Source organism: Bos taurus, chromosome 25 (assembly GCF_002263795.3).
Source record: "Bos taurus isolate L1 Dominette 01449 registration number 42190680 breed Hereford chromosome 25, ARS-UCD2.0, whole genome shotgun sequence".
In the NCBI taxonomy this organism is placed as follows: domain Eukaryota; kingdom Metazoa; phylum Chordata; class Mammalia; order Artiodactyla; family Bovidae; genus Bos; species Bos taurus.
The window spans coordinates 41674802-41914680 of NC_037352.1; the positions used below are offsets into that span (position 1 = coordinate 41674802).

The following is a 239879-nucleotide window of genomic DNA, read 5'->3' on the forward strand; positions in this document are numbered from 1 at the left end:
GCTCCGGACGCACTGTGGTCACGGCAGAAGCGCAGTTGAGGCTGAGCCCTGACGGGGCACTGTGTCAGCCCGTGACTGTGGGACCCTGGGCCAGATCCATTTCACCTGCACCATTAATCAAAGTCGTTTTAAGACTTTCTCTTCCTCGAGGCCTCACGGGGCCTGGATGACGAGATGCTCACCTGAGTTGTTCCCCAGGAGCTTGGAGTCAGCTGGGCCGGGTTCCAGCTGAGCTGGTTAAGAGTGGACAGGACTTCCGAGCCTCCAGGGGGCAAGCACGAATCTCCTCTCCACGACCTTTGACATCAGAGCTGAGAACTTCACCCTTAGTCTCTAAGTGCCTCCACTTTTGAACATGCAGAGGCCTGTGGCGAGGTTAACACCTTCATGGACCGAGATTATCCCAGCTTTTTCCCATCTCCCTGCACTCCCCACCCATCCGACCTCAGGCCGCCCTGCTGCTTTATCCTGTAAGTACTCTGGGCCCCTTGCCTTCGAGGAGGTGGAGCTAAGGTTTGTTCTTCCGTCTCCTTACTTGGCTGATTTCCTGCAGACTTCAGCATTTTGGCTAGCTGTGCTTCTGGCAGAGTGAGCCTGGTCCGGCAGCGGCTGGAGCAGTCCATTTTCAGATCCACGAGGCTCTTTTGGGCGGGTGTGTCAGCAGCCCAGTGCACACTGATGGTGCTGATTTTTCTTGGTTTTCTATCCCATTGTTTGTCTCCTGTGTATGTAGCTATTTTCTGTTGACTAGCGGTCATGCTATATGAGCAATTACAGTTTGGGGTGTGAGACTTCGTGGTCTTCTAAACTTGACCTTTTCTTCTTTCAGCCCACAAGTGGCACCACCAATGAATCCCGAATCACTTAAATGCAGTTTCAGAAACTGAGATGGAGTCCAGGTGGATTTTATGCATTGCCTGAAAGAGCTGGTCTCTCTGTATATTCATGCCTGTAGTGTAGCCTTTCAGGATTTCAACCCAAAGGTGGGACGCTTACAAGAATCCTTCCTCTTGGCAGCCCTAAGCCTGCAAAGCTGACGAAATCTTTGTTCACCTTCTCAGCCTTTCCAGCTGTTTTCTTCCGGAATTGAGTGAAAAACGGTCCTAACTGAAAGGCTTACTTCTCTAGGTGTCCCCTCTTCCCCTTTATTGGCCTCATGTCATCTATCTATCTATATATATATATATGTCTTGTTTTGTATATATGTTTTTTTAAATCATTTTTTCAGCTATTTTCAGTGGGAGGCTTTCTGGAAATCACCTTTCCCTGTTTCCAAACCAAGCTCTACTGCTTCGGGCGGCAGTAAAGCCGATCTGCTGACACTGGGTCGCAGTGAAGGAAAATGCAGCGATTGCTGCAGGTGCCGAGCAAGGAGTCCCGGCAGCTGGTGCTCAAAAGACCTGCATTCCTGAAGGCTCTCAGGAAAGGTCGATAAAGACATTGAGGGAGAGGGCTGTGGGGTGCGTGATCAGCTCGTGGACAGTATTCTAATTGGTTGGTGGTGACATAACCAGGACTCAGCATCGTCAGTACCCCAACCAGTGGGGGTCTGCATGCTTGTGGGCAGCACACAGCTTGATGCCCTCAACTGCCAGGGCTTTCAGCAGCTACAGAACAGCTAAAAGGACATGGCTCAGAACATCACCTAGAGCTCTTGAGGGCACTAAGGGTCCTCGACTGTGTTTAACGGCCATTATTTCATCTTGCTTGAATGTTTTCCTTTCTGCATTTTCTGACTTCTCAGATTATTCATTTTTAAAGTTTTCTACAGACAAAGTGGAGGCAGTGGACATGGAACGGGGGAGTCCTGTACTGGGAAGGTCCTGTAGGGTCCTGCTCGCTGACAGGCCTAGGAGGCTGAGGCTTTTCTACAGACAGAAGCCCGTGGAGGACACGGAGTGGGTAAGTGGGTGGAGTCTCTTCCCTTCCAGAAAGGCTCCATAGGGTCCTGTTGGGTTACAATACACGATAACCATATTTGTATTTTATACTCTATATTGTTTAAGCTTGTATGTGAATGAGAACTTCATTTTTCAGTGATCGTGAAGCCAGTTGAAGTAGCTTGAAAACAGAATGGTTCTTCCTGGAGTCGGTAAATTTGAACATGCTTACCGGTGGCCCAGTCTCCTTATGTGCGTGAGAGGCAAGCAAGGTGTCTTATACAATTAGAAACAAGTTAGTTGTCCGTAGAGAGTGAAACTAGAAAGTCCTGGCTTGCTGCCCTATCTTCCACCCCAGGAAGCTCCCTTGATGGCACAACCCCGTCCAGCTGTCCCCACCTCACTGTCCCCAACTTATAAATCCTCCCAACCAGCGGTGGGCGAGACAGTTCAATATTTCTAAGAGCCGAAAAATAATTTAACTCGTGGTTTCGTCGGCATAGCGCCGCCTCAGACTTCAGACGCCCGGGCGGTTGGGCCCGCGTCCACGTTTATCCTCTCTCCAGGGACCTAACCTGGGTTTACAGGTGTCTGCAGACACACCGCTGCACCGGCAACTTCGCGAGCAGGCGCAACGCTGTGAGCGGGGAAGTGGAGGTGGTCTCAGCAGAGACGACAGGACGGGGTGTTCCCCTGCCCCACGTTCTGCTCTGTGGACACATCGGGCGCGGTGACACACCACATCCCGAACAAGCACCCTCGAGCAAAGCTCCCTCAAGTTTCAAAACCCCCAGTTCACACACGGCCGGGGCGGGGTGGGGGGGAGGGGGGGGCCGGTCAAGATGACGTCCAAGTTCAGGAAGTGACTGCAGCCCCTTCCCAAAACCCGGGCATGGCAGATCCCAGGAGACCAGGCCCCGGGGCGAGGGTAGGGGACAACCTCGCAATCCTGCGCCCACTCTTTAAGCGACAGCTTAAGACTAATTCTCGTGGACCGACCTGCGCTATCCGCTTTGAGCTGGGGAACCGGCGGGCGCCACCCGCGAAACCGGAACGCGGAGGGTTGCCGGGCAACCGGCGGCTCCCGGCGCCCAACAGTGACGCCATCGGCCCCGCCCCACCCCACGCGGCCGCCCCGCTCCATTGGCCAGAGGGGAGACGGAGGCATCCCTCGACCAATAGGCGGCGCCGCCCCGGGGGTGGGACCGCGTTACCTGGGCGTCGCGTCTGCCGGAAGCCGGCGTCGACGGCCACGCGCAGGTAGGCGAGTGTGGCGCGCTGAGTGGGTGAGGGGGGGGTGTCCCCGCGTGGGCGCGGGGCCTCCGCGGCCGTTGGGAATGCGCGGGGGACCTGGCCGTCTTCCTTTCGGCGGCCTGCCGAGGGCGCGGGGACCAGGGCGCCGGCCTGGGGTCCCCTCAGCCCCCTGGTGAGTCCCGCGTGTCCGCGCGGCTCTAGTCAGAAACAGCCCAGAGCCAGGGAGGTCGCCTGAGGTGGGTGGGACGCCGGTGCTTGTGACGGCGCGCGACGCGGCGGGGAGACGTGGGGCGGGGCGCGGGGCCGAGGAGGGGAGGCAAGCCCCGGGGAGGGTCCCAGCGGAGGTGGGCCGAACCCGGCCTAGGTATTTCACGCACCCTGCCGAAGGCGGCGTCGGAAACGGCCTGGAGGGGCAGGGGCGGAGAACGGTCGGAGACTTTTGAATGATCCGGGAGGAGGGGCGGCACAGGTCCACTTCTGGGTGTGCTTCGGGAATGGGGTCAGCGGCGTTCACCGTGGGACGGTCGGGTGTTTGCGAAAGAGGATCTGTAGGTGACACCAGGGTTTTTGGCTTGAGCTGAAATCTTCATTTTACCGGATGGCCTTTGGGGGGACAGACCTTGCCAGGGAGATCAGGCTTGCGGAGGGTGATGGGCAGTGTGGATTTGACACGTCTCCTGTGAGACAGTGTGTGTGTCGGTGATCCACAAGGTTGACAGCGTGGTAGTGCGGCTCAGTGAGAAGCGTGGGCGTCATCAGCCCCCGGCTGGTATTTAAAGCCGCAGGGCTAGGTGAGTTGAGGGGAGTGAGACTCAGTAGAGAAGAAAGGAGGCCTGAGCCAGGTGCCCTCGTGCATCCTCGGGCAGGGAGGTGAAGAGGTGGGAGGAAGGCCAGAGAGTGTGGGGGGGGGGGGGGGCGGGGGTGGGGAACGGGGACGAAAGGGCCGTTGGGAAGAGGGGCAGGTGTGTGGCAGATGCTGCTGTGAGGTCTGGTGCCTGCAGTCAGGGACGAACAAAGCCGTGCTGGACTTGGCCTAATCGATGAGGCCCCATTTTAATCGACGATAACTACTGCACAGGCGGAAGTCCTGCGAACTGAGCTCGTCTTGGATTTGTGCAGGGAGAGGGTGTTTTAAAGGGAGGGTGGGGGGTGCAGAGGCGGCACCCGGAAGAGAGGCATGGAGCTGGAGAATTGCAGTGAGCAGACGCCTGCCCTCCCGCTCCCCCCACACACAGGTCCTGCCTTCAGATGTTGGTAGCCTCCAGTTTTCTCAGGCAGGAGCTTGTCAGGGGGGCAGAGTCACTGTAAGTAGTCACTGGTGGCCCAGCTGGTAAGAATCCGCCTGCAGTGCGGGAGACCTAGCTTCGATCCCTGGGTGGGGAAGATCGCCTGGAGAAGGGAAAGGCAACCCACTCCAGTGTTCTTGCCTGGAGAATTCCATGGGCAGAGGAGACTGGCGGGCTACAGTCCGTGGGGTTGCAAAGAGTCAGACACGACTGAGTGACTAAGCACAACATAGCCCAGAGTCACTGTAAAGATGTGGCCCTGAGCTGCTAGAAACTGTTTTCAAGTCTTTACAGGCCCAAGTTGAGGCCCGATGAAGGGAGGGCTCAGAGGAGGCTGGCCAGTTTGGTCGGGAGAGGCTCTTAGCAGACGGGTGTCATTACTGGTCTCAGTTAGAGCCTCTGGCCAAGCCAGGCAGCCGCCCGATGAGGGAGTGGCTGGGAGAAGAAAGCAGCGCTGCTGGTGGGCAGCTCCTGAGGGTTTTCTTGTAGAAAACAGCAGAAACAGGGTGGGGAGCGTGTGGAATCAGAGTTTTCAGATGTGAGACCTCGTCGTTGACTCTAGAAGAGAGAAGGTCAGCCCATGGGGGAGGGAATTGCTTAGTGCCAGGAGGCCCCTGGAGTCAGAGCCTGTAGAGGCTCAGGTTCTCCACTGTAGAAGGGAGAAGAGAGAGTCCGTGTGGAACTTCTGTAAGCTCAGTGAGCCATCGGGAATCAGCAGAGGAGGGGAGGGTGGGTTGGAGGACTGAGAGCCAGTGAGTTGAGAGGATGAACTGGTCTTCTGGGTGCCTGGCCGCAGTCAGGAAGCAGGCTTTGCTGGGCATCCTTGGGGGCGGGTGTTTCGAATGTAACGGGAGACCGATCGGCTTGGTCCTGGGGCGTCTCTGGCCAGGCAGCAGCAGGAACTGGAGTTGGGGTTCACTGGGCAGGGAGCTGAGTGTGTCTAGAGAGGCACGATTGTAATGAGGTAGGAGCGGGCACGAGAGGGGCGAGGGGCCTTAGCACGTGTAGGGACGTGTCGAGGCAGTGGACTGCAGGTCCTGCGAGGCTAGAGGGTCCCTGAGCCCCAGGGCACCCAGAGGTCCTGGCTGGCAAGAGGCGAGGTGGGCTCGCAGGGGGGATGCTCAGTTACAGGCTTTAGGTCACAGGAGCGGGGGAGTGGGTTCAGGGAGCAGAAGCTGGAGGCTGTTCGTCCTAGCGGGGCTTGGCATGGTCCGGGTCAGGTGGGTGGGAGCATGGCCGTGTCCTGGCTGCAGGAGCTGGGGCTCTGGGCGCTGGTTCCTGTGGATCCGTCCCAGGGACCTCCCTGGGTCTGCCGGCTCCCATCAGAGGTGACTTAGATGCGCCAGGCGAGCGGGACGTCGGGGGCTATGAGTGATGCTTACAGATCTTGAAAAGGGTTTTGCCTTGAGGCGGGTTTATTTTTCCAGGCCCCTGGGTCTTCTCTTCGGCGCAGCGGGGCGGCCTCAGCCTGTTGTCACTGCCCTGTCTCGTGGGTGACCACGGCCCACCAGCGCTTCGCCGTCTGCCTCCTGTTGGTCTGACCTGGCTTATCGCCTTCTGTTGGTGGGCTATTTGCTTGTTTCACTAAACACTTTTGAGCTGATATCTTAAAATGTCTTTTTTTTTTTTGGCTACTCCGAGTGTCTTGTGGGATTTTTTCTCTGACCAGGGATTGAACCCGGACCCTCAGCAGCGAAAGTGCAGAGTGCTAACCAGTGGGTCACCAGGGAAATCCCCCAAATCTCTTTTCTTTTATTGTAGAAATCGCTGGAAAAAAAAAAGGAAAAATAAGTCTTTTAATTCTATCCCCAAAAGTGCTACTGTCTGAACATATTACCTTCTGTTTTTCTCTTTTGTGCACATCTGTGCACAGTGGTTCTCATGGATGAGGGTCGTGTTGTGCACACTCTGGTTTGTGGCCCGTCCTTCCACTCTGTGTTGTGTGGTGAGCACCCCTCGAGGGAGGAAGCAGCGGATCGCGGGCGAGTTCCGTGGCTGCCAGCATCATCCGGTTCACAGTCTGCCGTTGGACACTTACCGTGTTGTCCGCTTTTTAGTGTTAGAGGTGGTATCACCCTTTATGTCAGGTCATTCTCATCCTTATATAAATCTCTGTCCATGATTATTTCATTAGGGTAAGTTCTTTTACGTGGAATTACTGGGCCAAAGCATTTGATTAAATGTTGCCAAAGATGATCAAATTACCTTGAGGATGGCTGTACCAATTTACTCCCCATCCGCAGGGCGTGGTTCATGTCCTTTTCATCATCCTCCAGCTAACACTGAGTAATATAATTTTAAAAATCTTTGTAAAAGACATTTAATCTGTCAGATTAAGTCAGTGATGTGTGCATATGGCCCAGCAACTCGGTGGTCCTGGGCCTTCGCATAAACCGGAGGCGGCTGCTGCTCAGAGGCAAGCGGTGCCGGCTCCCCTTGCTTCTCCTGGATTTTCTGCAGGGCGGGCAGGCTGGGCGCCTTTCTTCTTCTGTGGACTCACTGATTGTCGGCCAGGCCTGTTGATCTCCCCTGAGAGGCGCGCCTCAGCGTCCTCACACGCCTGTCCTGCGGGCACAGGGCGACAGGGCTCCACACGCGTGAAGCACCTGGAGCGGGACCCAGCACATGGGGAGCTCTGCGTCAGCGCTGGTTTTAGTGGTGACCACAAGGACGATCAGCTTTAACACCGCCCCCCCGCCCAGACCCTCCCCACCACCAAGTACAGGACATCTTACATTGGTGTTGCTCGTAGAAATTAACCCGAGTCACGGGGAGTTTTGCAGAAAGGCCTGTAAGGAGAGAACACACAATGCAGGGTCCTGGCGCGGTGGCACGGCGCCGCCAGGCCACCCATGAAGGACCTTGGTGTGGTGGCACAGCGCCGCCAGGCCACCCGCGAAGGGTCCTGGCGAGGTGGCACAGCACAGCCAGGCCACCCGTGAAGGGTCTTGGCGCAGTGGCATAGCAACACCAGGCCACCCGTGACAGTTGGTGGACAGAGTCAGGGCCAGGAGGTCCCACCTGGCGGGAGATGCGAGGAGCACCCTTGACGCTGCAGAAATGTTTGCTGGCATGGTGGGGTGGGAGACGGGTTTTCCCCTTCATTTCAGTTCAGTCACTCAGTCGTGTCTGACTCTTTGTGACCCCATGAATCACAGCACGCCAGGCCTCCTTGTCCATCACCAACTCCCGGAGTTCACTCAGACTCACGTCCATCGAATCAGTGATGCCATCCAGCCATCTCATCCTCTGTCGTCCCTTTCTCCTCCTGCCCCCAATCCCTGCCAGCATCAGAGTCTTTTCCAATGAGTCAACTCTTTGCATGAGGTGGCCAGATCACTGGAGTTTCAGCTTCAGCATCATTCCTTCCAAAGAAATCCCAGGTCTGATGTCCTTTAGAATGGACTGATTGGATCTCCTTGCAGTCCAAGGGACTCTCAAGAGTCTTCTCCAACACCACAGTTCAAAAGCATCAATTCTTCGGCGCTCAGCCTTCTTCACAGTCCAACTCTCACATCCATACATGACCACAGGAAAAACCATAGCCTTGACTAGACGGACCTTTGTTGGTAAAGTAATGTCTCTGCTTTGGAATATGCTATCTAGGTTGGTCATAACTTTCCTTCCAAGGAGTAAGCGTCTTTTAATTTCATGGCTGCAGTCACCGTCTGCAGTGATTTTGGAGCCCAAATAAATAAAGTCTGACGCTGTTTCCCCATCTATTTCCCATGAAGTGGTGGGACCAGATGCCATGATCTTCGTTTTCTGAATGTTGAGCTCTAAGCCATCTTTTTCACTCTCCACTTTCACTGTCATCAAGAGGCTTTTTAGTTCTTCTTCACTTTCTGCCGTAAGATGACTTTCTGTTGTCTGCATATCTGAGGTGATTGACATTTCTCCCGGCAATTTTGATTCCAGCTTGTGCTTCTTCCAGCCCAGCGTTTCTCATGATGTACTCTGCATATAAGTTAAATAAGCAGGGTGACAATATACAGCCTTGACGTACTCCTTTTCCTATTTGGAAGCAGTCTGTTCCATGTCCAGTCTAACTGTTGCTTCCTGACCTGCATATAGGTTTCTCAAGAGGCAGGTCAGGTGGTCTGGTATTCCCATCTGTTGAAGAATTTCCCACAGTTTACTGTGATCCACACAGTCAAAGGCTTTGGCATAGTCAATAAAGCAGAAATAGATGTTTTTCCGGAACTCTCTTGCTTTTTCCATGATCCAGCTAATGTTGGCAATTTGATCTCTGGTTCCTCTGCCTTTTCATAAACCAGCTTGAACATCTGGAAGTTCACGGTTCACATATTGCTGAAGCCTGGCTTGGAGAATTTTGAGCATTACTTTACTAGCGTGTGAGATGAGTGCAATTGTGCAGTAGTTTGAGCATTCTTTGGCATTGCCTTTCTTTGGGATTGGAATGAAAACTGACCTTCTCCAGTCCCGTGGCCACTGCTGAGTGTTCCAAATTTGCTGGCATATTGAGTGCAGCACTTTCACAGCATCATCTTTCAGGATTTGAAATAGCTCAACTGGAATTCTATCACCTCCACTAGCTTTGTTCGTAGTGATGCTTTCTAAGGCCCACTTGACTTCACATTCTAGGATATCTGGCTCTAGGTGAGTGATCACACCATTGTGATTATCTTGGCTGTGAAGATCTTTTTTGTACAGTTCTTCTGTGTATTCTTGTCACCTCTTCTTAATATCTTCTGCTTCTGTTAAGTCCATACCATTTCTGTCCTTTATCGAGCCCATCTTTGCATGAAACGTTCCGTTGATGTCTCTAATTTTCTTAAAGAGATCTCTAGTCTTTCCCATTCTGTTGTTTTCCTGTATTTCTTTGCATTGATTGCTGAGGAAGGCTTTCTTATGTCTTCTTTATTCCCCTACAGATAGCACTGAGGCTTTATGTCTTTTCACTTACAGCAAATAACTTGGGATTAGCAGGTTTTTTAAAGTATATTCCCAGGGTGTGTGACCATTACCACAGGCTGATTTTAGGACATGTTTCTTCTCCGGACGAAGCCTGGTGTCAGTGTTCACCCCCCCTGCGCCCCTCGCCCAGCCCCAAGCCCCCGTCAGTCTCTCTGTCATTTGCTTACTCTGGACACTTCACGTGCACAGAATTACGCCGTCTGGTTTTCCACGACAGGCTTCCTGCCCACGAGCCTTTCACGCTTCGTCCATGGAGCGGGTGTCCGTGCTTCTGTTCTGCTGAATCATAGCTCATCCGCCAGTTAATGGGCCATCTCGGTCGCTTCCCCGTTACGGATACTGTGACTTGGCGCTGTGGACAGCTGTGTTCAGAGTTCACGTGGGTCTGCTCGTTTCTCGGATTACGTCTGTCTGTATGTCGTCCTGGGCCCCGTGACTGTGTGACTTTTGAGGCACCGGCAGGCTGCCCCACAGAGTGGCCACGCCGCGTTCTGTGCACCAGCAGTGGCGCAGGCCGGTCTCGCATCATCGCCGACACTCCCGGGTCGTCTGATGCCGGCCGGCGTCGTGCTTATGAGGGCTGTCTTTGGATTTGGGCTTCCCTAATGAGGACCAGTGCTGAGCTCCTTCATGGCTCCCTGTCCAGTTGTGTCTCTTCTTTGGGGAATTATCTGTTCCAGTCCTTTGTCCATTTTTAAAGTGGGTTGTCAGCCTTTTTTATGGAGTTATGAGTTTTTCATTCATTCTGGATACAAGTCTCTTGTCAGATATGAATTGCAAACATCTTCAGTTCTGTTCGTTGTCTTTTTACTTTCTGGCTGACATCATTTATAGCACAAAATTTTCAATTCTGACACATTCGGTTTATCTTTTTTCTTCTGCTGTGTTTTTGGTGTCACGATGAAGAAACTGTTGCCTAATCCAAGGTTAACTTTGGCGTGTGTGTGTGCTAAGTCACTTTAGTCGTGTCTGATTCTTTTCGACCCCATGGACTGTAGCCCACCAGGCAGGAACACTGGAATGGGTTATCATGCCCTCCTCCCGGGGATCTTCCTGACCTAGTCATCGAACCTGTGTCTCTTACGTCTCCTGCAGCGGCCGGTGGGGTCTTTACCAGTAGTGCCACCCGTGAAGTTTTACTTCTGTGTTTTCTGAGAGTTTTGTAGTTTTAGCTCTACATTTAGGTTTTGATCCATTGTGAGTAATGATTTCTATATGGCGTGAGGTAGGGGTCCCGTTTCATTCTACATGTGGCTGTCCAGAAGTCCCAGTGCCCCTTGTGGAAGAGATTGTTCTTCCCACTGAATCATTGTGGCCCCTTGTTGACCATAAATGTAAGAAAATGTCATTTCCTACAGCAAATATTCCTTGTCTCAAAGGTCTGCATCACCATCTCTTGGGACTATTAAAAGAAACCTTTATATAGTATGGAAAAGACTTTTCTCCCCATTTTTAGCAAGTAGACTTAGTGATTAAGCTTTTTAATGATAGCTCAGAATGAATGCAGATCTAACGTAGCTTACATGGTAACCGGCGTGTAAACATTTGCTAAACTTCTCTTGCTTCTCCAGCAAGGTAATTGGCTGGCAGAGCCCTTTGTCTTTTCAGAACCCTGGGTCAACAGTCTCATTCTTTCGCGGTTTCTTCTTACACTAATGGGAGCTTGCAGCCTCTGGCTTGGGGCACTTTCCTAAGATAAGGGTGAGCGCTGCGCCTGCAGTTTCCGACTGCACGGGGGTGAGATCCTCTTGGTGTGCTGGAGCCATCGTGGGCCCCAGGGGCAGAGGGCCCGCTGACCTGGCTCCGTGTTCTCTCGCCTGTGGCCTCTGATTGTCTGGCTTGGTTGTGGGTGCAGCTTGGTACCATGGTTCACCTCTCACTTTCCTCTCCAGACGTGGAATCTTAAGGTGCTCTGGCTGTTTTTTAGAGAGAGTGGTTTCTGGGTCCTTTCTGTTACAGTCACCCTTTTCGTAATCGCCACTTTCTGTAGCCCTCCTTGTTTCCTGACCTGTTTGTCTCTCCATGAGAACGTGAGCGCTCAGGAGCGGGTCCTCTGGGCCGCATGGTCCAGTCTGGAGCAGCCCCTGCACCTGGTCGGCACCTGTGTGGGGAGACAGTGACTGGCCAGCAGCGGGGGGCGGCGCCTGCCCGGGGGGCTGCTGGTGACCTGGGCGCGTCCTCCCTGCTGACATCCTGGTGGCATCTGTCCATCCGCGCCACGCTGAGTCTGCAGTGAGACTTATGCCTTGGGCGGGGCAGGGCAGGCAGGTGGCCCCTCGGGTGGCGCCTGGCCCCGGGCCTGGGCATGTTGCAAGTGCCCCCTCTGTCCATGTGGCCCCTCAGAGAGGCCCCTGCTGCCATCTGAGTCTGCTGCCTTTCCTGGCACCTGCTCACCCCACCCGCTGTGCTTTCTTTGCAGCGTTTGTCTCTGTAAAAGCATTGACTCGTTCACTCCAGTGGGCCTGGACTTCACACTCGAAGGGAAGCTTCTCGATCAAGGCTCTTACTTCCCTTGCTCTTTGCTCTGTGTTCAGCCTCCAGCAGCGCCTGGCACAGAACCAGCCCTCGATAAACACTTGTGGAATGAGTGAGTTACGTGTTTGAGCCCCCGTGCGGGAGTCCAAAGTGTATTCTGGTGTCCAAGGGAGGAGGCGATGGTTTGCATCTGTTCCGTGCAGGTAGATGTCCGCAATGAGCGTACCTCTATTACAGAGACACGGTGTACGCGTCGTGTGTGTAAGATGTACGTGTCACGTGCACGTCTATGTAATAACACACACACATGTAAAGATACACATATAAATGAAGCCGGGGGTGAGTTTAGAATGAATAATACAAAATACATTCTTGTAGTTTGTTAGAATAAAAGTTGATTCTAGTGGGACTTGTAGATAGAGTTTTAAAGGACTGGTATTTTTTTTTTAGATGAAGTTTTTCAAGTGTAAAACCTTGATAAAAAGCAAAATAAAACTGAGCTGCAGGGGTCCGGGAAAGCCCCTTGCAGCCCAGCCCAGGTATAAAGGGGGAGGTTGGTGTATGCGTCAGGCATTTGCCTGTGAGTCCGTGTGTGGCTTTCCCTGTTGTTTTCTCAAACACGTGATTAGACCGTCCTGGCGTTCTGTCCCACTTGCGTCTGTAGCACTGCTGATGGGCTTCGGTTATTGGGAGGGATTCCCTCTCCTGGTTTCTGCTGAACTACTCATCCCTGCTTGATCAGTGTGTGAGGAGGAGCGTGTGTGTGTGTGTGTGTGTGTGTGTGGTGTGTGTGCTTTGCACCAGGTCTGTGTGTGTGTGTGTCTGTGTGTGTGTGTCTCTGTGTGTGTGTCTCTGTGTGTGTCAGTGTGTGTGGTTTGCACCAGCTCTGTGTGTGTGTGTCTGTGTGTGTGTGTATGTGTGTGTCTGCATTTGTGTCTGTGTGTGTGTGGTTTGCACCAGCTCTGTGTGTGTGTGTGTCTGTGTGTGTGTGTGTGTCTGTGTGTGTGTGGTTTGCACCAGCTCTGTGTGTGTGTGTGTGTGTGTGTGTGTGTGTCTGCGTGTGTGTGTGTCTGTGTGTGTGGTTTGCACCTGCTCTGTGTGTATCTGTGTGTCTGTGTGTGTGTCTGTGTGTGTGGTTTGCACCAGCTCTGTGTGTGGGTGTGTATCTGTGTGTGTGTATCTGTGTGTGGTTTGCACCAGCTCTGTGTGTGTCTGTGTGTCTGTGTGTGTGTCTCTGTGTGTGTGTCTGCCTGTGTGTGTGGTTTGCACCAGCTCTGTGTGTGTATGTATGTCTGTGTGTGTGTCTCTGTGTGTGGTTTGCACCAGCTCTGTGTGTGGGTATCTGTGTGTGTGTATCTGTGTGTGGTTTGCACCAGCTCTGTGTGTGTATGTGTGTCTGTGTGTGTGGTTTGCACCAGCTCTGTGTGTGTGTGTGTCTGTGTGTGTGTGGTTTGCACCAGCTGCCCGAGGCCTCCACCCCAGCACCTTGTAGCCTGCACGGCAGGATGCTCACGGCGTAGCTGCTGCAGCTCAGAGACCGTCCTGTTTCCAGCCCCTGTTGGGCACCACCTGCAGGGGCAGCAGGTGGGGTGGGGGTGGGAGGAGCAGGTCATTTCTGCGTCTGGCCCGGGGTGGGCTGGGCCTTGTGGAAGGCCTTCTAGACCCCGTCCCTCGGAGGTCCCTGCAGCCGACGCCCCTCAGGTGGGAGGTGCTCCCTGCGCCTGCCCCGCTCCTCCAGGCTCTGGCACCTCCGTGGTCTTCCTCGCTCTCTCAGTGTCTGGTCCCACAAGGAAAGCTGGTTCTGGAGTTCACGGGCGTTCTTCTGTCCGTACGAGGAGCTTGAGGTAGCCCTGCGCTCGAGGAGACAGAGCAGGCCTTCTCAGACCCATGTTGGTCCTTCACAGAGGCCCGTTGGGGTTGCTTCCACCGCCATGGAGGTCACCCTGAGTCGTCCGGCCACCTCCAGCCGCAGGTGACCGAGGCCCGAGGGGCTGCCCGACGGCCACCTCCAGCCGTGGGTGACCGAGGCCCGAGGGGCTGCCCGACGGCCACCTCCAGCCGCGGGTGACCGAGGCCCGACGGTCGCCGCCAGCCTGTGGGGCAGCAGCTTCCCCCGGGGGAGTGTGAGCTGACCTTGACAGTAGAAAGCGGGAGTGACGCGAAGGTCATTAATTAGCGAATAGACCAGTGTTCGCAAGTTTTGGAAAATTGGCATCCTGCCACTAAAAAGGATATTTCTTTTCCTATTTTGGGGGGTGGGGGCGGCACTGCATGGCTTGAGGGCTCTTAGTTTGCCGACCAGGGATCAAACCTGTGCCCCAGAGCGGAAGCATGCATGGCGTCTCAGCCACCGCACACCAGGGCTGTCCCTTCGTTTACTCTTAGAAGCCTGCGTTCATGTTGTGACGGGAGCTGTGTTACAGAAACACTCAGAAAGACTGGACACACTGTAAGCTGTCCACAGGCGATGGAGAGGGGGTTGGCTTTGTAAAAATGACGGCGTATTTCCCATACTTCCTGAACTAGCTCCGTATTTCTTTTATAACACCCTGTTCTTTCTGTTAATGAGAATTTTTATTTCCTGTGTCTTTACAGTTTGTCTGTTGCAAGATGGCAAAACAGAAGAGAAAAGAGAGCGAAGTGGCAGAGAAGAAGAGCAAAAAACTGAAGAAGGTGTCGGCTGTAGAGATGCCAGCGGCATGCGAGGCCCTGCCGGGCACCGGGACTGCCCCTGCCGAGGTAGGTGAGGTGGGCACGCTGGCCTCGCCTGTCTCCGGACCTGGGAGGGCACTTGGTGGTCACGTGGCTGGTGTCGGGGTGGACAGTCCCCGGCAGACATGCACAGTGCAGACGCAGCCATGGGATAGGTCAGAGCCGCAGGAAACCGCAGGTTAGAGCCACAGAGCTGCCCTTTTCAGCCTCTAGACCTTGGGGTGCTGGGGGTGCCGGTGTGATGGGGTTCCAGTGGCCCGGCGGGGTACCGGGTGGTGAGGCTGCATGCAGCTGGGCCTTGAGGCCCTCGCACGGGGAGGGGCCCTGGCCTGGGGGGTCTGTGTTTGTTTAGAGGTTACATCTAAACGTGTTCTGAATCCGGTCAGGAACGTGTCTCGTCTAAAGCTGCTGCCGCCGCCACCAGGCTCTGGGTGTAACTTTTCTCTGTGCCGAGCTGACTCTGACCCAGTGTGTTGTTGATCAGACGGCATCAGTTGTCACAGGTCCTGAGGAGTCATTCGACAGCAAGTGACAGTTGATGGACACACCTCTCTCTCGCCCGCGTGGCAGGTGAACGTGCCTACCGGGGCGGGCCTGAGCAGCCTCCGGCCCTTGGGTCACCCGCGAGAGCGCCCAGGGACCACAAGGAGGGCAGCGTCGTCGGCGCCGCCCCACGACGTGTCGGGTGGTTTGGGGCCGTGGTCAGACCTCCCTGTGAGGATCTGCTCTTAATCAGCCACTTGAGTGGGGCTAGTCTGGTCTTTCTGGGAGAACGCGATGGAAGCCCAACCTGGCGGGTGGGGGGCTTGCTGGGCTTGCTCACTCTGGGGAACTGTGTCTCCAGCTCTGTCTCTGTTTCGAGCCTGGGCCGTGTGCAAGGCTGGAAGTCTGGGTGCGCAGCTGGCCTGCGTGTGCAGTGAGGCCGGCAGCGCCGTGTGGGGCGGGGCTCATGCAGGACTGTCGGGACCCCAGGGCGCTGTCCTCTGGGCAGCTCTGTGTCCTGGGGAGGCACGCCCGCGCCCCCCTCCACGGTGGGTGGACAGGTGCAGGTGCTGAGGGAGGGACCCCTGGGTCGGGGTCGTCTCAGCTGTCGCTGCCCTGAGTCAAGGTGAAAGTCAGGCCAGCCCTGGGGACCCACCGTCCCGGGTGCCCCTTTCCTGCCTTCTCCTTGGTGCCCACCTGGCCAGGCGCCCCCGTGCCCACAGGCTGTGCTGAGCTGGCGGGCCGCGTCCCCGGCCCTGTGTGTGCTCCTGCCTGGGCTCGCGGCCAGCCGTGTCCCCAGGCCCGTCCTTGTCGTCCTCGCCTTCTCTGCCGCTGGGGCCCAGTTTCGTCAGTGCTTCTTGGTGTCCAGACCCCCGATGGAGACTGGGCTTTTCCAGCTATTCCAGCTCCCGTTCAGGGTCCGGCCCCGAATCCCTGCAGAAACTCAGGACACGTGGATTTCTCCGGCCTGTTCCAGGATACAGTGCTGCTGTTTCTAGTCTCTGAAATGAGCACCACACTGTCGTGCTTGTGACGTGTGACTGTGTTAAGATTTCCCGCTCTTGGTGTCTCTGCTTGCCAGCTGCTCGTCCCTAGCAGCACCGCGGAGCCGCCCGGGTTTGTGGTGAATATGCATGTGTGGTACATCGCTCAGTCGCGTCCAGCTCTGCGGCCCCGTGGACTGCAGCCCGCCGTGGGATTCTCCAGGCAAGAACACTGGCGTGGGTTGCCGTGCCCTCCTCCAGGGGATCTTCTCACCCAGGGATCAAACCTGCATTTCTTGCACTTCCTGTATTGGCAGACAGGTTCTTTACCGCTAAGTATGGCACAGTTTACAAGTTCTGCCTAAGACCAATAATGATCCTTAAATTCAGGTGATTTTTTAAAAAGTGATCATTTTTTTGTTATTTAAGTGCTTGTTGATTGAAAGATTTGGAAAACAAAAGCAGGGAGAAGCTGGCGTTTCCCTCCCGGCAGCTGAGTGCGGTCCCGTGGGGCCGTGCTCTGCAGCTTCCTCATTGGCCCCGGGGGCGCTGGGGAGGGGGTGTCTCCGGCAGCCCCTCGCCCCGCCCCGCCCGGCTCCGGGCTGGTCTCCAGGGTCATCCTCTGAGGAGACGGATGCTGCTTCCATGAGACCACATCCTGGTTCTGCTCATCAAAATGCTTCTTCACCCGCTGGGCCTCTGGTTCTCGTGGGAAGCCGGGGAGCCGCCGGGCCCTGCCTTTTTAAAGGAGGGACCCCTCCATCTGCGCGGGGTGGGTGATGGGAGCCTGTGGAAAAGTACTGCCCCGCCCGCCCCTGCTGGGAGCCCGAGGAGCTGCTGTGCTCCCGAAAGTGCCTTCCGGGGACCCACGGGTGCCTGTGCAGTCACTTCCCACAGCATGGCCCCTGAGCTCCCGCCGGGAGGGCTGAGGGTCCCCAGGGGGGTGCCCCGCAGCAGGGCCAGGGGTACCTGGCTCGGGCTGTCCCTGGCGCGTCCCTTTCTCTGTCCCCACTGCCCTGCTGTGTCGGTCCACAGTGCGTGGTGTCTCTGCAGCTGGGCCCGTCCGCTTCTCAGTCCCAGTCGGCACAGGTCACCATATTGACCCAGGGCATAGGGGAGCAGGGCCCATGGCCACGAGTGCCCCCCACCCCTGTGCTAGGTCTGCCGGCCATGTGGCTGGCTGCTTCTGTCGGGTGGGGCCCTGCCCTGCCCTGCCCCGCCCTGCCCTGTCCCAGCCACTTCCTGGTCCTCCTGGAGGGGCTCATGATGTAGATGCTTCGCGGGTCTTTCTGTTTCAAGGGTGGTGCTTGAGTCATGGGTCCTGGGGTTGGTCCATCTGCCCTTCTCATAGCTTCTTAACTCTCCCTGTGAGCTGGGCGGATAGCCCCTTCCAGACGGTGCTCCGGCTTGACAGGCAGGAGGACGTGTCCAGGCAGCATGACATGCGTGGAGGTGAGGGGTCTCCAGGCCACGGCTCCCCCACCCTGGGGAGATACCAGCGCAGACACTGAGCCACATGGCTGGGGCGAGACGCCCCAGGGCAGCTGTCGCCCTGGAGCCAGTACCGGCCTGCCACCAGGGTCACGGGCACCTAAGCTGAGCTGGCCGCCTCGCGCCACTGTCTCGACAGGCTGCCTGGGGATGGGGTCAGGGGCCCTGTGGGCTGTCAGCCCAGCCCTCTGCTCTTATCTCACTAAGACTAGTTCTTTATGTTTGCAAAGCCTGTTTCCATTGACAGAAGCGCCTTGACCTTGGGTTCTTGGGGCCTGAGGTGCCAGGGCAGAGGTGTGAGGCGTTGCTGGTCTCACAAGGGGGCTGGCCGGAGAGGCTGGGTCCTGGGTACGGTCCCCAGGTGGCTGGGGCGGGGAGAGGCCTCACCGGGGTCCCCGACTGAAGCAGCACTGCGCCCCACCCCCACCCCCGCTCCGGGCAGTGCCGTGTGGGTGGTGTGTTGACCCGCTGGCCCTCTGCCCGCGTGGCCGTCGGGGGTGGGGAGGCCCACCTGTGCTCCGAGCACGGTCCGTGCGCCCCCAAGCCCGGGCCCCCGTGTCCTCACGGGCCCCGCTGACTGGTGATGGGGCAGCGGGCTCCTGTGACCTCCCGTGTGCCTGGGGGGACGGAGGCAAAGCGGGGCCTCTTGGCTCCTTCCTTTTAACCTGGAAGAATCAGACAGGAATTCTGTGGGCATGAAGCCCACATGTGCTTCATAAAACCATCAAGTGAGGCTGTGAACTTCCTGGCCTTGAGAATTTGCTCAGTAAAGTGACTTCATACCAATGGTATTTGCCTCAAGAAACGTCACTGGTCTGGCAGCGGACTTGTGGTGGTTGTCAAGTGCGGGTGAGGGGTTGCCGGTCTGTTTTCTTAGCAGCAGCTCCCTCTCCCACTGTTCTCGTCTCCTGCTCTGTGAGCACAGAGCGCTCGGTGGTCAGCCGCGGGGGGCTGCGAACCGTGGGCTTCCAGAGCTGAGAGGGTTGCGGGCCTCGGATCCTGAGGGCAGAGACCCTGAGGGCGGCCCCTGCCCCGGCCCCCTTGCCCCTGAACTCACCGCACACTGTGTGACCGCTTCACACCGAGGTCTCGACACTTGGACTGTGGCCAGTTCGGGGCTGTTCTGGATGTGCTGTGTGCAGGGGCCTCTGTTTCTGTTTTTCCTGGTGGATTCGTAGGACTGGGAGCATCTCCGGAAGCGTGTGTTACGAGTCTGTGCGGCTGCCAGTCGTGGGAGAGTCTCCGAGTGCTGTGTGCTCGCCAGTGCTTGCCGTGTCCACCGCGTTTGCAGTCTTGGCCTCTCTTGGGGGTGTGGTTGTGTCTTACTGTGTGTGTAGGCTTTTTTTAAAGCAGCTTTATTGGGGTATTGACAGAGTAGACTGCAGATTTCTTTATTTTTGAATCTTACTGAGGTATGGTTCATTTACAGTGTATTCAGTTCTGCTTTACAGCGAAGTGGCTGAGTTGGGCGTACACATGTCTCCCCTCTCCCCTCCTTCCCCATCGTGGTTTATCACAGGACAGTGACTGGGGCTCCCGTGCTGCCTGTGCAGCGGGGTCCTGTTGTCTGTCCAGCCCCGTGGGAGCCTGCAGGCCCCAGCCCGGCCGGCCCTCCCGCCAGCCCCTTGGTGCCGCAGGTCTGCTCTCTCTGTCTGTGAGTCTCTCTGTTTCACAGCGAAGTCTGTGTCGTGTTTTAGGCCCACGTGGGAGTGATGCGTGTGGTGCTTGTCTCTCTGACCTCGCTGGATACGGTGATGTCTAGGCCCAGCCGTGTTACTGCCAGTGGGGTCGTTCATTCTTTTATGGCTGAGTGGTATTCCACTGTGGCGCCCGTGGTAAAGAATATGCCTGCCAGTGCAGGTTCTGTCCCTGGGTTGGGAAAGTCCCCTGGAGAAGGAAACGGCAGCCCACTCCAGTATTCTTGCCTGGAGAATCCCATGGACAGAGGAGCCTGGCGGGCTGCAGCCCGTGGGGTCGCAGAGCCGGACGCGCCTGAGTGAGGACGCAGTGTCCGTGTGCGTCCGTGCCACGCCGTCTCTGTCCGTTCATCTTCTGGTGGACGTTAAAGTCAGCTCCTTGTCTTGGCTGCTGTGAACAGCGCTGCAGTGGACACTGGGGTGCCTGTATCTTTTCAGATTAGTTTTTTCCAGGCACACGCCCAGGCGTGGACTTGCTGGATCAAACCACAGCTCTGAGTTTAGTGTAAGGACCCTCCACGCTGTTCTCTGTGGGGGCTGCTCCAGGCTACACTCCCGCCATGTAGGAGGGTTCCCTCTTGTCCACACCCGCTCCAGCATTTGCTGTTCCTGGACTTGTCGACGGCAGCCGTTCTGACCAGTGTGCGCTGGTGCCTCAGCCGTCTGAGGTCGCGTCGGAAGCTGCAGACACTGGGGGCACGAGTGCTCTGTACCCAGTGCCCCTGTTGATAACGGGCTGTGGCGTCACACCCAGGAGTGGCGTCAGTGTCGCCCATGAGCGTGCTCAGACGCCACCAGCTGTGCACGCGCGTGTGCGTGTGTTTCTGCGCAATGTGACCGCAGGTGTCACAACCCAGCCCTGCTGTGACCAGCGGCTCCCAGGGCCACAGGGAAGCTTGTCTGGAGTCCTGGCTTTCACTGGTGCAGTGCTGGGAGCATCCACGAGTGCGTGTTCCTGTCTCGGGGGAAACACCTGGATGTGACCGCCGGTCATGCGGGTCACGCGTGTGCAGCTGTTCAGGCCGCCGCCCCCTCCACGCCCCTGTCGTCCATCGTTGGCGGGGGGCTTGGGCCGGCTTCTCCGCGTCTTCCAGCGTTTGCCGTCTCGCGGTGCTCACGTTGATGAGGACGGCCTGACTTGTCCCAGGAACGGGCGGACTCTTGCTTTTCCAGGCTTGGAGAAACGAGTGCTGTTGTCTTTATTAACCCTTGGAACTGCCGGGCAGGTGTGTGACGCACCTTCCTGGCCTGCTGGCAGCGCCATCTGCTGCGTCCACGCTAGACGCGGCCCTTGCCCCGCCTGCGGTGTGATTGCGGGCCCTTTTCCAGGACGTCTTCGGGGCTGCGCCCAGGGCCCGCGGTCTGTTGGGCTGGCTGTGAGCTGTGGGCCTGCGTCTCTGAATGGGCTCTCTCGGTCTGTTGTTGCCTCTGGGCCTTGGGGTGGAGCTGGAAGCCGCCCAGTGCCCCCAGCCCCGGGCCCTCTGCCCTTCTTCCCAGCCCCACGCCCGCCATCCCCACGTGGTGTCTAAAGCTCGAATTGCCGCCCCGTCAGCAGAGCTGTGTGTGTGAGCTCTGCTTCCTCGCGGTCAACAGAAAATAACTCAGCAAAATGTAATTTAAAAAAGCAGTGTTTATTATTTTTCCTGAGTTATACATGGACAAATGGATAAAACAGAAAAACGAAATAGGACCATGCAGAAGCAGCCAGGCAGGAGCCGTGCCAGCCCAGGGGGACTGTGGCTGGCACCGGGGTGGGCACGACGCCCTGCGTAGACGCTCTATCTTTTCCGTGTGTGAGGCGCCACGCCAGCCCTGGGCGGTACCACACCTTCCAGGTTTCCTAGTGCGATTAGGTGAGAAGGTCACGCGTGGTTGTTGCAATTTCACTTCCTCTGCTTCCTGCCTTGAGCGGCTCCTGGCTTCTTTCTTGCGAGCTGCCTGGGTGTTTTTACCGGCTCTGTTGCACAGCTCACCGTCTCCGTATAGATTTGAGAAAACATCTCTGCTGAGAGTGCTTTGTCCTAACAGTTCAGATATTTTTCCAGCTAAGTTATTTGTATGGCTTTGAGCCTTAGACAGCTCTGCGGCCAGCTGCCCAGCCTCCCCGACGTGTGCTGGCTCTCTGGTGCCCGGGTCAGTATGGGAAGGGGGTTCTCCTGTGAGCACCGGCTGCTCGCTTGCTGTAAGACCTGGAGGACCCCGATCCCCAGCCCCAGCACCGGACCGTGGCCTGTTCTGTCCCCTCCAGCAGCCTGTGTCCAGGACCAGTGTACCTGAGACCCGGCTCCTCACCACTGCTGTTCACTGGGTTCAGCTTCCCGCAGACCAGGGGCTGCCTGGAGGGGCTTCGCGGGGGCGCCTGAGTGAGCAGCTTGGCCTCCGGGCCTGTTCCCTTCTCCCCAGAGCAGCCTCTCTGCCGCCGCCACACCATCTTCCCTGCGGTGGAGGGCGTCCTGGGTCTGGCCACTCCCGCCCAGCCTGTGCATCCGCCGCCTTTCCCACTGACCACACGGCTCCCGACTTTGGTCCGTCCGCGGTCCCAGCCCTGCTCCCTGCAGTGTGAGCAGAACCCAGCCTGAGCCTAAAAGGTTCCAGCCTCCGTCTGCCTGCCCCTCCAGCCGCGGGTGGCCAAGACTGGGCCCAGAGCTGTCCCCTCCCCCAGCTCAGACCTGGGACACAGAGGGGCTCGAGGGACCTGGGGGCTTCTCCTGGGGGGTCCAGATCACCCGCTGGTGCCCAGAGGCGCCTCAGGGCCTGGCCCCATCCGTCCCTGCAGGCCCACTTCCCCCTCATCACCCCTGCGTCTCAGGACGTGGGGAGCAGAGCCCCTCGTCCCAGGAGGGGCTGCTGTGTCTGCCTTCTGAATAAACAGCATCAGAATCATCAAGGGAAGTTTCAAAGGGCCCAGTTCTGCTCTTCTGCCCCTACGCGTCCCCTCTCGGTCCCTCCAAGGTGTATCTGACAGGCTGTGTATCCTGTCCTTTCTGACATCGCCCTTGATGTAACCTTTAAAGGCAAAGCCCCCCCGCTTTATCGGCCCACTGGGCCTGGCCCGCTCCCATCCCCGTGCGGACGCTGTGGCCGTGAGGCGTGCAGAACGCACACCGGCTACCTTGCCTCAGGAGGGCCCCTCCCTGTGCCACGCTCCTGGAGGCCCCGGCCTGTCCCCCACCCTCAGCCCGGGGCCCACTTTCCTGGGGTCTGCCGTGCCCGGGCTTTGGGAGGGGGCCGCAGTCCCTTCCTGAACTTGGACGTCACCATGACCCCCGGCCATCTGTGAACTGGGGTTTTTAAAGCTTCAGGGGAGCTGTGCTCAAGGGTGCTTGTTTGGGACGTGGTGTGTTACCACGCCTGCCCCCGGTGTGTGCAGAGCAGAACGTGGGGGCAGGGGAACACCCCATCCTGTTGTCTCTGCCAAGACCACCTCCACGTCCCCGCTCGTGGGAGCCCCTTGGCTTATCGTTCTCGAGAGTTGACGCCACGTTCGTTTCAGGAAGCGAGCTCCATCAGAAGGGTCACTCCTAACTGTACAATGTTACTCAGTGGCCCATCAGATAACGCACTCGAGAAAGTTCTCTAATTTTGGGTCTGAAATGCCAGAATGGACAGATGAGGCCCAATATTTGTTCAGTCTTTCAAAAGTATTTTTGCAGTGGAATGAAAAGAGCTCCCAGGACGGAGCGCTCACAGCTGGGAAAACAGTTGCTGCTTTGAAGACGGTTTTCCCAGGCACAGGGCTCACGTCTCCTGCTGCGAGGGGCAGAGATGGCGTCTGGTGTCAGCGGAGGGCTCCTGGCCAGGGCCAGACCGTCTGAGCTGGGCCGCCCCGGGGAGCACGCCTTGAGGAACTTGGAGGAGCTCGTCCCACAGATGCACACCTGAGGCAGCAGGACGCACCTGCACGTCCCCGAGGCCCCAGCCTCCAGGTGTCAACCCACTGAGCTTTTGCTCAGAAGCCACATGTTAGAAGGCAAGTGGGGTTGAGGTCTTGGCTCCCAGTGACCTCTGCCTCTGCCTTTGAGTCCCAAGCCTTTCCTGGCCTGGCCTGTTCTTCAGGGCTGAGCACGGTGGCCACCAAAGTCGGACACCTCCACCCAGCAGCCCTCCTGGCCTGGAGGCGCAAGGCAGCTGGAGCCAGGCTCCACCTGCTGCAGGGCAGGGGCAGAAGTGCGTGATGGGTGTTCCTAGGTCTGGGGTGTGTGTCTCAGTGCCAGGACCTGGGGCTCAGCACGCAGGACACAGACTAAGGCTAAGGACAGATGTGTGTCAGGGTACAGGCTGACTGCTGTGACACAGAGCCCCCACAATACAGAGCCTGAACTAGAAGCGGGCTCTCATAGCAGAGGGGACGGCTCCGGGACGCCTGCAGTGGCTCCCCCGGCCGCTCAGGCCGGAAGGCTGTCCCTTTTGGCATCTTGACCTGGTTCTCCCTCCCCAACCCCGGCCCCCGGCTGCTGCTTTTTTTTTTTTTAAGATTTTTTTGGATGGGGACCACTTTATTTTTCGGAGAAGGCAATGGCACCCCACTCCAGCACTCTTGCCTGGAAAATCCCATGGACGGAGGAGCCTGGTAGGCTGCAGTCCATGGGGTCGCTAAGAGTCGGGCACGACTGAGCGACTTTACTTTCACTTCTCACTTTCATGCATTGGAGAAGGAAATGGCAACCCACTCCAGTGTTCTTGCCTGGAGAATCCCAGGGACGGGGGAGCCTGGTGGGCTGCTGTCTATGGGGTCCCACAGAGTCAGACACGACTGAAGCGACTTAGCAGCACTTTATTTTTAAGTCTTTATTGAATTTGTTATGATGGTGCTTCTGCTTCTGTTTTTTTGGCCACGAGGCATGCAGGGTGATAGTTCCCCAACCAGGGATCGAACCTGACCCTCCAGCCCCCATCAGGAGCACAGAGTCTTAACCACTGGGCGGCCAGGGAAGTCTCCTCCCGCTTCCCACCACTGCTTTTGGAAAACTATTCATGGGCGTTTCCCAGCCAGACCCTGGGTTGGCGAGGACCCTGGCGGATCCCGCTCTGTCACTCTCCTCCGCTCCCTCAGGCTTCTGGGGACATTGGTCTGGAAGGCCTGTTCTTCCCGATGTTCCCGTTTTTGAGGGGCCGATTTTTGCAGGTATTGCTCCAGGCAGAGGTTGTCAGGCTGTCCGGCAGGGTGGCGGCCTCCTGGGCAACCTCACTGACTTCCTCAGCTGTGTGTGTGGGCGCTCGACCCTCCTGCTGACTCCGCGGATAAGTGGGTTCAGCGGGTGGCGGGGCGGGGGTGAAACCTGTGAGTGGAGACAGTGGCCGCCGTGGTCTTCCTCCTCTCTGGGTGGTTTGCACTGTGGAGTCAGCAGAGAAAACTGTCCCGTCAGCTGCAGAGGGAGTGTTCTGAGCAGGGCTGAACCTCCTGTCTGGTTGGCTGTGGGAGCTGATCGTGCCCTCCATGAGAGAGCCCGAGGCTCCTGGGGCGGGGGGCCTGTGGGGGCCCACATGCCTCCCGGGTGGCAGCGCGACCAGTCCCTGGGCTGACGGGGACGGCGCCCTTGTGGTGACTGGACTCTCCAGGACTCCCTTGCAGCTGATCTCGTGATAAGTTTTAGAGTGACTTCACCCACTGACGAGGCTTGGAGTCGCAGTCAGGGTTCTCTCCTCTTTTGTTCTGTGTTTCTTTAGCCTGTAAAACCCTTGCTCCTGGATGAGATCCCCGCCCTCTGGACAATGGCAAAATCCAGACCCACTCAGAGCCGCTGGCTCTCTGACGGCACCGAATTGGGTGTTTCAGGTGAGGCTGCGGTGGGGCCCATAGGCGAGGGGACCGCCCAGGACGGAAGGGCCTTTCCTGGGCTCTCCAGCCGCGTGGAGCTGTGTCGGCCTCGGCGCTGGTGTTGAGGTGCTGGGGCGGGTCCTGCTCTGATGGCTGGTGCCCCTGCTTCCTTGAGACACCCCCCTCCCCCGTCTTCTGGCCCCACAGCCCTTCCCTGCGGGCTTGCTGGTGGGTGCAGGCCTTAGAACGTGCCACAGGGCACGGTGGGCTCAGGGACTCACATGCCCTTGACCCGGAGGCTGGTGGGCACTCAGTGGGGAGCAGGGCTGGGCCACCGACTCTGCCTTCCTCCTGCCCTCCACTGTCCTTGATGTGGTGTTCAGAGGCCTTAGAGACCTGAGCGGAGGCGCTTCTGTGCAGCTGCCCTGCTGTCTCAGGTGCCCACACTGCGCACACACATGCACTTCCACACCCATCAGGTGCCCACACCCAGCACATACACTCCACACCACACGCCCCGTGCTCAGCCCCAGTGTGCACAGCACAGCACACACCCCGTGCTCACCCCCAGCACGCACAGCACACGCCCCGTGCTCACCCCCAGCATGCACACCACACCACACACCCTGTGCTCACACCCCGTGTGCACATACCACACGCCCTGTGTTCACACCAAGCGCGCACACACCACACGCCCTGTGCTCATACCAAGCACGCACTCCACACCACACGCCCCGTGCTCACCCCCAGCATGCACACCACACCACATGCCCTGTGCTCACCCCCAGTACGCATACCACACACCCTGTGCTCACACCCAGCGTGCATACCACAGCACACGCCCCGTGCTCACCCCCAGCATGCACACCACACCACATGCCCCATGCTCACCCCCAACACGCACACCACACCACACACCCCGTGTTCACACCCAGTGTGCACACCACAGCACACACCCCATGCTCACACCCAGCACGCACACACCATATGCCCCGTGCTCACCCCCAGCACGCACACACCACACACCCCGTGCTCACACCCAGCATGACATCACACCACACCCTCTCTGCTCACCCCCAGTAGGCACAGCACACCACACGCCCCATGCTCACACCCAGCATGACATCACACTACATGCCCTATCCTCACCCCCAGTATGCATACCACACACCCCGTGCTCACACCCAGCGTGTACACCACAGCACACACCCTGTGCTCACCCCCAGAATGCACATCACACCACACCCCCGTGCTCACCCCCAGTGTGCATAGCACACCACACGCCCCGTGCTCACCCCCAGCACGCACACACCACACACCCCGTGCTCATACCAAGCATGCACTCCACACCACACGCCCCGTGCTCACCCCCAGCATGCACATCACACCACACATCCCGTGCTCACCCCCAGCATGCACACCACACCACATGCCCTGTGCTCACCCCCAGTACGCATACCACACACCCTGTGCTCACACCCAGCGTGCATACTACAGCACACGGCCCGTGCTCACCCCCAGCATGCACACCACACCACACACCCGTGCTCACACCCAGCACGCACATCACACCACACCCCGTGCTCACACCCAGTATGCACAGCACACCACACTTCCCAAGCTCATTGCCACCACAGATGCTGGGCCAAAGTCCAGCCCCAGTTCCCACCCCCGTGGCTGCTCCGCGCCCGCCCTTCCTTCCCCGCCATGTCTGCTTCTGCTGCAGCAGCTCTGCCTTGGGAATCAGCGCTTCATTAATGTGCTCGATTCCTAATGGTTGAGGATCATCTCAGGGTTTCTCCCCCACACCCATGGGGTAAAGGGCCAGCCAGGGGGTGCTTTAGGTCCCCCGCTTTCTCTCCGATGGGGTGGGTGCACAGCCCAGCTTCTACTGACGTGAGTGCCGCCCTCCTGCCACAGGGGCGCGGGCCTGGGTAGGTTAGGGAGCCCCAGGCCTCTGGGAGGTCACACTGGGTGCTGAACCGGCCTTTGTGCCAGCTGCTCCCCGCTGCTGGGCTCCTTTCCGCCTGGGAGAGCAGTGGTGCCAGGAAACAGCAAAGCCATCGAACGCCTTGATTTTATCTTGTGCCTCTCCTGCCAGAATGGTTAGATCAGCCTCCGCTGTCAGACAAACGCTCTGAGAGGGCGGGTATGAGCACCAGGCTCTTGGGTGAAAAGGGGCTCGAGAGCACCAGTCCGGGAAGAGCCCTTTGGCTAAGTCGGAGTCTCTGCCTGTACCTGCCCGTCAGACTGTCCAGGCTGCCTGTGCACCTCCTGGGTTTGCTGGAGGGGCCGGGACAGGCCTGGTTCTCTAACACGCTGTCTCCCCGCCCCCGCCCACCCCCCCAGCTGGGACCAGAGCAGGTAAGCACCCCACGCTGGGGCTCCTCCTGCACCGGGGACTCGCCAGGGTTGGGGGCTCGATACGAGCGCTCAGCTCCTCAGATGGGCGTTCACAGGGGAAGCGAGCCTCAGTGAGGCGCCTGGTGAATGCAGGTACTTGCTTGGAACAAAGACACTTTTTGGAGGTTTGCACCCGTGAAGAACTGTTAGAATTAAAACGGGCTCATCTCCTGTCACCTCAACGTTGTCCAGCATTCCCGTGAAGGCCCCTCCCAGAAGCTTATCCTGGTGCCCGGAGTGTGCAGCGTACGAGGGGTGCCCTCCACATGCTGGGGGCATCCAGGGCTCAGACAGCGTCGTCTGGCAGGGGGCTGGCCCCCTGACACAGGGTGTTTCTCTTGTGAGGAAGGGGTGGCTCTGCGGCTGAGTCTGAGTGCCCCCTCCCCCGCAGGGAACCCGTTAGATGGAGAATTCAGAGGCGTTGGCGACAGTTTTATTGACAAAAGGCTGAGCTTTCAGGTTTTCTTTCTTGTACTTTAGCAAACAGGGTCTGTCTCCGTCACCACTGTCACCTACGTGTCTCAGAGGCAGGCTCTTCACATGCCTGCCGCGCCCCACCCTTCAGGAGGTGCGGAGATGCTGTGCACAGAGTGCCCCCAGGTGTGGAGGGAGGCGCGGGGCCGTGGTGCACACCCGCGGTGGAGCGCGCCCCACGCCTCCAGCTCACCTCAGCCCTGAGTTCCGTCCCAAGATGGCGGGTTTACGGCACGTCCGCCTGGAAACAGGGCTGCCTCATCCCAGCGCCCTTCTTTCTGCTCTCCTTAGGGGCTTCAGAACCGTCTGCCCTGGGCCCAGCGTGTGCCAGCGGCAGGGGGCGGCTCTGTGGGAGCGGCCGGCGGACAATGCCCCAGGGCCGCGTGGGGCACGCCGTCCACCCCTGCGGCCCCTACACGGTGCTGCTGAGCTTCACCTCGGCCTGCTCCGTGCTGTCCGGGACCACGGCCTTCAGGGCCGCGTGGCAGAGGCGGTTCAAGGCCGACAGGCCGGTTTTCTGCTCTAGGTAGAGCCGCAGCTTGTCGCGGAAGGTCTCCCCGAGGAAGCTGTAGATGAGTGGGTTGAGGCAGCTGTTGGAGAAGGCGGCCAGGTTGACCACGTGGCCGGCCAGCGGGTGGGCGTGGCGGGGGGAGCGCTGGCAGGGCGCGGCCCCTGGCGGCACGCGCCGGAGCAGGTGCACGCTGATGAAGACGTTCTCGGGCAGCCAGCACACGAAGAAGACCAGCACCACGGCCAGGATCATGCGCAGTGCCTTCTGCCTCCGCGGGCGCAGGCCGCGGTGCCGCTGCGTGCTCACCAGCACGCGCACGATGAGCGAGTAGCAGAGGCCGATGACAGCGAAGGGCAGCAGGAAGCCCAGCGTGACCTCCAGCCACTGCACCTCCCGCACGTCCGCGAAGCAGAAGCACGCGTCCTCGCTGTGCTGCAGGTGGACGGCCGTGAAGGGCACCAGCGTGGCGGACACGGAGGCCATCCAGATGAGGCCGCAGCTCAGCCGCGCGCGCGGCTTGGTGCGGAACGGGCCGCAGCGCACGGCCTTGGCCAGGGCCAGGTAGCGGTCGAAGCTCATCCAGGTGAGGAAGAAGACGCTGCTGTACATGTTGACCTGCAGGAAGAGAGACATGAATGTGCAGAGCGCGGCGATGTCATAGTACTGCTCGTCCAGGTTGAACACCTCGATGAGTGAGTCCGCCACCAGGATGAGGTCTGCGGCCGCCAGGTTGATGAAGTACAGGTCAGGGATGGTCATCTTCTCCCGGAAGCGGATGTTCACCACCAGGATGAGCAGGTTGCCCACGAAGCCGATGGGGAAGAGGAAGATGGTGTACAGGCAGGAGAGGAAGAGCCCGATGGCGTACTGCTGCCGCTCCGAGAGCGCCGCCGAGCCGTTGGCCAGCGCTCGCGGCAGCTGCAGCCCCGCGGCCGTGCTGTTGTAGGCGCCCGGCAGCAGCTCCATGTCCAGCCGGGGCCCCCAGAGGTGGCTGGCCTCTCAGGATGAGCTATGCGTCTCCCAGAAGCCCGTGCTGAGCAGGAAATGCATCTTGAGAAAGAGGTGGCGCTCCTGGAAGTGAGCCAGGCAACCGTGAGGCCAGAGTGGGTCCCCGGGCACCTGTGCAGCCAGAGGCTGTGGTCCGTGTCCGCGCCAAGCCCACGCCCTCACTCTGGGGCACCTGGGAAGCGAGAGCAGAGGGTCAGCGGGCACCAGGGCGCGCCGGCACGGGAGAGCACACGCGCTTGCGGGCTGGGTGTGTCCCCTTGGCCTGGAAGGTGGCTGGCCCTGAGCTGGAGCAGGGGAGTCACACGCAGAAAACACCCGGGTTCTCCTGAGGCTCCAGGGCCCTGGGCCTGAGGCCCGCCAGAGACGGCTCGGGAGGGAGCGGGGCGGGGTGTCGGGGTTGGGGGGGAGCCTTAGGAGGATGAGAGGGGAAAGGTGACTCTCTGGAAGAGAGTGGACCCAGCACACGCCAAAGGTGCAGCCAGGTTTGCTCTTACAGTTGCACAGGTGGAAGGAATCCAGTGGTTCTGGCCAATCCTGAGTTCGGGTGCTGAACACGAAGTTGTTTTCATAACATGAAATGAAAAAAAAAGGTCATTGTTTCAGGACCTAAAATTTAAAATTTGTCTTACTGTTTTGTCAGTTATTGTAAAACCAAAGGTATCTCCTTACTGCTCCTTGCAGCCTAGAAACACTGAGACCTGGAGGCTGGGAGAGAAACCCTCCCGGACCTCTGCTTCTGCCAGTCCTGCCCTGGTGGCCGCCAGCGCCCAGCTGGACACGGGCTCTGCTCATGTACTCCCTGAGCCTCTGGGCAGGGCCTGGGGTACCGGGGCATCCCGGGCTGGGGGGGGCGGCCAGGCAGCAGGGTGGGAGGGAGGAGCCCTAGCAACCCGGCCTGGAGAGTTTCCGCCTCACCTGCGAGATGGTTGGGAATCGTTTCCAAAGTGTTGCCAAAGCAACAGACACTTCCTGAGCGAGCGCTTGAAAACACCATTAAAAACAAGGAAAAGAAAGAGAAATCAGGACCCTGGAGTCAGTTATTTTAAAGAGACTCAGTAACCTCTGCTTCTGGGGTTGATAAACCGGATCTTACTGGTGGTTCTGTGTTCTCTATTCCTCTTTGGTCGGTAATCCCAATTTGAACCAGATAAACGCCATTGTTCTCGGATCCCATCTGTAGTGTTTAAAGCCCTTGTTTTTAAATTTCTTTGTCCAAGCTGCTTAGACTATTTGCTTTGTCCTTTTAATGTGGGAATTTGGGAAGTTTGGGGCTGATCTCCAGAAGTTGAAGGCGAGCAGAGCCCATGGGGCACGCCCGGCCTCCCCCCAGTGCCCTCTGCTCTCTTCTTTCCCGAGTGAGCGCTCTTCCACCCTTGGCTGTTGCTCCTGTTTCTGCGCTAGTCTTGAGAAAAGACCGGCGTGAGTCTTAACTGCTGACACACTTTCCTCATGAAAGCTGGCCATGAATTTACAGATAGAAAGGTGAGTGTTAAACAGTGGGGCCTTGTCTTGTTTCAGATTGCCACCGCTTGTCCAGATCTAGAAAAATTAGCCATGTTCTTATGAGATCTGTTGTGCTAAGTGGCTCAGTCATGTCTGACTCTTTGCGACCCCGTGGACTGTAGCCCGCCAGACTCCTCTGTTCATGGGATTTTCCAGGCAAGAACGATGGAGTGGGTTGCCATTTCCTTTTCCAGGGAGATCTATTAGCTATGTGTCTACATATTAAATTAACCTCAGGCTGGTGGGCAACCTCACTGAAGGAGAAAGGAAAGTGCTGGCCGTCAGAGGACAAAAACCGTTCACCATCCCCGCTGTCCTGTGATACAAAAGAACCTTCCCGCTGAACCTCCGTATTGAAGTCCCAGGGTGGGTGCCCGGATTGTCCACATCGGCCCGGCCGCTGTTCACCACCCCAGGCGAGCGCGCCCAACCCAGCCGCCTGGCCCCTGTCCACCCCGGCGCCTGGGACCCCCTTACCTGTGCCGCCTCTGGCCACCCGACGTGCGTTGCTCTGAGCAGGCCTGCCCCGTCCCTGGGAGTGGGGCTCAGCCGGCCTCCCGAGGGCTCCCTGCGGGGGAGCAGCAGTGACTCTGGACTTGGGGTGGGGTCAGGGCCTTGGCGGGGCTCCAGCGGGGGGCGGGGAGGGGCAGGAAGCCGCAGCGCCCGGCCCTCGGCCGCCCGCCGCCTCCGCCGCCTCCGGCCAGGCTTGCCCCTGGCGGCCACAGGCTTTATAGGCGGCCGCGGCCTCCCGCAAGTCCGCCTGTAACCCCTTTGGTGCCGGTCTTTTCCTTGCCCTGCGGCACTGAGCTGGGTCCCACCAGCCGTGTGCCTGGAAGTTTGCAGTTGACTGGCTTTTCTTCACCTGCTGATACAAACTTTCTTTTTAACTTTGAAGGGACTGTAAGTGGGTCTTGTTTATCTTTCAGAGAATAACTATTATTCTTTGTCGAAGTTTACATAGTGTTGCTTGTTTTAGCAAGAGACTGCCTTTAAGACTAACCACTAAATTTCCTAAGTTTAGAGAATAGTGTGTGAATTATGCATAGAGAATTTAACCTACGAATCTCTCAAGATATTTGTAGACAGAAATGCAAACCCAGCGAGCAGTGAGGAGGCAGGTGAGTTCCAGGCTGGGTAGCATTTCCTACTGGAGAGGAGCCAGCTCAGCTTCCCCGCTACCGCCCACCACCCCCCCCCCCGGCCCCGCCTCCTCCGAAGCCCCTGGAGGGCTGGTCCTGCAGCTGCTGCGTAAGACCCCTCTTCCTGACCCGTCCCAGTGCCGACCGAGCACGCGCTCCACCTGCTGGCGGCTGGGAGAGGCTGGCAGAGCCGCCCCAGCGTCTGGGTGCGCAGCTCTGGGCCAAGGATCTGCGGGCGGGCGTGAGTTCCGTGGTTTTCATCAAAACTGCATTCTAACCCATCTCATGTCTTCCTCTTGGTGTCTTTTTTTTTTTTTTTTTTAATTTTGGGATTTTTTTTGAAGCTGTATGACTGAAGTCTGAGTGGTCTTTGGATGACGGACAAATGAGGCAGACTGCTGCAGTGTGAGCCTGGGGGCGGCGCGCGTGCCTCCCCCAATCGGAGGGCTGCTGAGGAGCGGGAGGATGGATGCGGGCGGGCTCCCAGCCCCGCGCTGCGCGCTGCATCCTGTGAGTGAGCTCCAAGGCATTAGAGTGATGCTGACTTGACATCCTTCAGGTGTATGTTTTAGGACAGGTTCCCATTTCAGCAGCTTCCCAGGTGGCGCTAATGTTGAAGAACCCGCCTGCCAATACAGTGGATATGGGTTCGATTCCTGGGTCGGGAAGATCCCCTGGAGGAGGGCATGGTGACCCACTCCAGTGTTCTTGCCTGGAGAATCTCATGGACAGAGGAGCCTGGCGGGCTACAGTCCACGGGGTCACAAAGAATTGGACATGACTGAAGCAACTTAGCAGGCACGCACCTATTTTCAGCAGAATACTGTGTTGAATTTTTTATGGAAAAATCCTGATATTCAGGGTTCTTCCCAGCTGTGCTTCTGATAGGCTCGCCTGTTAAAGGATGGCCCAATAACATAAATGGGGTTGATTTGATCTTAGACCTATTTTTGGCCAGCTGCACACAGGATGGTTTCCACACTAGAAATGCTGGAGACGCCATCTTGAGAGAAATGAGTCATGAGAAAGTACAATTTCCTCTCGAGTTAAATAAATAAAGCACAAATTCAGGCCCTGAAATAGCCGAGCCGCGTCACTACCGCACAGCCGCTCCCTCCTGGCGGGAACACAGCCTTCAGCCCCACCTTTGCGACCTGAGCACGATACCCCGACACCCGGTGTGTCCCGAGCTCACCGGGGCCCCTGGGCCGGGGCTTCGGGCTCACCATCGGGACTGAGCTGGGGCTGCCAGGCCACAGGCCCCGTGTTCCTGTGGCTGCGAATGGGTAGGCGTCTCCCCTCCTGCCGCTGCTGAGTGTGAGGGCCCGGCCCCGCGTGAGAGGCCTCAGGCCGTCGAGCCCCGTCGGTATTCTGCGGGCAGGCCTCCTGTGAGGCGTGGGGAGCGTCTGTAACCGTGAACACCCAGCCTTGAACGGGCGCTTCCTCAGTGCTCGCGGCGCGGCCGACCCGCTGCCGGGGGCAGAGCTGCACAGCTGAGCGCGCACCTGGACGCGATGAGGGCGGTGCGCGCGCGCTGGGCGGGGGAGGGCCGGGCTGCCCTGAGTTAGGCAGGCTTCTGGGCCCTACCCGGTTCTCGAGGTGGCTGGGCGGGCCTGGGAAGTGATGAGTCCCGGGAAGATTCAAGCCAGGTAGCACTGGAGCGGGGTGGGTACAGGGACCCCCAGGCCTCCACCGCCAGCATCCTCTCCACCTCCTGCCCCGCCCCCCGCGCTGACGTTTGGACAGATGGACAAGTGCCTTTGAGTCCCGCCCTGCCGCGGGTGCGCCGGGGAGGGGTCCGCGGAAGGTTTCCAGGGTGGGGCTCGAGCACGTCCGTTTCCAGCCCGATCGAGCGTCCTGCTGGTCTCACCCGGCCTCTGCCTTTGGGGACCGGCGGCCGGAGCGCGAGTGGCTTGGGGCAGGGCGTCACCGCCTTTGGACCCAGAAATTCTGACCCTGCGGCCTCTCTGCGGGGTGGGGGCTCTGCTCGAGTCCTGGAGGGAGGACTTTAAATAACTGCACAGGCGTAGGCCGTCCCGCCGGAAAATCACCTTGTTTCCATGTAAATGTCCCGGCTTCTCAGGCTTTAAGTGGGGAGAGAACACTGCTGTGTGTTTAGAGGAAACTGAAGGCAATAAAGTTGGAAATTGTTTCCACCGAAGGCCAAAAGGCAGGTGGGGCAGAGGCGCGCGGTGACCACAGGCCGCGCGTCAGGCCGCGTTCTCCTCTGCGCCCGTGGGTTTGCCGTGGCTCTCCTCCTCGCTGTCTGTAGCTCTGGCGTGTGCCTGTCACACGTGCCCGCACACGCGTGGGTGACGCCGACGCCCTGTGTGCACTTTGCGTGGTGTGTGTGTGCGTCGACGTGCTGGCTTTATTCTGGCCCACAGCGAGCCGCGCCCGCGTCCTGACGCCGCTCTGCACCCCGCGCGTGGGAGCCGGTGGTCTGCACCCGTTGGCTCCCTTGGGCCAAGGCCACGAGCGATCGCCCCGGTGCTGAGGAACGCCAGAATTAAGACGGACCACCAGACTGTGAGGAAGTGAGCTGGCCCGTCTCTAAGGCAAATCGGAGAAAAGGCCTCGTGAACCTCAAGGTCAGGTCGTCGCACAGCAGTCGGTGTTTCTGGCCCCGGGGCCTGCCATGGTCTCTGCTGGTGGTGTGGGCAGGGCCCCGCGACTGCGGCCGTCGGCTGTCACGCGGCCGAACCTGGCCGCACAGCGCCTCCCGGCTCCGGCCTCGGACCTGATGGGACAGCCGAGGCCTGCTGCTTTCCGCGTCCCGGCTTCGAGTTTGGAAGGGCAACAGGAGACGCTAAGATGCTTTCAGGAAACCGCCCACAGTTCCCTGCACCCCTTCCCACCTGTTCACTCCCCGCCCCCCAACTCCCACCCGCTCACACCCTGGGCTCCACTGCCCCGCCCCGCCCCCCAGGAGAACCCGGGCAGACAGGGGCGTGACTCTCTGGAGTTGGGCGCCCCAGCAGGCAGACGCCTTGGCCACACTTTCTCCATAGATTTACTCAGCTGAGGGGGCTTCCCTGTGGCTCAGCTGGTAAAAGAATCCGCCTGCAATGCAGGAGACCCCGGTTTGATTCCTGGGTTGGGAAGATCCTCTGGAAAAGAGATAAGCAACCCACTCCAGTATTGGGTTTCCATTATGGCTTGACTACTAAAGAATCCACCTGCAATGCGGGAGACCTGGGTTCCATCCCTGGGTTGGGAAAATCCCTGGAGAAGAGAAAAGCTACTCACTCCAGTATCCTGGCCTGGAGAATCCAATGGACTGTATAGTCCCTGGGGTCACAAAGAGTCAGGCACGACGGAGTGACTTTCACTGAGTTGGCTGCACGCTGGTGCAGGCCTGACCCCCCCATGCTGAGCTATGAGTCCCCGACGGCGCCGGGTCACTGGTGTTTCAATGTGAAACACACCTCACCGGTGTGCCCGCGGTGAGGTCCGTGGTCGGAGGGCATCCGCCCTGTAAGTGCGACCCTCCTGGGATGCGCGGCATCCTGGCCGCTGGGGGACGTGCCCCGCGGGACTCCCAGTGTGGACGCTCGGCTGGCTGGGTGCTGTTGGGTCCTCTCTGGGTTTGTTTTCTAGAGGCAGAGCTGCTATCAGAACCTGCAGGTGGGTTTTTCACTTGAACATGAGTTTCCTCTTCTTGGCTGAGTTTTTAAGGGCGGGCTGGCCGGTTCTCAGGGAAGCGTTGTCAGTGTGTGAAGCCTCCAGTGCCCTCCCACGTGCTGTCCACCGGTCCACCTGCCCGAACCCTCGCTCGGAGGCTCTCACGTGAGGCTCAGAATTTCCTGAGGAGACGGCCCGCCTGGCTTATTCTGGTGCCAGTTTCAAGCCAAGGACTGGGCCTTCTGGGGCCCCTCCCTCAGCCTTGCAAAAGGGCTGCCAAGGTCCAGCCTCAGGGTCCCCTGAGGGCTTCGGCAGCCCGGGCCCTGCGTGGCTCTCCACTGCGGCTCCTGAAATAGCCCTGAGAGGGTCTAGGAAGCCGGCCCTGCTCACCAGGACTGCTTCCTGGGGCTAGAAGGCTGGTGGTCTGTGTGGGGCGTGGGTGGGCGGCGTCCCGGCTTGCTGAGTCTTCTCCAGCTTCTTGGGGCCTGCCCTGCTTCCTTCCAGACCCGCGTCTGCGCGGGGGAGGCTCGTGTCCGGCCGGGGGCGCCCCCGAGTGCTGCGGACATTTTCGTGGGCGCTAGCTACCCACCACCCCTCCCGTGGGCTCTTGTCTCTGGGTTTTGTCTGACAGTCTTGAGCACGAACCTTTGCTGTCCGCTTGTCCCGGTGGTTCTGCGTCCCCTCTGCTTGCCTATAGGGGGCGCCCCCTCTCCTGCGAGTGCTTTGTCACCGCGCTGCCCTTTGGCCTCCGCCAGCTCAGATTCTACTGCCGTGGCCGGCTGTGTGTTCTGACGGGCCTCAGCAATCGGGGGTGTAACCTTGAGCCCAGCGCTTGTCCCACCAGCCTGCTGGCGTGGGGGAGCACCCGGCGGCCTAGCCCTTTGCTCTTGGCTGGCCCCTTGCCCCTTTTGTGCCCGCCGGCAGAACTGGCTTCTTAGGGCCTTGCTGCCTGCAGGTGTGTCCATTGCGGGCCCCTGTGGGGGCTGAGGGCCCGGGTGAGGCACGTGTCCCCGTCCAACTGCACGGCGGCGGCAGAGCGGAGGGCGGCGGTCGGAGGGTCGGGACGCGGCCCTGCACCCCCCGGGCGGGCCGGGCCCTGGGGCTGCGGAGGCGGCAGGGCGGGCCGTGCGGTGCACACGGCGCGGCCCCTGCAGGCCCCTCCTGGGTGGGATAACGCCCGCGGTTGCCTTCCTGGCCTTCCTGACGGGCTCTGCTCCTCTGCCCAGCGAGCGGTGCGCTGCGTTACTGAGGCGACTGGGGGTCAGAGACCGCGCGGAGCCGGCTGCCTCCTGAGAGCCGCACCGTCTGTGGGTTCAGTGCCCCTGGGCTGTGCATGTGCATGCCGGGCGCGCCTCCACGGCCCGCCCTGGGGGCCTGTCTTATAAAGGCAGGATTTGCTGTGGTCTCCGAGGCCCTGAGGATCCTGGGCCAGGGCGTCCGCGCAACTCGGCTTCTGAAGGAAACCCCTGGACGGGACGTGTGAGCGGCGAGGCCTCCTCGGGAGTCGGCGCCGCGCGCTGGCAGCCGCCGCCTTGCGCGCAGGTGGAGGGCCGCGGCGGCCACCGGAGGGCGCCGCGCGAACACGCCCGCTCCGCGCCCGCGGTCACTGAGCCGCCCGTTAGCCCGCTTGGAATCGGAATCCCATCGGCTGGCTTCCTGCCTCGTGGCTCTCGGGGCGGCGGGTGCCGGCGGTTTGGCAGTGGCCCCCCCCCTCCCCCATGGAACAGCTGGGAAACCTACACGTGGAAAGGAAGTGCCCAGTTTTGTGTCCCGCACGAGCAGTGTTGACGGAAGGCACAGCTGTGTGAGCAGACCCCCGCCTCCCGGAGCCCTGGCCCCCGCGAGTGTGTGGGACCCACCCACCACCAGCCCCGTGGACACACCATGGGCCCTTGGACAGCTCGGGGTTTATCCGCGTCGGACTTAAGACCCGCCTGGTGCAGGGTCAGCCCTGACCAGTACAGAGGAGCCACGGTGTAACCAAAAAGGCTGGAGTTTGTTTAACTCATGAGGGGAAAGACTTGTTTTGTTATACCTCTATGTGCTGTTTAGCTGACATGTCACACACCCCAAGAAACACACACATTAGAATCCAGAAATTGGCCAATAAGTATCAAGTAATTTAATCTTCAAACGTGTGGGTTTTCTTCCCCAGTTTCTAAGACACACCTGCAGTAAATTCAAGCCATCTGGGCAGATGTAACGGGTTAGAAATGAGAAGGCCCCCACATTTCCCAACTGATTTTAATTTCAAGAACTTGTAATTTAGCACCTTAATGACTTATTCCTGGTTTGTCCTTTGTCAGGTCCTTTTTATAAAGAAACAAATGTTTGAGTTTTTTAATTAAAAAATTATTTAAGTCTTGGCTGCGCTGGGCCTTCGCTGCTGCACACAGGTTTGTGCCTAGTGTTGGTGAGCAGGGCCACTCCCTGGTTGCGGTGCACGGGCCCCTCACATGGGGCCTTCCCTTGTCGCCGAGCACGGGCTGCAGGCGCACAGGCCTCAGCAGGCGCAGCACGAGGCTCGGGAACCCCGGCTCGCCGGTCGCAGAGCGGGCGCTCAGTAGTTGTGGCTGCGGACTCGGGCTCCGCAGCACGTGCCATCGTCCCGACCAGGGACCGAACCCATGTCTCCTGCGTTGCCAGGAGGATTCCTACCCACTGTGCTACCAGCGAAGTCCTGACTTCTTGATAGCATTTGCCACAGTTAGTAAAAGACCCAGTTTCTTACATTAAGTTTTATAACCTTCATGAAATAAACCCAAGGTTAAATTCACCTTTGGGGATCCTGAGTAATGAAGCATGGCAAGGTAGGTGTTTGTCTGTTGACAAAAATAATATCATTAAAACCACATTCAGGGACTTCCTGGTGGTCCAGTGGTTAAGACTCTGTGTTTCCAATGCAGGGGCTGTGGGTTTAATCCCTGGTGGGGAACTAAGATCCCACATGCCACACAGTCAAAATATATACATACTAACAGCAGTCAAAATATATACATACTAACAGAGTTGTGTTTTTTTGGTTTTGGTTTTTGTTTTTTAAAAGGACAGAGTGCAGGGTCTACCTTGACATTTTCCAAATAGCTCCTCATTCTCTTCTAAATGCCTCAAGTCTATGTACGGCCATACAACCCGGAACCTGCCTGATCTCATTGAAATGGTTCAAAATTCATTCAATTTTTTTAGCGACTGTGGCAGGAGTACTAGGAATCAAACATACTCGGGCAGCAGGAAGTGACCGAAGTTCAGCACGAGATCGTCAAGCCAGCGTCCATGGAAATAGACTGTTGTGGTGCCAGTGGCTGAGGCGAAGGTGGGCTTGCTCCTTGATCAGGGGCAGAGGGGGGTTCAGGACGCAGCAGCAGCAGTGGCGGGGTCTGCACCTGACCCCCGGCTCATCCTCTGTCATCAGTAGAGGTGGACGCGGGACAGAAACCTGTGGCTGCTACCGTATGACACCCTTCCCCCAGAGGTCCCCAGAGACCAGCCAGCTTTCAAGCAAAGCCACTGAGAAAGCGAAATAAAAAGTGATTTTAGGCCCCCTGCGCTGTGGGGAGCCAGCTGGGCTGGGGGTGGGGCAGTGGACAGAGAGCTGCGCCCTGGGCTCCCCTCCTCCAAGGAGCCCCTGGTGTGGGGGAGAGCCGCTTCTCTCTACTGGCTCCGGGACCCTGAGGAGGGCACCCATCACCCCTCAGCACGGCTGCTGCTGTCTTGGGATCCCTATGGGGGGACATGCTGGGGGAGCGGGGGGCATCCGCCTGAGGCCCTGGGAATTTGAGGAGAGCTCCCACCAGGCCCTGGGGCCCTGGAGCAGCTGGTGGGCATCTGTGCTTGTCACTGCCAGGAGCGCCCAGAGACCACCGATTCCTGCTGCTCCGTCCCCCAAGGCTTACTGCAGCCCCAGAGTCCAGCGTGTCTGTAGTTCTGTACGGGCCATCAGCCTGGAGGGAAGTCAGTCTGCAGGTAGAAAAGCACGCACCTGACTCTTGGCTCGACTTCCCAAGAGACTGGGGCCACGTGGGGCTGTTCCCCCAACAGACATCGCCGAGAAGAGCAGCTTGGCCCTGGGGCAGCTGGCGGTCAGTGAGCACACCTCGAATGTTTACGGCAGCAGCCGGGCGGGGGCGGCGCCCAGCATCGTGTATGTCTTTTGTCTGAAAGACGTCCTACAGGGACTGCAGCCTTCAGAAACAGACCTTTGCTTTTAGGGCGTTTAGGGTTCAGAACAGGGTTGGGGTGAGGGGCTGTGATTTCTTTGTGAAGACATGGGGAGTGGAAAGGGAGGCGCCCCGGCGTCCCTAACAGCTGACACTGACAGAAGGCGGGGTGTGGGAGAGGGCGAAGGGTGGCGGGTGGGCTCTGCAGCCCCGTGAGCCTGCCTGCCCAGATCCGTGTTTCCTGTGGGCAGGCCCGTCGGCTTTGGGGTTAGAAATCCTAAGAGCATTTTCCTCCCTTCGCCTTATTGACACTCAACTTTTGTGCACACTTTCGGGAGTCATTCAGGACAGACCCTCACTGGACCAGCGCCAGCAGGGGCACACCTGGCGGCCGCAGACGCCCCATCCGGCCCCTCCCGCCACGCCTGCGTGTCCCCGGAAGCCTGCAGCCCTGTTTTGCCCTGTGGCCGCGAGGCTCGCCACCTGAGTGGGTTTGCGTTTCCTTCATTTTAATACCTTCTGACTTTCCTATCAAACGTCTCCTCATAAACAGAAGGGGGGAGGGCTAGTATTTTAACAGTACAAAGTTATAAATACTGGTGTTAGGTTTTCATTACTTTGTTTGAGGCCGAGGGGAAGCAGGCTGTTGCGGGCGCGGACCTGAAAGGTGGGTGCGGGAGGCAAGCACACCCGAGGGCGGCCGGGCACCAAGGACACGGCTCATCCTCACACCGGGCCCCTGGGGAACTCCAAGGGGCTGCGTCCGTTTCTGCCTCGTCTCCAGGGGCAAGGGAGCAGGGGCTGGAGTCAGCATCGTCGCCTGGATGCCTGACCTGGGAGGAGGGAGCAAGCCTCGGGCACCGGACTGGTCACTGCGCGTTGTGCTTTCCGGCCAGTGCGGCTCGCCCCACCCCGGCGGTGCCCGTGGAGCAGCGTCTATGTCGTCACCGGCTGCGCCCCTGCTTGGTCTGGGGAGCAGTTCTGGTGCCCGCGGCGCAGCTTCTTCATCAGCCGCCGCAGCTTGCCGGGGAAGTTTCTGTCGATGTGGCGGTACAGAAGCGGCACCACAGCGCTGCTGGCGAAGGCCAGGAACCTGGACAGGTCCTTGGCGAGGAGCAGCGTCCCCACGTGGTGCCCGTCCAGTGGCTTCCCCCGCGCCGCCAGGACCGTGCGCCCCAGGAGCATCAGGTAATGGGGCGTCCAGAGCCCGAACTGCGCGCACGTGGTGGCCACCAGCAGCCTGTGCGCCGAGGGGTCCGGGCGGCCCGCGTCCCGGTCGAGCGGCGTGTCCTCCTTGCGGACCCGCACCAGGAGCGCGAGCGCATAGAGTGCGGCCAGGCCAGGCACCAGGTAGCCGACGAGCAGCATGATGGCGTCGGCCGCCGCCGCGTCCCGCATCCGCGAGCACTCCACCAGCCGCGCGGCCACGTGGCTGCAGATGTGGAAGAGCAGAGAGGAGAAGCCGGCGAGCAGGGCGCCGCCCCAGACGAAGCCGCACACGTGCCGGGTGTTGTAGACGCTGGACATGTAGGTGCGTGGCAGCGCGCGCTCGATGTAGCAGTCCAGGCCCAGCAGGGCCGTGGAGTACAGCGTCACTAGCGCCGCCACGTTGAACAGCACCAGCAGCGAGACGTGCACCTCGCTGCCCAGGTCCCAGGCGGCTCCGCCAGCTGCGCCAGGGCCCAGCAGGTGCGCGGGCGCCAGGGCGCAGAGTAGCAGCCCGGCCGCCGCCATGTTGGCAAAGTAGACGTCGGGCATGGTCATGCTGCCTGGGTCGTGCAGGTTGGCCAGCAGCAGAAGCGCGTTGTAGCCCAGGCCGAGGGGGACGCCGCCCAGCAGGTAGAGCAGCGACAGCGCGGACAGCGCTCTCTGGACGTGCAGGCAGGGCAGCGGGTCCTCGCCGTCCGTGCCGTTGAGCGGGCAGCTCCACATGGCGGGCTGTGGGAAGAGCAGTGCGTGAGTCCTTGGCGACCACAGCCCGTCCCCCGGCCCCGAGGCCGGCGGAAACGGGGCTGTGCATGTTTTCTGCGGCCGAAGGTATCATCGCTGGAAGCTGTGAGGGCTTTAAAAGCCTCGCGGGCCTCCTTGACCGTTTGCTGGGAAACCCACAGCCCTGGAACCATAAGGCGCCTGCTGCCACCTTGTGGCGCCTGGGCCACGTGAGAAAGGCCTGTAGAGGAGAGCTGGGGGCCTGGGGGTGGACCCAAGGCCTGGCCCCGCGGCCCCCCTCGCGGGAACCTCAGCCTTCCTGAGGCTGCGGCAGCCCTGCTGGGCGCATCCTTCCTTACCTGCACTGACTGCGGAATCCTATGACACCGCCCTCCACCCCACCGCCGTCTGTGCCCAGCAACCCGCCTCCCTCGCGCCGCCTGGGCAGCGCTGGTGTGCCGTGCCAGGGCACTGGGACACCTGTCCTGAAGACCAGCTGCCGCTGGAGCCCTGGGGAGGGGCCGGAGGTGGTGTGCACGTGCGCCTGGCGTTCTTCCGGTCCTCTGCCTCCCGGCCTGGCAGGGTCGGGGCAGGCGGGCGCTAAGGTCTGGGTGGGCCTTGGCGGGTGGAGGCGTCTTGGTGGTGAGGGAAGGACAGACTTTCTTGAGAAACGCGAGTCCCGCGGGGGGGAACTCTCCACGCCATGTGTCCTGAGCTCACTGGGCCTCCTGCTCTCAGAGCGAGGCCAGCAACCCTCTGGGGCAGACCTTGGCCTCCCAGGTCCAGGGGCGAGGGAGGCCCCGCCTGCCCTTAAGTGGCCAGGCCCCAATCCCGCGGGAGCGAGCCTAGCGTGGGGGGCACAGGGGGAATGACATGTGACCTCCCCAGGTGATTGTTTGCCAGCCATCGCGACAGAGCAGGCGCCCGCCTACAGGGTGTGTGCCTGCGACTCCCCCCACCTCCCCCCGCCAGACACGAAGGGGTCAGGCAGGAGCCTCGAGGGGCGGGGGCGTCTGTATCTTAACGAGCCACTGAGGCAGCAGCCGAAGGCCGGGGGCAGGACTGCTGAGCACCGGCTGCCTGCCGGCTTCATCACCTCCAGGGAGGGCATCTACTCTCAGCCGCCTCAGGGACTCGGGTCCCTCTCCCAGACCTGGGGTCCAGGGTGTGGGAAGGAGCCCCAGGCAGGGCCGGGCCTGAGGGGTCCTCGGAGCCCTTGTCCATCCTCTTCTAGCCGATTCGCTGCCCATTTCCCTCTCGAAGGCCAGCGGGCTCCTGCGCGCTGAGCAGAGGCCTGGGCAGTGCTGGGCCGGGACGCTGGTCCACAGAGCATCCTGTCGGTGCCTGACCAGCCCGAGACCCAGCCCCCGCGCGGCCGCCTCGCCCGGCTCCCGGCCCCGGGCCTCAGTCCCTCCGCTTCTGCCGGCTGTCCCCACTCTCTCCGGTACTGTTTGCCGGCGCGGTGTGCTCCTCCGCGAGGCGTGGGTGCGCACGCGCCGCCGCCTGGTTCTCGCGGTGCCCGTCCTCTGCAGGCAGCAGCTGCGCCTCCTGTTTACAGCCAGTTCGGAGCCTTGAGGGTTGTGTCGGGAAGGGCCGGCACACGGGAAGGGCACCCTGCCCACAGGCTCCCCGGAGGCCCGACAGGGGGGTCTCCTGGTGCGTCTGCCCCTCCTGGGGGTCTCCATACACTGGAGGGCAGGTTCGGCCAGGGTAGGCTGAGGACGGAAGGGTGGCCCTCTGCGATGTCGGGTGGGCAGTGGAAAGGGCCCCACGGGCTCCTGGGCCGAGGGAAGCGGGGGACGTGCTGGCAGGGGCCCTGCCCCGCTGGAGACCTGCGCAGTCCTTGGGAGGCAGTCACGCGGAGCAAATCAGCTCAGAACTTTTTTCAAGAGCTCAGGTGCTTAAATGGCCAGCTTGGTTGACCTGAGAGGGGCTGTTGTGTCTCAGCGGTCAGCGCTGAGTTTAGATTAAAAACCCACGCGAGCTGCTGTGTCCTGGCAGCTCATACACACAGAATTTGGAAACCCTGCCCAAAAACTAGACAGCTCTGTGCGCGTCCTGTCGGCCTCCGCGGCGAGGACACGGCTGAGTTCAGATGCAGCTCACGCACTAAAGGTGGCGGTTTCCTTGCTTTCAGCCTGTCTTAGCTTTTTGTCCCCGTGTTCTTCCCAGAGGCCCCTCGCCTCTAGGTGTCACGCCTGGGGGTGCGGGTGAGAAGGGCAGGAGGCAGACTGCCGACGTGGAGGGGACGAGGCACTGAGATGCTTGCTGGGGTGGGTGGCGCCCATGGGCTCTTGGGAACCCGGAGCAGCAGCTGCGCCCAGCACCCCCAGACTTGCCGTCAGCAGCGGTCACTTTGGGACTGTCTGCCCATCCCGGCTGCGGGGCAGCTGATCAAAGCGCGAGGCCTCTAGCTGGTGTCCCTCCATGTCCGGGTCCCTGTGCTGCCCCTGTGGATCCCCACCCCCACTTCCCGCCGCCTCCGAGTCACCCCACTTCCCTTTGTGCTCTGGCTCTGCGAGTGCAGGAGTCTGGGAACAGGCTCCCCTCCCACTAGGCCCCGTGAGGAGGGGGCCTGAGAACAATGGTGGCCCCACCCTCCACACTGGCTTAGGCTGGGCTGGGCTGTCTTTCCAGTTACCAGCTCTGTTCACTTCCTTCCTGAGAAAGGGGAAGTTGGATGGTGGCCAGAGACCAGGATTCCAGGCAGGGCCCTCTGTGGTCCTGGCCCTCCCAGGGGCGGGAGGCAAGGCCAGGTGGGCCCTCAGTGGCCGGGCCCTGCCCCCTGGCACCACGGGCCCTCACTGTCCCTGCGTAGCAGGGCCAATGACACCGCCTGTGGCTGCCCGTCACCCGCTGCAGCTCTGACCGGTGTCGTCAGTAGGGCCCCAGGGGCAGGAGGGGCCAGGAGCCCAGCGGCCTTGTCCATTCTGGTCCTGTCACCCTGCCCTGGGGCCGTCCTGATGACACCAGTCGGAGCTGCGCACTGCCGCGCGCGGGCCTCCTGGCTCCCAGCCTGCCCTCTAATGCACCCCGCCTGCCTCTCCCACCAGCAGACCTGCCTGCAGGCGCCCCGGCCGGCGTGGCCGCCTTCCTGCCATGCTTGGTGGAGCCTCCTGGACCTCTGGGCCCTCCTCCACGCCTCCCTACAGCAGCGCCCACCAGGTGCTGTCCAGGGCCCCATCATCCGACAGGGCCTTGACCTCCCGCCCACCCTCAGCCCTGCCTCTGCCCGGCCAGGTCCGCGCCTCCCCCCAGGCCTTCTGTCCCCCTCTGCCGGGCCCAGGGAACATACAGGTGTGCGCGTCTGGCTGAAGACATATCCCCTCACTCTCGGACCCTCACCCGTGGGCACCCCTCTTCTGTGGCGGGCGTGCCCAGCCAGGCCTGCAACCAGCCTTTGTCCACGGAGCAGGGGCGCGCCTGGCACGTGCAGGCCTGTGGCCGTGGTCTCGCAGCAATGCCAGCAGCAGGACTGCCCAGCCCTGACGTCGTGTGGCCTGGGGTGGGAGGGCTGGTGGGCTCCAGCATCCTGGCTTGCTCCTTGGCCGTCGAGGTAGTCCGGCGGTCACCACATCCGGTCTCTCCCAAGGGGATTAACTCGACCTGGAGATAATTTGCACCCCCCACTCTTTGAGAGTTCTGTCTGTTCTCTCTGATCATGCTCCTGGGGCAGTGGCCCTGCCTGGCCCCGGGTGACTGCCACTCGGCCAACTTCCGGATGGTCTTGTTCCAGGGAGTGTAGATGTCTTCACAGCCTCGCGCCAGGGTGGTTCCTGCCTAGGGCCAGCAGTGGACTGAAGAGGGGAGCGCGGCCAGCCTGGCAGAGCAGAGGGTGCCCCGCCCGGGGAGGGCACCGGACTCCCAGGTGGACCCTGACGTGAGTGCAGGCTAGCGGCACTGCTGTGGCATCGGGGAGGGGCCCCTGCTCCGCTCTGGACTTAACCAGGAGCTCCCGAGACGCGACGTGTCCTCCGTGGTGCCTGCATGGGCGCCGGCCACGCTGACCCAAGCCGGCACGCTGGGCAGACAGGGCCGTGCAGCACACGGCCTGGAGAGGGGGCTGGCGGGCGGCTGGGCCACGGGGCAGATGAGCCAACGGGCCAGCCTCTGCTCGGTGCCCGGGACTCTGAGCTGGGTGCTAGGGCGGCAGTGAGGCAGCCCCCGCCCCCTCAACCCCCCGTGCTTTGGTGATGGGGACAGGGGACACGGTGGGGGCTGGTGGCAGGCCCCAGGGAGGGGGTGGCATGCAGGCTGGGTGCCCGTGGGGGATATTGGGCCACGGGGCGCGTGTCTAAGCCCCGCTGCACTGAGGGCCACCTGCTCTTACGCTCTTGTCCTCTGGGGAAGCAGCTCGATCGTGCCCCCTGGCCCGACTCAGACCTCCCCTTGGGAGGGGCGCACGCTGCCTGGTGAGGGCTCCCATCCGCGGGCCGCGGACTGAGGACCAGCCTCCCTGGGCGCCCTGCCCACAGCTGCCTGGCTTGGGTCCCCGGTCAGGCTGTCGGGAGGACGGAGTGAGGGGGTGAGCGTCCCTCCCTGGTGCTGGGCATGGAACGGCGGGTCCTCGCCTCCCACACATTTGCGCTGCTGTGCTGCCTCCCTCAGACTCTGCCAGCTGCCGTGTGGGGAGAGGAGACGGGGGAGGGAGGGCAGAGTGCAGATGCCCCAGGCCAAGGGCAGATTCTCACGGGGATAGGGGGCGGGGGGTCCTGCCACAGCTCAGCAGCCCCGGGCCCCCAGGGCTGCTGTAGGAACAGACAGCGAGTCTCTGGACCTGCGCTTGCTGAGCTGGGCTCCCAGCCCCTCGGGGTCCGGGCAGGTCCTCCCTGATGGCGCCCTGCTTACAGGCACCCTGTCTTTCATTCCTTGCCGGCAAGGACCGCACGCCTGGGTTAGCTGCTGGAAGTATTTTGAGGCCAGATGTCAGCATCTTTTCTCCTTGGGCCTTTTTAAAAAAAAAAAAAAAAAGCCTAGAACTGCATAAACTAACCCTTCAAAAGTGAATGTCCACAGGCAATGAAAAGCCTTGCCCAAACGCAGGGTTACAGCCCTGTGATCTCCACGGAAAGAGGGGGGCCAGGAGCTCAGCAGAGCAATGGCGGGCGGGGGCCATGATGGGCAGGGGCTCCCCAGTGGCCCTGTGTGCACACAGCCTGCCCAACTGAAGCACCAGCTAACTCCCCTCCAAGGTCACTGACCTCATCCCACTGCACCCCGTCTGTTCCCGCCTGCCCAGAGCACCCCAAAGAGGGAGCTCTGTGACCGGTGTCCCGCAGCCTGTGAGATGGCCTCAAAGGCCTTTCCCCAAGGCAAACATGAGGACCCACTGGGCAGAAGGGCTGGCAGAGCCCAGACCGGGAGCTGGGCACAGGGCCCCGAGGCCACGGCAGTGTGTCCTGGTGGGCACCGGCCCGGCCTGCCTGCCTGACGTCCTGGAGACCCACTGTATACTTTGCCTGGACTTCAACTGAGTGCTCTGGAGCCATCATAACGCTTTGAAAATGACTCCTGAGTGTTTATTGCCTTTTGCAATAATGGGCAGAGGCTCTAGCTACAATTAACATCCAGCTAGAGGAGCCAGACACTCCGGAAAAGCTGATATTTTCATCGGTTTTCAACGTAGAGCGCTTACGCATACTGATTGGTATCAGACGCTGTGCCTTCCTGGGCTGCGATAAGCAACGGTTCATTATACACTTGGGGTGTCTTGGTTTTCGTAGCCTGTTGCTTTTTAAGATTCTGAATTAGAGAGCAGTGAGCGTGAAGCAGGTGGCGTCTCCGGTTCTCCCGGGAAGAGAACGGGCTCACCCGCCGGTGGGGAAGGGCTGCGGGCAGGGGAGCAGCCGGCCGCGTCCTGGCCTGCCCCTGGCCCCAGGCTCTCCCTGGAAGGATTCGGGACCGTGTTCTCCTCTGCTTGTGGAGCACTAGTTCCTTGGCTTTTTTCTCTTATTGTCCCCTGACTAATATTTTGAGGTTACCGCTCCTTCCAGTACTCTCGATCAGGGGAAAACAGACTAAGAACAGACCCGTCTCCGCTGGCACCCAGTTGGGCCCCTGCCCAGCCTGAAACTGGTGTGCTCTTACCTGGGGGAGCACTGGGAGCAGAGCCGCAGATCTTATCGCTGCCTGTGGTTCTTTCCAAGGGAGGAACCAGCAGTTATTTTTGCTCCTTACACTTGGTCTAATAGTAACAGTTGCTTCCTTGGCTCTAATTAAAACTGGGAAACTCCTGTGTGCTCTCTGCCCTCCCACCACGTGTGTGGGAGGAAGGAGACCCCTGTGGGACTGCACAGGACACCTGGCCCTTTGCACCCTGTCCTGCTGCTTACTCGTAGGGGGTTCTGTCCACAGGTCCCTGGGGGGTGGAGTAGGGACCTGAACTCTGCCCCTTGACAGCACTGTATTTTTAGCATCTCAAATTAGAGTGAAAATTCACTTTTTACGCCTTACACTGAGGCCCCCTGTTCTGCAGCACCTGTGAGACCCCACGGACACCTGCTGCCGCCCAAGCGCCAGAGAGGCTGCAGCCTGGAGAGAGCTGAGGCGGCGGCAGCCCCACCCCCAGGACTCGGCCTGGTGGGCAGCAAGTTGTTTGCTGAGGTTCCCAGATGACATCCCAGGGCCTGGAGGGTGTGGCTGCCGCCTCCCCAAGGAGCGCCTTCCTCTCAGGCCCTGGAAAGTGGCTGGCCCCTCGTCCCACCTGGAGTCACGCATGCGTATTTGCTGGCAGGGACCTTGGAGGTTTGTCCCTCTTTCACTATATAATAGGTTTAAGCATTATAATAGGTTTAGGGCTAGTGATGCTAAAGCTGAAACTCCAGTCCTTTGGCCACCTCATGCGAAGAGTTGACTCACTGGAAAAGACTGATGCCGGGAGGGATTGGGGGCAGGAGGAGAAGGGGACGACAGAGGATGAGATGGCTGGATGGCACCACCGACTCGATGGACGTGAGTCTGAGTGAATCCGGGAGCTGGTGATGGACTGAGCGACTGAACTGACTGCGGGCTCTCCTGACGGCTCAGCGGTAAAGAACCTGCCTGTCAAGGCAGGAGATGCAGGTTTGATCCCTGGGTTGAGAAGGTCTCCTGGAGAAGGAAATGGATACCCACTCCAGGATTCTTGCCTGGGAAACCCCATGGACAGAGGGAGCCTGGCAGGTTGTAGCCAGGGGGTCGCGAAGAGTGGGATACAACTTGGTGACTAAACACTGATAAGCAGTTCTACGTCCTAGCCTAAAACCCCACCACTCATACCCAATGGACATACGTGCCTTTCTCCCGTCACCCACCTGCCAGGGGCTTCTGAGTTCCATGGGCCCCAAGTCAATGCAGGACTAATGCTGGGCTCGTCTCTCCTCTGGGTGTTTCTGTGCCCCCCACGGCGGCAGGACAGCAGTGGTCAAGGGCAGGGCCTGGCCCCAGCTTCCTGTCCATGACTCGGCACAGTATGCGTGCACCAGATGGGAGCTATGATGTTTAAAAGCCTGTTATCTCTAGAGGCTTTCTTCATTTAGCAAGATACCAGAGGTTCCAGTTTGGAGCGCCAGACCCGGCAGGCCAGGGAGCCTGTGGCTGTCCCCAGGGCATAGTTATTGCCAGGGCCTCTGTCTCCTCTCAGTGGCGACCGGTGCCCCAGTGAAGACCCAGCTGAAACGGCAGAGTGTCTGGTCCCCCTTATGTGTGAGCAGCCCAGAAGCGTGGTCAGTTATCGTGTCCACACTCTGGCTTCTGCAGAGGCCTGGCCAGCAGGCTGCTGGCCGCTTGGGGACTCGAGGCCAGCCTCACTAGGTGCCGCAGACACAGTGGGGAGGAGGGAGCCGCTGCTCTGCCAAGATTTGGAACTGGTTGTTGGCAGGTGGCCTGGGGCTGCCAAGCGAGTGTGCATCCAGCAATGAAGGGACAGCCTGTCAGGTCCCGACTCACCCTCTGTCCCCCCAAACCTTGGTTAGATGGCCGGGACCAGTGCCCCACTGAGAGAACCCAGCCACCGTGCTCCTGTGCTTAGCTTGGTGTTAGGTTTCTTGTCTCAGGTCAATGGGTGCTCTGAGGCTAGGGCACTGCCTTCTCAAGTTTTGAAGGAGCCTCCAGGCGCAGGGGTTTTTATCAAGTGTCCTAGGACACTTGATATCTCCATTTAAATGCTGTTCCAGAAATTCCCAAGATTTTGTAATCATAAAAAGGACGAAAGTTACAGCCACCGAGACCCAGAAGCAGGCGGTCAGCCCCCCGCAGGACATGTGAGGAGCCTGTGGTGCTGCCGAGCCGCCTACGCGGCTAGCGGCTCTCAGCGGCCCGGACAGGTGAATGACCGCAGGGCAGCGGCCCGGCCGGCCGGGCGCCGCGCGGCTGGAGGGCAGCCACGGGAGGGGACAGCGCCCGGGCGGGGCCGAGGGGACTCGGGAGTCGGAGCGGAGAACCAGCCCCCGGCCGCCGCGTCCCCGCGCCGCTCCCCGCGCGGGCCGAGCCCCAGAGTGTGCCCACCGCCCCCACCCCCGAGTTCGGCGCCCACTCACCGGCTCGCTGGGCCGCGGGCCGCGCAGTCGCCGCGGGAGCGGGCAGCTCCGGGCTCCGGGAGGCGGCGGGGCTCAAGGCGCGCACGCCGCGCGGGCCTGTGTACACACGTGACCGCGCCGCGCCCGCCCCGGGCCCCGTTCTCGCCCCGGCTCCGCTCTGGCCCCGCCCCGCCCACCCCGGGCTCCACCCTGGCCCCGCCCCCGAACCCGCCCACCCCAGGCTCTGCTCTGGCTCTGCTCTGGCTCTGAACCCGCCCTGCCCCGGGCCCCGCCCGGAGTCCCCCCACCCCGACCGCCTCCCGGGCCGCCGAAGGTCCGGCGCGCTCTCGGCTGAGGTCCGCAGGCGGGCCGGCTCGCTGAGTCAGACGCGCTCTAATCTGCAGGGGACAGACACCCCGCCCTCGAAGGTTGTAATCGGGGCCTGCCAGGCGCACCTGCTCCTCTGCCCCAAGTGTGTTTGCTGGCTCCACGCTCACCCCTTACTTCCTGGCTTGAGGAATTTCTTCATAAACAACTGGCCACAGGAAAACCATTTAAAGAGACAGTGCACTGTTTGCAGCCTAATTAATTCCGTAGCTGCTGCTCTAATTAGGTGTTGGAAAAGCGACAAGAACAAGGTCGTTTCCTCTGCTATAAGGCTTGTGCTGTAACTGCTCCTAGCAACGCGTTCTGGCTCCGGCGGTAAGAACATTGGTTTTGGACAACCCAGGTGTGCGGGTTGCAGCGCTAACGCAGGTTCTCTGTGGGACCAGGGGCTGACGGAGCAGGGAAATGAGCATCGCGGCTGAGGCTGGCCCTGGGTGGCGTCAGGGTCCTGCCTGCCGGGCTCAGGCCCCCTCCTCAGATTACCGGGCTTCACAGGACAGCTTCCTGACCACGGATCAGAGAGGGAAGCTGGGGGTCAGCTAGGGGACCAGATCGCCTCTCCCTCTGTCACAGCCGCTTGTAGAACCCTGGGGCCCCCACCCTCCCCTTGGCCCTGTTGCCATTACAGTAACCTGCTTCTCACCCCAGCGCCGTCCTTGTGGCAGTGGGTCGCCAGCTGTGGAGGACCGGCGGCACAGGTTTCTGTTCTGCGCCCTCAGAGCAGCCTTTCAAGGTGTATGAGCCACGTTTCACCAAGTCTGAAACTCCATCAGGGCTGCGTATACCAGAACTTTATGGACCATTACAAGGAAACAGTCTGATGCTGTCCATTGTAAGAAGCATGTTGATCTTAGAGTTGTTAAAGTGAGGAGCCATGCCTTACTGTGATGGAAGACAGTGCTCTCCTCTTTCTAAATCGTACTGAGGCTCAGAACTTAGGCAGGGTGCCCAAGGTCACACAGCAGAGAAGAGCCAGAATTTGCAGCCAGGTGGTCTTTGCTTTCTTAGGCCTTTGGATCCTTCTAGCAATGCGATTAAGGAGTGTTGTTACCTCCTTTTCTGAAAAGCCTTGGAGCCCAGAATTCCAAGCCAGAGACCCTAGGATGCCAGGGGTGCTCTGCACCTGGCAGAACTGTGATCCTAACTGGGGAGAGCAGGCCCTCTAAGCCTTGGGTCGCCCCACTGCCTTATCTGCAGAGAAAGACTTCCTTCCTCCACCACGCAGGCTCCTGGCCAGGGAGAATGGCAGAGTTTGTGCATGTCAGAGATCTTCAGAGTGGACCCACCCTCCAGCCAGGCTCAGATCAGCGTTCTGTAGCGGGGAATATCAACGCGCTCCGTGGGGCTCAGCTCTGTGGCCTGCTGCCTGCTGCTCCTGGGGCTCAGGCACGCCTGGGCTGCTGCACCATCCTGGGGGCAGAGCTGCGGGAAGCTGGTCCTGCTCCTGGGGTTTCCAGCTACATACCTAGGATTGACTTTTGAGAACCACGTGGAGTCAGCCTCCCCACTGTTTCTGGTGATGCCCGGGAGGAGCCGTCCTGTGCTCCTAGACCCCAGGCCTCTGCCATTGTAGCCGCACAGGCCGCACTTACAAGGCTGGTGCCCTGAGTGTGCGCCACACTGTGGATGAAGGGAGACTGCAGCCCGGCGCTCTGCTGTGGGATGGGAGGCGCAGCTGGCCCTCCCGCTTGTCCTGCACCAGCAGTGACCATGGGGGGCTGCACACCGGGGGCTCTGGGCTGCTGGTCAGGGGCTTGAGGGCCACCTGATGCCAGGGCCACCCCCTCTGTTGAGGCAGGAGGGTCTTCCTTTTGAAGATGCACCTTTTCAGAAATGGCACACCGATGGGGAAGTGTGATTCTCTGTGACATGTGAGTCAAGGGCAAGGAGTGTGTAAGTTCACCGGTTAGTTCTGAGTGTGACTTATGGAAAGGTCACGTGTTTTGACATCTCTGTGGCTCTGTTGCTGTAATGTCTTGTTGCTCAGGCCTGGGTCATTGTAGTCGACTTCGATGAGGAAGCCAGGGCGGGGGGGCCTGGAGGGACTGGGGTAAACGTGAGTGAACGGCTGGGCCCGAGGAGTCTGTGTGGCCGTCCTGGGTCATCCCCCTGTCGGTGCAGCTGCCTCACTACTCCTGGTCTGCATGACCTGCCGCCACCCCCTCACCCAAGTCCAGTCCCATTCGGCCTCTGTCGGCACCTCTCTGTCCTCCCTGGAAGCAGATCTCCCCATTCCTAACATGGGAAGCGCCGAGGGTGGGCCCACGCTGCACCTCTCCCTCTGTCACAGCTGCTGTAGAACCCTGGATCCCCCACCCTCCCCTTGGCCCTGTTGCCATTACAGTAACCTGCTTCTCAGCCCAGTGCCGTCCTTGTGGCAGTGGGTCGCCAGCCATGGGGAAGACCTGGGTGGGGAGACGAGCAGCTCTGACAGGTCAGTGCGCTGACCAGGCCCGGCCCGTAGGGGCCCCTGGCTGGCCCGAAGCAGGCGCTGAGCCAAGGCTCTGGGGGCGCCCAGGAGTCAGCAGCGGCTCCTGGCCCCGGCGCTCTGTCTGGCCTGAGGCTGATGGGCACCCTGCATGCCCAGCAGCCCTGGCATGGCCTTTGTGGCTTCTTAGGTCTGGAAGACACGGCCCCTCCCAGGAGCCCCAGGACCACCTAGTGGCGGCCGGGTGGGAGTGGGGGGCCTCTCTGGCTCTTAGGTGTTCCCGTCTGCGCGTCCAGAGGACCTTCCCCCGGTAGGTGGGCCCCCACAAGGACCCTGCTGGAGAGAGCCTGGCTTCCCCTGGGAAAGGCAGTCCTCCCCATGCCAGGATCCTGACTGAGACCTTAGGGGACAGTGGGTGGGGGTCTTCGTTTTTGCCCCCTAGGACCTGTCGAAATGAAGGTGGTTGGGGGAGGGGAGCTGGCAGACTCCCTTGCACAGGAAAACTTGGTCGGGCTCAGGACTGAGGCTGGGTGCCCACGCATTGGCCCCACTCCTTCTGCCCAGGATGGATGGCCGTCCGTCACTGAGCTGCGCACTGGATTTCAGGATGCAAGGCAACGTACAAAGTCAGCTGTGTTTCTGCGCATTAGCCGTGAGCGCTCGGGGACTGACAGTGACCATGGCAGTGCGGCGCTGTTGCCACCTGCCCGGCCCTGGGCTGGTTTCCCTCTCCTTGGGCCAGTGGTAACGTTGGGGTTTTCCAGGGAGCCCTCCTTGGTGCCTCTTCCTCCTCATTCTCTTTCCTAACCCCACGCAAGCAGCTCTGCCTGCCATCATCCAGGAGGCCATTGGGCCGCCAGCCTGGCTCTTGGGCCCAGGGGTAATGCCTCCTAGAGGGAGAGTGCCCCCTGGTGCTCTGGCAGGGTCTGAAGGGTGGGTGTGCATGCTTGGTGGGCAGCAGGGGGAGGTAACGGGGAAGGGTGCGGGCGCCTGTTGTGGCCCCTGGGAGCTTGGTAAGGATGGTGCCCCTAAGGTTGCCCCTAAGGCTTGGCAAGTGCCACTCTGGCAGGTTTAGAAATTTCCAAATGAATCTTTATTAGTGGTAAACAAAAAAGCAGTGACAGCGTGGTTTGATGGAGGGAGAGATATGTATCTGAATAGCGACCCAGAAGCTACCCCGTAGCAGCAACTTGATGTTTGACAGAGGTGCAAGAGTAAGTTAAAGGAGGAAAAAGGAGCTTCAGTGGAGAGTCCTGATGACAAACGGCGCTGCGGTAATAGGACATGCGGAGAGAAAGAGGTTCAGGTTCCTTGGGTCCTCCGTGTTGGCCGTCGTCCTGCTTGTAGACAGGCAGTTGTGTTTCTTCCTTTCCAGTCTGAGCGCCTTTGATGACTTCACTTCCTTGCTTTATTGCACAGGCTAGAACTTGCAGAGCTGTGTCGAATAGGGCCAGGAAGAATGGTCTCCTCACCCTGTTCCCAGCCTGCCAGGGGAGGGGGCCAGTCTGCGTGTTGTTTGCCACGTCGAGGAAGCTCCCCTCGTTACTGGTTTTCTGAGAATGCATGTCAAGAGCGGGTTTCGCACTGTGTCATGTGCTTTCCCCTGTCAGTGGACACGGTCATGTGATCCATCTTCTTTAGCTTTATAGATTGATTCTTGGATATTAAACCAGCCTGCATTCTCTGGAATAAGCCCCACTTGGTAACCGTGTATAATTCTTTTTATATTTTGCCGAATACAGGTTTTGCATTTGTATGTATGAGATTTTCATCTATATTTTTCTTTCCCTTTTTTTTTGGTACTATTTTTGTCTGATTTGGTATCAAGGGAACATTGGCCTCATAGAGCAAATTGGGAAGTGGTTTCTTTGCTTCCATTTTCTGGAAGAGATTGTGTAATTGGTGTTGACGCTTCTTTAAATGTCTCATAGAATTCCAGGGACCCATCTGGGCTTGGACACAGGTTTCTGGAGTCAGGCCTGCCATCACTTGTCACTTTAGTGACAGCCAGGGCTAGTGGGCGGCTGCACAGAAGCCTTCAGAAGTACTTTGCTTCCTCCTCTCGCAGACTCTGCTCCCCTCCCCCTACCCCACCGGGGGCTGGGGCTCCCCTCACACCCACACTCACAGTTCCCACCCGCCACCTGCCTCCACGCAGGCCTGTGGAAGCTTGTGGGCATCCCGGTGGGTGTTCCAACCCCCCTGTAGCATTTCCTGTGGATTCCACCGGGGCTTGGTTCTGGGAGGCAGTGAGGTGGCGTGCCCGGGAAATCGCAGTCAGGTCAGCCAGATGGTCTGCTTGGTGATGTCTGTGTCAGACGTGTTTATTCTTTCCTTAATGACTCAGAATGAGCCCCATGATCTTGGGGCACTGGCACCCTGGTTTTGAAAGCTTACTCTTACTGCCTCGAGGGAAGGGTTTGGTTGCACCTTCACGCTTCTAGAACTCCAGCTTGGCAGAGTTGTTCTGCCCCTGCTCCCCATGCCCCCAGCCATCCTGACTTTTCCTCTGCCTCCCGTGGGACCCTGTGCGCTACCCCTGCCAGGATATGGGCTTGCTGCACCCCTGGCCTGGGCCACCTCTCCCCCAAATATCCACGCACTGTGCCCTCACCTCCGAGTCTTGAGTGTCACCTTCCTGACGCCGTTTTCCTTGACCTGTGTCCTCCTATAACTGCTTTAAATTACAGAACGAAGATAAACCAGCTCCCTGTCTGTTGCACCTAATTTTCCTTCTTAACGTTATAGCCTTCCAGTGCAGCCTCCCTGCAGCCAGGTGTCTTGGTTCAGGCCGTCACAGAATACCATAGGCTGGGTGGCTCAGAAATAGCAGGTTTATTTCTCACACTTCTGGAGGCTGGAGGTCCGAGATCAGGGCACCGGCGGGTTTGGCGTCTGGTGGGCTCTCGTCCCAGATCTCCTCGCTGTGTACTCACTCTTATGGCGGGGAGCGGGGAGGAGCTCCATGGGTCTCTCTCATGAGGGCACCCATCCTGTTCAGGAGGCCCCCACCCTCACCATCTGATCACCCCCCCAAAGGCCCCACCCCCTAGTGCCATCACACGGGGTTGGGGTGGGTAGGAGTATAATACGGGGGTTCTAGGGGACTGGAGCTTGGTCTGAGGTAACAGGCATTTTCATCTGTTCTGGTCCCCACAGTAACCTTAGCACTTAGACTATCTGCTGTGAAGATGTTGCTTAACAAGTATTTGTGGAATGCTTCCAGGCCTGCGTGTACCCACCCTTCCTGACTGGGATCTGCTGGGCCAAGTTGGAGGGGTGGTTCGAGGGTCTCTGGAGCCCCTCAGGTGAGACCCAGTGCTTCTGCCAGAGTCACACGGTAGGCAGGCCTCTCGGCCATGCCATCCCACTCCACCAGCTGGACCTGGTCCACACAGGCCCCTTTCTCTCAGGGTTCCTACAGTGAGCCCCGGGGTGGTGAGTGTTGCCACACCTGTGCTGTCTGATGCAGGCTCGGGGTGGGCAACCGGGGGCAGCTCGACCGGGAGCACCTGCTGGGGATGAGTTTCACCTGCTCTCTGCAAGGCCCTGCAGGGACCCTGGGCAGAGGAGGGCCTGCGAAGGGGCTGGACAGGGAGCAGGCAGACGTGGCCCACAGCACACCCTTGACTTGTGTGCACGTGGAGGTGACGGGGGGCACGAGATGAGGGGTGGGCACAGAGCTCCTCCTAGACCGCACGTCCCCGGGTGCAGTGTCCTCGGTGGCCTCGGCCAGCTCCTCCTCCCCCACCCCAGGCCAGCTCTCTGCTCTTCCCGTTCTGTTCTCGCCTTTGTCCCAGTCTCCCACGGTGGCCCATTCGCGTCACCAGGACAAGCCCATGGGAGGAGACCAGATCAGGGGTTCTCGGGTCAGAGGACTGACACAGGAAGTGCAGAAGACCCCAAATGGAGTCCATTCCACGAAACCGGAGATCGTGAAAACTGGTTGTTTACATTTCCAAGCCTCAGTTTCCTTCTCCGTAAAGCGAGAGTACCGATGCACGCATCCAGGGATTGAACAGGATCACAGAGGTGAGACCTCCTAACACCGAGGCGAGACCTCCTAACACCAAGGCTGGGCTAGCAGCAAGCCCAGTCCTCTGTTCTGCTCCCCCGACCCAGCTCTGGCCCAGCCCTCTGTGATCCTGCCCCCACCGGCACCACCGAGCCCGCCTGTGTGTGGACCCGCCTTGGGTGGTGAGGAAACGGCCCAGAGGAAGAGCACAGAAAGACGCAGTCTTGGCTCTGGACCTTGGAGATCCTTATCAGGCCGGGAAGCTGGGATACCTACGCCCAAAGCGGGAAGCCCACACCCGCCAGCGCACAGCGAGGGGAATGAAGAAAGGCTGCCAGCACCCTCAGCAGCCAGGGCCAGCGTGTCCTCAGGCCAGGGGGTCCCCGAGCAGCCCCTGGACCCAGCCCCTCCTCCAGAGCGCACGCGGGCAACTAGGAAGGCTGGCCTGCGGTGTTGTCTCGGGGGCAGGGTTCCTGCATGCATCGACTCTGCAAGCCTCCACTGAGCACCTGCTTTTTGTCAGTCCCGGTGGTGGGCAGACACATCCCCACCCCCGGGCAGCTCACAGTGTGCGGGTCGAGACACTGATCAGAGGACTCCAGGGTGAGTTCAGTGGGTGAGGCAAGAAGGCCTCCCTGAAGCTGGGGGCTGAAGTGGCGCTCCAGTCCGCGGGCAGGACCCAGCCTGTGGTCGGCGCGCGTGCGTCCGAGGTGACTGCACCGCGTGGTCTATCTGCTCCCCTGTGCGCCCCGCCAGGGGGCCGGGCCCCTGTGCACTGACGGGAGCTGGCCTCTAGACTGTTGCTCCGGGCCTGTGGCCCTCGGCCCCGCCCCGCCCCGCCCACGCGCCCCGCCGCGCTTGCGTCACCGCCCACGCGCCAGGAGCCCCGCCTTCGCGCCCCGCCGCGTCTGCGTCACCGCCCAGCCGGCTGGATCTGGTTCCAGCCGAGCCCGGCCGGCCTGACATGCGCAGTGCGCGGGGGCTGCGGCGGCCAGGAGGCGCCGCGCTCTCGGCTACACTTGGCGGCCGGGGAGCCGGAGGTCAGTGCTCGGGGTCGGGAGGGGGCCGTGGGGGGTTCGGGGGCTCGTCCCGCGGGGCGGGGGCGGCGCCCTGCGGACCGCGGACTCGGGGCCGAGGCCCAGCCGGCCTGGGCGCGCTCGTCGCGGAGCGGGCCCGGGCCCCGAGCTGCGCCTCGGCCCGTACCCCTGCCGCCGAGGCCTAGGGCCCGCTGCCCCCGCGCGAGTTCCGGGACCCCGCGCGTCTTCTCGCTCTGCCGGCAGGCGGCGTCTGCACCGCGCCCCCCGGGCTGTCCCCTCGTGGGGCCCCGCACTCGGGCCTCCGGCCTCCGTGGCCCCGCGAGGCCCGCCCCCGCAGCGTTAAATGTCAGGGCCTGGGGGCGGAACCCGCCGGAGCATTTACCGCTTTGCTTGCGAAATCGCTTGGGTATGAGTAACTGGTTACTTGGCTCTGTGACGTTTTTTTAATTCATTGTTACACTCAAGAATTCTTGGAAAGTGAGAAAAAAAGCCAGCCAGTAGTTCCCTAGTGTTTTGAAGTGATGGGGGAAATTACATTTAACAAGCGAAGTGATGAGGTAGTAACGTGCTTTCTTTTGTCTTTTTCCCCGAACAGTCCTCATTCTGGTGCCTGGAGGGCCACCGGGCCCCCCAGAGGCCCGGGTGGAGGGGTCCGCACTCGGCCCTGGTCGTGCAGGCTTCTCTCCGAAGGGCCCGGGGCTCGGGAGCCGCTGAGGAGGACTGTCCAGAGCCTGCTGGGTCGCCGCGGGGCGGAAACGTGATCGAAAATCCTGTGCAGAAACGTGGGGCTTTGCTTTGAGGGAAGCAGTGTCGGAGTGGGAACCTGTGCTCGGGCCCACCTCGACTGCGCGGGGAAGAGGTCTTGTACGCATTTCTTAAAATGAGTCTGGTTTTCCTTTAAACGACAAGATTAGGGCTGCCAAACTAGGAACAACTTGGCCGATTTTTCGGGAGTAGCTGGGAATGACGCTTGACGTTTCACCCAGCTCTACCGGTGCTGACTGTTCTGCCGGAACAGTGTTTCCAGGTTAAACGCAAAATGCAGCCTGAACCCCTCGCGGGCCTCACGTCTACAAAGATGAAAGGGCAGCGGACTCTGTAGGGCCGAGGCGGGCGGAGCCGTGGCCAGCGGAGCGCAACGGCTTCTTTGAACATTGGCAGTGGAGTCCGGGTGACCTTTGCCTTCCGATAGCTGGGATGGCCCACGTTAGTTAGGCTGTTGACTGAGCAGAGGGCAGCGGGGCTGCAAGCCTGTGTGGGCCTCCCAGTAGTGAAGGTTTCAGGGAGGGTTGTACATTACCCTCGTTCCTAAAAGCCGAGGAAGGCCCACGGGGCAGTGCACCGCATGGACATAAAAGCTCCTGCAGAGGACGGCTGATGCAGGCGTGCTCCCTGGATATGGGTGAGATCAGCCTAGAAGCCTGGCCGAGATTCTGGGAAGCGATGACGTTTGGGGGTTCATGAGGATGCCTGCCCCCTGTAGCTGGGAGGGGCTGTGGGAGAGGAAGGGGGGCAGGCAGCCTCTCCTGTCCTTAAAAGGCCCTGAAGCCTGGGTGAGGAGCCAGGTTTCCCCCGTGAGTCAGTAGACGCAGGCGGCTCCCGCTAAACCCTGTGAGAGGACTCGCTGGCCCAGCTCACCGGGGAGCCCGTGGCCTCTGGAGGCGGAGTTGCCCCCAGACTTGGAGCTGACGATGGGGCCTCACCTCAGCCCTGCCTGGGAGGGCTGGGGGTCTTCCCGACACCGCGTGTTGTGTGCTCTGCGGCAGCTCTGCCGAATCCCCGGGGACCATGTGGGCCTGCACGCAGCGCCCTGGGGGGCAGGTGCTGGGTGCAGCAGGTGACCCGTGTCCAGGCCCTGGGCCTCGCGGGGTGGTGCTGCCCGTCTATGTGCCTGCCAGCGGGCATGATGCTCACTGCCCCCACTGGCTGACCGGTGGGGGGAGGGGGGCTTGTTTGCATTTTCGTTGCACTTGGCTCTCCTGTGACAAGTCCCGGAGGGCTCCCCCATCCCCCACGGCTCCTCCCCAGCGTGGGGAGCGGGGGGTCCTGCCTCCCAGCCCTCCCCCAAAGCTCTATCCTGGCTTTGCTCCCTTGTCCATTCACGGGCAGGAGCAGATGGACGGCCTTTGGAAAGGTAGAGTGAGTGAAGTAGCATTTGCAGCATTTTAGGATTTTCTGTTTCCGGAAATTGAATCTGGTCTTTATAAACAGGGTTTCCGTCTCAGGGGGTTCATACCAGGCCTCCCCTTGGACACGGGTTGGGGTTCACAGTCTGTTCTGGCTGGGACACCACCACCACCACCCCACTCCTGGCCAGAGGAAACCAGAAGGTGGTCCCAGCACAGCCTTGGGAGGTCCCTCCCCCCACCCCCGCCCCACCCCCAGCTCATGCAGGCTGAAGCTCTGGGGGCCTTGAAAGGACTTGTCCGGCTGGTCACTGGCTCCCTGGCTTCGGCACCCTGGTCTGTGTATCCTGTGTCTTCTGGCTTTTCTCGTGCATGTGGACATAAACGTTCATTTTAATTTTGGGGTCACAAGAAAAGCAGAATGAAAGTTAAGTCTGTGATCCCTGGTGCCCCCAGCCCGCTGAGTGTGCCTCCAGGCTCAGAGCCTTGGTTCCGAAGCTGGTCTCTGACAAGGGCCAGTGTCTCCCACCCAGGTGGAGAGCAGGTCCTGCTTGCGGCGAAGGCCGCAGGGTTTGAAAAGTTTAATGTGAAAGACCCTCCCCAGAGCCCTGGCTTGTCTGGGAGGGCCGTCAGTCCATGGCTATGTTGAGACCCCCGAAACCCTCCCCTGTTCCTCTAACTGAGGAGCTGGTCTTGTGCAGGATTTGTGTGTGTGTGTAAAGAGGATCTGATGTGTTTGTCTTACTGTCCGAGCCCTGTGCAGAAGAGGCTGGAAGGGCAGGGGTGGGCTTGGAAAGGGGACACCCTTCCTAGGGAGAGCCCAGGGCCCTATGAGGTGTCAGAGCTGGAGACTTGGGCTGGGCCTGGCGGGGTCTGAGTGCGGGCTCCGTCTCACCGGTTCGGGGCTGACTGGGTCTTAGCGTTTCCTTCCACTGTACATCTTGCCAGTCGATGAGAGCGGCCCCGGGGTAGGGGGCTGCGGGGCGGGGGGCAGGGACGTCTCACCGTGTCCCCTCGTGTTCCTGCGCCGGATGGGTTGATGACGCAGGGAGGCCGTGTGCTGTAATCTGGTCTGGTTCCCTCACCTGAAGGCCCTGCAGCGTCCGGATGGAGGGCCCAGCTCCGAGGGCCGCCCAGCTGGGGCAGCCGCTGTCCCTGTCCTCCAGGAGCTCACTTGGTCCGGCCGTGCGCTCCTCGAGGCCAGAGCCCGTGTCTGCTTCCCGCCAGCACCAGCGCCTCTGCAGGGCCAGGACCCACGGCAGCCCTGCGTCCTGTGCTTCCTAAAGTTGTTTGGAATTGTTTTAACCAGGGCACTGCAAATAAAAGAAGGGCAAACAGCACTTTCTGAATCAGCAAAGGTCACTCAGCATCACGCTTTGGGGGAATGAGCCCGTAAAGAACCCAACGGTTTGTACCAGCATTTTGTATTTTTAGGGGTAACTGAAATATCTGTATCTCCCGTGTTTCTGCTGTGAGTGTGTAGGGAGGCTGGGTGGAGGGCTCGTGGCGTCTGTTGCCGTCCAGGTTTTATAATTTCAAAATACAAAGTTTTATTAAAGTACCGTAGGAAACACTCTCTCTTGTTCTTTATTTTCGGAAAAGGAAAGTAATTGGCTACTGCGAGTAGCGCTCGGTCACTCAGTCGTGTCTGACTCGGTGAGGCCCCGCGGACTGTGGCCCACCAGGCTCCTCTGTCCCCGGGATTTCCCAGGCAAGGACACAAGTGGGTTACCATTTCCTCTTCTACATTGCGAGTTACCCTTTTGAGTTTTAATAATTGCAGTAACGCATCTGGTGAAAGTTCAGTTCTCAGAGTGGAGCAGTGTCCCCTGGGAGCTGCAGACAGGGACGGGGCTTCCTGCCCGGGATGCCCGGCTTCAGACCGGAAGGAAGAGTGGGCTGTATGGCCTGGGGAGGCCCCCGGCCTGCAGCCCTGAGCTCTGCGAGAGGAGGCAGGGCTCCGGGCCTTGGCGATTGTTGGACAGAGAGAGACCTGTGGTTGAGGAGCACTCCAGACTCTGAGCAGTTCTGGAGAGTTGTGCCCTTTGGGGTGCTGTCCGGCCTGTGGGCAGACAGCCGAGCAGAGGACTGGACTCTGCCGCCCACACACACAAACACACCAGGGTCACTGTGACTGTGACCCCAGCCTTCACACCGGGGCGAGGTCTCGCCTTACAGCTCAGACCTGGTTCAGGCTCATATGTTACTGACAAGGACTTTTAACACACCTTTCCAGTTTACTGATTGTGTGGGGTTGGTTGAGAGGTTTCATCCAGACAGAGCATGTGGGTTATGGGCTAGTGGAGAGGTTTCACCGGGACACAGCATGTGGGTTATGGGCTGGTGGGTGTGGGTGCTGCCTTGCAGCTGGCCGGCCCCCACCCCAGCCTCCCCTGCCCCTATATCAGTGGTCAGCCAGGAGCAGCCCCCTTCCCGCCGAAATCCCACTTGGGGGGCACGTCCTGCTGGCCCAGCCGAGTCCAGGCACCTACGGGTGCTGGCGGGGCAGGGGAGCTGGACCCCTGGGCTGTGCTGTTAACAGCACGAGGCTTCTGGGGCCCATGTGGGTGATGGGCACTGCCGTCCCCCCACCGGGTCGGCCCACCCCAGGGCCCCCCAGCTCCTGAGAGTTGCTGGAGAGATCTCACCCCCACTCCCAGTGGGGCCACAGCCCCACCGTGAGGCCTGGGGGGTGGCTTGAGACCAGAGGCGGGCCCAGGCAGCTTGGGATCTCTTGAGAGTCTAAGGAAGAAGAGCCCGCCAGGCCCGTGCCAATCCGAAGCCATGGTGTAACCCATCAGCATGACATGGCGAGGGCCCACAGCACAACCCCCACTCAGGCCTTCCCAGCTGACCGTTGCTTGGCCCCTCTTCAGACCCGGGACCCTCAGGGTGGAGAGGCAGACTCCCTACCCCCTTCCCAAACATCAGCGCCTCTGGACGAGAGCCGACAGAGGGTCCAGGCTCCGGTGGGAACCCCTGTGTGTGGTCTGGGAGGCTGAGGTGGTCCAGGCACCCCACATGGTGGGACCTGAGAGGCCCCAGGGAGCTACACTGACTGGCTATCTCCACATGCACACGGAACTCCAGAAAGCCTCCCCTGAGCGTGGCACGGGATCAGGGTGCAGGAGGGCCACAGAGAAGGGACCCTGACCCAGCTAGCAGACCCCTCTGCCCTCCTGGATCTGTGCTGGGCCTGCCAGCCTCCTTGTGGCTGAAGACTCTGCTCCCCAAGGTGGAGGGAAGGGAAGAATGGCTGGAAGAAGCCTATTTGTAACCAGGACCCTTGGCCACCTGAGTGTGGGCAGCGTGCCAGCCTTCCGTGTGTACTGATGGAGGAGCAGTTGGACCCTTCAGGCCCCCCACTGCCCCGGCCTCCTGGGAGTGCCTGGGTCCATGTCCCGCCCTCCCAGATCCATGCTGGCTCACATCCTGCTGCTGCTCTGCAGTGGGGGCCAGGTCCCCTGCCAGCCTCCTTCCTGCGCCCTCCATAGGGACAGCGGCACCTCGGGCCATCACGGGGCCCACGGGGCTCCCCACGAGCCCTCGGGGATGGGCACCCAGCTCCATTCCCGCCAGGTCTCTGATGAGGGCGTCTCCTCTGGCCTGGGGGCAGCAGCCAGCACCCCGTGAGATCAGATGGGTGGCCGGGGCCCCCATGTCCTAGGAGACCTCCTCCTGTCCCTTCCCTGACCTGCCCGACCTGCTGGCCTCCCTCAGGGCTGAGTGTTGGCCCGTCCCCAGGACCTTCCCCGGGACTTGGGGCTCAGTGGCCAGTGTGATGCCCCCTATGTGGCTCAGAGGGGCCAGGCTTCCTGTGTCCTTCAGTGTGGGCTTCTCCATGAGCCTGGGGGTATCTCCTAGACCCCAGCCCACTGCACTTTGGATCTGCGACAGCATAGATGGGCCTGGAGCCCATAGTGCTGGAATAAATCTCTGTGATTTCACACACGTGGGATCTGCGACACAAGCAGGCAAGCAGGAGGATGCAGAGGGCAGGGTGGTGGCTGCAGATTGGGGAGGCAGGGGTAGGGTGGCGCGGTAGGAGGGTCAATCCCAGGGGGCAGATGGAAGCCAGAGGGCCAGTGGTGAGTGCTTCCCAGGCGGCGCTAGTGGTAAAGAACCAACCTGCCAATGCATGAGTCCCTGGGTCGGGAAGATCTGGAGGAGGGCATGGCAGACCACTCCATTGCTCTTGCCCAAGAATCCCATGGACAGAGGAGCCTGGCCGCGTACAGGCCATAGGGTTGCAGAGTCAAGACACTACTGAAGCAACTTAGGGTCCTCAGAAGCAGGAACTCACGTAGTGTTACAAGCCAGTGTTACTCCAGCGAAGAATGTGCTGTTGTAAAAATCTGATTTTATTCCGTCAGCAGGAATCTGGCCGTGACTGGTGTTGGTGTTTTAGGCACGGATATGATTCTTAAAGCGCGCACGCGCCCTGGGGCAGCCAGGTCGGGGCCCTGCTGTCCTGTCCTCCGGCTGTTCTGGAACCTGCCCCCACCCCAGGGAAGGCGCCTCCTGTGCCGGTGGCGGCGTGTCTCACGTCAGGGCTGCCGGGAGTTACAGGGTGCAGCCCTGAAGCTCCACACAGGCGGGTAAACCCCAGCTGATTCCAGGAGAAGGCGGGAGCAGCTGGGGAGAGCATCTCTCTTGTTTTAGAAGATTCCGGAAGGAGCGGGTGTGGCGTGGGAGCAGAAAGGGTGTCAGGGGTTGGCATCTAGGAGGACCCTGCCTGCCAGAGGCCCCACTGTGCCTCACTTTCTGGGGTGCAGGCTCTAAACATGGGGGTGTGCGGGGGCAGCGCCCAGGGCTCCGAGCCTGCACCCCACTGAAGTCGCCGAGTCAGCTTCCGGGGAGGTCCGGCAGTGCGGGGTGGGGCGGGTTGCATCACAGCCCTGGCGCCCCCGCCCCTCATGCTGCCCTCAGGCCTGGGGGGCGGTCCTTGCAGGCACGTGCAGCTCCCCCAGGTCCGGGGCAAAGGGGCCTTGGGGGTCCCAGATCCTGTGCTGCCCCCTCCCGACGCCCTCACGGCGGTCCCTGTGCTTTTAGGGGTCCGCGTCCCCGTCCCCGGAGGAGCAGAGGGTCCTGGAGAGGAAGCTGAAGAAGGAGCGGAAGAAAGAAGCACGGAGGCGGCTGCGGGAGGCGGGCGTCGCTGCGGCTCCAAGCCCAGCAGTCAAGCGCTCAGGGGCCGCTTTGGCCCTGGAGTACCTGTGCAGGTGAGTGGGGTCGGGGCGCTGGGCCTGCATCTCATCAAGGAAACGAGGTCAAGCGAGCACCGGACAAGATGGTGGTCTCAGGGTTTCCTTGAAAGGCTCAGGGGCACATGGTGGAGGTGGCGTCTCAGTGCCACCGTCGGCCGTCACCCCATCACCACCCCGTCACCCCATCACCACCCCTGTCACCACCATGTCAGCCATCTCTGTCCTTCGGCGTTCCCACCCTTAGCATCGTTACCACCCCCACCGTCACACACACTGCACGCTTCCCTCCAGGAACTGTTCTTTCGTGGGATCCTGGACACCCAGCCAGGAACTGGGGTTGGTGGCCCGGAGCCAGTTCAGGAGCAGGGCTGCTGGGGGCCCTTGGGGCGGTCTGGGAGGGCAGACAGGCCTGCGCATGTGTGCAGAGTGAACCCAGAGGTCGGCCAGGAAGGGCGCCGTGCAGACAGTGGGATTCTGGAGCCGCCTTCTTAGAAGGAGCTGCTTTGCCCAGGCTCCCTGGGGCTTGGTATAGGGCAGAATCCTCCCCATCCCTAGACAGGGCTGAGCCCTGGGAGTCAGTTGCAGGGCAGCCATTCCGTTCACCTCCGCTCCCCTCCCCTCTCCTTCCCTTTCTTTTCCCCTCCTTTGGGGAAATGCTAGAGCCTGGGGACCCCGCCCTGGGCCTGGGCAGGGCTCACATGCCCCTGTTGGACAGATTGGGGCCTGCCTTCCCCCCAGCCCATCAGAGCCGGGCACAAAGTGGGGGCGGGGAGCCTTGGCCCTGCTGGGATTCCTCGCGGGGCGGGGGCACGCTCCCCACTGAGACTTGCCTGCTGCCTGTAGGAAATCCACCTTCAGCCACCAGTCCTCGCCCTGCAGTGACCACCCTTGACCGTGTGGAGCCCAGGGGGCAGGAGCCACCTGGTGGAGCAGCCTTCCCTGACCCTGGGCCTGGGCTGTTCTCTGCGAGGTGGAGGGTGCCATTGGGACCGGGCCCCTCCTTTACACCTGGTCCCATCCAGGCGCTTCCACCTGCAGCAGCAGCCACAGACTCGGGGCCCACTGGCACTTGGGGGCAGCTCTGAAGATGGTGGTCCCAGGGAGCAGGCGGTGGACCCACCCTCGATCCCTGGAGGACCAGCTTCCAGTGGTCGCAGGAGACTCCTCACTCCTGGGCCCTGCCCCATGGGTGGCACCTGAACTGGCCTCTGCTCGTCTGGGAAGAAAGAGCATCCTCGTGCGGGCTGCTCACGGGGCGGCAGCCTCTCTGGGAGGTCGGGCTCAGCCCTTACTGCCCCCCCCACATGCACACAAGAGCCAGTGCGTCCTCCCTGCTGACCTCTGACCTCACTGCAATCACACAGATCCTTCATCTGCAGGTCCTCCCCCACCGGGGGCCCCGGGTCACTGGGGCGATGTTCACGTGGCCCCGGTGTGTCTGCGAGCTGCCTCTGGGTTTCTTTGGGGCCCCACACTCCCAAGGCCCCAGCCCAGTGCCCAATTCTCCCCGAGGACAGGGCATCTGGAGCCAGTTCAATGCCCCCAGACCCTGGAGCCACCTCTGGGGCCCCGCTGACCACACGGGCATTGAGTTGACCGTCAGGGAGGAGGCATTGCTTTGGGCAGACACCCTGCTTGTCCACGCCAGCAGTGAGGGGACAGGGCCGGTGGAGCCCCAAACCCTCTGACTTCTCAGGAGGGACCCTGAGACGCGGAGGGAAGTGAGGTTTTCAGGGGAGGTGAATGGGCCAGGGCGCAATGGGGGTGGAACCACAGGTTGGGGGCGGGGTGGGTGTTCTTTTTCTTAAAGGCCTATCAGCTGTAGCAGGAGGCAAACCCCTCCGGGAGGAAAACTCTGTAGAGTGGGGGATGCAAGGGGGTGGCCCCCACAGCAGGCGCGGCCAGCGGGCTGGCGGGCGGGGAGGGCGGGCAGCCTTCCCGCGGACCTGCTGGGAAGGCGGCTCACGGGGGCCCCGCCAGAGGGCGCTACGCTGCGGGGATCTTGCCCTCCACCCGAGAGTCGCGTGTCTCTGTGTGACTGTGTCCCCCTGGGAGGGAAGCGCAGGGGAGGGCCCTCCACTGGCCCAGGTGGACGATGAGAGGTGGCTCCCTGATCACCACCATTGGAGAGGTCCCAGGGCAGCGGGGCCCCCTCTGGGTGGCCCACACGGGCCTTCCCCCACCCCCAGTCGTGCCAGCAGAGGAGTGCGAGGGGATGGTGGGGGACCGCTGAGTCCCTGGTCTGGTGGCCCTTCCTTGGGCCGCTTCTAGGCCGCAGCCGGGCCCGCGCGCCCCTGTGGGTGCGGAAGGCTGAGCGGGGCCCTGTCTCGGGTGCACGCGTCACGGGGTCCTGCAGCCAGGGAGTCGCCCTCCGCCCCTCCCACGCAGCGGGCAGCACCGTGCCCCAGACCTCCATCCGCCTTGGGGCCCCCCAGACCTCCATCCGCCTCGGGGCCTCCGTCCCAGCGTTCGGGCCTCCCCTGGGCTCTGGGTCGGCCTAGGGTCTGCCCAGTGTCCTGGTCACCCGGGGGCGAGCGCATCCAAGGCCACGGGGAGCCCCGCATGGCCCTCGAGGTCGAGGGGTCCTGGCTGCTCCCTGTCTCCCCTTTCCCATCCTTCAGGTCAGGAAGGCTGTGCCTGCCCCCCTGGTAATCCGGGTGACCCTGCCTCATCCGTGTGTCTAGAAGAAGGACCGAGTTTGTTAAATTCAGTGTATTCCCGTTAGAATCATAAAACAGTGGCCACGCAAAGCTGAAAGTGGCCTTGTGCCCCCTGGGCCTGATATCCCGGCCGAGGGCCCCCAGCAGGCGAGCAGAAACCTGGCGGACACCTCTGCGATTCCGCGCCCCCACCCCCACCCCGGCTGCCCTCCCTGGCAGGATCCTCTGCAGACGCCCTGGCCCTCATCAGGGAGAGGCCGCCGGCGTTTCCCCTTCGGGACCTGAGCCGCCCTGTCCTTGCTCCCCAGCTGGGCCCAGAAGCGCGAGGACTGGAGGTTCCAGAAGACGAGGCAGACCTGGCTGTTGCTGCATATGTATGACCGCGATCAGGTGTGTGCGGCTCCTCCCCCGGGGGTGGGGAGGCCTGTACACAGTCAGGGGCCAGGGGAGGCTGGTGCACACCCAGGAGACTGAGGTGCGGTCAGGCCTCTCCGTGATGGAGGGGAAGGTCCGGCTGGCAGCGCCTGCTTGGGCCACACTGGGCTCGGCCTCCCTCCAGGGGTGGGCAAGTCCTCCCCTTCCCGTGGCCTGTCTGTGTTAGGAGGACAAGGAATCATGGAGCTCATGGAGGCCGTGTGGGAGAACCCCGCTGAGCCCTCCGTCTTCCAGAGATGAAACTGGGCTCAGAGGGAGGGACCCCTGGGGGTCGGGGACAGAAGGCTGCCGGCTTTGCCCAGCAGCTGGACTGAGCCATGGGGCTCCGGGCTCCCAGCGCGGGAAGCGGCTGCCACTCCAGGAAGGCCGCGGTCTGTGTGCTTGGAGGTCCGGTCCCCTCTGCCCCGCCACGGCTCCTCTGCGGTGCGCATCTCCGACGATGGGGCATCCACCAGGCAACGGTCCCGCCATCTCTGCAGAACCGCGCTGGCCCGGGACCTGCCCTCATCTCTTCTCTGACCTGACCCGCCCGGCCCCGCGTGCTCACAGAGGGCAGCTGCGTGGCACTTGTGTGCCTGGCATGGTGGGCCGGGCGTGGCCGGTCCACGGTGGCTTGACCCCTGATTCCTTCAGTGACGGGCGCGTGCCTGGGGGCTGCTTTGAGCTGGGGCAGCTGCCGCGTGTCTCGCGCTCCCTGCCCCTCAGTGACCCTGTCCGGAGCCTCTCTGTCTCCTGACACCTCCCCGCCCCGCCGCAGCCCCGCCGTGGACTGAGAGCTCCGCGTCAGCCTAGACGCCCCCGAATTTGGACAGGCTGTAATCCGTTTCTGTGGAGCTGTCGTATCCACCGTGACGAGCATCAGAGTCATCCCGGTTATGAGGGGCTCCACCGGTGGGGACGTCAAGGGCCGCCTCTGCGTGCAAGGGACAGGGTGGAGACTTCCGTGGAGGAGTTCTGAAGTCTGTGGGGCGCCAGCCGCTTCTCAGGTGGACCCCAGCTCCTGTTTCAGCCCCGCCCTTGTTCCTGCTTCTAGAAGAGCTGCGCAGCGGCTAGGGGTCGGAAGGGGCTGAGCAGGACTCCTGGGTCTCAGCCTAAACTTCCTCTTCCTGAGACCGGGCACCCTCATCCATCTCCACCCCAGAACGCTGTCAGCCTTTTCCTGGATTCTCTTTGTCCCAAGAGAGTTCTCTCTCTAAAAATGATCTGCCTACTGTTAGCAGCGTTTCAGAGGGCCAACGTCTGCCAGCCCCTGGAGCGTAAGGAGAGCCTGTGCGGGGAATGGGGCCGCCGTCTGGGAGCCTGGACACTCAGTGTCTCCGAGCTCCACCCGCCGGCCCTGACGACATTCCCGCCCCTTCCAGGTCCCTGACGAGCACTTCCCCGCCCTGCTGGCCTACCTGGAGGGGCTCAGGGGCCGCGCCCGAGAGCTGACAGTGCAGAAGGCGGAGGCGCTGATGCGGGAGCTGGACGAGGCAGGCGCCGGCGCCCTGCCTCCCGGGGGGACCCAGCGCGCCCGGCAGGTGCTGCAGCTGCTCTCCTAGCGGGTGGCTTGGGGGCACCTGGGCCCAGTGGACCCCAGCGAGGGCAAGGGCCCTGCGCCCTGGAGGGCCCGCCTCTCTCTCTCTCGATTCCTCGACCAGGGACTCTTTAGAGGGGATGACGAATTACCTCCTCCACGGTAGAACGAGGTCACTCTGAAATGACCTGGTCTCCCGGTGGCCCGCAGGCTCCCACGGACGGTGCTTTTTTCGGGAAATGTCTTATCTTTCTACCAGGACTATCCTAGAGGTCAGAGCTGGCCTTTCCTGTCAGCTGCGGCCCATCCGCGTGGGGGCGTGGCCCCCTCCTCCATCTGATGGTCCCTCCTGTGCCTCTGCTTGGCCACCTGCCTGCCTTCGCTGACGGCCGGGCTGGGGTCCATCGTGCCTACCCCTGGCTGTATTTCAGTAAAAACAGGCCCCTGGGGGCCATGGCTCATCATGTGACTTGTTTTCTGCCCAGGGTCGTGAGTGTGGGCTCTGTGGCCTCCCTGGGGTGATGTCTGGGGGAGCCCCTCGGGTGGAGCTTCTCACCATGAGGCTGACATCTGCTCTGCAGCCCGCATTTCCAGGCGCCGGCAGGGACCTAGCACTGCCCAGTCCTTGGTCCCCAGTGGAGCGCCCGTGTTCAGGGAGTGGCCGGGCCGCCTCAGACAGTTGGATGGATGTTGGTCCACCGGGTCTGGTGCTCTGCCCTTGGGTGTGGTCGGCGTCCAGCGATTGCGGACATGCTGCTGGGGCCGGGGGTGAGGTGACTGAGGACACGAAGCTGTGGTGCTCTGAGCCCTGGGAACCAAGCCCCCAAGATGGGCCACGGGGCATGGAGGTCACAGGTGGAGCTCCCACCTGTTCCCCACAAAGATTCATGCCTACTAGAGCTTCAGCCCAGAAACGGGGTTCCCAACTCTACCACGCAAGGACACCCCTGGGGTCACCGTGGTTCCCAGTCACGTCCGGGGCCTCTGCCCACCCACCCCCCAATCTCTCCGCTGTGCCCAGGGCGAGGCATGTTCTCTCAGCCCCAAATCCAACGCCTAGGTGTTTCAGACCGACAGGAAGAGGACACAGGACTGCCCTGGTGGTCCAGTGGTGAAGCATCCGCCCCGCCATGCGGGGGACGAGGCTGCAATCCCTGGCCAGGGAAACTAAGATCCCACCTGCCTCGCAGCAATTAAGCCCTTGAGCGCTGGAGCCACTGACGAAGCAGTCAGTGCACCACCACAAGTTTCCTCCTGACGGGATGGAGGCCCCGCGAGCTGTAAGTGAAGCCGCCCTGGAAGTCACTGACTTCGCTGAGTTATTCGGGGGGGGCGGGGGGGAAGGGAAATTGCCAACTTAAAGCTTCAGCTCAGGACGCCGTGAGCCGGGGGTCACAGCACAGCCTGACTGGCACGGTTGTCAGCTGCCCTCTGCACACGCTGTCCCCCGGGACCTGGCCATCGCTCAGGGTGCAGGTATGGGAGGCCACGGGACATTCTGTCTCCCTGGAGCCCCTGACCCTCCAGCCTCGGGCCTGCTGGGGCCCCCTGGTGGGACTCGGCCAGGGTACTTTTGGCAGGAAGTCCGATGTTCCTGAGTCTGAGGTTCCGCCAGCCTCGGGGGGTGACTAGGATCAGGACCGAAGCCAGCAGCCTCCACCCCATGCCCAGGGCCTCAGGTCCTGGAGAGATGGGGCTGGAAAGTACGCGTGAGCCCCATGCCACCAGACACACGTGCCCCGCCCCCACCCGGGCACGCGTGCCCGAGCAAGTTAAGAGTTAAAACCAGTCATGGTGCCTACAAATTAGGAACGCTTTAAGTTAGTGGCTCAGTTGGTGAGGAATCCGCCTGCAATGCAGGCGACCCGGGTTCTATCCCTGGGTCAGGAAGATCCCCTGGACAAGGGAACGGCACCCACTCCAGTATTCTTGCCTGGAGAATTCCACGGACAGAGGACCAGGCGGGCTACAGTCCGTGAGATCGCACAGAGTCGGACACCACTGCGCGACCGACTTCCTTTATTTTTAAGTTCTGGGGAAAAACGAAATGCACGCAGTCGTGGGGTTTGGAAATCAGAGCCGGTCCTCACGATTCCTGACCCTGGAGGAGGTTCAGGGACTGGGGGGAACCAAGCCCCATTTCCGAGAGGAACCGCCCAGGGCCCCCCCCCCCCCCGCCCCCGCACTGGTGAGCAGTGCGCCTATTACTGATTTGACAGTGGTCAGGTGGGGACCGCTGCCCTCGGCTCCCCTGGTTTCCAGGAGTGCAGGGCACTGGCCTGGGGTCAGTGGGGCAACGAAAGCCCAACCCAGCCAAGTAAAGAGACAAATCCAGAGAAGAGAAGGACTCGGCGGCCCCCCCACCCTGCCCTCCCCAGGCCCACTGCCACCGCGGCGCCCACAGCCCTGCCCAGATTCTCAGGAAGCTTCTCCCTCCCCGCCTCTCCCCCCCAGATGTGTGTGCTGACCGCTGTGTCCTGGGTCGTTCCATTTGAACCTCTGGAGGGAAACGCGCCTTGTCACCCAGTTCCTCACCCCGCCCCTGTCCTGCTCACCAGCTCACGCCCCGAGGGCAGCCTCCCCGTGTGGTCACCGACACTCAGCACGGGAAGGCCCTACGGCCCCAGCCGGGAACCAGGACCCCATGCCTCCCTCGGTCCTGTCGGTTCAGTCGGCGAGCTCTGAGCTCCAGGAGGGCGGAAACCATGCCTTGATTGCCTGTGTCCCACTCGCAGAGGTGGTGGTGGGCCGGCAGGGCTGTGATCTCGGCTGACCTCCTGCATGCCGCCCCCTGCCCCTTGACCCTCAGAGTGCGGCCTCCACCGAGAGATTAAGAGCTGGCTCGTGGGGAGGGTCCTGGGGGATTGTAGGTCAGGAGCTCTCAGAGGAGGCCTCCCTGCAGACTCCTACGACCCGCCCCACCCCAGCCTGGCTGACCCACTCTGGGCAGCGGCTCTCCCTCGACTGGCCCATGGCCCACAGGGCACCCAGGAGCCCTGAGAACAGGGTAGGGCCTGCAGGGGTCCTGGTGGGCCCAGGGCCTGGTGCAATGCAGAGCAAGCCGGGAACGCTGGTCCGAGGTTGGCCTCTGGGTGGACGTCGCCATGGGGCCCAGCAGCCCTGGCTATCTCCCTGCACCCCAAGTTCAGGCAGGTGACACCCCTGTGCCTGGCACGTGTTGGCTGGTGACGCGGGCCCTGCTGGGGAACCGGATGAGGGCCAGTGGGGAGGGGAATATGGGAGAGGGTCCAGCAGGAAGCCCGAGGTGCCTGTGGGAATGTGGGGGTGTGGCACCTGTTGAGGGGTTCCTGGAGGGCTGGCAGGGGACCTGGTGTAGACAGAGGCAGCAGCAATGCCCAGGGTCTGGGGGCGGAGCGGGAGGGGACCCAGCTCTGCCCTGGGCTGTGGGGCCTGGGAGCTGGAGAGGAGAGCCAGGCTGGGAGGGGCCCTCGGGCTGTCGGGGGGGGGGGGCACCCCATCCCCCATGGTGCCCAGATGAGGCTCCCTGGCCCGGGACACACAGCCCGTGGTGGCTGCAGAGAGGCTGGTGAGGGCCTGCGTGTCTGTCCGTCCGTCCTGTCTCCATCACCCACAAGCCAGAGCAACTCAGCTTCCCCCCGACCCCAACCCCAGGGCCCTGGGAGTGTGTCACACAGCCCAGGCCTCTGCGGTCAGCACCCCTGCAGCCTGGGCATGGCGCACAGCACCTGAGCGGATGGCCGCGCGGTGAAGGCAGGGGCAGGCGTGGTGTCCAGGGCGGCGACGCTGAGGCCAGGCGGGGGCAGCAGGCGGTACCTCTGCAGGAGGCCCGCGAACAGGAGGAACAGCTCCGACCTGGCCAGGCTCTCCCCCACGCAGACGCGGCGGCCTGCGGAGAGACGGGGCGCCGGTGGGTCCCGGAGGCCGTGGGGAAGCCCCGAGGGCGGGGCCCTGAGCTCCGAGGTCCCGGGGACCAGGCCACCGCCGGCAGGGGCTGCAGTACCTGCGGAGAAAGGCAGGAAAGCCGGCCGCTTGACGAAGCGCCCGTTGGCGTCCAGGAAGTGGCCCGGGTTGAACTGGCGGGGCGTCTTCCACTGCGTCTCGTCCAGGAGCACGGAGTTCAGTAGGGCCAGCACGGGTGTGCCCTGTGGGGGCGCCAGGTGAGCGGCGGGGCTGGCTGCTCTCCGCAGACCGGGAGCACGGGAAGCCCTGCTCAGCGTCTGTGTCCCTGCGACCCCGTCCCAGCCCCATCTACCGCGGCCGAGAGCAGAGGAGGCAGGGTCTGGGGCGGCGGGGCCTGGCCCTCGCACCTTGGGGAGCAGGTAGGGGCCCAGCTGGGTGTTGGCGACCGTGCACCGCGGCGCGTGGGGCAGCAGCGTGATGAAGCGCTGCACTTCGTGCAGCACGGCGTTAGTATAGGGCAGGGCGTGCACGTCCTCTGGCCGCGGGAGCCGCGCGGGCCCCAGCACGCGGTCCAGCTCCTCCTGCACACGGCCTGCGGGCGAGACAGACGGCCAGCATGCCGGGGCCCCGCCCTGCGCCCCGGGCCCCGCCCCGCTGCGACCCCGGCCCCGCCCCCCTGCGCCCAGGGCCCCGCGGAGACGCGCCCCCGGCTCACTCTGCACGCGCGGGTGCTTGCCCATCAGGAGGGCGGCCCACTGCAGTGTGGCGGCGGTGGTCTCCGTGCCGGCCATGACCATGTCCAGGACACAGGCCACCACGTTGGCCTCGGTAAACAGGCCCTCGGGGTCTTTCTCCTGCAGAAGTGGGCGGGTCCGCGCTCAGCTGGAGGCAGGCTCCATGGAACCCCCAAGAAGCCAGCCCCCAGCTAGAGAAAGTCGTCGAAGACAGGAGCCTCCTACGTCGCGGGCTCACGCGGCCTCGCAGCCGCCCCGCTTCTCAGGTGAGGTGACCGAGGTTCAGAGGGGCCCGGCCAGGGGATGGAGGGGCATGGCCCAGGATCGGTCGGCTCCATCCCCAGCCCCTCTCCTTGAGGCGGGGCCCCAAGATTCCCCCCTCCCGCGGCCTCTTGGGCGGGGGCGGGTCTCGCCCACACCTGGCCCTGCTGGATCAGGGCGTCCAGGTAGCTCTGCTGTGGCCCTCGCGGGGGTGTGCGGTGCCGCCTCGCCTCCAGGAGGGCCCTCAGGATGGCCCGCACCTCCTCGATCTTGCGCAGGACCGGCCGGTGCAGCTGGAGGAGGGCCCCGAGCCGCGGGTAGAGGTTGAAGAGCTGGGGGCGGGCAGGGCCGCGTGGTGAGGGCTGAGGGCGGGCCATCCGCCCGGAGGTGAGGCCACCTGTGCGGACCGGCAGCGCCCCAGGCTCCTGGCAGAGGTGCCACCCTCCCTCTCCCTCCCTGTGGGACCGGCAGCCCTTGGGCGTGGAGGAAAGCCTCCACCTGGGTGCGCAGAGGAGGGGCCAACTGACAGGTAACACACCCGGGGTCCTTGCAAGTCACAGCAGGCGGCTGTCACCATGACCCCCCCTCCACACCCCCCAGAGAGGGGGAGAGGGAGGCAGGGCTGGCTGCTGCCTTGGAAGTCACTGACTTCGCTGAGTTATTCGGGGGGGGGAAAAAAGGGAAATTGCCAACTTAAAGCTTCAGCTCAGGACGCCGTGAGCCGGGGGTCACAGCACAGCCTGACTGGCACGGTTGTCAGCTGCCCTCTGCACACGCTGTCCCCCGGGACCTGGCCATCGCTCAGGGTGCAGGTATGGGAGGCCACGGGACATTCTGTCTCCCTGGAGCCCCTGACCCTCCAGCCTCGGGCCTGCTGGGGCCCCCTGGTGGGACTCGGCCAGGGTACTTTTGGCAGGAAGTCCGATGTTCCTGAGTCTGAGGTTCCGCCAGCCTCGGGGGGTGACTAGGATCAGGACCGAAGCCAGCAGCCTCCACCCCATGCCCAGGGCCTCAGGTCCTGGAGAGATGGGGCTGGAAAGTACGCGTGAGCCCCATGCCACCAGACACACGTGCCCTGCCCCCACCCGGGCACGCGTGCCCGAGCAAGTTAAGAGTTAAAACCAGTCATGGTGCCTACAAATTAGGAACGCTTTAAGTTAGTGGCTCAGTTGGTGAGGAATCCGCCTGCAATGCAGGCGACCCGGGTTCTATCCCTGGGTCAGGAAGATCCTCTGGACAAGGGAACGGCACCCACTCCAGTATTCTTGCCTGGAGAATTCCACGGACAGAGGACCAGGCGGGCTACAGTCCGTGAGATCGCACAGAGTCGGACACCACTGTGCGACCGACTTGCTTTATTTTTAAGTTCTGGGGAAAAACGAAATGCACGCAGTCGTGGGGTTTGGAAATCAGAGCCGGTCCTCACGATTCCTGACCCTGGAGGAGGTTCAGGGACTGGGGGGAACCAAGCCCCATTTCCGAGAGGAACCGCCCAGGGCTGCCCCCCCCCCCGCCCCCGCACTGGTGAGCAATGCGTCTATTACTGATTTGACGGTGGGCAGGTGGGGACCGCTGCCCTCGGCTCCCCTGGTTTCCAGGAGTGCAGGGCACTGGCTTGGAGTCACGTGGCCGGTGAAGCTTGGAGCCTCTCCTTGCTGCCACCTCGCTCCCTGCACCCCCCCCCAAGGCCAGAACATCGACCTCTCACCTGCACACTCGGCTTCCCCAGGAGGACCATGACCTCATCAACGAGGCCCAGCAGGGACAGGAACACAGGATCCCGGTAGTCGAACCGCTGACCGAAGAGGAGCGTGAAGGTGATGTTGGAGGGAGCCCAGCGGAGCAGGGCCAGCGGGAAGGGCCGGCCTGGGGGTGGAGAGCGGCTTCAGGGCTGTGGGACGCGCGGGGCAGAGGCGCCCAGGCCCCCACTCACCTTCGTAGCTGTCCAGCTGCGCCGTGAGGCACCTCAGCTCCTGCAAGACCTTGTTGGCCACGGGCGCCCTCCCCACACCCAGGCCGTGGAGGGCACGTACGGTGAGCTGGCGGGCGGCCCGCCAGCGTGGGCCTGAGGAGAAGAAGACGCCTGCGGGCCGCACATGCCCGACGGTGAGCGGCCCTGGGGCAGGGTCCCGGCGGACCCTCAGGCCCCCCCAAGACCCCAGCCCCCACCTCCAGCTGGCCTGGCCAGGCCTGTCCGTCGGTGTGCCCTGCCTCCGTTGCTCTGGGCCTGCCAGGCGGGCACCCTGGCGCTCCCCCTGGGCCTCCCAGGAGCACTCACCCGTGCCGCAGAGAGGGACAGGCCCTGCGGGCCCCACGCATGTGGGCACCCTCCTCCCGCACACACCTACCCCCGCCTCCATTGATGAGCTGGAAGATGGCAATGGGGGGCCGGCCAGCCAGCTCCTGCCCGGTGCCCACCAGGGCCTCCTTCACCGCCTCGTAGCCGGTCAGCACCACCGTCTTCTGGTGCCCAAGATGCACAGTGAACACCGGCCCATACTGTTTGCCGAGCTGGTGGGGAGAGGCAGGGTCCATCCGCTGTCCCACCCCCAGGTCTCTGGGGTCCCTCACGCCCCTCCGGTCCCCTCTGTCCTCACCACTCCCCTGCCCATTCTGCAGATGGGCAGACTGAGGCCTGGGGGTGGGCAGTGAGTCTCTGTGGATCACACGGCGGAGTAGGGCCAGCTGCTGCTGTCTGCTGGCAGCTCTGGCCCCAGCCCGCGGACGGTGGCCTCCAGAGCCCCGTGGACCCACCTGCATCAGCGCCTCGTCCTGCTGTGCCCCCCGCAGCAAGTGGAGGTTCCCGACGAGGGGCAGGGGGCGCGGCCCCGGGGGCCAGCGGGGGGCTGGGCCTGGGGTACCGGCCCGGGCGCAGAGCAGCCCCCAGAGCGCCAGCAGCGCCAGCAGCGCCAGGAGCAGCAGGGCCATGAGTCTGGCGGGCGGCGGGCAGCTCCCCTCCCGGGTGCCGCCTGCCCTGCACCTTCTGGGCCTCACGGGAGGGCGTGCCGGCACCCCACCCTCCCGCCACCCCACCACCCCGAGAATGTGGAAGGAGCAGTTTGCAGGGACAGCCAGGCGCTTAAAGCGACAGGCGCGCGAGGATCGTGGGGGCCAGTCTGTGCCAGGGGGTGGGGGACCGTCCGGGGGACCGGCGTCCAGTTGGGCCCTCGGGGCCTCCTCGGCCCTCGCCTTTTTGGGAGGACACAGCGCGGTGACCATCTGCCCCCCACAGGATCTGCTTCTGTCCCATCTCCCCACCAGAACCAGGGGTCCAGGGCCTTGGGCCCCACCCTCCCCAGGCTCTGAGCCTCCCTCCCCGGGAGCCCTGTGGCCCCCCAAGCCCACCAGCGCCTGCGTCCATCCAGCACCTCTGTGCCTGGGCCAGGGCGGGCATCAGGTCTACATGGCCAGCGCCCCGAATGCCAGGGCTCCAGAGCCTGACAGCAAGCTTGCCAGAGTGGCGGTGTGCCCCTTGGGGGCTATTGGAGCCCGGCCCCCGAGCAGACGTCACTGGCCTCCCCGGGACGGGGGCGTGAGGGCATGTTGGCTGCACAGAGAAGCCCAGCTTGCAGGCAAGGTCACTGGGGCAGGAGGTGCTGGGTTTATGAGCCCTGTCTGTCTGGGCTGCATTCTGCTCCAAAGCCTGGAGGCCCAGCTGGGAGGGAGGAGGCGCCCTTTGGAATTGAGCTCCCAGGGGCCGCAGGGCCTGTGGCCCCAGAAGCAGCTGGGCTTGCGCTGGGCCTCCTGCCCCGACGCAAGGCAGGGGGATCCGCCTCCCCGCCGCTGGGCCCGGGGACAGGCCTGGGTGACATCTGCGCCCCGACACCCACCCCAGAGCCAAGGCAGCCTGCGGGCCCTTTCCCCTCCCAGCCTCCATTTGCACACCTGCTGTGATGGGTGCTCACTACCTCAAGGCAGCCTGTCCAGATGCACAGCCCCGGGGCTGCCAGGAGGGTAACTGTTCTCTGACCGCTCAGTCTCTGGGTCTTTTGGGCTGAGGAGCTGTTCCCAAGGTCCCTACCGGGTGCAGAGGCTGAGGGCCTGTCTGCCCAGGACAGTTCAGGTGGTTAATTCAGCGTGTGTGTATTGAGTTCCTGTGTATTACCAGGCTCTCTAGGAGCTAGGGCTGCAGGAATGGGTGCTACAGGGATCCTGAAGTCCTCGCAGTCCAGTGGGGGCGGGCGGGGGGCATGTGGCCGTGACTCTGCGCACAAATCCCCTCGGGCGTTGGAGCTGGACTGTGGGTCTCGGAGGACGGGCGTTCGTGAGGAGGGGACAGCTTGTGCGGACCTGCAGGGGCGGCGTGGGGCGGGGGCCCTGGCAGCCCTGGGTCACGGCCGCAGAGCTGCACCGGGGGCCCAGGCTCGTGGGATGCGCAGTGTGGCTGCGGGACTGGAGGGGACCACGCATCCCTGTCGGGGGCTCCGCTCCGGGTTGGTGAAGCCCGTGCCCAGGGGCCTGCTGGGCGGGAGCCAGGTCTTGGTGCTGCTGCTGTGCACCGGGAGCAGGCGTGGCCCCGGAGCCAGACTGAGCTGCGGGGAGGCCGTCTCAAGACCCATCCTGACGGAGCCACCCCTGGCGTCTGGGAGTGGGCTCAGCTGGGTGGCGCAGTGGTCTGCGCCCCAGGGGTGACCTGCTGAGTGACCTGCTGCTATGCCTGTGTCCCGTCCAGTGAGGGGGGCACCGCGGGGAAGGTCCTGGGAAAACCCAAACTGGCTGGAGCAGGGTGCTGGATCTAAGGATGTTCCTCCGACATTCACGTGCACCCAGAGCCTCAGAACGGGGGCCTCTTTGGAGGGCGGCTCTTTAACCCAGTCACCTTGCTCCTCGTTCGGTGACAGAGGCAAGGGTGGGGGCCACGGCCGCAGGCCAAGGACCCGGGAACCGCAGAAGCCAGCGGGGGCAGGAAGGACCCCCCTGGAGCCATCTTCGGCAGGCGCCCTGCCCTCTGGCCTCCGGAGCTGACTGGGTGGTGGTGGCATTTCCCGCGCCCCCGGGCTATGTCCGTTGTGGGGGCAGCCCCGGGAGGCCTTGGGAGCCTTGGGATAGTTCAGAACATCAGCCCACTCCAGAAACACGGCAGACGGGTCACACGGGTCCTTTTTGGGGTCGCCATCTAACTGCCTGCTGGGCGTCACTTAGTCCCCCAGGAAATGGGGGTTCTCTCTATTTGTGGTCTGTGATCGACTGGGCCCAGAGGCCACCAAGCCGGCCAAGAACAGGACAAATGCAGGTGACCCCCCGTAAACACACAGAGGACTTCTGTCTCACGGAGGAGGTCGCCCCAGAGGCTCGGCTCTGCTGTCCCGTCAGACGTTAGCGCGTCCTGAGCCTGCTCGGTGGGCTTGCCCGGTGCTCTCTCCTCTGACTGGATGTGCTTGTTGGCGTTTGCACGTTTCTCTCTGAAGCAGCCTTGCGGTCTCATCCTGTTCCCTCGTTAACAGGCAAGATAAAGCTCGGCCGTGTGCTCCGTGCCTGTTAGTCTGAGAGCCTTTTGAAAACTATGCTTAGACAGCAGAATTTATTAACGTCAAAACACCAGCAAGATCTAGGTTCAGGCCAGGGTTGATTCAGGGGCCCGGTGACATCATCAGGACTCCGATGAATTCTCCTCTCCCTTGGGTCTGCTTGTGGCGCTCTGGGCTGGGGTGGGGAGTGCGGGTTGTCAGGCAAGTGGCGTTCCTGTGTCTGCTCCTGGCGGCCAGGCGACCGCCTGCACCGAGGCTCACCTCCTCCCAGCTGCAGTCCAGGGGGCAGTTCTGCCAGCCCCGTACTGGTGCTCGAGCAGAAGCCTGGGAACTGTGTGGTCAGAACCGAGTGGCCGGGGTCACCTGGGGCTCAGGTCACACCTGGCCTGACGCCTGAGGTGCAGGTTGTTCCCTAGAGGGCTCTGGAGTTGCACACACCACACTTGGCCCCTCCATCTACTCCTCGGCTGAGATGGCATCTTCCAGTGGCAGCTCCCAGCCCACAAGCTCTCCATCTACTTGGCCCTCAGCCATGGCAAGCCGGGGACTGTGCCCTTGAATCTGGGTAGGGCATAGTGGCCGTGGTGGAGGCAATGTTCTGAGACTTTTGAGGTAGACCATGGAAGCCATACGGCTTCCACCTGTTGCTTCTGGGATCCTTTGTGCAGGACGCAGTCAGCATCCTGGGAGGAAGCCCTAGGAGGTGGGTGGAGGGCCACAGGGACGGGAGCCAAGGCCCCCAAGACCCAGGCCCAGCATCCAGCCACGCGTGCTCAGTCCTGAAGGGCTTCTCTATTCTGAGGTGTGGTGGCCCCAGCTGATAGCCCATGGGGCCGTCTCCACGCAGCCTGCCTTCTCCCTGCGTTTCGGAGCACAGTGGATCACTGCTGTCTCACAGTGGTGAGTCTGGGCTGTTTGTTACACAGTGGAAGAAAACTCATACAGGGGCTGTGTAACCCTGGGCAAGGGGCTTGCCCTCCGTGTGTCTCTATGTGTGACATGAAGATAGTAATACCTGAAAACTGCATTCATTCTTCAAAAATCATTTGTAACTTCATTTCGCAGTTTATTTTTGGCCGCACCAAGTCTGTCCCACGCACAGGCTCCCTCTGGTGAGCAGCGGGCTTACTCTTTGCTGCAGCGCTCAAGTCTCTCTCTCAGGGGCTCCTTGTGGTCCGGGGCTGTAGCCCCGCCGGCCTCCGTAGCTGCAGTTCTCAGGCTTTCGAGCGTGGGCTCAGGGGCTCCAAGGCACGTGGAGCCTTTCCCGACCGGGGATCGAAGCCATGTTCCCTGCATTGGCAGGGGGATTCTTAACCGCTGGACCACCAAAGAAGTCTCCCCAAATATTTTTAATTAACTAATTAATTAAATTTTTGGCTATGCTGCATGGCTTATGGGATCTTAGTTCCTCAAGCAGGAATCGAAGCCAGGCCCCAGGCAGTGAAAACATCAAATCCTGACTACTGGACTGCCAGGGAATTCCCTCTTCAAAAGATACTAACTGAGCAGCTGCTGTGTGCCAGTCACTGTGAGCCCAAGTAAAGCAGCCCAGCATGTAAGAGGGTTTCCAAAAGCAGTATTCCCTGCTTTTTGACCTAAACATCTAATGAACTGCTAAACATCTCCTATGAAGCAATAACTGCTTGGCAGGCTGACACCTCCTGGTCACTGGGCCTCGGGGCTTCAGGGGTCTCCCAGGGCTGCCTCACAGAGAGGAGAGGTGTGGCAGCCTGGGTGGGGAGGAGCTGTCCCTCCCATCACTAAGTGGTGGATCTAGTCGAAGGGAAAGGTGCTATTTTCGAGGAAATAAAGGCTTCTATTGTTCACAGCCCTGGAACATTAATGAGTAACCCCGGGGCCCCTGGCTGCTGTGGTGTCAACAGTTGATATGACGGATCGAGGAACAGGCACAGCTTCCTCCTGCATTTGCTGTGGGCCCAGAACCCCAGGCCAGCCCAGGCCCAGGCGACAGGGCTGGGCTTTCCCTGCGCCGCCATGGGCCCGCCCTGCGGGGCCCTCCTGTTGGTCTGCTGACTTTGGTGGAGCTCTGGGCGGGCTCCCGACAAACAGGGTGGAATCCCGCCTCAGGAGTGCAGTGCGCCACGGGGGACCTTGCGAGTGGCTGAGGGCATACTGGATGCCTTCTGCAGAAGGGGCATCCGACCCAGGCCCTGTGGGGAGGGAGTGCTGCTGGGACTGGTGGGCAAGTCCCCGACATTGCAGGGGGCAGTGGTGCTGGGCCTGGGGGGAGACTGCTTGTCCAGGGGGCCAGCTGGTGACTCTGTGGTCCTGAGCCCCCTGTGTGCTTATGACTAGGGTCTGGCAGCACGTGGCTGGCGTCAGGGACCGCTACGTGGGTGGAGTGGATGCGTGAATGGGGGTTGGAGTTCAGGGAAGAATCACAACTGGGTGGAGGGCGGGCGGGCAGCCACCCACCTCCATCAGCTCTGCCCAGGGTACAAGGTTGGGAGGAGCCCTGCTGCAGGGAGCTGGTGGCCCCCGACCCAGCCCTTTCCCCGTTTTCACTGTTGCTGTTTTTAGTTTTTACTGTTTACAATAATAAGTTAAATAATATATTTAATTATCTTATCTGCTGAATTGTGTCCCCGGATTCACATGTTTAAGTCCTAGCTGCCCCTACCTTAGAATGTGACCTTTCTGGGAACAGGGTCACGGCATATGTAATTAGCTAAGGTGAGGTCATGGGGGTGGGTCCTAACCCAATAAGGGTACATCCTCATGGAAGGATGAAGTGTGGACACAGACACACAGGGAGAGGCCCCGTGGTGAGGCAGAGGGGGTGATGCGCCCACAAGCCAGGCGGCACCAGAGTTGCCGGCAATCCACCAGCAGGGAGCACACACGCGGCTCTCGGATGACTGGCCCCCAGAACTGTGAGAGGAGGAATTTCTGTTGCTCTAAGCTGCCCAGACCTCTGCAGCCTCACGGGGATGCAAAGACCCCCCTCACCCCTGCCAGGGGCAGCCTTCCAGGAGCGTCCACCTGCCCTCTGGGCTTCTTGTGGATTGAAGCTGTGTGTCCTTGGGCAAGTTGCTGACCCTCTCTGAACTTCGTTTCCTCGTCCTGAATAGATGACGGCTGAACCCTCTGCCATTGTGTTGCCTCGAGGATAATAAGAAACCCGCCGCGGAGCAAGTGCCTGAGGGTCCCGGCCTTTCGGAGCCCGGGGGCGGGGCCTGGGTACGAGGGGCGGGGTCTCGCTGCTGAGGGCGGGCCCTGTACCCCCAAGTCCAGGCCCATCAGGGGTGGCTCGCCGCTCGACGTGCTCGGCGCTCCCGCGGGGCCTGCTCCGCGATCGGCCGGCCGTCCTGCGTACGGCGCGCGTCGCGCTGGGAGAGTCTGGGTGCCGCCATCATGTCGACAGCTATGAACTTCGGGTCCAAGAGTTTCCAGCCGCGTCCCCCGGACAAGGGCAGCTTCCCGCTCGATCACTTCGGTGAGTGCGGGCGGCCCGGACTGCCCGGCCGGGCCCGCACAGCGCTGGGCCGGACGGTGGTGCCTCGCGGCGCGGGCGGGGCCTCGGAGGCTCGGCGCGGCCCGGCGCCTCCCGCCGCGGCCCGGGGCAGCAGCGGCCGGCGAGAGGGCACGGAGGCGCCTGCGGTCGGGCCGACGTGCCGGCAGCCGCGTCCTCGGCGGTGTGGGGCCCGCGGCCCGGTTCCGCGGGCGTCTGGTGCGGAAGCGGAGGGCGCTCCTGGTCGCCGCAGCTCCGCGGAAGCTGAGGCTTGGAAAATGGGTTTCGAGTGGTTCTTCGTATGCCCGTGTTTTACCGAGAGGTTCCAGACAGAGGGCAACGTCGGCGGGGAGCTCCCGGCGCCGCCGCTTGGACGCCCCCCTTTTCCTGCCCTCGCTCTTCCCCCGGGAAGTCTTTTCTCCTGTTTCCAGAGTGTTTCTGAAGGAAACTGGTTTCCCGAGGAGGAGGAGGAGGAGGAGGGCCGCCTGTAAGGTTGCTGGGCGGGCACGTCCTGTTTTCACTTTAAAAAGAAAATACTTTTCTGTTTCGTTCCAGGTGAATGTAAAAGCTTTAAAGAGAAATTCATGAAGTGTCTCCGGGACAATAATTTTGAAAATGCTTTGTGCAGAAATGAATCAAAAGAGTATCTGGAGTGCAGGATGGAAAGGCAAGTACCTGCCAGCCGTGATTTATGTCTTCTCCGCCCACCGTGTCTCCAGCTGAGATGTTTGTCCCAGGAGGCCTCACCCAGGCCTGGCTTCTCCTTGTGTTTGGACCCGAAGGGCTGCCTGCCTGTGAAATTGAGGCATTTCGGAGATGAGTTGTACTCAGAGTTGTTGGCAGCCGTGGGAACCTTTTCTCCAGTGACAGCCTTGGACGTGATTGCATTCCGCACAGTTTTCTCTTTCCAAATGTGTGATGTGTCATTCAGGTTTCACAGTCGTACATCATAAAAACGCTGACTGAGTCAAAAGATTTGTGGGTACAGAGCTTATTTCTTTAAACATTCTCAGAACATAAAAATACATGCTGTTTTGTTCGACGTCCGCTCAGAGCCGTTTGTAGTGTTGACAGGCAAGACAGTGGGCCCGAGAAACGGTGAAAGACAAGTGAGTCTTCCCGTCTCACCCGGAGTTCACAAGACCCACCTCTAAGCAAAACAAAAACTCTTCTAACTGATCCGTTGAGATTTTACTGCAGAAGTACCATTGTAAAGCTTCATCAGGAAAACATGTAACCCGTTATTGTGTGCTTGGGTGGAAACTTTCATTTCTGCCTTTTGAGCCCGTTGTTTGCTCACAAAGGAACCCAGGCCGTCAGAGGCCTTGTCTGAAGACAGGCTGACAAAAAGCAGTCCACTCTGGGCCTGTTTTCAGTATTTCCTTAACAGACTCAGATGTTCCCCTCCCGGCAAGCTCCGCTGTGCTTCTTGGACCCCAGGTGTGTGGAGGGTCTGCAGACATTTGGGATTTTGAGGGAGATGGGCCTTCTTGGTGCTTGGCCCTCAGGTGGCACCCTTCTCCTGCCTCGTGAGGCACACAGGCTCACAGGTGTTGTGGGTTAACGATGGGCCGGCTCTGACATCTCTACATAGTGTGTTGGCCGGATCTGCATGCTTCCCTCACTCTTAAATCAAGACACTGAACTCAGTGAGTCTCTTCTTGGTACTGCTGAGCCTTGGTGACAGAGTTTGGAGCTCGTCTCTGCCCTGTGCCTCCCCAAAGCTGGGGTCACCATCCCCGAGTCGGTCATCCCTGGGCCGGCACAGGGATGCCTGGAGTGTTCAGCTGCTTTGGTTCCAGAGCCACTCCTGCTGTGAGAGAGGCCCTCCTGGCAGGGCCCGCAGAAGGGCCGTCTTTTTCCTGTTCGCCTCTGGGCCTCTGAGGAAGGCCCGCAGATGGGAATGCATCAGCTGCTCTGTGGGTTCCACGATTCAGGCGGCATCACTGGTTGGTGAGGCTGCATTTGGTTGTGAGGGGTGTATGTGTTTCTAACTTGGTCCGTATCTTGCCCACTTTCGTCTGCATCACTCTTTTAAAAAGCTTCTTCCCTTCCGCTTTTTTCCTTTTTGCTGATACCCACACCTTACTTTTGTGTACTTCACACGCGTCTTTTTAAGAACTGGACCTCGGTAGAATTTGTCAGTTGTCTCACACGGGACCCGTTGGCCTGGAGTGGATGTGTCTGCTGCTGAGGATGGGGCTCTGCTTCCTCACGGCAGCTTCTGTTAACATTGGGCTTGCACGGTCAGCAGAGACACAGCGAATCCACGTGGGATCCAAGACCTCACGTCGGCCGGGCCTCCTGACCTGGTGCGGAGTGTAGAGCATCTGGTTCTGGGAAAGCGCCGGGCCTGACCAGGTGAGGCCCAGGCGCTTCCCCCAGGAGGGCCTGTCCTGACCTTGCCGCTCCCAGGCTGCTTGTCCTCGGCCTGTGGCCCGTCCTCTGCCCTCACGGTCCACAGTGCTGCATCTTCAGGTCCTCCCGTCTCTTTTCATCTTTTCTTTCTGAGCAGAGGCAGCCAAGGGTCTCTGATTTTAAGGATCCTGGGATTAGGTTGGGTCCCCTTGGATAATCCAAGGTGGTCTCTCTGAGTTGGCTGATGGGCAGCCTTGTTTCCTCAGCAGCCTTAATACCAACCCCCTGCCGCGCTGGAATCAGATCTCACTCAGATTCTAGGGGTCAGGGTGTCACCTGGGGACCCTGGCCCTGTCAACCACGTTGTGTCTGAGTGGCCAATTCTAAGAACCGTGTCCTGACAAGGTGTAGTGGGAGTTCGTCGTTATTTGCCTCCTCGGGTTTCAGGAGCGTCTCATGCATTCCGTGACTGGGGGGTTAGTGTAATCTGTTGCCAGGTAGGTTCCGTGAACTGGTGTTTGTGACTCTGGGGAAGTTGTCCTAAGGGCTGTTGCCAAGCCTCTGGGTTTGTGGGTGTGGCGGGCAGGGGCCCAGGGGCCTGCACACAGGAGCACGGCAGGGTGGGGGTCTGAGGGTGCTGTTCCAGGAGGGAGCGGCGCGTGGACCCTGACAGCTCTCACTTTTCCTTTCAGGCAACTGATGGCACAGGAACCCCTGGAAAAGCTGGGATTTGGAGATTTGATTGATGGGAAGTCAGACAAAAACTGAGCTGTGCCAGGGGGAAGCCCGCAGCTGTGTGGGGTCGTCCGGACTCCTGCCGCCCCAGCAGCGTGTTCATAGGTACCGTGGCTCAGAAGGGGACTGTGGGGGTGCCCGCGAGATGCCGCTCGGAACCACGCCAGACGCCCCTCCCTGGTGGATGTGCCTTGAGGCTAGGAAATGGGTCGTCTTCTGAAGCTCCCGAAAGGATTTTGGAAAAGCGGTGTCCCTTTTGGATCCCTGTTTCCCTCAGGCTTGTGAAGGTTTATCCTAAGTTCGCGTGGGTGGCAGGGCCCCCGGGGAGGTGAGGTGCCAGGTGGCGTCTGCCCACCGAGAGGGCACTGTGGGCGCCAGTGAGCTGCTGGGTTCACGTCACAGGCTGTGTGTGTCCTTTCTGTGCTGGTAGCGTTCAGCCCAGCTCATTACGGAGAAGCGACGTAGGCATCAGGAAGCCGTTCCTAGCAAGTGGGCTGCTCTTTGTACTCACAGCATATACTCTGTTCATCTCCTTTTCTTTTCCTTTTTTTTTTAAACAAAAACAGCGGATAAGCCTGGAAGGGGAAACTGGCTTTTGACGTATCTGACTTCTTTTTTCTGGTGATGCCTGAACACCACGTGTCTTTCTGAACCGTATTGGGTGACACTTGTACAGTCAGATGTTTAGTTTCAAGAAGTCATCTGCTGTAACCGAGGAGCGGGCCGTCTGCCCTTGTCAGGTGGGCACACAGCGCCCTCTGGCGCCTTTCCTCTGAGGAGCGGCCGAGCCTACAGCCAGCCCCGCTTCTTGGCCGTGAGGGGTCAGGGCAGCGTGGGCCCGAGTGCTGTCAGACCCCAGGGTGCAGACCCCAGGGCAGTGTTTCTGGGGCGCCTTGTAGGTTCAGAACCTCAGTGGAGACCCTGGACCTGCCCTGTGACTGCCTCCCTGGCCCCCAGTCAGCTGAGTTTTGTCCCGGTGTGGCCAGTGGGAGGGGGTGCCAGGAATACCCAGGTGAGTGCCCTGACCCCCTCCTGCCTGGTGGCCCAGGCCAGCTGTGGGGAGCCCTCTTGCCTCCCCGGCCACGTCCAGTTGTCTGCATGGCGTCCCTTCCTCGGTCCTGCGGGCAGCCGTGCTCGCTCAGGCCCTGCCCTCGCTCCCTCCAAGGCCGGCCGTCTGCCGGGGGCTCTGGCCCCGCTGGCCCTATGGGGCTCCAGCCCCGGCGCTCCGTCTGTGCTTTGTCACTGTGCAGCATCGTCTCTGTCTACGCTTCCAGCTAGTTTATGAAAACCCTTGCTTTTTATCACCAAAGCGAGCCATGGAAGTATCCAGTGTGATGTTTCACATGTACAGGGTTACTCATTGCAGCATTGTTTGTAATTGTAAAGCTTTGGGGTGACCCAGCCACCTGTGCTTATTCCTGACGCAGGGCCCTGGGTGGCTGCAGGAAGGGCTGGGGGAGACCACGGTGTGCCCTGCATGGCCCTGCAGGTGGTGTGAGAGGGAACTCGGGGCCCAGAAGGCAGCGTGGTGGGAGAGGGCCGTGGGTAGAGAAGCAGATGTACAGAAGTGTGTGCAGAAGCGTGTGCATGCACTCATCTGTGTTCATACGGACATCCCTTTGCTCTGGGGCCTGGGGGCCTGGGGGACCCCTGGCAGTGAGGGGCTTGCCTAATGGCTGACTGATTTGAGCCTCTCTCCAGCAGGAAGACCCAGGGCCAGAAAGTCCATTTGACCCTGGATCTTCTTGTGTCAGACAGTAAGGAGTTGCCGAAGCCTTGGTGGACTTGTCGGGAGCGTGCGACAGGGCTCCCAGTGGCCTGGTTGGCAGCAGCAGGAACGACTGTTAGGGTTTGGCCACAGCATCAGTTCCTGCCTGGGAGTCCCTGCTGAGGGAGTCACGAGTGGAGCAAACGTTCCAGCACAGGAAGGGGACAGCCCTCCTCCCAGCCCTGGCCCGTGTGGAAGGGCGGGCCATCCGGGCATCCGTGTGTCTGGAGGTGGGTGGGCAGTGTTAGGTGGAACGGGTTTGCCTGTTCTGGAGGACGCCCCAGAAAGCACTCAACCAACAGCCGAAACCTCTGGGATGTTGCCCGTGGCACCTGCCCTGATCTGCCCCAAGGAGGAGGCGTCACTGCTGTTTTCTCTGAGCGCATCACCTCCGTCTCTGAGGACACACCGATGTGCCCGGCCTGAGGGCCAAGCCTGGTGTGAGGACCCACGGTGCCCTCCCCGAGGACGGGCGAAGGGCTGCTGGTTGGGGCTGCAGGTCGGTCACAGCGTATCATGTCCGTGCACACAGGGTGTCCTCGGGAGAAGCGGGCAAACTCTGGCCTGCTTCTGCAACTTTTGGAAGTCTGGAGTTATTTCAAAATAAAGAATTAAAAAAATGTTCAGTGCTCATTTCTTTGTAGTTGAACTTTGTACATGTATGACTGGGTGAATTTGCATTTTGAAACACATTTGGAAATCCCACAGAGAATGCAGCTGTGGTGGCGTCGGGAGGGGGCTCCAGGCCGGAGGACACCGCACGTGGACCATGGGCTCCTCACGGAGGAGCGGCAGCTCCCGCAACCGTTGCTAAGAATACGAGGCTTCATCTGGTCCTGCCGAAGCTCCCGTGAGGTGTTTTTGGTTGCCTGTCATTTGTCAAGTAAAGAATGCCTTTTACTTGTTGTGTGTACTTGTCTCGATGAGCCAGTGATGTTACTAGAGGGCCCCTGAGACAACGGGCAGAACGTCTTCCAAGCGCCTTCCTTAGGATGATGTCAGGGCAGGCTGACGGCCACCGTCAGCCCGGGCCTGCAGCCACCTTCCTGAAGAGCGATGCTGATGGAGCTCCTGGGACGGGAGCTGGGGGCGCAGGGCCGGGCCCCCCACCTTAAGGAGCAAGCCAGCTCCCTGTAACAGCTCTGGGAACTCGAGTGGAGGAAAACAGGTGGGTGGAATACATTTTACTCTGTTTAGGGAGGCAGTGCTTTTGTTAAAAAAAAAGCAAGTTAGGTTCCTTCCCCACTAACAGATCAGCACGGACTCGGTGGCTTAAACAACACAGTCATGCTGCAGACTGGAGGCCTCATGTTCAGTAGCTCCTGCGAGCTGGCTCCTTCCGGAGGTGCTGGGCAGAGTCCACTTCCTCCTCTCCCAGCTCCTGGAGGCGCTGCGCTCTATGGCCCGTCTTCGTCCTGAACTGGTGGCTTCTCCCTCCCAGACTGCCTCCTCCCCCGTCCTCTCTCTGACCCAGGGCCCCCAGCTCCCTCCCGGAGGGTCCTTCGTGATGACATCGGGCCCCCCAGGCACGGGCAGCTTAGAACCAGGGGACACAACAGAGAACCCTGCTTGTTTTATATCCGTGAACTGCTTAAACCGGGGGACACAGAGAACCTCGTTTGTTTCATATACATGAAGTGCTTAAACTGGGGGACACAGAACCCTGCCTGTCTTACACGCGTGGCTCACGTGTGATTGTGTGCGGCGCTTTGCGGTGCGCGGTGGTTTTGATTACTCAGTAGACGGCCTTCAAAGGAAACTGAAGGGTGTGCGCGTTGACCTCACTCCTGCTGCAGAGAAGCCGTGGCCTCTGCCCTCCCTGCGTCCTGGACAGTGCGCCCCAGGCCCTCGGGAGGAGCGGGGGTCTTAGGTGGCTGCTCTCTGTCCTTGGGAAGCACGTGGCGGCAGCAGGACCCCAGAGCAGGACAGCCCCCACCATACCCGGGGTCTGGGAGAGCTTCCGGGACCGTGTAGAGTAGGCTCCGAGCCGGCCCTCAGCAAACAGGGCTGTCTCCGCGCGGTGCACAGCGCGTGGCTGTTTTTCTTTGTGTTTATAACAAGCATCTATCATTTTTATAGAAACAATAGGAACATCAACCAGGGGAACAGTCTTCTGAAGGTGCCAGGCCGTGTTACCAGGCTCCGGCTTACCACGTCGTGGGGGTGGGGTCAGGGTTGGCGTGTGGAGGGGGCCGGCCGCCCCGTGACAAGCTGGGGTTGGCAAGGGCCTCTCCCTCCGGAGGCCGCGGGGCACAGACTGTGGTGGCGTGGCGGCCCCTGCTGGCCGGTGGTGGCGCTGCAGTGCCTGAGGTCACCTGCGGGAGGGCCGTCCTCTGGGGCCCCCAAGGGCTCAGCGAACATGCAGTGGCCTCCACACTCTGGGAGTAACACATCAGGCCAGGGCTGTGCGTCTCTGAGGCCCTGGATACTCCTGATGCGGGGGCCAAGCTTGAGGCCCCAGCTGAGGTCCAGCCCCCCTAGCCCCTGCGCCCCTGCTCACCCCGGGCTCAGGGACCAGTGAGGGGCTGCGGGGGCTCTCCGTCCACACCTGCGAGCTCTGTGCCCAGGGGGCAGTGAAGCCCCTGCAGAGGAGACCACCCTGGGGCAGAGGGCGCTGGGGGAGGGCCAGGGCCGGGCTTTTGCCCAGCTCTGTGAAGAGTCCTGGGCGTGATGATGGGGGCAGGGTTCCTGAGAGGAGACCCCCTGTGCACGCGCTGGTGGCAGCTCCCCAGGTTTGGCTTCTGACCCCAGCGCCTGATGGTTGCCATCCTCACGGCCCTGGATGGGCTGTGGTCAGATGGTGGCTGATGCCCCTCTGACACCATACCTGTGTGCCTGGCACATGAGCCGGGTGGGGGCCGGGCGGGAGGTGGGGGACCCCCACGGGGCCTTGGCAGGTGGCAGCTCAGGAGAGACTTGGGGAGATAGTGCACCAGCGGGAGCTGAGTCCTCTCCCAGTCTTGGAGGCGGGGGTCCTGGGTCCTCCTGGGTGGGAGGCTCACGGCTCCCGGCCCAGACCCTGGGGCAGCCGTAGGCCCCACCTCTCGGTGGGCGGGGCAACCGAAGACCCACCTCTTGGTATGCGGGGAAACCGCTAGGCCCCACCTCTCAGTGGGCGGGACAGTAATAGGCCCCACCTCTAGATGGGAGGGGAAGTCGGTAGGCCCCACCTCTCAGGGGGTGGGGCAGTCGGTAGGTCCCACCTCTCGGGGGCGGGGCAGGAAGCTCCTTGGGGAGGGCGTGTGGGAGGCTGAGGGGCGGACAGGGTGGGGCACAGACGCACAGACCCTCCTGGGGAAGGCCAGGACCCCTCACACCCCGCCTGTCCCCCTGTCCGCGGCCTGACTTGTCCTGTCCCTGCATGTCAGCCCAGGACCTGGCCCTGCCATGTGCACAGCCTGCAGGGCCCGGTGAGCTGAGGGCTGCGTGCACACGGCTGAGGACTCCCACCGCCTCGCCCTGCAGGTGGGACAGGGTCCCTCATGCTCAGTCCACTGACAGGCCTGCGGCCTGGTCCTGCAGAGAAGCCTCAGGCGGCCGGTGAGCAGGGCCTCGCAGCCTCGGCTCCCCACCCCTGAGGACTGCTGACCCGTCCATTCCGCCAGCCTGGTGGCTCAGCACGGGCTGGAAGCGACAGGTCAGAGGCCTTGGGAGCACCCTGGCACGCCGTGGGCGTCACGACCGGCTGCTCTCACTGACCGTTGCGGTTCGTCCGGGCTGTAGCGCTGTAACGCTGCTCTCGTTTCAGTGGCCGAGTCCTGCTCCCCTGTATCCACGCCTCCGCCGACGGACAGTGGTTGCCCTGCTTTGGCTCCTGTAAGGAGCGCTGCTTTGAACGTTCAGGTACACGTTTCTGAGCGTATGCGCTTTCTGTCTCAGGGGCGTACTTGGTGGAGTGGGTGATGCTCTGTTTATGGGTCCGTGCTGGTGCAGCCGTCCCGCGTCTCCCGACAGCCGTGATGCTGGGTACGTGCATGTCTGTGTGTCTTCCTGGTAGAACGTACTGCTCGGGTTCTCTTCCCACTGGCTTGTCAGAGGTCTTTGTGAGTTGAGTCAGGCTAATTTGTGAACTTTAAGTCCCTGGCTGGATGTCAGTGCTCAGAGAGCCGGGGACATCACCGCAGCTGCAGCCCACTCCCCAGCCCGCACCCGGGCCTCCCCCGGCTCCCACGCCCGCCCCGGGGGGCACCCTGGGAGCCCAGGTCCTCCAGGAGCACCGGGGGTCCTGAAGACACGTCCTTCTGCTACATGCTGGTTCCCTTCAGGATACCAGGCAGAAACTCTTTTTAAATGTCCCCACACCCACTGAACGAGCCCTGGAGCTCTACCTCCATGGAGACCCCACCCCCCCATCCCCTCTGGGGACCCCCCCCCCAGACCCCCTGGGTTTCTAGGCCAGTGCTGCTCGTAGATGGAGACGCAGTCCTGGTCCCGGGACCGTCCCCGCCGACCCTGGCTGTGGTGCGGGGAGGGGTGCACACCCTGTGCACTGAGGGTCGCCTTACTTTGGGGTGTCGCTGTGTTTCCTTTGCTGGGATGGGGCTGGAGACTGAGGCTTAGGCTCAGGAATTACACAGGGTGAGGGCTTTAAAACAGGAACTGTGCTAGCCACACCGGAAGCCGCCACTCATAGCCAGGCGTGTCAGCCATGTCTCTGTGCGTCTCCCACATTCTGGGAGGTGCTTGCTTCCTCAGCCCCCGGAGTCCCCGTGGGGACCTTGCCCTCAGCTGCTACCCAGTCCTCAATGGAGGACTGACTCCGACCCTCCGGCTCATCCACTCCTGGGAACCCCCGTGGGGTTCCCGGCTCAGGTGTGGCTCAGAGCAGGCTGGCCGGGGATGGAGGGTACAGGGAGGAACGCCCCACGGGCCCCCCCAGGCCCAGGAGGGTTTGGGCTGAGCCAGCTGCTGGCTGGGTTCCTGCCCTGCTCCGGTCTTGCCCAACGCCAGCCCGGAACCTTGTGGTTGCTCAGCCCCAGCCACGACGTGGCCGGGAAAGGCTGGAGGGCAGTGCCTGCTTTCCCTCCCTGACGCACCCCAAACCCAGGTCTTAGGCAAGGGTGCTGGTGGGGGTGGTGGACACGGCCTGGGGCTCTCCGTTTTCTCCCCTTGGTAGACAGGTCCCCGCTGCTCAGGGCTCTGCACAGAACAGGCATGCCGAGGGTGCTGTCGAGGGCCCGGCCGCCCGGCAGGCCCCCTCTGGGTGCCCTGCCCCGCCCAGGCCGGAGTGCCAACCCCTCTGCCCTGCAGAAGTCCCTCAGGAGTCTGGGCACTGCTGCCAGGAGCTGGTGGCCAGCATCCCGTGGGGCGCCCACTTCAGCCCCGGCGCCGCCTCCTGGCAGCCATGTTTCCCTGCCTGCACCCGTCGCCCTACAGCTCCTGGGGCTCGGGCCCCGCCTCTCGGGCCCGACCCTCCCTGCCCTCCACCCCATCCTCGTGACTTTCCCCCCTCCTGCCCGGCCCCCCTCTGCCCAGCCCTGCTGGGGGGCCCGCCGCGGACTCCATCGACTGCCCCAGACTCTGTCTCCAGCCCTCAGGAGGACCCCTCCCTGGGTCTCCCGGGCGCTTTGGCACCCTCCCCAATCCTCAAAGCCATCCTCAAGCTACAAGGCTCTGAGTCCCTGGCGTTTTCCTGTCTGTGTGTCCCCCAGTCACCCTCATGTGCCCCCTCCCCCAAAGCAGACTGTGGTCACTCCCCTCGCTCCCGTCCACTCAGCACAGGGGCCCCCCCAGGGCCCCACCAGGACTCTGGGCGCTGGCCTCTGGCCCCTCCGACAACCCCAGGACCCTGGGCGCTGGCCTCCGGCCCCTCCGACAACCCGAGGACCCTGGGCGCTGGCCTCCGGCCCCTCTGACAACCCCAGGACCCTGGGCGCTGGCCTCCGGCCCCTCCGACAACTCCAGGATCCTGGGTGCTGGCCTCCAGCTCCTCTGACACCCCCCTGGAGCCTGGGCAAGGGCCTGTTGGGCATGGCCCGCCCGGGGCTGTGTGTGCCGTGCGTCCTGGGAGCCCCACACCAGCCCATTGCACCCTGTGCTTCCCTTCGGCCTGGGAGCCCAGTCAGGGGCTGCAGAACTCCGTCCTGCCTGTCTCTTTAAGGATCTCACGTCCCGACCTCTGTCCTTGAATCCACCTCCCTGGACCATGTCCTCACCCCCATAGTGAGATGGGACGACAGAGAAGGTGCCCGCCTGCTCCTCTCCTGCTCTTGCTCCGAGCCCCTCCGGCTTCCTGCCCCCACCCATCCCTCCTCGACCCTCAGCAACCCTATCGCTGGAGTGGGGGGCTCGGCTTTTTTGTCCCCCAGCTGTGTGTTCATCCCAGTCTTTCCACTTAGAAGCCACGTGTGGCCTTGGGTGTGACCGAACAGCTCCATGCCTCTGTTTTCAGAATCTGTAAAATGGGGATTAAATAGGAAGGGGTTTGACCTAATGCCTGATGTAGGATGGAGAAGGCAATGGCACCCTACTCCAGCACTCTTGCCTGGAAAATCCCATGGACGGAGGAGCCTGAGGGCTACAGTCCATGGGGTCGCTAAGAGTCTGACGTGACTGAGCGACTTCCCTTTCACTTTTCACTTTCATTCATTGGAGAAGGAAATGGCAACCCACTCCAGTGTTCTTGCCTGGAGAATCCCAGGGACAGGGGAGCCTGGTGGGCTGCCGTCTGTGGGGTCGCACAGAGTCGGACACGACTGAAGCGACTTAGCAGCAGCAGCTGATGTACGGTAAGTGTCAGTGAAAGTCACTCAGTCGTGTCCGACTCTGTGACCACACCAACTGTAGCCCACCAGGCTCCTCTGTCCAAGGGATTCTCCAGGCCAGAATACTGGAGTGGGTTGCTGTTCCCTTTTCCAGGAGGTCTTCCCAACCCAGGGATTGAACTGGGGTCTCCTGCGCTGCAGGCGGACGCTTTACCATCTGAGCCCCAGTCAGTGAGGAAGTTGCTATTGTGACTGAGGCCAGTTTGTCTTCATGAAGCGCCGTCCCTCACTCTGCTCTGTGGCAGATACTGACCCTGGCATGGGGACCCCGAGATGAGGACACCAGCCGTCCCTCCTGGAAGGGCGCCATCTGATGGGGGAGACAGGGGCCAGTCCAAGCACACGGTGATGCGGGACCTGTGGTTTAGAGACTCGCGCCCAAGTGGGCTCCCGTGTCCTGCCCGGGAGACCCTCAGGGCTCTGGAAGCATTGTGCCCCAGAGGTGGCCAGAGCAGGCCTCGGTGGGCAGTGCCCACGCCGCCTCCGTGGGGGGCGAGGTGGCAGGTCCGCCCCCGGCCAGCGGCCCTTCCCCTTGTCCTGGAGGTGCTCTCCTGGTTGTGGGGCCCCCGGGACTCCAGCACAGCATCCAGCTGAGACCCTGGCAGGTGGAACGCACCCGCAGCGCCGGCCTCCCCGCGGACTGACCGGCCGAGGACCGTTCTGGGAGAATGCTGGCAGTTGTTGACAATGGTTGGCTCAGTCGCTGGGGTCGGGGGTGGTGGGGAGGCTGTGGTGTTTGCTGTTTGTTTCTAACCAGCTGCATTGCTGCATTCATAATTTAAGAAGAAAACGGAAAGAATCTGAACAAACAGGGACCCGTCCCCTCCCCTCCCCCACGCTGTCCTGGCATCTGGGTGCTGGCTTCCTGACTCAGAAGGCTTTATCCAGAGCACCCTTCTACCCCACACCCCGCCCCGCCTGTCCCCGCTGGGTGCAGAGCGGGGCCCTTCTGTGGCCTGAGCGCCCACCGCACTGGGGCTTGTCACCGGCCGGCCTCTCCTCTGAGGACAGGGAGGTGGTCCTCAAGGCCGCGCACGCACCCCTTCCAGCAAGCATTCCCTGCTTGCCCGATGGGCCTGGCCCGCTGCCCCTGGGGGCACAGTAGGTGTCCAGGCGCTGTCAGGGCGATTAACCAGGAATGGTCCCACTCCCACCGTGGCTGCTGGCGTCTTGCCCGGGCAGGTGCGCCCGCTGCACGGGGATAGGGTGGGCGGCGGCCCGCAGACCGCCCCTGCGGGTCCCTGGGCGGGTCCCGGGAGCGCGGGCTGGGGCGTCGGGCCGGCGCGGGAGGAGGCCGTTCGCCCGCCCTTCCGCCCGCGCCGCTGGGGGCCGCCCGCGGGCCGCGCCGGCCAGAGCGCGCCGTGCGCCCCGGGCCCCGCGCCGGCACACGCTCGGCGGCCGCGGCGGCGAGGAGAGCGGCGGCGGCGGCGGGGCCGGGCGGGCGGCAGGAATGCGGAACCGGCGCGCGGGCTGAGCCGCCCAGGATGGCGCAGGGGCGGCGGCAGCGGGCGGCCTGCGTGGGGCCCTAGTGCGGCGGAGCGGGCGCTCCCCACCCGGCGTCGCGGCCATGGCCAAGGAGCGGCGGAAGGCCGTGCTCGAGCTGCTGCAGCGGCCGGGGAACGCGCGCTGCGCCGACTGCGGCGCCCCGGGTAGGTGCGGGCCGGCTGGGCGCGCCGGGGTGCTGTGGGCCCGCGTGGGTGCGGGCCGGGGCGGCTGCGGCCGGGGCCGGGTGCCGGCCTGGATGCCAGCCCCGGGCCAGGGAGGGGTGTTGCGGCGCCCGCAGGGCTGGGGGGCGCGGGCCGCGGAGCCTGGCTCCCGCTCGGGTGGGGCGCGGGCCCGGATCCCGCCAGCCCCCGGCCCCCGGCTCTGTCGCCGCCTCCCCTCCCCCAGGCTGCGTGTCTTGTCACCCGCCGGCAGCCGCCGCCTTGCGAAACCTGGGGCTCCGCAAAGAAAGAGGAAATCGCGCCGGGAGACGGGCGGCAGGGAGGGGATGGGTGAGCGGGGCCGAGGCTCCTCCGCGGGGATGGAGGGTCCGCTGGCGCCCCCACCTGCGGTGACGTCATGGCCCCTGTCTGCAGCCGCCCTCCGGCCCTGCGCTGGGAGCGGGGGAGGAAGCACCTGCCACGGCCACGTGGACCCGCTGGGAAAGGGGTCGCGGGGCCCCCTCCCCCACAAACCTCGCTGCCCTGGCAGGTGGCCAGTTCAGGTGGGGCCCTGGGCAGGTGCCGTCTCCCAGCGGGCATCACCTGGACTTCGCTCCTGGGTGGTGCCTGCTCTGGGGTGATTTCCTCGTCGCCGGAACCCTGGGGCTAGTGTTCAGGGATTGGCAGGAAGAGAAAAGGCTTTGCTCTCAGGCCCCGGGGACCCTGCTAGTGAGCTGGTCGCCCCTGGCTGGTCGTGGCTGCAGTGGGGGTGGGGCAGGAACAGCCAGGGCGGCCCCCGGCCTGCAGGGAGACACTGGGTGCTCCCTGGGGCGCCTAGCCTGAGCCCCTCAGAGCAAACTGAACAGCGTGTAGTGGCTGAGCCCCTAGAGAGGGAAGGTGGGGACTCTGGACATCGGCCAAACAGGACCCACCGGCGTCCCTCAGAGCAAGCCCAACAGCGTGGAGTGGCTGATCCTCCAGAGAGGGAGGTGGGGACACGGACTCTGGACATCGGCCAAACAGGACCCACTGCCCGGCTCTTGGCCACTGCTCGCCCAGTGGGCTGGGAGGGGTCTCCTCCCTCCTGCCCCCTCCAGGTGCCGGGAATCTGCTGGGAGAGGCCGTGCTGGGCTGGAGCGGCCCCGAGGGGAAGCAGTGGCAGGCTTCTCTGGAGGCAGGCGGGCTGAGGGCCTTCCCCACGGCCTCCCTCCGAGCCAGCTGCCCAGGGCCTGCGGCTGTGCGCTGAGGCTGCATAGCCACTGCCTGCTGCTGCTGCCCTCCTGGCCACCCCACCTCTCTCTCCTGGGTCTGTGTTTCCACTTGTCAGGAGCGTGAGCCATGCCAGGGAGTGGTCTGGGGAGGAAGGCAGCCCGCACCGTCTCCTTCCAGGCCTGGTCTGAGGGGCCGGCCCATGGGGCCAGCCTGCCCAGAGGAGATTCTTGGGACATCGAGCCTCCCTGGCAGGAGGGAGAAGGGGCCTCCTTTGCATAGTGGTCTTACAGCCGCTGCGCCCGCCCACCCACTCGGCCAGGGGCACTCTGCCCCCGCCCCGCGGGCATAGGCACTCGGGAGGGCCGGTGCCCAGCGTTGGGCCACACCTCTGCCCTTCAGACTCGATCCAGGACCTCAGATCCTCACCTCGTCTGTTCGGCAGCCTGAGGAGCAGCCAGGACGTGGGCCCCGGTTTTACAGCTGGGGACACCAGGGCCTGGAGACCCTGGAGCTGACTCAGTGGTGTGGGCCTCAGGGGGGACTGCTGTCCAGGTGCCCGGCCCCCTGGCCTGTGTCACGCCTGCCGTGTCTCTGCTGCAGCCCCACGGCTCTGTCCATGGTTGGGGCCGCCCTGGGGGGCTGCTGTGGCCTCCTGTCCCCACTGCGGCCAGCTGGCCGACTGGAGCCCTTCCTGGCTTTGAAGGGGGCCCAGAGGAGGACAGCGCCCTGGAGTGGCTGGTGCTCCTGCTTGTCTCCGCCGCAGCCCACCCAGAGCGGCGCCTCGGGGCTGGGGGTCCCCAGGGCCTTGGCCCCCCAACCGCCAGGCTGTGGGGATAGATTTGGGCAGGTCGCCACGCGAGGGCTGCTGGCAGGGAGGCCATCTGGGGGTGGTTGCAGCCCCCAGACCCTCCAGTTGTCTGCCCCAGAGTGGGCGCCGCTGCCCTTGAACACAGGGCCTGGTCTGAGGCTCCTGGAGGCGCTTCTCACTGCAGGCCTGCGTGGGGGGCCTCCGTCCCAGAGGCAGGGGGTGCTGCACTTCTTTCCTCCGGGTCACCCGCCTCGTTGGTCACCTGCCAGGTGACTGCCTGGCCTCCCATAGGCAGGAAGGGCGAGGCCTCCACGCGTTCCCTGGGCTGAGGTGTGGGTGGTCCTCCTGTGGGGCTTTGATGCCTGTCACCTGGACCACCAGGTGAAACCAGTTTTGACTGGTGAGGTCTGGGCTTGTCAAGGAGCGCTTTCTGGGAGTGCGGTGCGACGTGGAGACCCTCCTGCTAGGGGCCCGGGGCTGGGGGCCGGGCCTCACTGCTCAGCCGGGACTGGGGTGTCTGCCTGCCAGACCTCAGAACAGGAAGTCCGTGCTCCGCCCCAGGGGGCTTCAAGGCAGAGGTGACTTTTCAGACGTTGCTGTGAAGCGGGGCAGGAGCGCCCAGGCTGGGAGGGGCTCTGCAATGTGGCTTAATTTGGGAGAGGGTCCCCTGAGAGCATGGCGGGCAGGGGGCTGCTGAGAAGTGGGCTGGGCAGATGGTCCCTGCTCCCTGGAGGCGCAGCCCGCTTGGGCTTTAGGTCGCTATTTTTTTCATCGTGGTGAAATACACATAAAAGCCACGCTTTCCACTCTGTGCAGTCGCCGCTCAGCGGCGTTAAGTGCATGCGCGTTGTGGGGCAGCCGTCACCACCGTCCGTCTCTCAGTGCGTCTTGCGAGCTCTTTGCATCTTGCAGAACAGAGACCTGTCCAGGTAAACACTGCCTCCCTCCTCTCCCCAGCCCACAGCCTTCCCTTGCTGTCTGTGGACTCGACCCAGATGAGTAGGATCACACAGGATCCGTCCTCCTGCGTCTGGTGTATTTCACTGAACACAGCATCCTCAGCGCTCACCCTGTTGTGTCTGGAGGCACGGTTTCCCGCCTCCTTTAAACAGTTGACACGTCACTGGCTGCGACGTCACATTAGTCTCAGGTATAAGCACAGCGGTGCGGTGCTCGTGCATGCCGGGAAATGGGCGCCACAGGAAGTCTAGTTAGCACCCCTCATGCAGGGTCTCTTCCTCGTGACGAGGACTTTTAAGATCTGCTCTCTCAGCAGCTTGCAGGTGTCCGCAGGCCTCGTTGACTGTAACTGGAAGCTGGTGCTTTCTGACCCCTCTTCACGCAGCCCCACCTCTGACAACCTGTTCTCTCTCTCTGTGAGTGTGGGGCTTGGGGTTTTGCTTTTTAGGTTGCGCATGTTAATACAACATTTGTCTTTCTCTGTCTGGCTTATTTTACTCAGCATAATGCCCTCAGGATCCATCCACGTGGTCACGAGTGGCAAGGTCTCCTTTTTGACGGCTGAGTAGTATCCACGTGTGGCACGTCTCTATCCAGTCATCCATATCTTCACTGTGGTAGATGGTGCTGTAGTAAACATGGGGATGCAGATATCTTTATGAATGCATTTTCATTTCCCTCAGTAAAATATCTAGAGATGAAGTTACTAGATTGTAAGGAAGCCCTATGTCTAACTTTCTGAGGAGCCTCCGCCCTGCTTTCTGCCTGCTGCTGCTGCTACTGCTGCCAAGTCACTTCAGTCGTGTCCGACTCCGTGCGACCCCATAGATGGCAGCCCACCAGGCTCCCCCATCCCTGGGATTCTCCAGGCGAGAACACTGGAGTGGGGTGCCATCGCCTTCTCCGGCTTTCTGCCTGTGGTGCCGCCCAGATGTGCCCTTACACCCACTGCCGCCTTGCATCCTCGTCTTCGCAGGCTTGTTATTTCCCGTCTTTTTCTTGATGGCTCTTCTCACAGGTGTGAGCTGACACCTCGCTGTGGAGTTCACCTGCGCTTCCCTGGTGCTTAGTGCTGTGAGCGTCTCCACACACCATGGCATCTGCACATCTTTGGAACAGCGTCTCCTCAGAGGCTTTGCCCACTTTTTAATTGAAGTGTTGAGTCTTTTGTTGTTGGCTTGCTATCACATGAGTTCTTTGTGTATTTTTGGATGTATTTAGACCCATTGTTAGGTACATGATTTACAAATATTTTCTCCCACAGATTGCCTCTTGATTCTGTTGACGGTCTTGCCCTGCAGGAGCCTTTAGCCCCACTTGTTTATTTTTGCTTTTCTGCCTTTGCTTTCGGTGTCAGACCCCAGACTCATCGCCAGGACTGGCGTCAGGGAGCTCGCTGCCTGCGCTCCTCTAGGAGCCCTGTGGCTCCAGGCCTTGCACTCACGTCTTCAGTCCATTCTGAGTTGATTTTGTAAGACAGTGGTCCCCGTTCATTCTTTTGCACGTGGATGTCCAGTTTTCCGGTTTACTGAAAACACCTCTGATTTCCTTTGTACAGTCTTGGTTCCTTTGTTGTAAATTAATTGACCACATAGATGTGGGCTGATTTCTAAGCTCTCTGTTCTGTTCCATTGATGTGTATGTCTGTTTTTATGCTAATACTATACTTTTTTGCTACTCTCTTGATTACGATAGCTTTGTAATAGTTGAAATCAGGAACTGTGATGCCTCCAGCTTTGTTCCTCTTTCTCAAGTGTGCTTTGGCTGTTTGGACTTCGAGGTTCATAAACATGTTAGGATGGTTTGTTTTGTGGTGCCATTGGAGTTTTGACAGGGGTTTCTGTAGATACCTCCTCTGACACTGTGGATGGCTTTGGGGAGTGTGGACGTTCTCATAACGTCAGTCCTCCCCGTGCTGAGCGCGGCGCGTCTCCATCCGCCGGTGGCTCCATCCGCCGGTGGCTCCATCCGCCGGTGGCTCCATCCGCCGGTGGCTCCATCCGCCGGTGGCTCCATCCGCCGGTGGCTCCTGTCTGGCGTCAGTGTCTTGCAGCTCTCAGTGTGCATGGCTTTCGCCTCCTTGCCTAAATCTGTCCCTAGGTGTTTTACTCTCTTTGATACAGTTGTAAACGTGCTGTTATCTTACTTTCTCTCTCTGATGTTCTTACTTGCTTTGTTTTTGGCTGTGCTGGGTGCTTGTTGCCGCCTGGGCTTTTCTCTAGTTGTGGCGAGCGGGCTCTGTGTCCAGTGGCTGAGTGTGGGCTTCTCGTTGCACCGGTTTCTCTTGCTGCAGAGCAGGCTCCGGGGCACTTGGGCCTCAGCGGCGGCGGCTCCTGGGCTCTAGAGCACAGGCTCAGGGGCTGTGGCACAGGCTGGTCCCTGCATGGCACGCGGGGTCTTCCCGGCTCAGGGGCTGTGGCACAGGCTGGTCCCTGCATGGCACGCGGGGTCTTCCCGGCTCAGGGGCTGTGGCACAGGCTGGTCCCTGCATGGCACGCGGGGTCTTCCCGGCTCAGGGGCTGTGGCACAGGCTGGTCCCTGCATGGCGCGCGGGGTCTTCCCGGCCCAGGGGCTGTGGCGCAGGCTGGTCCTTGCGTGGCGCGCAGGGTCTCTCGGGTCACGGCTCGCACTTGTTTCCCTGTGTTGGCAGGTGGAGTCTGTACCGCTGAGCCACCGGGGAAGCCTCTAATTGTGTGTGTTGTTGTTGTTGTTTTAGTATAAAGAAACACAGCGAATTGTTGTATATCGATTTGTATCCTGCAACTTTTCTGAACTCATGTGATAGTTCTAGCAGTCTCTCCATGGAGTCTTAGTCTTCCACGTCTTATGTATTGTCATCTGCAAACAACAACAGTTTGACTTCTTCCTTTCTTGTTTGGGTACCATTTATTTATTTTTCTCGCCTGTTTGCACTGGCTAAGGGTGCCAGTACTTTGTTGGAAAACAGTGGCAAGACTGGGCACCCTCGCCTCGTCCCTGGTCGTAGAGGACAAGCTCTCAGCCTTCGCTGTTGGCTATGACGTCAGCGGAGGCTCGTCACGGCCTTTGCTATGTTGGCGTGCACACCCTCTGTACTCACTTTGTTGAGAGCTTTTATCATAAATGGATATTGAATCTTGTCAAATGCATTTTCTACACCTGTTGAGATGATCATGATTTTTATTCATTTGGTGTATCACATTGATTCTTTTGCTTCCCTGGTGGCTCAGTTGGTAAAGAATCTGCCTGCAGTGCAGGACACAGAGGAGACTCGTGTTTGATCCCTGGGTGAGGAAGATCCCCGGAGGATGAAATGGCTACCAACTCCAGTATTCTTGACTGGAAAACCCCATGGACACACGAGCCTGGTGGGCTACAGTCCATGGGGTCTCAAAGTCAGACGCGACTCAGCGACTGACCCACCGTTGATTGGTTTGGGAGTATTGAACCGTCTTTGCATCCCTTGTGAGAGCTGGACCATAAAGAAAGCTGAGCACTGAAGAACTGATGCTTTTGAACTGTGGTGTTGGAGAAGACTCTTGAGAGTCCCTTGGACTGCAAGGAGATCCAACCAGTCCATCCTAAAGGACATCAGTCCTGGATATTCATTGGAAGGACTGATGCTGAAGCTGAAACTTCAATGCTTTGGCCACCTGATGCGAAGAGCTGACTCACTGGAAAAGACCCTGATGCTGGGAAAGGTTGAAGGCAGGAGGAGAAGGGGATGACAGAGGATGAGATGGTTGGATGGCATCACCTATGCGATGGACATGAGTTTTAGCAAGCTCTGGGAGTTGGTGATGGACAGGGAAGCCTGGCGTGTTGCAGTCCATGAGGTCACAAAAAGTCAGACACGGCTGAGTGACTGAACTGAACTTGCATCCCTAGAATAAATCTCAACTGATGATGGTATATGATCTTTCTAATGCATTGTTGAATTTAGTTTGATAACAGTTGTTGAGGATTTTGTATCAGGGATATTGGCCTGTGATTTCCTTTTTGTGTATCTTTGTACAGAAAACCAGGTATCCTTACGTGATTTTGGTATCAGGGTAATGCTTGCCTTGTACAGTGAGTTTCAAAGTGTTCCCTCCTGTTCTGGAGGAGTTTGAGAAGGACTGGTATTAGTTATTTTTTCAGTGTTTGGAAGAATTCACCAGTGAGGCTGTCTGTCTTGCACTTTGGGTTGTTGGGAGGTTTTTGATTATGAGCTCAGTATCCTCACTAGTTATTGGCCTGTTCAGATTTCCTGTTTCTTCATGATTCAGTCTTGGCAGGCTGCATGTTTCTAGGAAATAATCAGTTTCTTCCAAGTCGTCCAATTTCTTGATTTCTAGTCTCATGTCACTGTGGTTAGAAAAGACGCTGGACGCGATCTCAGCCTTCTCAGATTGGCCTTGTTTTCTGGCCTAACGTGCGGCTGACCCTGGGGAATGCCCGTGTGCACCGGGAGGACGTGCTCCGTGTGGCTTCTGGACGGAACTTCCTACGTGTGTCCACAGCCTCAGGTGTTGGCCAAAGCCGGAGTTTCCTGACTGGTTTTCTGTCTGGATAATCTAACCACTGGTGAACATGGGGTTTAACGTCCCCCCTCTTACTGTGTTGCTGTCTTTTTTGCCCTTTATGTCTGTTAACATTTGCTTTACATTTTTGGGTGTTGCTACGTTGGGTACCTCAGTTCAGTTCGGTTGCTCAGTCGTGTCCGACTCTGTGCGACCCCATGGACTGCAGCACGCCAGGCCTCCCTGCCCATCACCAGCTCCCAGAGCTTGCTCAGACTCATGTCCATCGAGTCGGTGATGCCATCCAGCCATCTCCTTTGGGGGCCTAAATATTTGTAAATATTTGCATCGTCTTGTCGGGTTGACCTCTTTATGTGACGCCCTTCTTTGTCTCTTACTGCAGTGTTTGTCTCAAAGTCTTTTTTTCCTGAGTATTTTTTCCTAAGCACTTTCTTTAGATTTCCATCTCCTTCCCTCTTAAGGTCAAATCATACTCCATTGTACGGATGGACATTTGCTTGTGCGTTCTTCTCTTGATGGACACTTAGGCTGTTCCCGCGTTCCGGCTGTTGTGGACAAAGCTGTGGTCAACGTGGGTGAGCAGACGTCTCGGGAGTCTGCTTTCGGTTCTTCTGGATTCACTCAGAAGTGGCCTTGCTGGGTCACGTGGTTCGTTCTTCTCTCCCTCTTTTGAGTAATCTCGTGCCGCTTTCCAGAGTGGCTGTGCCGCTTTCTGTGCCCACCAGCCGCGCACGTGGGTTTGAGTCTCTCCCCGTCCCCGCCGTCTCTCGTTTTGGTTTGGGGGCAGCAGTCACCCTCCTGGGTGTGAGGTGCTGTCTCACTGTGGTCCTGATTTGCATGTTCTTAATCATGCATCATGCTGAGGATCTTTTCATGTGCTGCCTGGCCATTTATATATCTTCTTTGGAGAAATGTCTTTTTAAATCCTTTGCCCACTTAGAAATTGGATTGTTGTTTTTTCGTTGTTGTTGAGTTTGGGGAGTTCTCTATATATTCTGGACATTAATCCCTTATCAGATATATTATTTGCAAATATTTTCTGTGTTTCTGTGGTTTGGCTTTTTACTTGGTAGATAGTATATTTTGATGCACAAAATTTAAAATATTTTCGTGAGGGAATTCCATGGCAGGCCAGTGGTTAGGACTGAGCGCTCTCACTGCTGAGGCCAGGGTCCAGGCCCTAGTCAGGGAACTAGGATTCCACAAAGCCGTATGGATGACCAGAAAAAAGCTTTTCTAATTTTCATGAAATCCAGTTTGCTTATTTTTTTCTTTTCTTGCGTTTGTCCTTCGGTGTCATATCCAAGAAAGCATTTTCAAACCCAGTGTCATGAAGGTGGCCTCCCGTGTTTTCTTCTCAGAGCTTTGTTATTCCGGCCTCACATTTAGGTCCCTGATGGGTTTTGAGTTGATTTTCGCGTGTGGTGTGCGTCAGGGTCCGGGTCTAATCTGCACGGGATAGCCGACGTTCCAGCACTGTTTCTTGGACAGACAGTTTTTCCCATTGATCTTGGCACCTTTGTCAAAAAATGATTTGACCGTATATGTGAGGGCTTATTTCTGGGCTCTCTATTCTGTTGGTCTCTGCCTATTTTTATGCCAATATGTTTTGATTATGATTTGATTACTGTAGCTTTGGAGGTCCCTTCAGATTGCATATGAATTTTAGGATGGGTTTTTCTATTTCTGCAAAAAAAATATTTTTGGAATTTTGATAAATATCGCATTGACTTTTTAGATCGTTTTGGGTAATGTTGGCATTTTAACAACATGAAGTTTCCAATCCACGGACATATGATGTGTTTCCTTTTATTTCTTCTTTAAATTCTTTCAGGACTGTTACGTCGTACAAGTCTTTCTCCTCCTTGGTTAAGAAAATTCTTAAGTACTTTATTCATTTTGATGCAAATGTAAATGGCATTACTTTTGTAGTTTCCTTTTAAAGTTGTTATATGTGTATATATATATAGCGTGTGTGTGTATATGTACAAATGTGTGTGTACATTCAGTTGATTTCTTGCGTGTGAACTTTGAATCCTTTGCTTAACTCATTTCCTAGTCTTTGTGGCTTTTCAGTGGGGTCTGTCTATCTCCCTTTGTATAAGGCCACTCCGTTGGCGAATGAGGTGGCTCCACTTTCACTTCTTCCTTTCCAGCTTGGATGACTCTCACTTCTTTTTCTTGCCTGATGCCTCTGGCCTGAGCTCCCAGCGCTCTGCTGAGCATGCTGCTGCAGTTCCCACTCTGGTTTCTTTGTGCGTCTCGTGTGTTTTGTGGAACACCAGCCCTTTGAATCTAATAACATGGAGACTCTGGGGTGGGTAGCCACTGCTGTGCTCAGAGCTGAAGCTGAGTGGAGCCGATGCCATTGATGTGCAGACCGCTCCTTGAAGCTGTGAGGCTTCCGCAGGCTCTGGAGTGCAGGACCAGTTCTGTCGTCCGAATCTGCCAGCACCATGGTTCTCCAGGTGGAGAGACTCCGGGTGCTCCCTGCCCCACCAGCTTCCTAGAATCTTGTCCAGGATGGGCCCTCCACGACGGCTGTCCAGGACAGCGTGTAGGCCTGGAGGTGGCCAGCAGGGTGCCAGCCTCGCCTGGCCCACGGCAGCCCCACCCAGAGCCAGGGGCTGGCTGCGGCTGACCTTGGATCCGCCCCACAGCTGGCGCTGCCCTGCCCGTGTGTGAGTGTTGGGGTGCCTTGCCCTGCGCCTCGCTTGAGCTCTGCGCTCTCATGGGGGTGGTAGGTGGGCAGGTGGCCCTGTGCAGAGGCCAGATCGGCCGCGGGTGCGGCGGCCCCTCCTTCCTGGAGGTCAGGGAAGATGCCGGCCACTGGGATGTGGAGGATGAGCTTTCGGACTGTTGGAGGCCATGTCGAGGCTGCTGCCGGGAGCGGGCGGCGGCTCTGGGGACAGCGGGGGAGCTTGGGGTCACCTCAGCTAAGGGCCGGCCTGGGGTGGGTTCAGTGGGAAGCGGCCTGAGCCGTGTTGGGGGGCCCGGGGGAGGGGAGCTGGAGGACACTGTGAGCCCTGGGCATGCCTCATGGGGACCCAGCCAGCAGAGCATTCGAGGGGCCACGGGGAAGGGGGCCCCTCTGTTATGGAGGGGCAACTCGGGGTCACCAGTTGGTGGGGCCCGGGACGGTGGGAGCTGCCCTGTGGAGGGAGCAGGGCCCCCCCCGCTGTGACCAGGATCCCCAGAGGAGGCAGCGGTGGAGGCACTTCAGTCGTGGAGGGGCAGCTCTGATGGAGGGCCAGATGCCCCCGCCTGTGTGCGGCCCCAGGATAACCAGCGTGCCTTTTGGGGCTGGGCTTTCCCTGCCCGTGGGCCCCCTGGCACAGGCCTTGGTGAGAGTGGGCGGCATTGGGCAATGGGGGGCCGTGGAGCCTTGGCCAGGCGGTGGTCAGCACAGGGCCCCCAGGTGGGGGTGAGCGGCCTCAGTGACGGGAGCGTGTGGGTGCAGCTGGGCCTGGGGCGCTCACTGGGGGAGGCTGTTGCTGCGGTGTGACCTGCGGACAGGTGGTACCGTGGCTGCCAGAGTCCCTTGGTCACGGGGGCGCAGCTCCTCTGGAAGCAGGAACCCGCCGGGCCCCGCGAGCCTCGCTTGTTGCCGGGGGAAGCGGAGAGGCCGTGTGTCCAGCGCCAGCACGTGGTCTCGGAGGTGCCCGCGGTACAGGAGGGCCTCCGCGGGGCGGGGTGGCAGGCGCGGAGGGTCCTGGCCGGGGAAGCTGGTGGAGGCAGGCCACTGCGGAGTGAGTGGTGGGGAGGGGCCGTCAAAGCCTGGAGACGCTGGGAAGCCTGAGGAGCTGGGTGTGCCGGCAGCTCGGGTGTGGGCAGAAGGGCCGGGAGGGGCTGCGGGAAGAGAGGGAGCCGTCCGTGCGCTGGGGACGCGGGCGGCGAGCGGGCGCTGGGCGTGCTGGCAGCAGACTGGACTGGAGACGCCCGGCACTCATGGAGGTTCTGGAGCAGAGAGGGCAGGGCGGGGCGGCAGAACGGCCGAAGCTGCTTCCCTGTTCGCTCTCCTTCACCTTTGCTGCGGCGACACTCACGTGAGGCAGAGCTGACCATGGAAAGAGAATTCACGGCCTTTAGAACGTTCCCTGGTTGCGTGACCACCGCCTGCGTTGAGCTCAGATCTTAGAGCCAAGAGGCCAGATGAGAAGCTGGAGGGCCCCTGGTGGGGTGTGCGTAGCCTGCGGGGGACTGTGGGCAGGGGACCCGCGGCGGTGCCTGGTCCAGGAGGGCTGGGCTCGGCGCCAGGGAGGCCAGGGTCTCAGAGGGCACGTGGAGGTGCTTCTGGGAGGCGAGGAGGCCCTCGGGCTCGAGAGGGGCTCTGACCACTGGGTCTGGCCGCTGCTGGGAGCGATCCGAGAGAGAAGGCAGTGGGGCCCGGCGGGGAGGCCATGCCAGGCCCGGGCGCTTGCCTCTCCGGGGACTGGGAGGGAGGAGAGAACGTGTGGCCACAGACAGGCACTGAGTGCCTGCTGTGTGCAGCGCCATCTTTAGTGATGGAGCACCACCCCCCAGAGCTCGGGCTCCAGTGGGAGGTGAGGGTGGACACCCCAGTGGTGCTGGATGCGTGGGGGGCAGCTCAGCAGGGGGCGCCTGCGATGGGCGTGGGCACTGGGCCCCGAGGCCAGCGCCCATCCCCCGCCTTGGTGCCCCTTGGGCCTCTGCCCAGAGCTCAGCCCTCCCCGCTGCAGCCCGCAGCCTTGCCGGGCCCCCCAGTGGGCTCAGCAAGGGGCACACCTGCTCCTCCCGCCTCAGCCCCAGGACATGTCTCACCTGCCCTGGAAGAGCCAGGAAGCTGAGTCACGCGGAGTGTCCTAGGAGAAGGCAGGGCAGGTGAGGCAGCTGGGGGGCAGGAGAGGCGGGTGCAGAGCTGGCGGCCTGGGGCAGAGTCTGCCTGGCCCACGGGTCTGGTCACCCTCGTGCAGGAGCCCGGAGAAGTGTGGGGCAGCCCTGACCCCTCTGCCACGGGGCCCTGCGCTCCGCCAACGCTGGCTGTGCCCTTGGCCAGAGCTGCTGACCCACGGCCTCTGCTGGGGACACAGGTCCTGGCGGCTGAGTCCAGGCCGTTGGGAAGGGGGTCCCCACGTTCTGGGTGCACAGAGGGGCAGGGCCGGGGCGTGCCCCCCAGAGTAAAGCCGGGCCCAGCGTGGGGCCCTCTCCCGCCCCGCGCCCTCCGCCCTGGGGCCCTGGGCTCAGGGTGAGGCTCTCGCAGACGCGCACACCCTAGCTCCCGCGCCTCTCCTGGTGCTGGCGTAGGGACGCCTGACTGGCTGTCCTGCTCCGTGCCCTCCACCTGGGGCCCTGGGGGCACAAATGGCCCCCGGGAGCCAAAGGTCTCCCCTCCCCCAACCGCCCCTGCCCCCCGCCTGGGGCTTTTGGCCGCAGGGTGGGCATCGAGCCCCCCCAGGAGACTGTGCTGAGAAGCTGCTTCCAGGAGGAGGGAAGGGCAGGGCGAGTGACTTGCTGATCTGCTGAAGCACAGACGCCCAGACGGACCGGAAGTGGTCATCAGTTATCCCCAGAGGGGCTGCAGGGTGCCGGCTCCCCTGAATAGCCTCACACCCGTCAGCCCCACTTCCTGTTCTTGTGGCTTTGGAGGGCTGGGGCAGTCACTCTTCTGACCCCTGAGGCCTTAGACTGCTGTTCAGTCACCCCCAGAATGCTCCCCCCAGGTCTGAACCCTTCTTTAAATCACTTGATTGGAGCGCCTTCCCGGGCCCTCCAGGGACGCCCTGCTGCTGCCTGGAGGATTTGAAGCCTTTTGCAGGGCAGAGGGCAGACAGGTATGCACCCGGCCAGCGGCTGACTTGAGTGCCCGTGCTGCGGGCCCCAGGGCAGGGGTGGCCGGTGCCTCTTCGCCCAGAAGTGGGGGCACACGGAGGGGCACTCCCGCAGGCAGACTGTGTGCTCCACAGGCTGCAGTGTGGAGGCTGCCGGCCGAGACGCCCCTGCCTCCAACTTACTCGAAACCATCTCCCTGCCCCGGTGCTGCCCAGGCAGGAGGAGGCAGGAGCCGTCTGCTCCCGAGATGAGGACAGGCTTCCTCGCAGCCTGGCCGCTGGGCAGGGGCCCCTGTGGACGCCAGCTAGTGTAGCCTCCCGGCACCCGCCCGCTCTGAACCAGGAAGGTGTTTCTGGGAGACCTGGGCCAGCTGCCCACTGCTGTGTGACCTCAGGCCCTGCTTACAGCTCCCTGGGCTTTGTTCCCTCGTCCTCTGTAGCTGGTTTGACTGCGGGGCTGCAGCCTGGCAACGTGGCCAGTCGTGGCCAGTGAGGGTGAGGAGGCTGCGGACCCCAGGATCCCAGCGACTGGCTCTGCATCCCGAACGGGTGTGAGAGTCTGGGGGAGGCTGGAACGCGCCTGCGGGTGCTCCTCCAGGCCCGGCCACTGGATGCCCATCCGGGAGGACGCAGGAGCCGCCGGCCCTTCAGGCCCGACCTTCCTGCTTCTCTGCTGGGACGGGGCTGGGGCTGTCGACGCACAAGCAACACCTTTCTTGGGTGTGATAGTCAGAGGGTAAAGGGAGCCCTTTTGCGTGTGGAAGAAGTGGCCACCGTCACCCCGAAAGGCTCTGGGGCGGGTGTGATGGAGCTGCAGGGCCGTGAGTTCTGCTGGGCCGGGTCCCAGAGGGAGGCCAGGGCGGGTGCCCAGGAGGGAGCTGTGGCCCTCGCCCTGCCCTGTGCCCAGGCCCCCACCTCGTCCCCGTCCCGGTGCACGAGGGTTCCTTCTCAGAGGACGTGGGCTCCCCACGAGGGCCCCGGTGCGCCTCGCCCGCGGGCCTGCTGGCCTCCATCACAGCTTCCTCATTTCCTGCAGGGGCCGTGCTTTGGCACAGAGGGCGTGCTCCTGGAAGGGTGGGGGGCACGGTGGCCGTGCAGGGTGGGCCGGGCGCTGGGTGCAGCCTGCTCAGGGCCCTGGGCAGGCGCTTTCCTGGGTCCTTGGCGGCAGCTGGGTGACGCTCGCGGGGAGCGCTTCTGCAGATAGGTGTTCTCTGAGGTCCCACAAGCCTATGGAGAGCAGTCACCGGCAGGGCCCTGCTGTCCAGGAGCCTCGGCTCTGCAGGGTGTCTGGGGCTCCCTGACACGCAGTGCCCCTCCCACTGCTCCCGGGAGGCTCAGAGCCAGGAGCCGGGCGTTCTGCTCCCTCCCCAAGCCCGCCATGTCTGGTCCCGGGGTCCCCATGCACCGAGGGGCCCAGGACCTCGGAAGCCTGGTCCTGTCCGTGGGCAGGCTCTTGCCGCCAGAGCACCTTCCCAGGTCATGGTGGGAGCCGTGGGGTGGGACGTGTCCCTGACGCCCCCTCCCAGTGCCCGTTGGGGGCCAGCGGGTGGTCACAGAGGCCTGGGGGGCACAGCTGAGTGGGGCCTGGTGGCCCAGGGGCCATGCCCGGGGCGCCACCCTCCGGCTGGAGAAGCCCCTGGGGTTCCACCCAGAGAACTGACGTGATGTCTGTGGGCCCTGCAGTCAGAGGTGCAGCCGGGGGATGTGGGCAGCGGCCAGGAAGCTGGGGGTGGACAGCGGGTGTGGGGAGGATGGGGCCCTGCTCACAGCCCTTCCGAGCTGGCTGAGGCCTCGGGTCCAGGCCGCCCCCGCGCCGGCTCTGCTTGGGACCCGCCGATGTGCAGGGGGAGGCCAGGGCGGGGCTCCTGGTGGCCTCAGAGAGCCAGACCCTGTCCTTGGGCCGGGCACTCCCCCCGCCAGCCTGTCCCCAGCTGCAGCAGGAGCCTCTTCCCACAGCCACTGCCCTGTCAGTGGCCAGAGGCCCTTATTAGGGGTCAGGGTTTGGCTGTACCCCAGCCCGCCAGCCCCCAGTGGAGAGTCTGCAGAGGCCAGGTTGAGGTCCCTCGTGGAGACACAGCAGTCTTCCTCCTAAAGCTTGTCTGTTCCGTGTGCCACCTGCGCTGAGAGTCTGGGGCGGAGCCCCGGCTCCCGGCTTCCAGTCTCTCCCCTGAGGCCCTCGGGGGAGCTAGCGTGACGGGGGGTTCCTGGGACGACGGGGGGCTGGTCCTTTGTGGGGGTGGCCGGGACCCCTGCTTGGGGCCCTCAGACCCCGTGAACTTGGTGTCCCATCCTCCTCCCATCGCTCCAGTGAGGAAATGAAGCCCAAGAAGGAGGGTGGGCGTGCAGGCCTGTGGGCCGTGGTCCAGCGCCCAGTCTCGGGGAGACACCCCTGACGTCTGGCCTTGTCTTGCAGATCCTGACTGGGCCTCATACACCCTGGGGGTGTTCATCTGTCTGAGCTGCTCTGGGATTCACCGGAACATCCCCCATGTCAGCAAGGTCAAGTCCGTGCGCCTGGACACCTGGGAGGATGTGCAAGTGGAGGTAAGGCTGGCCGGGTGCCGGGGGTGGGGGTGCCCGTTGCCACGGCGGCCTCAGACCCAGCCAGGTGCTGAGGGGGGCCTGCCCGCTGCCATGGTGGCCTCAGACCCAGCTGGGTGCCGGGGGGGGCCTGCCCGCTGCCACGGCGGCCTCAGACCCAGCTGGGTGCCAGGGGGGCCTGCCCACTGCCATGGCGGGCCTGCCTACTGTCACGGCGGCCTCAGACCCAGCCGGCTGCCTGGGGGACCTGCCCGCAGCCACGGCGCCCTCAGACCCAGCCCGCAGCCTGGCCCGGGCAGGCCCCTACCTGCCTGGTGCCCTGGGAACCCACATAGGCCCTTGTTGTCAGGGTTTCATGGGTAACTTACACAGAGTTGCAGAAGGTGACAGAAGTCAAGCCCTTCACCTGCTGTCCACCCACAGAGTCCCGGGCCCACCCCGGCCTCCGTGCCAACTCAGAGTCCGCAGGTACCCTAGCCAGGCCGCCCGGTGCACACGGACACACCGCATGGCTGGCAGCACCCCCACCCCAGGGCCAGACCGGAGGGCGAGGCCGCACTGACACAAGCCCGCAGCACGTGCACCTCGTGAGGAGGGAGGGGCAGGGAGGCCCCAGAGAGGCTGGGCCGCACGGGGCTGGGGGTGAGGAGCGAGCAGGGTCCGGGATGAGGGGCTCCAGCCCCTTCTGCTCTCTGCTCCTCCGCTCCCGTCGCGACCTCGAGGGGCCGGCAGGGCTGGGCCTGCAGGGCGCTGGACCCCCGCCCCGAGTCCTGGGCTAGCCCGGCCCGGGAGGCCCAGGGTGCGGAGAGCCGGGCACAGGGCCCTGGTCTGTGCGTCTCATTTCATGGTTTTCCCTGAACTTTATTTCTCTATAGCACATGCTTTAAAGAAGCTTTACTGAAACACGACTCGCACGCCGCACAGCTGCTCTTTTAAGTGCACTTCAGCCGAGCTGTCCCGTCGTCAGCTCTAGAGCTTTCCCATCACTTCAGGTGGAACCCGGCCCTCCGCTCCACCCCTGTCCCGGGCCTGAGCCCCCGCCCGCGTGCTTCCCCCTTGTGAGGCCGGTGACACCCACCGTGCGGCCGGACCCGGTCATGGGGGCGTGCACAGCTCTGGGAGTGCGGGAGCCCTGCCGAGGCTCGCTGCGGGGGTGTCCTTCCCAGACAACCCCTGGGCCACCGGGGCAGCAAGGCGGCCTCCGTTCCTGGAGGGGAAGTCGGAAGGCTCTGACTGTAACTTCCAGGATTCTGCCAGGCTTCCCCTCCTGGCCACGCCGCAGGCCCTTCCCTGCCCTTCCTTCCCCACCTTGGGGGCCGTTGCAGAACCAGGTGTGACCTCCGGGCTCTGGGCTGGTCCCCTGCTGTCACTGGCGTGGGCTGCTTCCTTTGTCGGGGTTTCACAGAGGCGGGTTCGCGGCCCTCAGAGACAGTGAAGACGTTTCTCGCAGGTTGTCCTGACTTTGCTCGTGGTGGTTTTCACGGTGGAAACTTTCGGATTTTGATCAAGTTTATCAGCCTCGCCTTTGTGGTTTCAGGGTTTACTGCACACCGAGATAGGCCTGCGTTGCCCTCAGTTATTTTTACTCGGAGCAGCCTGATCTTTGCTGCTCACACACTGCGCCCCTCGCCCTTCTAGTCTACGGTTTGGTGGCTTTCGTGAATTCTCAGGGCTGTGTGACCACCGCCATGATCTAATTTGAGAAGGTTTTCATATCCTCAAATGAGCCCGCACCCACTGGGGCCCCTGCCGGCCCCCGTCCCGGGCCCGCCGAGAGAGGGGCCCTGCCTCCCCGCGGCGGGCCTGTCTGCTCTGGGTGCTTCGTGTCGGTGGCTTCACCGTGTGGTTCCAGGCCCCCTCCCTCTTCTCGCTGAGCATTGATTTCTAGACTCATCCCTGCCGTCGGGGCGTCAGCACTTGACTTCTCGTCACCGCGAGGTCACGCGGTCGCGTGGGGGCCACAGCTTGTCCGCCCCTCACCAGCTGCACGCCTGGCTCGTCTTGTTTTCCCAGGCCTTCTGAGCAGCAGGGTTCATGGTGGGTCTGTGCCCTCAGCTCTCTGGGAGGGCGTGGCGCTGCCAGGCCTCGGGGTGACCGCCTGACGTCCGAGGGTCGGCGGGCTCTGCCCACCACAGCGCCCCAGCCCGCCGGCAGCACACGAGGACTGCAGCCCCTCCGCGGCTCGGTCTGGCCTCAGCCCTCCTCGGGCGTGCGGGCATCTCCTCGCGGTGTCGGCCCCACCTCCCTGGGGATCAGTGATGCTGAGCGCTGCTCATGTGCTTCCTGGCCATCTGTGCATCTTCTTTGGAGCAATGTTCATTCAGATCCTTTGCCCACTTTAAAAACAGATTGTCTTTTGATTACCGAGTCAGGAGATGTGATCACTAAGCGCTTTAGATTCTGGACACAAAACCCTGCGAACAGATTTAGTGTTTGCAAGTAATTCTTCTCGTTCTGTGGGTTGTGTTTTAACTTTCATGTTGAAATGGTATTTTTAAAATGAAAAAGTATGGTTTATATTTTTAAGGAGCTATCTATAATTTTTTAAATCATTGAGGGGCGATGCATATAAAATCCATTTTAAAGTGAGCATGGTGGGACATATATATGCTGGAATATTACTTGGCCCTAAAATAGAATAAAAGAACGCACTGACAGCTACATCGACGAACCTAGAGGTCATCCTACCAAGCAAAGTAAGTCAGACAAAGACGAATGCTGTATGATACCACTTAGAGGCGGAATCTACAATACGGCACAAATGAATCTCTATGAAACCGAGAGGAGCTCACGGGCGTGGAGGACAGGCTGTGGCTGCCAGGAGGGAGTGGGCTGGGGAAAGGGTGGGGGTCCGGGGTCGGCACGTGCACTCTAGTGCCGCAGAGTGTTAAGCACCGTCCTGCCGTGCCGCTCGGGGGCTCTGCTCAACGGGAGAGTACAGATGCAGGCAGGTCTGTGCCTTAACGCTGCGTCAGAAAGCAGTGCAGTGCTGTAGATCACCTGGACTTCAGTAAAGTGAGTTTTTAAAAAGTGAATAATCCGGAGGCAGGAACGTGCAGTGGGGAAAGGAGAGTCTCTTCTGTGAAAGCTGCTGGGAGAGCTGGGCGGCCCACACCGCGGGTCACACCGTGTACAAAAAGTGAGTCAAAAAGACCCCAAACCATACAGCCCAAACCGTTCACAAGCTCTTGGCCGTCAGTCTCAGCAATATCGTTCTGGGTCTGCCTCCTCAGGCAGGCTACAAGAGCAAAGATAAACACATGGGACCGCAGCAAATGAAAACGCTTTTGCACAAAAAGAAAACTATCAACAAAGTGAAAAGCCCACCTACTGAATGGTAGCGATGTTTGTAGATGATGCGTGTGTTAAGGGCTATTGCACAAAATGTACAGGGAACTCATACAACTCAGTATCAAAAAGAAAAAACAGAAAGTGTCCAGTTAGAAACGGGCGGAGGACCTGGACAGACGCGTCTCTAAGGACACACGGCTCGTCACCAGGTGCGTGAAAAGACGCTCAGCGCCAGCGTAGAAACGCTGATCCAAAAATCAAAACAAAAAAAAGAAACGCTGATCCAGACTGTGCCGAGGCGCCCCGTCACGGTGCCAGGAGTGGCCTTTGTTAAGAGTCTGCGGATAACGGGGGCTCGCCTGGCGGCCCAGCGGTTAAGACCCCACGCTTCCAGGGCTGGGGCCGTGGGTTCCATCCCCGGTAGGGGAACTACTGAGATCCCACGTGCCATGTGGCCAAGAAAAAAAGATTCTATAAATAACAAATGTGGAGAAAAGAGCGCCTTCTGCACTGCTGGTGGGAATGTGAACTGGTGCAGCCGCTGTGGAGAACGGCGTGGAGTTTCCTCAGAAAATGAAAAAGACACCCACCTACCTTGTGATCCAGCAGCCCCACCAGGATGAGGGCTCCCCTGGTGGCTCAGGCGGCAAAGAACACACCCACAGCGCTGCATTCCTGGGTCGGGAAGATTCCCTGCAGAAGGGAACGGCTGCCCACTCCACTGTGGCTGGAGAATTCCATGGACAGAGCAGCCTGGTGGGTACAATCCCACTAGAACATTTTTAATCAAAAGGATATATGTACTCACGTGTTCCCTGCAGCATGAGTTATAATAGCCAAGATGTGGGAGCGTCTACAGGTGACTTGATAAGGAAGATGTGTATTTATACCACGGAATATTCCTAAGCCAGAAGAGTGGCATTTTACAATCTGCAACAACAGGGGTGGGCCTGGAGGGTCTTACGCTAAGAGAAACCTGTCAGACACGGGAAGACGAGTCTGATCTCACTCCCCTGCGGAATCTGAAAAAGACTCAGACTGACAGGCACGGGGACAGGCAGGTGGTTGCCGGAGGGCAGGGCTGGGGGAACAGGAGACTGAGGCGCCGATTCCACCCTAGGCCAGATAAGTCACGGGCTGAACGGCAGCGCACGGTCCCCAGCCCCGTAACCGGCGTCCCACGACCCGAACAAGAACACCAGGTCTCACGCCTGAAACCAGCTCTGTACGTCAGCCTCCCAGCTGCGAAAAGCAGATAAAGCACACCCACAATCCAGTTCAGCCGTCGCCTCCAGCTGCCAGCACATCTGTCGTCCTCAGCTCGGGGAGCCCCTTCCTGAGACCCCAGGGCGGCTCTCCTGTCTGGATTCGCCCGTCCGGGACATTCCACAGCAACGCGGCCCTCGGCTGTCTCAGGACCTGGGACGGCTGCTTCTCAGGAGCCTCGTGTTTTTAAGGCTCATACCCCTTTTCCCTTTCCTGATGGGGTCCTTAGAAGCACAGGAGTCTTAAGTTCCGGTGAAGTTCTGTTGATTTTTTTTTTTGTTCCTTGTGGTTTTGCTGTCGCCTCTAAGAAACCTTGGGCTTATCTGATAGCTTTAAGAAGCCTGAGAGAAACCTAAGGGCTTCCCTGGCGGCTCAGCTGGTAAAGAATCGCCTGCGATGCAGGAGACCTGGGCTCGATCCCTGGGTTGGGACGATGCCCTGGAGAAGGGAAAGGCTACCCATGCCAGTATTTTGGCTTGGAGAATTCCACGGACTGTATGGTCCACGGGGTCGCACAGAGTTGGACGTGAGAGCGACTTGGCACACTAAGAAACCATTCCCAACCCCAAATCCTGAAGATTTCCTTCCATATTTTCCTTGAGTCATGTTTTAATCACCCTGTGATTTTCATCCATCTTTTTTAGCTGTTCCGCGTGGTCTACAGGGTCTTAGTTCCCCAACTAGGGATCAAACTGCCCCCTCCACTGGAAGCTGGACTGCCAGGGAATTCCCTTCGTCTACTATTTTGATTGCTTAACTTTGGAAATTCAGCCTCTCATAAAGTTGGAGTTTTGTTTTGCTGAAAGGCATACCCCCTCTTCTCCAACGGTTTCCAGTTTCTCATTGGTTATCAACCCCCATCGATCTGAGACGTTACCACTTCTGTGTACCAGCTCGTCCTGCTAAACCTGTTGATACTGGACATTAGATCCCGTTGGATGTGCTTCTGGACCTGTGAGGTTTTCTTCTTGGCACGGTTTGACTCGGTAGCTTTATAATAGGCTTTAATATCTGCTAGGAAGCGTCTTCCTTCTCACAATTTTCTTCTGCTTGTTAGCTTTAAAGTGAACTTTAGAATCATTCTAGCTCTTGAAAATTCTATTCCTGGTTTTCTTTTTTGAGAATTGCTAAAAGTAGATCAACATAAGGAGACGGCGTGCTTTCTGTCTCCCTCACCCAGAGCTGGCGTGTCTGTTCAGCGTCTGCTCTGCTCCCGGGGGCGCTCGGAGGCTTCTCTGTGGAGCCTGAGGGCCCTCACCCCGCTGGCCCTCAGCGATGACGTCCGGCTGCTGTCCTCAGCCGGCCTTGGACCAGGCGGGTGCTCTGTGCGGAGAAGCCTCTGCTTTGAGGACCCCACGTTGGTCCTAGCCTTCGCTGAAGGGTCTCATCGTTTTGTGGCTCTTGCCGGTCATCCTGTGCACCCTCGGCCGGACGGTCCTCGGTGCCCTGACTGAGAGGGTGGGCTTGGAGCCCCGGGGACCTGTGCCACCCCTGGCCCTTGAGGCCCTGCGGGAAGCCCCCCGCACCAACACCAAGGGCTTCCCCTCCGGCTCACCCAGCTCACTCCACCTCAGGGCCTTCGCTCGTGCTATTTCCGTGCCCAGACTCCCCGCACACCGGCTGCTCCAAAGACCCCCGTCGCCCCCACCCCACAGGGCACCCTGTCTGCGTCCCGCAGGCTCGTTCTCTACTTGCAGTGCCCTGCCTGGTCTCTGCAGCCTGGCCGCCTCACAGGACGTGGGCTTCCGGGCCGGTCTGGCCTCTGTGCCCCGGGACCCGTGGGATCAGATGTGGGGCGGGGGCGGGGCCTCCCACCTGAGGGGCCCTTTCTGGGGGGCCGGGGCCCCACCGCCCGCGGGGAAGGGCAGTGCCCAGCTCCCCCACCCCGTGGCCAGCCCCCCTGCCCCAGGTCAGCTGTGGCTCGGGGCCTGACACCGTCTCTCTTGCAGTTCATGGCCTCCCGTGGGAACGCCATCGCCAGAGCCACGTTCGAGTCCAGAGTGCCCCCCTTCTACTACCGGCCCTCGGCCTCCGACTGCCCGTGAGTACACAGGGGCCCGTCCGCGCCGCTGCTCTGCGCCAGCCCGTGTCCGGGAGCCCTATCCAGGTGCCTCCCGCTTCATTTTGGTTCCTGGTGTGGTGGCGGTGGCGGGCAGGGTGGGGACAGCTGGCCTGGGCTCCCGGGCGGTACAGGTCCCTGCGGGAACCTCAGCCTGGGTCCAGGGATCCTTGTGGCGCCCCCGGCCGTCTGGAGGGCTTGCTGGGCGGCCGCTCCTGCATGCGGCCCACCTGGCTCGGTGCCCAGGACATGGACACGGGGAGGGTCAGGGGCATGACCCCACACGATCCTAGTCACCAACCTCTCTGAGCCTCAGGTTCCCTGTCTGCCCACCCCGTGGGCACTCCTGGGCTCCACTGGGTTCAGAAAGGTTCCGGAGGTCAGGGGAGGTGCTTGGGGTGAGGTTGGGACCCCAGTCCCTGGGGGAGGCCCCCATGTCGGGCTCTGCACCAGCTTGGAGAGGAAGGCCCTGTGACGAGGCTCCTCCTGGGCTGTCCCTCTCTTGGGATGGACGGCAGGGCCGCAGCCTGCCCTCAGCCCAGGCCCCTGCGTCCGGCCCCACCCCTGGGCGGCACCTCCTCCTTGGTGCTCAGTGCTGTCGCCCCGACTCACTTGGTGAACCCCACACCCCGGGGACCCTGCCCGCGACACCGGGACCCGGGCTGCATGCAGGGCTCGTGTGTTCCTAGCTCTGCGCGATGAGGGCTGGAAGATGAGGGGCTGCTGGCTGCCACAGCGGGCTTGGGAGCGGTGACCCACCTGAGGCGGGTGTTCAGCCCCACCAGTTCAGACCCCGCTTGACAGGTGGGGAGCCGGGGGCTGACCCCACTCTGCACACCGTGTCCAGCCCTTCAAGCCCTCGTGGGCAGGGCCCCTTGCTCGGCCCCGCCCCTCCTGGCGCCCCCAACCCGGCCGCTCTGCCCGGCTGTGAATCTGCAGGTCAGCAGCTCTCCTGCGGTCAGCCCACCTGCACGCATGGCTGCGTCCCCACTGAGCTGGCGCCATGGACAGACTCCCACGGGCCTGGTCCTTGCAAGGTGCCCCGGCAGGGCCGTGTGGTCAAGGCCTCTCGGCTGACCTGGCGGCCCCAGTGGGAGGGTGCTCTGAATCCCAGTGGGCCCCACTTTCGGGAAACCTCTACTGGGTGCAGGCTCACAGGAGCCGAGCCCACTGCATTCCCCAGACTCAGGTGCTTGGGTCTGCCGGGAGGGATGGGGTCCTGGGAGAGGCCCCTCACTGGGCTGGTATCAACAAGGGAACCTGACCAGGCAGCCATGAGACCAGGAGGGTATGGGGGCTGACAGCTGAGCTCACCGTGGAGGCCACGCAGCAGTGGAGGGAGTGTGGATGCCCATGTGCTCTGTGGAGTGCCGTGCAGGGGTGCACGGGGCGTGTGAATGCCCGTGTTTGGTGTGGAGTGCACCTCCAGCTATATCCACTTAGTGGAGGGGCTGCAGCAGCCTCCCACAGGCAAAGGCTCTGGGGTGCCGTTGGGATGAAATAGGTGGTGAGTCAGGAGGCCAGAGTCTGGCCCGAGTGGGGTCTCTGGACCCGGGGCCCTCCCCGCCCCCTGCCGTCTGGGGAAAGGGAGGATCAGGTCCCAGGGAGGCGGTCAGTTGTAGCAGCAGGCCCGTGACCCAGAGCGGCTGGGGACCCAGCTCCCTTCCCATGTCCCTGGTGCCTGACCTCGGGTTTGGGGGAGGTCAGGCCAGCACCCCGTTTGGCCTCTGTTGGAAGCTGGCCCCTCCTGCTTCCCATGTGAGTGGGGCGGGCTGGGACCCCTGCTCCTGGCAGCCGTGGCCTGGGGTGCCCCCCTCAGTGGGTGAGCCTGGCCCGCCTGCTTGTCAGAAGTTCACCTGGGCAGCTCTGGCCAGTGTCGCCCAGCATGTGCCCTCTCTTCTCAGACTCCTGCGGGAGCAGTGGATCCGGGCCAAGTATGAGCGGCAGGAGTTCGCCCACCCCGAGCGGCAGGAGCCCTACTCTGCAGGTGAGGCTGCCCGCAGCTGGGTGTCCGCCCCCGCCCCCCGCCCCCCAGAGCTGGAGCAGGGCCCCAAGGAACCTGGGCGGCCGCTTCAGTGTCTGGGCCCATGTCCGTCCACCGGCCCTCAACACCGGCTGGCTGACCTGGCCGCAAGGGCCCTACAGCTGCTCACAGCTCCGCCCTGAACCTGCCCGAGGGTGGGGCTGCCCAGGGCCCTCTGGGGGCTGTGCCTTTGCCCCGCAGGGCGGGTGGGGCTGTCCACAGGGGTGTGGACAGGCCTGGGGCCCAGGTGGGCCTGGAGAGGGTGGGCCAGGCCCCGGGGGCTTGGTCAGCACAGGGGCTTCTGCTGCTGCGACGGGGGCCCGGCCCCCACACAGTCTGTCGGGCGAGGGGCTCTGTGTGCGCCCCGCTCCTGCCCGGCCCCTGCACAGTCTGTCGGCCGAGGGGCTCTGCGTGCGCCCCGCTCCTGCCTGGCAGGCCCTTGCAGGACTGGCTTGTGGCCTTGACTCAGCTGCCCGAGAGCCTCGAGCTCGTGGGCGCAGCTCCCTGTTCAGCCCCAGGACTCACACTCGTCCTGCCTGAGGCCCCGGGACGCTCACCCCACAGCCCGTCTCCCGTCTCCCAGGTACAAACCCCTCAGGGGTCTGGAATGTGTGGCGTGTGGCCTCGGTTCAGAGGCAGAGGCAGGGTGTCGTCTGTTCCTGCATCAGGACCTCTGGCTGTGAGGGTCCACCCCAGCGGGCGTCAGGCAGACAGGAGGGTGGGCTCGCAGTGGCGCTGGCTCCAGGCCCAGCCTGACCCCAGGGCTCAGTCAGCGGTCAGTGCCCTGAGGACGTGGCCCGTTTCCCCTGGTTCCGCCTCGGGTGGCAGCAGCCCCCCAGAGGAGGCTTCCCTGCGGCAGCTCCAGACTTCCCGCCTGGGCTGGGAACACCCTCGCCTCCCACTTCCCCCGGCTGCCAGGAGGCGCGCTGGGCACGGTGTGGGCCTCGTGGGGGGCAGCTCCCACCAGGCATCAGCTCCTCTGCGGGAGGCCACCCCCTTTTCTCCGAGCACTCGGCCCCAAGTAGGGAGGCCCTGGCCTTGGCTGCGTCTCTGCCCCCGGGCTCAGGGCAGTGAGCCCTGGCCAGGCTTTCTTCTCTTTTCTTCAAAGCCAGCACCCCCCAGAGTGTAAATGCCACCGCCTCGAGCCCTGAGAAGCCAAGCCTGTGGTCCCCCAGCCCCCTCGCCCAGTGGAGCTCTGGGTGCCCTGAGATTCTCAGAAGTGTCCCGCGTGTGCAGGACCCCATGGGAGCCCTCTGCAAGCCCCCTTGGGGCAAAGCCCCCTCAGGGTACTGTGGGGAGGTGCCCAGCACTGCCCTGAGTGTGGCCCTGAGTAGCCTGTCTTGTGGTCACGGTGGGGCTTCCCTTTCCCAGCCTGCCTCCCCAGGTCTCCCGGGGAGAGAGTGGTGGCTAAGGACACCCAGGGCACGGCTCCCCACAGCTGCCCACCTGGCTGGCCGGAGACCCTGAGACTGGAGCCCTGCCCGCACTGTGCCACATGGAGGGGGCTAGGCCCGAAGCCCCCAGTGTCCTGCCCCCTGGCCCCCACCCACACCTCCCCGTGCCCCTGTCTCTCCCCAGCCCTCGCCTCCCTGCAGTCCAGAGTGGTGGAGCAGCTGCCCCGGCCGGTTGTCTTCCTCAAGGTGCAGCCCCCTGCGAGGAGCGCCGGGGTTCCCGGGGGCCTCTCCCACGCACGGGGGGCCGACACACCCATGGCCACCGGGAAGGGGGCCCGCGGCCCGGAGGGAGGGCACACGGGCTGAGCCAGGCAACCTGAGCAGCTGCGTGGGCAGTGTGTGGGGTCTGCAGCGGGTGGATGCTGCATGTTCCAGGATCCAGGGACCCGAGCGCGAGGCGGGGTGGGCATCATCCCGCCCAGAAGCCACCATGGACAAGGTGCCCGTGAGGACAGAGGCACAGGGGTGACTTCCCGGGTCACGGTTGGCATTCCCTGGGACGCTGACGTGCCCCCGTCAGGCAGGGACCCCAGCATGAGGCCGCGGCCGTGGGCAGGACCGCAGGCGCCAGCCCGGCTCGACGGCTCTGCTGTGGCGGCAGGCGAGGCAGTAGGTGCCCCCATGCTGCCCTTGGCCAAGGTACGGGTGTGGGAGGCACTTGCCCTGAGATAATGTGGCAGAGATACGGGGTGCCTGGGCCAGGCCGTGCCTCCCACTGCCCACAGGCCCCTCGGCCGGCTGACCCCAGGTCCCGGCTGCTCCTGGCTCTGTCCCCAGACCGTCCCCGCCTGCACCGAGCCTCAAAGGCCGCCTTTCACAGGCAACAGGGCCCCTGTTGTCCCGAGGGCCGCCTGTCACAGCATGCCCGGAGTCACAGGTCCAGCCCCTCGGAGACCGAGGCCCCAGGGCCGCGGGGACGTGTGTGTTGAGCTCGACGAGAGGCTGCACAGTGCTTGTCCCCTCGGGGGACGGTCAGCCGGGGAGCTGGCTCCCGTGTGTCATCCCTGGGGTGGGCAGCACTGGAGCCCAGAGCCCCTGCCCGCATCCTGGCTGCTCCGCGCAGGGCTTGCTGAGCAGAGGTGGCTGCTGAGCGGGGGGCAGCCTGCGTGGGGCACGCAGCTGGCACTCAGTAAATGCTGAGTGAACCCTGTGGCCTCTGCCCTGGCACTGGCCAGCTTTTTGGGAGCAGACGGTCATGCCGCACGCAGCCGGGGCCCTAGTGTGGGCTGGGAGTGGGTGATGCTCGGGGCCCCTGGGCTGGGCCTACTGGTGGGCGGGTGGCCGGGGGCCCGGCTTGGAGCCCAGGGCGTGCTGGGTGGCGGTGCCCGTGGCAGGGCCTGGGCTGCTGCGTCCTGCGTCACGGGGCAGGGGTGCAGAGAGAGCGTGGCTTGGCCGCGGGCTTCAAACTGTGGCCTGAGAGCCACCCATGACCCGGGGGCATCGGAGGCTGGCGAGTGCCCACCCGGAAACACCGCGGCCACACCACACACCCAAACCCAGGCCTCCTGGCGGCTCGCTGCTGGGCCTGGGGGCCCGTCCCGTTGGGCTGGCCGCGGCAGGTCAGCGGGGTTGGGGTGACCGGCTGGAGCTCCATGGGGGCCACAGCAGGGATGCCCCAGCCCAGGCCGGCCGAGGTGCTGCTGCCCCCTGGTGGGCCTGGCCAGCAGCTGCACGCTCGCTGGCCAGCGGCCTCGGACAGGACTCCTGCCGGCCTCAGCCGCATCCTCGGCAGAGGGGTGACCACAGGACGGTCCTGGAGACCCGTGTGGGGCCACGAGACCGCCGAGTGCGTGTTTGGCTGGCCGTGTCTCGTGTGGACAGGGTGCTGGCTGGGACCATCCTCGCAGAAGAGCTGTTCCTCGGGCGCTGCTCTCTGTAGCTGACTCAGGGTCGGGGAGGCCGGCAAGGGGGAGCCTCGCCCTGGCGGAGCGCTCGTTTAGTCAGCACACGTGCCAGGCTTGAGCTGGGGGCGTGGTGGTGGCCCTGTCCTCCAGCACACACGGGGCACCGGTGCTGTGTGCAGGGCACGGGGCTGGGCCTGTCCCAGGCTCCAAGGCGGCAGGGGCTCTCCGAGTCGTGGGGGGTGGGCGGGGGCCCCACCTGGCCTGTCGCACTGCAGACTGAGAGGGCCAGCGGCCCCGATGCCAGGAGGCCGCCTTTTTATAGATGTCTGGAGCGCAGAGAAACGCCCCGTGTCCGTGGTGTCCAGGGCGGGCGGCGGGCAGGGAGCTGGAGGCTCCGGGGTCAGCACCTCGCCACGGTGTCCCGACTGGGACAGCTGCAGCCTGCGGTCATGGCCAGCAGAGGGCAGCACCGGGCACGGCCGGCTCAGAGGGCCAGCTGGGGGCCCTGACCTGTGACACTCACATGGGGGCCCAGTTCTGACCTGTGACGCTCACATGGGGGCCGTGACCTGAGACACCCACACGGGGGCCCGGCCCTGACCTGTGACACCCACACGGGGGCCCAGCTCTGACCTGTGACGCTCACATGGGGGCCCCGACCTGTGACGCTCACCTGGGGCCCAGAACAGGCAAAGGGGAAAGAAAGGGCAAGAGGGGTCGGGGCGGACGCAGCCCCTGTCGTCCGTCTCCCCCGCCGGCCGCTGTGGCCCTGACCGCAGTCTGTACCTCAGAGCCACATGACAGAGCCCGGGCCTGGAGGTCAGGGCCGGCTCCCCGGGTCTTGGCCGAGGCCGTCGTGGCGTCGTGTGTCCGAACTTGCCTCTCACCCCGCCCCGTCTCTCTGGGCCCGTGGTGCTCTCGCGTCTGGGTGTTTGGCCACCGCCAGGCCCAGGCCCGCAGAACCTGTGGGCGCCATGTGCCTCCCGCCCACCCAGCAAAAGGAAGAGGGCGGCCCAGGGTCCAGAGACACTCGGGAGCCCCCCGGACAGGAGTACGAACACCCGGTCCCCTCGTTGGGGCGGCTGTCCAACCATGCCCTCCCCGCAGGCTACCGAGAAGGCTTTCTCTGGAAACGCGGCCGGGACAACGGGCAGTTCCTAAGCCGGAAGTTCGTGCTGACGGAGCGTGAGGGGGCCCTGAAGTACTTCAACAGGAGTGATGTGAGTGGGTTCAGGGGCCAGCCCCCCACCTAGGCCTGGCACTGTGGTGCCGCACCGCCAGCTGCCCCACGCTCTCCTGGGAAACACTGCCCCCGTGGGGATCCTCCGCCCGCCGCTGGTCACAGCCACTCCCTCTGGTGTGGGTGATGCTGGGGGCACTCCTAGGCCCTCGAGGGACAGGGGACTGGCACCCTGCAGGCACGTCAGGGGGACCCTGGGCAGTGTGTGGAGGGGCTGGCCGGCCCTGCCCGATGGCACCGGGACATCTGCAGCCCCACGACAAGGAGAGGGGAGAGGTCAGGCTGGCAGGGTGGGGAGCAGGAAGGGGGCACCCGGCCTAGCGTGGGGTGGACCACAGGGCCCACCCTCGCAGCTCCTGGGAAGCCCAGCCCAGAAAGTGTAGGTAACTTGCTCAGAGCCACAGGGCACCCAAGTGTGGGGCCAGCACGCAGAGCCCGCCATGCCTGCCTAATGCTGAGGCCTGGCCCTGCTCCCCAGGCCAAGGAGCCCAAGGCCGTCATGAAGATCGAGCACCTGAACGCAACTTTCCAGCCGGCCAAGATCGGCCACCCGCACGGCCTGCAGGTCACCTACCTGAAGGACAACAGCACTCGCAACATCTTCGTCTACCACGAGGACGGGAAGGTGGGCGCACGGCTGAGCAGTGGGGCCGGACCACCCACACTGGCCGAGGAGAGCCTGTCCGGCCGCCGGACCACCAGCGTGGCTGCCGTGGGAGCTGGCTGGGCCCCGTGGGAGAGGGGACCTAGGAGCCCCAGGGAGAGGAGGGGTGGCAGCTGGCGGAGCCCTGCCCCAGGGCGGGCATCTGCGTCCCCACCTGGCGAGGCTGGGCCTCCGAGCAGACCCCCAGGCCTGGCCTCCGTGTGTCTCTCTGGCATGATCTCCATGCGCCCGGCCGTTGTGTGGATTGTACACAGCACACAGTCTTTTGACGCTCAGTATTTTAAAATAACCACGTTTCCCTTCAGCCGCGTGTGCCTTTGGGGTCATAGTCAGGAAGTCGCTGCCGAGTCGTGCCGTGGCCCCGTGTTCTTGTAAACTTTACTGTCGGGGACTCACGTCTCAGTCCTTGATTCGTCTGTGGTTAAGTAAGGGTCCAGCCTCATTCTCTGGCGTGTGGACATTCATTTTCCCAGCAGTTGGTTTAAAAGACTGTCTTCTCCCAACGGCCGGTCTTGATACTGTTCCAGAAACCAGTGAACACGCGAGTTCGTTCCTGGGTTCCCTGTTTTAGCCCATCCTGGGTTTCATGTTTTTGTCTTTTAATTTTACTGAACTGTAGTTGCCTTACAGTGTGGGTGTCTTCGGACTCGGTCACGCACAGCTGTTTCTCACGTTCCCGTCCGCTACGGGCTGTCACCGGGTGCAGGATAGGCTCCCTGAGCTGCACAGACCTGCCCTTACGTTCCTGCAGGCTCGTCTGCCGGCTCACCCTTCCCACCCCCTCCTCGGCAACCGCGGGTCTGTTCTCTGCGAGGCTCTGTTTCCTGAAAGCTCGTTTCTGCCGTGTTTAGATCCCACGTGTTAAGTGACTTCGAACGTGTTTGTCTTTCCTTAGTTACTCTCTGGGTGCAGCCATATTGCTGAGATGGCGTTCATTTCGTTCTAAAACGGCTGATCGTGTGTGTACAAATCTTCACCCACTCATCTGCCCGTGGACACACAGGCTGCCTGTGTGTCTCCAGACGAGTCTGTCTGAGTCGGTTTCCTCTCTGCTCCCAGGAGCAGGCTCGTATGTTTTTGAGGCCCTTCCACACTGCTGTCCACATGTCCAGTTTACGCCCACATGGGTGATGGAGCCCCTGCCCCAGCCTCTGCAGCAGGTTACCTGTAACTGCCCAGCGTCGGCCGTCCTGACTGTGCGAGGCGGCGCCCCGCTCCAGTTTTGACGTGCGTTTCTCTGATCACTGGTGACGCTGACCATCTTTCCATGTGCCTCTTGGCCACCTGTACGTTAGAGAAATGTCTGTCTGGGTCTTCTGCCCGTTTTTTGACTGGGCTGTTTTTCTGTCACTGAGTTATATGAGCTGTCTGTAGATGTTGGGGAACTAAGCCCTCATCGGTTGCCTTGTTCGGACATTTCCTCCCCGCCTGCGGGCTGTCTCTTCATTTTGTTCAGTTTCCTTTGGAGTTTGATTAGGTCCCACTGTTTCTTTTATCTCAAGTGCCTTGGGAGACTGACCTAAGAACACTGGTGCAGCTGGTGAGAGCAGGCTGTGCGTGGGTCCATAACAGACGCGCCTCCTTGGGCCAACGTCCGGTCATAAAAACAGCCGCGTCTGAGGAAAGGCCCGGAGCAGCGGGGCTGAGGGGCAGCCCGGCCGCAGCCCACCGCCCAGGCCTGCTCCGGAGGCCGTCCGTGGGCACCCACGCTGGCCCGAGGGCCGCAGGCGGGCGGGGCTGGGGGACGTGGAGGCCCTGGCGCGGCCCTCACCCCGCCTCTGCCCCCAGGAGATGGTGGACTGGTTCAACGCGCTGCGCGCCGCCCGCTTCCACTACCTGCAGGTGGCCTTCCCGGGCGCCAGCAACGCCGACGTGAGTGGCCGTGCTCCCTGTGACCCCGGGCGGGACGTGTGCCCTCGGCCGGGACGGGCGGCTAGGGGCTGACCGAGGGCCACGCTGCCCCCAGAGACCCTGGCCGCCAAGTGGCCTGAAGTCCCTGGAGACCACGGGGTTTTGTTCCGGGGGGTCTCAGCGTCAGTGTGGAGGGGGAAGGAAGGCGGGGGGGGGGGGGGTGGGGGGTGGGGTGAGTGGGCAGGCGGGGAGGCCCCCAGGCCCACACCACGTGGTTCTGCCCCAGCTGGTGCCGAAGCTGTCCAGGAACTACCTTCAGGAGGGCTACATGGAGAAGACGGGGCCCAAGGTGGGTCTGACCCAGCGCCCTGGACGCCTGGGCCTCACAGCGAGGCCCCATCCTTGTCACCCAGGGCTGGGCGGAACACAGTGGGGGTTAAGTGCCGGCAACCCCACCGTGTGTTTTGTGAGCGTGGGCTCCACTGACCGCGCTCCTGGGGCGTTGGGTCCGGTCTGGTCGGCTGCGAGCCCTGCCTTACGCCCCTGTGCACCCGGGGTCCCCGCTGCGGGGCGGGGCGGGCAGGAATGGGGTCCAGACTCCAGGACCAGGTGGCGCACCGGGGGAGGCGCGGCCTCGGGCCGACCTGTGCCCTCGCCCCCCAGCAGACAGAAGGCTTCCGCAAGCGCTGGTTTACCATGGACGACCGCAGGCTCATGTACTTCAAGGACCCGCTGGTAAGGCCGGACGCGCCCCAGGCCCCTTAGGTGTGGCTGTGCCCTCCCACCACCGCAAGGCAGGCGGGCTCAGGTGGTCTGCTGGGTGAGCTAGGGGGCGGGCCAGGCTGGGGGCTGCACGCAGCTGAGTGACTCAGGCAGGAGCAGCCGCCCTGTGCAGCACCCCGGTGCCCCCCCAGGACGCCTTCGCCCGCGGGGAAGTCTTCATCGGCAGCAGAGAGAGCGGCTACACGGTGCTGGACGGGCTCCCACCATCCACCCAGGGCCACCACTGGCCACACGGGATCACCATTGTCACGCCAGAGCGCCGGTTTCTGCTGGCCTGCGAGACGGAGTCGGAGCAGCGGGCGTGGATGGAGGCGCTCCAGAAGGTGGTGGACAGGCCCATGCTGCCCCAGGAGTACGCAGGTGAGGCGCGTGTGCCGGCCAAGGGGGAAGCCTGGCGGCCCCACGTGGCCGTGACCCTGCGGGGCCCTGTCCTTTTGCAGTGGAAGCCCACTTCAAGCACAAGCCCTAGCACGAGAAGGTCCCGGAGGCCTGAGGACTCTGGACTGCCCAGATGTGGCTGCAGGAGGCCGCGGCTAACGGGGCCTGAGCTTCAGCCACGAGCACCCGTCTCTGGAACCCCTTCGTGGGCTGGCCCACCCCCCATGGGACACCCACAGCCCCCCCACTGACCTCTGCCCTCCAGACCCCCGTTCCTCTAAGGACCAGCCCCAAGCTGCCACTGCCCACCTGAGCGGGAACCCCCCCACCGCCAGGCAGCTGGGCCGTGGGGACAGAGCCGGCCTGCATGCCCCTTCCCAACACATATTTATTGAAACCCACCGTGTCTGTCCTGGGGGCCTGGGGGCCAGAGCGGCAGCCGTGGACCCCACCCATCCTCAGTGAGCTGACCCACATGGATGCGTGGGTCTGGGGGGTTGGGCCCCCAAGGCAGGAGCCCCAGGGCCTCAGGCCTCAGGCCTGGCTGTCCCTGGGCGCCTGCCACGCCGGCTCAGGACTCCGCGCTGACCGTGACCCCCCGGTCTCTGCCTGCCCTGTCTCTGATCCCTCGGAGGATGGAGCCTGGGCCGAGCTCACATCTGCAGCCCAGCATGATGCCGGACAGTGGTAACCGCCCCAAGCCTCCCTGTGTGCCCGGGGTGGGGGGGCAGGGCCGTGGTGGAGCAGGACGTGTGTGGGGGTCACCGGCAGGTCATCTGGGTGCTGTCCTCTGTGGCCACATGCTCCCAGGGCACCTGGACCAGCTGCTGGGACCGAGAGGAGGGCACCGGGCCTTGGCCTGGCCTGTGGGCCCACAGCCAGGGATGGGGACAGGCGCCCTCCTGTGAGCCGGCCTGCCCTTGCACCTGCGCGAGCACCCACAGTGCAGACTCGTCACAAACCTGGACCCTGGGCAGGGGCTGCAGGGTCCAGCAGGCAGCACAAAGCCCCCTCCACCGGGGCCACTGCCAGGGCTCGCCAAGTCAGGGGTCACCAAGGTGGCTGGGCAAGGCGAGGACCGCTGTGAGGTCACCCAGGGCCAGAGCTCTGTCTCCCCAGACCTCCGGCGGCTCCTCCAGTCCTGGTCCTCGGGAGCCCAGGTCCTCAACTTCAGAGCAGGCAGGAGGGCTCGCCCAGGGTCCCCAGATCTTCCTGACCACGCAGGGCTGCCCAGGACTCAGCCTCGGGCCCTGGGTTGTGGCAGCCTGCTCTGTCGGTGTGGGCTCTGCACACCTGTGTCTGTGTGTGTGCACGCCCATGTGCTCTGCCGGAAAGCTCTAGAAAAGAACAGCTGCATGACCAGCCAGCAGGGAGACTCTCTCAGAAAAAGCAGAACCCACGAGGCGGTGCGGAGTCAGAGGCACACAGCCCGCGTGCAGGCATCACAGCATCTCCTGCTCGGATGAGACCAGGGCACCCAGCCCCACCGGCCGCTCACCTGTCCGCAGATTTAAGTACAACACTGTTTATACCTAAAACCATGACACTCTCCCAACACTGGCCACTTGGTGCCACCCACCAAGGACACACTCCAGACAGAGCTGGAAAAACACTGGTCCCAGCGCCCGCGGGCCTCACGGGGCATCCAGGCCGCTTCTCCCCGCCCACACCCAGCCCCAGGAGCTCCCTCAGAAAGGACCACTGCTGCTGAGCCCAGTATAAAGGATTTATTTAAACTCAACAATGAACACAAACCTTCCTTTAAATTCCATTTTTACAGTAAATAAAATTGTGTACTGCGTTCCTTCCCATGCATGATCAGCGGGTATTAATCTACAACTCTTATTATAATTGTGAAAAAATAAAGTGTTTCCCCTTTTGTAACCGTCCCGGGCATCTGGTGCAGCGTCGGTGAGGCACAGGCCTGCTCGTCCCGGGCCGCTCACCTGCGTAAACCCGAGCCGTCAGGTCACGGCCTCCATCACCGGCGATGGTAACGCCGCCCCATGAAGCTGGGGGTCCCGCAGCCTCCTGACGAGAGCCGTTCTGGTGGCCGGGCGCTCGGCTGCCCAGCTGTCCCTGGGACACGGTGGCCGGGCCCCCCGCCCCACCGGGCCCTCCCCAAGCAAACCAGACACGAGGGCCGGGAGGAGGCGCCGCAGGGCCTGCGCTTTATTGGGGTCATCAAGGTACACGGCCTGGCCTGGGCCCCCGCGCGCCCCGGCCCCGCTGAATCTGCGGCTCCGCGGGCGTCAGTCGAGCTCGATGGGGCTGCTGTCGTCCTGGCTGTCCTCGCCCTCCTGCTCCGAGGAGCCCATGAGGCTGCTCAGGAGGTTCCCTGGAAGGGGCGCGCGCCGTCAGCCCTGGCCCTGCCCCGAGGCCCCGCCCCTCGCCCTCCTCCCGCCCGCCCGGGGGCCTGCGGGCCCCGCACGGCCACCAGCACAGGCCTGGAGGCACCAGGGACCCAGCGGCGGCTCGCTCAGGTCGCCTCTCCAGTGCCGCAGGGGTAAAGGGGGCGACGGCTCTAAAGCCACAGGCAGCGACCAACCGCTGTCAGCTGTGGGCCTTGCTGGGCCAGACGCTTCTTTTCACCTAGTTTTTACCCAAAGAACCACTCCTCCGTTGATACAGGCACAAAGTTTATCAAGTGCCCGAACCCAACCCACACAAGGGAACAAGAAAGGGCGTGTGGTGCCCCTGGGGTGAGCCCGCCCCACGGCGCACTCTCGGACCCAGGACAGGTTCTGCGGGAAAGGCAGGGCTGCTGACGAGGCCTGAGGCGAGGGAGGGCTGGACGCGGCCCCCGCAACAAGTGGCCATGGTGAGAGCCCAGAAAAGGGGAGCAGCCCTCACCCCGTCACTGACACGCCACACAGACTCCACCTACAGGTCAAGCCCAACCTATATCTAAGGGGAAACAGCCTCTCAAATGATCTGGAGACCGGAGAGCTTTCCCAGTGACAGCCCCGTTTGACGACACTCACCCCAGCCTCCCTGCAGAGCCCCATGGGGCAGGCTCGCCTGCGGTGGCCTACCGGGCAGGGGACGTGCCGAGGGACTCGCTCTCCCGGGCCTGCGGCCCTGAGGCCCACAGCAGCTCCAGAGCAAAGGACAGGGGCTGTGGGCTCATGGAGAAGTAAGTGACGGCCTGTCTGTGAAGTTCCCCCCAAGGAAGCTAAGACAGGCTGCCTGGCCTGCATGTCCCCCGGGGACAGTGGCGGGACCCAGCACATCTGGACTCTAAGACACGCTTTATCTACTTAAAAGTAAACCTAAAGCGTTAGCGATGTCAAAACCCAGGTCTGAGTGCAGGACTCTGCTGGCCCCTGCCCTGCTGGAGGGCAGGTCAACCAGGACTCGGGAGTCGAGACAGAGGCAGCAGGACGGCGGGGCAGGACAGGGAGAGGCCTGGCCCCGAGAGGCAGCGTCCAGGCCTGCACCCGCCAGCGCCAAAGACACACACTCCCTACACGCTCCAGGCTCCAGCAGAGGGAGTCCCAGAACCTCACAGCTTCACTGGTCAAACTGCCTGAACTACGAGCACCCGTCCGTCAAATGCCAGAGCCAGAAAGACACTACAATGAAAGGAAACTACGAACCAACGTCCTTTATGAGCAGCGATGCAAAACCCCCACAAAACACTAGCAAACCAAGTTCAGCAGCGTGGTGAGACTCAGGCACCACGGCCAAGTGGGGTCTGCTCCTGGGATGCAAGGGTGGCTCAACATGTGACAGTCAGTCAGCGTGACACAGCACGACAGACAGAGGAAACAGACCAATGACCATCAGCTGACACAGAGAAAGCGCTTCACAAAGTCAACACTCCTGAAAACACTAAGAAAGGAAACCATCTCACACCGCGACGTGCTAACAGCCATGTATGAACCCACAGCAAACATCACAGCAGTGACACTCAGAGCTCCTGCCCCGAAACCCAAGGACTGCTCCCACCACTGCTCCCAACTCGGCATGGTGCGCCCTGAACGGCCTGCACTGTGTGTGCTCACACTGAAGCCCCACCCGACCTGCAGCAGGCGGAACCCACGCATGGTGGGCCAGCTCTAAATTACACACCAGCTTTCGACTGCTCAGGGAATCAGCGCCCCCTCTCCACACTGTTCAAGGGTCAACTGAACGTGAAGTTCTAGCCAGAGCAATTAGGCAAGAAAATAAAAGGAATTACAAATTGAAAAGAAGTAAAATTATCTGTCTGCAAGTGGTATGATTTTACATGTAAAAATTTCCAAAGAGTATAAAATAAACAAAAACAATTCTATTTACAACAGCATCAAAAAGAATAAAACAGTTAACTAGCTGAACCAAGGAGGTGAAAGATTTCACAATGAAAAGTGTGAAACGTTTCTGAAAGACACATAAGTGAAGACACGTCCCATGTTCCTAGATAAAAAGACTCAATACTGTTAAAATGTCAATACTACCCACAACTGGCAACAGACTGAATGAAATCTCAAATCCCCAAAATATTTTTTTGTGGAAATAAAAAACCCATCCTAAATTTCACATGGACTCAAATAGCCAAAACAATCTACTTTCAAGGGACTCAAATACCCAGAACAATCTTGAACAAAACTAAAGTCTCGCACTTTTTCGTTTAAAAACTTGCTATAAAGCTACAGTCATCAAGATTGGGCTTCCCAGGCGGTGCTAGTGGTAAAGAACCCGCCTGCCAGTGCAGGAGACCCAGGTTCGATCCCTGGGTCAGGAAGATCCCCTGGAGAAGGAAATGGCAACCCACCCCAGTGTGCCTGCCTGGAGAATCCCATGGACAGAGGAGCCTGGTGGGCAAGAAACAGTCTACTGGTTTGCAGAGAGGCAGACAATTTAGTAAGTAAACAAATCAGTGTGGTTCGAACATAAAGACACGCCTCAACCAGTGGAAGAGAGAACCCAGAAAGGAACCCTCAAGTACGTGCTCAAAGATTTTTGACAAGCGGTATATGCCCACTCGATGGGGAAAGGACAGTCCTTCCAGCATGTAGTGTTGGGAAAACTGGACATCCACACACCCAACAACAAAGCCGGATGGTTACATACACAGACCACCACGTAAAAGACCCCTCAAACTGGATCAAGGACCCACACGGAGGCCTCAGCTAACAGAATTCTTACACCACAGGGCAAAAGCTTTGTGACAATGAACTTGGGAGACGACACCAGAGGCACACGCAACAAGGAGAAACAGACGGCAGGATGGAGACTTAACATTTGCATCAAACGACGCTCCAGGGCTTCACGTCGACGCGGCGGAAACCAACACGATACTGTAAAGCAGTTATCCTCCAATTAAGAATTTAAAAAAGACGCTCCAGGGGGTAAAATGGTGACGAGGCAGGGGAGGCAAGAACAGGCGGACAGAGGGTTTTCAGGCAGCACGACAGTAACGGTGCGTCCACGTCACCGCACGCTTGTCCGAACTCACAGAACAGACACCAGTGACCCTGACGTGCCCTGCTCTGGCGCTGAGGCCCCGTCAGAGCAGGCGCGTCCTGACAGGCGTGCCCGCTGGAGGGGGAGGCTGCGCCGGGGTGGCGGGGGTGCTTGTGTGGAACCCTCCTACCTCCCTCTTAATCTTGCTCGGACATAAAACTGCTTTAAAAAAAAGGTCTTAAAAAAAAGCCAACCCACAGAATGGGAGAAGACAGCTGCAAATCACGCATCTGGTGAGGAATCAGTACTCAAAGCCAGGGAACGACATGAACAGACCTTCACCAACGGCCGACAAGCTCGCGGAAGAACCACAAGGTGCTGTCACTGAGGAGACGCAGCCGCCCGGCAGCGCAGGCCCGGCGCCCACGCACAGGGCGCCGCTGCCAGCCAACAGCAGCAGGCGCGGGGCACGCGGACGCGCAGGTCCCGGCCCCTCAGCCCCGCCGGCGGCCGTGCGGGACGGAGCAGCCGCCGTGGGAGGAGGGTGTGCGCTCAGCGTCACACCGGCCCAGCAACTCTGCTTCTGGGGTCCCAGGAGCACCGAAAGCAAGACCTCACAGAGATGACTTGCACGCCCACATTCACAGCGGGCCAAGGGGAAGAACCCACGCTCCCACCGACTGGACAGATAAACGAGACGCGGTCCATGCGCGTGACGGGCCACACGTCACCCCAGGGAGGAAGCGAGTCACGGCACCTGCCGCAGCCGGCACCGGACACACCGCGACTGCGCGAGGGCGGCCCCGGGCGGCGTCGGCTCACAGCGCCCGGCAGGAGGGGGGGTCTCGGGCTGGGGCCAGAGTCTCGGCGTGGGACGGTGGCCAGGACCAGCCGCCCACCGCAGCCTCACGGCCCCCACGGCACGGCTGCGGCGGGCAACGGCACGCAACGTGCGCTTTCCCACAAAACACACCCGGCTTTGACTCTGCGGCCGACAGGAGCCCAGGGGAGAGTATTCATCGGGGCAACAGGCCCTACAGCTCTGCTCGGGAGGTGGAGAGCTGGGGCCACCGGGCGGGGGCGGGGGGAGATGGGCCAGCAGCCCTCCTGCCAGCGTCGGACATGCTCCAGGCCCCGGACGCGCCCTGTGCTCTGAGCTGCACCCACGGGCCCCCCACCCGTGAGCCCCCTCACCTAGCAAGCCTCCGTAGGATGACGTCTGCTTGGGCGGCACGCCGAAGAAGAGCTGTCCTATCCTGTCGAGGTACTGCGGGGGGCGGGCACTGAGCTGGGGCTGTGCCCGGAAGCTTCTCCCCCAGCCCCTCAGCTTCTCCCCCCCCACCCCCCAGCTTCTCCCCCTTCTCCCCCCTCCTCCCCCCGCCCCCAGCTTCTCCCCCTTCTCCGCCCGCCCCCCAGCTTCTCCCCCTTCTCCCCCTCCTCCCCCCGCCCCCTTCTCCCCACCCCCAGCTCCCCCTCCCCGGCCCGCACCTCGTTGTACATGGGGTCCCGGCGCAGGGACGGCTGGTACTGCTCACACAGCACGGTGAACACGGTGAGCTTCCCCCTGGAACAGGAGGAGCCACCACACTGATGCTACGCGGGACCACGGGCATCGAAAAAGAAACCTCACGCCTCCACACACACTCCCACACGTCTCTACACGTGCCTGTGCACGCCTCCAGTGCCTGCACACAACCACACGCCTCCACGCACACACCTCTGCGCACACTCACCCATCCACACACACCTCTGCGCACACTCACCCATCCACGGCCAGCAGCAGAAACCAGATGAAGTTGAGCAGGGGCTGCACAAAAGGAGGCCCGCCCTCGATGGACGGGTGCTTCTGCGTGTACGTCGTGAACACCACCGAGGCGCTGCTCTTGTTTTTTAAACAGAGAAACCTGGAAATAAGAACATCGGTCAGTGGGTGCACCCAGCCGCAGGAGGAGCAGACGGGGGCACACGCCCCCGCCCCGCCCACCTAAGGTGCCTGCCAGGCCCAGCGCAGGGAGCTGGGGTTGACAGCGTGGGGACTGACTCCAGAGGGCACCCAGCCAAGGTCAGCAGAGGAGGGAGGGCAGCAGCTCCCTGAGCCCGAGCGCCTGCCTACCCGGCCGGTGAGCACGCGGGCTGGATGCCGCCCAGCGCCGGTCTCCTCCCTGTGGAGGACGTGTCTACGGCCAGATTTCAGCGCAGCGTGGGCCCACGACACAGCCAGGTGGGCAGGGAAGGGCGGAGGCCGGAGGGGACATCGGCACCGCGCACAAAGCTGGGGCCAGGGTGCTCCGCACGGTGAACAAGCTCTGTTCTCGGAGTCGCAGGCTCAGCATCAAGTGGTGCTGGTGGGGCTCCGAGGCTCCCTGTCCCCCAGCTCACGAGACACAGCCCGGCCGAGGCCTGGCCACCACATCTCAGTCCTCTCTGGGAAGGTTAACCTCATTCACAACAGTAGTGTGTCTGCTGGGGGGAGAGGCTGGCTCCAGTCACCTCACGTGAGCTCCCCGCAGTGCTCACACCTCCAGCAAGTCTGCTATACCACAATGTTCTTAAAATACATTGTCCAGAAAACACAAAAGAGAAGACTCAACTGGGGCAAAAGAGCAAAGATACAGAGCTGGGTGGGAAGCTGGCTGGTGACACCCCATCACTGTGTCTGGACACACGAAACGTCTGGGAAGACAAGCCGCCTTTCAACAAAACCCGTGTCATACGGACACTTCACGTCCCAGGGTGGAGCTGAAAATTCAGTAAATATGTGTCCCACCAAAAGAGTAACTCCCTCCCAACCAGAGGTGATGGATAAATGAGAAAACAAAATCGATGGCAACAAAAAAGCAACTTAAAGCATAAAAAGTGCTTCTACTGTCAAGAGAAACATCACAAGTCGACCTGAGAGAGGGCAGGTCTGGAGTCCCCAGAGGTCAGCGGCAAAGTCACGCTTGGGGACGTGAGCCGTGTGTGGGATGCCAAGTGACTTCAGACCTGTCCTGGCGTGAGGTTCGGCCAGAGGCCGGCCCGGGACCCGGGGAGACCACACACGAGGGGGGGACGGTGGGTACCTACTGGAGGACGGCCTGGGCCACGAACATGTCCACCTCGCTGCGGAAGCCGCGGGCCGTGGAGTACTCCACCAGCATGTTGGCGCAGCCCTCGCCGTCGCTCGAGTGCAGGAAGTGGTACCGCGACTCGCAGTAGTTCTGTTCTGCGGACAGAGCGCGGGGGAGCGGCCATGAGCGCGCTGTGCGCACAGGGCCCCGTCCCGCCAGCACACTCCACCTGGGCGGTGGACCCAGTGGAGGCCAGACTGTCCCCTGCACCGTGGGGACAGCTGGGAACGAGTCAGGGAGGCAGAACCTGAGGCCCCCGGGAGCGCAGCACGCGGGATGGAGCCCAGGGGCCCTCTGCCCACGCCTGCCATCCTGACGAGGATGCAGGACCGGACGCAGGCTCTTTGGGGACCAGCCGTCCTCTGCTGCTCAGCTCTTCTGAGCCTCTGACGCTACACTGGCTACTACCCTCTGGGTGGGTAACCCCAGTCCCAACCTGCCCGTTTCAGTAGAGGACTGGAGCTGTGAAGGGGCCCCCTGATACACAGGCCCCCCACTCCCCCAACCCACCTTCCAGCCAATGGCTCCCACCCAGAGCCACTCAGCTCCTACCCAACTCTGGGATGTCTGACGCTCCTGTCTACCGTCACAGCTGGGGGTGCTGATGGCACCCAACCCCAGACCACCCAGCAGCTAGCGCTGGCAGGACGCCCAGGGTCAGTGGCACAGAGGCCAAGACCCAGCTACAGGGCAGGGACCCTAGGTCCTACTCACACGCCACACTGGGCCCCTCTCCTCCAGAGGAGGCTCCACGGCTTCCAGTTAAGCCTTCTCCACCTTCCAGCAATTCCCCAGCCCAGTGCAGCCCCAGGTCACAGCCAGCTCCTGGCCACCTCCAACACAGAGCTAGTTCCGGGGTCTCCTCAGTCTCCTCTCCTCCCAACCCCAAGAGGTTTCACAGCCTCCAGGTGAGAGGAGAAACCTGGCAAGTCTCCAGGGCCATCCAGCCCCGGGCAGGCAGCTGCACAAGACCTCAGGGGGCCAGGGCTCCTACTGCCCTCGCACAGGACGTTGGCCCCGCCACACCGCCCCCCGGAGGCTGCCCATCGCAGGGGGGCCTGCAAACACCCCTGAGCACAGCCTCCCATGTGCGCAGGGTCCTGCCAACCTCACCCACCGTCTGTGCCTGAGACCCTTCAAATGCCCAGATCTTCAACTTCAAACCTTTAATACACGCGTACCAGAGCTACACAGCTCCTAACCTCAGCAAGGCCTCTGCACGGGCGCCGGCCGCACAAACCGGGCTCCGCAGACCCGGGCAGGCCGGGCACGCAGGCGGACGAGGCAGTGCAGAGGGGCCTGCGGGCCCAGCCAACCCGCGGGCACAGCCCGGCCCGCGTGTCCAGAGCAAAGTGGCCTCTAGCCGAAGTCTTCTGAACCGCCACAGGCGGGGGCGGACAAGGCCGCCCGTCGGTGCGGTGCGACAGCCCCTGCCCGCGGCCGCCACGCGTCCACCCGGCCCCGAGGACTGCCGCTGTGTTCACGGGTCAGCGACGCCCCGCCCGCGGTTGCCCGTTTAGAAGAGAGCGGTGGGTGCGGACGAGCCGGCGGGGGCGGCGGATGCAGAGCCCAAGGCCCGCGGCCTCACGGCCGCCACCCAAGCACGCCTACCTTTCCACAGGGTGAGGGCCAGCAGCTGGTGGAGCCGGGGGTGGCCCAGCTTCCCTGACCCGCCGCTGGACCACTTGAGGGCTCGGGACACGAACGCCACTCGCTCCGGGGAGTTGGGGTCCATCAGGCTGAACAGCTTGGCCAGACTTTCTGCAAACGACAGCACACAGGCCTGAGCCGCAGGCACGCGCGCCGCTTCGGCTCTGTACCGGGCGTCTCAAAGAAGTGAAAACCCGCCACTTCCGGGTGCAAAAGCGAAGCAGCGCAGGCACGGTGGTGGGGCCCTGGGGCTGCCCGCCCTCACCAGGCGCCTCCCCAGCGGGGCCCGCGAGCCACGCCGGCAGGCGGGAAACGGGCGGCGGATACGCTGCGCCCTCCGCGGGGCCCGTGCAGGTGTGAGTTTATGAGCACTTGAACGCGCGCGTGCAGATGTGCGTGTGTGCCTGCGCGCGCGCGCCTGCGCGGTAGGGCTCGCGCCGCCTCACCCAGCAGCTCGTCGGCCACCTCGACCTCCGCCTTCTCCAGCGACTCCAGGACGAGCATGGACAGGTCAGCGGCGCTGTTTTGCTGTGAAACGTTAGGGAGGCTGGTCAGTGGGAAGAGAGGCTCCTGCCAGTTTTCAGAAGGCGGGAAGGCTGGCCGGTGGCTCTGGCTGCCAGTTAAAAACCAGTGACCGACCGCACCTAACAAACAGTTCCGAGCACCAAGGCGGGACACGGGCACGCTAGGGCCGCCCTCCAGACCTCCCCCTGGACGCGCCGCGCTGACGGCTCACCTGGCCGTGGCTGAAGAACAGCAGGGCCCCGGAGCACATGAGCTCGCGGGCCTCGGCGTGCTTACTCTGGGCCATGTACCTGCGGGAGAGAGGGCGGGGCCGTCAGGTCCCACCACACAGGCCCGCTAAGCTCGGCCACCCCGCACCCCCGTCTGGTGACAGCGTGCGGGCACCCTCTCCGACCACAGCAGCGCCTCCCTGGAGCAGGGCAGGGGGCTCAGCAGAGGGACCAGAGAGGGGCTGGGGGCCACTTCCGGCTTCATGCACACGTCTGACCGTGGCAAAAGGCAGGGAGAACCTGGCCAGGGCCACGCGTCGGGGCCGATGGGCTGCTAGGCCGTCCCCTCCACCCTGAGTGCTTTCCACCGGGAACGCATCTCACTGGGGACAGGAGTTGGGAAAAGCTGGCTTCCCAACAGCAGACGGACAGGAACCTGATGGGCAACGAGGTGCACACAGAACAGAAAGGACGCTTCCTCCACAACCAGCGAGACAGAGATCCAGGGCGGCAGGGTGGCCCACCCGGGGCCTGAGCCGACCAGAGGACACCAGGTCCACTGGCCACGTGTTCCTCTCAGGGACAAACAGGCAGGAAACCCGCCCAGCCGGTCAGACCTGTGTCGCAGCCCACACAAGCCGAGTCAGAGATGTGAGAGGTGTGCGGCCAGCAGGCACGCAGGAGAGGAGACACGGGAGCCCGGCTGCCCTCCGGCTCAGGCCGGGACCAACCACGGAAAAGGGCTTTTATGCACCTGGCTCGGGAGCAGCAGCCTCAGCCTCAGCACACAGGGTGGGACCAGGAAGAGAAACCCACAGCTGGAGAAGCACCCAGGGCACCTGCGGGTGTGGGCCGGGCATGGACACGACACAGGGCTTCTGGAAAAACAGGCCCTTGCACAGCCATGGCACAGACGGTCACACAGTGGGCTCTGCTTCAGGGACACGACAGGCTCCGGATCCTCCCCCTGAAGCACAGCTAGAGATAAGCACCTAAAAAGCCAGGGAGGGACGGGAGGCCCGAGAGGCAGACAGGCAGCTGCGGTTTCCAGTGACCACAGCCACACAGTCCTGGGCTGCCCTGCCCGCGGGAGAACAGCCAGCCCCTTGGGTCTGGAGCCGCCTGCTGCTGGAAACCCCACAGCAGTGACAGGTGCCCCAAAGCCTGACGTGCTTTCTGGACGCCGCAGAGGGACGTGCCTGACCCCCTCCTGTCCCGGCAGAGAGAAGGCCGAAGAGACAAAGGAGCGCCGTGGCGCCTGGGACAGAGCTCGGCCTTCCTTGGAACCAGCAGCTCCTGCCGTCCTTGTGCAGCACACACCCTGTAAATCCAACCCAATTCCTCTCCCTCTCCTCAAGCTGCTGGGGGACACAGTGTCAGTGAATTAAAATAGCACAGATTGGTGCATTTATCCAACAGGTGAATGGATAAGACGGGCCCACCCATACCACGAAATACCGCCCAAAAATAATTAGTGACACGTGTAGGGGTGAATCTTCAAATGATCAGGCTAAGGAAATTTGAAATGTCAGATAAAAAGAGTACATACTATATAATGCTACTTACATAACATTCCAGAGAATGCAAACCCATGTTTTATTAACAGAAATCAGTGGATGCCTGGGGGCAAGGGGTGAAAAATTCATTATAAAGGCAGAAGAGAAAGCTTTGGGGCATGAGGGGTATTTTCAGTACTTTGGTGATAATTTCTTGGGTGAATACATATATCAAAACCCATCAAATTGTACATGTATGTAAACGCTTAAAAGCACTTATAAAAAGACATTAGAAGAGTGAAGCTGACTTCTTTGGAAGCTGCCAGCCACGCAGAGCTCTAAGCCAGGACTGCAACTGCAGGTCTGAGCATGGATGGCACCCTGCAAGCCGACTCAGCTGGGCCCTCTGGATGCCCACTAACGCCACCCTGCTTGGGTCCACAGCTGACCATTCATTTCTCAGGAGTCCTGAACACGTGTAGGAGCCCTCAAAGACCAAAGAGGAAGCCAAGACTTGGAGAAGATGTTCAGCAAGTTGTCCTGGGTTACAGGTCACTGAGCAGAGGGGAAATGTGAATCCGAGTCAAGGCAGGGCTGGTGGTCACCACAAAGCAAACTCTGGGCACAGGGAGGCCTCTTCAAAGCTAATCAACAATCACGTTCCTGGTATAGCAGTGACTGGAGAACTGGCTCAAAACAAGGAACGCTGTGTTTATTTTTGGGACGATCCAGTTTTGCTGATTAATCACTGGGGCAAATATTTATATACAAATCCCTGAGAACAGCAAGCACCTGGCAAATCTCAAGCGCTACAAAGCTCCCATCCTACAGATCTGATTGGCTGAGCTCCGGGCAGAAGGCTCCGCGTTACAGACTTTAAACCTGCTTACACCTTTGGCTCATCCCCTGAAGGACAATTAACTCCCTCCTACCTGGTCCTCTGGGCCACCGAGCCCAAACACGACCTGAGGCAGGCACACTCGCACTGCGTCCCAACCAACCTACAACCAAAACAAAAAGTACTACCAGAGTTTCCAAGACACTGATTCAACTTGCTGTTAAAAGAAAAAATTTATATCTAGGCCTAAATGGTGTAAGGCAGACCTGACTGCCCATAAACATCACAGCAAAATATTTGCCATCCTGCGACAGTTTAGGAAAAAAAAAAAAAACAAACATTCCGCAGAACAGATTAAATCCTCTAAAATTATCTTTAAATGCTAACAAATGGCCCAAATGTTTTCTGGCAAGAAACCTGAAGGCTGATTGCATTTGTGTAATATACAGGAATGCCTGACACACGCAGGAACAACTAAGAAATCACAGCGGTAGCTGTAGTGACAGCAGAAACGGTGAGACACGCTGCAGTCCAGAATAAAACCGAGCTAGGCAGCGCACGGACAGCTCCTAAGGCCACACTAAAACCGACATCGTATTTAATCCAATACATCCGAGCGGCGCTTCACCGTGCGATCAGCAGTTCCTGAAGTTACCTGACATTTTCTCTGCGCTGAGTTTTTGAAGGCCGAGTTTTTACACTCACAGCCCATCCTGAGGGACTCAGTCCAGAAGCTCAACTGCCGCACGTGGCCAGCGAGCCGCACAGGCACAGCCGGCTTTATGGAAACAGCCGGTTTAGTAACAAGGTGAGCAAGGGCGACACAGCCAGAGGAGAAATATGTTTACAGCCTCGCGGCCGGACCCGGGGGGAGCAGAATCGTGGGACTCGGGGCGAGGGTTTCAAGCTCAACGGCGCTCAGGGCGGGGGAGGGGGAGAGCGGCCGGGCCAGGGTCCGGAACCCGGGCCGTCTGCATCTCGGTCGCGGTTTCGGGTTGGGTGTGGGGTCTCGGCCGGGGCTTTGGGTGGGAGCACGGGTCGGGGGGGTCCAGTCTCGGGCGGGGCTCTGTGCCGGGCTCTGGAATCCGCGGGCCCGGGCCCGGACTGGGGCCCCGGAGGTGGGTGAGGGGCCGCGGCGTCGCTCCCAGGCTGCGGCCCGCCCCCGGCCGCCTCGCCGCCGCCCGCTCCCACCGCCCAGGCGACGGGCAGCGGCGCGGACCAATGGCTGTGCGGGGCGGCGCGGCGCGGCCAATGGGGGGGCGGCCGGGGGCGGGGCGCCGGGCTCCGCGGCCGGGCGGAAAGCCCTGGAAGGCGGCGGCCGCGGCGCAGCGACTACCTGAAGAAGAGGGTCCGGTACATCTGGTGCGCCTCGTAGTAGTCGCCCTTCTCGACGCTGGCCCGCAGCTTGCCCTCCACGCGCTGGACGCCGCCGCGGTTGCGGGCACCGTTCCGGGCGCTCTCCTGCTCGGCCATCGCCGCCGCCGCCATCGGGCCGGCGCTCCGCGCAGGGCTGACGCTGTCGCAGGCGCGGTCGGCAGCGCCTCTCGGCTTCCGTCCCGGCGGCCTCCGGATGCCCTCTACGGTGGCCCGCGAGGAGCCGCGCGCTGCCGGGGAGGCGGGGCGCGGGCGGGCACGTGATCGCGGGGCGGGACGCGGGGACTGCGGGGGCCGCGGGCGACGCCGCGGGGCGGGGCGGCGCCACAATGGCGGCGGCCGAAGCGCCGCATGCGCCGTCCGTCCGTGAGTGCGCCGGGAGGGCGCGCCCCGCAGTGACTGCGGCCGCCGAGACACTGAAGCTTTCCGGGGAAGACCGTGCTCCCAGCCCTTCACCGGGGTGCCGGCGGCTCGGAGTCCGGGGACAGCGCTCGACCCCGCCGCTGACTGCTCGCAGGTGGTCCGTGGGAAACGCGGAGACACGTCTGCGCCTAGGGCGCGCGGCGAGGACGCGCACGGCCGCCGCCAGGGGGACGCGCACGGCGTAGGCGCGCACGCGCGCCGCGAGGCTGGCTACCCGAAGACCCCGGCCCGAAAGGGTCGGAGGAGGGGGTCGCTCAACGCGCTGTGTCTCCCTCATCGCCCCGGGCAGAGACGAAGCAGGTAGAGAAAAGAAACATACTGTTTATTATTCATTTGAAATGTCACATGCACTTTTAAAAATTAAAAGTCTTTATTTAAACATTTCGGTAGCGTCTTACCAATTTGGTGGCAGCAAAGAAGCTCTACCAAAGACAAGTATGTTGAAAAGCATTTACAAAAATACATTGCACAAAGTCCTGTCTAGCATCTTTAAAAATAAATATTCAAAATATTTCCACCCCATCTCCCAAATTTAGCTTTATATAGGAAATTTTGTTTTATATATTTATCCTGTAATATATGAAACGTGTATACATTTTATCCAACTTAACTGCATAGGCATCAATTTCAATTCTAACAAGAGTGAAAAAAAGGCTAGTTTAAGTAGTTTTGTATATTTGAGGACTGTTGTGCAATATACATAAAACTCTTCAGAAAACCAGTCAGCACCATCATTTTCTTTTTCTGAAAATACATTTATGGTACACCAAAAAACTGCCTTAACCCAATAAAACTTAAATAATTTTTAAGGTAAAACATCTGTAACTTTAAGTGCCTTGCAGATACCTCATTTATAAAGTCTGCTCAGTAAAATAGTCTAAATATTAAATATTAATTATAACCAAAACAAAGAGAATGGCCAAGTCGTAATAAAAGGCAAATCCAACCACAGCCAGTACAAAGTGCTGCTGTAAGAAAAACATCACCAAATGTCCTGGTTTCATGAATTTGCCACACAGGACAATCTCCTTTAATAACCATAAGTGGAATAAAAACAAAAGCCTCTGAAAGACAGAGCATGTTAGTGTTCGCTTGTCATCAAAATTCAAGACAAAACCTGAAAATATCCAAAAGATTGGATTTCTTGGTTTCTATTCATAGTGTGAAGTGAAACTGCAGGGAGAATCCGATGGGATGAGCCCAGTGGAGACCTGAGAACTCTATTTACATGTTTGTATAGATCCAGACCATCCCCTCTCGAATCAGACACACTTCAAACCTGCAACAAAGGGAAACTCTCCAGGGTTCCTGAATGGATGATGGAAAATCCTTCTCAGAGGTGGGAGCACACTAAGCAGGAAACCCCATTTTCATCACTTTTGCACCGGGTGATATTAAAGAACCACTTATGCCAACAGAGGAGCTGCTCACCCTAAAGGCAGGGAGTTCAGCTCTCAGCTTTGGTGACACCGTTCTTCCCTGAAAGACGTGTGCTGGGTTGAACACATATCTGCTCCCAAAGGCCCTTTCAAGGGGCTAGTGAAGGCTGCTGTCAAGGCTTCAAGAACACTCCAAACTTTTAACTTCCTTTGCTTTGTTCCTGATGTCAAGCAAATAGTTTTACGTTCAAAATCAAAGCCCCCCCACCCCCCCAAAAACAAGTGTCTGTGTGAACCATACATTCAGATGAATCTCCAGAGGCCACCTGCAGCTGGCAGGTCTCTGAACCCGAGAGCCAGCGTGCAGTGTCTCCCGGGGACGGAGCAGCGAGCTGGGAGCGGCTGGGCAGCACGCATCATCACTCCACCCCGTGTCCTGCCGGTGGTCGGCGTGTGTATTTCAGGGGTGACTTAATGCTGTACTCTGCCTGAGTCCATGAAGGATTCCAGTGTTCCAGGCGGTCTAGTATATACAAAATGTACAAGAATAGGGAGTCATCTCTTTACTCAACAGGCTCTCCATGAACTCGGAACCGGTAAAGACATGTGTATTCAGGATGGCCCCAGTTAGAAAAAATCCGAAGTTCCACTATTTGGAAAGCTCTTTCCGGTTTTTTCTGTAATTGAGAGGAAAAGAAAAAAATCACACATTTCATATTAATACGCCCAAGCCCTACCACTTCCCCAGCTATGAGACTTGAGATTAAGTAGCCAAGTTGGAGATTAAAGCTTTTAACATGAAATACATCATCACAGGACACAAAGTTCAGGTCATCACGTATGACACACTCATGCAGAACAAGTTACACACTAAAAAGGCTCACTCAGGAACAGAGAAGCTAGGAAGCTCGGGTCCACTTGTCAGAGGCCGGCCCTCACGCCCCGTGGGCAGTTCTGTAAGTATCTGTGGGTCCCGAGGCTGGGACTGTGGCAAGGGACCCCGGAATGTGCAGGACACACAAGGTCTTACCGGAGCCACGAACATCTGGAGTGATTCCCCTTCCTGATCGTAGGTGAACCGTCCCAGGAGCTGCCCTTCTTCCTGATACTCGTTTTCTAACCCCTGAAACAGAACCATCTAGTCACTAAATAAAGGGAAAAGACAATGTGGTAATGGGGTGGGGTGGGGGCTGGGGATGATGCTTCCATTAAAGCAGGGACAAGGCCCTCCCAGGAAGGCCTGCTGTGTGCTGGGCATTTTGTTATGAGCTTCTCACAGACCACAAAGCCTGTGAAGCAGGCAGTATTTTCCAGTTATATAGATCAGGAAAACTTAGGCTGGGAGAGGGCAAGCCGACCAGGCAGCAGACCACACTCGACACCCACATGGCCCACTGTTGCCCTCCATGCTCCAAAGTGGAACCCCAGGGCACCTGATGAGCATGGGAAAGGAGAGAAGGCCAGTAGAGTGAGGTCGACTCACTGCCAGAAAGAGGACGGTGGGTGCCAGGGGCTGAGGGGCGGGAGCCGGTGTCTGTGGAGACCGTCTCCGTTTGGGAAGATGAGGGAGCTCTGGAGAGGGCGGTGGTGAAGGCTTTCCACAGGATGAATGTGCCTAATACCCTAAACTGCACACTCAGAGATGGTTAAGATGCCAAGTTTATGTTCTGTGTATTTTACCGCAATAAAAAAGTAACCAGTAGGAAACAAGTGACTATTAGATGTCTGTTTCATAAAAGCGAAAAGGACTTTCTAGGTGTAAAAATGCCATGGAAGAAATTACAGGTGATGAGCAGGTGTGACTAAATATGGAATTAAGACTGGACAGTAGGAAGTGTATCTGTAACAGAACAACTCAGGATCAATGTTTTCATATTAAAAAGCTAAAATATTCATAAGGAAACCAAGATACCCAAAGATAAATGAATAAAGACAAACCTAAACTCTACAAAAAAGGAAACATGCATGTGCAATACAGTCATGAAGATTAAAATAAGAACCACCGGGTTAGCGCAAATTAAAAAAAAAGACTTAGAAAGGGAGCCGAGACGAGGGATGCCTCACGCTGACAACACGCGCGGTCCGGTGAGTCGAAGGCCCCTTGTGCCCCCGAAACATCACGCTGCCCTAGTGTCCTTCTGGGGAGTCACTGAAGAAGGAAGACCACTGTGGGGAGGCGGGCACACGGATGGGCACTCTGGGGAAGCGGCCCAGTGCGCAGTGGCAGGAAGTGATGCTCCAGCGTGTCCAGGCGTCAGACGCTGCTAAAACGCGCACACTGACGCTAGCTCACGGACAAATTCTTAGGGTCGATTCGCCTTTTTAGGGCAGGAAGTGAAATTTTATGAATGGTGTTGCCTCGAACTGTGCATTTTTTTTTTGCCAAGCTACGCAGCTTATGGGATCTTAGTTCCCAACTGGGGCCTGGGCCTGGCAGTGGAGGCACAGCCTCCCGCTGGACGGCGGGGAGTGCCCTCAGCTGTGGTGCTCAGGGGAAGCGCCAGTGTTCACGGTGGCGTCTGGGGCGCGGGGACCCGGGTGTCCTTTCCCCAGCACCCTCACCGTGTCCTCACTGCAGTCAGAACACAATGCACAGCTGAGCAACGAGAGGCGAGTCCTCCCGCAGCCTCCCTCCCTGGAAAAGTCTGGGAACGTCTCCCTCCACGTTTACTGGATACTCAGAGGTCAGCGGGCAGAGGGGAGGACCAAGGGGCGACGCCGGTAGTGTACTCGCGTCACAGCCTTCTCGGGGCTCAGTCTGGGAGATTCCCAGAGGGCTGAGACGGGGTCTCGGGGTTCGGGTGCACTCACGTAAACCGCAAAGTCCTTGGGGGCGCTGGTGATGCTGCCCGTGGGCGACAGAGTCTTTGGTATGTGCTCCAGGGTGAAGGCGGTCGGGCGGATCGTCATTGACAGCCTCACCACCAGGTACCCCTGGGAGCCTCTGAACGCCCAGCAGTTCCCTGGGTAGATGTCAGGCTGCGGAGAGGCAACACTCATACTTAATGCTGAGCAAGCTCCTGCCACTTGAAACAGGAGCGGTGAGAGAACACGGGCTAATACTGAAAAAACAAACCACGCAATGTTTGCTGGTAAGAAGTGGTCATGAGTAAGATCAGAAATAGGAAGTGAGGAAAGGCATCTGTGACTTCACCCCGAAGGGCCACGTGTGCAGCACGAGGTGAGCGCCTGGTCAGGTGAGCCCGTGGGAACGGGCGGCACACGGCACTGTGAGCGCCTCGGATGCAGGGAGAGACCCTGTTCCCAGAGCAACGAGAAAACCACAATTCAAGCGACACCTGTCACCACCTCTCACCTCGCAGACAGATTATAATCTCCACCAGACAAAACCCGCTCTATGTGCTGGGGGTGCACGCCCCGCATGCCGAGCCCAGAGCAGCAGGATGCAGCCCCTGGCATTTGCGGAGCGCGCATGCAGCCACGCTCTGGCTGAACGGGGAGCCCACGTTCACGCCCTGTGTGTGGACACAGCCCCAGACAACAGAGGTGGAGCACTCCCCGCGAGAGAGGGCTTGTACTGCGGTGGAGGACCCTGCAGCCCTCGCCCGGGACCACCTCCCACCCACCCCAGCACCCCGTGTGCATCTCCGCCTCTCCAAGCGCACCAGCCGCCCACCCTGCGCCTGGGGCTCCGGGTCCCCGGCAGGGTCCTTTCTACCTGCAGAGAGGCCAGGCTCCCCAGGGGCAAGCCAGGCTGTGCCCTCTCAGACAGGCCTGGGTCTGAGCCGTAGGGGACACCCCCGAGAGACCGTAAAGCCCAGCACAGGACGGCATGGGCAGCCTCGCCTGCGGCAAGTCCAGAAACAAGCAGAGCCAGCAGAGGCATCAGAAATCGCCTCTGCGTGAGCGGGGGTGATGGGGACCGTGAGGTGTGGGACTCTGCTCCTGGGTCTGGGGCCGCTGCATGAGGCACACCCTGGACTGTGGACTCGGGACTTGCACGCTCCAGCCTGCAGCTCTGTGGCAGCAGAACACGCACACCCCCAGACAGTCACAGCGGCACCACCTGCTCAAGGCCAGGACATGCACACGTGGCCCGGACGCCTGCTCACCTGGATGGCCACGCGGGGCGACTGGGAGAAGTACCAGAGCGGCACGCCGAACAGGCTGATGAGTGCGGTCTTGGTCTCGTACGTCTCGGAGCAGCGGGTACTCAAGACGCTCCCCCCTGCAGCAGAGCACAGACGCGACTCAGCGCCTCATCCTACTGTTTCGGAAGCAGCATCACTCCCACCTCAGGGGTCTGTTTGTAATGTTCTACAAATTCTCACGTTTCTAGTCATGTAAATAATCTTACATGAAAATCAGCTCCAATCTTACTTTTTTAATATTTACTTGACTGATGGGGTCTAGTTGCAGCACTGGGGAGGTTCACTCACGGCTGTGCTTGGCCCTCTAGCTGTGGCGTGCAGGCTCCAGAGCACAGGCTTAGTGCCTGCAGTGCTCAGGCTTAGCTGCTCTGCAGCGCGTGGGATCGTCCCAGACGAGGGATCGAACTGTGTCCCCTGCACTGCAAGGTGAATTGTTAACTACTGGACCACCAGGGAAGCCCCTCCATTCTTAATTTTACTTTTTCCAAATTCAGAGTCAACAGTTGAGAAATGTTTTAGGACGCACAGTCCTACTGCCAAGAAGACATTGGGCTCCCCGCCTGCCACGATGGGGGCGGGGACTCAATGAATTTTTGTTCTCATTTTAAAATAAAGAATAATGAATCTAACCAGGCATCAGCGTTACCTGACAGGGCAGTTTTCAGATGGCCTACCTATTGCTGGGGTAATGGGAAGTGTCTGCCAACAGGACAGGATTTCTATTTGGAAATAAACAAAAATGCTCTGGGAGCAGATAGTGGTAACTGGTAAGACATGGGAAGTGTGCTGAAAGCCCCCCAACGGCACACTTGAAAATGGTGAAGTCTGTTACACGAATTATATCTCAATAATTATCATAAAAAGTGTTAAAAAAAAAAAAAGTCCAATTTTCCTCTCAGTAGGACATGGGATAGGATGTTGGTGCCAAAGCAGGTCAAAACAAGTTGGTGTGGGAAGAAACATCAACTAAAATAAACTAAAAAGAACACAAGTATGTGATTAATAAATCCAAGCAGTCCCGAGCCGTCTGTCCGCTAGGAGCCAGCGGCGCCTCCGCCGGATGCACACCACCACCCCGGGGACACCAGCAGACATAGCCCCGGCCCCTCTCGGGGCTCCTCACCTAATGGGAGAAGCGTGCATGGGACAGAATTTTAAACAAGAAAATAACGTGATTTTGATCTAGCTGATCAGCCGGCCCAAACTTCTGAATTCTTTTTAAAATATCTTATTCTCCGTCTAAAAAAGTGTCTTCTTAAATACAGTGACTCAGTTTTTTCACTTAGGAAGAGCCAATAAATGCTTTGTTCAGTACCAGAACATTCAGTTCAGCCTTCTCGGGATGAGGAGAATTCTGAATCGATGGCATACCAACCTGTGAGGACTTACACCTCTGAGAAAACATGGCAACTACTGGTCCCATCGAACTGGTAAAAATCATGTGATGTCTCTGAGTTGTCAAAGTTTCCTCAGAAACCACTGAATTTCAGAACACAAAACTACAATCACTTAAAATATTCTAAAACAGTCATTCTAAACACCAGCCGCACAGCAAGCAGCTTTTGGACGCCTCCAGCAGGAGCAACAGCCCACGAGGGTGGGTGAGGGGAGGCCCCCGGCCCCACCAGCGCCCTGCCAGCTGCCCTCAGCCCTCCCGCAGGTGCTCACACGGTTACTGGCGCGTGCCAAGAACCTCTCTTCCTCCGAGAGACCCTAAACGTTCAGAAAACCAAGATTTTCTCCAACTCGTCTGCCGCCAAACGCTCCCTGAACTGACGTGACGCCACTCCCGTTTTCACACGCATCCCCTGTGACCCCGGGTGCTGTCCTGGAGGTCACCGAGGGCTGGCGACAAAGGTCCATGGGCTCCCCGCCTCGCTGAACCACAGGCTGGCCCTTCCAGTGCACCTGGCCCGGGGCCACGTCCACGCAGCACCTCCGACAGGCCTTCCTGAGAAGCCGGAACGGTGCCCGTCCTTTCTACCCACCAGCTGTGGCTTCTGGCATGGTAATGGCCATTCTTCTTTCATCTGTCTCCCCCTGGAGAGGAGGTTCCGGGGGGCAAGGACTGTCCGATTCACTGCTGTGTCCCTGACGCCCCCAACGGGCCTGCACGTGGCTGACAGGGAGCACTACTGTCCCGGGACAGTTTGAAAGATACTCTACAGTCAGTGGACTTCTATACTTTAAAAAACCCACACACTTTACAACACACAAGACTGTAAGTGAATAACCAGTAGTTCTGGGGTTCTGCTGCTGCGTGTCATCTGGCCGCGCACCCCCACAGCCCGCGCTCCGGGGGAGCTGGCCCGTCTCCAGCAGACCCCAGGGGTGCGCCTGGAGTGCCACTCCCCCTCAGGCCGTCGCGCGCTCTCTCATGCCCCCGTCCCTGCTCTTGACGGAGGAATCGGGCACTCACCCCCAGACTCCAGGGCGAAGTCCACCATGCCCGTCTTGTCCTGGGAGTACAGCTTCAGGGCGTTGTTCACGATGACCCGTGCTTGCTGGGCAGAGGCGGCGCCCACAGGAGCAGAGACAAGACTCGCACGTTAGTGAGAGACAGACTTTCAGTGAGCTCTATGTGGGCGCCTCAGCAACGCCAGACTTGAGTCCTGCTTGTGACCGCGGGGACCTTGGCGAGAGGGCCAAAGCCAGACACCCAGGCTCAGACCCGGCACAAAAGGCTCAGAGCCAGAACCCCTGGTGCCATAAAAAGTGGACAAGCAAGGGACAGCATCAGAGACGGCAACTGGGATGGCACTGTGGGGATTTCCGTGTAATTCTAGAAGGGGTGTGGCCACCCAGGTAGACAAAGTCTTTGGGACAACAAGGTTAATGAAGTGTGAAGCGTAATCCTTCCAAGAAGTAGTCTGACAACAGGAAGCCTGCCCCCACACCCGCTTGGAGTTGAGCACTTTCCACACCGTCGTCACACCCTTCAGGGACCACGCCCAGGCAACAAGACATCAGCATCTGCTAGCTTATACCTACATGGGCAGCTTCATCACCACGTGACTTAAACATTCCTCGTCTACTCACCGCTTCTGTTATTCCCGAAATGCCTGCTCCGCTCACAGCAGACACTATAGTTTCAGAGGTCGGCATCTGTCTTGTCACAGAAATGTGGTGCGTGATGTTCCTCAGGATCTGCAGCTCTAAATCTCGTAGCAAAACCTGCACATCATCCTTGCTCACAAACTGAGCAGACAGCTTCTGGAGCAGCCAGTCGACAGAAGAATCGTGCTCATCCCCAGAGAATATGAGTCTGAGAGTCTCTCTGATCTGGACATCCACCTAGAAACATCATTGGTATCATGTGAATCTATTGTTTTAGATCAATCTTTTCAACTCTTCAATAACCTTAGATACCCAGGAAAGACCACACAGCTGACCAAAACCCATGACAGAAACGCGACACAGTTCTTCCCTTTCATACAAGATTTAAGAACCCTCCAAAGATGCTGGGATACATTCAAGGAGCAGGGACAGAGGTAAGCAAGTCTGGGTGCCCTGGGTGCCCAAAAAGGGGGCTGGAGGGGGCCCCGCCCCAGGTGAGGTGCAGAGACAACAGGGCCCCGTCTTCAAATTCAGCCTGAGAAGCTAACAGTCCCATACACAACTGCAGACGTGACTTTACGCAGGGAGGAAGCATCTGGTGCAGTGTTCCTACAGACACCATGGTGTGCACATGCTCCTCTTCAGGCTCCAGAGAACGAGCTCGGGGCAGAAGCACATGGGAAAGCTCAGCTCCTGTGATGCCGCCAGCCAGCGACCTCCCCATCTGCGCACTCTGGAATGTTCTACCACACGTGTGAGCCGCCACCCCGCCTCAGGGCACTTCAGCACTAACGTCACAACGCTGCTCGTGTGTCCGTGGCCCCTGCGTGGGCTCTTTCACCTCTGCACCCGGGTCCCAAGAGCGGGGCTGCTTGTCTTCAAGACCAAGTCTCTGCGACCCATGACCGTCTCAGGGCCTTCCCCCAGGAGGCTGCAGGCCCCTGTCCCCCAGGCCCCCTGCAGGGACGGTCACAACCCCACCAACCCGAGGACCGAGGAGCAGGTGTTCATGCGACTTGTGAGCCCACTCAGGGAGACAGGTCGCCTGCTAGGGTGGGCTGGGTCTATGCTACACTACGCTAAGTCACTTCAGTCGTGTCCGACTCTGTGTGACCCCATAGACGGCAGCCCAGCAGGCTCCCCCGTCCCTGGGATTCTCCAGGCAAGAACACTGGAGTGGGTTTCCATTTCCTTCTCCAATGCATGAAAGTGAAAAGTGAAAGTGAAGTCGCTCAGTCGTGTCCGACTCTTAGCGACCCCATGGACTGCAGCCCACCAGGCTCCTCCGTCCCTGGGATTTTCCATGCGAGAGTACTGGAGTGGGTGCCATTGCCTTCTCCAGGGCTGAGTCTAGTGACTGACTAAACCAAAAACACACTGCTTCAGGGCTCTAACAGTCGTGTTTTACCGCAGCCGCCGTGTGCTCTGCAACAGTACACCGTTACAGTTGTTCACGTATTTATCGGTGTTCATCAGCCTCGGGGCTCCTGGCACCACAGACCGACCTGTCCCCTGCCCGCCCGCCCAGCTCAGCAGAGCCTGCGCCTCTGCAGCATCTGCTCTCACCGCCCGCAGCTCTGCGCGTGGGGCTTCTGTGTGAGCATGGGCGGCCCCAACGCAATGTCCTGACGCACGGATGTGAGGCACGAGCGTCTGCTCTGGGGACAGACAGACAAACTGCCCCCTCCACACAGGCGCGGCCTTGGAGGGCAGGCAGGCCTGGCAACCCACACTTCGTGTCACTGGAGTGGAGGGAACTCGAGGGGAGCTCAGTTTTTTAATTATTTCATTTAACATGTTCAGAAAACTTCAAACATAGTAAAATAAAATTTTTAAAGAAAGTTGAAATTAAAAAGACTTAAGGCACCAACTCAGTGTCTCTATTTTCCACAACAAACATAAAAGCTGAGGCACTTGCCTTCTCACGGATGGCCTCAGCCTTCTCACAGCCGGCCTGCCCACGCTGCCAGCTGGACAAGTCCGCTTTCAGGTGCCCCAGCTCCTGCTCCAGACGCCCAACCAGGGCAGGCAGGCGCTGCTCCTCGCCAGCCCCACTGCAGGGGAAGGACGGCAGACAGAACCGTCAGGGAGAGGCCCCGTCACAGGGAGGGAGGCTGCCAACACCCCCTGCCCCCAGCACACGGCAGGTTCAAGTCAAGGGCCCAGGGACTGTTCCCACCTCAGCGTCGGCGCACACGCACGCACACACACCCCACACACATACACACACCCCACACAAACACACCCCACACACACAATCACACCCCCCCACACACACACACACCCCACACACATACACACACCCCCCACACACACACACCCCAAACACACACCCCACACAATCACACCACACACACACACCCCCCACATACACACACACCACACACATACACACACCACACACACACAATCACACCCCACCCACACACACACCCCAAACACACACCCCACACACACAATCACACCACACACACACACCCCCCACATACACACACACCACACACATACACACACCACACACATACACACACCACACACACACAATCACACCACACACACACACACACCACACACACTGCCCGGGCAGGGGCCGGACCCACTGTCAGCAGTGGTTATGCCTCCACTGGGGGCTGGGCACCTCCTATACACCATTTAATATGTAAAACCTACCCCTATCTCCTTAAAATTCTGAAAGACTTCATAAACTCATAAATGAGGCTATGTTTATTGGTAATCATCATAAAGTCAAGAATGAATTTTTCATGCTACTAGGAGAGAAAACTTAAACTAAAAGCATGGTTTCGGGGTTTTAACAATCCTATTTTAATGCAGCCATTTTATGTTAGGAAACGGTAGTGTTCCATTTATCTTGTTTATAGGCAGGTCCCATTGCATGGAGAATCTCACAAGAGTGCCCTCGGGGGTGAACACTGCAGGGTCTGCACGGTCTGTCAGAGGGGCTTTGACACATAAAGGCCCTGCAGGAGAGTTAAAAGGTCTGCCACTCACACCGTCCTGAGGCCTAAAATCACGACACAGGACCCACAGACACACTGGGGCCAGAGACAGGAAGACTGGAGGTCAGAGCTCCCCACCTGTTCGCTTCCAAGTGAGTTACTGGAGTAACAGAAGGGTAGCAGCAGCGGGGAGAGCCAGGTGACAAAACCAAGTGTGTGAAAAAGACAGGCAGCTGTGAGGCTCGCAGGCAAGGGAAGCCCCGCACAGCTGAGGGCGTAAACGTGCGCGGGAGAGGCAGCAGGGCGCGAGGACCAAACGCGGTGCCCTCGGAACTGCCGAAAGCCCAGGGCTCAGAGGAGGCCCAGCCGCGCCACAGCCACAGTGGCTCGGAAGGCAGGTCTCCTCAAGGGGCTGCCGAGCAGGGCCCAGGGCTGTACTGCGGTGCCCCGGGGTGAGCAGAGGCCCCGGCAGGAGGCCCACCGCCCCCACGGCCCACGGCCGCTCCTTACCCTGCCTGGGGTGGCCCTCCAAGGCGCGTCCAGGGACGGAGGCTCCCCAGAGCACACAGGGCCCCGCGTCTTTGGTGCTGCGCGGGGGTGGATGGCAACAAGCCTCCCCCAGCCTCCTCCATCCTCAGGTGCCCTGAGAACCTCCCAGGAAGACAGCGGCTGCAGCTGACACAGCCCCCGTGCTGAGACGGTGCGGCCCACGGGACACCGAGGAGCCCAAAGGCGGGAGAGGAATTACGTGAAACGTCCTACCTGGCTGTTCTTAGCTTGGCCTGCTCTAGCTCCTTCTGGATGGCCTAAAACGATCGAGAAACTGTTTAAATACACAAGTTATGCGCCAACTTTCCAGGAAGTCACATACATGACTACATACATGTAAATAGGAACAGACACACATTTATCTGGGATTCTCCCCCTTAATTTAAAGCCCATCCCTGGCTGCTGGCAGGCAGGTGAGGGATGTTTACTTTACTTTTCACAGCAGACTTTAAAAGACACACACTGTCCATTCAGAGGGGCACACAGTTCACCTGGGAGCGGCTTGACAGATTTTCAAACTAAGCAGCTCCCGTAACCAGTACCCAGGCCATGAAGCCAGACTCCGCCAGCCCCAGCGAGTGCCTTAAATGTGGCAGGGCGCGGAGAAGCAGGTGGCAGATTCACACACGAAGCCGTGCCTCATTAACACGGATTGTTCACAGCCATTCACAGGTCATAACTGGACCGAGGCCCCGCTCCATGGCAGCAGCAACACACGCGTGGGACAGCCACGGGCTCTCCTGCGGGGGCCACGGAAACTTCCAACTGATGAACAAAGTAAACCGCCTGCCTCGGACACTGTCTGCGGTGAGCCCCACCCCGAGAGCTATGGTCTCCCCTGAAGCAGCAGGGCCACCCCTCTTTCAGCCACCCCCAGGCCTCCCCTCTCTGCCTCCTCGACACCTGAAGAGACCGGACTTCCCCTGGAAAATCCCTCTGCACAGGGTCAGGGTGCTGCTCCTCTCCCTGTCCACACACACCACCCTGCAGAGAGGGGGGACGGTGAGGAGAGCCTGCCCAGCCCACAACTGGCTCAGACCCTTCCCCTCAAAAGACAGCTGGGAGCCCGTGAGCTGGACACACGTGGGAGTCACTAGAGCAAGACCGCAAGCACCCACGGCTCAGGGCGCAGGCAGAAATACTGCTGTTTAGCCTCAGAGAGGACGGCAGCAGACGCCCTAAGGCAGCACCTCCAAGAGAGGCTGGGGACGTGAACACAGCGACGACGGGTGACTTCTGTCAAGGAAACCGCGCTGCTGGGGCTAAAAGTGAAAGATCAAGTGCATGAATACCTCAGATCTTTCTGTCAGTTCTCCAAGTACATCTTCCAGGCTGGAGATGCGCAATTCATGCTCTTGGTGAAGCGTCACATAGTCAGTCTTGAAAGGGAAAATGAATGAAAAATGGCAGAGAAAATTAAGCAGCAGATAAGCCCAAACCTGTCAGCCAGGCCACGCCGTTCCTCCACAGCACAGCCCGCCACAGTGCCCCGCAGGGAGGACGTCCTCTCTGGGTCTAAGTTCAGACATCTGAAACCTGCCCTACGGTGGTTTTGAGGAAAACGGACTGACAATTCTTTCTTTGAGAACCAAACAGATGAGACATGAAACATATATATATATAAAAGCTCATGGTTCCATAAGGACTAGTAGCTGCTCTTAACTATCTCATGATCTTGAGATATTTTAAGTAACAGCTTTGAGCAAATTTTCAGTTCAGTGATAGTAAACTTTCGTGCAACTGTGTTCAATCCACTCATGAAATAAAATGCAGGCCAGGGACAGCCATGTGTCCAGCTGCAGCCTGCGCCCCATCCTGGGCGACACCCACAGGCCTCTCTGCCTGCCCCACCCTGTCCTCAGATGGGGCTTCTCCTCGGGAGTGGCAGGAGCACCACAGCACCGGCCACGGCAGGCCAAGGACCCACTGCCCTCCCTGCAGCGCCCCACCGCAGGGTCCACCTTCTCCCTGTGCCTGAGAACCCCCTGGTGTCACTGTGGAGCCCAGGAGCCCACCAGCACCAGCCCCCTTGAGACGCTGCCCCCGCCCCACACTCCTCACCGGGGGTGACCCCCCTTCACTGCTGCTGTCCGCCCGGTCCACCCGAGCCTGTAGCTTCTGGAGCAAAGCCACCAGCTGTCCCAGCTTCTCATCGTGCCTGTGACACTGTCCCGACAATGTGGCCACCTGCCTCTCCACCTCACTCATCCGATGCCAGTGGAAGGCTTCATCGCCAACCTGGAGAGTAAGAGGTTCCAAAGGAGACAAAAAGACAGGACAAGTCCAGACAGCAAGCAGAGCGCTACAGGAAAACGCCAACTACAACTCACACAGCCCGAAGGAAAAGACAGAAAGACGCTCCTCTTCAGTGAGTTCCTTTACATGGCAGCCTATGGGTGGTTTTTATTTTCTGCTTTATGCTTTCTACATTTTCCAAAGTAATGAAAACTTTTTAAGTGAAAATGAACTAAATGATGAGATGAATTGAAATACACAACTCCAATGAACGTCACAGGCACTGCATTTTCACAAGCGAAGGTTCTGTCCACGCACCTTCCTAACTACACAGAGGAGCCCGTGCTCCCCTGTGTCTGTATCACACTTGGGTAATTCTCAAAGTATTTCAAACTCTCCACCAGCAAAAACATTATATGATTCATTAAAGGCTTAGACGATGGTTAACATTTGTTAACAGTGAACTGTTTTCAGTTAAGGTCTGTACGCTGTTTTTTCAAATGTAATGCTGTCGTACATGTCAAGTACCATAAGGTGAACACGGCTTTCACGTGCACCAGGAAACCAGAAAATCCACGTGATACTGGAGCTAACACAGTACTTGAGGTGTGCCTGTATGCATTACTTGAACTGTTTCGGGAACAGGGAAGGAGCCCAGCTGAACTGCCCTGTCGTTTACAAGGAAAGCAGAACTCGCTTGGGAGGACAGACTGGCACTGCCAGGGAAGCGGGTCTCCTGACTGATTACCTGCAGAGGCTGGTTGGGGTGGGAGGCAGCAGGTGTGAGCGTGGTCCCGTGGTCATCCACTCTCTGCACTCTGTGGCTGTGGGTCCAGTTTAACAGAGGCAGGAGTGAAAAGATGTCACCCTGGCCCCACAACAAAACACCTGCAGCTGAAAGCAGAGAAAAAGCACCCGTACACACCTGTGCACACGCTGGTCTTCAAATGGCAGACATTTAAATGCTCTGTTTTTTCACTAATTCACATACATGTGCATGTGTACATACTAGTCATGTAAGATAACAAAGTTAAATTGTACTTACCTAGTAAAAGTAACAGTGGAATGAGCAAGATTAAAAACTTGCAAATATTTCGAAGGCACCTAGGAATGAAAAGATATAACTTGGGAAAAGCGAAAAGCAGGGCTCACCATACTGTCTGCCCTCGCTAGGTAATTTTATACAAAACATACCCCCTGCTCTCATTTTGGAGAAGGCGATGGCACCCCACTCCAGTACTCTTGCCTGGAAAATCCCATGGATGGAGGAGCCTGATGGGCTGCAGTCCATGGGGTCGCCAGAGTCGCACACGACTGAGCGACTTCACTTTCACTTTTCACTTTCACGCATTGGAGAAGGAAATGGCAACCCACTCCAGTGTTCTTGCCTGGAGAATCCCAGGGATGGGGAAGCCTGGTGGGCTGCTGTCTATGGGGTCGCACAGAGTCGGACATGACTGAAGTGACTTAGCAGCAGCAGCTCTCATTTTAAATGGGAAGTGCACAGGCCAAGAAGTGCAGCCAGCTTTGTGCACAAGGTCAGTTGGTGCTACAAGACAGCCTGCCCACGTGGGGCTGTCCTCAGGGCCCACGGGAACAAGCCAACAGGTCATTAACTGCCAACACGCTGGGCTGGGTGCACAGGAGGGCACTCAGGGGCCGTGGGCACTGGCCCACGGGGGCACCCTGGTGCCAGGGTGAGTGCACCAGAGAGGGAGCCAGGGGCCCGGGCCTAGCCCTGAGCACCCTCCCAGCCGTGTGCTCCAGGACGCGCTGCTCAACCTCCGCACACTGGTCTCCTTGACAACACCTGCCTTTCCCCTTGCACAGGAGTGGCTTGAGCAATCATTTAAGAATATGAAAGCACTTTACAAAATATAAAATGGTTAAGTCAAATGAGATCATGAAATCAGCACAAAATCAGCTCTTTAAAACACCCAGCTGACATGGCATCGGCTTCCTTACCTTGTAAGAAGAAACACATTCAACCAAGAGATCAAAGTCACAAACTGGTACCATCCAATCCCGAGCCACCAGAACACTTCAGACGCTGCCTTCCCTAGAAGAGAAAACACCAAAGGTCCTGTGGAGAGTTTTTACGAAGAGCAAATCCCTAAAGGACCAGTTTTGTGAAGACAGGCCAGAACCACAGGAAATGTGTTAACAGACACTCGAAAGTCTATCAAGATGAAGTCAGGGATGAAGTATATAGGATGATGCTTAGTCACCACAGCAGGAATACCCATAACTCAAACAGGAACATAAATAAGCCACAAAGCAACACGTTGTACACAAGACACAAAAGGGAACACGAAGTCCATGCGCTCGCAAGTACAGCAGAAGCAAGCAGCTGGACTCATACAGAACCCCGAACTCCGAGAAACAAAGAATGCCCATGCAGCTAAAACCACAGGACTGGGGGCATTTCTAACAGAGGGCAGAGCACGTACGCGAAGGACAGAAGCACGGAAAGCGCACACGAGATGTGCACTTGGTTAGATAAGCAGTTTACTGCAGGTGCTTAGCCGCCAAAAGCCCAGAAGCGCTAACACCGAAGGCCAAAGTAAGCACCTGGGGCGGCCGTGGCCAAGCAGAGCACCGACAGCAGCGTCCGGGACACACGCCATCCTGCGGCTCCGGCCCTGTGCAGCGCCTGCCCCGAGAGCTGACCTGTGCCGGAGAGGACGAGGCAGGAGAGGCGCCTTCAGACACCAGCCCTGGTCCCGGGGCAGCAGCGGACAGCGCCCGTCTGCACCACACCCGCACCCGCACGTCGGAGCCCACAGCCTCCCCTCAGAACAGCCACTGGCTGGTTAGGCCCAAGCAGGACGCTGACACTGACTCATGAGGCCCCTGCCCCGGGTCGCGACAGTTTTCCCTCCTGCCCACGGACACGCAGGACACAAAATGCAGAGGCTTCTCATCAGCCTGCGGGGCTGGCTGGCAGCTGCCCCGCACACGTGTGCAGTGGCTGCGGGCAGAACGTGTACCAGAAAGGCACTGCAGTCACGTAAAGGAAGTAAACGCCACGCATGCCAGCAGCTAATAGGCTCTGGGTGAGACAATGGCTACTCAGACACCGGAATGAAAATCTTCCCACACTGGTGAAGAATATCTTGGAATCAAACCAGCAGCCCCACTGGGTGACAGAACAAAACACAACAAACTTTATGCCCAACGTCACACCGTATCTAAGGCAGGAAGCTGCTTGTGAAATCAACTGTTCCCGTTTTTTAAGGTTAACCGTGGAAGTTAAACATTCACACAGCATTTGTGTGTTGACTCCCGAAAATGTTAAGTGATTCCAACTCAGCTGATGTGTAAAGACACATGGTGTTAGAGGCTTATCTTTCTTTTTTAATCTATAGCTTTATGTTTATTAATTAACAATGAGAGATAAAAATTTTTGAAGTTCAGCTTTTTAAAAAGACTAGCACCCCTCTGCCAAGAGGCTGGCAGGCACGAGCTGGAAGCACGGCCGTCTCTGCCGCGTGGGCCGCACAGGCTCCGGCCCGGCCCTGAGTCCCGGGTGACAGCACGCACCCAGGGCCCGGCCTCTTCTCAGCCGCTCAGTTCACCTCGAATGTGCTCCTCTCCACACGCTTCATTTACACTAGATACACTTGCAGAGAAGCTTTTCAAGAATGATAGTCTCCATATTTTAAACCAAAGTTACCACTCTCCCGTCAGTTTCACTGAGCCCTTGCATTTCAAGCACAAAGAAACAGTAAACAAGGAGCACCCATGACACTAACTCACGACAGAGACGTCAGAGCTACAAGGCAAAAGCGCCAGACAACCTGCGCGGGACAGGGCGAGCCCCAGGGTCCCTGCCAGCCCTCCTGGCCTCGAGCGGGTGCTGACGTGCGTTTCCAGGTGCTTCCTCCCCTTACACTCGTCGCCTGCAGGGGTGGGACAAGCAGTTAATCGGACAGATGGACATACACACCCTGTCGATCTCAATGGTGCGCAGCAACGGCCATTTGAAACGAGCAGGAAACTCAATTCACGCAAAGTCCCAGCCAGTGCCGCCGGTGCTGCCGGCTCCCGGCCTGAGGGCCGTGGGCCCCCACGGCCTGCCATACTTACACAGCGACGCCCCGTTTGCACGGAGGTGGCCATCCTCAGCCAGGCGCATGCTCGCGTCCATCCTCCCACAGTGACTGGAATGAGCTGCAACACAGGCGAGAGGGGCTGAGCCGGACGGGCTCTGCAGGGCGCCGAGGGGCTGAGCCCGACGCGGCGCTGCAGGGCACCGAGGGGCGGGGGGCCGCCTGCCCGGACATGCCCGCCAGCACACACGGTGGGCCTGCTTCGGTCACTCTTGAAACATCATTCTAAATGCTATTCAAGTAATTTTTTTACTTTAAAAAGGTCATAAGAATAAAAAAATGAGCGTATTAACTTTTTATTTACTGTTTAAATGCTGATCGACATCCAGCAAACACCCAGAACTGCAGAGACAGAGAGGTGCAGAGCAAGGCTGAAAGCAACAGAGAGAGAGAAAGGCCGCACAGGTCAAGGAGAGGGCGTGAGGGAAGCGTCGCGTGGGGAGGAGTGTTTTTTCCACCTTGAAAGCGCTCGATTTGGTGGAAAAAGGAGGAAAAAATTATTTAAATACCTTTTGATTCATGGCTTTCTGACTCATAGCTTTTTGATTCACAACTTTTCAATTTGTAATTTTCTGATGCATAATTGAGCTTCATTAAAACCACTTGGAAAAGTTGCACCAAGAAGGAGGCACAGGACGCCGAGGTGCGCACGGCCAACGACCAGATGCCATCCCCGCAGCCGGCGGCGCGGCCTGCTGAGAGACCGTGAGCAGTCACTCTTCCGGCAAGGCAGGGCGACACGCTTCAGCTAAGGAGGGACCCACCTTTTTTTGGCCATGCCATGCAGCTTGTGGGATCTTGGTTCCCCAACCAGGAACTCTCAACCTGGGCAGTGAAGACTCACGGTCCTAACCACTGGACAGCCAGGGCATTCCCTGGAACCCGCTTTTAAGTGGGGCCCTGCTCGGCAGAGCCGCAAACCAGCCGTCCCCGAGGGCACTGGCAGCACCACGCGTGTCTGTCCGGCTGCGGTGAACACGGGCTCTGAGAACACCGCCGCCTTCAGGAGCCAGCAAAGGGAGTCTGCCCCGCCCTCTGGCCCAGCAAGCCCACTGCACTAGCAGCCGCAAGAAGCCCCTCGGAGAGGAGCAGCCCCTCACAGGCGCTCCGACAGCTCATGCAGCAGGGGACGAGACCCTGCCGCGGACACTGAGGCTCCGTGAACCACGGGCGCCTGGTGGAGGGCGCCTGCCCGGCCGTGGCTTCCTTTCCACAGCACCTAGCACGTCAGGACAGACACTGCAGCCTCCGGAACCTACATCATGCAGGGCGGCGTCTACAAGTCACAGTGGCTAGAAATTTCTATCACTAAAAAAGTTTCTTCACTGAGTGGCACCTGAAGAATGAGGCTCGTTCCTGCTCCGTGACAACCACAGGGCGGCCTGGAGATGGGCCCGCCGGGAGCAGGGAGAAGCAGCCCCATCCATGCACCCCCACTCAGCTCTGTGAGGCCAGGGCACACGCATGAAGCCACGGGGACTGGAGGGATCTGAGCGCGAGTGATTTAGGAGAAATAAGGTCAGAGCTCCAATCCTCTCCCCACATGGCCTGAGTAAAGCAGTAGGCTACTTGTGAAATGGAGGTATGAACCAAAAAAAAAAAAAAAAAAAAACCTGGGACCAGAAACCCCCGTCAGGTCAGCTTTGTGCTCCTCCACTCACATGCCTCTGTGTTTGACACCACAGTGTAAACTTTATACAGAGATTGGTAAAAATAGAAAAAAAATCAATGAGCAGGTTAATCCATGGCCTGTTTCACTGATTATCAAAAATACCAAAATCCATTTTTCATTCATCAATTGGCAACATTTAAAAGAACAAAAATAAGAGACTCCTACTTAGCGAGAGAACGTGAATGGGGCCCTCAGCTGGCCACGCGGGAGAGCGGTCCTGGGCAGTCTGCTGGGAGGCCAGTGGGAACGGTCTATGTAGACTGACGCTATACACAACCTGTCTTCAGCGGCGATGAGGGTGATTCAGAAGCTGCCAGCTGCAACAGTTTTTAAGTATATTTAACTGCTGACTTTGTTTCTGCAGAGGACAGGCTCAGTCAGAGCTGCTCCTTCTCAAAGCCGGCCAGCAGCATCTCAGCTGCTCTGCAGAGGCCGAGCCACGCCATCCACTTCAACCTCAGCTGCTCAGGGCCACAGCCCTCCGATCCTGAAGTCACCTGCCCCTCTCCCAGAAGCATAGCCATTCTGTCCTTCCTTCTCTAAAGACTAGGCCTGGTTCAAGAAACAAAGTTCTGCTCAAAGCAATTGAGACAACCGATAAATTTTCAAAGGAATGACTTTCCATCCATTCATCCATCCTTCTTTCCTAGGTTTACACCTGCTACTGGAGAACAGACGCATCGCCTTAGGCAAGAGAAAGAACACAGAAGCCTCTGTTTTCAGTTTTCAGTTCCCTGAGTCCTCCTGTGGGGTCAGCCCGGGGGCCAGGCAGGCCTGAGGGGCCAGCGGGCACACAGGAGCAAGTCCTGGCAGAGCCGATCTCCACATCTCCAACACCACAGGCTTCTCGCGCAGACACCGATCCTCAGGGCAGAACTGAATCTGCTCATGTGCGCAAGTCTTAGCATCCTGCTCTGTTGAACACTGTTCAATGTCCAAGGAAAGCATGTGCAAGGCTTTTAAGGCCTTTTTGATGGAGCCCAGAAAATCATAGTTTTTCTACAATGCACTCAACCTAAATCAGGTTTCAGACTCAGAAACTGCACGGCTCAGGCAAGACGCACGGCGTGTAACACAGCTGTGCTGCTTCGGGCCTGCCTACCCTGAAGGCTTGTGCACGAACTCACACACACCCAAAGAAAACACAGTTTGTAGAAGTGTACAAACAGCAAAGCCTGAATGTCCACCTCCATGCCAACTAAACAAATTCCGATACAACCATAAATGCAACATTAGGCATCAAAAGAATCTAAGTTCATGGCAGCTACCGTTTAAAATGGAACAGCCTCTAAAACCACCTACTGGAAGCAAAGACAAAACCACTCCATGTCTCCGCAGGAACATGAAAGCGAAATTTAGGCAGTTACACACGCTGAAATGATACTCCAAAATGGTAGACAGTTATGTTCATGTTATGTGACTTTCTTGCTTTTTCCATGATCCAGCGGATGTTGGCAATTTGATCTCTGGTTCCTCTGCCTTTTCTAAAACCAGCTTGAACATCAGGAAGTTCATGGTTCACATATTGCTGAAGCCTGGCTTGGAGAATTTTGAGCATTACTTTACTAGCATGTGAGATGACTGCAATTGTGGGGTAGTTTGAGCATTCTTTGGCATTGCCTTTCTTTGGGATTGGAATGAAAACTGACCTTTTCCAGTCCTGTGGCCACTGCTGAGTTTTCCAAATTTGCTGGCATATTGAGTGCAACACTTTCACAGCATCATCTTTCAGGATTTGAAATAGCTCAACTGGAATTCCATCACCTCCACTAGCTTTGTTTGTAGTGATACTTTCTAAGGCCCATTTGACTTCACATTCCAGGATGTCTGGCTCTAGGTCAGTGATCATACCATCGTGATTATCTGGGTCATGAAGATCTTTTCTGTACAGTTCTTCTGTGTATTCTTGCCACCTCTTCTTAATATCTTCTGTTTCTGTTAGGTCCATACCATTTCTGTCCTTTATCGACCCCATCTTTGCATGAAATATTCCCTTGGTATCTCTAATTTTCTTGAAGAGATCTCTTGTCTTTCCCATTCTGTTGTTTTCCTCTATTTCTTTGCATTCGTCGCTGAGGAAGGCTTTCTTATCTCTCCTTACTATTCTTTGGAACTCTGCATTCAGATGCTTATATCTTTCCTTTTCTCCTTTGCTTTTCGCTTCTCTTCTTTTCACAGCTATTTGTAAGGCCTCCCCAGCCATTTTGCTTTTTTGCATTTCTTTTCCATGGGGATGGTCTTGAACCCTGTCTCCTGTACAATGTCACGAACCTCATTCCATAGCTCATCAGGCACTCTATCTATCAGATCTAGGCCCTTAAATCTATTTCTCACTTCCACTGTATAATCATAAGGGATTTGTGAAGAAGCCTGAGCGCCGAAGAATTGATGCTTTTGAACTGTGGTGTTGAAGAAGGCTCTTGAGAGTCCCTTGGACTGCAAGGAGATCCAACTAGTCCATTCTGAAGGAGATCAGCCCTGGGATTTCTTTGGAAGGAATGATGCTAAAGCTGAAACTCCAGTACTTTGGCCACCTCATGCGAAGAGTTGACACATTGGAAAAGACTCTGATGCTGGAGGGATTGGGGGCAAGAGGAGAAGGGGACGACAGAGGATGAGATGGCTGGATGCCATCACTGACTCAATTGGACGTGAGTCTGAGTGAACTCCGGGAGCTGGTGATGGACAGGGAGGCCTGGCATGCTGCATTCATGGGGTCACAAAGAGTCGGACACGACTGAGTGACTGATCTGATCTGATCTATGTGACTTTCACCTCCTTAAAACAGCAGGAGATTCAGGGTGAGGGTGAAGGTCCCTCCAGAAGGGATACCAGGCAGGGACCGAGGAGGAACAGGGAGAGGACTGAACTTATCTTCGCTACTTTAAGATTTCCCAATAAGAATGTAAGAAAAAAAAAGAAACTCTTGGGGTGGGGTTAACTTATGATTATTACGCATATTTTGAGTAAATATGCTCATATAACAGATTCCACACAGTGTGACCTAAAGCACACAACAGAGGGAAGGGCCTCCGGGTACAAGTTACAAGTTATGCTAGTTTTCTTCCTTGCACACCTCTCAAGTTTTCAAAAGTTCTTTGATACTTGTTTCACTCAAATAATTAGGAACAAATTTTTTTCAAAGGTAGTAAGTTGGCACTGGCTCTACAGAGCACTGTATGATCTAAAACAAGGAGCACAGTAAGAACAGAAGCCCCAAGTATCCGTAACTGGTTTTCTCCCCAAAATACTCAAGACCAACTTAAGCAGGAAGTGGGGTGAGTATCCAGAAGCTCCCTCTGAAGACCCCACCTGTGGCGCAGGGGGCTCAGGCCACCATCCCCAGCTGTCAGGACAAGTGGCTGGCTGCCAGCGACAGAGACGCAGCCAAGGGCGAGCGTCAGACACGACCACAGACAGGCGATGCCAAGGGCAGCGTGTGGGGTGACTTTCACCCTAAGGAGGGCGGTGCACTCCACACAGCAACGGCGACCTTCAAATGCAGCCTCAATGCCTGACATGCAGCACATCAAGTGTGAGGCCCGGGCCCCAGCCCCAAGGGACTCCCAAAGGACCAGTGGCTCGGGGGCCAGGCCCAGGCTCTGTCACTCGCCGGCAGGTGTCTGAAGCTGGGTGAACCTGTTTCCTGGTCTGTACGACGGGGGTGATGGTGCTAACATCGACCACGACAAGGGGCACAGCCGTCCCGGGGGGCTGCTCTGAGGGCTGGGGAGGTCACGGTGCAGAGCCCTGGGCAGTGTGAGAGCGCGGGACGCGGGTCTCTGAGGCACCCACACATGACCCCGGGACCAATTCCCTGCCCTTCCCCTCACAGCGTCCCCACTGTTTGGCAGCCGTGACGAGGGCAGGAACACAGCAAATGGCAAAACAGAGCGCCCAGCCACAGGATAAGGTGCGGAAATGGAACTGAGAGTCAGCCTGGGGCCTTTCTCCTTCATGGCGAGACCAGCACAGGGGCGCCGCCGGCCCCCCAGCACTGTCCCCTCCCAACCCTGTCCGCCTGCACGGCGTGTCCCCCAGCCCTGCCAAGCAGACCAGCGCTCAGATCACATAGACACTGGACCAAGGGGTTGGGAACACGGCAACGCATGTTTCAAGTCAAGGGCTCCCAGCCTCCCACACCTGAAGGCGAAGAGCGATCACAGTGGCTGTGAAGCTGCTGGAGGGGCCCCTCGACCAGGCGGCTCCCAGAGGAGCCTCTGTAGCTGTGTTCTCCGTGGGGACCTGGAAGACGCCGACTCTCTCTGGCCAGGTACTGATCAGAATCGATAAAGCAGGCACATGGGGGCCCAAGGGCCTCCCTTTGCCAGTCAGCAGTGGCCCCTAAGACCCTCTGCTGTACCTGCTGCCCTCCCAAAAAGGCTGGTGTGCCATGTGCCACCTAGCACTCCCGTGCTCTAGTGGGCTGTCCCCGTGGTCAGGACGGTGACCCACAGAGACCAGAGACGGCCTGCGGCCCGCCGCCTCCTGAGGCACCTGGAGCCTGTGGCCCTTAGGAAGGAAGAGTGCGTCTGCACGGATCGCACAGCCCTGTAGGTCCACTCGGAACAGGGTTTCTCCTGCTTACGCTGAAGTTCAAACGGACCGACTCTCAAACACTCCTAGGTACGAGACCCACCACATCAAACGCAGGCTGGGAGAGGAGGAGGAGGAACAGAGCTCACTGGTGCACCTCTTAAAGGATAACTTTGAGCTCCAGTCCATGGTAAAACAGTGCAGACCATGAGGCCTTAAGACAAGGCTAGTAAGAAGAAAATGAAATAGCCAGTATTTGGACGTGAACTCTTCCCCTCACTTTTAAAAGAGCAAGACTTACGTTTCTGATGCCTGTCCCTGGAGTAGATCCTAGAGACCGGGCCATGGGCTGCAGAGCAGGCGGTGAGCGCGCCCTTGCGCTCCGCGAGGAGGCTGCACTCGCTGCACATGTAGCCGTTGCTCCCGGCCGCCTCTGCGGCCACCTCGCCGTTTCCCTGAATGGCGGCTTTATTCCCACCTGGAGTTTGCAAAAGAGATGGAACCTGCTTGTTACAGAAGACACCTAACTAAAACCTCCACCCTGAGAAATGTGGGGAAGAAAAAGAGGAAAATAATTACCTTTAAGATCTCCGTCATCATCAAGACCTAAAAAACACATTTTTTTGCTGTTGAGCTAAAATGATCAAAACAGGACAAGATGCACACAAGCAAAAGTAAAGGTTACAATGGTTCATAAATGAGCCTCACGGCCTGGTCAAGACTGACTTCCTACAAGCCTGCACTTAACGCAGCTTCCTCAGGTGCCTGCAGACGTCTGCTCTCCATTCCAGGAGAAAGTGCACCTCTGGGGAAAATGCCTACACACACTCTGTCTCACACGCTTACACACCCCTCCCTCATCTTACACACACTCACACCCCCCCATCTCACACACACTGACACACGCCCTCACACGCATTTCACACACACCCCCATCTCTCACACACTCACACATACCACCCTCCCATCTCACACACATGCGAACACACCCCTCCCTCCTCTCACACACAATCACACACCCATCTCATATGCTCACACACTCTCCATGTTACACTCACACACACCCCATCTCACACAGTCACACACCCCTCATCTCACATGCTCAAAACACCCATCTCACAGTCACACACCCCCGTCTCAGACACATACCCGTCTCACATGCTCACACACCGTCTCACAGTCACACCCCCCGTCTCATAATCACATATTCCTGTCTCACAGTCACATATCCCCGTCTCACAGTCACATCCCCTCGTCTCACATGCTCACACCCCCCGTCTCACAGTCACATATCCCTGTCTCATGCTCACACACACCCCCGTCTCACAGTCACGCCCCCCTGTCTCACATGCTCACACACACACCCATCTCAGTCACACATCCTCATCTCACATGCTCACACCCCCGTCTCACATGCTCACACACCCCCGTCTCACAGTCACACCCGTCTCACATGCTTACACCCCCCATCTCACAGTCACACACCCCCGTCTCAGTTACACTACCCCATCTCACATGCTCACACCCCCGTCTCACAGTCACAAACCCCATCTCACAGTCACACCCCCCGTCTCACAGTCACACACCCCCATCTCACAGTCACACCCCCTCGTCTCACAGTTACACTACCCCGTCTCACATGCTTACAGCCCCCATCTCACAGTCACATATCCCCGTCTCATGCTCACACACACCCCCGTCTCACAGTTACACTCCCCCGTCTCACATGCTCACATCCCCGTCTCAGTCACAAACCCCGTCTCACACGCTCACACGCCCCCGTCTCACAGTCACAACCCCCGTCTCACAGTCACACACCCCCGTCTCACAGTCACACCCCCTCGTCTCACATGCTCACACACACACCCATCTCAGTCACACATCCTCATCTCACATGCTCACACCCCCGTCTCACATGCTCACACACCCCCGTCTCACAGTCACACCTGTCTCACATGCTTACACCCCCCATCTCACAGTCACACTACCCCGTCTCACATGCTCACACCCCCGTCTCACAGTCACACCCCCCATCTCACAGTCACACGCCCCGTCTCAGTCACACACCCCCGTCTCAGTCACACCCCCTCGTCTCACATGCTTACAGCCCCCATCTCACAGTCACATATCACCGTCTCATGCTCACACACACCCCCGTCTCACAGTTACACTCCCCCGTCTCACATGCTCACATCCCCGTCTCAGTCACAAACCCCGTCTCACACGCTCACACGCCCCCGTCTCACAGTCACAACCCCCGTCTCACAGTCACACCCCCCGTCTCACAGTCACGCCCCCCCCATCTCACATGCTCACACCCCTCGTCTCACAGTCACAACCCCCGTCTCACATGCTCACACACACCCGTCTCACAGTCACACCCCCCGTCTCAGTCACACCCCCCCCATCTCACAGTCACGTATCCCCGTCTCATGCTCACACACACCCCTGTCTCACAGTCACACACCCTCGTCTCACAGTTACACCCCCCCGTCTCACATGCTCACACCCCCGTCTCACAGTCATGCCCCCCCCGTCTCACAGTCACACCCCCTGTCTCACAGTCATGCCCCCCCGTCTCACATGCTCACATCCCCCGTCTCACATGCTCACACACACCCCCCATCTCACAGTCACACATCCCCATCTCACATGCTCACACCCCCATCTCACATGTTCACACACTGACGTCTCACAGTCACACGCCCCCGTCTCACGGTCACGCCCGCCCCCCCACATGCTCACAGCCCCCCCACCCCCGTCTCACATGCTCACACGCCCCTGTCTCACATGCTCACACACCCCTGTGAGTGGAGGAGCAGGCACTCGCCTCTCTGCTGCCCAAGTGCTACTCCGCTGGTGAGCAAAACAAAACCAACATGCGCGTGAGGCCTCCCCAGACCAGCACAGGCTATTTTTAGAGCCGATCTGATCTCCACATCTCCTCAAAGGGGCAGCCTGAACGTCAAGGAGACACTGCAGCTCTCGGCCCCCCAAAGCCACGGGCCCTGCGGCCGTCGCATCCTCTGCAGTGAGGACGGGGCGCGCTGCTACCACTCAGGGGATCAGGTCACAGCTACATCGTCTCTGGAGTCGGTCTGTCTTCACCACGTGCTTTCCGAGGAGTCAGAAACTGCGGCCCAGAACCTGAAACCACGCTGCTGAGTTTACCAGTGACCGCGCGTCAACACCGCACAGAAGTCCCGCATCAGATGGTCATGAGCCTGGCCCGAGCCCTCCATGCCACCTTCTGCAGCAGGACACGCGCTTGGCCAAGGGAGCTGGTTTCCTGGCATTTCCAATCTGATTCAGAGGAAGGCCTCAAACGTTCCCTGGGCTGCCCCCACCAGGAAGGGGCAAAGCGACAAACTGGCCACAACACCCCTTCTTCTCAGGACAACTGGAGACATCACCAGAGACAACTCACCCCAGAAGTGGTCCACTTTGGTCTGCTCACGGATCAGAGACTCATCCAGCACAGGAGGCCGCAGACAGGCCGAGGCCTGCACGGTGCCCGAGCCGCCATGGCTGACAGCCGAGGACAGGACCTTCCTTGAGCTGTGGTGGATGCTAAATGCCGACCTGTGTGCGCTGCTGCGCTGTTTGGTTAGTCTAAGAAAGAAACAGTGAGGAACAAGTCTACAAACTCTGTCTGGCAAATACAAATGATTGCGTTTTACCAACACAAAATCTTTGCCTGACAATGAAGTGTTGTTAAAGTAACATTCTCTTACATCCTTCCTCCTATATAGTAAGACACCTATTAATCTAAAATAGGAACTAAGCTGGGCTCCGATAACTCCTTTGCAAATTGTAAGCACAGGTAGTTTTCAGATTACTTAGGAGCCCATGACCCCTGATAGCTCAGTTGGTAAAGAATCTTCCTGCAATGCAGGAGACCCCAGTTTGATTCTTGGATCTGGAAGATCCCCTGGAGGAGGGAAAGGCTACCCACTCCAGTATTCTTGGGCTTCCCTTGTGGTTTTGCTGGTAAAGAATCCGTCTGTATGTAATGTGGGAGACCTGGGTTCGATCCCAGGGTTGGGAAGATCCCCTGGAGAAGGGAAGGCTACCCATTCCAGTGTTCTGGCCTGGAGCATTCCATGAACTCTATAGTCCATGGGCTCTCAAAGAGTCGGACACCACTGGGCGACTTTTACTTCGTGACCCAAAAGGGGTTCAAACTTAAAAAACAAGTCACGGCACCACAGGCACATCCTGCAGTTTCTCAGTCACAGTAAAGATGGAGTCGCGTCCAGCGCACCGAGGAGAGGCTGTCACCACATCCTTTCTGCACTGGACTCGCTGCGACGATGGACAGGAAGCCCATGAAGACAAGCTCCTTCCCCTGCACTCCAGGGACGGAGCAGAGACAGGAAGGCCCCCCGAACACACACCCCAGGAAACCTGGTCCTGGAGTCCCGGGCACAGAGCAGCAGATTGTCAGAACCAGGGTGCCCACAGGCACACCAGTGTGAGCCCCGCGTGGCCGCAGGGGGCAGAGTGTGCGAGTGTGTCCTGTGGATGGGGAGGCAGTGCCACAGACGCCCATGCCCAGCCCTGCTGTCAGCCCAGAGGCCCGTCCTCTCTCAGTCAGCAGTCCCACCCCTCGCTCTAACACGAACAACGCCACAGCAGAGCTGCTGCTTTCCTTCATCTCTAAACGGCACAGGGATCGCACACTCCTTGTGCACAAGTAAGCGACAAGCGTCTGGAGCGATCCGAAATCAAGTCAACAAGGTAAAGATCCAAACTCAGGCGTGTGCCTGTCGGTCCACACAGTTTACAGACAGGCTGAAAGCACTGGCGACACAGGTGCCGCAGGGCCGCGTGACGGGCGGCAGGCCTCCCTCCCCACTGCGAGCCCGCACGCGGACGAGGGGGAACACTGCCCGCAAGCAGGGGTGTCCTCGCCGTCTAGACCAACGCCAGACAACCCGCACAGCCCAGCCCTGGTGTCAGCCTGGTCCCCAGCAGAGCTGCAGCCACGTGAGCACCTGTGTGCACGCGCAGTGGTAAACCGCCAGCAGCGAGGGTCTGCAGGCCAGAGCGCGGAGCGCCGGTCCCCATCTCACTCACCTGGCCGCGCCGTCCCCAGCGGGGCCGTCCCCCGCCGCGCGGGCTGTGGTGACCAGGCGCAGGCTGCGGCGGGACATTCTCGGAGAATCAAATACAGGATCCAACTTGTGTTCAGTCTCGAAATCCAGAGCATCAGAAGAATAACTTGAACTAGAAGCAAAAGACCTCGTCAGAGATAAACACCGATTACAGCCCCACTTTGAAAACAAACTAGCAGAACGTGCAAGCTGGTGTGAATTTTTAAAAACAGCCATTAGGACGTGAAGCTTTTCCTACAAAGCAAAAGCAAGCTGGGACCAACTCGGCCCACGGCTGACACGCCCTCCACGGGCTCTGACCGCAGCCCCTGCCTGGGGTTCAGGTCTAGGGCCGGTTCGCGAAGTGCGAGAGAGGCGCTGGTCATTGCACCTCACCATGGCCACGAAGTCAACCCTGTCAGAAGACTACAACCTTTACTGTTAACAGCAGACCCTGCCTGATAATGCAGATATTGAGACAGGGAGCCCAGGAAGCTGCTGAATAATCAAACAGGAGGAGAGGAAAAGCCAGTAAGGAGCCACCAGCGCCACTTTGCTTCTAACTCACCGTTAGGTCCAGAGACGAACGGTACAAAGAAAACCCACTTCCATGTAATTACCTTAAACCAAAGCACAGGTCTTTCTGCGCTGTCAGCAAGCTTCCCAGATCCGGAAACAGGAGTGGAGAACCTGCTCAGTGCCCCGTGGCGGCGGGGGCCCTACAGACAGTCCAGCCACTGGGCAGGACAGTGAGGACTCCACACCTCCAGGAGGTGAGCTCACACCCCGGCAGGAAGGAGGAAGGTGAGGGAGAGGCCACAGCTGCCACCGGGAGCAAAGCCGGGGAAAAGTCAATCGCAGCACAAGGCACAGGGTGGGGCTGCATAAACTTGGGCCCGAGTGCAAACAAAGGCCTCCTGGAAGCTAGAGGGGGACCTGCTCCCCGGAGGCCCTGGGCAGGCCCAGTGGTTAATCTGCAGGAGGTGGAGACTCTGGGGACACCTGGGGGCATGTCCAGAAGGCAGCAGAACAGGCCCAGTCAAGACAGCAGACCCCAGGACCAAGGGTGTGGACATCCGGGAGCATCTGAGTAAAGTAAATGGACTTTACATTTCTGCAATTTACTTTATATTATAAAAATATTTCCAGAGGCGCCCCTGGTGGCTCAGTGGTAAAGAATTTGCCTGCCAATGCAGGAAACACGTTTGGATCCCTGATCCGAAAGATCCCATGTGCCACGGAGCAACTAAGCCCCTGCACCAAACTACTGAGCCTGTGCTCTAGAGCCTGGGAGTCACAGCCAGCTGCAACTCCTAAAGCCGTATGCCTTAGAGCCCGTGTTTCACAAGAGAAGCCAGCACAGTGAGAAACTTGCACATCACGACTACAGAGCAGCCCCACCCTCCACAGCTAGAGAAAAGCCCGTGCAGCCAGAGACCCAGCACAGCCAGGAATAAAGAAATACAATCACAAAAAAATTTTCAGAATCAAGCTCAGCGTAAACTTAGATCTGACACTGTGCTTAGTTGCTCAGTCGTGTCCAACTCTTTGCGACCCCATGGACTGATGCCCACCAGGTTCCTCTGTCCATGGGATTTCCCAGGCAAGAATACTGGATGGAGTAGGTTGCCATTTCCTTCTCCAGGGGATCTTCCCAAACCAGGGATCGAACCCAGGACTCAAGCAATGCAGGCAAATTTTTTACCATTTGAGCCACCAGGGAAGCCCACTGGTGAGCTTTAGGTCTGATACTGAAAAAAGTTAAACCAACAGAAAATCAGTACAAATAGCTTCAAGTTGCTGTATCTATCTGAGGCATCACCTATAACTTAAGGAAAAGGTTCTTAACTTTAGAGGCTGGAGTGGAGGCTACACTAACCCACACTGAATAGAGAGGATGCTAAGCTCAACGTAATCTTAATACAAAATATAGTTATTACTTTTCTTCCAAAATTACTTTACATAATTTTCTTAAATGAAAACTGTGATTATTTCAAGTCAGAATTCACCATGTAGATGTGGACCTACACCCCTCCACCAACTTCCTCTTCCGAGATGCGGGCCTTGACCCCCAGGGCACTGGGGTTTCCATCTGGGCTGGCTGAGGGCCAGATGGTGCCTGCCGCCCATAGAGCTCTTGAGCCTGAGTCTCACACACCCTCCCATGAACGGGTCCTCTCTCAGGCGCTCCTCCTGTGCCGTTCCAGGCTGCGAAGTCACCCTTGCCCCTCCCTCGTCCCCTTCCTCCCGTCAACCACAAGGCCTCCAGTGTCCCTCCCAAACCTCACCCCCTGCCCAGCACTGCCCGAGCCCTGCCCCCATGAAGTCTCTGCCAGGCTCTGCAGAGCACCGTCCCCATCCTCGAGACCCGCACAAGCCTGGCCCCGCCCCTCCGGGTGGAAAGCCTTTGCTGATGCCGCCCCACCAAGAGCCCCACCTCCCAACACACCTCAGCTCGCCTGCCTTTCCCACTCCAGTCCTCACCCAGCCCACGGCCCTGCTACAGTGCCCTGACTGAAACAGAGTGCTGCTCTCCCGCGGGGGAGCTCCAGGGAAAGGGATGCTTAAAAACGGACCATGAAAACAGATAAAAGAGTATAAAAACAAAATTACATGAGTTATAAAAATTAAAAATAAATTACCAAGAATTATTTTTATGCTCCACAAATACAGAATAAGGAAGAGCTTTACTTGAGTTGGCCCACTCATTTCGTTCTAAAATACTATGGACTTTCCATAAAAACAGTGCGTTACTATGGAAAAGCATGACACGATCTAAACTTGTGACTAGAAACTCAAGTCATTAACTACCAGGCTTGACTAATGCTGCTACGAAGTATGCTTCTTAAAGTATCTTCCAATTTTAAGTTTCGATCACATTTTTAATTCTTAGAAGACAAGCCATGGTGAAACTGACAGCATCCTCCTTGTGTGCTCTGAGCACCTTGCCGGGATACAAAGGGTTTTCTGTCTGCTAATCAAATCCTCACCAACCTAGGAACATCTGCCCTTTGTCACTGGCCCATAACTTTACCATATTTAAGTTTCATCTCAACCGTCCTTTCTACCTGGTAAACTAGAAAAGCAAAGAGCAAGTCAACACCTCTTAAGACTCAGACTTCCAGTCGCAGCACGAAATCACAATACAAATAAAACCAGGAGACTCAGCACTGCATCTGCCAGAAGCCGTGCTCCAGAAACCGAGGCTTCACCAAGACTCTGCTCAGGGTGCCTCCTCTCAAAGGCAAATCACTTTCCAGGTTACTTCTGTTAACTTTAAACTGCTCAGCCATCAACATAAATCACAAACCCCAACATAACCACACAGCTGTGCTCTTGAGACCACAGCCACCTGGGTGGAGGCTAAAACAGTCATTTGCAGTGACGAATCACTGAGTCATCAGAAACGTTTGGTTTTCAAAAAAACCCTCATAGTTTCCATGTCAGTTTAGCAGTGTTGTAAAACCAGAGCATAACATAAAGTTCACAGACATTTTCACTTTCAATACAAAGCAGCTGGGTCCAAGTGTGTAAGAGCCACAGCAGCCCACGGCATTCGAGACCGCGCGCGCGTGCAGCTCACCTGAGTGCACAAGTGTGTAAGAGCCACAGCAGCCCACGCCATTCGAGACCGCGCGCGCGTGCAGCTCACCTGAGTGCACAAGTGTGTAAGAGCCACAGCAGCCCACGCCATTCGAGACCGCGCGCGCGTGCAGCTCACCTGAGTGCACAAGTGTGTAAGAGCCACAGCAGCCCACGGCATTCGAGACCGCGCACGCGTGCAGCTCACCTGAGTGCATACGTGTAGCCGGTGTTCTCAGGCACACACTGGGGAGGAGTGTACATGTGGAGCCGAGAAAAGTCCATGTTCACGGTCTCAAAGCATACTGCAGAGAGTGGGAAAAGCAACACAGGCTGTTAAAGGCTGGGACACACAGAGGAGCCCTGTAGCAACGGACTAAAGCGCTGCCACCAGCACTTTGATCAAACAGGCCAGTGAGAAGTGAAAGCAGGATTGGTTTTTTCCTTTTAAGCAAAGGAGACAAGTTTTCTCATGGCTCCAAGTCCAGGGTGTAGTTCGTTGTCAGACTGAGTTCCCTAAAATGGTAAATCTACAAAAGCAAAGGGGGAAACCCTAGACCGACTGACTGAAAATGAAGAGAATAGAGAGAGTAGCTCAGAACCCTCTTCAGAGCATATTTTTAAAATTCGTGAAGGTGTCAAAACGTTCTCACGCCTTGGGAATAAATTTTTGTTGTTATTAAGTAGAACAGCACTGACTCTTGCTCCATGGTCAAGATCACCCCCACGCATTCCTCGAAAGTGAAGTTTTTAATTATACAAGTGCCTCAGAATCAGAAGACTGCAGGCTGAGTAAGAGAGAAGCTACAAGCTCTGGTTACCCTTTTATTTTTCCGCAAAGAAAAACAAAGATTATTTTTAAATTAAAAAGTTTTGAACATATTGTTTTCAAGGCTGTCATCTAGATTTCTTTGAAATGACTCAAATTTTCCTCTGTCTAAAAATACACACTTCAAAAAAAAAACAAAAAACACTACCACACCCTCACAGGAGTAACATGAATCTTAATCTGCTGCTCAAAAACCAAGGGAAATAAACCTGGACAAAAAAACAATCACGCATAAACAACTGATTTCTATAAACTAAGCCAAAAGTACTTAAATTCACCCCATATTCTTTTAAACAATCCCGGTAGACTTTTAAAAACTACGTTCCCATAGAAACAAACACCACTGTTTACATGTTAAGACTGTCACCGTGACTACTAATTTCGACACTGCCCCGCTCCTACTGGGGACCTGGCTCATCCGCCCAGGCAGCACACGTGCCAGACAAGGACAATTCACTCTATTAATAGACACCTGGAGCTCCCGCTGCAAAGAGCAGTAACTGACGCTGAGCCCACATATGTGTTCAGTACCTGCCCGGGCCTCCCTGCGTCCCACCGGCAGCAGAGCTCAGGTTCGGTGCGGGTTCCGCAGGCGGGGCCACACCCAGCGGAGGGTAACAATGGCTCTGCCGGAGATCTGCAAGCAGCAGCTTACCCGGCAACCAGAGGAGCACCAGCAGGGCAGCTGCTCCCAGCCCCAGCTTCCCTCCCCAGGCGGCCTTTCACGTCGCTGTCTACCACCCCCTCAGTACCACCCCATGTTAAAGCTGTTCTTGCTGCTGCTTTTGTTTTAATGACAGTTTTATTTCATCATTTCCAATCCTGTACCTTTATAAAAATTATTTTATTTATTTATGGCTGTGCTGGTCTTCGCTGCTGCAAGGCTTTCCTCCAGTTGCAGTGAGCAGGGGCTACTCTCGCTGCAGTTGGCACAGGCTTCTCACCGCAGCGGCTTCTCTCGCTGTGCGTGGAGCAGGGTCTCGGGCGCCCAGGCCCAGAGCTGAGGCGCGTGGGCATGGTTGCTCCTCGGTGCCGGGATAAGGGCTTGGACCTGTGTTTCCTGCTTTGGCAGGTGGAGTTTCCACCATAGAGCCACCAAGGAAGCCCTGCTGCAGCTGATTTTGACCAACGTCTCTACAACTCGTATTCAACGCATCCTAGAGGACTGAGTATTTGGATCCGTTCACACAAAGTCGTATGAAAAGTTATAAATGACCAAGTGGCAGGTGGCCGAAAGCCAAGCGGCACTGAAGTATCATGACGATGACGTGCAGACATCAGAGCGCCCGGCTGAGACCAGGGCTGGACTCCGACGGGTCTGGGCTTTGACCTGAGCTCTGCCACGAGCTGACTGGCCGCCTGCAACGGCTCCTCATATTCAGGAAGCTGCGAGAGCGGCGGCAGTGCTCCAGGCAAGGCCACTGAAGGGCTGCAAGGAGGGCCAGCCCGTGACTCAGCACAGAAGAGCCTGGGGAGGAGGCCACTCGGAGAACTGATAGCCTTTTTACTTTATGCTATTTGCAATTTATCTATAATACTTTCTAATTTCATTTAATTGAAGTATACTTGATTTACAAGATTTCAGGTACATAGCAAAGTAATTCAGTTATACATACGTACAAACATATATATACTTAAAACACATACACACAAAGTATTTTTCATCCTTTTCCACGATAGGTTATTACACGATATTGAATACAGTCCCCTTTGCTATACAATAGGTCCCTGGTGTCTGCCTAGTACAGCCTTTTTATTTTAAAAAAGTTACATCAACACGTTCTCACATTTTCACCTATCTAAAAGAGAGCTTACTTTCTAATGATAACAGTGTTTCCAAAGCTGCCAGAGGCAAGGACCAGCTGCAAGCTCACCACTCAGCCTGGTTCTTCCGATCGCTGAGACAGAGGAAGCTGAGTGATGCCACCCTTGTCAGCCTTAACAGAGGTCTTCTGCCACAGCTCAGAAAGAAAGGGGACTTCTTGTCTCTGAAATAAAACTCTATCCAAGAACCAAGTGCAGCTACTGGCCATCAGACGAGTTTCCTACCACGAGCAGGATAGGGTTACAGCAGAGTGACCGAGCAAACGTCCTACGGGCGAGAGCACAGACACAGGCTGGGTGCCAGGCCCGGGGAAGGCTTCTGGCTAAACGTTTCATGAGGGGAGCTTCAGACGTAATGGAACGCCCGAGGGTAACACCGTGAGAGCGCTGGTGTGGACACCCACAGCTCTAGGGAGACCAGCCGTGGCCTGGAGGAGAGGCAGGCGGGGGACGGAGGAGAGAGGTCTTGGCCCGAGCTGGTCGGACCTCACGGCCACAAGGGTGGAAGGAACGGGAACCTGTGGTCAGGGCTCTTACTTTTCCCTACTCATTCCGACTTCACTCCTGTAGGCACACAGACTTTGTGTTTAGTACACACACGTAACATCATCTGCAGAACCCAGCCCTGACTAATCAGACCTGCGGCCCAGGGAAATGCCGCCCTGGCTTGACTGCCTCCAGCGCCCAGAAAACCCCTCTCCACGCAGATCCTTCCAAAGCGACAGGTGGGTACAGAGGCCGCACCAAGCTCGACTCAGAAACGCGCTGCAAGGGGTGAGGCGTGCTCCCCTGAGCTCAGTGCGGACGCGTCACGGGGCACAGAGGCTGCTGCTCCTCTGCACACCCAGCTTCTCCTCTGCCACCCCTGCTGCCTCACTCTGCCTCCCTGGACACATCATGATGTGGGGTCACAACACGCTAAAATTAATCTCTAGTTCTTTTCATAAAACACGAACATTAGATAAAATTACAGAATAAAGTAAAGCAAAAGAGAATTAAACGATACATGTAAGGCGATGCCTGACACATGGCAAATACTCAACAAGTAAGCTTTAATTATTTTGTGGAATACAGTTACAAAGTCTGTTTTGTTTTTTAAAGAAGGATTTTTCCCTTTGTCTTCTGAGTTAACAATCCCCGAGATGGAAGAGTCACTCACCCCGGCCTCAGTGAAAGAGAAAGCCCGATGGCAGCTCAGATGGCCACACGGGAGCCAGCAGGCAGGAAGGCCAGCCCAGCCTCAGCTCAGCAGGACCCCCAGCAGCGGTCTCCCTGCTGCAAGGCTTGGCGTGTCCCCAGAGCCGCTCAAGGCTCCTCTTACACCATCGCTACTTCAAGCCTGAGTGTAACCTTAGAGTCTTCCCACTTGCAGCAGGGCCTGAAGGTGGCCTCAGCCTGTGACTTGAGGGAGATCAGATTTGCATTTATAATCTGAGCAGTACAGAAAGAGCAAGTGAAATAATGAATTGAAAATGTTTTCATCAGCATCAGAAAATGCTGAAAAGAATTCCAAGTCAACATTTTGCAAATGTGTGTGTTCATGAGGAACAGGCTGCACTGTCCCCACTTCTCTAGTCTCTCAGGCCACACCCTTCTCCCAAAGCTGTCACCACCGGGCTGACCTCTGCACGGCCACGTGTCCTCTGAGCCCCAATTGTGGACACGGGGGGCGCACAGTGGAGCCGGCTCACGCCAGGGCACCTGCAGGCCCAGCAGGCTAGCGTGGGGGGAGGGAGGGGGTGCTCCCTTGAGCTGCCGTCTGAGTGGAGGCGGCGGGGGAGGGGGGTGCAGCGCTCACCTCGGCAGACGCAGCCCGGAATGGAGAAGGGAGCTCAGGTGTCGCCCTCTGCTCCTGTCCCAACGGCCACACACGTAGGCCAGCCCGCACGGGCAAAAGGAGGTCCTCTGTCTAGACTGCAGACGCTGGTCTCAAACCTAGGAAATCAAACAAGCGTCTTTACCAACATGTAGATCCTAGCGGGGCTTTCAAGTATGAGTTAAGATGCCTCATCGGTGACACTTGGCTTCCCCTGTAATGCTCTCCCCTGGCCCAGGGCACACTGCAATATTTACACCATATGGGAGACATGAAATACAAAGTTCAGTTTTTGTTCTTGAATGTTTTGGTCAAAAGTGAATTTTAGTTCTACCAGGACATATAATTTGAATCTCTACTATTTAGAATATTTGTACTCATCTAATAACAATTTAGAAAACATGCCCGAAAAATATTAAAAATTACAAGTCACATGGTTGAAAATAGACTGAAGCAAATGGCAATACCAAAGAAAGAAAATAAAACTGTTAATAGCCCTGAAATAAATTAGCACAAAATATTTTCTTAAGAAATGCTATCAGTTCTAAAATAAAACTAGAAAAAAAATCAAACTGTGAAACTGGTCGGAGCATTTCTTCTCATTATTACAAACTGCAAGCACGATCATCTAGTAGATACTTTTTACTAAACCATGCCTAAGACCATCAGAATGTGCTCCAAAGGCACTGTGTTTATCAAGGTTTCTAAGAACTGATGGGGCTGCTGACCAAGTGGGCTCAGCCCAGAAGTGAGCCCGACGGACACAGGCTGACATGGCTTCCCTGCACAAATCCTCGGGAACAACACAGCTGCCCTGTCAGCCCCCACCGGAGTCCCCTGTGAGCACCGCACCTCGCCCTCAGGAAGCGCGGCCGTCCAAGGGGACGCCAGAGGCGCTGGACTGCACCCTCCCCTCTTTGGGCGCAGGCCGTGTCCGAGGCCCTGAGCTGAGCTGAGGCGGAGGCTGCACTGCCCGCCCTGGCCCTCGCACCCGCACACGAGGCCCAGCCTCACTCCCACCAACCCTTCACCACCCAGGGCTTGGCTGTCAGCGTGCACCTGGGCAATCCGGTGCTTCTTTATCACATGCCTTGTACAGAAGAATTTTAAAACTAAAATTCAGAGGTGCCCTTTAAAAATTAGTACTATAGTGATTTAAAAAAAATCAGTACTGTATCTTATTGGTGATTTTGGCCTCACCGCAGGGCACGTGGGATCTTGGTTCCCTGACCAGGGACTGAACTCGCGCCCCCTGCAGTGGGCTTAACCACTGACTGCCTGGGAAGCCCTGAGTACTCTGCTGCTAAGTCGCTTCAGTCGTGTCCGACCCTGTGCGACCCCACAGACGGCAGCCCACCAGGCTCCCCCATCTCTGGGATTCTCCAAGCAAGAACACTGGAGTGGGTTGCCATTTCCTTCTCCAATGCATGAAAGTGAAAAGTGAAAGGGAAGTTGCTCAGTCATGTCCGACTCTTCGAGACCCCAAGGACTGCAGCCCACCAGGCTCCTCCGTCCATGGGATTCTCCAGGCAAGAGTACTAGAGTGGGGTGCCATTGCCTTCTTCCCAAGAGTACTCTACTTGAACATAATCACTTTGCTCAGATTTAATCCTGTTAAAACTCCTAACACAGAGACTAAAAATATTAGTTATATTTCCCTACAGATTAGAAATAAACATAAACTGGCTTAGACATTATTGTTTTCCAAATATCATGTTCAATGTAATTACTTCCACAACATAATAAACAGGAATTGGCATTACCTACCTGTTTTCATTTTAAGGAGGCAAAACACTGCTAGTTTATGGAAAACTATGGTTTATACTAGAATACTTAAAAAATGATCTCGTTATTTAAAACAGCGAATCAGAAACAAATGAGTATAACCTAAAAATATGTGAAAGACCTTCACAGAACATTGTATGTTTTATATATATACTTGAATGTATTTTTAAAACTTCAAGAAAAATACTACACTAAATTTAATTGTAAATTACAGAGAATGAGACTACCCTGCCTGGGCCTGCTCACGTTTCCTTTTAAAAGAATAGGTGATAATACACGTATAACTGAGTCACTTTGCTGTACACCCGAAACACAACACTGTTAATCAACTAAATTCCAGTACAAAATAAAAAGGTTTTAAAAAATAAATAAGGAGTAGGTTTTGGTCTTACAACTTAAACAATTAACCCAGTAACTATTATTTTCAAAAAGAAAAAGAAGGCTGGTCTCCATCTGTGAAGCGGTGTGAGGCGGCCAGACCTGGGGTTCTCGCTCAGCGGTGGGAGCCTGGCCCCCGCCCTGCGGCAGGCCTCGGCCCGTCACCACCCCACCTGCCCAGCGCCATCTGGCTGGAGGGTGGGAGCACCCAACAGGAGTCGGGTATTACCAGCAGCAACTCTGTACTGACAGCTTCCAGCCAAGATCTGAGGTTTCTTTTTTCAGAAATGATGAAATAGGAAAAGAGGCAGGCTAGATAGCTTTGTTTACATAATAGCGGAGTTTTCGGGGAAATGACTCCTCCTATGTGAAGATGCATTATCACCTGCTTCCATCTCCCAGTGATATGCACTCGATGGTTTTAATAAAGCCTGTGCTTCCTCTCACAGGGAGATCTGCCTCAGTGTTTCAGCAAAGGCAGCTCACTTTCTGCCCGTTACTGTAAAGGGTTTTTCTTCTTAGAAGACAGAAAACATGACCCCACAGTTCTCAGACCCAGACTGCACTGACTTTCCTTCCAGCGGTGCGGTCAGAAGAGATGCGCCCGGCACCTCCCCTGGAAAGAGTTTGGTGACAGCGAGTGACGGAGGGCCTTCCGGGACAACGCCGGGTGGTGATCCGGGGCCCCCACACCCCATGGGGCTCCTCAGGACACCAGAGGCCACTCTGGCAGGCGAAAGCCCTCTGTCTCATCCTGCAGGCGGCTTGTCTCTTTCTCCCCGTTGCACAGGAGTTAGGTGGCATGCCTGGGCTGGCCCCGTCTGTTGCTGAACAGATGTGTGTGATCGGCCCAGGCTCAGCCCTCCCCTGGAAGGCCTTCCTAACCCAGAGCCCGGGACAGGCTGTCATGGGTTCTGCTGCCCACGCAGATCTGACCTCCGCACTTTCCGCCATTTTTAACTCATCTAGTCCATCTGTTGCTTCTTTGTATACCTGAGGGAGGCATCTGATTCTACTTCTGCACGTCACCCACTGAATTCAAGGGGAGCAACCACCGCCCCCCTGGAACAGCGGTACCCTCCCTTGGGCCAGTCCTCCGCCCCCCGACCATCTCTCGCTGGCTTCCTGGGAGCGAGCACCCCTAATTTCCCCCTAAGCAGTCTTGCCTTCTCAAGCCAGAAAACTGCCAGAATGGTCCGAAAAGAGATTCAACCATCTCCCTCCCTTCAGATCCCATGGCTTCCAGCACCTACAAACGAGACCCCTATCCAGGGCTCCATCTCCCACCACCCACATCACAGCTTCACTGAGAGCCTGGTCCCAGGTAGCCCTCTCCCTCTGCTCCGTTTACGTACAGCTCCAGTGCCCTTCTCTTGTCTGGGATGCCCTCCTGATCCTGATTCCCACTCCCTTGGTCTCCTGCCACCCCAACTGCTCCCGGCTAACTTCTATGCACCCTCAGGCTATAGCGGAAAGACCACCTCCAGGAAGCATCCAAATTATGTGCCAATTTTAGAGCTCCCTGGTGTTTAACCACATAGGAGAAATATGCTGTTGATTAATGAGTCTTTTTCTCCAACTAGACCGTGAACTCTCTGAGGGTAGGAGCTAACCCTGACTCGTAGAACCAAGGAATATCACACAGGTGCCTAGAGACACGGGAAAAGTCGTTGCTACCACACTGCTTTGCCTTTAACCTGAAAACACTCCTTGTTCCCCTCATCCCTCTCTCGGCTCCCCCCTACCCCGTGTTGGATGAACTCCTAAAGAGCAGTGCGGCTCCACACATCTGGTCCCCACACTCCTTCTCCTCATTAACCTGAAGCACTTCGTGTGTTTCCTCATTTAATCAGAACTGTGGCGTCTGCTGCTTCATTTCCAACTATAACTGGGAACAGCCAGAAACGATAATCACAGGATTTTACTGCTACTATAAAGGTAAACACTCGATCCACACCATTTCGAGATCACCCTTTTTAATGCTCTGTCCTCCTGCATGTGAAGTACCGGGCTAAAAGTGAGCATTCACCAGTACTAAAAGGGTTTGTAGCATAAACAGCAAGTAAAGAAACCTTTAAATAGATGTTTTTCACATTTTAGATAAGGCTCCCATCTTCCAATAATATTAAAGATCAAACAAAGAAAATAGAATGACTAAGAGCAAAGCAACTGGGCAAAGCACTCTTTTGTTTTGAAGCCGTGTGCGCCCTGGGGAACCCCTCACGCCACCGGGGAGCCACTGATCTGCGCTTAATTACTCTCACACGACTCAAGTCTCGCCCCTGCAGCTTTACTCTGCACAAATATCTAAAACCATCTGTCACATGGTTCTTAGTCCCTAAACTAAAATTCAGTCAATAATGGTTCATGGAGTGCCCCTCTGCCAGTAAATGAAAAGCAAAGCACTCAACTAACAAGCAGGACTACAGATACAATTCAAACTGCAAAACTGACCGATGAATCACACAGGCCACTTAACAGAGCAGTAAATTACAGCACTGATTATAACAAACAGCAGGTTATAAACAGCACCACTGTGGTCTATACTTTGTCTATCCTAAATTTATTTTGGCCCAAACGAAGTAAAGTTTCAAATGGAGCCAGTCTAGTCTCTTCTATCTGGACATCGAGTGGGCTAAGCTGTCCAAAATAGCAGCGAGTTCCAAACTTAGGAAAAAAGGGAGGAAGCAAACACAGGTGTTTTCAGTCAAGAAGATAATACTGCGGCCCTCCTGCAGGAACCACAGAGCACAACTACTCTCCGAAATATTCACAGGAACATCACATGTGCTCGACTGGAATTACTGTTTCGTTCCCACTGCCCTGCAAACCCCAATGTGGGTGCTCAAATTTCGGGTGTGTTCAGGACCTCTTAGCTTGAGTCAACAGTGGGCCCCATGAAACACCCTGCAGTTGTCCGGGTTCTCACCTCCCCTTGAAATATAGAGGTACGGACAGGTGTTGCAGTGCTGAAGCTGGCTTCATCCTGTCACTACTGCTACCAAAAGTGCCTGGCGTTTACTGAACAGGAGGAAAAACAATAGCAAGAAACTTGGAAACTAGAAAACAGATGGATGAATGAAAACTCATGCAGGCCAGAAACAGCGAAACCATAAGCTTCAATGAGGAACACTGAGAAATAGCCCAGTTTTCATCATGGAACCCTAAAAGTCTGAAGATGGTGACACCTGTAAACACTTGGAAGTAAGGACGTAGAGCGGAATCAAAATACAGGACGAACCAAACAATGAAAGTCCGCTTAAGAAGCAATTAGGCAAAACCACGTGATCATCTCAACTGGAGCAGGAAAAGCATCTGTCAAAATCCAACAGTTCTTCGTGACAAAAACATTGAACAAACTAGGAAAAGAGAACTTCCTCTATCTGACAAAGGGATTTGGCAATGGCACCCCACTCCAGTACTCTTGCCTGGAAAATCCCATGGATGGAGGAGCCTGGTGGGCTGCAGTCCATGGGGTCGCTAAGAGTTGGACACGACTAAGCGACTTCACTTTCACTTTTCACTTCCACACATTGGAGAAGGAAATGGCAACCCACTCCAGTGTTCTTGCCTGGAGAATCCCAGGGACGGGGGAGCCTGGTGGGCTGCCGTCTATGGGGTCACGACAGAGTCGGACACGACTGAAGCGACTTAGCAGCAGCAGCACAGCTACCACCACACTCTACGGTGAAAGGCTGAAAACTTCCCCCTAAAATCAGAAACAAAACAAGGACACCATTTTTCCACTGCTATTCAAGATTGTACTGGATCTAGCCAGAGCAATTAGGCAAGAAAAAGAATAGATGGCATCCAAATTAGAAAGCAAAAGTAAAACTGCCTCTATTCACAGGTGGCATTATAAAAAATTTTAAAGAATTCACAAGTCTATTAAAACTAGTAAACTGAGTGAAGTTAAAGTTGCACAATACAAGATCAAGACACAAAAATAAGTTATATTTCTATTTACTAGAAATATACAATATTAACAATCTAAAAATGAATAAACAATGAATAAAAATGAACAAATAATCTAAAAATGAAATTAAGAAAACAACTGCTCTTAAAGTAGCAACAAAAAGAGTAACAAATTTAGTCAGAGGTTGTGAGTTTGTTCCTCACCTGGAGCACCAAAAAAAAAACAAACAACAAAACAGTAACAAACTTAGTTGAGTAAGTTTAAAAAAGTATAAGACCGGCACACTGAAAATGATAAAACACTGCTGAAAGAAATGAAAGACACAAATGAACAGAAAGAGAGCCCCACTCAGGCGCCAGAAGACAATGGTGTTAGCCAGACAATACTCCCCTGAGCAAGAACAGACTCAGTGTGCTCCCAAAATCGCAAAGGCTTTTTTTGTAAATGGTAAAGCCTATATTTAAATTCATATGAATTGCAACAAATCCCAAACAGCCAAAAGCAATGCTGAAAAAGAACAAATTTGGAGGACTCACATTTTCCAATTCCAAAACTTACCTCAAAGCGTGTGTTCCCGTCACGACGACAGAACGTAAACTAACAGGACGGAAGTAACAGCCCAGAGACAAAGCCCACATTTATGTCAACTGATGTGCCACGGGGCTGCCAGCTAGTCAACAGGGAAAGGGCAGTCTCTTCAACAGGTGGTGTTGGGACATCTGGACATCTACAAGCAAAGCTGGACCCTTACCTCACCCCATATACAAAACCTGACTCAGAATGCATTAAAGGCCTACATTTCAGAGCTAAAACTAGAAGCGCTTAGATTAAAAACACAGAGATTTGCCTCCACGACCTTGGATTTGTCAAGTCTCTCAGATAAGACACCAAAAGCGTGAGCAACAGAAGAGAAAATCAATGCGGCTTCATCACAAGTAAAATTCCTGTGCATCAAAGGACACCATCAACAGAGTGGAAAGACAACCCAAAGAATGCAAGAAAGTATACACAAATCATGTATCTGAAAGGGTCTAGCATTCAGGAGATGTAAAGAACTCTTACAACTCAAAAAGGCAAATAAGCCAACTACAAAATGGACAAAGGACTAGAATGGACACTTCCCGAAAGAAGACATATAAATGGCCAACAAATACATAAAAAGATGATCATCATCAGTTACTATGGAAATGCAAATCAAAATCAAACTGACACACCACCTCACAAGTACTAGGATGGCCATAATAAAACAATGCAAAATGGAAAAAAAGTGTTGCAGAGGATGTAGAGAAATTGGAACCCTTGCACAATGTTGGTGGGAATGTAAAATGGTGCAGCTACTGTGGAAAATAGTTTGGTGGTTCCTCTGCAAATTAAATACAGTTACCATGTGACCCAGCAATTCCACTCCCAGTTACTGATATACACCCCAAAAATGAAAACAGGTGCTCAAACAAAAATTTGTAGACAAATGTTCATACCAACATTATTCATAATGGACAAAAAGTGGAAACAACTCAAATGCCCACTAACAGATGAATGGATAAGCAAATTGATATATTTGTACAATGGAATATTATTCAGTTGCAAAGAGGAATCCAAGTTCTGACCCACTCTACAACGTGGATAAACCTCAGAAACATTCTGCTAAGTGAAAGAAGTCAACACACAAGGTCGCATACTGTAATAATCCATTTGTATTAAAAAAAAAAAAAAAAAGTCCAGAGCAGACACATTCACAGAAACAGAAAAAAACCTTAGCTGCTGCCAGAGGCCACCTAGTGGGTACCGGGCTTCCATCTGGGATGATAAAAAAGGTCTACAACTAGACAGGGGTGATGGCTGCACAACACTGCGAACCAACAACGCGAGGTGTTGTACAGGTTAAAGCGGAAATTTTATGACGTGTATTTTTTACAACTTAAAAAAAAAAAAGCAGTTAGCTACTCGGCATGGATCGCCTTCCTGCCTCCCCCCAGAAAAGACTGGAGCATAAAACCAAGGGCTCGCTAGACCAGCAAGTAAAGGGCAGTCGAGTTCTAGAATGCCTTCCTGAAACGGGGGATAAGAGAGCATTTCCTCTCTAATTTGTAAAGCCCACAGCCATGGTCTTCCACTCTTAAAATGAGGCAGGAGATTGGGAAGCCCTTCTCTGGACCTCTAGAAAGTCCAATCAAAGGGCCCAAGGGCAGCGACACTGGGTATGGCTCAAGGAAACCCAACCCGCCCTCTCAGCCAGCAGTGACAGGACCAGAGCAGGTGCACGGGGCTCCCCGAGGGCTGGGCAGGGTCCCACTCTCAGATGCCCTCATGTTGCAGGACAGGAGGACGCAAGCAAGCCAACACTTAGGCCATGGACGGAGAATGAGACGCCAGGGCATTCAGAAACACGACACAAAATTTTAGAGGAAAAAACAGTTAACGACCAAACCTCCGGGAAATGTAAAATCTGATGACCAAAACAAAACGCTCAACAAATGAGTCAGGACATTAACGAAATCTAGAAAGTCAAACAAGACATCGGTGGAAAATAGGAGATAAAGATGACCAATCAAGAGGTCCAATGTCCCAACACAGTAGCATTTCCAAACAAACACACAGGGGCAAAAAAAGAAAAGAAAAAAAAGAGGGAAGAAAACTATCAAAGCAAATAAATCGAGCAAATTAAATTCTCCAGAACTTCCCAGTCACCCCGCGTTTTAGACTTAAAGGAACTCTGAAGGGTCCGAAGAAAAGGACGAAAACACAGCAGGAGCGCTCACGTTTCGGAGCCGCGAGGGCGGGGCGAGGGGACGCGCCGGGCACGGAGGACCCGGCGCGGGCACCAGGCCCGGCCCGCCCGACGTCGGCCCCCGCCTGCAGCGGCGGGCACGCGCGACCCCGGGCCGGAGCGGCGAGCCGGGCGTGCGAGCCGGAGGCGGGCGGGGGGCGGCGGGCCGCGGGGCGCTGAAGAGGCGCCGGGTGAGGCGCGGGGCGCTGAAGAGGCGCCGGTGAGGCGCGGGGCGCCCGGGGCGGCAGAGGGGACGCGGCCAGAGGGGGAGCGGCCTGGGGGCGGCCCCGAAGAAGGTCCGGCGGCGCCGCGCACGGCCCGCGCGCGGGGACCGCCGCCTGAGGAGGGGGCGCGGGGTCCGCGGGGCTGACGGGAGGCCGCGGCCGTTGGCGACCCCGCCGGGGCCCGCGGCCGCCCCTGCCCCCGCCGCCCGGAGGGGCGCCTGGGCCCCGGCCCCACCGCGCCGGCCCTCCCGCCCCGAGCCCCGCCACAGCTCACCTGACTCGCGCCGCGCTCGCCGTCGCCGCCGCCGCCGCCGCCTGAGGCCTTGTCTGCACCGCCCAGGCCCGGGAGACCGTGCCCCTGCCAGCCAATCGCTCGCCGCGCCGGGGAGAAACGCAGAAGCCCACCAATCGCGGGCGCGCCTCTGGAAGCTCCTCGGCCAATGCAGAGGCGGCCTCCCTAGGGGCCCACCCAATCGACACCGGAGGCCGAGCCGCGGGCGGGGAGGTGGGCGGGCCCCCAGGGCGGCGCGCGCGGGGACGGGGCGGGGCGAGAGGGCTCCGAGGTGGCGCGCAGGGTCTTCGTGCCGAGCGGGACCTCGGGCGCGGGAGTCGTCCGTGTGGGCTCCGAGCAGCCGGGCCGCCCTCCCTGCGACCCGCACCCCGGCGCCGCGTGGCTGTCTCCGCGCCCCCAGCCCCGACACCCCGTACCCGTGCGGCCTCCGAGCTCCGCCCGCGTCCCTAGGCGTCGCAGGTGCGCTCCTCCGAGGCGGGCGGTGGCGGAACCGGGCTCTCAGGCCGCTGCCCCTGGGCCTGCGGAGCACACGTGCGCCTTCCTAGCCTGCAGGCTTCTCCACCCACGGATAACAACAGGCCACTCTCCGGTGGAGTTTTTCGGTGTCTGAACCCGACCTTTTATTATCTCTTTGCGTTTCAGAACCGATTTGCCAGGTAGATAAAGAAGCTGTTACTATCCTCCTTTACAAAAGAGGAAACGCGGCTCCAGCAGGTTAGCGGGTGAGGGTGAGAAGACTTTGCCAAATTGCCCTCTCACGAAAAGACTTCCAGCGCGGCAAAGAAAAAACCAGTTGCGAGGGCTATTTAATGAGAACGTATTTATTACAGTGATAGCAGTGGACTAATGCAGTGTTCGCTGGCCGTCCGTGTGGGGTTTACTAACAGAAAAGATGGCCTTTTGCTTCTCTTGTTTTACTAACTCAGCACAGGGGCTGTGACTTTAGGTGAGGTCGCAGGAAGTCACATCCCCGGTATAAATTTTACAGATGCCTTTTTATAAGCAGGTTAGGTGGTCAGTAGGAGCAGTGCTGAGAGAGGAGAGAAGGTTGTGTTTTTTGTGTTTTGTTTTGAGTGTCGCCTGGGAGGGCCGAGCGGGAGTGGGGTGTAAAGCAGGGGGAGGAGTGGATTGAGGAGAATTAAGTATCTGGATTAAGTCTAGGCCTGCCAGTTGTCCACAGTAGCTACCAGCCACATGTAATTACTATCACTGGAGATGTGGCTAGTTGAAATTGAGGTGAGCTGTGCATTGTATAAAACACACAGAATTTTGAAGACTGAAGTATGAAAAAGAAGGTAAAATATCTCATTTAAAAATATTGCTGATTTGTCAAGTTGTGATATTTTGGATTTTGCTGTTTAGTCGCTTAGTCGAGTCTGACTCTTTGTGACCCCACAGACTGTAGGCTACCAGGCTCCTCTGTCCATGAGATTCTCCAGGCAAGAGTACTGGAGTGGATTGCTATTTCCTTCTCCAGGGAATCTTCCTGACACAGGGATCAAACCCTTGTCTCCAGCTTGGCAGGTGGATTCTTTACCACTGAGCCACCAGGGAAACCCAATATTCTGGATATGTTGGTTAAATAAAACATCTGTTGTTCAGTCACTCGGTCGTGTCCAACTCTTTGGGACCCCAGGGACTGTAGCGCACCAGGCTTCCCTGTCCTTCATTATCTCCTGGAGTTTTCTCAAACTCATGTCCATTGAGTCAATGATACTATCCAACCATCTCATTCTCTGTCATAATATCAAATTAATTCCATCTGTTGCTCTTGAGTTTTCAGCGCAGCTTCTAGAAGATGCGAGGTTTCACAGGTGGCACGCGTGGTGTCCCTGGCGGACACCGGTGCAGACAGCGGGGCACTACTGGATAAGGATTCCACGTGGAAGGCAGGCCACAGCGTCCGTCTTTTTCCTCCCGATAATTACAAAACCACCGAGGCCAATTTACAAGAAGAAAAAATATTTCACCAGCAACAACAGACAGGGAAGGATGCAAACCCACATGCCATAAGGCCAAAGGAGGGGAAGAGGTGCTGGTGGGGCTCTGTGGAACCCCCAGTACCTAATGAAAGGGAGCTCGCAAAATCCTGAGGGTCCTGACAGGTAAGCCACCACCCGCCAGGTCAGAGGGAGAGACTAGAAGGCCCTGCTTCCCATCCTGGGCCCCGCCCCTACCGCCCTCAGCCTCATGCTCACCAGGCAGACCTCCAGGCTGGGGAGCGGGGAGCGCAGCATAGGGGTGGGGGACAGGAAAATGTTCCCAGCTGAAAACAACGGAAACACTCCACAGTGGAAGAGAAAACAGGCGGCCTCTGAGGGCAGAAGCAGCGCTGACAGCCCCCACCTCAGGCCCCAGCGATGGGGGAACGCAGGACTCCGCTCCTTTCTCCTCCACCTGGTGGAGGTGGGCTGTGGAACCAGGGACAGATCCCTGGTGGAAGGAGTTCGAAACCGGGGACAGAGCCCCTGGTGCCAACTCAGGCACATGCCTGGAGGTCTTCCCTGGAGGGACTGTGTCCCCCCGGCGGCTTCTCTAGTTTGTGTTTTGGCTGGTGGCTATCAGCCTGTGGGTGTGAGGGAGTCCACCTTGCACCGCAGCTGCCCTGCGCCCTTCAGCGCAGCTGCAGAGGCCTGTAGAGCACCCAGCGCTGCTCCTCGGAGCCGAGGCCCACGCTGGAGCAGGCTTCTCCGCGGGCGCTGTCGGGGGCCGTGGGAGTCCTCCGCTCTCGCTGTGCTGGCCTTGTCCCCCCGCTTTCCGCTTTCCTCTGCAGGCCTCTTCCTCCAAGAAGTCTTCCCCGCTCACCCCACCCACCTGTGTCTCCAGTGTGTCCACCTAAACAGCTTCTGGGGTGCTTCCTCTCAGTCTCCCTTCTCCTTGGGATTGCATTAATTTAACGTGTTTTCTGCATGCCTACTGTGTGTCCCATACTTAGTAGGGGCTGGGATCCACCACTGAAAATCAAATTTGCTGCCCACCTGACCCCTATATTCCAGGGGGAAGAGCCATGTGTAACACGTGTGTTTGAGCATGTGTCTTATGCTCACAGAGCAAGAATTCACAATTCAGAAAAGCAGAGGAACCAGAGATCAAATTGCCAACATCCACTAGATTATCAAAAAAGCAAGAGAGTTCCAGAAAAACAACTATTTCTGCTTTATTGATTATGCCAAAGCCTTTGACTGTGTGGATCATAACAAAATGTGGAAAATTCTTCAATAGACGGGAATACCAGACTACCTTACCTGCCTCCTGAGAAATCTGTCTGCAGGTCAGGACACAACAGTTAGAACTGGACATGGAGCAACAGACGGGTTCCAAATTGGGAAAGGAGTACGTCAAGGCTGTGTATTGTCACCCTGCTTATTTAACTTATATGCAGAGTACATCATGTGAAATGCCGGGCTGGATGAAGCACAAGCTAGAATCAAGATTGCCGCGGGAAATATCAATAACCTCAGATATGCAGATGACACCACCCTTATGGCAGAAAGTGAAGAAGAACTAAAGAGCCTCTTGATGAAAGAGGAGAGTGAAAAAGTTGGCTTAAAGCTCAACATTCAGAAAACTAAGATCATGGCATCTGGTCCCATCACTTCATGGCAAATAGATGAGGAATCAGTGGAAACAGTGTCAGACTTTATTTTTTGGGGCTCCAAAATCATTGAAGATAGTAACTGTAGCCATGACATTAAAAGACGCTTGCTCCTTGGAAGAAAAGCTATGACCAACCTAGACAGCATATTAAAAAGCAGAGACATTACTTTGCCTACAAAGGTCCATCTAGTCCTGGAAAAGCTATGGTTTTTCCAGTGGTCATGTATGGATGTGAGAGTTGGACTGTGAAGAAAGCTGAGCACCAAAGAATTGATGCTTTTGAACTGTGGTGTTGGAGAAGACTCTTGAGAGTCCCTTGGACTCCAAGGAGATCCAACCAGTCCATCCTAAAGGAGATCGGTTCTGAATATTGACTGGAAGGACTGATGCTGAAGCTGAAACTTCAATACTTTGGCCACCTGATGCGAAGAAGTGACTCCTTTGATGCTGCAAAAGATTGAAGGCAGGAGGAGAAGGGGATGACAGAGGATGAGATGGTTGAGTGGCATCACTGACTCAAGGGACATGAGCTTGAGCACGCTCCGGGAGTTGGTGATGGACAGGGAGGCCTGGCGTGCTGCAGTCCATGGGGTCGCAGATTTGGACACGACTGAGTGACTGAACTGAACTGAAAAAACCAAAACGGGTGGAAACACTGGTTTCTAGATGGGGAGCGGGGATGCTTCAGTCAGTGTGAGAGGATCACAGTGAGGGAAGCTGACCTGGAACCTTTATTCATTTTCATTTTTGGCCGTGTTGGGTCTTCGTTTCTCTGAGGGCTTCTCATTGTGGTGGCTCCCCTTGCTGCAGAGTGCAGGCTCTGAGGAGCATGGACTTCAGGGGTTGCAGCGTCTGGCTCCAGAGCAGAGGCTCCGTGGTTGTGGCGCTCGGGCTCGGTTGCTTGGGGGAGCTTCCTGGATCAGGGGTTGAACTCCTGTCTCCTGCATTCTTTAGCACTAAGCCACCAGGGAAGGTCCTGATGTCTTATAGTCAGATTAAGGGAGGGAAGAAACAGCTCCAAAAACAAAGCCAGTTCAGAAAACAGTGCTCACAGTGTCATATCTGTGCAGAGACCAGGGTGTGAAAGGTGCTCAGGAAATGATACACTGTAACTGAAAAAGGCAGCTTCTCTGATTTCATGTGTGTGTAGACACACACAGGGCACAGAAAACTGTTGCCAGTGATTCTATCCAGGTAGGGGCATCGTAGATTATTTTCCTTTTCTTGCTTGAGTTTACCTGTATTTTGCACAAAATACTGGGAAATTTTTAGAAATTTTAAAACTTTCTAAATGTTAACATTTCTAAATGTTAAACCATGGAAAAAGTACAGACTTGTACTTTTCCAGTTGAGCTCTTCCAAATCCTGAAAGGTGATGCTGTGAAAGTGCTGCACTCAGTATGCCAGCAAATTTGGAAAACTCAGCAGTGGCCATGGGACTGGAAAAGGTCAGTTTTCATTCCAATCCCAAAGAAAGGCAATGCCAAAGAATGCTCAAACTACCGCACAATTGCACTCATCTCACACGCTAGTAAAGTCATGCTCAAAATTCTCCAAGCCAGGCTTCAGCAATATGTGAACTGTGAACTTCCTGATGTTCAAGCTGGTTTTAGAAAAGGCAGAGGAACCAGAGATCAAATTGCCAACATCCGCTGGATCATGGAAAAAGCAAGAGAGTTCCAGAAGAACATCTATTTCTGCTTTATGGACTGTGTCAAAGCCTTTGACTGTGTGCATCACAATAAACTATGGAAAATTCTGAAAGAGATGGGAATACCAGACCACCTGATCTGCCTCTTGAGAAATCTGTATGCAGGTCAGGAAGCAAGTTAGAACTGGACATGGAACAACAGACTGGTTCCAAATAGGAAAAGGAGTTCGTCAAGGCTGTATATTGTCACCCTGTTTATTTAACTTACATGCAGAGTACATCATGAGAAACTCTGGACTGGAAGAAACACAAGCTGGAATCAAGATTGCCGGGAGAAATATCAATAACCTCAGATATGCAGATGACACCACCCTTATGGCAGAAAGTGAAGAGGAACTAAAAAGCCTCTTGATGAAAGTGAAAGTGGAGAGTGGAAAAGTTGGCTTAAAGCTCAACATTCAGAAAACGAAGATCATGGCATCTGGTCCCACCACTTCATGGCAAATAGATGGGGAAACAGTGGAAACAGTGTCAGACTTTTATTTTTTGGGGCTCCAAGATCACTGCAGATGGTGACTGCAGCCATGAAATTTAAAGATGCTTACTCCTTGGAAGGAAAGTTATGACCAACCTAGATAGCATATTCAAAAGCGGAGACATCACTTTGCCAACAAAGGTCCGTCTAGTCAAGGCTATGGTTTTTCCTGTGGTCATGTATGGATGTGAGAGTTGGACTGTGAAGAAGGCTGAGCGCCAAAAGAATTGATGTTTTTGAACTGTGGTGTTGGAGAAGACTCTTTGAGAGTCCCTTGGACTGCAAGGAGATCCAACCAGTCCATTCTAAAGGACATCAGCCCTGGGATTTCTTTGGAAGGAATGATGCTAAAGCTGAAACTCCAGTCCTTTGGCCACCTCATGCAGAGAGTTGACTCATTGGAAAAGACTCTGATGCTGGGAGGGATTGGGGGCAGGAGGAGTAGGGGACGACAGAGGATGAGATGGTTGGATGGCATCGCTGACTCGATGGATGTGAGTCTGGGTGAACTCCGAGAGTTGGTGATGGACAGGGAGGCCTGGTGTGCTGCGATTCATGGGGTTGCAAAGATTTGATCTGATCTGATCTGTACTGTAGGATAATGACTCCATCCTAAATTAACAACTATGAATATCTTTCTATCCTTCCTCATTGAAATTTTATTTTTAAAGAAAAAATTTTAAAAGAAATAAAACTAGATTCCAGATGAGTGACAACCCAAATGAGAAGGAGCACTAAGACATTGAAAGAAGAGACTGAAGGAAGCTGTTTTCCCAGGGTGGGGCAGCGTTTCTCAAACCTCCAAAGCACAGACCTTATGGCGAAACATTGATGGGTCTGACTCCATCAAAGTGAAAGACGTCTGTTCAGCAAAAGATACCGCGAACAAGTCAGCGGACAGATAACAGGTCAGAAGATATCTGCTGTCTTTAAAACAGACCAGGAGTTGTGACTGATTAGAATATTCAAGAACCTCCTGCAACTCAGCAAAGGAAAGAGAAAGGCAAGAGGAAAATGGCAGAGAGTGGGAACAGGCAATCCACAGAGACAGGAACGTCAACGCATGACAGGGACACGAAGAGCTGCTGCGGCCCATTAGTAGCCAGCGAAATGCAAACGCAGGCAACTCCACACCACGCTACCCTCACCACACTGGCAGCAGTCAGACTGGACAGCAGCGAGCACGTGCGGGCCTGTGGAGGGTCCCTGGAGCAGTCAGGGTCCCAGAGACAGGAAGGAGGAGGTTGGGCACCGGGGACTGACGGAGGGGGTGGGGTTAGTATTTAATGGAGACAGGGTCTCTGGGAAGGCGAGAAAGTTCTGGAGACAGACGGTGGTGATGGTTTGCACAACAGTGTGAATATTCTAGACACCTCTGAACTGGACACGGAGAAGCGGTTGAGATGGCAAATGTTACGTGAACTTTAGTATAATTTTGTGGCATCTGGAAAGCTACTTCCCATGGAAGAAATCCTCCCATTGATTATAGAATTCACCTGCTTGGGGGCTTCAACCTGTCCCGAGGGGGAAGGGCAGCTTGAAAATAGGGCCCCGGGAAGCCGAGGGGCAAGAATGTAGGCCACTCCAAGTGTGGGCACAGGCATCAGGTGTCCAGGCATCCAGGCTTGGGTGACCAGGCATGAAGGTCCTGGGAGATTTCAGCTTCCCGGGGGTCTCTCCTGCGCCCTCTGCAGCCCCCAGCCCCCTTTCTACCCCTGTACCTGGCCTCGAAACCACTAGCCTGCCCTCTTTTTCTAAAATTTCGTCATTTCAAAAATGTATAAATGGTATCCTACGGTGAGTCGTTGGCTTTTTAAGCCCAGCAAAATTCCCTGGAGATTCACCCCCGTTCATGTGTTTATCAGTATCTGTATCCTTTTTAATGTAGAAGAGGCTGCAAACGCAGCAGGGCTAATTGATGGGCGAAAACGTGAGTCCTGTCCTGGTAAGCAGGAGGCCTTCCCTCCACCTGTCCTTCCCTAACAACATTTCTCTGGACTCGACTCTGCGGACGCCCTTCGTTCTTGCGGCAGGAAAACACACAGATGAACATACGCCGCACGCTGAGCAGCAGCGCTGTTCTGAAGCCATGACACCCCGACTCCAGCCTCACTCGCGTGATGCCGCCGCCCCTGTAGCACCAGGGTCAGGTCTTGTGGAGGGCTGTTCCCAGTCTCAGAAAGCGCCCACCTGCCTGGTAGCTGCAGGCATGTGCTGGTGACTGGCTGTTTAGCGTCAGGCCCTTTGCATCTGTGCATTTATCACACATGCTCCCGTGTCTACATGTCCATTCTTGAACGCCCGAAGCGCACTGGAAGCCATGGCAGGTGAGCCTCTCCTCCTCGGGGACTGAGATGGGGAGTCACAGCAGGAGTCTTGAGTTCTGTTGTCATACAGTGTCTGTTCCTGGGTCACTGTCACGAGCTGCAAGGAGCGTCGCGCAGCCAGCTGCACCAGTCCATCCGCTTGTGGCCTCTTCAGAGGCCCTTCAAAGGCTGGAGAGAAGCACATAAAGCTCTGTCTTCGGGCAGGCTGTCTCTCCGGTCTCATCCCTGATGAATTTCCAGACCAGAGGCGGGCACTCCTCCGTCAGCTCTGAGAGAGAAGCTTTGACAGCAGACCAGCATGTGAATGTCTTTTCTCTGAATGCAACAAGGACAGGTTTCTTGTGGGGACTTTCTTAAGAGGCTTCTGCTTCCATTTCTGTAAAGTCAGAAATCTTGTTACTGCACGTTCTGAGGAAAGTGAAAGGTGACCCAACCTTCCTTGTGAAAAGCCCAGTATCAGGTAAGCAGGGCTCACCTTTATTTGCAGGGTTGTGTACACGGGCTCAGAGGACATTTAGCAGCTAAGTTCTGTTCATTTCCTTGGTAAGATCACTGACTGATGGAGTTTGCCAGAATCCACCTTTGCACTAGCAACAAACACGCAGACGGAAAGCACAGTTGGGTTTGTCTGTGGACCAGATCTCAACGGTCTCGTTAAACTCTTCCCAGACATCAAGAGGACGATCTGGGGCTTCCCTGGTGGTCCAGTGGTTAAGAATCTGCCTTCCGATGCAGGGGATGCCGGGGATGCCGGTTTGACCCCTGGTCAGGGAACTAGGACCCCATGTGCCACGGGGCAGCTAGAGAGATGCCCGAGCACCACAATGGAGAGCCTGCCCAGCGCTCCTAAGACCCGATGCAGACAAAAAGAAAGGAGTAAATAAAAATTCAGAATTAGAAAATAAAAAATAATTAAAATAGGGCTTCCCTGGTGACCTAGTGGTTAAGAACCTGCCTTACAATGCAAGGGACACTGGTTCGATCCCTGGCCTGGAAAGATCCACATGCCACAGAGCAATTAAGCCCGTGTAGCCCAGGGATGGAGCCCATGTGGCTAGAGCCCGTCTCCACCACAAGAGAAGCCTCTGCAATGAGAAATTCACGCACTACAACAGGTCCACTTGACAGAACCAGAGAGCCTGTGCAGCAATGCAGACCTACCACAGCCAAAAGTAATAAATCTTAAAAAAAAAAAAGATTTGAAACTCCTTACTTCCAATCGAAGTAGCTAAGAGCTGAAAGAACAGTCTTTTTGGTCCCAAATTGTGCGGGTCTTAGGCAGCCCGTGGAAAGTCTCCTTGGGGTGAGAGGTGAACGGTCAGCTCTCCTCTGTCAGGGCAGGAGGCACATTTCTTAGCATAGTCTTACTTCTGATCTCAGAATGTGGAAATGTCACTTTACTCAGCTCCATAGGGCATGAAGGGACGTGTCCCCGATCTCACACAGCGGCCCCAGACTGTCTGTGGTCTTGGGGAGACAATGAAGTTGTGGCTGGTTTACAAGAACTTTCCTGTCACACCCGGGACTTGAGGTCAGTCCCCACCTGTGCCTTCCGCCCTGTCCATCTGAAAATCCAGATCAGATCCATGTGACCCTCCCCTTCAGACACTGTACAAGCAGCCACACTCACGACCACAGTTTAGAAAACGTGTTTAAAAAATTTTACAAGCCCATAGGCCACGTTAACCCCATCACCCAGAGAGAGCTCTCACAAACGCTCTCCTGTCTATCCTGTCACGCTCTGTGCACATGCGTGTGTTTTTATTAACATAAAGCGTGCGCCCCGTATATGCCCTTCGGCGGTCTGCTCCTGCACCTCACACGCATGCCCCTGGACATTCGTCTCTGCCCACAGAGGTCTCAGTGCAGAGAAGAACTGAGCACAGGCAGCTTCTCTTCTCACCAAAGGCTTCATCGAAAGGGTTAGCGGAGAAGCACAGAAAGGCGGTGGGTGGGGACGGGAGATGAGAGCATTCAACAAATTTGGGGAAGTGTGGGCACAGGGAGCAGCATCCCAGAATAGGAGCACTGCGCAAAGGCGGGGGCTCGTCTGTTCTGGTCTCAGAGGCTCCGGGCAGGTGGGGCTGGCACTGGGGATTACCCGAGGTCCAGGGATGAACAACTGTTCCCTCACAAACCCAGGCCACAGAACAGCTGGCAACTGGCCTGGCGCCCCAGTCCCAAGGCCAGGCTTCTCTTAGAGAAACCAAGCAGACTGCTTTTAGAGGGGGTGGGGCTCCTCCTGATAACACTGACCCTCAGACAGGACACTCCCTCAACCTTTCCATTTAGGGGAGAGGCCTGTCAAGGAAACTAAGTTACCTGGAGTAACTACGTAAGTTCTGACCCCACTGAGTGATGAGAAAGATTCCGAGGCAATGGAACTCTTCGTGCATTTCTGGTGGGACCGTCAAGTGGTACAACTACTTTGGGAGAGAGATCAGCGGTTTATTGTAGAGTTAAACATACACTTAACAGGCCATCCAGTGATTCCGCCCTTCGGTATTTACTCAGGCAATATACAGATGTATGTTCACACAGAGACTTGTAAATGAATGTCTTTAGCCATTATTCCAGAGAAGGCAATGGCAACCTACTCCAGTCCTCATGCCTGGAAAATCCCATGGACGGAGGAGCCTGGTAGGCTGCAGTTCATGAGGTCGCTAAGAGTCGGACATGACTGAGCGACTTCACTTTCACTTTTCACTTCCATGCATTGGAGAAGGAAATGGCAACCCACTCCAGTGTTCTAGCCTGGAGAATCCCAGGGACGGTGGAGACTGGTGGACTGCCATCTATGGGGTCACGACAGAGTCGGACACGACTGAAGCGACTTAGCAGCAGCAGCAGTCATTATTCAAAACTGAACTGGATAAACCCAAATCTGATGAACAGATAAAAAACTATGATACAATGGGATATGACTCAGCAAGAAAAATGGAATGAACAACTGATATATGCAAAAACATGGGTAAGTCTCAAAAACACACGCTGAGCATGACAATAAATGATACTGTAATCTGTAATGAGAGAAATCTGATCAGGGACTGCCCAGGACCTGTGTGTGGAGTGGGGTTTGACTGGGAAGGGGACCAATAAAACTTTGGGGAAATGTTCTATACATTGACTGTGATGTGATTACACAGTTGTATATATTTGTCAAAACTCATCAAAATATACACTTAAAAATGGGACCATTTCATTGTATATAAATTAAACCTCAGTAAAGTTCATTTATGGAAAAAGAGACTTAAAAGGTAAATGGTAAAAAATAAAAAGATCAATAAGATACTTAGAAAATAAAGTAAAAAAATTGTCTTAGGACACAGAAGAAATGACCCAAAAAGAAGAGAAAGAGGAGAAAAAAATAGGTAAGAAATGATGGAATCGTGGGGGATGTGTCCAGGATGTTTAACTTCACATACACAGAAGTTCCAGAAGGAGAGAATAGAGAAAACGGAAAGAAAGCTCTTAAATACAAACAAAAAACTAGAAAATGGAAGGTCCCCTTGAGCACAGAAAAGGGTGAATGAATAAAAAGATCCCCATTTAGACCTGTTCTTGTGAAATGTCCGAGTATTAGGGATAGAGGTTTCAGAAGCATCTGAAGATAAAACTCGTGACTCCGCCAAAGGAATGACTATCAAACTGTCAACTGTGAGATATTGACAGAGCTGGGCCCTCAAAGTGCTGAGGAAAAATTTGGGATCTAGAAACCGATGCCAAGTTATGAGGGCAAATTAAAAGCCTTTTTAGATACAGAAAGACATCCCCTTCTGAGGACATGCTTAAAATGTACTTCAGCATATGAAGCTGGAACCAAGTACAGGGAAAGCAAGGGACTGGTGGGCCATGCGTGATGTCTGCAGAGACAGCCAGGCAGCAGGTCGGGACAGAGACTGGGGCTCGGAGACAGACAACTCCAGGGGAAAAGACAGGCTTTGGGAGCTTCTACAATCTACAAGCAAAGCATGAAAAAGCATTTTCAACCCATTCAAACTGTAAAGACCAATCCTGACAATACTCAAGCAAAAGTTTGGGTGATGGAAGGTGATGGAGGTGGGAGAGGCAGAGGAAAGGACAGGACCCGTCTTCCGTTGGGGGGAAAGAATACCCTGCCATCCAAAGCTCTTGGGACAAAATACAGAGGTTTAAGGACTGTGTATTAATGCCACACAGGTACTCAAGGAAAACGTACAAGAATAACAGAACTATAATAAAAAGGTCGTGGGAGGAGACATGAAGGGGTAGGGGAGAGTATGTTCTCCACCCTCACCTGCTGTGGTCCTGACGGTCTGACTCACGCTGTGTGTCTGATCTCGCCTCTCACCATCCTCCTCTCACTCATCTGTAAGCTCCTGTGCTGCCTCCTTGCTGTTCCTCCCAGTTGCCAAGTTTGTCCCTGCTCACGGCACTCGTACCTGCCAAGCCAGTAGAGACAGCTTGGGCAGCAGAGATTCCACAGCAGCCCATCCACCCCAGCCACTCTGAGACGCCAGCGTCAGCCCCAGTTCTGAAGGCCCCTTGCTCACCTGGCCCACGAGAGCAGTGAGTTCATCTTCACTGCCTGTGTTTTGTATGGTCTGGGGTTCCCATGTACTCTGTCTCATTTCTCAACGTCAACAGTGTTCTATCTTATGCCGACATCACTTGTTTAAGGTATTTTGGTCAAGTTTCTCCACCATGAAGTTACTACTAATCCCTTTGTAATTAAAAAATATCTTGGGGGAGATATTTGAGTAATAAGCTGTCTCAAAACTTTTGGCTGTTAATCTGAGGAATCATCGGTAGCTCTTGTTTGGGACAGGTATTACCGTGGTGTTTGCCTAATGTCGATTTTCTATTTCTCTCATTCCTACTACATCTATTGGAACATTTTTGTCTCCTTCCTCCCTCACTTATTCTTTTTTCTTTTTGGCTGCACCACATGGCTTGTGGGATCTTAGTTCCCCAACCAGGGATTGAACCCAGGCCCTCTGTAGTGAGAGTGCGGAGTTCTAGCCACTGGCCCACCAGAAAATTCTTTTTTTTTTTTTTTTAATGTCACTAGGGAGTCGTGGATATTTACATTATTCTGTAACTCACAACCCAACAGTTTTGTTATTAATTATGCCAGTCACATAGTTCCAGCTTTGGCCACTAGGAGCTCCTTCAGGTTGCCTCCTGAGTCCCCATCCTTTTTGGAGCCATTCCTTACTTTCTGGCAATGCTTGGACTTTGCCTGACCTAGCCCTGGGATCAGTCACTTCTTCAAGAAGCCCAGGTATGTGTGTGGGTGGAGCCCTCTCTACCCCAGGCCCGAAGGAAGGAAAGAGGGTGTGGTGAGAAGGGCGGGCACTCCTGCCTCGCCCACTTCTCCCGCCCTATTTTTCCCTTCAGGAAGGATGTTGCTAACAGGTGCGGCGGGCTCTTCACGGACTGCGCCCCGCTGGAGCCTTGTCAGGACCCCCACTTGTGTTTGGGTACAGAGTTTGTACTCAGAGGGGCATGGCTGGGTCTCAGAGCGTCACCAGAAGGGGATACTTGCCAACTGACAAAGGTATCTGTGAGCGGCACCCCCGCCTCTGTCCCCTCCCAAATCTCTGGGTGCTGGAGGACGGTGGGAGGGGAGCCCAGTCGGAGGACTGGGAGTACAGTCCCTGTCGGCTCGAAGACGTTCTTACTGAGTCAAAACCCTAGGACATGAAGAATGAATTTTCCCCCAGGTCATTCTGGTAGTACTTGTTTCAGTTCTGACGTTTTATCGGGCAAGAATTAAAACGTGCAGCTCAAACTGGCTTAAGCTAAACACGTTTCAGCGACTCAACCGAAAAGACGTGGCTGGACCCCAGGTGCAGTTTGACGAGGCTTCTGGCTCCATTTCTCCTCAGAAAGCAACAGCAACATCATCCCTCCCTAACTGGAAGACCAGCCACTCAACATTGTAGACGTCAGCGCAGTGCGCCGCTCATCTGCAGTGTCCGGGCGGGGCCGCACCCAGGCGGGAGGGGGAGCGGCGGGGGTCACGTGATCCAGATACGGCCAATCAGGGTTCCAGCTGCCGCCGGAGCGCAATGACGCAAACGCCTCTGCGCCGCCGGCGCCCCCAATTGGCCGAGTCCGGGTCACGTGGCCGCGCCCTCGCCGCAAGGGCCGCTGGGAGGATCGCTGGCTGGGACCTGGGTGTCTGAGTCGCGGGGTCAGTGGGGCCTTCGGTGCGGCGGGGCCGGGCGCACATGTGGAGGTCACGCGAGTGCGGGCCGGGGGCGCGGCGGCTGGCCGCCGGCGCGGATGCGGCGCCCGTCAGCGGTCGCCGTGTTGGTCGCACTTCTTTTTCGGGCGGCGGCGACGGCGCGCACCTGCCTGACGCGGAGCCGCGAGCGGGGGTTGGGGTGGCCGCGCACCCATCGTGAGGGCCGGGACCGCGGGTCCGAAACCCGTCACCTCCCGCAGCTGCTCCGCAGCGAGCGTCACAGCGTCGCGTGCCCCGGGGCCGGAGGCCGGCCGTCGGGACCTCTGGGCTAAGGCGGAGCCGGCTGGAGAAACCTTGTCGCTGAGTTGTTGGGCGATACGGCTGTCCTGGAGGGATTTTATATGCCAAAGCGAAATTCCTAACTTTGGTTTCGTCATTAATTGTCATCAAGGATTTCAAGCCATGTGAAATGTTCACAGTTGTTTCTGAAAGGTTAATTCTACCTCTTTAATCACGGGAAGAGGTACAGGCTAAACCACTTCCATGAGAGGCCATGAGAGGCGTTAGTTGCTAAAGGTGTCATCACACACGAAGACCAAGGTCACCAGGAGGGTCGTTTCCATTGGGTTTGCTCGCCACAGCCTTGGCAACTGGAGCCGGGCGAGCAGCGAGACCCATGTGTGCGCGCTTGTGAAACCCCAGGTACGCAAGGCCTCAGACAATTGATCCGGAGGATGAAGATCCCAACTCAAACGCCTGTCACTGGGAGGCTGGAAAAGGGCCAGCGTTCTGCCCCAAACCCAGTCCCCCTACAGCAGTTTAAAAGGCCACTGTTGTCCCATTTTACATTTGCCAGTCTCACTGCCTTTCTTCACTCTCAGTCTTAGCCAAAACTGTCAACTCAGTTTGTAAATAGAAATATGAAGGAATTAATGTAACCCTAGAGGGTAGAAGCGCCATCAGTTAGGCAGGAGGAAGGCACCTAGGCTTCTGGATGGGCTCTTCTGTCTGGCTGCCATTTGTTGTCAGCCAGCCAGGGCACTGGTTGCCTCTTCAAATTATACTAAGACATTGAGAAAACTCCTAAGAACAACAGGACAGGTGCTTTTGCATTTGGGTTCCAGACCTGTGTCCCAGCCAGCTCCTGAAGCCATCATTTGGTTATAGGAAGAGTCACAGAAAAGCAGCTTAGACCACTGCAGGTTCAGGGCCAAAGGAGCGGGGCTGAGAGGGTAATGCTTGAATGGAGGCTACAGCTCCCTTGCTGAGATACCAATTGTCATGTACTACAGCCCTGCCATTAACATAAATGACTCAAGTCTGGGAAACAAGAGGGGAAAAAGTGTATCCAAAGCCCATCACCCTGAGTACCACCCGGTAATTGCTCCTTTTGTCTGCATCACCCTTCTGGACATCACCGACGGTTTAGAGTTCTGGAAAAATCAGGAAGAAAGATTTATCTTTAGAGAGGATTTAATTTTCCAGGCTGGTTGTAAGGTAACTGGTAGTGGAGAGGCAAGCCTTTGGTAACACAGCACCATACTTCCTGTTCCTGCCTGGAGGCAGCCTCTGAGAGCACTTAGTCTTAAGCTTTTGACTTCCAAACTCAACCAATGATTGTTTCTAAAGTTTTGATACTTTCAGTTACGAAAAAGTTCACACAAGATACACACATGTACACACACCAGTAGCGCAGAGAGGAACAGGTACCTAAACATCGGTCACTGATTCGGTGGTTAAGAGAGGACTGTGGAAGGACTTTGCCATTCTAGAAGTCCAGCAGAAGATGCACTCCTCACACCTGGCTGGCTGCCAACTAAGGTCTGAGTGCGCCACCCGCCTCGCAGTGCTTGGCGCCTTTTGACTGCTGCCTTCTGTTGTGTGGACATACCACAGTTTATCCATTCATAACGTCAATGGACATTGGGTGATTTCCAGTTTGGGGCTGGAATAAAGCAGCTATGAACACTTGGGCACAAGTCTTTGCATTTTCATTTCTCAACGAGACAAGTTTTTGGTAAACGTTTTGCTTCATCCTGAACGTCCTTCCCCGGAATTCGGCTCCTTTTACACAGAATAAATGTGCTGACAAAAGCCAAGATAATCACCCACAGTCAATTTGAATTTCTGATTTGGCAGTTAAGTCTCAGCTGAGATATGCTTTTGACTAGTGAACACGTGCATAACAAAAGTAAATTCAAAGGTATCAAAAGGCACAGACCCAATTTCCACTCCAGTCCCTCAGCCCTACGGGTGTCCTCCTCAGATGACACCACCCTTACCAATTTCTTTTGTAACCTTCTAGAAATGTCTTCTGCACATAAAGCATATATAGGCAGCTCCTTCTCTCCTTTCACATATGGTGCATTCGTTTTTTAAAAAAATACTTATCTGGCTGGCCTGGATCTCAGCTGTGGCTCATCTCTGCTATCTGTTGCAGCACGTGGGATCTTTAGGTGCAGCATGTGATCTCTTGGTTGCAGCATGTGGGATGTCGTTCCCTGACTGGAGACTGAACGCAGGCTCTCTGCACTGGGAGTGCGGAGTCTCGGCCCCTGGCCCACCAGGGAAGTCCCTACACACACTGCGTTCTATACACAGTGTAGTGTTCCTTGCCTGTTACAATTCATTTCAGAAGTTAACCCCATACTGGCACATACTGGGCTGTCTCTGGCTGCTAAAAGTAAGTGTTTCATCTTCAGCCAACCAACTCACCCCTAGAAGGATGTCGTATTTTCATGTAGGTCATGGAGAGGAGATTTTAAAAGGAAGTAAAACTTGTTTTTGAACCACAGCATGGGTTGAGGCAAATAGAAAAATTACCTTTAAGAAAATAACCTTTTGAGCTTCTTAAATTCAGGAAATGAAACCTTGGTTGAGCAAAAATTTCCTAGATACAGCATCACCAGCACATCCATAAAGGAACAAATCTAAAAATTAGACTTCTGGGAATTTCCTGGTGCTCTAGTAGTTAAGACGGCATTGTCACTGCAGAGGGCCCAGGTTCAATCCCTGGTTGGGGAACTAAAGGCCCCACAAGCCATGGGGTGTGTTAAAAAAGACTACTGCCCCTTTATAGGCTAAGATTGTGTTGGGTGCCCTGATTCGCTGCACTGCTGCCTCTGCATGGTTCCCCGAATGATGCATGGAAGCAGAGGCGCAGCGCGGACACCGCCATGGCAGCCGGGCTGGACAGCAGTGGGGGGCGCCCAGCCCCGGCCGGCCTCGTGAGAGGCGAGGGGTCGAGCATGCGGTGTCCTCCTAGCCAAACTCTCTGTTTACTTTTGGCTCCCGTGACACTGACTGACCAGAGGCAGAAGATGGGGCTTCTTGCTGGATATGAAAACGCGTGCTCTCATGGCAGGAGTCCCCGGCCTGTTGTCTCTGATTCGGTAGGTCTGGACCGAGGCCAGATAACATGCACCTCTGACAGGTTCCAGGTGGTGCTGAGGAAGGACACGCAGAGGCGGCAGAAGGCAGCCGCGGAGCTGGCGGAAGACCATCCGAGGGAATCCGCCATGCCTGTAGCCATCAACCCAAATGGCCTTCAGAACCTGGGAGGGCACAGGAGCGGGTATCAGGAGTCGTGCTGCCTGGGCCACAGCGACCCCGGTCTGTGCTACAGGCTCAGCTCTCGGCCGTTCTTCAGGCGGACCCCACTGGAGGGTGAGCCCTTGGGAGCCGTGCTGACGCCCTTGTCTTGTTTGCAGCGCCTGCCACCTGGTGTCCACACAGGGAACCTCAACGAGCAGTGAGTCCCGCCCCCACCTCCCCCCAGTCCAAAGGCCCAGGATTCTTGAGGCTGCTGTGAGGTTGAATCTGAGGAAGAAATGAGTCTTAATTTCAGTTACCAAGACACACAAAGACAGGCGTACAGAATAATTATAATAAATATTTTAAGTTATATTTTCAAATACCAAAGCATAAATGTTAATCTTTAATTTTTGGAAAAAATAGAGCATTTTCTTGTGTTAACATAAATATTTGGCTTATGGAAATAATGCTTAAAATGAAATCTTTTAGGCACTTGGGGATAGAAAGTGCAGGAAAATATAACACAGTTTTACTGTACTGCTAAGTACAATAGTAACCAAAATTATATTTGATTAAATATCCTATTTTCAACACTGTCAGCATTACTGATCTAAGAGAAAATACTGTGACCAAATCCAACCCACATAACGTTTTAAAAGCGGAAGATTTTGTTGATAATAGTTCTTAAAGTTTCAAATTCTTTTCAGTCTCGTCACTGAGATATACAGTTTCACTAGACAGAACCCAAAGAAGAAACATTTCATCTTCTTTTTTTTTTTTAAACAACATTTCTTTTTAATCACTTTGGCTTTTTCCTTTATAAACACTCAAGAACTTTCTTGGTGGGCATTTAAGCAAGAAAGAACCAATAACCCACGAACCTAGCAGCACACATAGCCTAAAGAACACAGCGCGTGGATGAGGCTGCCAGAATGAGCAGCTGACATTTAATGTGAAGGCAGCTGTCGATTTCTGGCAGCCCTCTTAACGGACTGTATGAGTAAGACACAAAAATACAGAAGCCACTCAGTGAAGTTATTTTAAAACCTGCTGGGTGTGAAAAGCTGTCCCAGGAGGCACTGGGCAGGGGCTTGGCGAATACATTCTTCTGCTGTCAAGGCTTGCTTGGGAGGGTCCTCGCTGCAGGCAGACAGTGCCCTGTGACGAGACTCAGAGGCCACGAGTTCCAGCCCAGGTGAGGACGAGGGCTGCATGTCTGCCTCCCTCCAGCTGCTGTGCCGAGGCTCTGCTCCCAGGACTCTGGTCACTGGGCAGGCGGCAGGGCCTGTAGGTGCTGCAGGAGCTGCTCGCAGTAGGTGGGCGAGCGGTGCTTGTGGAGGACAGCCTCTGTCTCTTTCACCAGGAGGTCGGGGAAGAGGACGCTGCCTGCTTTGAGGGCCTCTGCAAAACAGGAACACGCTTTTATGGTGCCAGAAATAAATACTCAGCCAACCTTAGCTTCATATTACAGTTACAACAGCCATGACAAGCAGGCTGCAGGGAAAGGGAAGTGATCGGGGTAAGGAGGGCGTTGCGTAATGATCATGTCAGTTCTCAAGAAGACGTAACGATCTTTATGTATGAGCCCCGTATCAGAGTGTCACAGTATGCAAGGCAAAACTGGCAGCTGTGAGGAGAAGTAGGTTGATCAACTGTTGTGCGGGAGACTCCCACACACTCCTCTCAGAAAGGGGAGGAGCCAGCAGGCAGTCAGGCAAAGCAGAATCCAAGAGCACCAGTGATCAACTGCTATCTACAGACCGTCTCATCCAACACCAGCAGAACATACATTCCCCTCAGCTCCTACGGAACGTGTACGAAACACACCACGGCCAAGGCCGTGAGACACACCCTCACCAGGACTCCTATCATCCCTGCTCTCAGACCTCAGTGAGATTAAACTGAAGTCAGTAGCAAAGAGATAACTGAAAAACTCCCCAATAGCTGTAGGTCATACGACACATCTCCAAATACCACAATGGGCAAAGAAGAAGTCTCAAGAGAAAACGTATTTTAACTAAATGAAAACACAACTTATTTGCAAATGATGCAGCCAACAAGGAACTAACTTCCAAAATGTGTATATAAACAACCTGTACAACTCAGCTGCAAACAATAAAATAACCCAATCAAGCGTGGGCAGAAATTCTAAATAGACATTTCTCACCAAAAGCACAGGAAACAATGCTGAACATCGCTGACTGACGGAGAAGCAGAATCAAAACTGTAGGGAGGCACCACATCACACTGGCCAAATGGCCACCATTAAAAAGCCTTCAAGCAACAAATGCTGGAGAGGGCGTGGAAAAAAGGGAGCCCTCCTGTACTGCCGTGCATGCATGCTCAGTCATGTCCTTCTCTCTGCGGCCCCAGGGAGTGCACCCGCCAGGCTCCTCTGTCCACGCGATTCTCCAGGCCAGAATACTAGAGCGGGTTGCCATCTCCTCCTCCAGGGGATCTTCCTGACCCAGGAACTGAGCCTGCATGTCCTGCATTGGCAGGTGGATGCGCGCGCGTGCGCACACACATACACGTGCACATACACACATGCACACACGCGCGCGTGCACACAATGGACTATTGTTCAGCCATAAAAACATGAAATAGTGCCATCCGCAGTGACATGGATGGATCTAAAGACTGTACTATTAAGTAAATCAGACAGAGAAAGACACACATCACATGATACTGCTTACATGTGAAATCTAAAAAAAATTATACAAATGAACTTATTTGCAAATCAGAAACCCTATGGTTACTAGAAGGGAAGTGGGGAGGGATAACTTGGGAGACTGGGACTGACATGTACATGTTTACAGTCTTAAAAAACAACCCAATTAAAAAAAGCGCCAAAGACCTTAACAGACACCTCACAGAAGAGATACAGATGTAAGCATGTGAGAAGATGCCCCACATGGCATGTCCCCAGGGAGATGCAAATTGAAACAAGGAGGCCAGTACACACCTGTCACAAGGGCCAGAGTCGGTGCGCCACCTGCTGGCAGGCTGTGGGACGACGGGACTCTCACCTTGCAGGCGGCGCTGCAAAATGGTGCAGCCACTTGGGTGATTTCTTAAAAAACACACACACTCTCGGGCTTCCCTGTGGCTCAGCTGGTAAAGAGCCCGCCTGCAATGCAGGAGACCCTAGTTTGATTCCTGAGTTGGGAAGATCCGCTGGAGAAGGGGTAGGCTACCCACTCCAGTATTCCTGGGCTTCCCTGGTGGCTCAGCTGGTAAAGCATCTGCCTGCAATGTGGGAGACCTGGGTTCTATCCCTGGATTGGGAAGATCCCCCGGAGAAGGGAACGGCTACCCACTCCAGTATTCTGGCCTGGAAAAGTCCACTGACTATACAGTCCATGGTGTCACAGAGTCGGACACAACTGAATGACTTTCACTTTTCACTTTCAAACCATACTCTTACCATATGAGCCAGCAATCACAATCTTTGATATTTATCCAAAGGAGCTGAAAACTTACATTTGCAAAAAACCTGCACACAGATGTTTAGAGAAGCTTAATAATCATCACAATTTGGAAGTGATGAAGATGCCTCTGTAAAATGATCAGTGAAGTTATAAATAAACTGGTTCTCAAAGACGAGGTATTAGAGCTAAAAAATGAGCCCTCACACCATGAAAAGGAACCTCAAGCGCCTATTGCCAAGTCAGAGAAGTCAACATGAAAAGGCTTCATACCACATGATTTCAAGAATATGATGTTCTGGAAAAGGCAAAGCACAGAGGCAGTGAAGACGCGTGGCTGCTGAAGTCCAGGAGGGACAGGGAGACAGACGAGGGGGGACAGGGAGACAGACGAGGGGGGACAGGGAGACAGACGAGGGGGGACAGGGAGACAGGCGGGGGGGGGGGCACCGAGGGCTTCCAGGGGCTGCGTGCGGCACTGCCACGCGGGACACACGTCCAGACCAGCCCGCGCGCGGCGCCCGGTGACCCGACGTGGCTGCGTGCTCGGCGACGGCGTGTGCCTGCAGGCTCGCTGGGACACACTCGCTGTCAGGGGGGGCGTCGGCCACGGCTGAGCGCGTGCCTGTGAGGCAGTCTCTGCAGCCCCGCTCACGGTGTGGGGTCTGCAGGAACGGGGAGGGTGACGTCTGGCCAGGAGCCCCCGTGAGCACGTGTGCTGGCTCCAGGTACAAAGCGAGACCACCTGTCCATTCGCAGCTGCTGCCGCCGTGAGCGGTTTCCAAGTCACCCCAAACACGTCACCTCTTAGTACCTTGAGAGCTGCAGTGCCGGCCAGTGGCCCCTGTGTGGCCGGCCTGTGTGGGGACAAGGCTCTTACCCAGCACCGCGTCCTGGACGGCGTGCTCCGGGTCGTCGAGGTACACGAGGAGCTCGCGGTACAGGTGCCGGACGCTGCTCTGGTAGCAGCACTTCGAGGCCTCGCTCTGGACACGCTGCAGCCAGGTGACCAGGGCGGAGGTGGCTGCCAGCCTCACATCGTCAGAAACGTCGTCCAGGCGCTTTAGGAGTTCTGGGGGCGGGAGCAGAGACAAGAGTGTGAGCAGAGGTTCCGGAGCCGGTGTGCACAGCTAAGCTCCCAGCACCCATCCCAGGAAACTGACCCGCAGGTGCTGGGGAAGGGGTGTCCTGGGACCCTCAGCTGCTCTGGCCCAGGAGTGCACTCCATGGACACCGTGTGGAGGTGTGACTGGCCGGCCTGGGAGTCTGCGCCCTCTGACCCATAGAGTGGCCTTGGGGTTCCCCCAGCTCCGAGATGCTCAGGCTCAGTCATTCACAGGTGTCATGCCCCAGCCGCCCCATTTTCCCTGCCGCGTGGATGGCAAAGGAAGGGCGTGTGCTGACCCTGTTCTCTGGCCACAGTGGCTCTGAGGATGGAGAGGAGGGCTGGTGACATGATGGCCACCATGATGGCTGTTTCTATTGAGTCTCCGGGACCAGACGTCCTGGGGGAACAGTCCTTCCCGAGGGGCAGGAACACTTCCCATGAACGGGAGAGACTCTTATCAATGGGTGCTTTTCCCTCAGAGCCCACACGAGATGCCAGCCCCACGACCGGCGTCTTCTAGAGACTCAGCTCTGCCCCCCAGGTGCCCCCAGGGTTTCGGTGCTTCCATTTGCGCTTTCCTCAACTTGTTTTTTTCACTTTCTATGAAAGGTCATTCTGAAACATGCAGCAGGTTCCAAGCCAACACTGGTTCTAAGCTGTTGGCAGGGAATCAGACGTTCACCCAGCAGTGGATTCAGGGTTACCACGGCCCTGGGCACAGGGACTGCTGACTCCTCTTTCTGTGGGAACGCCTGTCCTCCTCGCCTGCCTCCTGGCACCTTCAGGCACCCTTCCCACAGAGCCTGCAGCCGGAAGCGCTCAGCTTGTTTTGAAGGCTGTTGGCCCTGCAGCCTTCTGTGGACCATGACTGCGCTCAGAGAATACGGCAGAGGCCCTGCACTGCCACCCGCCTCCAGAGAGGGCACCCACGGGCCCCGAGGTCCTTGGCGGCAGGCCCACGCTGCACGTGTGTGTCTCACTCGCTGGTGCTCAGGCTCCAGGAGGCAGTGGCACAGCGCACGTGAGGCGGGAGCCCGCACTCCCAGGGTGCAGACGCTGCCCGCTGCAGGGCGGCCCCCGGCTCCCGGGCCGTCTGAGCGCCCACCCCGCAATTCCACAGGTGCCTGTCCTGTTCCTCCTGTTACGCTCCTTACTCAGTGATGTCACACACACCACGGCCATGTTTAAACTCAGCACCAACCTGACAAGAAGCCAAAGGGAGCATTTCCCGTTCTCCCTCCGACAGAAACAATTGTCAAACACACACACACATGACCGGGGAAAGAATGTCCTACCAGGATAAATCTTGATAAATTTGTCTGGATCAATCACACCATTAGAGGTCTTTAAAAACAGGTTAATGATCTGGCATGAAATCAATCGAGTCATCTGAGAATCTTCTTCCAGGGTGGTCAGAATTTGAGGCATCAATGTTTCCTGCATGTCCTGTATCTGCAATAAGAAACCACGTGAGCTGTGGGTCACGGCTGGACAGAGACCGCTACGCACGCGCCATGCGCACAGCCTGTAATGGGAGAGACTTGGTTTTAATGCAACCATCAGAGTCTGGAACGCTGTTCTGAAATTTCTATGTAAGAAGCAGACTTGAGTCTTGATTTCAAATTCAGTTAATTTGAACACTGGTCAGCTGATCCTTAAAAAATGTGTTCCTCAGAAAGTCTCAGGCATGGATCCTACACAGCCCACTACTTGCTGGCAGGACCGGGCATCCCGTCCAGTGACGCTTAGGGGCCGTTTCTGTAAACATGGTTACGAAGGAACGTGGCTGTGCCAGCCGCAGCATGCAGCGCCTTCAGCTGTGGCGTGCGGTTCTCAGTTGCGGCACACCCTCCCACCAGGGATCGATCCCGGGCCTGCACTGGGACCGTGCAGCCTCAGCCCCTGGCCCACCAGGGAGGTCCCGAGGCGGACATCTTAACCTAAGTAACAGCCGTTCAGGCATCACCGTCTTCCCTACTTCTACTCTTTCCTCAGCTCCCCCTCTAAATGAGATATGAATACAAACAACACTCAGGTTAGGCTCCTGTGAGGGTCTTTCCTCATAAATGGTAACACTCACCTGAGAAATCCTCCAGGTGACCCAGGGAAACCCAGACTCTCCCCCCAGACCTCTGCTTGCCCGCAGCCCCCCAGTCCCGCCCTCGGTCTGCCTGGGACCTCCTGCTGCGGCTGTCAGGACAGGAGACTCGGGCGAGCACTCTTCCGGGGCACATCCCCTTCCCTCTTGGGCCTGGGACGCACGAGCCCTACCTGCCCGTCCGACAGGCCCCCGCTGCTGACAAGCGCCCAGAGGCAGGACACGGCCGCCGTGCGGATGGCTGCGGCCGTCCTCCCGGCATGCCACTGCAGGTTGGGGACGAAGATGTCCTGGACCAGGGTGTCTAGGTAGCCGTGAAGCTGCCTAGAGTGGAAGAAGGAGAGAGCGGGTAAGGGGCATTCAGACTCCCTGAAGGCAGCGCTTCTGTCTGGGGAACAGATGGCCCTGAGGGAAAAGGCCAGAGGAAGCAGCAGAAACGAAACACTGGACGCTGAGCAAGCGCTTCTCAGGGACACAGTTTCTGAGGGGCGTGGGGCTCCCCCTCGGCTGCCCGGGGGCTCCTGCTGCCTCTCCCGGGACCGGGCCCCAGGGCTGCCGTATATTCCAGCCTCCCTCCCGCTTTGTGGCCGGGGGCTGCCCTGTCCACCACCCCTCCTGGAGCATCGTTGGGATGCCGGGTCACTCCAAGGGCAGCACCCCCACAGAGACAGGCCTCGCGGGCCCGGAGAGGATGTGAAGTCGCTATGACCACAGCCACCACCTCAACAGCAGGGCACCCGGGCTGTGCCCATGGCCCCACGCGCCAGGACACCGGGAGACGTGCACATTTGCGCCAGCATGCTTGGGGCCCTTCTTCTCAACACGCCGTCAGGACAGACACAAAGCAAAACGAAACCAGGATGGCAGCCCCGAGCCCCGCTGACGGGCGGGGCCACCCTGCCCCGAGGAGCCACAGCTGAGGCCCCACCCAAAGCCCAGGGCAAAGCCTTGGCTCTTCTTACAACTCCTCTGCCCCACAGGCCTCTGTTGGTGGCGCAAACCCTATTCTGCTGAACACAAGACCCATCGATTGTGTCCCGAGGAAGTGAATAGGCTGCACAGAACAGGCTCCAGGAGCAGGTCAGTCTGACTAGCGCCAGGGCCCCAGGACCCCCAGCAGGGGGCGCTCCAGAGCCACCAGCGCCGCCGACCTCGAACCTGGTGCAGGGGGACTCACAGGCCTCCCAGGTCTTCAGTTCAGTACAGTTCAGTCGCTCAGTCGTGTCTGACTTTGTGACCCCATGAGTCGCAGCACGCCAGGCCTCCCTGTCCATCACCAACTCCCGGAGTTCACTCAGACTCATGTCCATCGAGTCAGTGATGCCATCCAGCCATCTCATCCTCTGTCGTCCCCTTCTCCTCCTGCCCCCAATCCCTCCCAGCATCAGAGTCTTTTCCAATGAGTCAACTCTTCGCATGAGGTGGCCAAAGGACTGGAGTTTCAGCTTTAGCATCAGTCCTTCCAAAGAAATCCCAGGGCTGATGTCCTTTAGAATGGACTGGTTGGATCTCCTTGCAGTCCAAGGGACTCTCAAGAGTCTTCTCCAACACCACAGTTCAAAAGCATCAATTCTTTCAATGCTCAGCCTTCTTCACAGTCCAACTCTCACATCCGTACATGACCACAGGAAAAACCATAGCCTTGACTAGACGGACCTTTGTTGTCAAAGTAATATCTCTGCTTTTGAATATGCTATCTAGGTTGGTCATAACTTTCCTTCCAAGGAGTAAGCGTCTTTTAATTTCATGGCTGCAGTCACTATCTGCAGTGATTTTGGAGCCCCCAAAAATAAAGTCTGACACTGTTTCCCCATCTATTTCCCATGAAGTGATGGGACTGGATGCCATGATCTTTGTTTTCTGAATGTTGAGCTTTAAGCCAACTTTTTCATTCTCCACTTTCACTTTCATCAAGAGGCTTTTTAGTTCCTCTTCACTTTCTGCCATAAGCGTGGTGTCATCTGCATATCTAAGGTGATTGATATTTCTCCTGACAATCTTAATTCCAGCTTGTGTTTCTTCCAGCCCAGCGTTTCTCATAATGTACTCTGCATAGAAGTTAAATAAGCAGGGTGACAATATACAGCCTTGACGAACTCCTTTTCCTATTTGGAACCAGTCTGTTGTTCCATGTCCAGTTCTAACTGTTGCTTCCTGACCTGCATATAGGTTTCTCAAGAGGCAGGTCAGGTGGTCTGGTATTCCCATCTCTTTCAGGATTTTCCACAGTTTATTGTGATCCACACAGTCAAAGGCTTTGGCATAGTCAATAAAGCAGAAATAAATGTTTTTCTGGAACTCTTGCTTTTTCGATGATCCAGCGGATGATGGCAATTTGATCTCTGGTTCCTCTGCCTTTTCTAAAACCAGCTTGAACATCAGGAAGTTCACAGTTCACATATTGCTGAAGCCTGGCTTGGAGAATTTTGAGCATTACTTTACTAGCGTGAGAGATGAGTGCAATTGTGCGGTAGTTTGAGCATTCTTTGGCATTGCCTTTCTTTGGGATTGGAATGAAAACTGACCTTTTCCAGTCCCGTGGCCACTGCTGAGTTTTCCAAATTTGCTGGCATATTGAGTGCAGCACTTTCACAGCATCACCTTTCAGGATTTGAAATAGTTCAACTGGAATTCCATCACCTCCACTAGCTTTGTTTGTAGTGATGCTAACCTGCTTCAGTTCTTTCAGCAAAGAGTTGCTGTTTCCTGCAAAGTGATCCAGGAGGGGCTCTGGAGAGCTCAGTCTCGCGTCCTGGCTGAGGTGGCCCACACAAGTGTGGCAACACGGCCCTCGGGGCTGGCCACGCGGGGCAGGCAGCAGCCACCTGAGCTGCTTCTGACTCCAGCGAGGTGCCGGGAGCAGAAACTGCAGCAGATTCCCAAAGGATGAGTCCCACTGCGCGCGGAGCACACACATGTATCCAAAGCTGGGTCCTGAGACAAGGAAGCCCAGCGCGGGGGTCCACAGGCTCGCCCAGACCCACCAGCATCCAGTCTTGCCCTATGGGAGAGGAGTTCCGTAACATCTGCGCAAGGGGACTGCTCTGCACGAGGGGAGGCTCCGCGTCGGGACGATGTGAGGGGACGGATCCGCGTGAGGGGACCACTCTGCACGAGGGGATGGCTCAACATCAGGGGACGACGTGAGGGGACGGCTCCGCCCTTGGGGACCGCTCCATCGACGACTGGGCGCCCAGAGCGGGGAGCAGCCCTCTATCACTGGGGATTCCTGCTCCAACCAGTGCCCCCGCCCTCTGTCCTCCGGCTGTGGGGTCCTTACAGGATGGGGTGGGCCGGGGTGGGGACAGGGGTCCCTTGCTGTCTTAGGCGCCATGATTTTACAATCCTAAAGTTCCAAACCAAGCAGGTGCTGTTTCCCAAAGTCCTTCCTGCCTGGAAAAACAGCTAATACTTTCACTAAATATTTGAAACTGAGCGACTCTCTTTCCACAAGAAGCCTCTGAGCACAGTTTCTTGAGGGAATTCAGCCCAGCACGGAGGCGTCTTTCCTGGGGAGTCACTGTCCTCAGGGAGCAGGGGCCCGAGGGGCAGCAACTGGGCTGTGGGTCCTCTACTCGGGATGGTGCCAGGGCTGACTCCGTACCGTCTATGGTCTCTCCTAACCGCAGAAGCCTTTGCACACAAGTAGGAAATAAAACTTCCTGCATTACGATGGACTGGCTAGAGGCCCAACAGCAGATCAGAGTAACCTCCAGAGAGGCGAGGTCTGAATGATGACCTGTCATTTCCCTGGGAAAGTCCAGGACAGGCTGACGGCTGAGATCTGCTCTCTCAGATCCCAAACAGCTCACAGCATCTTGCCACCTGCCGCCCGTCCTGCCAACGGCTCCACTCCGACTCGTGTCCTGCCCCGTGCTCCCCTCCCCTCCGAAGCCCTGAGTTGGAGGCCTGGGTGTTGACTGCCTCCAGTCCCTCTGGAGAACATGTGTTTCCTAAGTTCTGAACTCCGCGGTCATTTAATCAACTCTGTGAGGCTTGAAAGGCACCAGAAACCATGCAGAGCTGAGAACAGTCATGTATAAACCATCAGGAGCCAGTGTTCCCTGAAACTTCATTTGATGGAATTTTAATGGCCACACAAGCACGGCTTTGACTCAGCGTCTCTGTGTGGTGCGCGTGTGGCTGGCACCGTGCTGTTTCCCTGGGGCGGTGTGTCGGGGTGGGGCGAGGGAGCCACAGAACAGCAGGGCCTAGAGCTCGGGGTCACTGCAGTCCCCAAGAGACCTCAGTGTCAGGGCAGGTGGGGACGACCCAGCCCTAACTCAGCGTGCGGGGTCGGGGCGGGGGCGCAGCACGGAGGCAGAGCTGACCTACCCCTGTGAATCCACCGTCTCTGGGGCTCCCAGCAGCACGCCCGTCAGGGTGGAGAAGAGCTTCAGGCGCATGGCTGGGTCCCTGGCCGGCTGAAGGCAGCTCCTGAGGATGGGGACCAGCTGGGGCAGGGCTTCTCCGAGGGCAGGGCCTGGAAGACAGGCGCGGCAGGAGGGTGGGAAGGTGGAGCCCTGCAGCTGCTCTGGCCGCGAGAGGCGGCGTGCGGGGCACGGCGCGCGGGACGCTCTCGGCACAGGATGCCACGGGCCCCTCTGTGCACCCCACCCCGCCACGGCTCTAACTGTTCGCCATGTGGACTTTTCCTTCTTCTTACATCTCACCAAATTCATAAAATCACTGAAGTCAAGCAGTCTTTTAAAGACCAGTCGAAATCAACTATTCAAGAGTATAAAAACTGCTGGACGTGTGCCCCGAACCTGGCAGCCAACGACCTTCCCACCCGTCACCAGACGGAGCAGAGGTGCCCTGGCCTGAGCCTGGCGGGATCCCAAACACAGCGACGCTGCTCAGGCCTGAGCCCGCCCGTGACGGGGTGACAGGGTCTCTGGGTCTGGATGTGAGTCACACAAGCTGCCTTCCCCACCAGGCCCTGTGCTGAGCTGGGATGTGTGTGTCAGAAGAGACAAAGGCCACCCTCAGGACCTCTGGTTCACTCCCGGTCTGCTGATTCCGTACCCAGTCAGGACTTGAGTCTATCCAGAGGCATCGCCTCAGAGCCCAGGGTCAGAGTGGAACAAGCGTGGCCAGAGGAAGACTGCCCGCCCCCTCCTGCCTTCCGGTCTCCGTCCGGAGCCCCTAACCCGCAGGGCAGGAAGCCACCTGGGCAGAGAGGACAGCATGCAGACGCCACTGAAGAGCTCGGGCCACACAGGCACCACGCTGAGTCACGCGTTCAAGGCTTAACATCAAAACGTGTGCCTGGGCAGACTTTTAAGACCACGTTACATTAACTCTTCACTGTAACATTCTCAGCACTTTTTAAAGTAAGGGTGTAAAGTGGCCAGTCCCCACAGGCGACAGTGATCACGAGTGAATGAAGAACCGGGCCTGGTGCGTGGCCGACTGGGGGGTGAGAGCAGCGCCGCCCGTCTGCGCTGGGGCTGCCGCCACGGCACCCATGCTCTGAACCCAGCTCGGGGCACCCGTCCGGGCTCACCTGAGTGGCTGAGCACCACGTCCAACTGCAGGAGCTCCACGGAGTGGCCGGTCCAGTCCCGGTGCGAGGCAGCCAGCCACTCCAGGAGGGGGCTCACACGTGCTCGGAAGAGGTCCTGGCTGCCGTCCATGCCCTCCACCGCAGCCAGCGCGGCCAGCGTCTCCTGAACCTGGGGGAGCAAGTCGCCGGCTGTGACAGTCAGTATGAATGTGGGACTCACAAACCCACTGGAGATCCCTGTCCTCACGCCTGAGGGAGAGAGAGCCACTCGGGCACATGCCACATGACCTGGGTTCCCACACCCACGGCCCTCCTGTCTGGACAACAAATGAAACGGACAAACGTGACTTACAGGAGGTTCACCGCGCCACCCCCCCCCCCCGCCCCCATTTTGCACAACCCAGGGCGGGGCAGTCCTTGCAGGGCAGAGGGCGGGGGCAGTTGGACTCTGTCTGCAGAGAAGGGGACCAGGCAGCTTCAGGGACTGAGCTGACAGCCTTAGACCGTGGCCAGTGAAGGCGGTGTCCAAGGCCCCTCTCTGAGCTCTGCACTCGACCAGACCAGCGGCAACGGTGCGTCTGCTGCTCTGGGGGCAAAGCGGGGAGGGCAGACTGGACCATGGAGCCGGGGCCGCCTCGCAGCCCTGCACCCCGCACCCCCGCCTCGGGCTTGAGGAACAGGACGCGCTCGGCACTCTGCCCGGGACCCGAGTCTGGCCTGCAGACCCTCCCTGAGGACTAACTCGACTTTTCTAATATAAATTTTACGGTCCTGTGGTGACAAACCGCCAGCTCAGACACGGGCCCTCCAGAGAGGGGGACTTTCAAGAGACAAAACAAAGTTTAGAAAGGCACTGGGGAAAGGCAGGGCGGTGTGTGTGCGTCCTGGACACGGTGTGGGCAGAGAGGAGAAGGAACCGGGGAGAAGCCAAGTTCTCAGCTCAGGGAGAAGCGGCCAGACACCTGCCTCCGCTTGGTCCTTACAGTGGCGGGGAGCTAGATGGCAGGAGGTTTCAAGTTAAATACAAAGCCAGGGGAGCGGAAGTGACTGGAAAGCTGGGCTGTAACTAAATAGGGAAAATATGATAATATTTCCTCTCCTGTATCTTTCAACCCCTCTTAAACGCAGATTTGTTAACGACCAGGGAGGCCTCCTTTCTTCTGTTTCTCCAAGATTAAGTAGCGTCTTTACTCTGAAATACTGAAGTCAACTTCAGTGGGAAGGAATCTCAAACCCTGGGTCCCCCTGAGGCCGCCTTGAGGAAGACACACCCAAACGGTCTAGATTCTTTCGTCTGTGGTCATCAGCTCGGTGGGCAAGCTCAAGACGTGGAGTTTGAGACCAGAGACCACGGACGACAGTCACAGTCCAGGGGCTGCAGCAAAGCAGGAGGCTCCCGCTCACCTTGTCGCTGAGGCCCGCGGGCCCCCACAGCGCCAGGACGGTCACCAGCACCTCCAGGAGCGGCTCGCCGGCCCCTCGGCAGTCCTCCCGGCCCGCGGACACCACGGCCTGCACGCACTGCAGCAGGCGCTCGCCGTACAGGCGCTGCAGAGAAAGCGGCACGTGAGCCACCCCGTGCCCACCCGGCAGCCCAGACGAGGCCCCGCCGTGCAGCCACAGCGGGCTGGGCCCGGCTTCCGCACATCAGCATGGAGAGGGCATCCCTCTTCACAGCAGGGAGACCGAGCCCCTGCTGAGCCCGAGGATCTCGGGTTCCGTATGCAGTTCAGTGACACACACTGGAGGGGCCGGGGACCCTGGGTCTGCTTCAAACGCCCCAGGCCTCCCTCGCCCAGTCAAGCCGCAGAGGGACGCGGCCGGGAAGGCGCAGCAGGCACGAGGGGTGCACACTGCTCCCCTCCGCTCTGTGTACTTCTGAGCTCCTATAATGCTCAGTGAACAAAAATATATAAAATTCTATGATTGAAAAGACGCTTCCAGACTGATGGGAACACAGGGTCGCACCTTGTGAGGGCTGAGCCCATCGCTCACCTCCCAGGCTCCAGCCTCATCAATCGTGCAACGGGGCCAGGAGTGGGCGTGGGATGGCCCCCACAGGAAGACCTCAACACCCCTTACTGTCTGCTTTGCTGTGTTTCACAGAGGACAGAAGATCAGGATGGGGGTCATGTATACAAGTCACGTGTATGTCCCCAGCACGGTAGCTGGGACCCGCTCTGGTCCACCTCTGTGGGCACGGCCGCCCCTGTTGAGTGTTACCTGGCGCGGGGCCAGCTTCCCGCGGGCCTGCAGAGTGACGGCAGATGCCCAGTGAGGCAAACCCTTGTTGCTCCAGAGACAGACAGAAGGGCCACATTCCAATGCAAAGAGTCAAGGTTTAAGACCATCACAACCAAACAAAAACAAGGTCATTATTTTTCCATCAATAGCAAATAATTATAAATTATTCCGAATGACCAAGTCTAACTACCTAGATTGTTTCAGTTTCAGATGTAATGGAGTTACTGCTAAATTTAAGACAATAAGTTTGTAACCACCAAGCACAGTGCCCAGTGATGGGTGCCAAATCAGGCTGCCTGCTGAGAGCCCTGCTGGAAGGCAAGTGACGCGGTGAGGACAAGCCTGCCGTGCAGACACGGTGTCCGAGAGGTATGTGGACCGACAGGGTGGGCAGACGCCACTGGCCACAAATACTGGGCACTCGAAGTGTGGCCAGTGTGACTGAGGACTGTCTGTGCACCATGTGGATGGAGCAGAACAGGCCAGGAAGCGCATGGGTCCAAACAGAACATCGGTGGCTGCACCCCAGCCTCCTTGTTGGCTGGCTCTCCCCTAGGGGCCTGAGGGACGGGTGACCGTCACTGCCTACGCGTGGATGGTCCCAGCAGGGAATGGCATCACCATGGAAACGGGCTGACTGTACGATCCCCACCCTCTCCCCTGCACGCTTACGTTTTCAGACCCTTGGCAGATGTGAGCCTGCGCCAGCTCCGTGGCGATGACCTTCACGTGTGGCCGCAGAGCCTCCCTCGGGCAGCCTTGGATGAGGGAGGCAAGGACCAGGAGGCCAGAGGGCGAGGGTGACTTCCTCAGTGTCGACAAGATCAGCTTCAGAAACACCTCCGGGCTAACGAAGGTGCCAACCAGCTCTGCAGACCTCGTGCACTGGGCGGGGAGGGGCGGGAATGGGTGGGGGGCGCTGAGGCTGCTGCCCCTCTCCCTGCCACCCCACCAATACTGCTCGGCATCTGTCTCATATGCTTTCACCCCCAGAAACAGCCCTGCAGGCACGTTTCCTCCTAGCACCTGCTCAAATGCTCATGAAAACAAGTGAGTCCTCCCATGAGCTCAGAACTGCCAGGGGAAGGAAGTCACGCGTCCGGCTCATGGGAGGGCTGTCAGAGCATCCTGAGGCCCGGCTGCCTGAGCTGGACCCTGGGGGCTGCTCTGCACGTCTGCCTGCCCGCGGTCCCTGCAAGCTGACCACCACAGGGCCTGCGGGTGGAGGATGTGTTTTCTCCCGCACGCGCTTAAGGAGAGCCTTCACACACCACTCCTCGCAGGCCCAGGGCCGCGTGGGGGCCACGGCACATCTACACCTTCACACAGGGGAAACCGTGTGTCTGCTGAGGTCCGAGTTCACGGCCGGCAGAGCTGAGAAGGAAGGGCAGGGCCCCGCAGACGCCACTCACGCTGCTGACCACGGCCGCCTCCTCGTCGGCGCAGGCGCGGAGCAGGGCGCGCAACACGGGCTCTAGGTGCTGTGTGACATGGTCCTCAGCGTGCAGCAGCAACACGGCCAGCAGCTGCGCCGACTTCACCCTGGTGCCCGCCACCCAGTCATCGATGTCGTGACAGACTGCGGGGAGGATCTTGGAGAGGTTTCTGAACACGAGCTCTCGGCAGCCCAGCCCCGGGCGGCTCCCTGCGGGTCGTGAAGGTGGAGGGAGACAGTGACACTCAGAAACACACACCTCAACGATTCGTGTGCAAAGTCACTCAGCACACGTTCCTCATTTAAGGCAGACCTACAGGTTTTGTTCTGAGGTCTTAAAGAACTCAGCCCGACTCTGAAGACAGAGGGAAACGAGGCTACAGAGTGTCATTACTTACTTGAAAGTTTTTAGCAATGCTGAGGCGTGACATGCATTAAACTACATGTTCAAAGTGCTAACAAATGGATACACGGCTCTCAAGACAAGACACATGCATCGCCCAGAAAGCTCCCTGTGCTCCCGACAACCGCCCACCACCCACCCTTCCCTCAGGGAGCTCGGTCGGCTTCCGGTCACCGCGGAGGAGCTGCCTCTTCCACCTTCTGTGAGCGCAGCTGCACAGCACACGGCCCTCTCTGCCGGCCTCCCTCCATGCGAAAAGGCACGCTGAGGCCCACCGCGTGCTGGGGCACACGAGACCTCACTGCTGAGCGTGCGCCACTGCACAGACACACCGCAGTCTGTCCGTCTGGCCGTCCACCTTCTGATGGGCGCCTGATCTGCCCTGGTGCACACTGCTGCCAACAGCTCTTCTCTCGGGTGGGCGCTGGGCAGGGAGGCACGTAACGGTTTAAGAAAATGGTTTAAGATGGCGTTTCACAGCAGCCTCGTGTCCTCCCTCTGCTCCGGGCTCCGCCCCCCACCACGCCCGGGACCTGGGCTCCTCTACACCACCTGCGGGGCAGGCTTAGAGGAGGCGGTGTCTCCTTGCTGCTCTAATGCGCACTCTCCTCAGGACCCACGCGCGACCCGGGGCATTCTCTCAGGGCTTACTTGACATCTGTGTGTCTTCAGGCAAGTGTCTTTTCAATCTCTTTTTTACCCACTGAACCTGAGTTGTTTGCTGCTGCTGAGCTTGCCGTTCCCTCTGTGCTCTGGAAGTGCGTCCTTTGCACGCAGTCTGCAAACATCCCCTGTGCCCTCAGCTGCGCTTTCTCAGCATCTTCCAAAGAGCAGACGTTTTTGTCTTGAGAACCGGTCGTTCCTCTGCGGAGTGTGTGGGTCCTACCTCAAGCCCTCAAGCCACTGGGGGTCAGCCTCGTGCGGCAGGAGGAGGGGATCCAGGCCCAGGGGAGCCGGCTTTCTTCCCTGAGCCGTCTCTGCAGCTCATCCGAATCCAGAGGCCACCCGTGTGTCTGTCTTTGGACTCCTCTCTGCCCACAGCCCGTCTGTCTGATGCCAACCCCTCCGTGCCCGCTCACTCTGGCTTTACGTCTTGAAGCCAGACGTGCTGGTTTCTCAACCTGGGTCTTCGTCTTAAAAGTTTCGCCTGCCCTAGGTCCCTTGCATTTCCTTGTGAGTTTCAGGATAAGTTTTTCAATTTCTATAAAAAAGCCTTCGAGGATTTTGATTACAAGATTTTCATCTTAAAGATTCAAAACAACTCTAGAAATAGAAATGAGACGGTGACAACTCCGAGTTTACAGGGTGTTTTAGTAGAAAGAACAGCTTGAGCCACGAAGCCCCTTTGAACGTTTGCTCCTGTGACTTTCTGTCTCCACGGTGTATGAGAGACTTAGTTCCAGAGACTCAGATCCTGTCAGCTGTTTAACTGAGCTTGTTATAATTCTGCAAAAGACAAAAAGCCAAAACAATGCCCTTTTCTTCCTGGTGATGCTGGTCCCTTGCGGCGAGTCTGGGGGATGAGGGGCCATATTAGGACGGTCTGGGGAGGGGTCCGCGGGCAGGCGGGCATGTGGTCTCACTCCAACAATGCTCTGACCTCCATTCTTGTACGTGATATGGCAGATGTCGTAATTCAGAAGATGGTGAGTCCTCAAACTTCAGTAACTCAGAAAAGTCCCTGCTAGCAACTAATTTTTGTACCTTTTCTGAAACATGTGTGATTTCCCCTTACAGCAGCTGCGCGGTATGGAGGTGACGCTCCTGAAAGGAGGCGAGAGCAGCTGCGCAGTATGGGGGTGACACTCCTGAAAGGAGGCGACAGGCCAGAAAAAAGAGGCGCAGGCCTCCCTGGTGCGGGGCGGAGCCGCCCCCTGGGCCTCACGGAGCGGCGCCAGGCGCAAGCCAGGTGCCGACACCTGTGCCCTGTAGCTCAGCACGCCCGGAACCCTCGAGGCCCTGACTCCACCCGACCAGCTGTGGCGGGGCCCGCAGGCCCTAGGCTCAGTAACCTGGCGCACATTTACCAGGCTCTGTCCCGGCCAGCGTCACCCATCACGGCTGCATCCTGAGAGAGCACCGGCAGGCACTGCAGTGACGAAGCCGCCCATCAGGCTCACGGGGGCTCAGGCCCCGACAGAGAGTGCTTCCTCAACACGGGAAACTGGATGGACGCAAGGCCCTGGTGCAAGAAGCGGGGCTGGGGCCTGGCAGGCAGGGGCTTCCTCGGAAACGCAGCTCGGATCTGACTCAGGAGCTAAGGGAGACGTGGGTGCCCGTGTGCGCACGTGCACACACACACACATGCGTGCGGGTGCTCACAGTCTGGCAGGACCACAGTGCGGGGCAGCACAGGGGCCCACCAATGGAAGCCTCTGTTCTGAGGAGGCGTCGCCCAAATCGCTAGGGCTGCAGCCCACTTGGGCCCGTGTCTCCTCTGCAGGTGACGCTGACAGAAGAGCTCCATGAGCTGACAAAGCGCCCCGTTCTCAGAACTCCCCCGAGCCCCGCGCTTCTCAGCCAGCGTGTCCTCACGTACCCAGGGAGGTCGGCCTGGGGCTGCGAGGGTGCTCCTTCCAATGCCCGCCTCATCAGCCCAAGCCACCGCACTCACCTGGCGATGGGTGGTGGGCTGGGGGAGGGCTGGCAAAGTCCAGCTTGTCCTTGAGGTCTTCCTCGTTCTCCGTCTGCCACTGCAAGCCGACCCGCTCCCAGAGGCTGCTCGCCTCACTCCTGCCGCACGCGACACAGCGCAGGTCAGGGGGCGCCCACGGGGACGGGGCCCCTGCCTGAGAGAGCTCGCCCACAGGGACGGGGGCACTGCCTGAGAGAGCTCGCCCACGGGGATGGGGGCACTGGGGGGCGCCCACGGGGACGGGGCCCCTGCCTGAGAGAGCTCGCCCACGGGGACGGGGCCTCCGCCTGAGAGAGCTCGCCTGTGGGTCGGCTGGCCTCAGCCCTGCCTGACAAATTCCTGTCTGTGAGCCGGGCGAGGGGCTGAAGGTGCAAAACGGCCCGGTCAAAGCCCTGGGGCCGCTCAGTAGGCAGGAGGGGCGGCTGCAGGGGGCTCTGGCCCAGAGGAGAAGCCGCCGCCGCGGGAAATGACAACGGAGGAGAGGCCGCGCCTGGGAGGAAAGCGGGCAGGCCCGGGGCGACCGGAGCCGGCCGCGGCTGCCACGTTGTCACTTACGCGATCTCGGGGATCTCGTCGTGGAAGCCGCTCAGCAGGAGTGGGATGAGCTTGTGGAAGAAGGAGTAGCGGTCCCGCAGGCTCAGCAGCCAGCCGCCCACCACGCGCATCACCGCCTGGCGCACCTGCAGGCCAGAGACGGTCAGCGGCCTTCCCCGGCGTGGGCACCGCCGGGCCCAGAGCCAGCTTGCTGCGCCAGCAGCTCTGCTGCCCGCATCATGGGTCGGGACAGACCACCAGGATGCCTAGTCTTGCTGGTTTGAGCCCTCGTCCTCCAGGCTCAGGCCAGACCCTCACTGACCACAGCAGGCTCCGTGGCCCTGCCTCAGCCCTGTGGCGTGTCCGCAGCCTTCTGTACGGGAACCTCCTGGGCAGGCTGGGCGCCAGCCGCCTGTGTCTGAGAAAGTGACGTGCGTGCCTGCAAACACCACGCCCCCTGCAGCGAGGAAGCGAGCTTAACAACACATTTCTTTAACAATGAAACATCAGATAGAGAATGTAAAAAAAAAAAAATATCCTTTTAAAAGATTGCAACCAAAAAAGTTAAAATACTTGGGCATAAACCTGACCAAGGAGGTGAAAGACTTGCGTGCCGAGAACTAGAAAGATTAGTGAAGGAAACTGGGGATGACTGAGAGCAGTGGGAAGACACCCACCTTGCTCTCGGGTGGAAGAATACTGTTAAACAGCCACACCACCCAAAGTAAGCTACAGGTTTCATTTGAGGCCTATCAAATTACCCATGGCATTTTTCATAAAGCGAGAACAAATAACCCTAAAGTTTATATAGAGCCATAAAAGATCCAGAATTGCCAAAACAAACCTGAAGGAAAAGAACAGAGCTGAAGGCATGACTCTCCCAGACTTCAGACAATACTACAAAGCTGCAGTCATCACAAGAGCACGGCGCTGGCACAAAAACAGCTGCACGGGTCAGTGGGGCAGACAAGGGAGCCCGGGAATGACCCTCACAGCTACAGCCACTGCACCTTCAGCACAGGAGGCAAGACCATACGGAGCGGAAAAGAGCAAGTGGAGTCGGGAGCGCTGGACAGCTGCATGGAAATCAACACAGCCTCACACCACACACACACAGAGACCCAAAATGTCCTAAAGGCTTAAACTTAAGACATGACACCATAAAGCTCCTAGGAGACCGCACAGACAAATCATTCCCTGACATAAACCATCCCAAAGTTTTCTTAGGTCAGTCTCCCAACATGAGAGAGAGAAAATAAAAGTAAACCACTGGGACCTAATCAAACTCATAAGCTTTTGCTCAGCAAAGGAAACCATAAGCAAAACAAAAAGACAATCTGCAGACTGGGAGAAAATATTTACATGACGTGACTGACAAGGCACTAATTCCCCAAATATACAAACAACTCATACAACCCAGAACAATAAAGCAAAAAACCCAGGGAAAAAATGGGCAGAAGACCGCGATAGACATTTCTCCAAAGAAGACATACAGATGGCCAACAAGCACATGAAAAGACGTTCAACATCAATAATTACTAAAGAAATGAAAATCAAAACCACAATGAGGTGTCTGTCACCTCACACTGGTCAGAACGGCTATCATTCTCCAAATGAACTTTACTGGTCTTCCAGTGGTTAAGAATCCGCCTGCCACTGCGGGGGACACAGCTTTGACTCCTGGTCTGGGAAGATTCCACAGGCTGCCAGACAACCAAGCCCGCACGCGTAGAGCCTGTGCCGCACAGCAAGAGAGGGCACTGCGGTGGGAAGCCCACTCGCCACGACGAAGAACGGCCTCTGCTCCCACAGCTGGAGAAAACAATGATGACCCGGTGCAGCAAAACATTTAAAAATAAAATAAAGGAGAAAAAAATTTTTCTGTAAAAGTGTACAAACAACAAATGCTGGAGAGGGTGTGGAAAGAAGGGACCCCTCCTCCGCTGTTGGCTGGAATATACACTGACGCAGCCAGTAAGGAGGACAGTGGGGAGGTCCCTCAAAAACTAAACTGGAGCTAATATACGGTCCAGCAGTCCTGCTTCCGGGCAAATGTTTGAGAAAAACGGAACTCAGAACGATACATGCACCCCAGTGCTCACTGCAGATTTCACAACAGCCAGGACATGGAGACAATCTAGACGCCCACGGGCAGATGAACGGATAAAGAAGATGTGGTGCCTATATATACGGCGGAATATTACTCAGCCACAAAAAGCAAAATAACACCATTTGCAGAACATGGATGGACCTAAAGATGATCACACTAAGTGAAGTAAGTCAGAGAAAGGCAGACACCGTTGTGACTCCACTTATATTTGGGGTGTAAAACACAGCACAGCTGAACCCATCTATGAACAGACTCACAGACACACAGAGCAGACTTGGGGTTGCCAAGGGGAGGGGAGCGCAGAGGGAGGGCCTGGGGGCTTGGAGTTGGCAGACACAAACCAGCATACACGTGCGGGTAAACAGGCCCTCCTGTGCCGCACCGGGACCCGTGCAGCACCTGTGATAAACCCTAACGGGAAGGGCTCTAACACACGCGCGTGTGAGCTGAATCACTGCTGTACAGCCAAGATCAACACAACCCTGCGCATCAAGTGTGCACTTCAATTATAAAGAAGAAGAAAACAAGCAACATGACCCAGCGTGGCTGTGGCTAGAGGCCAGCTGGGGTGCTAGAGAGCAATCTTTGGGGTCGACAGACCCAGGCCTGGAGGAGGCCAGCTGCGAGTGGGGCTCTGCGCACTCATCCCAGCCCCAGCCTCAGACATGGAGGATTTCCGTGGGAAGGAACGCAACGGCACGTAAGTACTGACAGACAGGACACAAGAAGGCTGGCGTTCCCTCTGCCGGGGCACAGGGGCCGCTGTCGCCCGCCCTGCAGGCCCCCACCAGCAACCACCGCTGCTCCTGCCCTGGGACGGCGGCCCTTCACCCACTCTTCCCTGTGGGAGAGTGCCTGACTTTGCGGCCTTCACTCTGCTCCTCACAGCCTGAGATCCACGACTCTGAGCGGGCTTCTGCCGACAAAAGAGCTGCTTCTCTCTCCTCCACCTGCCTGCCTGCCTGTCTTGTTTGTCTGTCTGTCTCCGCAGGCCCCAAAGCCACGGGAAGGAATTACCCAAACACATGAACCCTGGCTCCAATCCTCCTGGTTTGCCAACCTCTGTGGCTTTTCAATTAAATCACCTGATGGACAGCATGTTACACATATATCTACAAACCATGGAGATCCTCAGTTCAGAGTTTCTCCCTAAAAGCAGACAGGCCTCGTCCCCATTGTTCAGAATTAAGTATAATAAATCCACTAAGACAATCCAGTTCTCCCTGAGCCTCTCAAAAATGTGAAACAGGAACACCCTGTGACTGGGAAGGATGGAAGGACATTTTGGTGCCACATATAGTATCTTTAATAAAGGACAAAAGTGAGTAAGTGACAAATAGCACACTGGCACGCTTCTGGTGGGAAAAGGGACTGACCGGAGGAAACTCTTCTTACCTGGGGAACGTCGTCGAATAGCCGCTGAGCAAAGTGCGGAAGGACATCATCCACTGACTTCCCGCTGCCGAACTGGATTGCCGCGCCCGTGGCCTCGATGACGGCCACGCGCACCTTCCAGTGCTGGTGGGAGATGGACTGCATCAGGGGGCCGATCAGGGACTCCGACTGCATGTGGAAGTGGTCTGTGGGGCGGGGAGGCCACCAGTCACCAGGGGAGCCTGTGGGCCTCCGCTCTGGCCTGGCTCTGCTGGGAGCTTTGCACCCTCAGCACTGGGAGAGGCACAGGGACAGGACGAGCGACTCAAACAGCACCTCTCTCGGAGGACTGGGGCTGGACCTCATGTCAGCTGAACACAGCAGCTGGGAGGGGAGAGCCTGAAGCTGCCAGTGGCTGCGACAGGTGCCCGAAAGGGACGCCGAGTGGGGAGAGACCGCGCCTTCCCAGGTCCTGCAGAGCCAGACACGCAGCACGGGAAACCGCACCAGCATCGCCTCAGGCAAAGCCACCCCGCTTCTACGGGCCTCACAGAAAGTCAGGACCGGGGGGGTCTTCGTGGGACCCAGATGGACCCTCCGGCTTTGCAGTTCTGCCGCTGCTTAAGACCTGTATGAGGTCGCTATTTCAGTGGTACTTCCAGCGAGTTCTCTCAGCGCTCAAGTCCTAAGATCAAGGCAGGCTCTGGCTCACTGCTGCCCAGGGTGCGGGAGCCCAGAGGAGAGGCCCGGCGCGCAGGAGCGGCGCTGAGACCGGGAGATGTGGCGCTCGCTGCGGGCAGGCGCTGCGCTCGGGCTGGGGCCGCAGGAGGGCGCGGGGAGGGGGCCACCGGGGAGGGGACGGGGGGCTGGCACCTGGCGTGGCGCGCGCCAGGCCGGCGGCGCACTCGCAGCTCTCGCGGCGCACGGCGGCGAAGGGGTCAAGCAGCGTGCAGCGCAGCGCGCGCACCGCGTCGTCCAGGTGCGGCGCGAACGCGGCGCCGGTGAGGCGCACGGCCAGGCCGAGCAGCTGCACGAGCGCCAGGCGCAGCTCCTCACAGGCCTCGGGCGGCGGGCGGCGCGCGGGCTCGGGGCTGGCCAACCGCGCGGCGAGCGCGGGTAGCAGGCGCGGGAGGGCGTCGCGGGGCCGCGCGGCGCGCCGCAGGCCCAGCCCCAGCAGGTGCACGGCCAGCGCGCGGCAGCCCTCGGCCGGGTCAGTCAGGCGGCGCAGCAGGCGCGGCAGCAGCAGGTGCACCCACGGGCCCTGGAAGGCCGCGGCCGCGGCGTCGGGGTCGGCGTCGGGCGCCTCGGGCTGCGCCGCCTCCAGCACCCGCTGCAGCGCCTCCAGAGCGCGCCGCCGACCCAGCTTGCTGTCGGCCTCCAGCCCGGGCAGCAGGCGGCTCAGGGAGCGGCTCAGTTCCGCCGCCTCGGTCGTCTCCCCAGCTTCTGTCGGGCCCTGGGGCGCCGCGGCCTCAGGCGCTACTAGCGCCGCCATCTTCCCCGCGTTGCTAGTCACTAGGGGAGACCGGCGCTTTTACGACGGCCGCGGTGCGGATTACGGCACGTTTTCCGGTCAGCTCCGAGCGCAACTTTATTGGCAGCTCGGGCGTGGGCAGGACACGGCCGGGGGCGGGGCGGGACGCTGGCCAGGGCCGGGGTCCAGGTCTGCTGGCTGCTGTGGACCTGTGTTCGGTGAGGCGTGGTGGTCGTGCCCTTTCGTATTCTCGAGTGACTTCTGTGACCCTCGTCTCCTGCAGGCCCGGGTCGGGCCAGCCTGGTCTTGCCGGCTGGGGTCTTGGTCTAGTGGGTGGCAGGTTAATCAGCGTGAGGGATGAATGGCAAGGAACTTTCTGTAGGCTGGGAAGGCTTCCTGGCGTGACGGCCGTGGTGGTGTTATACGGGGTGAATAATAGTTAACTCTCATAAAAGTTAACTTTCCTGGTGGCTCAAATGGTAAAGAATCCGCCTGCCGTGCAGGAGACCTGAGTTCGATCCCTGGGTCAGGAAGATCCCCTGGAGAAGGGCATGGCAACCCACCCCAGTATTCTTGCCTGGAGAATCCCATGGACAGAGGAGCCTGGCAGACTACAGTCCACGGGGAGAAAGAGCTGGACACGACTGAGCGACTGAGCACAGAGCACACGATAGTTAACTAGGTGAAGGGGCGGGAAGCAGAGGGAGGGGACAAGATGCAAGAGGCCTGTGGTGGGAGTGTGGCTGCGCAGTTGTGTTGTGCCCCCCAAAGTTCATGTGATGGAGTCCTGATCCTCCCTCCCTGCCCCGGACCTCAAAAGGGTATAGGACCATAGAGACTCATCAAGTTAGGACCACGTCTTTAGGGTGGGCCCTAATCCGTTTGACTGTGTCCTTATGAAAAGGGGGAAATGAGACAGACAAGCACACAGGGAGAAGCGCGTGAAGGCAGGGTGGTTGTCTGCAGGCCCAGGAGAGGGCCCGGGACACACGTCCTCACAGCTCTCAGGGGAACCAGGCTCCGACACTGTGATCTTGGACTTGGCTTCCAGGACGTTGAGATAAATTTCTCTTGTTTAAGCTGCCAGGTTTATAGTACTGTGTTTCTGCAGTCACAGGAACAGATACGGGGAGGGGGCCTGACACCGTTCGACCCTGCGACGGGAGCCAGGGCATCCAGGGGGAGCAGGGTCCTCTGGGTCCCAGTGGGGGACGCAAGGGAGGGTTTGAGGGGGGAGGGTTTCACTAGGAGGTTTGTGTTTGTAGGAGACTACTCTGGCTGTCAGAGAATGGGTTGGAAGGGAGCCAGGCAGGCGCCACGTGAGGCTGCTGGGAAGGCCTTGGCTGTCATCGAGATGAGAGCGTCAGCACTGAAGTGAGGGTGCTGGGCTCCCCTGCTCCAGAGGTGGGGCAGACTCACTTTCCTGGCTACTCCCCCTCCCAGTTACAACTGAACACCTTGCAGCTAGTTCAGCAGACATTGGGGAAAGGATCTGAGCTGGAAAGAAGGGGGCAAGCTGACCAGGGACACCACACTAGAGAACAGCTGTGGGGTGACCCCGGGGTTTCTCTTCTGGCTTCCAGGTCCCTGGAACAGGCACTAGAGGGGGCTGTAACCCAGACCTGCTGGCAGGCCATGGGAGGAGTAGCTCGGCCACTGCCAGAGGCCGGATCGCTGCCTTGGCGGCATCTGTTCTCAGTGGGCTGGTGCCTGCGGGCCCTTGAACTGGCAGGAGCCTCTGCAGTGCGTGCCCTAGATGACAGCCTGCAGGGTCACCAGTAAACTGACGTTCCCAACGTGACCCCCCCACCCAACGCCAAGTGAAAATCATAGAACTGGAAAACACAGTAGCCATATAGCATTGTGTCCATCACCGGACACGGGGATCACTGCCCACTACTGGATGGACGTGATGACAAAGCGGAGGTGACAGGAGAGAATCAGGAAGTGCACAGATAAAGCGGTAGAGTCTGCTCAATCTAAGCAACAGAGAGAGAAGAGACTGAAAAGAGACACACAGCCTCAGATCTGCAGGAGAGACCCGGAGCAAGAGGAGGGAGCACGTGGGCTGCAAAGTGTTGCAAGGAATGATGGCTGAAAACTTCCTGAATTTGGTGAAAGACAAACTCGTAGATGTAACAGACTAACAAAGCCCTGTGTAGGCCAGTGTGCCGTGTTTGTCACTCAGTCGTGTCCAACCCTGTGACACCATGGATGTAACCCCCCAGGCTCCTCTATCCATGGGATTCTCCTGGCAAGAATACTGGAGCGGGTAGCTCTTCCCTTCTCCAGGGGATCTTCCCAACCCAGGGATTGAACCCGAGTCTCCTGCATTGCAGGTGGGTTCTTTACCATCTGAGCCACCAGGGAAGAGTTAAGCCCTCTAAAAATCCACACCAAGACACATCACGATTAAATCTCTGAAAAAGAATCACAGAAAAAAAAAAGTGAAAACAGAGAGAGATCCAGTGTCACCTCGAGAGGGACACGAGTGTGAATGAGAGATTTCTTCTTGGAAATCACAGCGGCCAGAAGGAAGTGGCACATTTTTTAACATCTGATGGTTGCAGCAAAGCAGGGGGCTCTGCGTGCGTGAGAGAAGTGAGGGGTGAGGGAGGACTCTGCGCCACACGACGTGGCGGAACGTCGGTGCCGTGGACTGATTACTGCATGTGTACACGGGCGTGTGCAGAGCGCGGCTCACATAAGTCGACAGCGATGCCCTCAGCACACCATCCAGTGGGATTCTGACGGATATCCAGGTACCCGACGCTGTGGCACGAGAGAGGACAAGCACCACTTGAGCACTAATCATCTGTAGTTACTGCAAATGTGAATGGCGTGTACACACCGGTGAGAAGACAAAGATTTGCAGGAGGGATAGAAACCCATGACCCAACTTTACGTTTTCTGTCATACGCTGAGACTCACTTCAAATGTGATAACGGGGAGGCTGAAAGAAAAAGGATGGGAAAAGATCTATCATGTAAACATTCTTTTTGAAAAAGTAGGATGATGACTATCAGCCAAGGTAGACGTCAGAGCAAGGGGAATTTCCAGGGGACAAAACAGGTTGATTGTATAACAATAAAAGGGTCAGCCCACCAGGCAGATATATAGCAATCGCAAATGTTTATGACCCAAACAGATCTTTAAGATACATAAAGCAAGCACTGCTGGAGCTGAAATGAGAAAGACAAACCCCCCAGTTTTAGGTGAGGACCTCAGCTCCCACTCTTCACAGCTGCTGAAACTATTGGACATTCGGAAAGGACATGGAACAGTGTTGATCGGAGGGATCAGTGGACATTCATGGAACCCTCCACCCAACAGGCGTGGAGTGCACGCTGTTCACAGGTGTCCGGGGACATGCCAGGAGAGACCGTATGTATCCTGGGCCATAAAACAGACCTCGACAAATGTGAAGGAAGTGAAGTTGGAGCATAAAAATCAGTAACAGAAAGACACACTCCAAACGTGGACGCTAACTCAGTTCTACTCAGGAACGAAGGGGAAGGACTGTTGATACAGGCAGAGACTCGGGCGCACCTCCAGGCGTTGTGCCGAGTAAAGGACAGTTGTGACAAGACACTGCGTGAGTCCCTGTAGACAGTCCCGAGATGACATTTACGGGAGTGGAGGACCCGGAAGCGTCTCCGGGGTGGGGGAGGGGCTGGGTGTGACCGCACGGGCGTGGCGGGGGAGCCTCCCGAGTGTCCTGATTGAGGTGGTGGCTCTGTGAGCGCTCGGGGGGTCCGGCCTCCTGTCCCCTGTCCCCAGACACCTTTGCAGACTGAATAAACAGGAGCGTAGGACAGAGAGACCAGTGCTTAGACGGCACCTAGAAAGGAGCAGGAAGCTGCATAAAAGAGCGTGAGAGACGGGGACGGCAGAAGCAGAAATGCTCGAGTCAGGTGAGCAGACATTTGGAAGGACGTGGAGAGTTAGGACCCTGAGTCTCACGGGTGGGAATGTAAGACGGTGCAGCCACTGAGGAGCCCTGTGGTTCCTGAAAAAATTAAGCAGGATTCGCAAGTGACCCGCTAGTTCCACACACGCGTGCGAGAAGGGGAAGGCGGGGAAGGAGGGGAGGGGAGGGCTCTCGGGTCTGCCCTCCTTGTTCACAGCGGCCGGAAGGTGAGCCTGGGATGTGCTGCGTACACACCACCCGAGGCGTGTGCGTGAGCATGCGCTGTGGCGCAACGCCGACCCCGGCCGGTGTGCACGAGTCGCAGCCGCGCTCCGCGTGGTGAGAGGAGCCCTCGCGCGGGGCCGTGAGTCTGCGTCCTGCTTCCCTGAGGCACTGAGGCTGGCGTGGTGGCTGGGGGCTCGGCATCCTAGCTACCGGAGGCTGTCCTGATGCGATAGGTGGCGAAGCCCAGTTGGCAAGTTTGTGGGGGGTGGCTGCTCGAGGAAGAGGAAGAAAGCCCGGTCCTGGCCTCGGCCCAGCCGGACAAGGAGAAACACTTTAAATCAGGTTGCAGTTGTGACTGTTCCAGAGCACTGGACACTTAAAGTGACTGAGTTGACACTGGGTATATATGTTGACATAACGGTAGAACTTTGGAATTCTCTACGTTTGAGCCAAAATGTGATGGAATTGCCCCAATTGTATAGGCAGGAGTCAGGAAGGAACCTCCTCCTCCGAATGGAGTTTAGAGACCCGGCCAGGGTGGGAAGGAGTGACTTCAGGTCTGTTCCAGGAGCCCCAGTTCCGTGTCCTGGTGACGAACGTCGTGAACTGTGTCATTTCAGCAGCACAATAAACCGCCACGAGCCGGTGTGCTTGGTCGGTCTGTTCATTGTCTCCTCTAGCCAGTTCTCGTGGGACGCTCGGGGTCCCGGCATCCACAGCAGCCCCTCCTGACAAAGCTGAGGGCAGAAAGCCTGTGGATGGCGGGGATGGAGAGGAAAGACCCCAGCTGGTGCAGATGAGGGGTGATGGGGCCGGGGCCTGGGGCACTGGGGACAGGCAAGCCTTGCTGCCCGCCTTTGTCTTCTGCAGATGTTGTCGGAGTCACCGCAGACACAGTGCCTCACACTCCCGATCATCTCTCATCAGTGGGTCAGGAGTCCAGCAGGGCTCGGGTGTGTCCCCTGAAGGCAACCCTGGAGGCCTGGGCAGGTCCTCCGCTGGGGGCCCCGCGCCTTGGGTGGGCTGCTGCCTCTCGGAGTCCCGCCCCCACCTCCAGGCCGGGTCCCCTGCTTGGGCTCCTCTTCTGCACCCTCACAGGCCCTGATGGCTCTGCTCTGTGCGGGGGGCTTAGCTTGCCCTCCCCACCGCCCCGCCAGGAGGGTCGTGGCTGGATGAGCTGTAACTGGTAGCCTTTCGGTCACTGGGTCCCTTTGGTTCCCCTGACGGGAACCACGCCCACCTCCACGCCCACAGGTGGGAGACTGGAGGGTTTTCCAGGTGAAGCCCCCCCAGCTCCCACGCTGTTGCTGGTTGGGAAGCAGGACCCACCTAGGAGTCCGCCTGCCGAGCCCAGCTCAGCACCCTTGCGTGGGGGGACGGTGCTGAGACCTCCCTCACCTGGGCAGGTACCCACGTCTGTCTCCTTGCCCCTCAGGGTCTAACGCAGTGTCCATGCTTCCCAGGGCGCTTGGCACAGCAGGGGGCAGAGAAGGGGGAAGGTTCAAAAATCAGCCTCTGGCACGCTTCATACAGAGCCAGGGCTGCAGGGAGACCCCGGAGGCACCCCCAAGGGCCCAAGCTGGCCTGTAGGTGTGAGGGCCCCAGGCAGGGAGGGTTCCTTGCAGAAGCAATGTCCCTGTTGAATCCTGGCTGGTGAACTGGACTTGGCATCGCCAGGAGTCTGGGGCAG

The 239879-nt window shown here is 58.3% G+C and overlaps 10 protein-coding genes and 2 non-coding genes across 54 annotated transcripts; 6 read left to right on the forward strand and 6 right to left on the reverse strand.

Moving 5' to 3' along the window:
- Positions 1–3048: 3048 nt before the first annotated feature.
- Positions 3049–70477, forward strand: C25H7orf50 (chromosome 25 C7orf50 homolog). 14 transcript variants are annotated; one of them, XM_024984908.2, is made up of 5 exons: positions 3049–3140; positions 14429–14572; positions 65246–65412; positions 68366–68447; positions 69250–70472. In XM_024984908.2, the coding sequence occupies exons 2-5, from the start codon at positions 14444–14446 to the stop codon at positions 69448–69450; spliced, it is 579 nt and encodes a 192-aa protein (XP_024840676.1). In that variant the 5' UTR covers positions 3049–3140; positions 14429–14443; the 3' UTR covers positions 69451–70472. The 14 variants fall into 14 exon arrangements, with proteins under 14 accessions (XP_024840676.1, NP_001103548.2, XP_024840678.1 ...); NM_001110078.2 differs by having other exon boundaries at positions 3110–3140; positions 69854–70477; XM_024984910.2 differs by lacking the exon at positions 3049–3140 and adding an exon at positions 3154–3370.
- On the reverse strand, positions 27777–31558 carry GPER1 (G protein-coupled estrogen receptor 1). Its single transcript, XM_024985174.2, has 4 exons — positions 31334–31558; positions 30269–30333; positions 29848–29900; positions 27777–29525 (listed from the first exon to the last, which is right to left on the reverse strand). The coding sequence occupies exon 4, from the start codon at positions 29309–29311 to the stop codon at positions 28247–28249; it is 1065 nt and encodes a 354-aa protein (XP_024840942.1). The 5' UTR covers positions 29312–29525; positions 29848–29900; positions 30269–30333; positions 31334–31558; the 3' UTR covers positions 27777–28246.
- On the reverse strand, positions 37719–50322 carry GPR146 (G protein-coupled receptor 146). Of its 5 annotated transcripts, none has more exons than XM_005225044.5 (2): positions 48564–48641; positions 37719–41714 (listed from the first exon to the last, which is right to left on the reverse strand). In XM_005225044.5, the coding sequence occupies exon 2, from the start codon at positions 41706–41708 to the stop codon at positions 40713–40715; it is 996 nt and encodes a 331-aa protein (XP_005225101.1). In that variant the 5' UTR covers positions 41709–41714; positions 48564–48641; the 3' UTR covers positions 37719–40712. The 5 variants fall into 5 exon arrangements, with proteins under 5 accessions (XP_005225101.1, XP_015315901.1, XP_059737194.1 ...); XM_015460415.3 differs by lacking the exon at positions 48564–48641 and adding an exon at positions 47793–48555; XM_059881211.1 differs by lacking the exon at positions 48564–48641 and adding an exon at positions 42859–43121.
- Positions 50081–50162, forward strand: MIR2389 (microRNA mir-2389). Its single transcript, NR_031242.1, has one exon. It is a non-coding gene; the product is annotated as a microRNA mir-2389 (primary transcript).
- MIR339A (microRNA mir-339a) lies at positions 61333–61410 on the forward strand. Its single transcript, NR_031204.1, has one exon. It is a non-coding gene; the product is annotated as a microRNA mir-339a (primary transcript).
- A 3194-nt stretch (positions 70478–73671) lies between the features above and the next one.
- CYP2W1 (cytochrome P450 family 2 subfamily W member 1) lies at positions 73672–77813 on the reverse strand. Its single transcript, XM_003587858.6, has 9 exons — positions 77640–77813; positions 77234–77396; positions 76819–76968; positions 76594–76751; positions 75044–75217; positions 74606–74744; positions 74298–74482; positions 73991–74132; positions 73672–73876 (listed from the first exon to the last, which is right to left on the reverse strand). Exons 1-9 carry the CDS (start codon positions 77811–77813, stop codon positions 73680–73682), a joined length of 1482 nt encoding a protein of 493 aa, XP_003587906.4. The 3' UTR covers positions 73672–73679.
- LOC132343891 (uncharacterized) lies at positions 77812–82181 on the forward strand. Its single transcript, XM_059881653.1, has 2 exons — positions 77812–81253; positions 81419–82181. Exon 1 carries the CDS (start codon positions 77812–77814, stop codon positions 78841–78843), a length of 1032 nt encoding a protein of 343 aa, XP_059737636.1. The 3' UTR covers positions 78844–81253; positions 81419–82181.
- A 1521-nt stretch (positions 82182–83702) lies between these two features.
- On the forward strand, positions 83703–89593 carry COX19 (cytochrome c oxidase assembly factor COX19). Of its 3 annotated transcripts, none has more exons than XR_003032511.2 (4): positions 83703–83810; positions 84381–84492; positions 86876–87023; positions 89395–89593. XR_003032511.2 is itself a non-coding variant. In NM_001109966.1 (3 exon segments), coding segments are annotated over 3 exon segments (270 nt in total). In that variant the 5' UTR covers positions 83710–83728; the 3' UTR covers positions 86952–89306.
- A 6744-nt stretch (positions 89594–96337) lies between these two features.
- Positions 96338–131569, forward strand: ADAP1 (ArfGAP with dual PH domains 1). 5 transcript variants are annotated; one of them, XM_005225013.5, is made up of 11 exons: positions 96338–96632; positions 112778–112908; positions 119412–119503; positions 121426–121508; positions 125950–126062; positions 126561–126707; positions 128535–128618; positions 128884–128946; positions 129261–129332; positions 129512–129740; positions 129821–131569. In XM_005225013.5, exons 1-11 carry the CDS (start codon positions 96521–96523, stop codon positions 129847–129849), a joined length of 1155 nt encoding a protein of 384 aa, XP_005225070.1. In that variant the 5' UTR covers positions 96338–96520; the 3' UTR covers positions 129850–131569. The 5 variants fall into 5 exon arrangements, with proteins under 5 accessions (XP_005225070.1, XP_005225071.1, NP_776938.1 ...); XM_005225014.5 differs by lacking the exon at positions 96338–96632 and adding an exon at positions 96836–97099; NM_174513.2 differs by lacking the exon at positions 96338–96632 and adding an exon at positions 96979–97099 and having other exon boundaries at positions 129264–129332; positions 129821–129871.
- Positions 131471–144480, reverse strand: GET4 (guided entry of tail-anchored proteins factor 4). Of its 2 annotated transcripts, none has more exons than XM_024985060.2 (9): positions 143630–144138; positions 140643–140721; positions 140353–140434; positions 139868–140017; positions 138213–138351; positions 136910–137050; positions 136635–136710; positions 136341–136413; positions 131471–132096 (listed from the first exon to the last, which is right to left on the reverse strand). In XM_024985060.2, the coding sequence occupies exons 2-9, from the start codon at positions 140715–140717 to the stop codon at positions 132011–132013; spliced, it is 822 nt and encodes a 273-aa protein (XP_024840828.1). In that variant the 5' UTR covers positions 140718–140721; positions 143630–144138; the 3' UTR covers positions 131471–132010. The 2 variants fall into 2 exon arrangements, with proteins under 2 accessions (XP_024840828.1, NP_001069993.1); NM_001076525.1 differs by lacking the exon at positions 143630–144138 and adding an exon at positions 144311–144480 and having other exon boundaries at positions 131472–132096.
- A 596-nt stretch (positions 144481–145076) lies between these two features.
- SUN1 (Sad1 and UNC84 domain containing 1) lies at positions 145077–191956 on the reverse strand. Of its 19 annotated transcripts, none has more exons than XM_024985152.2 (24): positions 191872–191956; positions 182510–182646; positions 178267–178363; positions 174460–174609; positions 172808–172992; positions 169960–169986; positions 169682–169858; positions 163682–163867; positions 163150–163233; positions 162816–162962; positions 161632–161730; positions 161026–161119; positions 160106–160164; positions 159809–159954; positions 158887–159063; positions 158118–158204; positions 157039–157082; positions 155238–155373; positions 153302–153556; positions 152682–152766; positions 150224–150339; positions 148962–149129; positions 147181–147273; positions 145077–146827 (listed from the first exon to the last, which is right to left on the reverse strand). In XM_024985152.2, exons 3-24 carry the CDS (start codon positions 178341–178343, stop codon positions 146714–146716), a joined length of 2706 nt encoding a protein of 901 aa, XP_024840920.1. In that variant the 5' UTR covers positions 178344–178363; positions 182510–182646; positions 191872–191956; the 3' UTR covers positions 145077–146713. The 19 variants fall into 19 exon arrangements, with proteins under 19 accessions (XP_024840920.1, XP_024840921.1, XP_024840930.1 ...); XM_024985153.2 differs by having other exon boundaries at positions 189165–191873; XM_024985162.2 differs by lacking the exon at positions 178267–178363.
- A 15670-nt stretch (positions 191957–207626) lies between these two features.
- Positions 207627–234097, reverse strand: DNAAF5 (dynein axonemal assembly factor 5). Its single transcript, XM_010819700.4, has 13 exons — positions 233457–234097; positions 232605–232789; positions 229121–229245; positions 228545–228663; positions 225505–225737; positions 224765–224977; positions 223253–223396; positions 221849–222017; positions 220675–220822; positions 216513–216663; positions 215537–215693; positions 214014–214205; positions 207627–211106 (listed from the first exon to the last, which is right to left on the reverse strand). Exons 1-13 carry the CDS (start codon positions 234073–234075, stop codon positions 210970–210972), a joined length of 2592 nt encoding a protein of 863 aa, XP_010818002.2. The 5' UTR covers positions 234076–234097; the 3' UTR covers positions 207627–210969.
- Between the last annotated feature and the right edge of the window lie 5782 nt (positions 234098–239879).

Excerpts from the sequence above, each read along its gene's own strand:
- GPER1 (XM_024985174.2), bottom strand. The coding sequence starts at position 29,311 with ATGGAGCTGCTGCCGGGCGCCTACAACAGCACGGCCGCGGGGCTGCAG.
- SUN1 (XM_059881641.1), bottom strand. The coding sequence starts at position 179,405 with ATGTGGGCTCAGCGTCAGTTACTGCTCTTTGCAGCGGGAGCTCCAG. Across the intron at positions 157,083-158,117 it reads AACTGACAGAAAGATCTGAG|GCCATCCAGAAGGAGCTAGA; the intron begins GTATTCATGCAC and ends CGATCGTTTTAG. Across the intron at positions 152,767-153,301 it reads TTTCGGGAATAACAGAAGCG|CAAGCACGGGTCATCGTGAA; the intron begins GTGAGTAGACGA and ends GCCTCTGCCCAG.
- ADAP1 (XM_005225013.5), top strand. The coding sequence starts at position 96,521 with ATGGGCCTGGCCCGCTGCCCCTGGGGGCACAGTAGGTGTCCAGGCGCT. Across the intron at positions 96,633-112,777 it reads CTGGCGTCTTGCCCGGGCAG|ATCCTGACTGGGCCTCATAC; the intron begins GTGCGCCCGCTG and ends CTTGTCTTGCAG. Across the intron at positions 121,509-125,949 it reads GCAGGAGCCCTACTCTGCAG|GCTACCGAGAAGGCTTTCTC; the intron begins GTGAGGCTGCCC and ends CCCTCCCCGCAG.
- C25H7orf50 (XM_059881326.1), top strand. The coding sequence starts at position 3,578 with ATGATCCGGGAGGAGGGGCGGCACAGGTCCACTTCTGGGTGTGCTTCG. Across the intron at positions 3,683-14,428 it reads GTGTTTGCGAAAGAGGATCT|TTTGTCTGTTGCAAGATGGC; the intron begins GTAGGTGACACC and ends GTGTCTTTACAG. Across the intron at positions 65,413-68,365 it reads GCCCTGGAGTACCTGTGCAG|CTGGGCCCAGAAGCGCGAGG; the intron begins GTGAGTGGGGTC and ends CTTGCTCCCCAG.
- GPR146 (XM_059881211.1), bottom strand. The coding sequence starts at position 43,038 with ATGCTCTGTGGACCAGCGTCCCGGCCCAGCACTGCCCAGGCCTCTGCT. Across the intron at positions 41,715-42,858 it reads TCCCACACCCTGGACCCCAG|CCCGCCATGTGGAGCTGCCC; the intron begins GTCTGGGAGAGG and ends CTCTTCCCACAG.
- LOC132343891 (XM_059881653.1), top strand. The coding sequence starts at position 77,812 with ATGAGTCTGGCGGGCGGCGGGCAGCTCCCCTCCCGGGTGCCGCCTGCC.
- CYP2W1 (XM_003587858.6), bottom strand. The coding sequence starts at position 77,813 with ATGGCCCTGCTGCTCCTGGCGCTGCTGGCGCTGCTGGCGCTCTGGGGG. Across the intron at positions 76,969-77,233 it reads GCTCATCAATGGAGGCGGGG|GCGTCTTCTTCTCCTCAGGC; the intron begins GTAGGTGTGTGC and ends TGCGGCCCGCAG. Across the intron at positions 74,133-74,297 it reads GCCCCTACCTGCTCCCCAAG|GGCACACCCGTGCTGGCCCT; the intron begins GTGCGAGGGCCA and ends GCGCCCCCACAG.
- GET4 (NM_001076525.1), bottom strand. The coding sequence starts at position 144,462 with ATGGCGGCGGCGGCGATGGCCGAGCAGGAGAGCGCCCGGAACGGTGCC. Across the intron at positions 138,352-139,867 it reads GGCCCTCACCCTGTGGAAAG|AACAGAACTACTGCGAGTCG; the intron begins GTAGGCGTGCTT and ends CTCTGTCCGCAG. Across the intron at positions 132,097-136,340 it reads ATCCTACGGAGGCTTGCTAG|GGAACCTCCTGAGCAGCCTC; the intron begins GTGAGGGGGCTC and ends CGCCCCTTCCAG.
- DNAAF5 (XM_010819700.4), bottom strand. The coding sequence starts at position 234,075 with ATGGCGGCGCTAGTAGCGCCTGAGGCCGCGGCGCCCCAGGGCCCGACA. Across the intron at positions 214,206-215,536 it reads ATTTATCAAGATTTATCCTG|AACTCCTAAAGCGCCTGGAC; the intron begins GTAGGACATTCT and ends TCCCGCCCCCAG. Across the intron at positions 211,107-214,013 it reads CGTCCAGGACGCGGTGCTGG|AGGCCCTCAAAGCAGGCAGC; the intron begins GTAAGAGCCTTG and ends CCTGTTTTGCAG.